Raw genomic sequence first — 288,358 nt, 5'->3', positions numbered from 1 at the left:
ATAAATCTTCTGCTGTTGAATGTTTAACAACTGTCTGTGCCAGTGGTTCCCAACTTTTGGTTGACCAGATATTTTGGATTTCGGCTCCCATAAATTCCGACTGATGGCCAAGTTGGATGGGGTTTCTTGGGTCTGACCTTCAAAACAAATGGAAGACCAACGGTTGGGAACCACTGGTCTAAGCTTATTTTTAAGGAATTTATTTAGTTGTGGTCACATGCTACCTAAGATTAAAAGACAGAAGTGTGCGCATTTTCAGAAGCATCTTGTTCCCATTAAGATAACCTAGAGTGGATTCTGGAAAAAGGAAGCAGGAACTCCAGCATTAGAAAAGAGAATCTTTTCCAGACTGTGTTATACCAGGCTAAGGAGAACATCAAGGTTAGTAGAGCTACACAAGATCTTGAAGTATAGGTATGAGGATGTTCAAAATGGTAGTGAGGTTGGGAGCTGTTTGGTAAAACTTTGGACTCAATACAATTTTAGCCCCAGCAGGACTAGATGCATAGAAATAAATTCTGTTGTGTACATTATGTATACTCGCATTGATTTCAGTGTGTCTAGGTAGCATTAAAATTGGGTTTAGACCCAAATATGAATGTGCCTCAAGTAAATCTGAGTGTTTAATCCTCCATGATATGGCATCATTAATATTCATTGATGGTTTGTAAAAAGAACATTGTCAACTCTATGTCCCAAAATAACTTTCTCAGTTTGTGACATATTACATCTAGTTTGGTTGATTTCTTAACTTCATCAATACAGGCATTTGTTATTTAACATAATGCTACTTAATTATATTTAGGGGGTGGGAGTCTTCAAGAACAATATAGTCTGGAGGAGAAAATTGGGGAAGGATAGGGAAAATCAGGAAAATGTGCATTTAACATTGCAATTCAATATAACTAGTTTTAAAAGAATAAACTAATTATAAAGTTGAAAGCCGAACATTTTCATTATAGGCTTAGAAAAAGGTTAAAAAGGGGATCAAGAAGTCAACTATGGGTTATATTCTTGAGATTGCAATAATAGCTCTTTATGTGTTCATATTAATTAGTAGTGGCTAAAAGATCTGGAGGAAAAAAACATGTTTGCTGGAGGACAAATTGTTTTGTTACACTTTCTATAGTGATGAATGGAGGTTGCCATGATAATTGAAAAATGGTCTCCAATGGCAGTGCTACCTTAAGGTTCAATAGCAGCTTTATTTATTAAGTGCAAAATCTAATTAGATCCATGGCATATCCCAATATAGTAATCAAACAGGAGGGGAAAGAGCAGACAATTAACTATGGTTGTTATTAGAGGTGAATCGAAGCAATTTAGGCACCTTCACCAAATGTGGTTAGCACAGAATGTAATAATAATAATGTAATAATAGCATACAATGACGATTAAAGCAAACTGCACAAACTTGTTTTCTAGGTGAGACATAAAGTGGGGGAAAGGGGCAGAGCAGTAAAGAACTAAAACTTTTAAGGCTGCAGCACTGGTTTCACTGGACACATTGAGACTTACTCCCAAGTAGACACGAATAATGCTGAAACAATATTGTTTTCTTATTTTAATCTTTAGATATTGGAATACTTCAATGTGTGGTGATTTGTTCTTCACTTTCATAAGGATGGTACCAAGTTTCACCTCTTCTGAGTTCCATCTGTTCTGGTTTTAATAATTCTGAATTGCCTGGTTTTATACAGTGCAGATAAGTTGCCCTCAGACAATAAAGATGAATGGAAGCATTCTTTAGCCCTTTTCTTCCATCCAGGCAACATCTCAGGGACACTGAACGGTTGCACACCCCATCTCTAAGGAAAAACCTCATCAGGGCATGAGCAAGACAAGCTATGCTCCATCTGTCAGCAGGAGAAAGCACAGAAGCCAGGGACAAACTTCTTCCCTTTCTGCCAGAAGAACATTGACTCCAACTGTCATTAGATTTCAGATTGCAAAACAAAAAGGAAACATGTTCTTGCCCCATTCAGCTATCAGAGGTCTAAGTGCTGCTCCATCTCTCGCTTTCTGTGTATGTTTCCCTCTATATGTCAAAGAAATAGAAAGACAGGGAGAAGCCTTGTATCCCAGTTTTTATATCATTGGAAACAGTTGCTCACAAACTGCTTTGAAAATCACTCAACAGAGAGGTGAGGAGTCACCATATAGGTCTCCCAAATATGTAATAAGTGCATTTCTAAAGAGGAATCTGTGCATTAGGGGTAAACTACTGTTCTGTTTTGTTTTACTGTCTGAATTTAATACAAGATTGCACTGTTTGCCACCGGTTTCAGCTTCTTTGGTTCACTGGTGTCAAACTGCCTTTCTGGTATGCTACCATATGTGTACCGTTGAAACATTTCCAAAGAAGAAAAGGGGAGCAATCTAGCTGCAGTTGCAAGAATGATCCCATCATGACTCTTCATGTGTGGAGTTTTGGCAATGCTCACATCCATGTTGACAAAACACAGCACAAAGAATAACTATGCAGTCATGCAAGCCTGTTGAGACTGGTTTATTAATCTGCACATGCACATTAATGACATATGGAGAGGAAGGTTCTTATAGAAATGGCAGTTAAAATTGTGCATGCTCAATTTATGCAATTCATTTTAGATATTACCCTAGTTAAAACAGAATCACCTGGGGATGAGTGAACGTGATAAGATTTGCCTTAAGAAAGTTACATCCCGGGTCTATCCTGGCAGTGAAGCTAATGCGGTAATCTAGATGTAAACTTGAATCACCATGGCTAGGTCATTCTTCTCTAGGAAAGGTAAAATTAAGTGAACCAGACCATGCTGATAAAATATACTCTGGGTACTGGTGTCAGCAGCTAATGTTGGATTAAAGGAGGTCATCATCAGTAATAAAGCAGAAGGAAGATTCTGCTGTAGACCCAGAAGAGTTGATCAGGACTAGTTCCTTTTACTGTGTGGGGAGGGATATAAAAGCTAAATTAGGCCCCATATAGACAGGCCAAAATAAAGCTGCTTCGGGTCACTTTGGAGGTATGCTGTTTAAATGATGCATGCATATTAAGAGTCTGAAAGCAATGCCAAAACCACGATCCAGTCCTAAGGACTAGAGCGCAGCTTTGGCACACCTTCTGGACTCTTAGTATGCATGCATCATTTAAACAGCATACCTCCAAAGTGACCCGAAGCAACTTTATTTTGGCCTGTCTGTATGGGGCCACAGTCACTGGTATAAAAAGGCAAGGCAGTGGATAGTAAGGGTCCCAAATCACTAGAAAATGGCAGCATGCAATGCTACACATTATAAGAAAAAAACCTGTACATTAACAATTCAACTTGGCAATCAGGGTTTTTCATATCACATGCTCATTCAGAATGTGTTTTTGGTAGCAGGTGTATCCAAATTATCATGGCTCACATCATGCCTATTAGGAAAAGCAATTCAATATCTAACTGATCTTGAACAGAGGAGGTATTAGCAGTTACAGTGTGAATGGCACAATTAAAAAGAAATAACCCAATCCTACCTATCTACTTTGGAACCTATTATGAAGCTTCAGCAGCTGTTGCATATTAATCCATCATCAGGTCCCAATAATGCATCAACAGTTCCACGATAAAACTGGTGGTTCTTGGAAGATGAAGGTAAAATTGACATGAAATGGCTCTAATTTCATATTCCGTTCCAATCCAGAGTGGCTTATTTCTCTCTTGATTCAACACAGCTGTCAAATCTGAAGTTGAAACTAGTAAAACTGAATTAAAAGTTCTTACTTTTGAAGGTGTATCATTAGACTTGATGCCCCTCCCTCGGGGAATACCTATCAATGGCTCTTAAGGAATCCTTTGTATTCAAAGTTTGCCTGAAAGCCTGTCAACTGATGGGTTTTAATTTTATAAAGTTTATCTCTTCTTTCATTTCAGTAAGACTAGCTTGGTATTTGTGTGGATATTTTACTTTTGCCATTTATTTTGAAGATTTCAGTGGATAGTTGAATCTGTGGATACGGAGGGCCGATTATACATACATTTTTCTTCCACCACAATTTCATGAAACTGAAGGGTTTTTAATTCAATATGAGTCTAGCAAAATCCCACTCACAGGACTTGAGCAATATTTTATGTTCACAGACTCACCACTATCCTAGCCCATGTTAATAAAAATGAATTGCAAGACAAATACAATTGTCTTGGATATGCTGATTATATTCACTATACATTTATGGGGGAAATAACCATATCCTAACCGGTTCAACGTGGTCCAGAGCCTACAGCTGTAGTATAATATCAGGCAATTCAAATCCCGTGTATGTTGTTAAGACTCATCAAATTAATCTACAGCACACATTATTTTAAAGTGGCATAATATACTGCAGAATCTCTTCCTGGAGGGAAAAAGTCTATTTCCTTTCATTAGAATTTATTGCAAATACTTTTAGGTTTGGATATATGGAATATTTCTCAGTAAGGGCAGCGTGAAATGCAAGCTTTATTTCACTGAGAAAAAATAGAAAAATTAATGGCCAACAATGCTTAGTTATAGTATTACAAGAGTCAGAGGTGATATGAGTTGCCCCGAGGACCTCCTTTCCCTGTTAAATTTCCCTTTTGACATGATTTCTTATCTTTCAGAGAACCAAGCAAGCAATGCATGTCGGTGCCACATATGTGTGGATTTGCAACTGAATGCTTGCTTCTGGGTTCCATCTGGTGTGGCAGTCTCCCATCTCCAGCTCCGCTGCTGAATGTTAGCAAATGTTATCATGCTCTGGTGATGCCCTTTCCCTATAAAACATTTATTCTTGAATCCTCAGTGATAAGGAGGGGGAAATGAGCTCTTCCCTCTTCACTTTTAACATTTCCCTTATCTTACCAAAATTACCTTTTTGAATTACAGAATCCCCAGCTAGCCTAACCACTGGTCATGATGACTTAGAGACGCTAGGAGTTGCAGTCCTAAAAAAGTAATGTTTCCAGGTTCTGCCATTTTAAAATATGCTTCAGGGCAAGTCTCCAATCTCTTCATTTATCTATGGCAGTTATGTCTCATGGCCAGAAAACTCTGTCTATTGATGAGTCTCCCTTTCTCTCTCTTTGAAGGTTAAAATTAAAATACATAAACTAGGATCCTCGAGTTGACTAAGTATCTGCTTGGCTGCATGGCTAAGCTTACTCATATGTTTACTCACTGTCCCAATGGGACAAAGGACACTTATGGAGGAACAGGAACAGAAGTGATACAGATTAGAATTCGGCGGTTTGTGCTTATACAGGGAATTCTTATAGTCAAATAAACCATTTCTCAACTGATACAGTGAAGAGTGACTGAGACATCTCTTCCATAGGTAATTTAGAAGGGGAACGAAGACTGCCTGCTCATTTTCTGTCAGTCTTCAGAAAGGTGAAGGAATGTTTCCAGTAAAATAGTAAAATATGTGACCCATAGGAGACATTGCACTCAATTCCTGTGAAACCGTACTCAGGAATATAAATAAATGAGCTCCTCTGGTTAGACTGAGAAGCATTGCTTAGCATTCCAGTTAAACATGTGAGATTCTGCACATGATCTTGTGTCATTGGGCTGGTGGTAATATTGCTTTTTTTGCAGCTAACATTTCCCCCCTGTAACTAAAGACAGCAAAGAAATAAATTGCATGAATCCCAAATTATAAATGTTTGGATTATTTACTTCATAACATTGTGTGGGGAGTGGAGTCTTTTGTGCTGGGCCAGTTCCCCCCATCACATCTCTGTCTGTCTGCATCCCACAATATTTGTACAGCTTCTCTACAAATGGGAAGCCAGCACACAGTTCACTTTCTTTCCATGCTCTCTGTCCACATTAACCAAAAAGATGCCTGAATGAGGTGAGAAATGTCTCACGATCATGTACTGTTATCTCTGAAATGAGCAGGGTTTAAGTAACATGAAGTGTCATCATCCATGCTTTCAGGTTCTTTGATCTGTAATGGTGGTTTCACACATACCAATAATCACCTGATACTATAAACATTGTGAGTGTGCATGTTTAACTGAATCTAATTTCCATTGTTATGGTGTAGTGGTTTGAGTGATGGACTACAACTCTGGAGATCAGGGATCCAGCTTAGCCCTGGAGACCCACTGTGTGACCTTAGGCAAGTTACACTCTCTCAACCTTAGATGAAGGCAAAGACAAAGACATATTGAACAAATTTTGCTAAAACAAACACCTGATAGGTTCACCTTAGAGTCACCATAAATCAGAATTGACTTGAAGGCATACCACAGCAACAATTCTCATTTATATAGAGAGAATGTTCAAAGACATTGGTAAAGAATTCAAATTCTTCTACTTTCTATTTAACCCCTTGAAGATGGAAGGGGAGAAAGAGACCGCCAAGCAAGACTTTTTCCCCCTGGAAAGATATATTACAGAAAGCATGGAACATTGCAAACAGTAACAGTTAAAAAAATAGAACACAAAGCCTGGAAATTTTAGTGTCACAAACTTTTGATGTCACGTTGAGTGCTTACAGAATTTATTGGTATACCGATTTTATCACAACTGTTTTTCATTTCCCCCATCTCTCACAGTGAGCACTTTAGTTCTAAAGTATTCTGTGAGCATCACATGCTGCTGCTTCACATTCTTCCAAACCCGCACTGTATATTTTTGCTGAAGTGTCAAAAAAACAGCTGCTATGAAACTGGGAAGGAGGAGAAGAATACACAGCTGGTTGGGGAGTTGGTCAAGGAAGCAAAGGAGCTGCGAATGGAGGTAGCAAATCAAAGAAGCCGCAATGAGCCTCAAAAATCATTGTGATAAGTGTGCTGCAGGAAAAGAATACGCTTCCCTGAGGATCTCATTGGAACTCTGTTGCACACCTCTTCATCATCATGAAGAGGACATGACACAGAGAAGAACTTCTCCTCAGTGGGTTAGAGCGCTCATGGTTCAGCATTACGATGAACTGTGAACAGAAGCAGGTACATTTTTTAAAAAAAGATAAGGACACACACCCCTACACTGTAAAAAAGAAAGAAATATCAGATATATTTTAGTAACTGTTGGTAGGATGAATTGTGCACTTGAGAATTTAATAATGAAATAACGGAGCTACTAGCACTCTGCAGTTGCTACCTCAGTCTCTGCAGATCAGTGAAACAGGACCTGCAAGAACAGGGAAAGGAAAACAGGGATGTTTTATGTGCAATTGGATGAAGAACCAGGATAAGGTGAGTTTATGTGCTTTCAGTTAAGGCAGGTTCTTTGAGTGAGCAGTCTGTGAGTTTGTGTGACTGCTGGATCCATGTGTTCCTGAATACAGAAAGGATGTGAGTGCTGAGAAAAGGTGAGTGCTGAGTATTCACTGAGTACTGTTGAGAAAAGGTAAGTAGAGCTAATAGCCACTAACTCTAATACCTACTCACTCGGTTTCTGGAGTTTGTGAACAGGAACTCAGAGAAACTAAGGAAAGGAAAACAGGTGTTTCACATGGGTGTCCCTTGAGAGGCCAAGAATGCATGGATACTGCTCCAACTAACAAAGAAGCTTAGAATTAGAAGGGAACACCAGGCCATCTATTCGAACCCCCTTCCATGTAGGAATATAGCACTAAAGCACTTCCAAGAGACAGCCATCCAGCCTCTGATTAAAACCTTCAAATAAGTCTGGGGAAGAAAACTTGAAGGCAAACATGAAACTCAGTGAGCAGAAAAAACATTCAAGAAATCAAAGCGATCCAAAATAATTTTTATCAGACTAAGGAAATTGCTTAGAAGTATCCTGCATATCCCTCAAATGAAGCAGATGGAATATATTCAGTTGTGATGAACAGAATGAGAATGGATTTCTTCTTTCTTCCTTCTGCTTAGGATAGCACTGTAAATCACTCCCCCCTATTCTTATTCTGCCCCTTCTGCAACATTAATATATTCTCTTTTGCCTTGCTAGATGTGTCTTCCCCTTTGCAGTACCCGCCTTGAGCTTTGAATGGCCTTCCATGCTCTCTCTCTTTCTAATGCCCAAGACACCAAGAAAAGCTATGGACAGAGGTGTAGAAAAGAAACACATTTTTCCCTGTTTCATTCAATATTTTGATTAATTTTCTTGAACTGGGAAATTTCCCTCCTCTCTTTTCCAATTTAGCCTCTGCATTGAGACATACAATGCCTGCATAATAAATATGACTGACTGACTTTATGATAGCATCTGAATTGTCATAAAGGAGGCTTTCTGGCTGAATGAAAGTGACAGGTATGTAACAGATTCCATAAAATAAAGTCACAACATGCCATAATATTTCGCAGCACACTGGAAATGACAAGTGGTACACTAATTACTATCTGCATTGAAACTCTAAATACTAGTTTCATGTATATACTTCACTAAAGATTTTTTGATCTACTGATGCGTGTTTTTGTGAGAAGTGCTGCTTACACTGTAAGGAAGCAAAACTATGATTGATTTATTCATCTTCCATAAGTACCAAATAATATCAAGAACTAATGAGTTGAATTAAAAGAGCTGATGCTTCATGAAAATCTGTTATACAAATTGGCTGCAATCCAGTGGCTCCAGCTGTGAACTCACAGAGGGGGTTTCTCATTCTTATCTATGAGAGCAATGCATTCAACACATGTAACGGGAACTCCCTGTACTTCAGTTTCTGCAGACACCACAGAGGAAAAAGATCCCCCAAGCCATTTCCAAATAGCTGGTAAACATAGAGGAGAGAGTTGAAGGATGGTGTCTGCTGTCCTCACCCCTCAAAATTACATGCTTTCATCTCTGGACAAAATGCAAAATAAGATTGTGCAGGGACAAAAGAAAACACATGTGCAAGTTGTGAGCATGGAAGAGAAATGGCATCTTTGGTGAATATTTTGATGCAAACTGTCTGATTTTCAACCAGTACAGTACATGGCCTGAAACTTTATTATCCTTCAAAAATTTCAACCATGTTTTCTAACGTCTAAAAAGAAATATGGATACAAAATGCATATGCTTAAGAAACACGCACACAGAATTATGCACACAGAACATGCACACAGAATTAAGGTTAGGAAAATGAGAAACTGAAATGGACAGATTTCATCCCTTCCAATTTGTGAGGCCTATGGATTTGTAGAAGTTTTTATGTAACCTTTTTAGAAATGAATTCATGACAGTGGGGGGTTATCCAAGCATATTTTAAAAAACAAATCCACTAATTCTGTGCTCTGGTGATATGTTGAACATGGATGTCTCTTACGTTGAACATAGTGGTCCAATGGCTGATCAAACCTTTAGCTTTATCCCAAGGTGTTTTCCCTTATACTTCTCAGTCAGAGAAGGAAATCCTCCTCACTCTCAGAACTTTAGTATAATACTTCTTGGTGTAAAAGTTGAGGATCAAAATGGTGCCCGGAGGAGGGGCAACACTACCATTGGGAAGAGTGAAGCAACTGCCTTGGGAATCCCACATGGAGAGAAAAAGAGAAAACAGATCTCTCTGTGTGACATGGCCTGTCCTTTGGCTCTTCAGCTGCAAGAAGGTGCTGCTATCACTTCTGAGTCATTTTGTTTCTGATCAGCATTAAAACATTTCTGCACTCACTTGTCTGATGGCTTCTGCATAGCCAAAACTGTTCATGAATTATAAGCCAAATACATTCCTAGGATATCTTCAGTGTCTCAGCAATTGTTTTAGCTAAGATTTGCCTAGCTGCCAAAATCAGGTCATGAACATGCTCAACAATTTCAGAAGCTGATACTTGTTGAAGGCCCTCCAGACTTTGCTGCATCTTTGGTCTCAAAGGTTCCATGCTGAAGGTTAGCACACCAGTTCTTCATAGCAGAGTATGATAGGCACTTGTCACTCAATGTTTGCATCATATCTTCATTGATTTCTTTTGGAATTGTCTTCTACAGGAATATGAGTTTCATGACAACCCAGGGTTTTGCACTTGAAAATTTCATACTTTTCATTGACAAGGTTCCATCATTTATCAGGGAAATAAAACTGAGAAATTGGAGCTACAGTGTTACAGACTGACAATTCAAAAGAACACTGTTTCAAGCCAGATTTTGGGTCAGGCCAAGAACAGTTCAGCACCTTCTCCGAAACTTCTCTCTTGAGCTGGATATCAATATCTAATGACTATGGACATTATAAAACTAACCAGTTCTAATTCCTGCATACATATGTCTACTTACAAAGATGTAATTCCCATACAGGATTCCACCCTCTAATAATAATAATAATTGTATACCTTGTGTTTCTTGATAGTATAGGGAAAGCTGAAAATGATAAAATACAAGAACAACACATCAAAAGAAATTTGTGATGATTTAGATAAAGGAGAAGTGACACTCATTCTTTTATTTCAAACACTTTGATCTCAAAAACAAATCAAGCCTCATGTCAGTGTAAATTTATAGAACTACTGCTGTTCCTTATTAGGCTGAACTTTACTGGTCTTCTGTCACCAGTTCTATGGTAATGAGAAAGTGATGGGGAAATGAAACAACTGTCAATTAACTTCCACCCATACCCTAAGAAATTAATTAGAAGTATAACATCATGGCACCAAAACAAGCAAATGTATGAACAAACATTCTCCTCCCCCCAAAAAAAATCTGTTTGTCTGTAATGTTTGATATTCATTCTATTTCCTCCTTAAGAAGCATACATTTTCATGTTGTGTCTTACATAGACCTGTGAAACAGTCCAAATTGGTTACAGTTCATTCATTCAACAAGCATTTATTTGAAGTTTAAAATTAGTCTCCTTTATCACTTAAACTCATAGAGTTGGATTCCAAGTTATTAAGTGGATTATTATTATTATTATTATTATTATTATTATTATTATTATTGGAAGAGACCACACAAGTCATCCAGTCCAACCCCCTCATGCAGGAATACATAATCAAAGCTTCTGGGCACCACAATTCAAAAAGGATATTGACAAACTGGAGCATGTCCAGAGGAGGGAGACCAGAATGGTGAAAGGTCTGGCAACCATACCCTATGAGGAGAGACTTAGGGAGCTGAGTATGTTTAGCCTAGATAAGAGAAGGTTAAGTGGTGATGTGACAGCCCTGTTTAAAATAAGCGTGTTTGCTGCACCACAAGAGAATAGGACCTGGAAGAATGTATTCAAACTCAACGTTCCAGCTCAACATCAGAAAAACATCCTGACAGTAAGAGCTGTTAGTGGAATACACTGCCTTGGAGTGTGGTAGAGTCTCCTTCTTTGGTTATTTTTAAACAGAGGATGGATGGTCGGATGTCGGAAGTGCTTTGATTATCATCTAACTTGAAATAACGAGACCAGACACAAATGTGGGTTGAAATAGGGCCACTTTATGTAAGGAATTAACTATTTACAACTGTTTTTGAATACTTGCAAACTTGAGGGGATCAACCTGATGTAGGAACAGCTGTGGCAGGTGGTCTATCCCTCAGGCCACCTCCTCTGCTTCCCCTGGGTGAAACACTTGAACTCCAAGGATAACCCAATGACTGGGTTGCTACCCGACCAGCCTGAGATTTCCCCAGAGAACTCGCCAGACTTGACTGAGGATTATATCCCAGGTCAGCCCCAAGGAAGGTCTCTTTTCCTCTCTCCTTACTCACAAGACCTAAGAAGAAAGTCCAAGAGGCCTAACCATCACCCCAAGCGGGTGCTATAGGTGTTCACCAGACTATTACATCTTCCCTCATAACCGCCAGTGACCGCCTACCTAAGTCCACACCTGAGCCAATTTGTTATGACAAGAACAACAGTGTGAGGTAGGTGAAAAACCCTTCTCTGAGGCTGAGAATGACTTGCTCAAGGTAATCCCCTGCTTTTCCATGTCTGAGCAGGAATTCAAACCCTGATCTCTCAAAGTCCTGGTCCAACACGCAAACCACTGCACTGTGCTGGCTCTCTCTATATCTCAGCTCATTAAAGGACAGACAGAAAGTACTCTTATTCCACGCATGAAACTTTTATGGATGGTGTTTTGGCATTCAACATGAGCCCCGAGAAAGTATTTCAGTAATAAACCCCACTTGCATCCAGTTGATTGGATTACAGTGTCGCTTATGTAACTCGCTTCCTTTTTCTTCACTTCTGTAACTCTCGTTTTGTGCTCAATCTGAGGAATATATTGCTCTAGTTATATGAACATAGTATCTTATTTATAAGTGAGTGAGCCAGGTTTTTATGGATCTATCAAGTGGAATTGCATCTATCAATATCTATCCTTTGGTGCAGGAAATTGGATTTTCCAGTGTGACTGTTGGTAGGGGTGAGTGCGGTGTATCCATTGCTAAACAGTAAGAAGCTAAAAGGAAACTGTTTCATAGACCAGCATTATGTGCTCATGATAGTGAACCTATATTACATTTGATGTCAGCATCTCCAGATAAAGTGGGGAAAGATTGCTTAATAACTTTTGAGCCTTGTGAGGCAATAAGGAATGAGAAGGCAAGCTTCAAGCCTTATCACAGATTCAAAGAACAGAAAGACTGGGATCAGTTCTGAAGATCACCTGCCCAGTGTGCTTTCCTACGGCGAAATTGCTCTGCCCTGAAATAGCGCTAAAGGATCTGGACAGGTCAGTGTTTGTCAAAGTTTTCAGCTCTGCAAAGATGGGTGCAGCTGGATGTAAGGAATCAGTTCAAAAATATAGACATGGAAATCAAGAATGAGTGAGAATTTTGTTTGATTCGTTTTTAATAATGTACAAAAATGGCTATTTTGTTCATTTTTGTGATGGGATGAAATTTAAAAACCAAAACAAATTACAGTTGTGGGAAAGACCAGACAAATTTGTTCATCTAGATAGAGGAGTACCGAGGACTCCAAATCCAGGCTTGAATCCCTATGCATTCAACTATCTTAGTGCTGAATTACAATTTCATATCTTTGTTGTTGTTATTTTAAATGAGAGCCTTCTCATGTTTAAATGGTACGTAGGGACAAGCCAGGAATAGCTATACATAATGAATTTGCCCGGTGTAATTTGGCAATAGTTTTATCATCTCTTAAAATAAAGGTATCCCCCCACGCACGCACACACAAACACAATCTGCACATTTTTTTCTTCAATCAGATGGACAGAATATTATGTGCCTTTTAAAAATGAAATGTAAGAGAAACCAAAGCTGACAGAGAAACCAAAGCTGACAGATCCATCCATCCCTTATGGCATTACAGCAGATGTTCCCTAAGCCAATGCAGGGGAATCCAAATCATCCCTCCAATTGCTACAGCCCATGACTGACATCTGGCAAATGGCATGATTTCTATTTAATTGGCACAAGTTTATGTAGTTTGTCTAAATATACAGCTTCCTCTGCAAATATATATATATATATATATATATATATATATATATATATTGTTTTTCTTCATGTGTTTTCTGTGCAAGGGGAGGGGAGTTTACACAGGAATTACTTCATTAAACAACACTGGTGCATTCCTGAGCATTATTGTATATACTCTAAAATTAGACTGTATATTCTGTATAAGTCTAAACATTTTAGTCAAACCATTGACCCATTAAACCTGGGTCAATTTATCCACAGCTCAATGTACGTACTATGTTTTAACTCTTATTAAGGAAAAGGAGCCATCCCTTTCTCTGAGTAGAGTGGTGAAAAGCGAAACCTTAGTCCATCCTGGGAGAACCTAAAAGAAGCACTGACCCCATCTAGTCTCTCCATCATGGGACTGTTTCTGGCCTTTCACATTGGCTAAATAAATGAATGAATAAATAAGTGGTGGTGGTAGTTTCCTCTTAAGGAGTCAGCATGGTGTAATGGTTTCAGAGTTGGACTATGGGTTGAATCGCAGCTTAGCCATCAAACCTTGGCCATCAAAGCCCACTGGGTGACCATGGGCAAGTCAGACTATCTCAGGCTCAGAGGATGGCAATGACAAACCCCTTCTGGAAAAAAACACCTAGCAAGACAACACTGTGATAGGTTTGCCTTAGAGTCGCCATAATTCAGAAATGACTAGAAGGCACACAACATCAACAAATAACAACAACAACATCTTCCTCCTTACTCATCTAGCATTTAGGGTGACCACAACATTTATGTTCTTTGGCATCATTTTGTATGTTCTTTGGCATCATTTTCCTTTGCCTTGACCTTTACATTCTATTACATACCCCTAAGTTTTACCCTTGACATAATGACAAGTCATATCAAAATCCATAATTTTGGCCCCCAAATTATCCATGAGGCCAATTTATAGTTGAGTGTACATGATATTTCTTTAACAGGAAATTGGCTACTAGAGCCAGCAGGCATGTACAGCTGTAGTAGGATCAGCTCAGTTGCAATACTCGATCACCATCCTCCAAATGCTATACATATACTTCGCTAAAGTGAAAAGCAATGGTTCTGAAGAGAAGATCTACTTGAGAAAGACTTCTGCTGAGTTAGAACCCATTAAAATCCATGTTCTCCTTTCCTCAAATGTTGATTTAGCCCCCTTTCACATGTTTGATTTGGATTAGATAAAGAGAGACTTAACATCAAAAGCAGTCCTCCAGATGTTTTGGACTCTGATCCCAGAATTCTTGACAGTCGTCAAGCTAGTTGGGGCTTTGGGGAGTTGTCCAAAACACCTGGATGACTAAAGTCTGGGAATCTAAGTGATACAATCTAGGATGAGTTTGCTTATGGGAGTTGCTGTTTTCATAGATATTGTATACTGGAATGCAACAGTTCACTCGGCTTATATTCACTATGTCAGACAACTCCCTCCTCTAAGGCAAACACTTTCAAAATAAGTTAAGCAGTGTTTCCTGCCATGCAGCCTGGTACTAGGATTCATCTTTGCTCAAGGTGTTAGTTTTAATTTCCATATTCCTGATGTTTCACTAATCATTGCTAGTCTAAGTAAATACTGAGAACGTTTGCCTCAGCAGGTGTGCTCAGTTGCAATATTCCAGCTGCTTGTAAAGGCATCCTCGGTGGGATTTTGTTTTCTGCTTTTTAGCACTGAGATCCATATTCATTTTGAGACAAACATAAAAGTGTGCTTGTGTTCCTCATGAAAGTTGTTTTTTTATCCCCTTTACAGTCTTTCCTATTTTTCCTCATGTTACTATCCCCTTCTCCCCCCTTCGTACAGATAATTCATCTCCGTTGAAAGCAAAACTGAGTTGAGCTCAATGTTTATTTTAATTTAGAAACAGCTTCCCTATATTTCTTTTTTGACAAAAAAATCTTCAGAGACACTATTTTTAAAGTGCACACTTCATTTTCTTCTCGTAATTTTCCATTCCTCAGTCTAAATTTCAAAACATCATGCCTTGTCAGATAGCGTTTGGAATTCTGTTGGGACATACACATGTGTAAGTGTCCATTATGTGTGCAGATCCTTTTGGGGGCACTGAAGGGGGTATTACCTTCATCACTCCTCAATGCCCAAAGTCCCGCACCCAAACTAACCATAAAGACTCTGAAGCCACCTTTCCATGCTTCATGGAGACCAGCCAGAATTGGAGCAGCATCTAGCTACCACCCCATAGCTGGACTCACAGTATTGAGATCCAACAGAGTCTTCTGGCAATCTCAGTGTAATTGTAGTCATCATTTGTCTGGCTATGGGAAAGGAGCCACAGAGTTCTTCAGTCCTGCTTGCTTTCCATAAAGCACAGAAGCTAGCTCTATGGTGGGGGTCCCAGGCTGTCTCACATACTGCTACGGACAAGACTCATCCCCATTTGTCTTTGGGAATGGAACTTGGATAGGCGCTTTCATATCCCTTGTTTCATTCTGATCACTTGTTTCATCCCAATTGAAGCAGACCCATTGAGTCAATGGGATTAACCTACAAGATGACTTACCATTAAAACAATTGATACAACCAGGGCCTGAATAGACAGGCCAAAATAAAGCTGCTTCAGGTCACTTTGGAGGTATGCTGTTTAAATGACGCATGCACCTTAAGAGGCCAGAAGCTGGACTGGAGCGTGACTTTGGCATGGCTTCTGGACTCTTAGGATGCATGCATCGAGGCCAGATTGGGGCCATGGTATGAGGTTGCTGTGGCCCCCATCTGGCATGAAAAGGGACGGCTGCAGACTGCCCCTTAGTAATGTAATAGCAGTCTTCATTACTAATTCCCAAAGATGTAAATCCTCAACAGTATTCTGGCCATAATTGTTGCTAGTTTTGAGATAGTATTTATTTATTTATTTATTTATTTATTTATTTATTTATTTATTTTTTCCCACCTCTCTCCCAGCACGAGATTCAAGTTGGTGTACAACCTTATAAAAACTCAATACAACTTAAACACCCTTAGTGTAAAAGTTAAAACAGAATGATGGAGTAGTGGGATGTGTTTGTTTCTACTCCTCAATTCTCCTCTTATTCTGTGTTCTCCTCCTGCCTTGGAAGTTGATTAAATACAACACACAGATTGAGGATATAATTCATTAAGGGGAAATGAAAGGGAAGAGAACAACAAACAAGAAACAAAGATTTACTACCTACTATCTCAAGATAGAGAGAGAAGACCCAAGCTGAGAAGGAGGACTCTACAGATAACAATAGTAGAGTATTTGGGATTCCTGATGAGAAAAACAGAGAAAAGGGAGAGAGAGCAAAACTGAAAGATAAGAGTTGAGACCATCTGCTTAAAGCAATAAAGAAGAAATATCAGTAAGTCCCCCTTCTTAAAAAAATTGCTCTACCTTTGAAGCAACTACTCTGAACTAGATATATTAACTCATTAACTCCAGGAGATTCCCATTGAAAGGGGTTTGAGAAATTGCTTTCTTCCCTTATCCCGTGCCAGAATGGTTCATAGAGTAGTTGACAGAATAGGAGCCACTGTATCTAACTTCAATTAAGGGGCAGTACAGACCGCCCCAAAATGGCAGGCTGGACTTGCCCATCTAAACTGCGGAAGGGTGCTGCAGCTACCAAACTGCTTGGCGTTCATCCACAGTAAAAAGAACTGGCTTCTTCCAGGTTCTTTTTGTGGCGTGTTGCATATGTCAGGAGTGCATCACTGGTGTACTCGTGATGGACGCAACGCACAGCGATGTGCAGACATTGTATGGCATCGGCGTCATCATGGTGGCACCCATGTGGACAGGACACCACCATGATGCCACCACCCGTATGGACTAGGGTTCTGGAGCGTGTGGTTGCCATGTGCTCTGGAACCCTAGTTCTGGCGCTGGCCAGTGTGTCTCGAGCCTAAGTAACAGTGTGGGAGCAAACATCTCAAAACATGTCTCAGAAAAGTTAAATGAATCTAAGGTTACAGGTGTGGGAAGGGAGGGAGAGAAAGAAACTATTTTATTGTTTGCCAGTTGTGATCCTTGTAATGAAAGACAAAACATATATTAAATAAAATAAGTTAAAAATTATTAATTCCTTTGGGACAAAACCAAAGCCAGATGAGAAGTTCATTTACAATGAAATATTCAACATTTCCCTCCCTGTAATATTCTTATCCTTATTCTTGCTGTTTGCTTGCAGGAGAATTGACTGCATATAATGTTGATGAGAAAAGTAAGCCAGAAGCTATGGTTCTGTTTTTCACTGCAAGGTTTGCTTTGCTGATGGGCTTTTAGAAGTTACAATTTCATCTACATGATCACAGGCTGTACGGTGCTTTGAATTACTCATGGGAGAAAGCCGGGATTGATAATCAGCTTGGCTTGATGCGGCTCTTACCAACAACTTGTAAGGATTAGGAAGTTGTCAAAAAGCTATCATTAGAGCTTTAGTGATTATTTTCTTCCAGTAAGTCACATTAAATTAGAAACTAATGCATTTCTTCCTTTGATGGCTTTTTATATTTATCTGCAGGTGAAGGAATATCAGTCACAAAAGAAAATTTGATTTTGTTCATCATTAATTTTTAATTTGTTTTTGAGACGTCTTCGAGATATCTTGCATGCTTTGTAATTCTTTAAGCAGCCTGGAGAGTACACTTCCCTTAGCATTCAACGGTGGCACAGTTGTTCGTGTTCGGCAGCAGCTCCTGGGATGGGGATCCCTTTTATATGTGCTTCCTCTCCATTTATTTTTGATTTGTACCATGCCGTACACCAGGCTAAGATACATAGACCCCTAACAAAATGCAGTGGCTCTACAGGCTGACATAAAAGGAAGTGCTTATACTTAAAATCATCTGAAGTGGATGTATTCCTTTGCTCTGTCAAAAGTGAAATATGTCAAATGGATAGAACACTTCCTCTTCAGGTGCAACTGTGAGGTCAACTATCTCACTAGTCTTCAAAGAGCAGAATAAATTAGCTATTAAAGTTTGTGGTCTATTAATTATTACTTGTTTTAAAGACTGACTCTGTTAGGGGAATTAATGCTGTTGTTCTCACAATGTGCGTTTTGTTTTTTCCAAAGGCTGGATTCATCACCTTTCATTCTCTCACTCTCTGACAACATGAAATGGCTGTATTGGGATGGCTGAACTGTTTACAAAGTAAATGTTTTGTGGATAGGATTAAAAGACATAGCTAAGAAAACATAGCTATATGATACACGTATGTCTTCTAATGCAGGAGCTGAACCACAGAATTATTTTTACTAAGGGGCCTGACAAATGGGTGGCTCCATGCCACCCGTCTTTGCCCCGCATAATTTCCGCAACCACCAAAGGGAGCGGCAACGATGGTGCCGCAAATGGGAAATGGCGCTGCCATGACACCACTTCCTGTCAGCAATGTCTGGATGCTGTGTGGTACTTGCATCATCATGAATGTTGGGGTCGCTGCATGATCCCGAACCCTAATTTTGATCCGAGGATGGAGCTTTCTGCCCAGTACTGGGCCTAAGATTCTCAGTATGCAATGAATAATTCATAGGATTACTTCATTAGATTGTGGCCTGAAAAAATTACAGGAAACTGACGAGACTGACACCATTTTCCAGGTGGTTTTGAAACATCCCTGCAAACAACACCAAGCAAAATGGAACAATTATCTTATCAGACTCAGTCATTGGGATGGCAGAATACACCCATTTGATGCTCAAGTGAGCCTCTTCTTTGATGGGGACTGAGTTGTGTCCTAGACTTGTTCAGCTGCACCAACATCTTATGTTTCTCTGACACACCATTCACTTGACCCAGTTTAAGTCTGTTTTTCACTACCTAGATTTTGGTATTTCTTGCTGCCAGTTGTTTCCACAATTATACAAAACATTCTCTGCAGAGCTCTATTTCTGTTCCCTGACAGGTTCATTTTGTTGTTCTGCTCAGTATATACCTGTCATGTAGGGACAGAAGTGAAAAAGACCAGAAATCATGGGAAAGCATCAGTGGAGGAAAGAAACAAGATGGGGATAGTCACAAGGAGGAAGCAGAAAGGAGTTTATGGAAAGAGAGAGCTGGTGAATGGGAAATATAATGAGGATGGGGAAATGAGAGCAGAAAAGAGAGCAAGAACCTAATTCAAAAGAAGGCTCAGGGTTAAGTAAATGTGGTCTCAGATGGACATGTGAAGGAAGCAAACACACACACATACACACACCTTTCATTTACAACCAATTAAATGGTTATAGAGACAGTGACAGAATTCATTCCATAAGCAATTCGCCTCCTGGGTCCTATTTACTTTAGCTGGTTAAGGAGAGCGTTTCCTATACCATCATTCCACATTTGCAGCATAGTCATTCATGGATTTGATTATTCGTGGATTACTGTATATGCTACTGCCTCCACTGCTGCCCTATAAGTGACCAAAACATAAAGAAAAGAAAAAGGTTCTCTCTAGGCATTTCTTCAGCACAATTCTATGGTCAAAATTAAGTGAGAATTGAGCATAGGATTGTGCTGGAGGACCTAGAAATGCCTAAGGAGGTGTTCTCGCAAGTAATACAAAATAGTGTCCTATATTCATGTTTTCTCCACTTTTGTGGGGATCCTTCACCCGTAACCCACAAAAGTGGAGGGCCAACTGGGGATGGTTAGGAATGTGTCATCTACAGCATCCATGTTTACAAATGAGTTCTCATTCCCACCTCCATGAGATGGAGGTTTGTAAGATGAAGCTCATCCTTTCCTTGATAACAGTCCTCCCCCCAGGTTCATATGTTGGTGTCCATTAGTGATAGAAACAATATTTTTAAAAAGATATTTAAAAATAGCCATAAAGCAAGATTGTTGAGTGTTGAGAAACCCTGGTAAACTATTCTGGACTAATTCTGTGTGGAAAAAGCACAAATTTGTAATGGTTTGCATAGGTTTACTGTGCCAAGGAAAATGATGCTGCTGTAGTCATCTTCATGACTCCATATAGGATGTGGGATTAAAACACAGGAGGAGAGTGGATTTGTTGAATAAATCTCTCTCATCTTCCAAATTACTGTTTCTGGAGCTACTATCTACATTCCTATTATCATCCCAGTGCATATTTTCCCCAATTCTGGGCTACATTGACCAATAGCCTCACTTTGTGCAAGATAGCTTTGAATTTGAGAAACTTGTGAACTTTTGGCTTTAGTTCCATCCACTTCCGGCTCTGACTCTGAGCTTAAGAAAGTAAATGGTTGGAGGAATCTGTGGATGGTATTAAAATCTTTTTTCAAAGTCTGCTCTGCCCTTATCCCTCAGTGATATGAATCCACGTATTGATTAATCCTGAAAGAATGCAGCTCTTGACATAAAAATATTCCTCCACCCTTTAAATGAAATGAGAGCCTTTTTCATTTGAGTGAGAAAGAAACCACAAGGTTTAAGCACTGCAGAACTGTGCTCACCTTCAACCTCCATTTGCTCTCTGTGCACAGAAGTAATACAGATAGAATATCTGCTTGCGAAGGTTGTCTCTGTGCAATTAGTGACCCTAATATGAACGCAGAGATGATGGATGTTGTAGAATATCCTTTCCTTGGGAACCGACTAGCACTGATATTGCCCCTATTCCATTACACACTTTAAACCTGAGTGATCACACCAGTATTTCAGACTTTGACCTTGTCTTCACTGGCCAAGATACTCCAGGGGCAGCCTGGAGTATCTTGACCCTTGAGCTGGCCCAACTTTCCTTGTTACCTCGCCTTCTTTTTCTGAACCATGGTGGCTGTCTGCATGGGCATCTTGCTGGATCACCTGGCATATCAGCCACTACTGCTGTTTGCTTGCTTCTGGTTAGAGCAAGGTGCCCAGTGAAGTTACATGTTGGGCACCTTGTTCTGACTTCAGAATGAATGCCCTGTGACGGCAGTGAATGCACTGGGTGGCCCAAAGGGCTGCTCATGCAGACAGCCACCATAGCACAGAAAGAGTGGTCTGGATCGTCCTCCTAGCATCATGGAACCACAGAGTAGGAAGAGACCATTGAGTCCAACATCCTACCAAACAAATCAAAGCACTCCCAACTGAGGGCCATCCAGCCTCTGTTTAAAAATCTCCAAATAAGGAGACTCCACCACAATCTGAGGCAGCAGCATATTCCACTGTCAAACAACTCTGACTGTCAGGAAGTTCCTCCTGAGATTTAGATGGAATCTCTTTTCCTGTAGTTTTAATCCATTGCTCCCTGACCTAGTCTCTGGAGCCATGGGAAGCATACCTGTTTCTTCTTCGATTTGACATCTTTTCAGCTATTTCAGCATGATTATCATGTCCCTTCATAGCCTTCTTTTCACTAGGCTAAACATTCCCAGCTCCCGAAGCTGTGTCTCATAGGGAGTGACTTCCAGACCTTTCATCATTTTGGTTGCTCTCCTCTGGACACGTTTCAGCTTTTCAACATCCTTCTTGAATTGAGGGTCCAGAACAGTATTTAAAATGTGACCTGATCAAAGCAGAATACAGTGGTACTATCACTTCCCTTGATCTAGTTGCTATACTCCTGTTGATGCAACCAAGAATCACATTGGATTTCTTGACGTCTACATCACACTGCTAACTCCTGTTCACCTTCTGGTCTACTATGACTCCTAGATCCCTTTCACATGAACTGTTGCCTAGCCAGGTGTCTCCCATCCTATATCTGTGCATTTCATTTTTTTTCTGCCTAGGTATAGGACTTCCCTGTTGAAATTCATCTTGTTAGCTTTATCCCAGCCCTCTAACCTATTAAAGTCATTTCGAATTTTAATCCTGTCCTCTGGGGAATCAGCAGCCCCTCTCAATCTGGTATCATCTGCATGTTCCTGGGAGATCCAGAGCAACAGGTATTTTAATTCATCTTAACCTTGTTATGTCCCAGTTTTAGTGTGGGACATGTCGGATGTCATCTGGATTGCCCACATCAGAACTGGGGTTTGGGCCTTGCACCATCCAAACAAGATGATGGCCAATTTGGGCAGGAGAGGAGTGGGCTTTTGACCCAGGCAGACAAGGTCTTGGTGAATTAAATTATTTTTATTCAAACTGTTTAAAATTGCTTTACATTGCCTGAATGTTTAAATGATTTAAATTACTTTAGGTTGGTTGGTTTGTAACTCTCTCTGGTATGGGGAAGGAAGGAAGGAAGGAAGGAAGGAAGGAAGGAAGGAAGGAAAAGAGAGGCAGGCAGGCTTGGACCAAATTCTGTTAATTTGCAATGGACTAATCTGTGACATGCAGAAATGTTTAAACTAGGTTCACAACTCATTTCTTTCTCTATCGTATTAATAGCTTCAAAAAGTATGCTATCCTCCAGCCATGGGATGTGGCTGTTATTAAAGTATTAAAGTAGCTGAAGATGCTGTAGAAACAGTTCACCAAAGGTTAGCATTCCATCCTGGCAGACTTTTTTGTGCGAGAAATAAAAAGGAAAAGAAAGGAAGAAAGAAAAAGAATCGATAAACAGAGAGAAGCTGAAAGTTAAACTGTTCCTTGTGACATGGTCTAATTACTACAACCCACGAGGCTCAAAGGTAATGTCTTGGTACAGAGGCACCGCAGGTTCTTTTTCTGAGAGCGAGACTCTTAGAAAGGAAAAAAGAAGGAGAAAAAATAAATTCTATCGAACCTTCCCAGGAGTTCTCCAAGGAGTAGAAAGTGAAGAGACAACTGGCCGTTTTATGTTGTTATTCATCTTTATACAAAACATCAAACAAAACCTCTTCTCCAATAAACTACATTGGACTGTGTATGCATTCTTTAATGGGGAAAAATTGAAGAATTCATACTGACACCTCAGAGTATAAATGGAATAAAATGAATATTCCAAAAACTAATCCCAGTGTTTTGCCTATCATGATATTTTGTAATATTCTGGAACACAAGAATTAATTGATAACATGTTTTTTGACCCTAGGTCCCCCTCATCTTCAACTGAGAAAACTGACATACTGGAGACTAAAAAATTAGGCCATTTATGCAGGACACAGAATTAACAATGATATGGAAGTATGAAATACTTTGGTTTGGTGGGACAACAACTATCTTGCTAATGCAGTCTTCCTGCCTATTTTTCCAAATGCATTAACTCTTTTTTTTAAATCATATTTTAAGATATATTGAAGACCATTGAAACATGTATTATCTGTGTTTTCCAGGATATTTTTCTCTAAGTGGATTTTGTCCATAACAAGAATTCCATGTAGGCCTGATCTGCACTGTCAAAATAATACAATTTGACACTGCTTTAACTTGCCATGATTCAATTCTCTGCACTTCTGGGTTTGTAGTTTGGTGAGATGTTTAAGCTTTCCAAAATCTTTGGTGCCATAATGAACTACAAAACCCATGATTCTATAGCATTGAATCATGGTAGTTAAAGTGGTGCTGAACTTCATTAATTAATTTATTTATTTCTTAGGAATAAATTCCACTTTGTACAGTTGGGCTTTTCCCCAGGTAAGTCTGCATAGGACTGTGTACTGTATTTTGTTGTTGTTGTTGTTGTTGTTGTAATATATAAGACATCCACTCTTAATTTTCCTGGACAACTAGAAATAAATTGTTCACTAGTTGAGATGTAACCTCAGCTTTGTAGTTCAGATGTCACTACTGTCTTTGAGGCATTTGAACAATGTTGAAACTCAGATTAGAACTGTAAATACATCTATATTTATAGATAGATATTTTCTTCATTTTTCTAACCACTACATATAAATGAAGATAGAGCTGAAAACAGTAAACTGTTCTTTGAAACCCATTCCTTGGATTGCTTCCTATTTGGAAGCCAAGGTAAATGTATTGGCTCTGAAGACTGGAATAATGCAATGCAACGACGGTAGAGTCACGACGTCATGCAATACGGAAAGATAAAAAAATGGAATTAAGTCAGTTCATTAGTGCAATAGCCTTCTCTGTCAGAGAGGTTTGGTACCACAACAAACTACAAATCCACAGCATTGAGCCATGGCAATTAAAATGCTGTCAGACTGCATTCTTTCTGTAGTGCATATACAATCATAGTCTATGAATGCATGCACTAAGGCACTATACAGTACACATTTCATGCATTTTTGCTAGGATTGTGTCAGGATCAGAGGTGCTGTTATGCCTGCTAGCCATATATTTTATATATGCTTTGTAATGCTGGATGATGCACTACATAGCTACATTCCTTCACCAGGTTGTCTTCCATCTTCTCATTTTTCCAGAATATTAATTCCCCAGTCATCTATACTAGACCTCTGGTCATTGTAAAACATTCCCTGGATGCTCAAAGATCTGTCATGTGGTCTATGCCACCCAGCAGTCCTTTGGTTCCTTCCGAAAATGCAGATGAGCTATCAGCGTATAATATCTTTTAGAGAAAACCTGCAACGAAGACTATCTTTAACCCCCTCCCTCCATTATTCAACACTGACAGCTTGCTCAGATACATTTGAGGGTGGTATGAAAATGTAAGGGCTACAGAATAGAAAACATATCGCACACAGTTCCATTTCCCATCCTGCTTTGATCTCTAACACTTCTCTGCTGCTTAGGGCAGGTCTGAGACATTTTGCTGTCAGAGGCGGACAAGCAATTAATGCGCCTACACATATGATACAAGGCGTATAGTATCCAAAACTGATCAAGTCATTTTGCCGTCTGAAATACAAAACTGGAAGTTAACATTCAGTTAAAAATATGTCTTCAAGCTCCTTCAGCCTGTCTCTTTGTAGGTCTGGCATTTTTCCTTCCTGCTGCGGTTCTCCTCTTTCCTTCTGCTCTAGAAACTTTTCCATCATTGCTCTGCAGAGCTTCAGCAATAGTGCTTCCAACACAAATGAAAGGCTGCTGTTTCCTTTTCTCTGGAAGCTACATCTCTGCAATTTAGTTCTGGTCTTTCTACATTAGGAACAGGAAACCTCTGGTTCTCCATATGTTTTAGTCTACAGAGCCCATCGGATTCAACCACAACATCCAAGGGGCAGGAGATTGTGAGCACTGCAGCCAAAAACGTCTGACATGGTAAAGGTCTTCCAATTGCATTCAACAATCCTGTTCCATTAAGTGAGCCTCGCTGATCTTAGGAGAAGCCAAGAGGGTACTGCAATGAAAGAGGACGCCTTTGTTTTTGTGGCTCACTATATTGTGGGCTTATTCTAGGGGAACAATGGAACTGCTTCCTTATTGCCATTCAAACAAGGCAGACAACAGGGAAGAATATCACCGACAGATTACCAGTGTGGTTTCTAGATTTCCTATCAATTGAAGGGTTACTTCAAAAAGCTAGAGATGGAAATATGATTTCACAAAACCTCTGCCACTAGTTGGGAATGAAATTGCACACGAAGCCCTTGGAAAACTCATGGGATCAACAACACACATAATGCATTATATCCTACGGTTGGAAACACTAATAGAAGCCAGCACTGTGTCTTCAACGCTGATAGTTGGAAAGACAAGCATTTTAAAGGAAATTGTTATGGACTGGTGCTTTAAATAATAATGATGATTTTGGAGAACCAGTTTAATTTAAGAACTACAGCCAACAGGAGGTTTATTTTGCTCTTAAAAGGGTGAAAGTGGGGACAGGGAGAATGCTCACAGTTTTGCTGGGCTGATAATTAAATCCTATGGGCGACTTCCAACTAAGAGACGGGGTAAAAACCATTGCTTGCATATCCATTGCATATTACAGACATGCATAATTAATTTGGGTATTAATGTTTTAAACTTTAAGAATGTTGAGGCCTGTAATTGGCACAAATTGTTTAGATATGTGTAATATTTGTTTAGAAAGCAATCTATACCAAGTTAATTAGATAGCATGCTTAATATCTAATTTCCTTTGGTTGTGTGGCTAAATGGTAATTAAATTGCTCAACATTCCTCACAAGTGCAGTGCAATAATAGGAACAAAGTTGCACACTCATTTGGTTCTGCAGATTTGAATTAATTACATGGCAAGCAGATTTATCTTTTATATACTTATACCTCAATAGGTACTTCTTCTAACAATCAATGGGGATTTAATTTCCCTTCAACTACTTTATTAATTGTCAATTGAATATGGTTGGTACTGTAGCAGTTCATATTAGCAGTTTCTGTAATTATACATAGATTTAAAAACAAAAACAAAATTTAACATTTAGAAGAGAAGGGGTATGAAGGACATCTAGAGTGAAAGTGTTTAGCCTGCAGAAGACAATTGAAGGAGACATCAGTCTTCAAATGCCTTGAGGCCTGTAATGTACAAAATGATAGACAGTCGGCTCTCTGTATCCGCAGATTCTTCATCCGCAGATTCAATCTTCCATGGCCTGAATATATAGACTGTATATATTGCAAAAAGTAAACTTTGATTTTGCTGTTTTATATAAGAGACACCATTTTACTATCCATAGTATTTAATGGGACTTGAACATCCATGGATTTTGGTATCTCCTGGAGGAACCAAACCCCAGTAGATATCAAGGAACAACTATAGACATGGTCTTTGTTGCTCCACATATAGGGATGGGCAAATATACCAGTTTTGATGTCTTCCATAATTGAATTTTATGAATTCTGACAAATTCATAAGAAAACAAACTGAAAGAAAATGTTGAGACACTCTTAATGGATGGGCAAATTTTGATTTTCCTTTCTCTCTCCTTTCACTTTTGCTCATTTTGATCCCCTGCATGTGCTGTGCAATGTCACAGGGGGAGGCACCTTTGCTGGCATCCACTGAAGAGAAGCCACATCAATGACGTGGTGTGCCACGATGGAGAGCATGGGGGTGGTGGAACCAGAGTCTTTAAAGGTCCCTGTTTTTCCTTATTGGAATTCCCTATTGAAGTCTTCCAGTGAACAGCTAGCAGCAATAGTGAGCAACCATTTATGAGGATCTACAACAGCGAGTGATTGCAATTGGACTTGATTGGTGGAAAACACTAGATTTCTGGTGCTTCTACATCATCTGAGAATTTTGTTCTTGTTGTGTACCTTCAAGTTATGTCTCACTTATGGTTATAATATGCTAAACCTAAGGCAAACTTATCATGGGGTTCATGATCATAATAATGCATGAGAATGTTTTTCCCCATATGAGGTTGCATATTGCAGTGGCCTGCAAACACCCCCCCCCCCAGGTTCTCCTGGCTCTCTAACCTTCTGCAGATGCCTACCCTTGACATAAATAATCAATCAACCAACATGTGAAGTTAAACAGAAAGAAAAGATTTTTGTTGTAGACTAAGGTAGAGTCATGATAGTCAAAGCACATGATGTTAGCCGTCTTAGATGCTCTGGGCTGGTACAATATAGTTTCTCATCTTCCCTTTGCTAGAAAGAGCAAAAGAGTGTACTGAGAAGAAGTCGAGCTTTGTCAAATATTTGGGGAACACTAACTCAGTTCATTACACTTCCAGAAAAATAAAGTGCAATATTTGTACTTTGGTGAAGTATGTCCACTACATTAAAGTATATCAAAGATATCTGAAATGTTTTCAAGTACAACAGATAGCAGCAACCCGCACATAATTAATCTGTGATTATCTAAATAAGAGTAGAGTTCTCTCCCTATAGCCTGTAAGCAATGTTTATACTCCTTAATAAGCACACAACTAGAGTGAACAAGCTGGGATATCAAATTAATGCAATGTGCTTGATTGCACTGTTGAAGACGTATCCAGTTTAATAATGCTTTCGGCAACAGATGCTTATCTCTACTGTTAAGACTGTCTTTCTTGCGCAGTTAATTATCACGTTTTTGTTTGTTTTTGGTAGGTGGCTGCCTGACCCTTGACATTTTGTTTGTGTTTGTGTGGGTGTGATTGGGGAATTGCCATGGCCTGCCTACCCATCTTGATATTGCAGATTAAAGATGCATTTATGAAGCAAGGCTACAATAATAGTGAAAACCCATTCTGCATATTAATAGGTTTTTTTAAAAAAAACCTTTGTGCGTTTGGAGCTTATGGCCTCTTCAAATTAGTATAATAGGGCTTTTTTTTTTAAAGTTATTTATTGCACAATACATCTTTTACCTTTAGATTGAAGTGCACAAAATATTACCAGGCTTCCTACATTTTGGAGTGGTTGGTTGCATCTGAAACTTTGACACAGTTGCATGGGAAACTATACATGTTTGTAGCTGTCTTACAGCCTCATCCACATCACCCTGATTGATGACCTATGGCACCAGAGAGACAGGAGGAGGATTCTGTTGAATCCTGTGGACCTTTCAGAAGCTTCTAATATAATAAAAAATGTTACCCTTCTAGGTAAGGCGTCTAGACTGGGAAATCAATAGCAAATTTCTACTGATCTATTCATTCTTACTGGGCGTAACCCTCCCCCACCAATGACCACTGAACAAATTTAGGGGAAAGGATTGTAGTGGTTCTTCCACCACTTGAAGAAACAGTGGGGAAAAAGTTTTGAAAAAAGAAAAGACTAGACTAGAACCATCTATTGTCTCCTAGTGGCAGTGTTGTCACTTAAGTTTATCACACGGGGTTTTTAGAACATTATCGTAGTGGAATGAAAGGGGGTGGGAAAGGAACAGAGCGTGGAAAGTACGCATATTACCACATGGGAGAACATTGCCGATGCCGCCAGAAGTCCCCAATCCATTCCCCATAAGTCCCACAGCACCCAATTTTCAAGAACAATTCTGAACAGTTCTTGAAAATCGGCTACTGTGGGACAGATGAGGGGACTTTCAGCAGCATTGGTGGCATTCTCCCATGCAGTAATATGTGTACTTTCCCCATTCCATTCCCTTCCCGTTCCCTTTCGTTCAGCTCCAGTCCCATTCTAAAAGACCCGTGCGATAGCCTCCCCTATCTGTGGTGTCACCCAATGCAGAGGGTGTGTATAGGAGCAAAAGAGCATGCCCCCTCACCTTGCTGTCACATGCCATTCTACTCATGCATAGAACAACATGTGGCAGGAAATGTGTGTGTGCTCTCTCCTTCGTTGCCACACACTGCCCTACTCATGCGTAGAACAATATGTGGCAGGGAGGAGGAATGTGCTTAGCTGGGTGTCACCCCTCTACTAGGGTGTCACCTGGTGCAGCCTGAACCCCACACACCTCCTAGTGACACTAGTGCATAGTGGTAAAGGCCAGCACCACCATTTCTAATTTTGAATATTGCACCTCCTTTCACACAAAAAATGTGCAAATTCCCTCCTCAAAGAACAATGGGATAGAATTTATAAACCTATTTAGATTCCTTTAATTGTTTTTCTTAGAAGAGATAAAGGTAGCTATCCAGATTAGGCCATCTTCTTCTCAGACTGAATTGAGAAATATCTGCTGCTAAAGCAAATGCAACTGCCATCTCCAACAAAGCAAATTGTAACAACAACTGAGTACCCAGCTTGTTGGGGGCAAATTGGCTTACACATTGTAAACCACTTAGAGAGTGCTGAGTTCACTAATAAGTGTTAAAGAAATGTAAATGCTATGGCTATTGCTGTTCCTTCAGTCAGTAACAGCAAAGGATCTAGGAAGCCATTTTGTCATGCTGTTCAGTTCCTTTGCTTGTGCTACAATAAGCACAATCATTCTGAACTGATTTAAGAACATCAGTGGGTCATTCATGTAAACAGATGGACCTGTTGTACAGTGAGAAATACTATTGATTCAAATACTATTCTTTCATTCAGATAGGGTAACAGGTGAGTAGTACTAAATAGTAATGAAGCACCCATATAATTGTGACTACCCTTGCCAATTGTGAGTCATTTTGTTAAATGGAAACTCAGATTTTCTGCATGCAATGTTTGTGCTGTTTTCTCACTGAGCGACAGCTTCATCACCAAATGCAGTAAGTACAGGAATAAGAAATCCTCTGCTCCCCAAAGAAAAGCATAGTCTTCATTAATTCATGAGAAGATATGAATATACATGCTTCCTCACAAGCATCTCTTCAGACAGATTTGTATCCCTTCTTTCCTCCATGGACCTCAAAGTCATGCGCATTGCTCTACCGCTGCCATTTATCCTCATTGCATCTTTGTGAAGCAGGTTAGACAGAAAGACAAGGACTTGTTCAAGGTCAGCTACTCAGCTTTGTGGCTGAAAAGAGATTTGAACTCATGTCTCTTCCAGTCAAATTCTTGAAAACAGCAACAAAAGGGTAGGATATTTAAAATCTTCCAGACCACGAGGCATTGTATTTTGAGTGTTAAGTGGTTTCTAAAAAGTAAATACGTATAGAAAATGGATGCTCTGGCCATTTCCTTTCAGCAGCAATCCCAAGCAAAAGGTTAGTGTTCCTCTCATTGTGTTTTTCTGCCCCCTCAGTTCTGTTTTGAGAAGATAAAATTATGTCTTGAAAAAAGCTAAGATCATTTCAAGAATATGACAGCTGTTTTTCATCAAGACGTGTAGCACTAACCCTTCTTTTCACCTTTTCACACTTTCCTGCCAAGAGCTGACATTTATTATCTGCAGAAAGAAAGAGATTAGTCTTAACCTTGCTTTTACAATGATTAATGTTTGGGGTTGCCATTGTTATACAAGGCAGGGAAAGAAGCATAGTAATGATGCGGATTTAAAAATAATCAAACAAACACACACACACTTATTACACTTTTAGATTGAAATGAAATCTGCTTTATACTCAGGGAGTAGGGAGATTTAATAACAGCAATTGGGGCTGTAATCTTGGCTGCTTTTCTGTTTAGATGGAAATACATTTCCAAATCTCCTGAATGCAAATTTTAATTTGATGGGTTCCAGATGAAATAAATATACAGATGTCATTGTCAGTCATTATTGGGATACGCTTCTCTCTTAGTTTTATCGAAAGTAGTAAGTTGTTAATGTTGTAGAAAAGAAGGCCATAAGAAAAAGTACTTTTAAAAAAGGTACCATGGTGCCATTGAGTGTGGAGGTGGCTGAGAAGAGAGTGCTTCAAGGGCTGCCAAAATGGCCATGCTCTAAACAAATTAATTCACCCACCCCAAATTCTTCACTTTACTATCCACTATCTAGCAGACAGCAAAAGACATTCAAGACACTCTCTGAAATCCACAGGGATTACCTTCCTTATCCTTATCTTATAGGGAAAAAGAAGACGAGACCAGTACAGCCATTCCTCTGTATGCACAGATTCTTTATCTGCTGATTCAACCATTCATCCACATCTAAATTCCAAAAAGCAAACTTTGGGGCTCTCCAGACCACCCCGAAAGGGCTGGCTTGAGGCACCCAGTTTTCCTCCAGAGAGACTCTGCAGCAGCCAAACCTGGCAGCATCCCTCCGCCCCAAAAAGAACCCGGAAAAAAAGGGTTCTTTTTGGCATGCCCGAATGACATCCTCAATGCACCATTGGCACACTTTGGCACATCCATGATGCAAGTGCAGTGCCCGGACGTGCAAATGCTGTGCCGCACTTGCGTCATGGATGTGCGCCCTGTGTGGGTGGGGCCACACAGTCATGGCACTGCCAGAATGAACTAAGCTTTCAGTGCATGCGGTTGCTGCACGCTCCAGAACCCTAGAATCGATGCCAGTGTGCCGCTTTTTACCTATTTAATTTTCCATTTTATATAAGGGACACCATTTTACTACACCATTATTTTTAATGAGACTTGAACATATACAGATTTTAGCATCCATTTACTGGAACCAAACCCCAGCAGATACCAAGGGCCCACTGAACCGCAATATTTGGATCTTGACAAGTGCTAACAATATCAATAGCCACAGGGATGAAACATAGAACTGTCTTTGTTTCAGTGATTTTTTTAAAAGTTTACCCACTTCTGGTTGTATTACCCTCTTGAATATCTTCCTCAAATTCACAGGAATCTCCCATGCCAGGTAAAGAGAGATGCTTTTCTTTCATGTCAAACTCCTTTTTAGAACACATGTAGCGTTCTGTCTACTAAGAAGTTTTCCCTTTTTTATTTTTTTAAAATCAACTTTGTATTTTCTCACTCTTTATGTGGATGAAAATAAACCTGTATAACTGGATAATGACTGTATATACTATGACATTACATACTAATAGTCCTTTCTAAGGGCCCATACAGACAGACCAAAATAAAGCTGCTTTGGGTCACTCTGGAGATATGCTGTTTAAATTATTGTGCTATGTTATGCCTCCATGATTATGCTTTGTATTATGCTATGTATTTTCGATTTTGTACTCTGTATTCTTTATTCTTTATTTTTATAATTACTTTATTGTTATAATATTGCTGTGATTTATTTGATGGGGGTGTATTTTGTATTTTTCATACCTTTGTTTTGTAATCCACCTTGATTCTGCAAGGAAAAGGCGGAATATAAATAAATCATATTATTATTATTATTATTATTATTATTATTATTATTATTATTATTAAATGATGCATGCATCCTAAGAGACTGGAAGCCGTGCCAAAGCCATGCTCCAGTCCTTCCAGACTCTCAGGATGCATGCATCATTTAAACAGCATACCTCCAAAGTGACCCAAAGCAGCTTTATTTTGGCCTGTCTGTCCGGGCCCTACATTTATACAGCCATTGGATTTGGTCTTCCTCATGTTCTCTGCTGCCTTTGACTCTCTGACTTTTCATCCATGATCTAAAATCTTCTGGGTGAAGGAATTCTAGTCGTGCTTGGCCTTCCTGGATATGCCATCCCACAAGCAAAACATAATTTCTAGAAATATCATTTTAAAGTAAAAAATGACTGAGGCATGTTTTGACTATACAATACTGATTCAGAGGGTTCACACTCCAAAACAGACAAAATCACCAATGAAACTGAATGGACAATGTGTCGTCCAGTTCTGGAAAATGGCAGCAGTGCAGCCCATGCAGAATGGAAAGGAGCAGAAGCTGACTGTCAGATGCTGAATGTGCCCAGTCCTACCATAAAGGTTTGAAGGCAATCATTTGAGAATCATACGTTGAAATTTGTCAGTTACCCAAGGCAATACAGTTGGTTTCCACATTTATGGCCTTGACCTCTGCGGATTTTATTATTTGTGGTTTTATTAATATGTTCTCTCTAGGGATTTGTAGGTCTTCCAGCACAACTCTGTCAGAAACTGACCATAGAGTTGTGGTGGCAAACCTAGAGGTTCCTAGAGAAAACACTCCTCTAGGCATTTGTAGTTCCTCCAGCATGATTCTATGATCAACCTCTAGAAAATCTTGACCCTAGAGTTGAACTGGAGGATCTGCAGGATCCTAGAGAGATGTTCTGTTAGGTAAAAAGAACAGTGCTTTTTAATTTGCCATTTTCCCACATTCACAGGGATCCTTCACCCATAACCCCAGCAAATGTGAAGGTACCACTGTAGTTACGTATCACTGTTTTTAAGCTACCTTATCAGAGTTTCTGATTGCACAGTCTTTTCTAACTGTAGATGAATGTGAACACTTTACAGACCTTCTGCTCAAGACGGAAAGTTTTAAAGAAGAAGAATTATTTAAAAGATTTGATAAGAAAAGAGGCAGGGCAGGCTTGCATGTACATATCTGCCCTCTCACTGTTTTAACATTGGATTGGGCTCAGTATTTGAGGGGAAGGAGGCAGGTGTCATACACGCTTAATTTTAAAAGCCGTGCTTCACCTTTCTTGCCATTTACTTGATTAAGCCCCCTGAAAGCTTGTGCACATCTGCCAAAAAGAAGTTAGTCCGACGGTAAACACTTCTTTACATCCATGTTTTTATATTTTTAAAAAATATATACCCTTCTCAGCTATTGACACATTCATGGACCCTGAAAATGCATTCATAGTGGTCCTATAAGCAAATCTACATTTTTAAAAGAATGAAAAAGAAAAAGAAAAAGAAAACGATAATGAGGGCAAACATCCAAGGAAAGGGTAATTGGATTTTTCTCAAGCTATGTTAATCTTCCCATTAGAAATCCTATCTGCTTACACATTAAATACTTGTCAATTTGCATGCGGCTGGAAACAGCAACGCACACCACTAGCATTAGATTGTAACTCCTGACACTTCAATGATCTTCCGTACTTCTATTATTTCACAGTGGCATTTGTCGTCTGAGCTATTTAGCACTGGTTTTCCATCATTGAGGGCAGTATAAATCAGGGTGGATATATATATATATATATATATATATATATATATATATATATTTCTCTTCCAATAATAGTTGAATTTTCAGTGTCTTGAGTGTTTTTGTAAATGGCAGAGTGGACGGCTAGGATGTAAGCACTGTTGGATGCTTGAGCCTCTCCTAGTAAGAATCACTCAGCCATTGATATGCAGACAGCAAAGCTCTTGTCAAGATTCAAATGCTAATCACTGCATGCTGGGAAATTCAGTTGTTCCCAGCTGTAGCTCGAAGCAGCTGTAGCCAGAAGCATATGATTAGAACTTGGATTTAACTGGTCTAAGATTCCCTCTGCAAGATGTATCAGAAAGAAAAAAGTGGCCACTTACGACTCCATGAAAAAAAAAATTACAGACCGTGTAACTACAGCATATTTTTTTTATTACTAATGGCAGATAAAGAAAAGAGATGCCCTGAAATGGTATCAGAAGGCCCTCCATCCTTTCAATTAGACTCTAGCAGCACAACCTTAAATATATTCCCTGCAGTTTCCCAGAGCATTATGTTTTTAAAAACCTCCCGTATCCATCTAGCATAGAAGATTTTACATGAAATACAACACAGCTACGTCTAGCATTTATTTCCTTCTGATAAAACATGAAAGAGAGAGAGGACCCTTTCCTCTATCCTTTAAATGCGGTGATCATTCTTTTGTAATGACAACAGCTTTTTAAAGGAGTCATTTCGAAGGTGGTTAAGAAGCTGATAATAACAAATGTTTTCAATTTGAACTGAATATTTGTTCATGGCAGTGTAGAATTCATTGGTCCTGTCTGTGTTTCAGAAAGCAGTCCCACTTAGAGATGTCAGAGATTTAAGCTTTTCAGGAAAAAAGGTGTGTTCTGCAACAGCTACAATACTCCTAATAAGTCTAAAAGAATCCTATTCTGTATAATTTCCAGTAGAATGCAGGTAAGGTTTCAATCTGACATGTATATATAAGAGTGTAAGCCCTGTTGAAAGTGATGTTTCAAACAAATAAAAATAAAAATTGGCCTACCCTTTTCGTTCTTTCCGATGTCTAAGCGCATAGTCTTGAACAACAACCTGCAATGGTTACTGTTTATAGGTTACATACAGCAGACCCTTTGAAATTAATAGATTTTTATGTTTGTTGTTGTTGCTGAGTGACTTTCAAGTCATTTTTGATTTAAGGTGACACTGAGGTGGCCCCTAAAGTCAAGTTTAAAAAGCTCTTGTTGCCATTGACTTCTGCTGAGATTGAGAAGATTATTGCTTCTCCTACGTTTCCAAGAAGGCCTTTGCAACCTAGTCTTCCAGAGTCCTAGTCCAACACTCAAACCACTGCAGCACACTGGGTTTTAGGTTAGTCATGATTACCTAAAATCCCTTTGATTCAATGGAGCTACACGATGCATGACTAAAACCAGGTCCAATCTATTTTCATCTGCAATCAGCCTTCAACTATCTCTGACACTTTCCTTTTTTGCTTTCTTCTTCTGTTTGTTCTCTCCTCTTTTTTGTTTTTGGGACATGATGGATTACGAATTTCAAAGCTACATGCATCAAGGTTGCATTTTCTTTGAATGAAGACAATGTTTTTTGACAGTTCCCTCATTTGTTACAATCGTATGACATCTCACAGAACTCCAGCTCAAATTAAAAAGGAAGATGCTTGTATCCATGCATTACCACAGAATGACATTGATAAAATAACTACAGAGGAGAATGTGATAAATATCTTACTGGTTCAGAACAAATGATTTCCACTGGAGGTTAGTGTGGTATTCTCAGCTAATTTGCTCCTAATATTCTGAAGCACTGCAGCTGCTTGGGGTAAAACACCATTGTTAGCAAAATATATGAATACTGTAGGCCCTTTGAATCTCTAGGCTCCAGATCTACTAATTCCACCAACCATGAATCAATCATCCCATATTATTAAACGATGGTGACATCAATGTGGACATGTTGAAACTTCCATGTTCACATCGCTGCCATTTAATAATTTGGGACTTGAACACCAGCACATTTTTGTATCCACTTCAGGTCTGAGTGCCAAATCCTTGCACATATGTGGGCCCACTGTAAATGTATTTTTACCATTGCTAATCCTCTTGTAGACTTAGGTACATGGCTTCCTTGAGTCTATCAGTCTGGCATAGTTGTCTTCCTCTATTCCTACAGTCTTCTACCTTCCCAAACATTACTATCTATTTTGGTGAGTCTTCTCTTCTCGTGATATGGCCAAAGGACAACAGTCTCAGTTTAAGCAACCTGGCTTCTAGAGAGACTTCAGGCTTCATTTGTTCTAGGACCCCATTATTGGTCTTTTTAGCAGTCAACAGTATTTGTAGAACTCTTCTCCAGCATCACTTTACAAATTAGTTTCTCCCCACCAGCTTCCTTCACTGTCCAGATTTCACAACTGTACATAAAGATAGGGCTTGTCCATGATAGCTTGGACAACCCTAACTTTTATTTTCAGTTATATATCTTTACACTTCAGAATCTTCTTTGGATTTCTTGGCTGTACTCTCCATTCTAATGACTGAGTCAAGGGAAAAGATTTAACTATCTGAATGTCTTAAACATCTACTTAAAAGTTATGTAAGGTTTCCCTCAGATGTCCTGATCTGTGGAGCTGCTATAGTTGACTTTGGGATCAAATTGATAATCCTTTGTTTTGTTTTGCTTTTCCTTTCTATTTTCCTGACCTCGCCCAATAGGTTTCTGTACAGAATTGCAAGGCAACTTTAGAAGGAGCAACTACATTGTTTCCAGAGCATCATTTACATTTTCTTTTACTTGTTCTTATTTAAACTGTTAACTCTAATGGCTTAGTCTGCTGCAGGATTGCTGGCGACATATTTGCTTTCCAGGAACACTCAAGCCTACCTTGTAGCATGTTTAATATTAAAGACTGATGCTTTAAGCAATGAGAAAGATTATTCCAGCTGACATTTAATTCACAGTGTGCTTATTAATTTTGGATAACAAATAGTTTCTTTGGGATTTGTATTTGGTCAGGAGCATTTGAGAATGACTGAAAATGTAATTAAGTGGTGACCATAGGCCTCTGTCAATCTGGAAGAGAGAAACAATGAAGTGAACTGAAGATTTTGGATTCTCTCCTTTCCAGACTTCCAAATTAGCAAGTACAAAATAACTTGGCTTTTTCTCCCAGTGCTTTTACTTCCATATTTTTTCACGTTTTAAATTAAGTTCTCTTATTGTTTGAAACGTTTTATAATATCTGGAAACGGAAATGTTTAATGATCAGCTGTCTTCAGTTCAACACATAAGTACTTTTCAAGTAGAGTATATTTGTGGTCTCTTTTATAACGAATTAGTGTCATGAACGTTTTGATCAAGAATGAGTGATGAGAATGAGGATGCAAAAATTGGATAGCTGAGCTACCACATAACTTTATTTTATTTTCTTTATGGGATTTGTATTCTCCTTTCCTCCCAAAATGAGATTCAAGATGGCTGTCATAGTAAAGTGAGCTTGGAAAGTTATTTATTTTTTAGACAATGAATTAATTTATATTTCTTGTTACTGCAACTGTTTGCAGACAGAATGTATTGTCATTACTTTTTGTAGTAGCATCACATGGTTCCCAAGTCAGTAGGGCCCTGAATTCATTCCCTGTTTTACTCTGAATTTAAAAGGAGCAATCCGAGGTGCTGAACTCTATTTCTAAAATAGGTTCAGCACTATGGATAGCTCCATCAGTGTCCAAATGGACATGTCCTATGTTGCAAATGTCCAAAGAGACAGGTCATTTTAAGCAGTTATAGTGAGGCCCAGGGACAAGATCTCAACCAGTCCAGAAATCATAAGTGAAAGCCAGTAGATAACCAAAAAACAAAAGTCAAAAAGAGGAGTAATAAGTCAAGGAGTCATTAAACATAGCCAGTCAAAAGTCCCAGGAAGCACACAAACACAGCGGCTGCTGGGAGACTTCAAGATGGCTGACTATGGATTTTTGATGTAGCAGTGTCTCCTCCTTAACCACTGCTTGGTTCCACTGAAGCTTCTCCTTCTCCACTGAAGCTCAAAGGAATGGGGTGCCTTTCCATCTTCCTCAAACACCCTCAGACTCTATTTCTGATTTATGGTGACCCTAAAGCAAACCTATTATGGGATTTTCTTGGCAAGATTTGTTCAAAGGGAGGTTGTGACTGCTTTCCTCTGAGGATGTGAATGACTTGCCCAAGGTCATCCAATGGATCATTTATGGATTTGAACCCTGGTCTCCCAGAGTCCTAGTCCAACTCTCAAACTACTACTCCACACTGGCTGTACTGTATGTATGCTAGCTAGTGTAGGCAGCATTATCTGTCTAATGATATGTATGTCAGATAGCAAGAATCTACTGCATTGAAAATGTGTGGTAGTGGTTGCGGGGTGGCAGTATAAATCACCCCATTATGATTACAATGAAGAACTCATTAAGATGCAGCCTCTTTGTTTCCCAATGTGGAAAATTATATTTCCACCAACATTTCTCCTCAATATTAGTCAAAACCTCCATGTGGGAAAGTGAGATGTGAATAGTAAATATGTAGCCATGAATTTTTAGTAAGATGGTTTAAGACTATCCATCCCAAAGGAAACACTTAGTTCTTCCTCTTTAATTAGGTTGTTTTATGAATCAATTTACTATATAATTCTCTACTAATACACATTTTACTAGATGCTGTAAACATGTTCTGGTGGGCTTGATTAGAAATCCCTCCCTACCCCATCCCTCCTTCCCTATAATGTCCCTCTTTCCCAAAACAGACTCTACAATGAAATGTTCAATATATTCTCCCCTGATACAAGCAAACATCTGAGATTTTTTGTTTTTGCTTACATGTATTCGATATAAGGATTTATATCTGCAGCATTTCCAACCTGTTTCTGAAAAGCCTATGAAGTATATTTTCAAAGACAGTCTTAAAATGTTTTCAGTACTAGAAGGTATATTCTAATGCAGGAAATTGATTTTTAATCACAACAATAAGCATGGACTTTTTAGCCTGAGAAACAACTAGATGCTCAGAATCTTTCTGAGTTGTTGGATCAGTAGTGTCTTACTGTTAGAATTGCTACCAAATGTGTTACTTGTTTTTTTAAAGGTGAAATAATTTGATTTCCCTCGTAGAAAATAGACTTTTGCACACTCACCTCTTATTCCAAATGATTTTAAGATGGCCCATTCATTCTTGCTTCATAAATGGGTTGTCTATATGGTCCAAAAGGCCTGTATTGTCCCCAACAACATATTGTCCAGGCCAAAATTCCAGGACTGAGCCCAATTCTGCCAGACTAGACACAGATCTGGTGAATCCAGCCAAATCCTGGGGTAAACAGCCTTTACTCTGGATCAGTTTGGCCCCTGGTTTGCCACAGAGTTTCCTGGAAACTCAACAGCAAGCCTGGCTGTTTAGATGCCCTCCCTTTTTCCTTACCTTTCCATGCCATTACTCCTACTGTGAAGCCCCCCATTGCCACATCTGATGTGGAAATGGGGCACTTGGTCACATGGCTGCAACCAGGAATCCCACTTTGACATCAGATGTGGAACTTTTTCACATGCTGTAGACACAGACCTCTTTCTTTCTAACTTCCTTAATGCAGTACAAGTACAGTATAATTCCTGTGGACCAAACAGTGTTCAGATGATGCTCAATGTTGCATTCACAGATTAATCATAAGTAAAGGATGACTCGGTCGCATTTAACAACAAAAAATATTAGTAGTAGTAGTAATAGTAGTAGTAGCAATAGTAGACATGGTAAAATCAATGAAAGAGAGAAAACAATAACAACAGTTCACTGCTTTGCAACTAACATAGCGGAAGGGCAGACAGAAAACACTGGCAAATAGAGAAGGAAAATATTATTTTCCTCTATTACGTACTGTATCTCTCTCTTTAATTTCTCCCCCCCCCCCTTTTTTTGCAGAACCAAAAAATAATATGAAAGGGAAAGCTACTCTCAGAAATCCCCGCTGCCTCCATGTGTTCCTTTTCTACGATAATATTTATACACAGTTATTCACCCCACTCTTTTAATTTGGTTATGAAACGCTACTTATGTTGAGCACAGATTTGCTCTCAAGAGTATGTTTGGGAGGAGAGAGTGCTATCTAGACAGATGACTTTTTGTTCTTCGGTTCATATTCAGCTGTTGCAAAATTATGGAAGGGTGCAGATATTTACTATGGCAAATTACCTAGTCATCAAGCTAAATCTTTAGAGAATAAAGGTTTTGCCCATCTGTCTAGGCTAGAAAAATGTACATATACTCTCTTGCATATAGGGATAGACATGGACACACACATATATACATGCATTGCTTATTGAGTCTAATTCTTCAGGTCATAATCAGTAGTATTCAGTAGATGCAATGATGTAGAAAAGAGTTTTGGTGACCTCTAAATATTTTGCACTATAACTTCAATGAGCCTGAGTAAGCACTGTCAATGGTTACTTGATGGGAGTTGTATTCTAGCATTGCTGGAAACTTGGTGAAAACTGTTTTAGAGATTAGAAATGATTGCAACAGCATTAAAACTAAAAACTATGTCCTTTTCTAAAATAAAGAATATTCATTGGGTATTTTAAAGATTTGTTTCATAGCTTTTTATTAAAGTGCTAGTAACCAATGTTGCTTGGGGAAATCCAATATGCACCATTGACTTTTCTGCTTGGTTTTCTATCATGTGTGTGTTCCATCTATTTCTTTTTAAAAGCGGGCAACTGGACTATTACTTTTCATGGTAGTGCTTTTGAAAACTAGAGGTTCTTCTTCATGTTAGATGGCACAGCTACATCGCGTCTCCATCCCAGAAGGGACAGGAAAACAAACCAATGAGTAGCAAAACCACTGGCTACTGAGCATAAGCCAAGGACCCTAGTTGCAGGCTTCTATGGAGCACTTCCTTTTTAGAGGACCGTACAATCTATTCCATTCCGCTCCCTTCCTCCTACTAGTAATTCCTTTAATTCCTATGTAAGGACTCTATCACACATGGCTTTTAAAGCATGAATAAAGCAGGTAAAAGCACCTTTGGCAATACTTATCACATTATGTCACCTCCAAAGTGTGGTGCTGCTGTGTCTCCAAAGCATGAATAGGGTGTCCTTTATTTGTGAAGAAGTCCCATGAATTGGCTCCCAATCGGATGTGTATTACATTAGCCCTGCCATGTGAAAATGCAGATCTGGCATTGGGAAGTCAGGTGGCCTGAATGTTTTCTCCTCTCCCCCATCCGTGCTAGCCCCAAGCAAACTGGTGTTCTGTTATTTTATCCCCCCCCCCCAGCAAATCTTGAGTCTGCTGATACCTCATGTGTGTGATACAGTTAGGGTTACATAAGCATAAGCAATGGAAATATTAGCATTTATATTATAGGCATGGCTTTAGTGATAGTTTCTCTTACTGTGTTGTTGCAGGGATCACTGTGGTTGCTATGATCACTTTTTGTAATTTGAAACCAAATGTCATAAACCAAATGTGCATTAGCATTATTGCTATCAGTTCAATCCTGGTGTGAGATATCCAAGGAAATTGGTTCAAGACCTGCAATTGTGGCAGGGTTTTTTCTTTTAAATTATTCCGAGCAAAGCAAGATTAGACAGAGAGAGGACTGTTCAAAAACACATCACGGCTCATTTTACATTTGTCTTGGACTGAAGATATAAACTGGCAGTGTAAGCTGTGTCAGTAAAGAGAATAAATAAAAGGAGCAATTTCAGAAGATGCAGAATCGCCTCCTGGAATTCGCTTTCGCAGAAGGCTATTGAATCGAGGAGCACAAGGCAGATTTTAGAAACAGCTGGATAATTTCCAGCTCATTAGCAATATTTGTGCCTCGGCAAGTTGTAGGTTTAACAAGAATCTCACGATACAGGGTATAAAATAATTGTGTCCTGTTCCATCATATTGATTCCTTCATTGAGCACATAAAACATTTCACAAATGGCTGGGTGCTCTGTAAAAACCAAAGTTTCAGCTTCTTTTGGGGATAAACCATCTCAGTTGTTATTCTGTAGCTGTTCGGGTGGGCTTTGCTCTCTGCTAAACCCCTGGGATGTACTCTAAGGTCATGAGGATAATCAGGGTTTTATTGTTTGAACAGAAGAGGTTTGGGTTTGTTGAATATCAGCAACCAATTTCTAGGGCTGATATACTATTGAGAGGAGAGAGTTTGTTCAATTCCTGCTGTAAATAACTACTAGAGCAGTGATCCACTAATCCATCATAGAGGGCATCTTCTTCTTATGCTACAGCTGATGGAGAAGTCACAATGCCTGCATCCACACTGCAGAAATAATCAAGTTTGAGATCATCATCATCATCATCATCATCATCATCATCATCATCATCATCATCATCATCTTATGGTCATAAACCAAAATATAAAGTACAATTACAGTATATACTCGACTATAAGTTGACTTCACTTATAAGTCAAGGGCAAGTTTTGCAGCCAAAATTATGGATTTTGCTATGGTAAGTCAAGGGTAAAACTTAGGGTCATGTAGCAAAGGATTTTTAAAGATGAAGCAAAGCAAAACAATGTCAAAGAACATACAAATTTCCAGCAGACATAACTCTTTGTGCTTACTCTTAAGGCTGGATGAATGAGACAGTAGAGGGTTCATTGCTTCCAGGACAGATTATACTCTTGCTTTTCACCAGGCGATGGTTCCTTCTTTTAAATAAGAGTTAAGACACAGTACTTACATTGACCCATGGATAAGTCAACTCAGGTTTTTTTGGGTCAATTTTTTGACATAGATTTCTAGACTTATACATGAGTATATACAGTATATAAAACTCCCAGAACATACATGCATACATATATATGTCTCCATCCATCCATCCATCCATACACACATTCATCATTTTGGTTGCATCCACGCCACTGAAACAATCTGGTTTCACACCACTGTAACTGCTCCGCTCTGGTGCCAAAACATTGAGCAATGGCAGTTGCAGTGGTGTCAAACTGGATTATTTCTGCAGTGCGGATGTAGCCTTTAACTGCCATGGGTCAATACTATGGAATTCTGGGAACTGCAGTTTGTTGTGGCACCAGAGCTCTTTCTGCAACATGGATGCAGCCCTAATGGCAGACGCAGTAGACACTGCGGAAGCAAAGATATTTACCTGGGTTTTTCTGGACCACAAAGGACTTGATAAACGGCCAATCTTAAATCCTTATTGGATTGTTTATTTGAAGTTCCTCAGTTCTTAAACATACATACCTCAAAAACAGAAGCAAAATGATCCGGGCTATTTCTTTAGAAACATGGATTCATTACTATTTTATTGCGCAAATAGTGTAGCGATGAGTCTAGAAGGCCTTCAAGGCACTAAGAAGGTCTTAATAATATATGTAAGAGCTAATAATATATGTAAGAGCATTTTACCTGTAGAAGTAATGTTATTGATCTAACACCATTAAGGTCTGCAATATCTTGGCAAAAAAAAAACCAAACAACCAAAAGCAAACACTATGTTTTTCCATAACGTCATCATCTTCATCATCCTCTTTCTCTCTTTCTCTCTCTCTTTTAAAAGAACATTTCACATTCTCAGTTGGTTTGGCAGACATTAACACACACACACAAAAAAAAGGCAATTCTATCTGCTCTGGTGTCTGCCTGACTACTTGATATTGTCAATCAATGAATAAATTCATTTCCTTACAGTTACCTGGACACAAAATGCCTGTTACCAATTCAAATATTATGTACATAAATAGCGGCTCATCAGAAATGGCATGTCATTGATGATGCTTTAATGCTTGAGGATATACGTATATATGCCCTTCAACCAAGAATACGTTTTTAATGTTGTAACTGGATAACAGATTTGTTGGCTTTCCTGTGCTATGCAAAACATTCATCAGTCAAACGTCTCACTGATGATGAACCGGAGAAATGGGGTTTGCCAATTTTTAGCTAAGATTGGGAAGTTGAACTAGAAACTAGAAACATGTTTACTAGATTCATTTTGTGACAACTCACAAAGACAATCCTTTTCTCCCTTCCTTCTTACTAGAGCTGGGCATAAATGGCCTCTCAAATGTTAGTAGGGAGAGAAATAGGGGGAAGGATTGCATTGAATTTCTCCAGGGGAAGATATATTCTCCGATGGTGGGTTTTACTTTTTTAAAAGGCGGGTCTCGGTGTGTACCATTAACTGCAGCAATAGCCTAGCTTCTTTCTTTCTTTTTCTGAAAGGATTTTGTTTTTCTGTTGTCACTGCCATGAGCAGCAGGAGCAGCAACTGGGTTAACAGCGTGGCCACCACTCTGCAATTCTTCTCATTCAGCTTCTTCTTCTGACAATAACAAAACAGATTCTCACTTCAAAAGAAAGCCTGAAGGAAATTAGGCTTTCCATCTGACTCGCATCATGTCAGTGTACTGCCTGCTCCTGGCTTGCAAATTACACTGCTAAGATCTTCTTCCAAGTAGCCAGGCATCCTAGTCAGGTGAGGATGCTTGCAGGGGAAAAGATGTTTTCAGGAGTGGGAACTAGGCTGTGTAATACCCACCCCAGGCTAGAAGGCAGAGTTTAGTACTTGGATTAATATCATGTTCATGGCAAGCAAAGACAGTTGTTTAATTTTTTCTCAGACTTTTAAAGCGGATTCTATTTCATTTGTTTTCTATGAAAACTGCTTTTTTATATTTGTTTGAAGCCACCCTGAGAACATGAGGACTGAGAATGGAGCAAGCTTGTTTTCTGAAGCTCCAGGGAACAGGACCTGGAAAAGACAGGAAAAGAGATTCCACCTCAACATTAGGAAGAACTTCCTGACAGTAAGAGCTGTTCGATAGTGGAATGCACTCTCTCAGAGTTTGGTAGAGTCTCCTTCCTTGGAGGTCTTTAAACAGAGGCTGGATGGCCATCTGACAAGGATGCTTTGATTGTGAGTTCCTGCATGGCAGGGGGGTTGGACTGGATGACCCTTCAGGATCTCTTTCAACTCTAAGTTGGCATGGAAATATTTCAAGTTAAGAAATAAGAACATAGGGACACCCATGTAACTGATTTGGTAAGGTTTAAAATTTCCAGTGGGTTTGATCACACTAAACAATTCTGCACCTAAGCAATATTTCTTTTATCAGATCCAGCACTCATTTTATCAAGCAGCACAAGAAAGAGGAGGAGAGAAGAAAAGCCGGGCTAGCCTTTTGATATTCTCTGCTATGTCTTTTTGGACTGTAAGCCTGTGTCAGGTTATTTCAAACAAAAGCCAAGCGAGAGTGTCACTACTGAAGAAAACCTTTATTTAACTAATGGGTATCCACACTGCAGAATGAAAGCAGTTTGACACCACTTTAACTACCATGACTCTATCCTACAGTATCCCAGGATTTATAGACTGGTGAGGTATTCAGCCTGGTCTTTCAGACTAGGGTTTAATAAGATAGAGTCACAGCAATTAAAGTGGTGTCAAATTGCTTTGATTCCACAGTGTGAATACACTTTAAGGTGCAATCTAAAACAAAAGTATAAGTTATAGAGCAGGCACAATACCATCTATAGCTCTCCAGAAATACTGCAGGGAAGCTCTACATCACATTTCCCCCTCCCAGCCACTTTTAACACCTTTACAATAGAATATATCCTGAGAACAAACATCACACATTTTGGCGGGATACAAACCGCCGCTTTGCGGCGGTCTGCTGCCGCCGCCGGTTAGTCTGCGGGGGAGCCGGAGCCTCCATACGGTGCGACTCCCGCGCGGAGCGAAAAAGAAGCTCCAAAATGGAGCTTCTTCTTGTGTCGCGTTTGCGACGTAGCGAGGCGCCAGGGGCGCACTCGCTACGTCACAACGCCCGCGACATGTACGGACACTCAGCGTCCAATATGTCAAGATGGCAGCGCCCATGTGCAAGGGGCGCTGCCATCTTGTACGTATAGGATACGTACTAGGGTTAGGGGGGTGCGGAAGCACCGCCCCTTCCTAACCCTAGTACGTATTCTATACGTACTAAATGGCGGTATGTATCCCGCCATAGTTACATATAACTACAAATCTACATCCACAGATAGAAGGGCCTTTACTGTACATGACCAGAATATCCACGCAACAGAGCAGAAAACACTCTGTGCTACAGATCTCAAAATGGGGCTGGGCTTCCGTTTAATATACACTCTAACTCATTAAAGATTAAATGTTGAGCTATTGTCTTGAATGACAGAATGTACCATACAGTATCCATTAGTGCATTAATACTACATGAAGCTATTATGTTGTTTCCACCTCACTATTAATGCGATTGATAATAATATGGGGGAGGAGAAAATTTGATATTTTTCAACCTCCAGAGGAGGAAAAGTGCTTATTTTTCAATGAAGGTTTTCGCATGGTGACAAAACTAGAGTGTGTTTGGTATTAGAAGATAGATTTTTTTAAAAAGACAAGAAGAACAAATATGACTAAGAACTATCAAGCAACTAGCAAACTCTAGTCTTCTCCAGAGGTGTGCTTGGATTGTCATGCAAACTTGGAACTGTGTGTTCCAACCACTATAGAAGTGTTGGATTATGCCATGCTTCATGCCACAGAATGAATTTTGTGCATCTGATTTTAATGAAGATGGGAGCAGTTCACCCATTTATTAATCACCTTTATATCTCACTCTTCTTGCCATAGTATTCAAGCTGGCATAAATACATTGACCAAGAAGTAAGACTGTGACTATTAGGCCAAGGCTATGGTGGGATACAGACTGCCCGAAAAGGAAGGTCTGTCTGTGCCTTGTTTTGCTGCGCGAGGGAACCACAGCAGACAAACCGTGCGACTCCCTCGCACAGCAAAAACAACCCACAAAAAGCGGGTTCTTCCTGTGGCGCCATAAGGATTCTTGGATTTGTCGTTTTATGAGATACTCAGCCTTCTCTGTCAGAGAGCTTTGGTGCCACAACAAACTTGAAATCCCAGAATTCTATAGCATTGATCAGTGTCAGTTAAAGTGGTGTCAAACTGCATTAGTTCTGCAATGCGAATGCTGCCTGGGAAACAAACAAATAGCAACCAGTGGCAAACACACATAGCCACACTTATTAACTGAGCAAAGCTATAATGACCTAAAAACCTACAAGAACTGTCTTATATACAGCCAATAGTAGAAGTAAAGATTCTGATAGTAGTAATAGCCTGGGAAGAGTGTGAGTAGCAATAGCCTGGGAAATATATTTATGTTTGAGCACACATACTATCTCTATTGGATGAAAACAGAGAGGGGAAATCTGTTTTCCTCTGAATCTTTATGGGAGGAAAGGATGTTCAAAGACTACTTGCAATGATTTTCCCCCCCAGGAAGCACCTATTTTTACCTGTGAAACACTGGAAGATATACTCCCATCATCTTTTTTGTACAAGCACTTGGAATGGGGAGGGGGGGTAGGAGGGGGATGTTCTACATTTTCAGCATCACTTCCAGTGTCAGTCCCATTTTCATGAATCAAAGCTGCCTAATATTGTGCTGGCAGCAATTTTGATAATTGCAGAAAATATGTACAGAACATTTGCTGCAAGTGTTCTATACACAGATTTGCGTGGAACTTTCAACATCTGGAGTGCCAATTAAATCAGCATGCATTTCTGCTAGCGACTACAAACCATCCTGTTTTGTTTCAGATTGTTTAACTTAGGAAATTTCATTAGCACATATGTGAATTCTGACACTGAATGCTTATATTCATCAGTATAAAAAACCCTTGAGGTCAGGCAGGAGGGTATTTGCCATCCTCCTCACTTTCCACTCTCAGTCAGCTCAAGCGCAAGGGATTTGTTTGTGTGTGTTTTTGTTAAGTAATGGCTTCCTCTTTGACTGTTCCAGGCATTTGATGAACAGAGTATTCCTTTTAAAAAATTGCCAAGACACACACACATACACACCATTTGATCATAAGCAGAAATGTTCATCCATGGACACATTCACATGGCCAAACACAACTGGATTAATGCTGGAAAGTCAAAAGGGCATGCACACATATAACAAAAGAATGTGTCTTAAAACTAGGCTAAGAAAGCAGGCTCTCCAGGAAAGTACAAATGAATTGGCACATATTGTTAAGAGCAATGCACTCTTGTTGCTGTTGTTGTTTGCTGGAGGAGTTGCTTTCGGCACTGGCTCTCTGCAGGACCTTGCAGGCGGCAGGTTTTAAAAAATGGATAATTAACCAAAGTGACTTTATGTAAACATGAGGTAGAAGGACAAGCTGAATTTGCAACAAAAAACAGTTGTTTTTCTATTTAAAAGACAGAAAAATGTAGCAGCAGGAACCAAGAGAAAAGTCTATACTCAATGCAAGCTGTTTCCAAAAGTAAAGGGTTGGGAGAAATCACATGAACGCTTTAAAAAGCAACCAAAAAACCTTCCCCTTACCAATCTAAGGGGGCTAGAGCTAAGCTTAAGATGCTACATGCAAAAGACACAAATGGATCTTCTCATGCTCAGCGGGAAGGTAGCAGCTTTTGGTGCAGTCATGCTAGCCGCATGACCACTAGAGCAGTCCTTGGACAACGCTGGCTCGTTGGCTTAGAAATGGAGAAGAGCATCGCCCCCTACAGTTGGTTATGGCTAGACATTCATGTCAAGAAACTACCTCTACCCTTAATGCTATCAAAATTTTGACTAAACAGAGATTGTGAATGCAAAACAATCACAGATAAGTAAACCTAGGTAACTGTTTCTTATTCATGGTTGCTAATTGATTGTGTCATTATTGCCACCATTTTAATTCACACACACGTTTGCTTTACTGGGCATCAGCTGCATGGGGAGAAGAAGGTCTATTTTGCAAACAATAGGAGCACAGTAACAATAGAAGAATAATATTTGCAACAGGTTTGGAAGGTCAAGCCAGGAGAGATGGTTTAGGCTGCATCCACACTGCAAACATAATCCAGTCTGACACCGCTTTAACTCCCCTGGCCGAATGCTATGGGATTCTGGGAAATGTCATTTGTTCTGGTTCCAGGATAGAGCTCTTCTCTGCTCTGGGGCTACATCAAACTACAGTTCCAAAAATTCCATAGCATTCACCCATGACAATTAAATTGGTATCAAACTGGATTATTTCTGCAGTGTGGATGCAGCCCTAGTCATTTACACTTAACTAATGTTTCTATTTATGCATGTGTTCTTTTGAAAAGGGAAATAGAATTTAAATATTAACCAATGTTCTGATTCATAATGATAAATAACTAACAACAATAACACCACTGAGACCCAATGATTTAATGATAATCATCAGTTTCATTGCTAGTTAGTCTGCAATATAGCCATCTCATATGAGGAATTTGAAAAAGTGCATCATTTTCTCTTCTGGTAATGAAGAGATGCAGATTGATTCCCTTAAAACTCCATATTCATCAGTTTTTGTGCTCTGGTCATGCCATCCATCACGATGAAACCTTCAGTGCAATAATCAGGTTTCTCTCATTGGAGGTTTAATGCATGCCCTGAAATTTTTGTACTTTTAAAATCCATATTCGGGGAGATCTTTGACACTTTGCTCTTTGCTTAATGAGTACATTTGGCTTCATGCAGAATATTAAGACTGGCATTTTAGTTCTGCAACTGAACTTCTAATTTTGGCTTTCTGTGGTAAGCCAGTCAGATGCTTCCCTATCCTTTTCCAAAGAAAGAAGAAGAAAACCCTATTAGTAAATAATTAATTATAAGCATGCAATGGAAAGACATAATTAGGGGAGCTTCTCAGTTTATGCAGACATAAAACATTATAGAGCCAATTTCTATGTTCCCTTTTGGAAAACTGTTCTTTTTAAACAGTTAAAATTTTAAAACTTCGTGATCTGTTGGTAATGCTCAGATGAGCAATTGTCATAGACTGGGAAGAGCCAACTGGCAATCCACAGCCCATTTTTGGCATGCAGAACAATTCCCTCTCTCTCACAATAGGCTACCAAGTTTTAATCATGGTGCGTTTGTATGTGTGCATGTGTGTCCATAATTTCATTTCCGTGGAATTTTTGAAAAAGAAATCCATGATCGGGAGGGTTCTTCATTATCATGTTATAACTATTTAGGTTTTTTATATCTGATAGATAGAGGCTCAACACTCATGACAAGTCAGGACATGAAGTAAGGAATACTCTGCTACAACACAGAAAATGAGCCATGGCACAATCTAGCAGGCGAGGTGACTGATACACAGAGAAAGCAGGAATATGTCTGACAGGGATATTTTGTGTTTTCAGTGATCTTGTGTATAGATGATATCACACCATACAGGCATTTAGATGAACACAAATTCATTAGATTGGTTGTAGATAGAGGGCCTGAACAGACAGGCCAAAATAAAGCTGTTTCGGGTCATTTTGGAGGTACGCTGTTTAAATGACACATGCACCTTAAGAGGCCAAAAGTTGCACCAAAGCTGCACTGCAGTCCTTAGGACTGGAGCATGGCTTTGGCACAGCTTCTGGCCTCTTAGGACACATGCAGCATTTAAATAGTATACCGCCAAAGTGACCCGAAGCAACTTTATTTTGGCCTGTCTGTTTGAGCCCAGAGTTCTGTGCCTCAGCTGTTTATGTAGAGAGTTTTCCTTGCAAGGATGTAAACCTTTTACAAGATGCCATCTGTCCATACGCTGACGTGCCAAAGGACTCCTTATAGATGTCAAAAGAAATTCACCTAATGGCTGGGGCAGAACCTACACTTCCATAAACTAAAAGCATCGTGGGGTGTTGCAAGAATGTCAGTCTGCAAAGGACAGATGTAGTACATTCACTAAACAAAAACCTGTCAGAGTAAAGAAGCTAAGTGCTTGGGCAAGTGAAGGGGTGTTTCCAAGTATTCACAGCCATACTCCTAATGTTGTTGGCAGTGTCTCTGAAATATGGTGCACCTGAAATATGAATGTGTTAAAATACTAGAAGTCTAAGCAGAAAGTGCCATTGAGTGTAATGGTTTGAGTATTTGACTAGGGCTCAGATCAGAATCCCTAGTCATCCATGGACACCCACTGGGTGACTTTGGACAATCCAGTGCCAAACCTTCCCTGAATAAATATTGGCAGAAAAATACTATGATAGTGTCAGAATAAGTTAAAGTCAACTTAAAGACACAGCTGGTTCTTTTTAGAATTAGAAGATTTGTTGTGAGTGCATGTGTATGTGTGTGTATTTTAGGAAGGACAAAACTGGATAGTTGGCCCTACTCTTAGATGGAGTGAGACAGCCACCTCAGGTAGATTTTGGGTGTTACACAAGGGAGCAAATTCCTAGTTAGTTACTACTGCTTTTTAAAAATTGCTTGGGATGGTGTAAAGGGATTCCCCCCCTACTTCTAAAATCCTTGGGTTTTTTTCTTCCAAAATAAGTTGCTGACTGAGTACTTTGGACCTTGACTTGTATGGGTACCTACATATTTCTCTCTCTCTCTCTCTCTCTCTAGATGTGTGTGAGAAAGTGGGGAAGAAGGGAGACAGACAGACTTCTGTCTCAGGTAGTGAACATCTTGGGCCATCCGTACAAAATATTTCGTATTTTTTGGGAGGGAGTAGTTATAGGAGAACAGAATTCCTTGAAGAATGCAAAGACACAGTTACATTCTTCTGGATGCAAAGGGATCTTGCAGCACCTTTGAGATGAACACATGAAAGAAGTTATAGCATGAGCTCTCATAGACTTGGTTTCCTTCCTCAGATGCATCTTCTTTCACCCAGTTCATACAACTTCTTTCGTACGACTTCTTTCGCACTGTCAGTTTCAAAGAAGCAGCAAGGATTCTTTGTAGAAATGAGAATCTAATTGATCTGTTTTGAATGTGGGTGGTAGTCCATGAAGTCTTATTCCCCCCTCCCTTGTGTTCTAAGACTTTTTTTTACAGCTCTGGCAACTATCTGGTCATATCAGTGCACTAGAGTGGTTCATGAGGTTCATAAGGGAGGATACAGTAAGAGAAGCATAGTAACTCTAATCTCTGTTATGGAACTTCTACTTGCTGTTTAATATATGTTTGGAGGGTATGGTTCGAAGTGCCACCACAAAACACACTGGGTGACCTTGGGAAACTTACATGCTCTCAGCCTCAGAAGATGGCAATGGCAAGCCTTCTCTGAACAAATCTTGATAGGAAATTCTGGGAGATTTGTGAGATATTTATTCTTCTCTGTCAGATAGCTCTGGGGCCACAATAAACTACAGTTCCAGGATTACCCAACACTGAGCCAGAGCAGATAAAGTACTGGATTATTTCTGCAGTGTGGTTTGGACCATAGCTAAACATTCAAAACATATAAAAGTTAAAATGTTATTACACAATCAAATAATTAAATCCTGTTTAAAAGCATAAACAAATAAAAAGGAAGCTGCAAATAGGAAATAAAGCATATTGTGCAAGACCCATTCCACCTAAGCAATGGGTCCTCAAAGGTCCTCAAAGGACAGCGAGAAGGAAATCCCCAGAAAGCTTAACACATTAGCAGGTTCATAAGGGAGGATACAGTTCAGCAAGGGAATTGTGAGCTCTCTGTAGCTCCTTGCAAACACCTTGGGGACACTGAGTCAACTTTCTGTGTCTGAGATGTGTTACCAAGGCTTAAAGTTCAAAAATGACCTTCCAGCAGAAATTCACACATTGATGCCAGGGAGGGGGGGAGGGTTAAAGGAGAAAATGCATTATGCCTAGCCTTGAAAAACTCATATGCTTCAACAAGCCTATAAGCCTTGTCTTGTTATCTGGTCACAGGAATTTGGCAGCCAACATGGCATTGCATTTACAAGCATGGCTCATTACACTTGGGACATTGATGGTGAGCCTGGTGTCAACTTGGATATGTTTAGGTATCAAATTGCTATTGCAAGATCTCTCTTTTGTTCCTTTGAATGCAGATTTTTTGTTGCTATTCATGTATACACCTTTTTTATATTGAATCAAACCTTTCTCCTCTCTTTTCTCAGTGTAAAATTCCTATATGTGTTCCCAACCCAAGAGGAGGTAGAATGTGGAGGAGCTTGCTAGTGTTGCCCCCTCCATCATAACTTTGTCACAAGTAGAAGTTGACTGTCTCTGATGGAGAGCATCTCCTGTCCATGAAGGCATTCCACACAATTCATATTTAAGTGTATAAAGAATGTCCAGAAAACTTCACATTCTTTGTGAGAACTACTTCCAATGTGAGAATGAGAGAAGGAACACCTTGCTTTTCACCAAGGTTTGTGTATTTGTGCGAAACTATCTCTTTGCAAAACTGTTTCCCCCCTCGTAAAGTGAAGTATGCACGCATCCAATGAGAAGCACTGTCCACTATATCAGAATTATGCATGGTGCAAAATAATCATGGAGGCAACTGATAACTTGTGACTGATTATAGTTTTAAAGGAGTTTATCCATGTAGCTGGTGGTGATAAAGTTCAGCACCATGGATAGCTCTTTAAAGTTACCCAAAGGACATCACCGTTCCTCTGATTTCAGACTCACCAACTTCTCCTGCAGCTATTGCCATTTACCTACACAATTTGTGCAGTTTATACAAAACACGGTCTCACAAATGGAAAAACCGAGGATATCTAGCTCCTTTAAGAGGTGAGGAGGAAAAAATTGTGGTTGCTAGTTGCTGTATGTGAGGAGAACATAGAAAATTTATCTTTCTGTTTAGAAACTTTATTTTCTTGAATTTAAAATTACACTGGGATGCTCAATGAATACAGAAGGCTCCCTGCTATACATTTTCATCTTTTAGACATAGAGCATGCTAAAGATGACAATGGAGAGAGGAGAAACTACGTGCTTATTCTGGCTCATCTTCCTTGAATGACAGAAGAAAACTGTAGTGTTTTTAAAATGCTGACATATCCTTTTAAGTGTCCCTCAACCAGCTGAAGTCTGAAGAGCCACAGTAAGAGCCAGTAAGCAGGAAGCAGCTGGTGATAGTCACTAAAGTCAAAGGTCTATGTTATACTTAAGAGACATTTAAGAAAGGTGAAGCGAAGCAATGTTACTGGATACAAGCTTACAAGTGCTTCTGGGCCTGGAAATGTCTTGAACGAATAACTAGTTTTAAAGGTTCTGTGTAGCAGGTGTGAGCAACTATGGACTGCCAGATGTTTTCCAATTCATATAGCTTTGGTTACCCTGGCTAGGGTAGCGGGTCCATGGTATGGTGGCAGGTGGGTGAGCATGTAAACACTCACCCATCTCCATGCTGTACTGGATCAGGATACAGATCAGGATAGCATGGGATTGACCTATGCTATCCTGGGCCTTTTGCTCAGCCCCTCAGTCTTTATATAGGCTTGAATTTCTACCCATTTTTACCTAAAGTGAAATGAATGAGTGTTGGGTGGATGCAGCAAGTAGTTTTTACATAATTGGCAATCCAATTTACAATCTATTTTATGCATTTGTGGCGATTTGCACATTTTCTGTCAGTTTTCCACTAGGCTGATATTTTCAAGGAAATGCCCTGTGACTAAACAGCTGTCTGCTTGGCTGTGTAAGTAATTGCAATGGAGAGAAAGTCATTTATTGCTATCACTGTCATTTCTTATCTTAATGAGCCCTAAACTGATAGATTACGCAAGCTAACAACTGCAAGAACAGAACTAGTCTGAAAGATATCATTGGGATGTTAATGATGACCACTAGCTTGGATGCTTTTGGAAAAGACATAAAGAAATCATTGTGAGACGCACATTCCTGTTGTCACTGTGATACTTAATGAGCCCAGTACATTTAGAAGTAGGATAACTCTGATGACCAGGTCCAAGGGCAAACAACTGGGGATCATTTCTTATAGCATGTGTTGCTTTTAAACTTCCTATGGGCCTCAAGTTAAGTAATGGAAATAAATGTGTTGGCTCCCACCTCCATAGATGGCTTCCATCTACATGGCATTTTGTTTTTCTATGACTAGACATTGAGAGCGGAGGAGCACACTTGTGTTGAGAGAAGAGGAGCACAATATATTGAAAGTGGCTCCCCTCTCCTAGTAAGTCCAAAGTGAGTTTCACTTCGGTAACCAGTGTCCATTCATTTGGATTCTCTCCCTATTGTTTGTCACAAATAATGGAAGCATTTCCCCCCTTTAGACAAAGTAATTCTATTTGCCTGCCATGTTGCCCTGCTCAAGGGCAGCCCAGTTTGCTTTTACTCAATTCTCAGTAGTTTTCAGAAGGAGCTGGGATTGCTGCAGGCAGTATTTCTAGAGGCTTACATGTTTTCCCAGCCAAATGGGACCGTTTGCTTAAAGATGCCATAAGCAGCCAAATTAGAGCAACATATAAAGCTGGGCAATCCAGCAAAAACGGCCCATCCTTGACTGAATGCCCAGCCAATTTCCCCATCACTCACCATGCAAAAGACATTTGTCCCATTATCTCAGGTAATAAAATCAGAACACAGAGCAAAAAAATGGGAAGCTACTCAGCAAGCATGTCATAAAGCTTTTACAAAGCCTTTGCTTCAGGGTTGGCCTCTGTTTACTTTCCCCCACCTCTCACACCAAGCTACAAATGTAGAATATTACTGTGGCTTTTTGGGCTGAGGAGAAATTGACACCTGGTGATTAGCTATCTACACAAATGCAATTTTTCCCTGGTCAATGCCAACAGATCAGTACATATCAACTGAAAATCCAAGAATAAAGAGAACTTGGCATGTTCATCATAATTAAAAGAAAATTATTTGAGCATCATCACTGATGCATAGATGTAAAATTGGGGATGCTGATGGAGTTGCCCAAATGGCATAAGCCAGCATCCTGTTGGTAACATATATAGACTTAATTGAAAATCCTGACTGCTCATGGACTTTATTTGTTTGTGGCAGATAGAGGAATTCAGCATCTTCATTTACCCCCAATGCACCCCACTCCAAAACTTTTCCCTGTCTGCAAGCTGGGACTCATCACTTCTAAAGCTGAGTGCAAGAACGAACAGGCATTTGTCTGAACCTTGTTGGGGTTCCTCCAGAGATCCAGGAATATGACATTATTTTCCTACAGCTGGATGTAAGAATGCAACCTACTGCTCCCTGGTCAACTCTGCAACTCTCCCCATCCCTGTTCTGTGACAACTAAATGACTGGAGGAAGAGGCATCTAGCTTGCAGATAGATATATTGGGCATGCAGTGTTTGTGGATGTGACTTAAGTAAGCCTGGCTGAGCTGTACACCCCACCAGTGTTTAAGTGTGTGTGTGTGTGTGTGTGTGTGTGTGTCACTGAGGTACCTTACCAACAATCATTAAAAAACAAAATAACAAAACAATAGACAATAGTTATTGACAATTAAGGGACAGAGTATTTATGAAAATGTAACTACAGTGCACCCTTCCCTTATGCGGGGGATACGTTCCAGACCCCCCCTGTATAAGGGAAATTCCATGAATGCTCAAGCGCCATTGAAAACAATGGGGCTCATGCACGTGGCATGTGATCCATTGCCTTTCAGTGTAAGGTGAAAGCTGCATATAGTGCGCTCACATATGATGTGGGTGCACTGTATTCATATAGAGAGTCAGTGTGTCTGGAATGGTCTTGGTCTGCAATACCCTCAAACGTGAGAAACAATGATGCCTGCTTTTAAATTTCAGGGCTGCGGAGCCAGCACAGAATAGAGGTTTCCCCTAAATTCCATCTCTGAAGGGATCTTAGGAAGACCTCAGAAAATCTTCACTGACTGTCAGATTCACATGGGAGCATATTACTGAAAAGGCACATAAGCTCGCTATAGACATTTGTCCATAGGCAAGATCTCATGTTGCTTACATCAGGTGGAAAACAATTGTGGTGCTGGAGAATCCCAGCATCTAACATTTCATTTATTTGTTTCAATTTACACGCAACATTCTCATATCTATGGGGGGTGACAACATGCAATCAAATAACATAAAAATAAAATCACAACAGTAATGAATTATGGTGGTGTAGGGGAAAAATAATAGCAGTAGACTAAAATTGTCACCCACTGCTTGCTAAGAATATGTTCCACCATAAATGACCCACACAGAACACTCATACATGGAAATTAGAACCACCACAAATGGTCATTCAAGGAAAGAATGGGCAAACTATACCTCTCCAGATGTTATTGGGACTAAAACTGTCATCATTCTTGATCAGCATAACCAGAGGGAACAACATGATCTAATGGATCTTTTCAGTGCTCACTGGAAGCTCTTCCTAGGGCAAAATATCTAAGGGGCCAAAAGAAGTTTTCATACATCTGAGATTGTGTACTTTCTCCATAAGTCCATCAGCTTCACCAAGGCGCTCTCCTTCGGAGAATGACCTGTCATGTACTATAATGTTAATAAGGAAGAGACAGCGCAAAGTTTTCATTTCCTTGAATATGCCAAGTTATCGGGTATGCTGAATAAACAAGAAACCTACCCGAAGTCAGAATCTGGATAGTTTATATTCATTTATGGCCCCATGATACAATTACAGGGAAGTATATACAATGTGTGAAGGCACCGCATAGATTGTTTGTCATCAAATTTGACTGAAAAAACAGATTGACTAATATATTTTCCCTGATCCCTCTGAGGGGTTTTCGGAGTTCTCTCTTCAGAAAGAAAAAACCTGACACCAACTGTTTTTATTTTATAGGGGCTGTCAGTCACCAGTATTCCAACAGTCATTTTTCTTTGTCATTTTCCTTGGCAGCTGTTGCTTCAGAACTGGCTTTAATATAGAGGGAAGGGGCAATTTAAAAGAAATACCCATTTTTTTTTCTAGTATAGGTAGTGAAGCCTCCTTCTTTAAAGACAGCCTGGAATCGTGTTGGTTAGTCCCAAATAGAGAAGACCCACTGAATCATTTTTTGACTGGCGAATCAACACATAGGTAAATCTAGTAGATCCAATGGCTTTCCTCTAGCAGGAACTAACACTACAATTGGGTCATAGTTCTTCCAAGTATCTTAAGATACGTGGGCTGTCATGTTTAATCATGATGATTTTATATATTTATATCTTACCTTTTCGCCATTTCGTCACCCAAGGAAGCTTTCAAAAGTTAAAACAAGCACAGTTTTAAAAGACGTATGAAATCCCAACAAAAAGTCGCTATTACAGTCAAATTAAATTACTTATGAAATTGAAACTAAAGTGAATCCTGGAAAGGACACGTTACGATGCAGTAAAATTAAACCTGATGTAGATCTTGGCTTATCAGTACCATGCCAGTAAAATAGCATGGCTAACTTGTCATGTATTGAAATTTCTGTAATGTGTACAGAAAGTCAAAACGCATAGGTCAATAAACAAGTGGACATTTGTCATACAATGTGACATTATGGCATGTAAAGAAACATGCTCAGAAGATTAAAGATTGATTCATTAGGTTCCCCGATTGCATTGCTCTGTGCTTAATAGACTAGCAGTTGAATGATTAAGTGTGATGATTGATGTTTGTGGCTGTTTGCCTTTTGTCACTTTGCAGTGTGTAAATGAATCCAGCCTTCATGCTTGATAAATGACTGATGGATTTTAATTGTTTATGGAAATGATCAAGAAATTCTAGAACAAACGTTTTATTTTCAATGCTCGTATTATTCACGCTATTCCCCCATTCACTCACAACTGCAAAACAAATGTTCAACTGAATAGCCTTTCAAAACAAACACGCTTTATGGAAAATTTTCACCACATCTCATTTCATTGTGTAATTTTTTGCTATTTGAATTTTTAAAGGTTACTCTACCAGCTGAGTTTAAGGATGCAAGGGGAGTCTGATTTCAATCCAAATGGTTTGTCTCAGTCCACATTCTCCAAGCAAGATCTCTATAAGGAAGAAGCAATTTGTCCTGAAGTAATATTAATAATAGTATTAATTATTATTATTATTATTATTATTTGTATACCACCTCGATCCATATTATTATTATTATTATTATTATTATTATTATTATTATTATTATCCTTGTTCTGAAAGATGGCTGTAGAATCATCCATCAAATGTACCTCTCTAAAAATTAACATTAAAAGATATGTATATTTCAGATGGGAATAAAACATTCCTTAAACATGTTTTATTCAAAGGGGAGAAATGCATTTAAGCAATGCACACAATTTAAAACATGAACATATTTTACCAAAAATAAATAAGGGACTTACTCCTGTTCTGTAAACAAACAGATGTGAAAAAAGAAAAATATAAACAGTTGAGAATGCAGACTAAGGTGTTATTATTATCATCATCATTATCATCATCTTCATTTTCATCACGATTTCTTTACTGCTTTGATCTCAGTCGGGACTCAAATTAGGTTACAACAAATAAAAAAACATTGTTAAAAATTCACAAGACACAAAAGTCTAAACAAGATTAAACAATCCAAAAATTAAACATTCATTATTAAGCATGCATATACAGATATATACCTTGGCACAACAATTAGCAATATATTGCTTAGGTGAGATTGTACAAATGTACATATTCCTACTTTAAATATCAAATGTCAGTTTTATTTCTTTCTCAGTTTATCTATTTATACATATGTTCAGTTTCAAACCACTCATTATCTTTGCAGATGCCAAGGAGGTATAAAGGTATAATTAAAATGACACATGATATAATACAAATACTCATTACTGTAATGGCAGAAAACCATGTGCATGCATACCATAGAACAGGCAAAAACAACACACCAAAAGGCCCAAGTAAAAGTAATGGTTTTGAGTTGGTGACAAAACAATTGGAGTAATGTGCCCCATTCTACATCTATTGCTGAGTTTTCTTGTTTATGAATGCCCCCTCCTTTGCGGACACAGTATTTTAGGGATATATGCACACATGCTTTTCCTTTACACATGCACATGTCCTTTTTGGGTGGGAGTGTCAGGATTAGTATACAGAATCCTAACCCCCAACCTATTCAACAATCTCTAAAGCCCTCTGCAAAGTCATTCCATTCTTTGTGGGAATAATATAATAATAATATAAATAAAATTTTATTTGTATACCGCCCTTCTAAAAATCAGGGCGGTGAACAACAACTACATAACAACATAACAACACAGCAGCAAACTATACAGAATTCGTTAAAAACAGTTCAATAAAAATAATAAAATTTTCATGCCGACAAAACAATGCTGACGAAAGGGGGGGGGGGGAGGAAGAATTCTGGTCAGGGGTAAGCTTGTTCGAATAAATGGGTTTTTAGCCCCTTCCTAAATTGGGCTAGGGAGGTGGCTGAGCGGAGCTCAAAGGGCAGCGCGTTCCAGAGGTTGGGGGCCGAGATGGAAAAGGCCCTCCTAGAGGTGGAATTATATTTTGCCTCTGGAACTCTTAACAATAGCTGCCCTGATGATCTGAGTGCGCGGGGCGGATTGTACGGAGAGAGGCGGTCCTCCAGATACCCTGGGCCCAAGTGGACAGGATTGCAGAAGCGTCTGGCAAAGTCCTTGTATAAGAGATGTGAAATGATGATATCAACACTGAAACCTGCCAAGTTCTTTTGGAGGTCTCAGTGCTGTGATCATCATTTTGCATCTGGCTATGGGGCATGACCAGACATTTCTGCATTCCTGTCCTCTACCCACAAAGCACAGAATGGATATGTGCAAGCCTTCGGACATTGTTTAGTAAGTTGGGGTGGTACAGGGCACATGCTCCAGACTGCTTCCATACACTGCCTGGCCCACTTGTGTTGTGGTGTTTACAAGCCAGTGTGATAATGTACACTTTGTGTGTTAGAGTGCATTATAAGGGTTTCATCTTACGCTGTTTTTTTTCCATCTTGAAGCATGGCTTCCACCTGGTTTGACCCCATTTTGGCCTCAGGCAATGCTTGAAATGCGGTGAATCTGCTTTATTTTGCCAGTGCAGACAACCTGCAAGATAGTTATGGCCCTGTACAGACTGGCCTGAAAGAGGCATCATGTCCAAATGATGCACACCACAACATCGCTGTTCCCCATCCTATATCTGTGCATGCCATTTTTTTCCTGCCTTTATTTTTTGTTTTACTAATGCATTCAGTAGTCAAGTCGAAAACTTCTTTCACCCTCATGCTCACAATTCATCACCAATTTCATAGTAAATAACAGTACTAACATCCATTTTATCTTGTTTTCTAATAAGTTGCTGTGTTGACCATCATAATATACATACAGATATATCATTATTGATCAGTGACAGCCCCAACCACACCACTAAGTTGGTCTGTGTTTCTGTTCTTCTTGTTTTACATCTTAAGTTGAGTAACTGCTTGACAAAAAAAAGTAGCTGCATCCAAAAGTTGTTATATAGAGAGAGGGATCTGTTGGGGAGGTCAAAGAAATCCAGACCAATAATCTAAATGCCACTAAGGAAAATGTCTCTTGACAAAAACTCAGGGTGAGTTGAGAGATTCTGTCATAGCACAGCTTTAGTCCTGATTTTTGTTTTTCTCTCATTAGCTTCAGGAATTGCCGCAGGGACTTTAACATTGCTTTCAACAGTTTATAAAGTCAAAGATGCATAATTCATTTCACCAAAGTGACAAGTTTATTAGGCTTAACGTCCAGCCTTGGGTAGCAAGTAGATCTTGAATCTCAGAAAGACCAGAGACTACACTTGCCACTTGCCTGATCACGAATAATTGTGGCCAGGATCCAAGCCACTGTTCAAATAATTCAATGAACCCAAGAGAGGATTCTTTCACAAGCAGTGAAATCGTTTCTGTCTGCAAAGCCATGTGGAAAATGGTATTAAAACTCAGGGCAATTTAAATAAATAGAGAAAACTATTTATATCTGTACATTTTTTTAACCTCAGGATAAATGGTAAGGTTGAATGATGCTTCATCTCACTGACTCATATTCTTAGTGTTCTTGTCTTTCACAATGTACAGACAGATGACTCCTGAATCCTATTATTATTCCCAATTAGAAGAGGCCTGGGGATGGAAAAGTGCAGTCCACATGCCAATTAAGACCCCTTGTTTCTGTGGACCTCAAATATCACCCAGGGATATAGGAAGAAATTTTGGCACATTTGGAAGACCCTGGGCCATTTTATGCCCACAAGAGTCCTTTCTCCAACAGAAAGTTATCAGGATGTAGGCTGCTGGGGGAGAAAGGGGCCCCAGGAGAAGAACAAAAACATGATAGCATTGACATCAATGCCTCAGGAAACATGGGAGCCCAAACAAATTTATTTTGTGAGAGCATGGGGAGTGGTGCAGCCCTTCACAGGTGGGCCAATGCCACCTAAGGCCAGATACTTTCCCACCCCTGGAACAGATCAATAGAGTCTGCTGGATCCATTGGACCTACTCTAGTTGGGACTAACTAATTAGATATAAGCTGAAATTAGATATAGTCTATTATAACCAAATATTACAAAAGTATTACAAACAAAAGCATAATGGCAAAAGCAATAGCATTTATATTTCTATACCACTTCACAGTGAACTCAGCACTCTCTAAGTGGTTTACAATCTGTAAGTCAGTTGCCCCCAACAAGATGGGTACTCATTTCACCAAACTATGAAAAGATGGGAGACTGAGTCAGCCTCGGAGCCCTGGGATCAAACTCACAATGTTGTGGCTGCAGCAGCGGCATTTAACCACTGCACCACCATTTCCCCACATATTGTGTCGGGAAATGAAACTGGGTATGTTTGGCTTGGCAAAAAGAAAATGTTCAGGGAGGATATAGTAGCAGTTTCCAAATACATGAGGGATGTTATATAGAAGGGTGGGGGAAGCAAATTTGTGTATTCTTTTGCCTCTCAGGCCTATGTAACAGGAGGGTAGATTTCAGGGGAAAGTTAGGGATAATGTTTCGAATACAAGTACAATCTGACAACTGAATCAATTTCCTTGCAGAGATTGTAGAGTCGTGTGTTGTGGATGTTCTCAATCATTGCCACATAAAGTGGTGATCAGCAAACTGATGCCATTCTGTGAGCCGTCCTCTGCTGGCTTTCAGCAAGCTACCAGGAATCTATGCTAATTTCGGTAATAATATGGCACAAATATAGTACTAATCCCTGACACAATGGGGAAAACAAATACCAACCTGTCACATGAGACAGATTGAGAAACACAGAATTATCTGCCCTGGTCACTTTAAATTAGGCCATGGTCACCTTAAATAAGGCAATAGGGATTTGATTTCTATTGTTGTGAAAGGTCCTCCCTCCTTTCCAACCGCCACATCTGTGGTCTCCAAAAGTGAGAAGAGCAGGCAGCATTGGCTGGGCATAATCTCCTTCCCACCACCACCATCCTCTTTTGCTAGTTGCATATCATATCATATTTAAATTGTAAGCCTAAGGGCAGGAAACTGTCAAATTAATAATTTGGAAGCTGCTCTGGGAGCCCTTTTGGCTGAAGATTGCTGTATAAATACTCTACTTTTTAAACAAAAATAGGTCTAGGGAATAGAAGAGTAAATTCCTCATAGTGATCTCATATGCATCATTTTATTTAGAGCTTTAAGGTTTTGTTTTGCTTTCTAAAACTTCAAGGACTGTTAATCTTCATATCGTGAACTTTATTGCAAGCTAGTCCTGTTGCAAGAGTTCATTGCCTAGCAGATTGGTCTGAATTAACAAAAGCAATGTAAGCAAGGAGTGTGTGTGTACAAAGTGTTTATTTCTGCAGCAGAAATAGGTACACACTTTGAGAAGGTCCAAAGTGAGACAAGGGGTGCCTTTACACTGTAAAAATAATGCAATTTGGCACCACTTTAAGGGCCATCGCTCCACCCTACAGAATTCTGGGATTTGTACTTTTGGAAGGCACTGACACTCTTTCTGCAGAGAAGGCTAAAGGCTTTTTTAAACTACTAATCCCAGGATTCCACAGGATGGAGCTACAGCACTTAAAGTGGTGCCAAACTGCATTAATTCTACAATGTAGATGAACCCAAGAAGATGTTTTCAAAATCCACTTTATATAACTTTTACAAGTTGTTTTTCTCATATTAACATTCAGAAGAACATTAACAACTACTTCACAACACATCCTCTCTGTCTGCAATCTATTAAACTGCCCCAGAGATGGCTCTCTTTGTTCTGAACTGTTTATCATAGTGGATAGCATTTTCCCTGTATGTGAAATTCAAGCAACAGGAACTTTAGGTTGTTTACATCAGACACTGTGAGACAGTACAGAACGGCACTTTGTGCCGGCCTGACTGTGGAATAGGGCTGAGCATCCACATGCCCCCTAGTTCCATGACCCGGTCGCCATCATGGTGCGCTCCCATCCATACGGTGTGCGCCATGATGGCATCAATGGTGCACAGCACCCAAATGACACTGCCCGGAAGGGGTCTCATCATGTCACACAAGTGTGCCAATGGCACCACTTCCAGGAAGCTGCTCAGAGCAGCTTCTTTTGGGGTGTGGATCGGTTCTGCAGCATGTGGCTGCTGCAACACCAATCTGGAGCATACAGGGGTAGGGTTTAGACACCCGTCTGTATAGCCCCTCTGTCACTTTAAATAAGTAATGCACTTACCAGTTTTAAATCAAGTATTTATAAAATATTCCAACACAGCCCTCTTCCCCAATTGGATATGATCACCTCTAGTTTTGATGTAAGTATAATGTAATCAGCAATTAACTAATTTTGTCATCGTGTGAGTTTTTGTATGGTCTTTTGACACATGTTAAATAATCTATCAAAACAAACTGTTCCACTTTTTTATTATTCTCATCTGCGTTGTCAATGAAAAAGGCTCCAATATTCTGTGAAAATCAAAGCAAGGCTTTATCTTCTCCTTTCTCTGTTTATTCTCTTTGCAGTGAACCACTATCCATGGTGAATCCCTCTGGGGCTTGAAAGAGAAAAGGAACAGGACCTCTCAGCTCTCCATCAACTGCTCACAGCTAGAACACAACATGATGCTCACCCAGCCCCAACCAGAAGAAAGAAGCGGTTTAGCTTGGAGGGGGGAAGTTGCCAGGTCTAATTGTGACTTCAGCTGGAGAAAAGGAGAAAGTGGTGAAGGAAATGCACTAGAGAAAAGAGAGGGAGAATGAAAAGTGATGAAGGAAGTTGGGCATGAAAAAAAACGCATTTAGAATCACAACGCTTCTGTGAAAAGGAATCTGAGGAACAGGATAACCATGGGCATGCATTTTGAGTATTTAATGATGGAGACAAATGCACTTCAGTTGGAAGAGATTCAAGCAAGGTGGTGGGTATTTCCAAAATTATTTTACAAACAACTCAGAACACAAGCAAAACTGCACTAGATCTGTAGCTACTTTTATATAACTTTCTCTTTAATTTTCTGAGCAATAATGCAAGGCATCTGAAATGCAGAGAAAGGAACAGCTGTGATTTCTCTCTCTATGTATAGTTGGAGTCTATGTTGCCCCAACAACCGCTCGGCCACGACAATGGCCCACTCGAAAAAGGAGCTCTGAAATGGAGCTCCTTCCTGCAATGCCGGCAAGGTGCCATTTGCACCCTGGGGTGTTGCGGTGATGTGTCATGTGCACCGTGCCGTTAGGATGTGTTGCACAAGTCACGTCACAGACACGTGCGCTATATGGATGGTGCTGCATCAAGATGGTGCTGACAATACATATTAGGGTTTGCTGTGTGCTCCCAAACCCCAAAATCATTGCCGCCATGTCACGAAGCACCCATTTGTACCAGGCCTATAATGAAATATTTGTACCAAACTCACCCAAAGTACCCAGATAGCATCCATCCCATTCCTCAATGAATACACTTATGCACATGCAATCTGCCCCAAAGCCACCTGCTTCAACTGTCAAGGAAATACAATATTTCTGCAAACACACACAAGTTCATTTGCTCATGCAATTTCCCCAGAAAGTGTCTGCTCCATCCAGTTAACACACTCACATACCCACACTCACAGACGATCTACCCTAGAGCCAGCTGTTCTAACCTGAGTAGCTCAGTGTTGCATAGCAACATTGCTTCAAAATAAACAACTCTCTCTTTTCTTGCTGCCTCCTCACTGACCCAAAAATTAAATCCCCATAAATAAAATATAATCCCTAAGGAAAGGCAAACAAACCCGCTAATAAAATAACATCCTTGAAGCAGTGGAGACTGGGACAGAACAGCAAGCCCAACTCTTTGCCCTGCCTCTGCCATCCTCACACTTCTTAAATCACAACTCGACATGATCTTCCAACAGTGATGGTTTGGCACATTCCAATGGTCCTGCTCATTCCTTAGTCATGTACTGTGAAGATCAAAAGAGGAGCATGAGGGGCTGGCAAGCATTAAATAGCCTCTGGCTCCACTCCCATTACATGCACCATTCTTGTGCCACATGTGACACCCTCTGGACTCTAACCATGGAAGCCACCAAATGTTTACCTTCCCCTGCAGCATCATTCATCACACAGGTCCAGATAAATAATTCCTCAAACAAATGAGATTGCCATGGATAACTGGTTAAGCATAAAATGGCTAAAAATAAGATAAGGGACAATATTATGAATATATGATTTTTACATCTTTACATATTCATAATATTGTCCCTTATCTTATTTTTATTATTTATGTTCCATTATGTTGTACATCACATCACATCACATCATGTTCATCAGGACATTCATAGGGACTTTATCTCTCTATTCAACTGTTTAATAGGCTTGGCAATAAGCAGTACTTATAAGAACATCAGCCTTCTAAACCCGTTAACTAATACAATTCTCCTATCATCATAATCAGGTTCATAATCATCATAATCTTTACATATTCACAGTATTGTCCCTTATCATATTTTCATTTATATGAAATGATATATATGCATTATGTATACATTGTCTGTATAATGACTTAGCAGACAGTATGAAGAACCTGATTGGGATGATAGGAGAATTTTCCTAAGAGTTAAAGCCACAAATGTGGAGGGCTAGCTGTTTTAGATTTAGTTTCAGACGGAGGGAAGAGGGGAGTAATATATTTTAGTTTAGGTTAGTTTGTTTAGATTTAGATATGTATTGTTGATTAGAATAGGATATGTATTTGTGTGTTTGCATTGTGTTTTATATTCATTTTAAACCCAAATAAAAATAAATAAAAAGAAAATAATATTCTATTTCAATTATTAAGAGATACATTTGATTCTGAGCCAGGAAAGCTGAAACGATATAAGGGCATGTTTTAAAAGCCACTCTGGAATTTGCAAGCTATTGATTTGTGTGTTTATGTTTTCTTTTCTTTTTGCTATGACCCCTTGCTCTATGATTTTATCAGTTTGACCTGCTTTAAATTAATCTGGCACACAGCAGAGGAAAAAAAGTGATTGAAAGTGGTCATACTTTGCCCTCATAAATTTGAAATGAAGACCAGAGGCCACTTGCTGAGTTGAGCCAATTGTGGAACTACTGGCCTGGACAAGGATTTAAAGCAATGGTTGGTTGCTGGCGAAATGTCACTACGCTGGGGACCTTGAAAAATATTATTTAAGCAAGGAATATAAATAAAATATGGTTGAGTAAGGGCAACACAGGGAATGTGTTAAATTAGTCCTCAAATACGGTTTTGTGAGCACATGGGAATGCTCTGAGCTAAGCTCTCCATTGTGATGCCAGGCAGGTGTTTACAAGGCGTCCCACTGTGCCACCCGGTGCTACTACCACTGGTGTGAGTCACTGAGTCTATGCCAGAACAAAGTGCCCAGACATGTGATTGATGCTGGGTGTCTTGCTCTGACCTCAGAGTAAGTGACTTGCACAGTCATGGTGGCACCAAGTGGCAAAGCGTGATGCATGTGTGACCAGCTGCCTGGTGTCCAAAACACATTGCCCAAGGTAGTGGGGTGATGGCAGGACAGCTTTGAGGCCAGAATACTCTGGGCTGCTCTCAGAGTATTTTGGTCAGTGCAGACCCAACCTGGAACACAGGAAGACCTCACTGTGCAGACAATGCTCAGCTGGTTCAGAAAGCCATTTTACTTCTTCTTGTTCAGGGTAAGTCTGTTTAGGAAATTATTTACATTTGGTTTTCAATATGAAAAAACCCCATAGATTATTTCACATTCAGAATGGAAACAAACAAACAAATAGCTTCATTTATATACCGCTTCATACTGAACTAACAGTGTCTAAGCGGTTTACCACTGTAAGCTAATTGCCCCCAACAATCTGGGTACTCATTAACTGAACTCGGAAGGATGCAAGCCTGAGTCAAGCTTGAGTCCTTTCGCTGGTATTGAACTCACAACCTTATGGTTTTGAATGAGTGGCTGCAGTACAGGCATTTAACTACTGCGCCACGAGGGAAAGAATGTGAGGTTAAAGAAAATAGGATGTAGAAGGAATAAGAGATGACAGATTCATTCTTTCAGACCCAGGGAATTCAATGCTTAACCATTTGGACTAAAATGGAATGTAACACCAGTAGAGTGAAAATTCTCAATGGCAAAGATGTATGGCATTGGAGAGCACCACACAGTGCACGGCATGACACCACTCCTCTGACGCTGCATCTGCACAATGCAGTGCCAAAGGAGCACAGTATAGACACAACACCATGACTATCATGCCCTTTCCAGGGCACAAAAAGGACCTGCTTTTTGCAGCTCCTTTTTGCACCCTGGAAAGTCCAGATCAGGGCCATGTGGTTGGTTGGCCCCAATCTGTCTGAAAAAGGGGCAGTTGGAGACTGCCCCTTCAGGGCTGTTTGCACTGCCCCTAACTCTCTGTAGGACCTAACAGGATGAAGCTTTTAAAAATGGACAATTAAATATTCCATGTAACCATTCATGCTTTCCTATTAGGGAGACATTTGAGAACACTTTTGGTTCTCTTTTATGAGCGAAAATCCACTTTCCTGCCCTTTAGACTGGTTACACATCCACAGCCTGGATGGATCATCGACAATATAGCTGTATGAAAACTCCTGCTTGTTACATCTATGTCATTGTGCTGAAAACAAATAGGTGTTTGAAGTGTCACAGAAGACCAATTTGAGCTACAGAATTTTTATTACCAGGGTAATACCAGGGAAGGCAAAGAATCAGTCCAGCTTTCCAAGTGCTGAACGTGTTTGTCATGTTAGCTGTTAAGAGACCCATTTCACTTCCTTCGTTGGTGCTCTTCAGATGAACTCATTTGATGTGCAATCATTGATAAACATAGGACCCCACAAAGCAGTTGTTTCTAGAATATCTTTTCAAAGTGAAAGCAGCAAGCGTGCTCCGGAGGGATTTCAAAGTCAGCAGAAGCAAGCATGTCAATGAAATTCAAAGAGGAGAGAGGGAGAGAGATAGAGGGGGGAAAGAAGAGATAAATAAACTCTCTCAAGAAAAAGAAGTGAGGTTAAAAATGCAAAACACAAGTTATAAAGTGGCCCTTAAAGTGTTTTTATTCAAGCCATCTTTTCTGTGAGAGACTCTTAAAATAATGAGGCATTCTCACCTCCTGAAAAGTGTATATATAAACTGATCTAGGCTGCATCAATAGAAATACAGTGTCTAGACTGAGGGTGGTAATAAAACCACTCTATTCTGCTTTGGTCAGGCCTCACCTGGAATACTGTGTCCAGTTCTGGACATCTCAATTCAAAAAAGGATTTTGACAAGTTGAGCGTGTGCAGAGGAGGGCTACAAAAATGGTGAAAGTTCTGGAAATCATGCCCTATGACGAGTGACTTAGGAAGCTAAATATGTTTTGCTTGGAGAAGACAAAGTTAAGAGGTTATATGATAGTCCTGTTTAAAGATTTGAAGGGATGATGTACTCAAGGAGGAATATATATATATATATATATATATATATATATATATATATATATGCTCCAGAGAATAGGACCAAGAGCAATGTGTTCAAACTGCATGCAAAGAGATTCCACCTCAACATTAGCAACAATTTGCTGACAGTAAAAGCTGTTTGACAGTGGAATATGCTACCATGGAGAGTGGTGGAGTCTCCTTCTTTGCAGGTTTTTAAACAGAGGCTGGATGGTCATCTGTTGGGGGTGCTTTGACTGTGTCTTCTTGCATGGCAGGGGGTTGGACCTGATGGCCCTTGAGGTCTCTTCCAACTTTGTGATTCTATGATCCTGTGATTCCCTTTTCTTTTCTCAACAATACAGTTAAAATCTTGGATGTGGATATAATTTTGTCAGGGAAATAGTGGTTGTCCCTTTCCACAGTGATGCTGCTCAAAGTCAAAGTCACATGTTGCTTTACCCTTATAGTAGTTCCAGATTGTCCTCAGTCCACATGCAGTCCCTAAAGGTAAAGGTAAAGGTAAAGGTAGTCCCTTGACATGAATTTCTAGTCATAACAGACTGTAGGGAGGCAGTGCTCATCTCCGTTTCTAAGCCGAAGAGCCAGCATTGTCCAAGGACTACTTTGGTGGTCATGTGGCCAGCATGACTGCATCAAATGCTGTTACCTTCCCACTGAAAAGTGATACCTATCTATCTCCTTGCATTTGCATGCTTTCAAACTGCTAGGCTGGCAGAAGCTGGGACTAGTGACAGGAGCCCACTCCATCATGCAGCAACCTTCTTGTCTTGCGACCATCAGAATTGGCATCTTAACCACTAAGCCACTGCGTCCTCTAGCGATCATCCTATTGGTTTGTACTGAACAACACACTGGCCATAATTATAGCAGAATGATTCAGTGTGGAGCAAGAATATATACAAAACAATAAACCTTTCAAAGATGTTCTGAATTGCTTTTTATTTAATAAAAGCAGCTTGTTAATGGAGAAAGCAAGTGCACTACAGGGCCACTTCCCCATTTGTGGTATTTTAAAATCCAAATGAAACAATTAGCAGAGATAAAGAGAACGCTTGTGATTTTTCATTAGAAAAAAGCTTGCAGATTGTGACGGCTGGATTTTTTTCATTCTGCATCTGTGGCTGCGTGTCCCAATGACAAACACTCTCCTGTAAGAATAGAAACAGAGAGTCTTTACTATAAATGCAGTGCCGGTAAATCACCTAACTCTATAGGAACTTTTCCATGACCAATGTCAGTTTGTCACCCAAGGGGGAATTTCTATCAAATGACGATGGGCTCATGGACAATTTAATTTGCTGCTTTGCTTAACAGCTTCCAAGGACCTCTGCTAGGAATAGCATTCACTTACAAAAGCTAATGACTAATGAGACAATTGACCTTAAAGATTAGACAGACCAATTCCCCCACTGCTTTCTTGAGGGTGTGTGTGTGTATGTGTGTGTGTGTGTATATGTGTGTGTGTGTGTGTGTGTGTGTGTATATATATATATATATATATATATATATATATATTTGTTACTGTTTTTCTTCTTTACAGAAGGTTGACATTCAAAACAGGGAAGAATCAGCAGAGTGGAACATGCAGAAGTACATAATCACAATCCTTACTGTACTGAAAGAGATTGTCTGCTAGTTGCTCCCACTTTAGCTTTTTCATAGTCCCTTCCTCTTCATGCTTACAGTGCCTCTCCCCAAACTCAGAAGAGTATCTCTCTTTGTGCTTGTTACATCAGCCCTCCCTTCTTCCAGGTCTTTCTTTGAGGATTAGGTGAGGAACTGCTGTATACAAGAAGACATAAGGCCAAACTACATTCAATCTCTTGACATGTTTTTTTTAAAACTTAAATTATTATTATTATTAAATTATTATGGCACTAAGTTGGGCTTATGCCATTGCATCTTCCTATTTTGTTCATTGCAAAGTTCAAAGTTCTTTGCTAATGGCAGAACTCACCCTCCCCAAAAAACATATCCTTAAGTGATGCATTCCATCTCCCAACATGTCTATTTCCAAGCCCTTGGAGAGCAGAGAGGTCAGAGAAGATCGACCCAGCTATTTTCTTGTAGCTTGATGTGCTGCATGCATGTTCTGACAAAGCCTCCACATCCACACCCCTTTAATGCACATATTTAATATCTGACTCTCATCTGGGGACTGGTGAGGATTTTGTTTCAGTTTGTTTTTCCATTAGATTTCACCAAAATTTGCCAATTTCATCTCACGCCAGAGAGTGAAACCAATATATTTGCCATTATTTCCTCTTATTTCTGGATCTTCACATTCTGTGGGAGCCTCTGCACACAAACAGTCTTGGAAACCCAAACCCTCTCCACATAAATGATGTAGAAATGTTTGTAGCATTAAACATGCAGGGGAAGCAATATATGTTTATAAGAACCTTTCAATTACATACAGTTTTGTGCAAAATGCAAGCTCCCATAACTTGATGACAGCCATTTAAGACTAAACATAACAAGTGGCAAGGGGGGAAAAAAGCAAAGTTGGAGCTGTTGCTTATTATAAATCTGTCCTCTGAGCAATTATAAACTGTGGGTGGATGGATGGTGCCACGTGTTAATAACTGCTTGCAATTCTAATCAGAGAGATATTATTTGAATAGTGGAAGTAGCTGCCCTGTTTAGGTTTTTGAGCAGGAAAAAAGCATGAGTATTCTAATGTCTCCATGGCAATGCAAAGTAATCCATTACAACAAAATCAGGGAAATCTTTATACTGTTCATGTCTGTTCAAGTTTTATGCTGGGACAATATTTTCCTGGTGCTGTTATAAAATGGTGTTTTGCAAAGTAATAGATTCAGAAAAATTGGGGGGAAAGTTTTTGCTCTGTTTAGTCCAAAATCATATTCACATAGGTTGAAATAACTGTATTAAATGCACACATCGGCATAGCAATAATTTAACTCCCCATCTGACCCCTGAAACCTACCTTAAAAACCAGTCAGCTGTCCAAAGTGATGGAAGTCTGTGCTGTTGCAAGGTTTTGTTGTGCAGTGCTATCTGCCCAATTTTTAAATGCATTATGTACCACCTTCAGAGTTACAATTACAAATGCCTTAAATCCTATACACTTCCATATATATTTGTCACCCATGGAAGTGTCTCAGGCTGTTGCTGCTGTACACAACCCAGGATATCAGGCTAATTTTAACAAAGTAATCTCCATGCTACTCTTTTATTTCAGCATATATATTATTCATGAATTTAGAAAGCTACTCCTCAACTGTACAGAAACACTACTTGATAAAAATCATATCAGTATTAGTAATGTATCATCCACCAAATCAGTTAATAGAGACTGAGTTTTTTTTTTCTGATAATGGAATTAATTTTTATAAGAGAAGGTAGAGTGAATCACATTCATTAATAATTACAAGAATAATTGTATGTCGTGATGCATATGAGCAGCATGTGTTCAGCAGAGATGGAGAGATCAGAGATGAATCATTTTGCATGTATTCATTCCTAAAATATGTTATCTCATTTTGGCATAGACCTGTATTTATAAGCTCAAAGTTATGTAAAATAATGTTTTTCCCCCAACTTATTTTCTCCAAAAATGAATTTTAAATATGCATCACTGAGAAAAAAAATCATCATGAAATTTGGAGAACTTAAATCAGAAGGACAGAGGCATTCATGTCTTACATTCCTCTGGGAGATGCATTATCAGTTCACTATAGAATGAAATTTTTGGTCAGAGAGTCAAATAAAATGAGCATATATACAGTAGGATATATCCTAATGTATATATCCTTCAACAGTAATTGCAGAGGACATGATTCAGAACCAATGTTTTCAACATCCCTATGTTCATAAAACCTACTTCCCTGCTACCCAGGGATCTCTCTTGGGGTATAGCAGATGCAGAAGTCAGCATCTGGCTGTGTTCCTGCAGCCAAATGCATAAAGAAAAATGCACCTGCCAGATGACCTGTGGTAGTAGTAATTTATATATATATATAAACATGCCTCTTCCCATTTGGAGATTGAGGCAGTTAACAACAGATGTTAATACAGTACAAAATAATCAAACAAAACAATATGGATGATGTCCTCATGCATCACCACTACCAGGTGTCTCCAACCTTTTCTAGCCATTAAATGACAATGATGGTGTAATGTACTGGCTAACCTTCAGAAATCCCAACTTCAGTGCAAAGATAGGAAGCATATTCAGAAACTAAAGCTGTTCACAGTATGGCAATGTTGTTAGGGCTAAAGCAATTTCAGTTACATAGTATATTAAAAGCACAAAGTACAAAACAACTCAAACCTTTTAGCATATTCAGACCCCATTCATTCCTAAACAGGATTCCTTTAAAGCAGAGAAGTAGGGAAGGATTGACTCACTGTTCAATCATTCAGTCTTCCTTTTCATTTGAGATAAAGAAACAACCTTTTGGGGAAGTTACCCTAGAGTATTCTCGTTACAGTTTGAAGGGAAAGATAGAAAAGATGGGGACCATAACAGCAATAATTCTAGGAAATCTGTTAAATGCCTTCATACAAATGGAGACTATCCATCTGTCATCCCTTTAGGAGTGTCAGAAGTGTAATTTCACTTATTTCCTCCATTTCTCTCTAGACTGACCCTTCTCTGGCATCTCCGAAAATTTCTACAGAGATGCCTTGGTTGATGGCAAAGCAATTACATTAAAAGCAATTTCCAGGTCGTGTTTACAATTTTCTCCTTATCATGCTAATGGAATTCACAGCTTAGGTCAACCAATGCTTCCGTGTTGTTAAAGGAATTGATGCTTCTCATTACCAAGCACCATAGCTTGCACTCACTCTTTCATATAGGACTTTCCACTGGACATTTGGTTTTGGAACTGAAAGTTTATTTCATGTGCTCCAGTATTTGTAGATTTCTCTTTCTGGTGCTGCTAGTGGTAATCCCAAGATGCTGCATTGTCAACAGCTGATATAGCAAAAGGCTAGTTGTAGAAGGGATTCTGCCAAGAGGGATGCAGGCAGTTCAGAAGGGAGGGCATTAGAAGTTTATATACTAATTTTAAGAACCAATTTGCATTAAATGCCCAACCCTCATCAGTTTGTAAAAGTCTGAGGGCTCAGAAATGTCTTGACTTGCTGACAGGAGATCAAGGACAAGGCCATCCTGGCCTCTCAAGTAAGAGATTTTGGGAGCAGCCACCAAAAAGATCTTCTCCCTTTCCCCCACCAAATAAGATGCTGGATCATAGACAAGGGCTTCACCAGATGATTTTAGGGTCTTAATGGGTTCATAAAGAAAGACAAGTGTCTTTCAATTAACCTGGACCCAAACAATATAGGGCTTATAGGTAAAAATCTGAATGATGCCCAGAAATGAATAGGCAGCCAGTGGAGCTGTTGCAAAAAGAGAATTGTGTGTTTCCCATTACCAGCCCCAGTTAAAAACCTAGCTGCAACTCTTGGAGCCTAGTAATGTTTCAGAGCATGTTTCAAAGGCAGCCCCATGTAAAGTGCATTACAGTAATCCAAATGGGATATAACCAAGGCATGTACCACAGTGGCCAGATCCAATTTCTCCAAGAACAGGTGCAATTGGCCCAATAGCTTGAACTGTACAAAAGCACTTCTGGTCTTCTGTGTCAGAGCTTGAAGAACAGCATTCTGCAAGGAGGCACTGGCTACCTCCTTGTGCAATGTCCAAAAACCCTGGTCATGACACCATAAGTTGCCAAGAGGTTTCTGGCAAAAGATGCCTGTTCCATCAAACATCTATGTGTACATAGACACTTATCTTGAGATAAAGTGTGCGGTTTTATTCATGTCCCCACCCTAAAATTACGTACTTGAAGAGAAGACCCCAACCATTCCAAGGTGCAAGCTGTACAGTTTTTGCTCAGAAAAGAAAAGATAGATAAAAGTGATTTCTACAGACCACAACAGACTGAGCCAGAAAGGTACTAAGTATTGCTTATTCACAAGAGAATGAGCTCCCTAGGCTTTGACAAGTTGTAGCCTGGCAACCCAGGGCAGCATTGTCTGATAGCATTGTACAAAAAGAGTTTATTGGGCCCATCACAACCTCCGGTGAACAAACTTAATTACAAAACTGCCATGGAAACATCAGCATGGTTCCAGTTGATTGATAGCCTTTGTTATCTCCTAAAGCACATAGAAGGAGACAGATGGAGTATTTAGGTAAATGAAGAATGCATATGTTCAGAGACATCAAAAAGGCTGTTACCATAAAGGAGCAATAGGGTGGCTAGGTTAAATGAACACTGTGTATATTATAGACAACTTTTTTTTTCCTGTAAAGAAGCCAGAAATGTATATTAAATGAAAACAAGCAAAGCAAAAGATTCCCTTCAAGTTCACCCTTGAAGTGAAGTGTGAAGACTGCTGTCTTGGCAAGTGAAAACAAACAACAATTTTTGGTTACTGCAAATGATATTGGCATCAAAAAGGTGCAACTCTATTCTCATTTGCAAAGAAAAGAATGCCTCAAGAAAGCTTTATCGAAGAGATTTTGAACTCTGGGTCAATCTCCTAATTTTGATGGCTAGACTGAAGACCATTAAAGATGATCATATTTCCATAAGACAACTACTCAGTTGTAACTCCCTGCTCCCCACTTATTTGTAGATGTTATACTGATGAAACTGGAACAGGTGACTATGATGGACCAAGAAGCTGTAACCAGTGGACATTCTGATATTTAATTTTCCCAGATTAATATTCATTGTTGTCAGTTATGGTTACACAAGTGTATGGTCTCTTATAGTCATTGGTCTCTTATAGTCAAGGAGCTACCTGTTTCATATAGTGTGTGGTCTCTTGTAGTCAAGGAGCTACCTGTCTGGCACAATGCAGGGTCCTGACTCATACCCTTCTAGAAAGATCTGTGGCAAGAAACCCCAGATTGTTGTTGTTGTGTGCCTTCAAGTTGTTTTCAAAGTATGGCAACCCTAAACAAACTAATCATGGTGTTTTCTGGGGCTGAGAGTGTATGTGAGTCACTCAAGGCCACTCAGTGAGTTTTCATGGACAACCACAAAACTGAACCCTGATCTCCAGAGTCATAGCCCAATGCTCAAACCACTACACCACACTGGCTCTCAACCCCCCGGATTAACCCTAAATTACTCAACAAATTTAGAATATAGTTGAATAAATATAGCCATTTGAAAAACAGTTTTAAATAAGCCAGTCAGTTGGGCAAAACTTTTGTAGAAGTGTCACCACCCATCAAGTTGACACTGCTGTTGGAAGTGACCTCCAATCCATGAGATTCATTTACTTAGCATGCACACTGTCTCCTCTGTGATCTCTGTGATCTCCTTCCAAAATAAATACTCTTATTTCTTAATGAAAATAAGACATTATGTGTATTTCTGCTCTGTGACTGAAATAAATACATTCATCATTGCAAGCCTGACAGGAAGGAAGGGAGAAACCATGGGTGTTGGTTGAACTAGGACAACAGCTTTATGTACAAAAGAAGTGTGAGAGGTATGGTTCATGGGCTGTATAAACCTCCTATGCTGGCCACAAGGGAGGAATAGCAGGCCAAGCAGGAGGTGGGTCTTTATAAGTCTCTGAGGTCCACCTCACATCTTCTCATCATAATGCCATGAGGTTCATACATAGTATGTCTCATCCTCCTACACACATACAGATGTTGACCTCTGTTTGGGATGAGCTCAAGAGGGCAAGAGTGAAATGTTCTCCACCTTCAGTTACCATGTTTGTTCCCTATCAAACCACTTGTCCCACTAGCACTAGACACAGAGAAATGCCCTCAATCCAATTTGCTTTTGTGTTTCTTCCATTCCACAGCCATGAATGCACTGTCTCATTTTCCATATCCAAAGAGAAGTACCTCAACGTATCATTTAACTGTATAGTTTTATTTTCTAAGCTAGTCAGGAAGGTATTTAATTTTTGGAAGAGGATTCCTTTAACCTTATGGCACTGTGAAGAGAAAAAAAATCATTCACATATTTCTTTACTATGAGACAGACTCTAGATATTCACTTTAATGTTCTATTTTAATTTATTTTCAGATACTTTATAATATAAGATGCAATTGTCTTTGGTAAAATTGATAAAGATAGACATATGTGTGACACCTGCTCCTAAAAGGGAATGCAATCTTGGCAGATGAAGCTCCTTGAGTAAAATAATTAGGTTTATATTTAGCCCTCACCTCTCTCTTTATTCCAAAGTCATCCTGCTATTGAAAACAAGTTGAAACAAGCTCCAATGCATTGCACAGAATGAGTGTAAAGTGTTAAAGTTCTGATTTTGGGTCTTTTAATTGAATAAATGACTTTGTGTATAAATCTGATTCTCTATCCCAGAGCTGGGAGTCGCATGGTCTTCAAGATGTTTTTGATGGCAAGTCAATGACACCATAATCAATGACAAGATGTGCTAGGAATTGCAGTCTGGAGTTCCTCATGATTCTCAGTCCTATTTGATGTCAGAAGTTGCATCTGTATCAATCCTGCCATAATATGCGTGAAACTGATGTGATGAGTTATGTATGTAGTAGTAATAGAAATAGCTTTTGGTGATCTTAGACACAGCTGAAGACATACGGCAGAGAGGAGGCAGGTATAACTTAAGCCTGCTTGAGATCATTCCACATGGGAAGGTATGTGATAATGGAACAACAGAGAGATGTTGTGGGAAAGAGAGAGGGAAATGCATTTAGAAATTGTAACAAATGAGAAAGCAGCCCACCACAATTCTGAAATACCAGTAATGTACTTTTTAACTACTCAGGGTTAATGCTTGCTGTTTAGTTCTGACAATAACTTCACTGGAATGGATCTATAGTTATTGAATAAAGGTTTTCTGAGTTTAATTATTGAAGCCTGATTTTCTGAACTAGGAATCCTGCTGGACTTGACAGATTGCCCTTTTCAGGCATTCAGCAGATGTGTGGGTACTGAATCCCTAAAGGAGCCAGCAGGAACATTGGCTTCTCACCTTGAAACTACACACCCAGCCTTATGCGTGAATGGAATAATTCCTAAGTGAAGGATTTCCATGGAGGTAGAATTTCTCTTCCTTGGGGATCAGGACTCCTGTCAATGTGGCCTCTTGTTCTCCATAGAGAAAACGCTAAAAAGAAATGTGAAGCAAAAAAGCTGGGCAGGCCTGGATGGAGCCAGGCAATCGCTATTCATGAAATGCTGTGTGTGTGTAATGGAATAGAGTGAGAGGCTTAAGTAGAGTGTGAGGGCTAGTTAGGAGGAGAAGGAGAATGGAGACAAACTGATTTGGGTTTTGGGAAGCTGAGAAAGTGGGGAAAGTGTTCCTTGGTTTGAAATAGAAGAGTTGCTGTGCACTCTGTGTGGAACTGGCATAAGGCTAGCTGTTTATTTTATTTCTTAAATAATAAATATGTATTCTTCTTATTTTATACATTTCTTGTCTATATGATTTATTTTAATAATCATTGGGCCCATACAGACGGGCCAAAATAAAGCTGCTTCGGGTCACTTTGGAGGTATGCTGTTTAAATGACATACACATCTTAAGAGGCCAGAAGATGTGCCAAAGCATGGCTTTGATGTGGCTTCTGACCTCTTAGGATGCATGCATCATTTAAACAGCATACCTCCAAAGTGACCCAAAGCAGCTTTATTTTGGCCTGTCTGTATGGGCCCAGTAAGAAGAACTGCTTAAATACACTCAACTCCCTGATCAACACAGTCCTCCATCTAGAATATCAGTCACCTTGAAACATGAGAAGCAGATCCAGGGAGGGATCTTGAGGGTAAAAAGGCAAGATGAGTGACGGGAGCTCTAGGACTAGAGCTGCAGGGCCAAACTGGATAGGGATTCGATCACAGGAGACTTTTCACACATCACAGACTGATCAGGACATGGCTTGCATGCAAACAGATAACAATAAGATAAGGCTGGCCCTCCATTTTTTATCCAGACTTTCATATATTTATGTATCCACATTCTAATTTAATTGTTTCATTTCTGACAGTGATTATTTCCAGTGACTTGGGCTGGCTCCTACATCAAAATCAAGGAGTCAAACTTTCAGGCTCTGGAGTTTTCCAACAACTGTGAATTGCAAATTAAAACATTATTTAAACTGAACCTTCAACTGAATAGACATGTGCAATGCACAGTGGCATTGCTTGCACAACTCTCACTCTGCTGCGATGAGCTGAATGTGGACATTCCCCATCAGACAACAATATCCAACCACTTTCATACTTGTTGAATTTACACAAGATCAAGACACCAACCTCATTCTGACCAATATAATATAAAACCTAACAGGCTTAGCCAATTCTAAATGAAAGATATAGAAAAGGAAGTCTTTAAAAGAGCCATATACATGTTGGAAAGCAAAGGAGCTTTTGCCTAGGCCTGCTCTGCTGTGACCGATAGCAAATCTCCAGGGCCACACACTATAAACTGTTCAAAGAAGGCTGTCTTATTATACCAGAAGACCTGCAAAGTAGTAGTAGATCTCCAGAAATTCATTTTCTTTTAGAAAGAATAGTGTTAGCTGCTGACACCTTCTCCCAAATATACTTTCAGTTCCTTCAATTTCTAATATCAGAAAAAAGGAGCTATGTAACTATTTACAGATATATCTGTCAGATCACAGAAGAAATGCCAAGGTGTTATACAGCACAATTGTAAGGTGTTTGTCTTTCGCCTGACATGTAAGTATTAGGATGCATGGAGGCACGGTGGGAAGATCAGATTATATATTCCTGATGATTCAAGACAGGTAAGTAGTGCAATAAAAAACTAGTGCAATGAGGACAAATAATTTCAAATGGCAACAAATTGTTGCCAAACTCTTTTCCAGTGGCAAGTTCAATTGAATCAGATGCATATAAGGGAAAGCATGTTTGAATATATTTTTTTACTTTACCAGATCCTTTGTCTATCTAGCTCTCTATAATCTGCACATAATGGATCTGCACATACTGGCAGTGGCTTCCCAGAGTTTCAGGAACTGATGACAGAGATTGTTGCCTTGTTTCTAAGGGAAAAGAACACAGAAATATTTTTGGTTTTGTTTTGTTTGCTCCCACTTCCAATGCAAATTTGGTGATGGCTGGGCTAAAAGTGGTTTGGAGGAGGCCGATTCATGCGAGTCACCCCCAAATGTGGGCCACTTCTATTTTGTACTCAATGTGTGTAAGGTGTACCCACCTCCCCCAAAAAATCTGTCTACTGGGCTTCGTGCTAAACCCTATCAGACAAATGAAGACCAAAAAGCATTATTTAGCTTCACTAGGAGTCAGTATACAACAATGTTATTGAGCACATTTTCCAAACTGCTGCCAGATGCTGAATGGTTTAGCCATCCTTTATTAAGCTGTTTGGAAGATGTCTTAGTTGCAGTTCCACAAAAGCAACTGCCAATGCTTTTATAATTTTTCATTGAGAAGCCTATGCCAGTATTTGGAGTAGCCCTGGTTTTCCAGCCCTTCAGCCTCTATCAGCAGCGTATAATAGAACAACTCGTCTCATTTTGCAGTGTGATTACAAAACCCATCACAGTGAATTATGCAGCAAACTAAATTGGTTTCCACCATCCACAAAGCCGGAATATTATCATGCACAAATAGTGTACAAATGCAGGAATAATGCATGCCCATCTTATCTGAACCATGCATGAAGGAAAGACTCCTACTATTCATACCATCAGTTCTAAGTCTGCTGCTAATGACACCTGCTACATTATGAAAGCAACCTCTAAGCATGGTGAATATTCTTTCTTTTCTTCTACAAAGCCTCAATTTTCCAGGGCATTTTGCCCATTACTGAAAGCTTTCTAAAATGGAAAATTATCAGGGCAGGGGGGAGAAGGGAGGAGGCTCTGTTCTTTTTCAGACATGGTATAACACCTGCAAATGTTTGTCAGTTTGCTGCCTGAATAGCGTATAATCCCTATAATTTTCTGCTAATAGGTTTTCATTTTACAGAAATACCCTGGCCACACTCCTATCCAAGTTGGCATGCTTAATCCCATGGGCTTCAATGAATTTAAACGGACCAAGCCTGATGATTTATTGCAGCCACTAGATTTAATTGTGAATGGTTGTTCTCTGTAACCTTCCTAATATTGTTCCTGTTAGCACTGGACCAAAGAATGAGCCTTCACTCGCTTGTAGGGAAAGGTGGATATGGCTCCTGAAAATGGGAAATATGAATATGGGTGATATTGCGTGAATAGATATGAAAAATGTGGTGGCCAAATATTGACTGAAATTTCAGTCTGATCTAAATATAGTCTGGGAGAAGGAATCAGTCCTCCTCTCCTTGCTTTAAAGCATGTGTTGGGATCTGTTCAGGGGCACAGGCCATTTTTCCAGCCAGCACTTACATGGTGGGATGTACTAATATATTTTGGCATGCCTAAAGTGATGACATGTCACATCTGCCAATTTTTTTTGGCTGATTTTCTTCTTTTTTCAGTTTTTTCCCTCTTTTTTAAAAAAAGGAGACAGCTTGGGAGGCTTTGGAGAGTTATGGGAAGCACACAACTGCAGTTTTGGCGATTTTTGGTCATTTGGGTGCAAAAATCTCACCATCTTGCATTGAAATATTTTAAATCTCAAATTTTTTCTAGCTGATGTTGCGTAGAGTCAACTTTTCCCAGCATGGGAATCTTGTTGACTAGTCCTAGCTAAGTTAAACTCATTCAATAAACTGTTGAATGGTGAGTTAATACATAGATAAATGTAGTTGATTCAGCTTTATTCTAGTTGTAGCTAACAATAGGATTTAGGCCAACCATGTTTGGGTGCCTGCCATGCAGCCGTTAAAGAAAGTGGAAACCAATTCACAATCCACTAATGGAGTTTGGTTGTGTTTCTTCAATCTAAGTACAGTTTCATAAACTTATGAAATGTAGAAAAATAGACTAAGGGGCGAAGTAGATGGGGCAAAAGTAGCAGCCAGAGGCTACGGTTCCAAATAGGCAGCTAGAAACAGCAGCTATTTGCTGCTCTTTTCCAGGTTAGCTTCAGGCTAACCTTAGGTGGCCTTGGAGCAACTTCCAGGTGGTTTGGGGTCATGCGTCATTTGAACATCATGCCCCCAAAGCACTCAGAAAGTGTTTATTTGGTCCATGTGTGTTAGGCTTGTAAGATCTTGGCTTGAGAGTCTGCCTCTGTGATAATAAAATAGCACCATAAATAGTACATAATGTTACATAAGGGTGCTATCACTAGGCTCAAGGGAATCCCTAGGTTTAAAGTATAAAAACACAGCTCAAAGAAAGCCTGGGTATGGGGAGCAGGAGGGGTGAACATATATTCTTCTTGCACCAGGTAACACCAAATTTGGGGACATCACTGCCTTTATAGGCCACTCTTTACCCCAGATGTTCAGTTGAACATCTTACTTTGTGTGGATGCACCATAAGTAACTGAAGTCATTGCTTTCCTTTCTTTTCTTTTTTAAGCATTTGATTCTGCTATTGCCTGATTGAACTTATTGTTAAATTTGACCATTTGTGTTTTCGCCTCCAGTTCCCTTTTAGTTTGGCAATTGCACTATATTCATCCATTAGTGTGATTTTATTGTTGGTTTATTTAATTTGTAAGCTGCTTTGAGTGACATTTTGGAGCTGAAAAATGTATATAACTCTCACTCTTGCTCTCAATCTCAATCTGTTTGTGTGTAAGAGCATAAAGTATTATTCTATATTTTAGTAATCATTTTATTCCATTTTATATTGGCATTGGGTTTAAGTTCACATCAATTGTCCCGAACACCCAGAATAAAACAGCTTGAAATTGAAATAAATGAAACCTTTTTTACTTTGAGCTGGAGATTAATAGAACCTTCACAAGAAGGCATTTGACTGTTCATAAAATGTGCCATGAGAAGTGTTCATTCAGCTTCACATCAAACCATTAGTCGAAATAAGCTTCCTTTTCTGTACATCAATTTCCTGCATTTAGTTTGTGATTGCAGAGAGAGACAAAGCTGCATAAAAGTTATTCAAAAGAGTGAAGCGTCTGAATTAATTTTCAGTAAACAGATGAATGCTTTAATTTCATTAAATCCTTTAAAAGGATGTTAAAGTCATGTAAGGATGTTTCTTGTTTGCATAGCTTGCATTATAAAAGAAACACGATCAAACTGCAATTCCATAATAGTCCTACTTGGTTGTCCTCATTCCTTAAAACTCTTTAAGGAAAGATGACAGATGAGTTCCCATAGTTTGTAAGTTTTGCTCTGTCCCATGTTTAGACTTTTAAAATCTCAAGTCCTTTCCCTTCCCATTGTGAGGACATAGGCAATTCTCAGAGGCCATTCCCCAAGCATTTCCAATTTAATTCTTGCTGAAATCTCTTCTGAGGTTAATCTTTCCACGCTTAGGGGGAAAAATGGAAGAAAAGTACTAATACTCAATTTGAAATGTTCTCAAACACCTCTTTCTAAATTAGAATAAAGTGGCAAAATAAACTTTTAATAACATTTAAATATTTAATATTAAATTGAATATTTAGGGGACTTCCCAGTGGGAAGGATGGTGAGTTGACACTCCTGCTGTGAACTCTGCAGACAGGAGAAGCTGAAACAAACAAATAGCCATCCAGGGAACAAGTTCCAGCAGACAAATATTTCCCTTGAAAAGGAAAAAAAACCCCACTGGGATTGCCCACATTTGCTCCAAAACCACTGTGATTCACGGAAGACTGCTGAATTTGTAGTGGTCTGAGCTGGGCATGGAGATGGGCATGGATTACCAACAGGCTTGGGCCATTTCAAGTGAGCCTTTTAAAGGACGCTGGACCTGCCAAAACCACCCACTTTCTTAACCACCCAATTATCTAATGATTTAATTTAAATTTTAAAAGAGATCCTCTGTTTTCATGGTAATAGTGTCATGGCCAGCATGGCTGAGGACTCAGAGGATGAAGGGGCTGAGCTAGAGTCCCAGTTTAAGACCGAGCCTGAAGCTAAGCCAGGCCCTAGTTCTGCCCTGGCAGCTAAAGCAGAGTCTGTGGTCTCCCAGGAGGCTCAGCAACCAAGCTTTCAGGCATGGAAGAGGAGGAAGAGAACGTACCTACCTTCAACCAGCAAAGAGCTGAAAAGGCATGCCTTCGGCGTTCGAGGAGGTTTTATGAAAAACACCAAGCCATCAACAACAGCTGAGATCATGTGAGTTGTTAATATAAACAGGTGCAGGATGCTAAATCAGTTGTCAGAGATTATCTGAGTTTGCTGATGAAAGAACATTTGTCTCTGACTCTTTCTTTGTCTCTTTGGCCTGAACCCTTGATGCTTGGACTGCTTGCTCATCTTGACTATCTGGAACCCTTGACCTATGGATTTTCTTGTTAATCTGCCTTGGACTGCTTGACTATTCTCTGGCTGGACTCTTGGTTTGTACTACAGAACTTCATTTTAATCCTATTTTGTTTGCAATGGACTTTGCTTTGCCTTAAAACTGCACCAGCCTCTGTGAGCAGTTTCTCTTGTTTAGTACAGCTATCAGCATTCTTGGCTGCTTTCCTAGACAGACAGTGATGCATTGGTGACTCTGTTTTCTTTTGCTGATTGAGAACTGAGGGGGAGAGAGGCCTATGTGAGAGAGCAGATGAGCTGGACTTTCCCCCTTCCCTACTGTCATTCCCTTCTCCTTTTGACCATCCATTAAGAAGCCAAGCCCTCCCTCCAGTCCATCTGCCTTGGTCCAGGCCTCGGAGGTGGAGAAGATCTGCTGGACCTGATCCTATTCCCCACCACCACTCCCTTCTCTTTTTGTGTTGTGTCTTTTTAGATTGTAAGCCTGAGGGCAGGGAACCGTCTGACTAAAAGATTGTATGTACAGCACTGTGTAAATTTACAGCGCTTTATAAATAAAGGTTAATAATAATAATAATAATAATAATAATAATAATAATAATAATAGTTACAACAAGTTGATTTAAAAGCAAGAAGCATAATAAAAATGATTTAGCAAAGATCTTGATGGACAAAGAGAATATTGATTTTAAAAGGATTTTTTGGATTTCTTATTTGAATTCTTTTTTTTGGGGGGGGGGGGAAACTGGAACTATAGTAAAGGTAGAATTAAAGAGATTACTCCTCCATAGGAAGACAAAAGTTTGTTTGATTGCTTGTTTTCTTCAGTCAAAAAGACAAAAGCCAGATGGCTTTGGTGGAATTATGGGATCTGTGTGATTTTCTTCACTTTTAACCTTGTAATTACTGACGTTGTGTTATGGACTGAATGAATATAACAACTATTGGAAGAATAGCAACCACCTTTACAGGAGTTGCTGAAGGAGATTAGAGTTTTGAGAAGAGAAATAAAGACGGTCAAAGAAGCACCTTTAGAAGGTAAGGAGGGTCTGAAGGACCTTGTCTAGTTCCTTTGTAGCATCTAAGTCCCACTAGTCTTCTGATTTCTTGACTGCAGTTTTCTATTCAACTGAGCCAAAGTATGGAAAATCTTGAACTATTTTATCGGGCTGGCCTGAAGAGAGAGGCTCCTCCCTCCCTAACTGTCATCTTTTGGCCTCTGAGGGAGAGAGAGGGCTGGCCCAGTTCCATCAGGGGCTAGCCTGAAGAAGAAGAGCCCTCCCTCCGGTCCATCTGCCTTGGTCCAGGCCTGAGAGGGAGAGAAGAATGCTGGACCTGATTCCCTCCCCCCTCACCATTCCCTTCTCCTTTTGTGTCGTGTCTTTTAGATTGTAAGCCTGTGGGCAGGGAACTGTCTGTTATCCCCTCTATTGTAAACCGCTCGGATTCCCAGTGATTGGGCGGTATATAAATAAAACCTATTATTATTATTATTATTATTATTATTATTATTATCATCTTCATCATCTCCTTTAAAGTTATGTAAATCTTTGGTGATTATTTTTGTTTTCATTATGATCAACTGTAAACCTGCCTTTGCACTTTCTTCCTTGACTTTCTTCAGATATCGTTCCAAGTCTTTGCCACCTAATATCAAGTAATTCATTGATTTTTTAGTATTTTTAAAGACATAGAAAAAATAGCCACTCTCATTCGATTTACATATTCTCAATCTGATAAAGCATTTCAATAAAATGCAGATAAAATGGAAAGAAATGGTGATCACAGAGAAGGTATTTATAAAAATATATTTCCACAAAGTAGGAAACGATACAGGAGTTTGTTTTGTTTTCGTTTTGTGACTACAATACATGGAGTAAATAAACAAAACAATAGCATCAAACCAAAACATAAAATAGAAAAAAAATTAAAATATCATTTTAATGTAATATTTAATTTTATTATACTGCTGCTACTTCTAAATAGTAAGTTTCCATTACAAACCGAGGATGCCAACAACCTCTAAAATGCCGTTCTATTTTGTGAGCGAGATCCCTGTGCATAACCATAAAGGCTCTTTTTCATATTAAAAAAAGATTTAAAAGATAAGCAGGAAATTTATATACACACCGGATCTTCTTCTAATATGGTGAAAAATTATAAGTAGGTTTGACACCATGGTGCAATATGTGGACTTTTAAGAGTCTTAGAGTTGTTGGTTTCTTTGTTTTTTAAATATTTAGACGAACCAATTTGTTTCCGGTTGCTTGTGCTTCTATGAAAACACTAATTATTCATTGCATGAAGAAAATATAAAATGGTCCAAAGTTACTTTTTCCTCTGGAACACCTTTCACCCTGCCAGCATTCACTTCTAGCTTTGCAACTGCTAATGTCCCTTGCATTCGTTTCTTAGAAAAATGTACATTTCATTTAACATTCATTTTATATATAGAACAAATAATTTTAACATTTTATTAATGGATATAATTTAGATGGTTACTCTTTCCTTATACTCTTGCTCAACCAATCTTAATAAATAAAAGCAGTAATGGACATCAATAAAATATTTATTTCAAGGATTAAACAAATAAATTTGTTCTTTAGCAATAAAATCAGCTTATGTTTTATAACACGTGAGTCCATCCTCTATCACAGATATTTCCCCCTTTTCCCTATAGAAGACAAAGTAGATGATAGGAGTCATCATTCTAGAAAACAATCCGTTCTGTTTTAAAAGCAGAGAAGTTTCAGTTTCTCCTCTCATCTGTTGGACTTTTGCACAACTGTGGAGCTTGGATCCTGTCACTGGAATGAATTAAGAACATGTGAATATTTTAAGGCTTGACACAAAGGTGATATTTAGTCTGTGGTTTTTTGTGGCCAACAGTTACCCTATGTACAAGTTGTGGTCACTGCACAGTTGAGGCCAGAAGAAACATTACCAATGCTTTTTTAAAAATCATTGTTCTGCGTTGCAAAGAAGACCAGATATTGCTTTGTTGACATTCCTTTTTGTTTTGTAGTAGCAGTAGCAGTAGTAGTAGAATCTTTGTTGGCAATGTAGAAACAAAACCATTGGCTCTCTACGAACTGTTAGAAGATATGAAGATACTCTTCCTCAGCAACAATCCAGAGAGGGTCATTATGCAAGGAAGCATCTTTTTCCATTTCATATCCACCCTTGTCACCAAAGACAACCAACAACCCGAACCCCATCTTCAGAGTGGTCATGTGAATATAGAATATCCAAAGACTTCTAGACACTCTACATACTTCACTTCACACTCCACAAGACTCAGACCTCCTAACATATACTTCTGTTTTATGTACTTTTTTTGGTTCAACATTACAATGTAGTTGATTTTATTGATGACTGGCACTAAAGTTGCCCCTAAACAAAAAGCCACATTAGTCATAACTAACAGCAGTGGCCCTAGAATATTACATGAGTGTTTAAGTCAAAGGTGAAAAAAAGAAGTTTGTAATCCACTGTCAAGTTTCTTTGTCACTTTCGCCCACTGAGTAAAGTTCCCCAAGTCTTTTAAAACGGGGACCCCATTCACTGAGGTAGTCAAAATTTTGATCTAAGTCTGACGTTGAAGACTCTAAGGAACTTAGAGAACCAGCTACTGACCCTCGTCCTTCGTACCCATAAATCTGAATTGAGTCATAAGGAGGGGCTGTGGGATCATTGTCAGCTTCATGAAGCCTTACGTTGATAAATTCGTCAACGTCAACACCATTTGGAACAGGTGCCAGTCCCTGTCTGGGCATGAATTGTAGATCAGGTTTGATATCCTTCCGAGGCAAAAATCCATTGATTCCATCTGGATTTTGCAAAGTTGCAATGTCAAATGCTTCTGTATCTTCTTCGCCGCCACCTTCGTCATCGTAACGAATTATGTTCTCCCTCACATCTTCGTCGTCTTTGATGATAAGAGGCTCATTTTTGTGTCTCCTCAGAGTTACAAACAGTACCACGATGACTGGAAACAAACATAACAAGATAATCAGTTTTGGAAAGAAATTTCACGCACAAGAAGTGAAGTGCAGTAACTGATGCTGTCATCTCCCACTGACCTTCTCCCATACCACACCATACAGAATTCTTAGTAATTTATTTGCACTAATGTTACTCATAAACTACAACGACCTGCAGGCACATAATAACAGCAGCAACAACAATAACAAGGTATGTAGTTTACAAGGCAAGCCAAGTACATTTGGCACATGATACAATAAAGCTCAGCAGTGCCACTTTGTAGTGGAATAAGAAATCCACAACACAATGATGATGAATTTGCTGTCTTTTTTTTGACATCTGAGGCAGCCACCACATTCCTTTTAATGATAGGGCTGGTCCTACAGGAATGCATAAATTTGTCTTTCACTAAATTAATCTGTCAATCCATTTTGTCCCTTATTTTTTTTATTGTGTCAGTCTCCTGGTCAAGGAGTTATTTCTTAGCTCTGCGATTCTGCATGTGAAGCATATACAGTGAGCCCACACCATATGCGGATTCATTATAGTTGGTTTTCAGCTTATGCTGAAGCCGCCCAGCAATAGAAACAATGGTGCGCACACCCGTGGCACAGGTGCATGGCCCCACAGCAAACCCAAGCTTCATTCTATCCAATGGGGCTTGAGCATACACACTTTTTGCTTTACGCGGGGGGTGGATGGGTCTGGAACGGACCCCCCGCGTAAAGCGAGAGCCAACTGTACTCTACTGAAAAACCATGAACCCTTCCCCACTGGTAGAGCAGCCAATCCGCAAATAAATACGTACCTAGCAGCAAAATGATGCAGGCTAGTATTGCAATTAACGCACCCATGCTGAGACCAATGGGAAGGACATAAGCTTCAGCATTGCAGGACTGGGCAATACCTTCACTGCTGCAACCACACACTTTTATGGTGAGGGTGCTGGTGCTGCTCATTGGAGGACTTCCACTGTCACTGATTATGATTGGCAGAAAATACACTTCTTGCTTCTGGCGGCTGAATCCGTTACGTTTTGTCAAAATGTTGAGTGAATTATCTGGAAAAGATATGGCAAAAAAAATATTAGATACAAGTTGTGGAAATGAAGGCTGGTTTTTGTCAGCATTCAGCCAAAGGTACTTACCTTGACTTGTCATGACTGTCATATTTTAGAAAAGTGTGTTTAATGGTTTCTTGTTTGGGGCAGAAATTTAAATCACATAAATGCCTCCATTTTCTTTTTAATTCCATTCTCCTTTATTATTTTACAAATGCTTGGGATTATTTGCAATATTTGAAGGATTACTTTCTGCTATATGGATATGGATATGGATACTGTAGTACTTTTGATACTAACACATCCTGCTATTCTTACATTTCCGATTACACATTTCAAACATACATATAATACCCAATCTTAACAAAGCATTCTATCACAATAACCACACAAAGATAGAACAATTCCAAATGGAGAGGATTATCTTCCAATATATTAGCATATTACAAAGCTAAGTATCACATTCCGTTCTCATATTCTTCATATCTTCCTTCATACTCTTCCATACCCTCTTTCTTTTCTTTTCTTTCCAAGTTTTCTTCTTCCCTGTCTTTCAATGAATTCCATTCACACCTTCACCTTTGCACTTCACATTTCAATATCTCTTGTTGGTATGCTCTTACACATAATCCCTAATACATCTCCCTACATTCTCTCATCTCCTTTAACATGCCTTCTAGTTCCCCCAATACGTTTCCAAGTCTTCCTCTTCCTTGCCATCAATAACATTCATCCTTAACCTCCTTCTTGGCTGTGCTGGTATTTGATATCACAAATTTTCTTTCATGTCCCACTGCTTTTGTGGGTAGTTTCTGTTGAACAGGACAGCCTCATCCTGGTTTATGGATCCCGATCTCCAGGGAGGCCCAGCAGACTAGTCATTTATGGTTTTCAGGCAAGCTATAAAACCGTTTCTGTTCTGCCATGGGTTAAGTGAAATTCTCTTTGCTATTTGATTATGCTTTATAGTTCCTCTTTAAGGCTCTTGGTTTTTATGCTTGCATTAATATCTTGTTCAGTGATCATAAGGTCCCTGGGGGAAACCTTTCAAGATAGGATATACATTATTTTAAATATAAATGCAATAAATTTAAGAATCTCTCATACTGCCATTGTTTCCCCTATTTGATCTAGATGACATCATGACTTTTGTCCATTCTTTTTGGACATTATTTGCAAGAAGTGAAGAAACAAAATCATGTCTGTTGTCGCAGTTTTATGAATTGTGATCTTGGAACCCATTTGCTGAACTACTGAGTTTTATCATTACTGATCATGGGCCATGTTGGCTAGGAGGGATAGATGTACAGTAACTGATACACAAGGTTGAGAAATTACTCCCATTAACAATAAGATTAAATGGTAGCATAATGAAAGTACAGAGGAATGGAACCAGAAAGAGAAGGAGTCAGAAGAACAAAAGAGGCACTGAAGCAATATCAATATTCAGCCAGATAATTTGTGTTACTCCCAACTTATTTGACTGTATTAAATGTAACAACAACAGTAGCAACAACACTGCAAAAGCCTTGCTATTTTGCTCAGTAAGGGGCAATCCCCCCTTTTTAATTCTTACCTTTAAGAATTAAATAAACAAATATTTCCATATGTGAGGATGGCTCCATATATGTGTGAGCATGGAGAGCTTCCTCACATACAGAAAACTCCCCTCTTTTGACACTCATCTCTTTTGCAGACTCCCCTTTCCCTATATCTACTCTGTATTTTAGGATGTGCCTAAGCACCTCCCAGATGCATCGATACTCAAATCCTATGCAAATTTATTCAGAGGTATGCCTTGCTGTGTTCAGTTGGCATTGTTCCCTACTAAGTGTGTTCAGTACTGTTGATGCCATGAACTAGAGAAATTACTGGAATGAGAGGTTAGAAACATTCAGTTATTAAAATATATATATAAAAAAACAAAACACATCTCATTTGAAAGTCAAAGTCATCTGTAGTAGAGTCAAACAAAATAAAATATTCAGTTTCACACACAAATTGCACACCATTACATCTGTTTAAAAATTAAAATATTGCTATATAGTGTGGGAAACCATGAAATGATTTTTTTTCTTGGTCCAGAAGACTAGACAGCCATTTCTTATTACAGTTTATATCCAACAGTGACCTGATAGATGTTTCTGGGAAGCTCACCACCAAAGCACCGCAGTAATAAGTGTCATCTGTTATATACCATCAGCACATTTTGATCACGTCTTCCCTAAGGATGTGGAAAAAAATACAGTGGGGCCTCACCATCCGTGGGCTTGCCATTTGTGGATTTTTGTATCCATGGACAGCAAGCCCCATCATCCTCAATGAAGAAAGCTTGTTTTCTGCTACTCTAGAGAATAGGACCCAGTGCAATGGATTCAAACTACAGGAAAAAAGATTTCACCTCAACATTAGGAAGAACGTTTTGACAGTAAGAGCTGTTCAACAGTGGAACACACTCCCTCGGAGTGTAATGGAGTCTCCTTCGTTGGAGGTCCTTAAACAGAGGCTGGATGGTCATCTGTCGGGGGTGCTTTGATTGTGTATTTCTGCATGGCATGGGGTTGGACTGGATGGTCCTTGTGGTCTCTTATGATTCTGTGATTCTATGATTCATTCTCCATCATATCCCCATATTAACATTTGACATCTAAAACAGCTATCTCTCTTTTATCTATAAGACTGTACTTGTCACAGAGAGGAAAGAGCCAAGTATCTTCTGTTGCACTCCCCAAATAAGCTCTTTTAGATAAGAAACACTGACTGCAAAAACACTTCAGCTCTCTGCCTAAAACCACTTCCGCTGGCATTGTTTTATATTGCCCTTTATCATGGTGCTGCTTCTCCACCATAACCTCTTTCACTTAACTTCTCTGGCTCCATATACTGGTACTTGACATGTTACCTATAGAGAGAAACTTTTAACTGTAGAAGTATGTGCATTTATTGAGTTCATGCAACTTGAAATCTCGGGAGGGGGGGGAAACACATCTTCCTGATTAGTAATAAAATTGCTTTATATGATTTAAATTTGCTTCTTAGCAGATGCTTTGGGGGGAAATGAAAAGTGCATTTGGAAGCTGAGAAAACAGTAGGCACCTCCTAGAGGAACAGGTACCAAGGCTATTGAATGAATTAGCATAAAGGCAGGTGTTCAAGATGATGTTGGATGTCTTGCTCTCCACTCATCTCTCCAATTAACCCCCTGATCTTCATTATAGTGCTTTTGATGCTACTTGTTTACTATGGATTCATTACCAAAACAAGGCACATTACATGAGGAAACATATCTCTTATTAATATGAGCTCCAAGTTAAACTGAAGTTAAGCTATGCCATGTCTTTTTTTTAATGTTGTTGGGGGAAAACAAAAACCATTAGCCTACCTTCCGACCATGATACCTCTCAAATGTGAAATAACAGATTCCATGGAACAGACTGCACAATATTAAAGGGATTTTTAAAATGCAATTCTCTAGGAAAAAGAAACAGTAGTGGTCTCATTCCCTCATGCAGAAGTAGAGCATAATAATTTTCTCTATAAATAAAACACTTAGCAGTCTATTCTACCTGCTATACATAGGCTCCCATCCTGTTGGTGGCATACCAACAGGCATCTGTGAGTTCATATCCCTTTTCAGATGGCTAAAGGGGACAACAACAACAAAAAAACCCCGCAGGGACTATAGGACCATAACATTAATTTCCCACACAAGCAAAATTATGCTTAACATTCTGCAAAACAGACACCAATCATACATGGAAATCCCAGAGGTGAAAGTGGGGTTCAGGAAAGGAAGAGGCATTAGGGACCACATAGAAAGCATACTATGGCTAATGCAGTGCACAAAAAGAAAAGCATGGACTTTATAGACTGTAGCAAAGTATTTGACTGCATAGATCGCGACAAAACTATGGGTGCTATTAAAGACATGGGAATGCCACTACGTCTGATAGTCATGAGAAAAAAAATCTGTACTTAGGGCAAGAGGCAACTTTTAGAACAGAACATGCAGAAACAGTATGGATCCCAACTGGCACAAGAGTTAGGCAATGCTGCATTCTATGAACCTGTCTGTTCAACATGTATGCAGAAAATAGCACACAAAAAGCAGGTTTAGACTCAGAAGAAGGAAGAGTAAAACTAGGAGGAAGGAATATCAATATCTAAAATATGTGGTCAACACCATACTACTAACAGAAAACATCACAGACTTGGAACAGTTATTAAGGAAGGTCAAAAAGAAAGTGCAAAGGCAGGCTTACTGCTAAACATAAAGCAAACTAAAACAATGATCATAGAGGATCTACATAAATTTACCCTAGACAAGGAGGAAATTGAAATATTTCCCATATCTAGAATCAAATAATGAATTGAGATAGACTGCAGTCAAGAAATCAAAAGAAGGAAGTGCCAAGTATGAAAGAATTAGACAAGATCCTAAAGACTAAAGATATGCAATAAGATCTTAAAGAGTAAAGATAAGCAACTGAGTACTAAACTTACTAGACAAGATCCTAAAGAGTAAAGATATCAGCTGACAACTAAACTTACTAGACAAGATCCTAAAGAGTAAAGATATGCAACTGAGTACTAAACTTAGAATCGTCTAAGTGATTCGCCATCACCATGAACCAAAGGAGAGCTGGACAGTAAAGAAAGCAGATAAGAAGAAAGTAAATTCATGCATAGTGTTGGAGAAGAGAGCAGAAGATGCTCTAGGTGATAAAGACAAACATAGCTCAGCATTACAAGACATGTTCTGAATGCAAATGTCTTAAGAGCCATCTCTGTCATCTCCAAGCAGTATTAACATCTGAAAGAGATGTGAATTATTAACACAGATGTTGCTGAGCTAGATAGTCCAATGGTATGAATGAATGGATGCCCACATGCCTCCTTCTTCTATCTTGTATCCACACCAGACATTACTCCTTTACCTATAAAGACTTATTTTTTTTCTACAACTGTATAATAATTCTCCCTTTCTTCCCCCACCTCCTTGCTATGCTCTGGCAGTAACAATAATCCAGTGTCCCCTGGTTATTGCCATTTTATCTGGGAATCATACATCTTGCATGGCGGAAGGGTGGGATTATGTTTCCAAACACCGGATAACACAGTAAAAGTAAGACAGGCTTTGTAACTATGCATGTGGAAATAACTGGGCTCATTTCTTGTCCAAATCATTTGAAAAAAGTCAGTCTCCCATTTCTGTACTGGATTCTGCAATTAGCATATTCCTTTCTCAGATCTCATTTGGCAGTTTCTTTGACCTATTTGCACAAACCTTTGCTTCTTCCTTGGTTGTTCTCATCCCATTTCTAGGCTGTAGGATTCATATGACCCACTAGTGGTTTCCCATCCAGCTCATGGATGCTTCTTGTAAAGCTCCTTCCTTGGAGACTAACTGGAAATGTAATCCCTATTGTAATCTCCAGTCAGTGATCAGAGATAGCAGTAAAGATTTATATGCCTGCTGTTCCTACTCTCAAATGGATTGTGAGCATCACACTCAAGTGTACACCAGATGCCATGCCAAATCTGGATGATGCATTAACATTCCTTGGAGACAATATTTCAGACCCCAAAGGGTCTTGGAACTGTATGATATGTAAGTGTCATAAGTAGAACATTGTACATATTCTGATTAGCATAAAACTATCTTAAAAACAGTGGGTCTGTCAGGGCCCAGTGTGGAGGCATATTGCAGTTTATAATTTCAACTTTTTTAATAAAAAAAGAACGGCATGTATTCATTTCTGCATGTATCTGAACTTTCTTTAATTCAGAATACTGTCTTTAATACAGAGAGATCTGTAGATTTCCCTGCTGTGTAAGCTTCCACATAACTAGCTACTTTTTTGCCTTTCTCTTTCGTTTCATTATTTTAAAAAAGTCTTCTTAGAAAGATCAAATCATTAATGGTGCTAAAGACTGTGCTGTAAATTATCTATGCTGGATATGTTACTTTTGAAGAGAAATTTAAAAAATATATATTGGGAACTTTACAGCTGGAAACCTCAAGGGCAATGGTGAAGTACATTTCTTTATGTTTAGATAAATGTTAGCTGACATGAAGCAGAACTCATTATATTCGGGGTCCTTCTGTGTCTGTCTATGGTTGGGAAAATAAATAGTAATCCACATTACTATAGTATAGTGTATAGTATGAATCAACTGTTCGGTCATAAAGGATTTCTTGATGGGATCTGGCTACATTTATGTAGGGCACATAACATTCTTTTCTCTCATTCCAAAGGGCTACCTTGGATGACACTTTTTCTTTGAAGCTTCTCTCTTGGCCAGTTGAGTCAAGGGAAAAAATGCTGTTTTTGTGTGCCTGCAAGTCTTTTGGAACTTTCTTGGCAAGCATGGTAAGATTTCTTGCCATACTTTGAAGCTGAGAGAGTGTGATTTGCCCAAGATCACCCAGTGGACTGAACTGTAATTTGAGCCTGGAATTCTCCGGTCATAGTCCAAAGCTCAAACCACGGCACCACATTGGCCCCATTTGTTCCAATAAATGCACGACATGCAATACTTGACTTGACATGAAACTCATGCCCTATAAGAAGTGACTTAGGGAGCTGGGTATGTTTAGGCTGGAGAAGAAAAGGTTAAAGAGGTGACATGATAGCTGTGTTTAAATATGTGAAAGGATGTCATACTGAAGATGGAGCAAGTTTGTCTTCTGCTGCTCCAGTGCCTACCACACTCTAACCTGATGTCTACATGAACCATGGAAGAGACTGATTCAGTAGCATACTTAGTCTATTTGACACCTGGTGCAGATCATTTTTAACACCGCTCTCTTCTCTTCAACTGCCTTTCCTCAATCTGGTGGAGCTGCTGGCCAGGTGGGAAAGGGAAGAAATTGGGTTTCCAGCCCAGCCAACGGAGCTGCCAGATCCGAACATCAGCACACCTTCCCACCAGTGCACTGAGTGGCACCTCCCTCTGAAGTGTCACCTGGTGTGATATGCAGCCACTCATTCACAAACCATAGCATTGCGAGTTCAATACCGCAAAACAGCTCAAGCTCGACTCAGGCTTGCATCCTTCCGAGGTCGCTAAAATGAGTTCCCAGATTGTTGAGGGCAATTAGCTTACACTTTGTAAACCACTTAGGGAGTGCTTACACGCACTGATAAGCGGTATAGAAATGTATTTGCTAATGCTATTGCTATATGCATCCTACACACTCCCTACTAATGTTCCTGAAGAGAGTGTTCTGTTAGTGATGAAGTAAAACTCACCGGCCAATCCATTTCCTTTATATATGTGAGAATGGAGTATGGGTACAATTATTCTTTCCTTGGGCAGCAAATAAATAAATAAATAAATAAATAAATAAATAAATAAAGGTCAGTGGCTTATCGAATACATCAGAAATGCTAAGAGCTTGAAAACCACATCACTTCCAAAGACCAGAAGTAGATGCCAAAACTGAGGCCAACCAAACAGAAGAAAGGAGCGCACGTTTTTCAGAGCACTTTAGGCTCAACAAAGCAAAGCCACACAAGATCACGAACAATGAATTCTTTGCAAGAAAGACTCTTTACCTAAGCTTGACAATAAAGGCAGAAATGTTCTGTTCAGCCAGAAGGTTTATTAAAATAATCGGTAAATAAATTATGCTATTTTACGAGATTTTGAAGCAGATTTATGATAACCAAGTTGTATGCATGCAGGCACATTCATGGATAATTCAAAATGATCCACTTTATGCAAACATCAAAAATCAATAGTGTATGTTCTGGAAAATCAAATTGATGGCTGCTCTCAAATTTCATATTAGAGATCTGCTAGGATTTACAAGAGGGAAAAAACACTAGTCTATAACTCCAGCTCACCAATAAAAACGATGCATCTTACATTGTAATACCCCACATGTCAGAGTAAAAAGAATATGTAACATAGATTAATTGAGCTGTGATAGAAATATATGAGGCTGACATCAAAGGCTTTTGAGGAGATTGGAGACAACTTATTGTACCTCTCCTCAGTACCCGCAGTTGGAAATATTATTTTCCAATTCACAAACCAAACTTTTTTTTTTTGGGGGGGGGGAAATCTAGCACAGTTACTTCATTTTCTGCAGTGAGTCTTGTAAAAGTGAGGTTTTCAGGAAGCAATGGACAACTTCTGTTGGCCCAGGGACAAATTGAACTTCCCAACCGAGGACCAGAGACGACTGATATAATTTTAAAAGTAGACAATGAAGACACTGAAATAGTTGAGGATTTTCCATTCAATTAAAACAGAGGCTGTAGTCAAAAAATTGGAAAAAGACTAGGACCTGGAAGAGGATCTTAAAGGGAAAAAAATAGACAAGATCTCCAAGTGTCAAGATATATCATTGAATATCAAAGTCAGAATTGCCCACACCACACTACTTCTGATTTCTGTGTATGGTTGTGAAAGCTAGGCAGTAAGAAAACTGATAGGAGAAGAATCAACTCATTTGATATTTGGTGATGGAATGCCATTCGACAAATCCTATGGTTTGCCAAAAAGATAAATCAGAGTCTCAGAGCTAATCAAATCTGAAGTCACTCCAGTAGCCATAATAACTATAATGAGACTATTGCACTTTGGATATATTACAATAAGATATGACTCACTAGAGAAAATAATAATGCTTGGTAAAGTGGGAGACAGTAGGAAGAAAGAAAGTCTCCATTCCAGGTGGAAAAACTCAGTCAAGGAAGCCACAGACCTGAGTTTGCATGACCTTAGCAGGGCTGCTGATACCAAAGGCTGCACCCGCACTGCATAAATAATCTGGTTTGACACCACTTTAACTGCCATGTCTCACTGCTATGGAATAATGGGAATTGTAGTTTGTTGTGGTACCAGAGCTCTTTATCAGAGAAGGCTAAATGCCTCACAAAATGACAACTGACACAATTCCATAGCATTGAGCCATGACAGTTGAAGTGTTTTGGGCAGAACACTTCATTTTCTACACCATATTTTTGGCACATATATGAGGGTAGGCTTTTGTTTTCAATTTCACCACAAAGATACTGAAACATGGAATGGAGGCAGCTGATCTTCTGAAATATTGACCTTGTTATAGTTGAAGATAGGTCAGGAAGAAAACAAAAATGCCAAGGTGAAGAGATGGTTTCTTGCACACACCCCTCTCTTTCTTATCGGCTCCTTGGGAGGGTGAAATGAACTTTAGATAATTGTATGCATAATTTCCAGGTCTGTTCTTTTCAAACAGCCTGAACTGTAGATAATTATATCTTAAGCATGCTGACACTTTTCTCTGACCTTTAGTCGAGGAGACTCCTAATCTTACATGGTCACTTCCAGCTGAGCCACATTACTAATATTTTTCATAGGTGGATATTCCAACACTTTATAACTCTTTAGAAGCTAGGAGAGGTTTTTTTTCTAGAATGTTCCTCAATGTATGGGCTCAGAGGATGGACAAATGTTTCAAGCAGTGCTTTAGTGAACTCAGGACATTTTCACCAGTAAGGGCTGCAGAATAAATGCAGTTTGACATCACTTTAACCATCATGGCCCCATACTATGGAATCAAGCAACTTGTAGTCTGTTGTGGCACTACACCTCTCTGATAGCGGAGGCTAAATACTCCACAAATTACAAATCCCAGAATTTATAGCACTAAGCTATGGCACTAAAATGATGTCAAACTGCATTAATTCGGTTATGTAGATGCAACCAAGGACAATGATGTTATATCATAGGCCTGTTTGTCTTCTTTCCCTCTCTTAGTTAGAAGTCTTAGCAACAATGCCTTAGCCATCTCCTGTTTTCCTGACTTTTTCTTGCCTTAGTCATAACAACAGGTAGGCTTCACAAACATTCATGTTAAAGTAAAACCCAGTCTTAAAGTTGTTACCACGTTCCTTCGTTTCCCCTTCTCTCCCTCCTATTATCCTTTTTATTCTCAAAGAGTGATTTCCTGTTTTCTAGCTCTCAAAACAAAACAAAAACTATTTGCTTTTTGTGATGAAGGGGTACACCTGAGAATAATAGTGAAAAGTATGTTTGATTCACAAGAGTATTATGTGAAGAAGTCTTCACTAAAACTCGAATCTAGCATTCTTGAGATTCTCCCTTCAATTTGATTTGCCACTCAGTTTTTCTATGCAATGATCAGTTTTCCAGCCAATTCCATCATCAGGGCTGCAAGCACACATTTTATCATTAAAGTCACAGGTAAGTGATTATATTGCTTGCCAAAGAACTTCTCTGTGCAGAAAAAAAATTCTATCAGCTAAAAGTTGATAATAACCGGCAAGCATTTAAATTACTTTATGTTATATCCTTTCCCCCTCTGGTTAGATAGTTCTCACTGAAGCATGTTTCTCCACTTTGTGAGCCTTGAAATGCAGGCTGTGTGGGAATATGATCTATTGGACCCAATGCTAATAAATAAAAGAAACAGGACTTAAACAGCCATATGGACAGAACAGAGGTCTGTGGTCAAGAGTACAATAGAACTCTTGAACAATTTTATTATGCCATTACATGTAGTGGGACTTAATACTCCATGGATTTGGGTATCCATGGTGGGTCCTGGAACCAAAGCCCAGCAGATACCAAAGGCCCACTGTACACTGCATAGGCTTTTTCTACCAAGTCTAATTGCTCTGTTATTTTTTCACTAACCAGTCAGATCTTTCCCCAAAATTTTAGATCAAGTGGATGCTTTCCATGTGATGGGCTCATCTTTAAGCTGTGTAATACCACTGGGTTGTCTTCCTTCCCCAATCTCAATGATGTGCAAAATGCATGCGGAGTGGCCCAGGTTCCATCTGTGACATCTGCAATTATAAAACTGAATAATGAGAAAGATCCTTGCATGAAACAAAGAGCTAGATAAACCAATGGTCTTATTTAGGTATATGTGAATTTGAATCTATGGGAAGGCCTTTGTTGAAAACACCTATAATTCATTACAACAAGTGCTATATGCTACCTGGGATGAAATAAGAGGGTCTCTTGACAAACTGCTTATCGTAAGATATTTCCTGTCCACTTCAGACAGTATGAAGAGAGAAAGACTGCATGATGGAAACTGTCATATAAATAAACCTCACTTCCCGTCATTCACTAGCTTGGATAATCTAATGTTGTCTCTCTTTCTCTGTGTATGCGTATGGGGGGAGGGTATTCTCTTACAGCGAGTGAATTTTCACTTTGAAGGTACAGTACAGTGCTGTTTTTCTTTTTCTCTTTTTCTCTCTCTCATTCTTTGTCTATCCATCTCTGGCTGCTGACACTCTGCAGAATTAATGCAGTTTGACACTACTTTGACTGACATGGCACCATCCTATGAAATCCTGGGAGTGGCAGGGTAACTACCTCAGAAAACTACAAATCCCAGAATGCCATAGCATTGAGCCATGGCAGTTAAAGTGGTGTCAAACTGCATTGGCTTTGTAGTGTCGAAGCAGCTTCTGCCTCTACCTGATGCAATCCATGCTCTGCTTTGCTTAAGTGATACTCCTTTGCTTCATCTCACTTGGTGCAGTCCAAGAATATGATGAGCTGTTTATCTCTCAGAACACTCAATGGTTGTGTATGACTTGTTGCCTTATAGACATGTGAATGGAATTACACACTTTGAATTGTCATGGGAATAGTGCATAGTTTCTTTCCTGTCTAAGGACATTCAGCTGCCAATGGTAAAAGAATTAGGATGCCTGCCAAGATTCTGCTAGCGAGATAAGGCTAATTGAATTGAAATTAATTCTTACGCACAAAATTGTGGGCACAAAGCTTCCTTATGTACCTAAGTAAACAAACAAGGCTGGGGACAAAAATGTACTGCACACTCAGGAATGTGTACTTTATCCTAAAAACTTAGTGCTATGAAAAGGGAGGAAAACTGCTTTACTTTTAAATAGTACGGTTTGGAAGTATGAGTTGCAAGGGACACAAATTATCGCGCAAATTATTGGAAAGGGGTTTTGGTTAAAGCAACAGATTTCTAGGATTTCTGATGTCCTAGATGCCATCAACATTTAGGCTGCATCTGCACAGCAGAGTTAATGCAGTTTGACACCACCTTAACTGCCACGTGGGAGAAATGTGGTTCTCTTTCAACTGGTGCTGTCAAACAAAAACATGGAAGGACCAGCTGAAAATGTTTTGTTTCCTTCCCCTGTCTTCCCCTATGGGCAAGCAGGGGAAACAAAATGGATCTCCAAGAGCAACAGCTGAGAGTGTCTTCCTCAATTGCCTTCTTACCATCTGTGAAGGAGGATGGCAGAGCAAAGCCTGGTCCCTGGAAGTAATGCCACCTGAAAAAGGCTCACCTATCATTTCAATCAGGACCCTGTGAAAACATGGGGTGCGGCCATGTCTGCTGAAACTACTGGTCCCATTGAGGTTTTGGTATGTGTGAATCAGGCCCTCACCCCATTTCAAATCCCAAGAGACAGGGCATCAGTTTATTTCTGCTCTACCTCACCTCCATGAATGCTTATTCATAAAGTCATTTGTCCAAATTCCACATTAATTGGCTGTTCTAAAAAAAACCCATTTGCAGTTTTGCAGTTGCTTTATTCACTTATAAATTTATGTGGATTTCACTTATAAACTAATTGATGACAAGTCACAAGATGCACTGATCAGGATTACTTTAATGATTTGACTTTCTTTGGTGTCCTGATAATTTTTTAAAAGGGAGCAAACAGGGAAAGGGCTTTGCAGGCTAAAAGTGTGCTTAATATTCCCCGGAGAAGGGACCTAGCCTGGTGGCAGAGAACGTGCCTCGCAGGACAATGTGTCCGTTTCCATTTCTGGTAACATCAGTTGAAAAGATGGAGGAGGAAATCAGGTTACCAATTATGAGAAAACACATATCTGGAACCAGAGATATGTGGGGTGTGTGTGTGGTGCGGTGTGTGTGTAATGTCTGTGCAGCAAAAATTAACACATATATAATAATGATTTCTCAAAACAAATTGTGAATTGGTTTTGAAATTTCTCTCCCAGAGAAAAGGTTCCTCACATAATGCAGTGCGATTAGTCACACAAAAAACAGCACATATTTGTTTGTCTATACAAACAATTATAAAGGTTTGCATTCCTATGCCATTTTGCAAATGACTTTATAAGGTGGAAGGGGAGATGGAAATAGTAGAGGGGTAAGAGAAGGGGAGAAGGAGAGAGGAGAACTGACTGTTCAGCTAAGACCCAAGAGAAATACAAAATTTCCCCTTTGGGGAATAATTATAATACTATGCCTAGATCTTTCTTTGTAAATTTAGTTTCACTGAAATCAGTGGAATCTCAACTTATATAAGCAAAGTATCATAGGGGTTGAGGGAACTTTCTTGACCATCTATTCCCCATCCCCAATAGCTACCGCATCATTGAAGGAGATCAGTAAATGATTGCCATATATATATATATATATATATATATATATATATATATAATCAATTAAGGGATAGTGCAATCATTTCCTTGGACTGTTGGTTTCATTATGAATTGGCAAGATCCTTCTCCTCACAGTCAACTAGAAAAAAATCTTTCCTGTCATTTAAACCCATAAGATACAGTCATGCCCTTTCGAGAAGCAGATCACACTTCTCTATGAAAAAGGAAAACCTTTAATAGATCAAGACCAATAGACTCCTTTCCATGCACTCCTGAAACCTGTCTGTCCCTCATTTTGGCAAAATCTCAAATGGCATTAACAGCAGAATCTAGATTCTGCAGACTGCCTGCACATTAACATACATGCAGGGTACAAACAATCTTCGGGCATACTAAGTTTAAGAGATTTAAGTAGAGCTAGCAACCATATCTATCAGCTTGATGAAGAGCAGACACTAAAGTGACAATCCACACAGACATACAGTTATCTGTCAAAGCACTGTTCTATTCATTTGCTGCATGACCTTCAAGTACATCTCATGCCAGGAAATGAAGCCAGGTTAAATTTTATTACTCAACAGGAGTAAAAGGAATCCGAATTTGTCCTCTTCCTTCCTCAGTGTGAATGAAATTACAATTCCAGAATGCAACAGGATTAAAGTGTGCCCTTTTCATTCCAAACAGCTAGACTAAACTAAGGTGTCATTCAACTTTGCTGACCAAACAACTTTCTTGACCTTTTTTTTAGTACACACTTGATAGTAATTCTCCTTTGCTAAAACTGGCTTTTGATGAGGTACACTCAGCCTTTCAATAGGAGGCCTCTGTCTATGAAACACAGGAATACCTCCAAAAATGCTCTTTGTTCAAAAGTTGATTTTCAAATTGGTTCTTAAAGGAATCAAAGAAATGTCTAATGTGGACGTCCAGCCCTATCTAGCCTTAATTTTGGGTCCAGGCCGGTGCAAAGCACCCATCTGTACCAGCCCTATGTGAACATTGCATACATTATTTGTGCACAATTTCCATGTGTGCGTGTGTGCATGTGTGTGTATAAGTGTGTCTGAGTGTATGTATTTCCCCAACTGCACACATTCTTTGGATTTTCACACATTCATATCCATGCTTAATTGTCTTCACTTTCCTGCACAAATTTGCATCGATTTACCTTTCTGCTGCCAAAAATGTGCAACCATGTGAATCCATGCAAAGTGGACAGGCAGACAAATGTTCAGTAATGTACATCCACACAGATACTGGCAGATACCCCAGTAAAAACTGCAATTCTTATTTCTGTGGTGTTTGAGGAGGTTTGTTTTACACACACACACATCCGGCAAAAAGCCAGAAGTCCTCTGAACTACATGAAAAGGGTTTGTATTCTATTCAAATAGAGTGTGGCATATTTAAATAATGTAGACAAGGCCTAGGTTATGAATCCATAACTGCAGTGTAGGATGCATGTCATTCTCAGAAGGAAAAATATATTGGAAGGAATTTCACCTCAATTCCAGTTTTATCCATATATATATATCTGCATTGATAACATAACATTGTGTGTATATGTGCACCCATGCGTACTTGTGTGAATGCATGCAAATGAAATTAAGAACTGGCTGTCATCTTCTTGTTAAATCATATTTCAGGAGATCATTCTGCAGGGAAGATTGAACTCTCTGACTAATACAGGCAACATGACAGATAGATCTGTTTATCTCTCCGTAAACATGAAGCCAATCTATCTTTGTCAATAAAAAAATCAATACCCTATTTTACAGTACATATCACAAGCATTTCAAAATTAGTACCAAATCTAAGAGAAAGTAAATCTCTTCTGAAAGGATGTAAATGGTTTGTTAAAGTAAATAACTGTACCATAATGAGTTTTAACCCAACTTGTTTTATATTGCACCAATACCAGATATTGCTAAAAGATAACCATATAGCTATAAAAATGAAGCAAAATTAATACAGAAAAACAGAGATTAACAATATAAACACAACAAATGATTGAAAGAGAGAAAAGGACAGCACACTGAACCACATTTTATTTACCTTGGTTTTTCTCAATTGTAAAATTGGGGTTGTTGATCATTTCAGGTGGAAGGCTATAAACAAAATAGTGTCCGTTTCTAGGATCATCTTTGTCAATGGCTCTCATGGTGTGAATGACCTAAAAATTGGGAGAAAAACATATTTACCTAAATATGAAATATGGTACCACAAAGACTCTTTAACCAGAATGATGAAAATTAGTGTGTGATTTTTCAAAGAAGAGAGACATTCATTGGGTTGGATGACATCTAAATTGGCTGAGTTAAATTCTCATTCAACCTGGTGGGATTAAATTCATGATGAGTATTGTCCCATGAATGTTAGACTTATGGATCTGGAAACCAGGATTCAAATCCCCACTGGAGCATAAAAACCCACTAGTTGACCTTGGAGCAAGTCACACTCTCTCAGCCTCAGAGGATAGCAATGGCAAACCCCTTTGAAGAAACTTGCCAAGAAAACCCTATGATAGATTTGCCTTAGGGTTGCCTTAAAGAAAGAAAAAATGACTTGGAGGCACACTACAACAACAATTGTTCCACTATTTAAATGGGATGTAAATTCAACATCGTTTGGTTCCTGCCTTGAGTAACAAAGAACTTATCTTTCAAAGAATGAATGAATGAACGAAAGAAAGGAAGAAAGAAAGAAAGAAAGACCACTATAAACATACACTTTTAAAAACAAAAATTAATACTATGGGGCTTCTTAAACTTGACATAGTCCAGTGAGTAAGGGCTTGTCGAAATGATTAAAATACTCTTCATTCTATTTAAAAAGACTGTAGCCCCATCACATTTGATTTGGAGAAGTTTGCAGGTGTATGTATCTTACTAATGTTTATAGTATGTATATGTTTTATGTATTCATGTGTATTTGAAAATATGGCCATTTTATATGGTCATTGACCACAATAAATTGATTGATTGATTTGGAGGAGTTCAGGAATGGGGGGGGGGGGATTCCTCAGAAAAAGCCTTCATGGCTATTACCAAAGAATCCAGGAATATCAATAGGGATGTGCATTACAAAATGTGTGGCTGTTTTTCTATTTCTAATGGATTTGAGTGGCGACACATTTTTGGCAGAAGGAGGACAAATATATACAAATTTGTGCTGGAAAGTGAAGATAAATGTCAATGTGAATGTGTGAAAATCCATAGTAAATTGCATAATACACTTAGGTATAGAGTAGCCCTCAATGTGTCTTAATCTCACCCTGATTTTGTTGTGGGTTACAGGGATTGTATCTTCTGATATCTACACATCAAGTCTCTGTTAAAGTTACATGAGCCAGGAAAGCTGTTTCTGTTCATTTCTGGTGCGGTCCATTCAACAATTTGTGTGGTTTTCATTCAGAAGGAAGACTTCCAAACAGGAGGGTGAAAAAATAAAATACCAGCAAAGTGTTGTCACACTGAATATGATTTAGCCTTCAAAAATATCCCATTGATTACAGTGTGTGAGAAGGAGGTTTGGCTTAATTTTCCAGTAGAATTAAATGCACATAAAGTCACATTCACTTCAGTATAACTAACATTTATTTCAATTGAATTTATTTTTGACTAAGAATGGTTATGATTATAGTCTGAAAGTGTATAATCTGGGCTGTACTATGTCCCATGTTTTAGTTACCACAAAGAATCATTGGGTTCTCCCTGCTTAGACAGTCTGACGAAGCCAATGTGTTACACAAGTAGCTACTATTATTTTTAGCTGTTTATCGACTGCACTGAAAATCTAGGAGGCAATATGCTCACCAATTACTCTTGTGTATATTTATTCTGCTTATCTGCCTTTCTATAGAAAACGTCACAAGGTATACCTTTGGCATTTTTATGGTCTTTTAGCCTCAGTGATTTCTTTTTATTCATTAAAAGTGAGATATGGAGCTACTGAGATTAGATTTGTGTTAATGTGAGTGATTCGGTATGCCACAACTTTGCTTGTAGAGGGCATAAAACATTAGTTCAGTCTTCTGATTTCTACCTTGGATGTCATTTTGGGGAGGAAGATGGGATATAAATCTAGGAATAAAAGAATACATAAGTAAACAATTAAATAAACAATGTGAAGTTGAAGGCTTTCATGGCCAGCATTCATAGTTTTTTGGTGGGTTTTTGGGGCTATGTGGCCATGTTCTAGAAGAGTTTGTTCCTGACGTTTGTGAAGATGCCAGCCACAGATGCTGGCGAAACGTCAGGAATAAACTCTTCCAGAACGTGGTCACATAGCCCAAAAAGACCCACATAAAACTAATTAAATAAACAAATAAACAAATCATGAAAGCTTTCAACTTCACAAACAGTTTCGACTTACCCTTCCCTACATATAGTTTTACAAACCTTTCCCAAACCTACTAGGGAAAGGTCAGTGTGTTGCAAAAGTAGCTACTATTATTCTTAGCTGTTTATTGACTGCTCAGAAAAGCTAGGAGACAGTATTCTTGCCCATTATTGTTATGTATATGTGGCAGTGCCACCACATCTCATAGTCCTGGTGAAAAGAACTGTACTTGGGACAAGAGGCTACTCTTAGAACTGAATTCGGAGAAAGAGGATGGTTCCCAATTGGCAAAGGGGTCAGTCTTTGTATGCAGAAACTATAATATGAAGAGAAGGCTTAGACTTGGGGAAAAGAGGAGTAAAGATAGTAGGAAGGAATATCAATAATATAAGATACACACATGACACCATAGTACTAGTGGAAAACAACATGGACTGGGAACAATTACTAAGGAAGGTCAAGGAGGAAAGGACAAAGGCAGGCTTGTTGCTGAACATAAAGAAAATAAAAGCAATGGCTACATTGGAGCTACATACATTCAACCTAGACAATGAAGAAATTGAAATAGTAAAAGAATTCCCATACCTATAATCAAGCATCGATCATGAAGCAGACTGCAGTCAAGAAATAAGAAGACTAGGAATGGACAGGGCAGCCATGAAAGAATACATAAGATCCTAAAGTATAAAGATGTACAACTGAGCACTAAGGTTAGAATTGTCCAATCCATTGTATTCCCTCTCACCATCTATGGAAATGGGAGCTGGAGAATGAAGAAAGCCAGCAGAAAAAAATCAAGTCATCTAAGATGTGGTGTTGGAGAAGAGTGCTGAGGATACCAGAGACAACCAAAAAGTCAAACAACGAGTCCAAGAGCAGAGCTAGTGTGACCCTTCTGTACAAGCCAAGATAACAAAAATGAGGCTGTCATAGTTGGGTCACATCCCAAGAAGGCACTGACTCATTAGAAAAGACAATAAAGCTAGAGAAGGCAGAAGGGGGCAGAAAAAGAGAAAGTCTGTACACCAGATAGCTAGAGTCAAGGAGGGAAGTCATGGGCCTTTTAGAGGGCACAAAAGGGAGCTGCATTTTGTGGTTCCTTTTTCTGCCCTGCAGAGGCTGGATCAGGACAGTGGCGTGCGTTGGCTGCGGCCTCGATCCTGCCAGTAAAGGGGCCGCTGCATGCCACCTCTTAGGGGCTATTTGTACAGCCCCTAAGACACTTTAATACCAGCTCAAAAATGGGATGACAGAGGTTTACTCAGGACTTTCTCTGTCAGATCAGGGCAGTGGGAAAGTATAAAGAATGAGAGACGCACTTGGAGTCCTGAGGCCATTTCCTGAGACCCAGGACTTTTTCAGAGCTGTAACAACCTATTCACATGCAAACAGAAATAGAATATCACTTTCAGTTTGAACATCCACACTCATACACCTGTACTTACATGACCAAAGGGGGGGCACTTCTGGTTTTGATTGTTTAAAAAATGAGGCGCATCCTTTTTTTATAGGAGAAGGGTGACCTCCAAAGATGATTGTTTTGATGGGAAGGGTTAAAATTCTGAAAAGTTCTGGGACTGGGAGACCTGGCTAGGGTACATTAAGCTTGGATGCCACATTATTCCCACACCTGTCGATGGGGAAAGAGATGCATGCATCTCTCGGAAACCTGTTCATCTTCTACTGAACTTCTATCCGAAGTTGCCATTCTCACTCATCTTCACATCCATCTCTGTTTTTATTAACTCATTTCTACCACCAGCCTCCCTCCTTTAAAAAAAAGGATGTGAGACATTGCAAGATATACTGTGGAGAAAATATCAGTTTTGTTGTTTCTCATTCTCAAGTTAAGAAATTAAGAGTTTGGGTTCCCATAGCAACCTTCTCTCCATGCATGCATGCAATGCATATAATAAAATTCTTAACGCCAGATACATACATGAAGCCATGCAAACAAACAATGGCAAAGCTTTCTGCCTTGTTGGCTCTGGCAAAGGCCCAACAACTTTTCAATGCCTTGTCTTTGTGCTGTGCTAACAGGTAAGTCCCATTTCCCTCCCTGGCTCCTCACTTGCTGAGTGATTGCTTAATGAATGGCCATTATTACAGTAATTCCTTGACACTTTCTAGTCTGGAGATTACAGCATAAGAAAATGAAAGGGAGAGGGGCATTCATGATTGACCTGTCATTGTAATGTTTCCCAGAATTTATTGCTTTTGCTGTGTGTGAAGTGCTGAGAATTGCTTAAAAGATCTACATAAGGAAGGGGGGGGGGGGAGTGATTGGGATTTTTTTTTAAGTCACAACCACAGTATCCCGTTATTTCAGATTGTTGTAAGTTGTCTTGATCTTTTCAAAGGAAGAAAAATAAAGTGTTTAGATTAAAGGAAGCACAGCAGTTCTTACTTTGAAAAGATTGCTGGGGGGAGGTCACTGAGACACATCAAACAAAAACTGCAAAAAGAGAGGGAGAGGGTGGGGAATGAGAAGAGAATGGAGGGGAAGAGATGCCAGAGCAATTGTCAGAGAAGCAGCCATGTTAGTTTCTTGCAGCAGGAAAAGAAGGAAGGAAGAGAGAGAGGAAACAAAAGGGAACATGGCAGCACTTTTAAGGCTAACTGAATTTTCTTTTTGTATTAGCTTTTCTGGATATAAACCTACTTGGTACTGCATCTGGAGAAGTGGTTTAATATCTGTGAAGGCACGTGTAAAAACAAGCAAACCCTTGTCTTAAATGTGCTCTGTCCTTCTTCCTTTTCATGATGCCAGAGAAGGAGTTTAGAGCAGAATGAGCCAGTTGAATCAGTCTGTACTTTCCAATTTTGCTCCAAAAAATCCACGTTACAAAAGATTGAATTATGCCACAAGACTTCTCATGATGTCTTTGCTAGATCTGAGCTGAACTTTTCAAACCATTTAAGAGGAGGCGGTAAATATGTCTTCCAGGAGTGGAGAACTTTGGGGATTTGTGAGGAGGAAAATCGTGTGCTGTTTGTGGATTACCATTTATGGGCTCTATGCGGTGGCCAAAGTTTTTTTCCCCCCTCGTACTTGAAACTTTGTTTTAAAGTCTCACTCTTCTTTCAGTCATACATTCAGCAATGTCTACTGGGGCAAGACCATCTCCTAAAATTAGGTAAGATAAGATAAAATCATCCCACTCAATAACATCCTCCCTCAATTCAGCAGCAAGAGAAAATTGCTCTTCCATGAAATTTTATAGTGAGCTCTAAAACTTGAATATAATTTTCAATTCACCTTTAACACGAGAGTTAAAAGTGTGCTAACTTTCAGATGTTGCTGAACTACAGATATGCCTTAGCCATCGTAACCAGTGGTGAGGCATGATGTGAACTGCAGTCCAACAATACTTGGCTGACCACATCTTTTGGCATCCTTGGTGTGGATAGTCCCTGTTACATATCCCTTAACTGCAAGGCAATAGGTTTACTAACTTGCATAGTTTGCATAGTTAAGTATTAATTTGTTACATGAAGCAAGAAGGTGATCCCCTTCCTCTAAAATTAATCTTCTGCACCCCATTATCTCCACGGTCCTTTATTGGAAAGGGATCATGTAGCAGCTTAGAGACTAACATAAGAGAAGGAGGTTGATAGTGTAAGCTTTTATAGACAGAGGTGGTGTGCAGACCAGCAGTTTGTGCCAGCCTGTGGGTGGAGCCACAGTGCAGTGTCCGCACGCTGGATGCTGTGACTCCACCCCCATTGCATCATGATGCCGTGCACCCTTCTAGATGGCACTCAGAATCATGGCACAACCCTGGTGCTGTATCTAGACAATGCAACAATGAAAGGGCATCACAAAGCCATGCTGATGCAGCTATGATACCCTTTAGAGTACGGAAACAAGGAGCTGCTTTTTGCAGCTCCTTTTTGCACTCTCCAGAAGCTGAATCAGTGCCATGGCATGTGGTTGCTGTGGCACCGATCCAGCTCATCTATATAGCCCCAGAGTCTACTTTATCAGATGCAGTAGACTCTAGAAGTAGACTCAGGGCCTAAACAGACTGGCATAAAGAGCTGGCCTCAGGTTAGAGTGGGGGCACATTGTCCACACACCAGTCACCTGAATGCCAGCCCCATTTCTCTTAAATGTGCTGTGCCAAAAAAGTGGCGAAAGGCTGCTGCCACCGCACCTAGGACACCTTTTCCTTGGCATGGAAATGCCAGATTGGGGCCGCAGTGTGTAGTTGCTGCAGCCCCGATCCAGCGATGAAAGAGGCAGCTGCAGGATACCCCTTAGGAGCAATCTCTCCAGCCCCTGCGTCTATGAAAGTTTATGCTACAAATATCTTTCTCTCAGTTAGCCTCAAAGGTATAGCAACATCCCTCTGCATACTGATCCAGATTGACACAGCTGTATATTTGAATTTGTCCTTTATAGTTTGCCTTCTTCTTCCCTTTTCTCTCCCCACCTCCTGCAAAACAAAAATCTTCAGCCAATATTCCACAAAGAGCAAAGAAATAAATGAAGGGCAACGAGTGCCAGTGATTAGGGAATGAATACAAATGAAACCAACTGCAGCAGAAAAGGTCTGGAGGACATACTGGAACCTCCTGATCCCATAAAGTCTGTGATGATTTGGAAATGAAAATCCAAGTGATGTCAACATTTGCAACTGTTGGGTAGGAACAGGGTAGGAAGAGAAGAACGAAATACTTGATTTCATTTCAAACTTGGATAAACCAAATTTTTAATTCAAGTATAAAAAATACTTTATCATACATGGGAGAGAAATGTACCACAGTTACCAAAAATGAAGATTCAGGTACTTACACCTCCCTCCCTGGCCATTCTGCCCCCACCACTCCCTTACATCCAAAGGAGATAGTAGAATTTCTTACAACCCTAATTCTTCTTGAGGTAAGGATGAAAAGAGAAAGGCCTTATTGGAAGTGACACATTGTACAAAGAGTTTTGCATAAGGACACCTTATCATCTTTCAAAGAGTAGGCTTTTCAAAATTGTTTGGCCTTCTAGATAATTTCTGCTCTGCACAGTAATGTAAATTGGACACATGTTTTTTTAAAAAATATGGCACTAATTGCTGTTTAGTTGCCCAGAATTGTCAAACAATGGCAGCTAACGGTTAAGAAGCAGTTGGCACTGTCTCTTTGCTTCTGAGTGATATATCCATCAGAGCCTGCAGAACTGACAACCACTCTTCCAACCAACCAGCTAAGAGGAGAGGCTTGATACAAGCTACTAGTGAATGATATAGTTTGGAGTTTGAGAAGGCTGAGATGCTGAATAGGCTGGGAGTCATCCTGAACCATGGCAAAGCTTTCTCTGAAGATCTGGGGTAAGATGTTGGATTGGGAAGGGCGGACATGTGTCCTACCTTACTTCTTTTTTTACAGTGCTTTAGTTTATGCAGTCATTGAAAGGGCTGCTAATTTCACAGTTGCTTTAAAGATGAGAGAAATAAGAGCAGAAACCGTGAGGTTGGCCATCAACAGATGGAAACTGGTGTTCAGAGTGTGAAGGAACACACTCAGGTCACCTAGCTGCAACCTTCCTCATTATATTAATTGGTTTTAAGATTACATTGAGGATTTTAATTAATTTCCTGCTGTGAACCACCTTGGATGGCACTCTTGGAGAAAGGCAGCATATAATAAATAAATAAATAAATAAATTGAGATATAGTGTGTTTCTGGTTACATTGTTATGGTTGTAACCATAGGAAATTGTATTCCTACTACTCTTAACACAGCACAACAAAAATGATATAATCAGCATCACTGAAACCTGGTGGGATGAGTCAGGTATGTCATAATAGAGGAGCATAAGAATCTCGTGGTGTTCACGGGATAATCACTGTTTAAACCCCTAATTTTCCTTCAATTTCCCCATGTGATAAAGTCCTTAGAAGCCAAACTGTAAGGTAAAGGCACAATTAGCAAATTCCGAATGAACAACAAATTAGTATTTTAACAAATACAAGACAAATGGTATTGTCAAATTCATTATTTCCCTAGAATTAGAGCTAAAGAAATTATGAATGGCTATAGCTAGGAATCTTGAATATCAGTTAAATTGCAAAATATCAACTATAATTTTTGCAGCTTATTTTGAATTCAGATTTTCCCCTCCCTTCTGTTAAAATTAATTTCAATTTCATTCTATGAATTTTCTCGATTAGGGGCAACCTGCAGCACATCCAAGGAATGATAACTTCCAGCTACTCAGTTTTCTTCCCAAACCAGTGATGTGCACAGCTGTCTTATTAATATCAAATAATGTATTCATCTAGTGTAAGGAATTAAAAACAGAGATGGGGAAGAGAACAGAAAAAAGAATATCTTAGAAATATTGAAAATTGTGGAAAGAATGCCAAATATTAAGTGAAATGCTTTTTCAGCAGATCAGAGTTTTGCATTCTGCTGTTATGGACTGAGAATAAAGGCAAGAAGAATTCATCTGGCAACGCTATACATCAACAGTTTTTAATGCATTCTGTCATGTCACCAGCAGCCGTGGTTGCCACTCTCAATTATATCAAGGCCCAAAATAGAACACGTGGAGAAATGAACTGCATTAGATGGTTCACTCAGCATATTTACAGACTGCAAATAAGGTTTTCTAAGAGGTTGAGAAGTAATCAGCTCCCTTAAGGTGATTCAAACTCAATTTAACTTAGCTGTAAGTTAATCTGCAAATGTGTAAATGTATTCAGATAGTAGAAAGCAACTGCATGCTTGCTTCGCATCAGTTGATAGAGCTTTAACTCAAAGGGAGCAGGAGAATTCAGATCTAAACTATAGGAAAGCAGTAAGATTTTGGGTTATTTTCTGTGCACTGTTGTAATTTTACATATGCAAATGGAAATCTGAAGTCTCCTACACAACTCCTTATTCTTGGTATGCTGAGTTTCAATTCACTGTCCTCCCTACACCTTAAATACTGCATTGGTATAGCTCAAGATTAGCACTGGGTATGAAAAATTTGCTAAGCCACACTAGTAGTATCCATATCATTTTAATAATAATAATAATAATAATAATAATAATAATAATAATAATCCCCCTCTCCCTACAGATCGAGGTGGGATACAGTGAAAATAAAAATACACAGTACAACATTCATCAACATAATACAACCATCCCTCTGCCCTCCAACCCTCCACCCTCAACATAACCATTGAACACAACCATCTTCTCACCCCTATCCATACACAAGCTGAAATTGTCAAAGTTTCTTCATTTCTGGTATACTGAAGTATAGGAACCCCATCCTTGTATGCTGCCATTTATAAAGGAGAAAGATGGATTGTCCATATTTAATTTTACTGCTGCCTTAGTCTTGACTGTATTTTAGCATGTAGGTTTTCAGGATGGAGACCTGAGGTATAACTACATTTATCTGCAGTATTTCAGGGAGTCCTTAGGGGAAATGTCCATACAGACCTCCCTCTATAAACTATCTCTATTTTCAACATTGTCCCTTTGCTTTCCCTGTTTATCTGGATTTAATCTGCACAGCTACCAAGAGAAAAAAGAGCAGGTGAACAGAAGCTCATGTGCCATCTCCTTTTCTCCAGCTATTGCTCACTTACATAGAGTTGAGCAGGTATTTACAACAAAGGCAGGCAATATGATAGGCTTCTTCAAGTATCTGAAGGGCTATCATGCTGATGATGGGTATTTTCTTTCCTCCAAAACATTTGGAGGAGCTTACAGATGATAAGAGCTGTTTGACAGTGGAGCAGACTGCTTCAGAAGGTGGTGGAGATTTTTGTGCTGGAGAAGCTGGAGATTTGTTAAACAAAGCTGGGTGGTTATTTGTTAGAGATACTTAAGATGTACATTTCTTGGATCATCAGAGGACTGGGTGAACCTTAAAGGTACTTTTTGACTTTCCAGTTCTACAAATGCTATAATTATATGAAAAGCAAGTTTAAAGGGGGCAATAGGGGGCAGGGATGGCAGTGGTCTCTTTACAGGCTGTAGCCAAGTTATTTTTGCCATTACATGTATTGTTCCCAGTCACTTGCTAGTTACTTGTTTTTTATTCTTCAGTGTATCAATAGGTAGTGTTTTGTCTAATGATGTGTTGTTTTGTGTTTCAGATAACTGGGTAACTAGGGCAAGGAGTTTTGGAAATGACTGCTGGAAGGTGAAAACATGGATTGCTGCAACAATCAAATCCTGGCATACATAGGTTCTTGTGCAGGCCCACAATAAGGAACAAATTCTAACTCTATTATCAGGTAAGCTGCTTTGGTAAATGGTGAATGTAATGCCAAACACCCACGAGGCACAAGAATAGCTGGATTAACAACTCTAGTGTCATGCTGTCAACTGCTGTTTATTTAAATTAAAATGTCACTACCCAGAATAAATTAGGTAGCTACAAAGCCATGGATTTCCGTCACTCAGTGCCTTCACAAGTAGAATAATAATAATCATCATTATCCAAGTCCATTTCATTTCCACTATTCTGCTTCCTAGCAGATTAGGTTCTTTTGCATTGATGCAGCCTGAAACGAATGTCTTCTTTACTGATGGCTGAAGCAGACCTTGGATAAAGTTTGGGGCCTGGACAACATCACATCTCCAAAATACGTATCTGCATTCTGCAGGAGTGCTGCTGTCTTAGACATCTTCTCACAAACCACATTCCATACTACCTTGTTCTCTCTCTCTAACTGACTATTTTCCAGTATCAATCTTCTGTGTAAGCATGCACATATTAAAACAAGTTGCTACAAGTTCTGCTTAAAGCAGATACGGTAACAAATGGAGAATCAATTTTCTCTTTATTGATCCAGAACAGGATTGAGTGAAGTACAGCTCTCCAGGTGGGAGAGCCATGCTTACTTATCTGCATCCTGCTTTTTCATCTGGTTTTAGAATGTCCTATGTTCCCTTCTTAATTTCAAGGTTGTTTTTTTAAAACAAACAAACAAACAACAGCAGTGAGTGTAGTTACAGGGGAAAACATCTACAGCACCAACAACTTGGGTGGCTCCTTCTGAGGAAAAGGTGAAGCACTGATGCATGACTTGGCCATGCGACCACCACAGTCTCCCTTGGCTCAGTGCTGGTTCCATGGCTGCTACCTTCCCCAATATGGAACTAGTGCTGAATGGAGGGGATTTGTGTTGTGGCTGCAGCAACAGCATCATCATTAGCAGTAGGTTCCAGACTGCTCCTGTCTCACTTCATATCCCACAAGACAAAGGGGAAGAGGAAGCCGCAGCCTCCATCACCACAATCACTGCTGTGCACCATCACCGACTTTTTGAGAAGAGCCAATTTGCTTCTCTTTGCCGTTTCTGTTTTCTCCACCCAGCAGAGCACTACACTTATGGAGAAATGAGCCACTACCTTCATCCTCCTCTTTGCAGCATTTTCCACTCAGTCCAGCCAACACTTCACCAACCAACTGAGTGGTTTGAGCTTGTGATGCTTCTACTCCAGCCTAGCTCTGTGTCACTCCCCTAGCTGTATGACTGGTTCTCTTAGGTTTTTGTCATACATCAATTAAAAATGCCCTGTTTCATATACACATAAACATTCCCACTGCTTCCAGTGCTGACCCACATGGAAGAGGTTGTTGCTCAATGATAGAAACATGCACTTTGTATCAAAAATCCCGAGGTTCAATACCTGGAATCTTCAGCTAGAAGTATATCTAGTAGGCCTAGAAAGAATAGTGATGGAAACCTGACCAGGCAAGGGAAATGCACAGTGTTCCAGATGTTGTGAGGTCAAAGCTCTTGTCATTGCTCATCTTTGGTTATACTGGCTAAGCCTGCTGGTGCCTGCAGTCCATAAATATGTGGAGAGCCATATATTCCTCAGCCTACCTGCTCTAGACAGTTTTTGCTAGTCAAGGAACTCCAGAGATCATGGACTTAAAAGGTACAATGGCCTAATTTAGTAGAAATCGGGTTCCTACATTCAGTTTCCCACTGATTCGGGGGAAAGGTATGACTCACAAATAGCAAACAGGCGACTGAGAATTTTGAGTGAAAAATTACAGTGTGGACAACACAGAGATATTTACTTTTCCGGTTTTTCCATTTTCACACAAATATGCTTCATTCCCGGATGCAAGTTCGGGAGCGTTGTCATTTACATCGAGAACTTTGATAGCGACAGGCACTCGAGATATTTGACTGGGGTTTCCTAAGAGAAGAAAAACACAGCATGGGGGAAAAAAGAGAGGTAAGCACACTTCTTTTCATACTAATGACATAAAGGACCCAAAGTAGATAGAAGACACTTGCTGAAATCTTGCTGTGCCTTTTCTACTTGGGCTGATTTATCCAACAGCAGAGAAAGTGGGGGATGAATAAGAACGGGCAGCATTTCACAAAAGGGTGGCAACAAATAAATCCTTATTGCAAGCAGCATTTACTGGAGATTAACTTGATGAACACCGTCTTGGACTAAATTGGTAGATATTTATTTATTTATTTATTTATTTATTTATTTATTCATTTATTTATTTATTTATTTATTTTCCTGAGGAAGTTTGCTTTGTTTTATTGATAAAGGGCATGCTTCATGAGAAAGAGAGGATGTAAACATTTAAGATTTATTTCTTTTCTTATCTTTGCCATTTTACTCTATTAGCCAGCCTGGCAGCACATCTATTATTTCAGCTTGGTAAAAAAAGAAAGAGGCAGGGAAGGAAAAGAAAAAACGGGGGGTACCCCACAAAGCAATACAACAGAAATATCCTAACTGGGGAGTTTATCAGACAAGGGAAATTGGAGGTATAATCCAATGGCAATCTGAACACAATCATGGTGTTTAACGTTATTGCGTGATAGACTACCAAATGCAATTTCGGGCAAGGGGAAGTCAGTTCGAACACAATCATGGGGTTTCACGTTATTGCGTGATAGACTACCATACACAATTTCGGGCAATAGCAAGCTATTTTCAGGCAATGGGAAGTCAGTTCAAACGCAATTCGAATTCACGTAAATTTGCTGAACTAGTGAATTCACGTGAATGCATTCTGGCCCCACTTTCTTTTCATTCAATATAAAAAATGGAAAATCAACGTTTGATATTTGAAATTTATATATTTTTTGAACATTTTCAAACCATGGATGCTTGAATCTGTGTATAAAAAATCCATGTATAAGAAGGGCCAACTGTATTTCTATGTAGGAATATTATTCCCTGTGCAGATGCTTTTTGTGAGGAGGACAAAAAATATCATCAGTGGGGACTTCTTCTGTGCAAGAGTCACACATAGGTGATTTGCATAGGAAACAACATTTTCTGCTCAGAAAGCAAAATTTTCACTGCAGGACATAATATTTCAGCAAAGAAATATTTCCTGGATAAAAATAATATGTTTCTGTGCATAGCAACGATGTGCGAATTTTGCACAGAATTCATACCATATTGTGAATAAGCTTGGAAAACCAACTAGGTTTTGAACACTTGTTCTCAGCAAGAAGAACATTGCTAAGATCACTTGTTGTTTCCTTCAAGAAGCAGCTTAGTGAAGAATTGCATCTCTAGTTTTGAAGTTGTACATGAAGCTTTATCAATCTGATCAAGAAATGTGGTTTTGAATTCAAGGTTTTGGGATTTGTTTTGTTTTGTTTTTTACATTAAGGGATTGCATGGGGGTAGCTTTTAAAGGTACAATTGATTATACCTTTCTGAATGTTTCACCCAATCCCTAACCACCTTTACTTAGAGGTAATTCCTGTGTTATTCTAAGCCTGGTCAGTTTATTCTGCTTTGTAAATCCAAGGAGTGGTACTACAGTTACAACAGCCAATTTAGGCAACTTTCATTTCATAATCCTTGAAGGCAGTTCTTTTCGATGTTCTAGCAGCCCAGATTCGGGTAAGTGTGCAAGATCCATAATGGCAGACAAATATCCATTAAATACAGTTTGTCTTTCAGCTTGTCTGAGACAAATTCAATTAGTTATAGGAAAGTTCACCATGACACATGATAAGAAATGCAGACAAATGCAGTTGATAATCAAACAAACCACTTTCCACATGGATCTTCATTCGACTTCATGCAGTGAATGGGTTTTCCAGATGTATGTGCATTAAACATGAAATGACATTGAACTTCTTGTTTTTGGAAGGGGATATAGCTGCATGCACACCGAATACGCACAACATTTCAAACACATTTTATCTAGACTTGATAAAATACATAAACAATGAAGGCACTGAATTCTCCGTGCCAAGTGTCACATTTAAACACTAAAGGTTTTCTTTTATCTAAATTAATGGAATGATGGTGGTTCAAATTTTAGAGACATTACAGAGGAATGTAATTAATTAGATAAGCTTCTGAAGAAATTATTCATGCCTCTCGTGACTGGCCCCCAAAATATTTGTCTTTCATCTGAAATGCAAACATTAAATCTAAAGATATTATAATTAGAAACTTGATGAGAATTCATTTAAAAAATTAATTTGCTAAACAAGAGACCAACTCGTCGAGTTTGAAAATCTCCAATAAAGGGATACCCCTTGATGTTTAGAACCTCTATGCTTCATACTACAACAATTGCAACAAATTGTTTATTTGTTTGTTCCATGTAATGCAGTTAATTTCATTCCTGGGATAAGAAACCTACAGATTGCAAGGTGATGAGACCATACAGAGTAATATATTGGGTCAGTTCTGATTTAATATAACTAATTCCCACCATGTTTCCCATAGGTCCTCCCAGCAGAATTGGACCTGAGATCCTGTTTACACAAGCAAAAAGGCCTGTTTCCCCCCTTGTTCTGATGCCATCCTGTTGAGACAATGCTTGTCCCACATCCCAATTTTGGCGAAAGTAGTCCAGATGATCTAGTATGTCTAGTATGGCACATTCCATACTAGAAATGGGTATATGACTCTTCAAATGGGTTGAAAACATACTTGACTACCTGTCAGAACAAGCCCTCCATTCCTGCACCAAGGTGATTGTCTGCACAGGCACTGGAATATCCACCAATGTGGGTCACTTGCTCCGACATAAAAATGAGGCATGTGGTTGAAGCTAGACACCTCATTCTAATCTCAGAAGTGGATGACCCAAAGTGGTGGTGGATGTACCAGGCAGTGATGTAAAGAATTCTTTCACTATTCATTCAAATGTATGAGAAATTTGCCTCTCAACAGTTCATACCTCTTTAAAATGCTCTAAAAACTTCAGCCTACTCGATCAAGCAGGAATATTGTTTTAAAAATCATTTGCAAATGTAGTGATGGGACAGGAGCTTTGAAATGAGATTTTGATGGGCAGGATTGGTGTATTTGGCATAAGTAAAGGAACCATTCAGACTGGGTGTTCTTCTGGGCTAAAAATGCTGCCTTGGTTTTGTTGCATGCATCTAAAGAAAGCATTTTTAACTAGTTACAGTTAAACTTGCTAGAGTTGGAAGGGATCCCGAGAGGACATCCCGTACAACCCCAGCAGCTTATCTGATCTTCCATTGATATCAATTTAAACCAAAGAAAAGAGCATGCGAATTTAATGTTTTGTATTTTCATGAAACTTTAGCAATGTTTTAAAATGTTGTTAGCTGCCTATTATTGGGGAAAAGACAGGATATTATAAATGTATTAAAATTATTAGTGAGGAAAATAGAGAGAAGACACTATGTTCAGGGGCCTTCAAATCATCCCAAATTCTCCTCACCTAACTCCAAATCATATAATTCAATAGGACGGGGTCATGAAACTGAAAGTGATATAAAAATGTCATGACAATGTAATGCAAATACACTCTGCAACCACTCTTCCCTCCAATGTGTTACATTTCCATTTGCAGGGAACATGATTATTCCCAACTAGTAATGCTGGCTCTCAGGATGGGTTTTTCCTCAATCCCAACTCACGCTTTTAAGACACGTATTGTTTTATGCAAAGCTTATGCTTCCAAGCAGAGGAAAGAGCAAAAATACTTTTGTACAGTTATCAGAGATCCATGTACATCACTTGCTAGATTAGGAAAAAGAATGAATCAGATGGGCACTGCACATCGCTTTCAAAATGAGGTACATTTCAATGTTTTTTAAATAACAGTTTTCTATGAAAGTGAAGAATAACATTAGACTTTTAAACATTAAATCTTCCAGGATTCTTTTGTCTGCCCACCACTCTACTTTAAGCTTGCAAGGGGTTGATAGCTCCATACAGATACATATTTATCAAGATTGTATCTGATGGATCTTGCAAGATAACCTGCCTGCCCAAGAGATTGGTTTTATTCTGTACTGTTTTGGCCTTTCTTCCCTCATCCCTCAATGCAATCTTTAATCTGCAGAAAACAGTGTACAGAGCAACAGGGCTAATGTGTAAAGATGCATTGTAAAGATACATTATCGAATTTCAAGTATGGTACTAAAGTAAAACCCAAGAGTAAGGTTGAGCTGGCTTTTTTGTAGAGAGCACACTAATGGGGGAAAGGCAGAACTGGGGATGCTTCTGACATTCTCCAGATCTGGGGATTATTCTGCCTGTTTTCTCCCAGATGCCTATTTGTTTTGTGCTGATATTTACCTTTGAAGAACTAATTGGCTGAGGATAAGGCTAATGGAAAGATCATCTGCAATAATGTTATCTATGTAACATTATTGGAGCCTGCTTTCTTGTCCACTAGTGAGAATTGTTATCCAGGAACAGGTCCTTTTCAGAGTGGGCCCACATCTGTGAATTATTGTTTCCTAGAACAAATCTCTAGTCCCCTTCCTACTCCTTTAGGAGAGCGATGATGATGATGATGATGACAATGATGATGATTTTTCCAGTCAAGTTTTAAATTTCAGCCACTATTGATAAATTTGATGTTTTTGTTTTATCTGAAAGATCTAAAAGACCAGTAACATCGTTCCTGGCCCTTTGAAAAATTAGGGCAAGAGACATCATTTGCATGTTTTTGGATCCTATGACATTCTGTCCGACTTCCACAACTATATAAATATGTTTTATAATCTATGTTTTATAATCTAATGCTTTACTATCTAATGCTTTACTATCACTCTGTGCTGCAGCTGAAGATTATATCCGTGAAAACTCATGCAAAAAATGAAAACCAGTTAAACTTACAGGTGCTGCCACATTCCTTTTTTCTCCCCTTCCCTTCATCCTTTTCTTGTTCAATCTGTTATTGGTATTTATGTTTGGTGTGGTTTACCTGATTCATGTAAATATTTCACTTATTTGACAATCATTACCTTATAGATGTTTCTGTGCATTATACTGTTTTTCTGACCAGTAGGCTGGATGCAGAATTACTTCAAACAAGCCTACAGAATTAGTGGGGATTGAATCAGTCATGACCTTAAGCCACATTGTTTTCAATGGATTTACTGTAGTATGACCATCCCACTCCAAACAACTCTATAATTCTACGATTCTATGATCTAGCGGTATGCACCTAGTACACAATCAAATCTTGAATATACAGAATCCAATTTCTTTAAAATACACTGTTACACTTCATTTCTGGGTTGCTTGGAATTTAAAAGACTGGAACTGTAGTGCTAAGATGAAAGCATTAAAGCACAATAACAACAAAGCTATGAATGTAAGAAGAGTGGATTGAGAATACTGCCTTTATTGGAGAAAAACAACTTCTGAGCAGGATGAACATCTGCAAGCCTAGAAACCCCTCATGTGAAGGACCAATAACTGATGTATTCTTGGTTAGGATATTCATTGCTTGCCACCTGAGTCATGGGCAACTTAACATTCTTGTTCCACAAACAAGCTACTTGGTTGTAAATCCCTAGGGACTCATCAATTTATAGTTGACTGCTGTTCCCTTCTTAGAACCATCTCCACATATTCTGTATATCTGAGCATTTAAAGGTTTTCTTTCAAAATAAAACAAAAAATTCTTTGAACAAGAAAAATATTACTATTAAGTGGGGCTAAGATCCAGGGTAGGAACTGGCCAGGCTGCATGTGGCACATGAAGCCCTCCAATGTGACCCCTGGAACTGTCATCCCACCCCAAGCCAGCTTGAAATGGGAGCTTCTAGTGAGTTCAGATGCCCCCTTAACACTATCCTCCATTTTTGGATCCCAAATAGTTATTTTTTTAAAAAAAATAATAATAATGTGCATGCAATTCTCCAGTCACTTTTAGGGTTTTTTTTGGTGGGGCGGCTTGCATAGAGCTGTGGTTTGGATGTGAGACAAATCAGCTTTCAGATCCCCCAATGTCCGTGGCCCTGGGGTTTACTGTATGATTGACGACTGATTTGTTATATGTGAAGGGATGGACCTGGTTTGATCCATAGAAGAGTAATCTTGGGGAAACAGTGATCTCCTGCTTTTTTAATGGTCAATATATAATTTTCTTTTTACAGTGAAAAAACCCTTACTGTTGGCTCTCCGTAGCAATAGCAAGTACATTTCTATACCACTTATCAGTGCATTTAAGCACTCCATAGTGTAAGCCAATTGCCCCCCACAATCTGGATACTCATTTTAGTGACCTCCTCGAAAGGATGCAAGCCTGAGTCGAGCTTGAGCCCTTTAGCTGGTATTGAACTCGCAAACTTATGGTTTGTTTTTTATCCATGTACATCACTTGCTAGATTAGGAAAAAGAATGAATCAGATGGGCACTGCACATCGCTTTCAAAATGAGGTACATTTCAATGTTTTTTAAATAACAGTTTTCTATGAAAGTGAAGAATAACATTAGACTTTTAAACATTAAATCTTCCAGGATTCTTTTGTCTGCCCACCACTCTACTTTAAGCTTGCAAGGGGTTGATAGCTTCATACAGATACATATTTATCAAGATTGTATCTGATGGATCTTGCGAGATAACCTGCCTGTCCAAGACACTGGTTTTATTTTGTACTGTTTTGGCTTTTCTTCCCTTGTCCCTCAATGCAATCTTTAATCTGCAGAAAATAGTGTACAGAGCAACAGGGCTAACATGTAAAGATGCATTGTAAAGATGCATTATCATCTTTGCATTGTAAAGATGCCTGCAGTACAGAGATTTAACCACTGCGCCACCAATCTGTATCCACAGATTCAATCACCCATGGCTTGAAAATATCTCCCCCTCACCCCCAATAATCTAAAATACAACCCTTGGTTTTGCCATTTTATTTAGGGACATGATTTTAATACACCATTATATATAATGAAACATGACCATCCACAGATTTTGGAATTCACCGGGGGGGGGGGGGGGGCTGGAACAAAATGCCAGCCCACTATAGATTAAAAAAAAATCACTGTGAGTGATTTCTTCTTGTACCTCTTATACAAAGGCCTCTAGCACTAGTAGTCAAACCACATATTTTCACTCCTAACCGTAGTAGAAGGACACTAATACTGACCTATCTTACACAGCTGATCTAAGAATGAGAGGATATGCCCGCCGTGTTTTAAGCAGCTGAAATCCCTTTTAAAACATGATGCACAATGTTGTGTAGAAGCAGCAGCAGCAACAACCATCCTCAACAACAACCACCTTAACTGTAATTTGATTTCATTCCTTCAAACTTCTCTGCAGATAGGAAAAATGGAATAAACTGAAAAAATAACATCTGTTTATCCAGCTTGTATTATAGTCGAATTTCCCATAGAGCTCCTGGCTATCCCCTTCCCTCAGCTCTCACAAGCAACACCAACTTCGGAAACTTAAAAATTTGCTTCACTATGATGTCAGTGTGTAGCTTTGGGCAAGTTATTATCTCTTATCCTCAATTCCCCATTGGTAAAATGAGATTAATAATATCCCATTTCCCTCTGGGTTTGTTGTGAGAATTAATGAGATAAAAAGATGTAAAGGAATTTGCACTGCTAAAATGCTGCACAGGTGACAAACAGTAATAAGATCTACTCTCCATCTATAGTTTTATTGAACTGATGTTGGGGGCAAGAAACTACTCACAATCTACACCGAATGCTCTTTGAACTGAAGACATGGGAAGGTGGATTTTTTAAAAGCACTTGAACAGATGTTTTAGTATCATCTCCTCTCTCCAGGGGAGGATATTATTGTAGTGAAATTTGCTCATACTCAAACTAAAGTCAATTATACAAGGTGTGAGGAGAAAAATGAGCAAAACTCTCATATTAATGATTATGTTCCTTGCAGTCTTGCAGAGAGAGAGAGAGAGAGAGAGAGAGAGAAAATAAAGTAGGAAAAGTTAAAGCTGCGAACAAACTATCTGTGGCATTGTAATTTATGGGTAATTGAAAAATAATAATCTGCAGTGTAATTCGGCTATATGTCTTTTCCACTTTAATTTGTTCCTGTGCTATTTTTTAAAAACCACATGATTTATCTTCTTAAGATCATGTTTTTCAGTAGAGAATGCATAGCATGACAGTTCGGTTATTATATTTATACTTTTAGTAAAACATAAAATCATTTTTGGCTTGGTGACAAAAAAGGATAATGTATCCACCCAGCTTTGATCTGAGATAATGCAGAATATAAAAGTATATTCGCTAATATCTTTTTTTCATACCACACACACACACACAGACATTACATTACAGTGTATACCACAATAAAGGGGCTGCAATGCCACTGAAAGACAGTTCTTTTAAAGATTATTTTCTTCCATCGCTTGATCCGACTTTTGTGTTCATTTGTACATGCAGATATTGCCATTTTCATATTTGGGAATCTGTGGCTCTTGGGCTGCAATTCTCATCAGTCCAAGCCCAAGCCTGAGCCAGCATAGCCAATAGTAAGTAACAATGGGATTTACAATCCAAGAACATCTGAAGGACTGTGGGTTCACTATCTCTGTCAAAGGTCTTCTTTAGAGTTTTTAAAAAGGATAGAGGGTAGGTCATGTACATTGGTTCTGTCCTAACAAGCCCTGCTGGTTCTACTAACAACCTTTTTGCATTGAACAGAAATGTCTGAAAGAGGATTTTTGTGTGTGTTTGGCTGAACAGGAATCCTCTCTGCATTCAGGGTTCCTGGTTCTACAGCTTCCACTAAACATCTCCAGTGAAATGATGAAGAATCCCACTTCACACCTTTCAGTATGGGATGTTTATTGATCGAGCCAGTGGGAAAACTGTGGGAGAAGATGGCAGAAATGAGGGCATATGTACTGGCTGTCAAGCATGGTGTTGCATCTTCTCAATGCATTATCTCTTTCCCTAAAAATATTCTGTGACCGGCTAAAGAAAACATTAGATCACAACATGTGGAGGTTATACAGTTATGCTGTATCCTGAAGCCTCAAGCTATTGACAATAAGGGAGGAAGAATGGGAGGGAAGTTTCAGTTAAATCCTCATCATGGATTTGAAGTTGGAAACATAATGCTGCCAGGCACTATGGAAGTTCAATACAACATAATCCAAAAACCACAAAAGAGTGATACTATTTTTTTCATTAAGTGCACACATGCACACACACATACAAGCACACAAATACATTATACAAGCTTTTGAAGTTCCATTGGTTTTCTCATCAGGCAAAATATGTTTAAAAAATCATACAGGCCCATCCAACCAACACTGTATGCTTGCAGGCAGTGGGTCTTCCCAGTCTTGAACAGAAGTCTCTCCAATCTTTTCTGCCAAAAATCCTTTTAACTGAAAACATATCAAAACTGAGACCAAGACAGAAATTGCAAGTGAAAGGTATGGCTAGGAACAGCTATAATTATGAAATGTAGACAACTGTGGAAAAGTAGTACCCTGTAAGCAGAGCTCTAGAGTCTGAATACTCCAGTCTAAGACCTTGAGCAATCAAACTGTCCTCAGCATGTTATATATAGCGAGCATTAGTGAAATGGATGTTATGAAAGTTAAAAATAACAACACACCATGCTTCATCCTCTTACAGCAACAGAAGAACCATCAAAATAATATTAATTGTGCACTTAAAGCTGAAGCATAAAATGCACTAATTTGTTATCTCTTAGGCTGGAGATAAAATGGGATAACTTGACACTTCAAGCAACAGTTGGGTTGTTGGTGTTCGATTATGGTTTCCTATAGCAAACACACAGTTTATAACTCTATACAGTAGCATTCTTTACTGAAACCAATAAGTTTATGAAGACTTAACTGATGTTTTGGATGGTACTAGTAAGTCACAATACAACAGAGAGTGAAGTGCTCTTACAGTGCAGTTCTCATCAAGTCTACTCTGGAGTAATCCCTCTTGAATTTAGTTGTAGTTGCACACAGCTGTGCATGGATGAGATTGCAGTCATAACCCTATTGGTCCTAAGCAAATGTAATTACATAACAAAGTGTGGCCAAAAAGTGGAAAGAGGACACACACTGGCCAAGATCCTACATTGAATTAATGAAGCACAACACCTATACTGAATAACAGTATAGTTCAATGTATGTGGCTCAGTGGTTAATTCACATGACAGGCAACACATTGCATAATTGCTACAAACATTATGCAAAAACAATGCATGGAAGCAATATGCATTTATACCCTACTCTATGTACTTTAATGGGCTACTAGATATGCAATGGTCCCACCTGTGTAATGTCATTTATGCTGCCCTCTGTTGGATACCTCTGTCAAACATTGTACAGAAAATCAGTTCTCACACATAGCACAACTTATCTGTGCATATTGCTAACAGGATTCCAGCCACTGAACATGTTAAGAGTGGAAAGAATAATTTAAAAATATTTGGAAAATTGTTATAAATCATGATTTTTAGGTGTTAGAAACCCTATTGAGAAGAAGCCTGGGCTGATCTGAATCCTTTTACTTTGGAATTTCCTCTGCACAAAATTCATATGTGGTAGTTGTGTGCATAAAACAAGATTTCCTTCACAGAAAGAAGGATTTTATGTATGAGAACTAATACTTATACATTGAAATTATATTATATGCAGTTGATCCTACTTTCTGTACAGAAAACCCCTTTTCTGTGAAAAACAACCAAATGCCAATTTTGTGCAGATGAGTCTCAAATCACAAATAGGCTTCCAAAATTGTCTGGGGTGTTTTTTGAGTTGCAGCAGGAAGAAAATTGCTGGAATTACTTGTTGCTACCTTCAGGAATTGTGCCAACCAATAAAGAATGCAGAGCATCAGAAAGTAGTATGAAGATTTTTGTAAGTTACAAAGGAACAATATCTATAGTACAAAACACACTGCACAAATAATCCAGTCTGAGACCACTTTAGCTGCCTTGGCTCAGTGCTAGGCTATCTTTCAAACTGTAGTTTATTGTGGCATCAGAGCTCTCAGACAGAGGAGGCTAAATTTTGCACAAAACTAGTTCCCAGGATTCATAGAATCGTCGAGTTGGAAGAGACCACAAGAGCCATTCAGTCCAACCCACTGCCATGCAGGAACTCTCATCCCCGACAGATGGCCACCTAGCTTCTATTTAAAGACCTCCAAAGGAGGAGACTGCACTACACTCCGAGGGAGTGTGTTCCACTGTCAAACAGCCCTTACTGTCAGGAAGTTCTTCCTAATGTTGAAGTGGAATCTCTTTTGCTGTAACTTGCATCCATTGTTCCGAGTGCTAGTCTCTGGAGCAGCAGAAAACAAGCTTGCTCCCTCCTCAATATGACATCCCTTCAAGTATTTAAACAGGGCTATCATATCACCTCTCATAGATTCCCTAGCATTGAGCCAGGGTAGTTAAAACGGTCTCAGACTGGATTATTTCTACAATGTGCTTTGGACCTATATCCCGCTGCCATCTTGTAATGAATGACAAATGAACTATCCCAACCACCAATGTTTCCAAAATTCTTTGCTTCCATAAAACTTTATTGAAGAATTATATCCCTAAAATATGTAAACAGCTGAGACTGGTTCAAAGAAGATTAATATGTACTAATGCTTATGTGGTAAAATCGTACACGACTACTAGCCAAGAATAAATGGAAGCATCCCCACAACAGCATCTGCCTTCATGTAGAATATTTAAAGATAGTTATTCCTTATGCTTGTCAAATGAATGCTGCAGAAACACCTTCATAGAGGCAAATGCTCTCATAATCAGCTCCATTGTTAAACTATCCATTTATTGTGCCGCTTGCAGAAAGTCTCTGAACCTTTACTGTACCTACTTTGAGGTTGCTGGTGAGTCAACTTAATGTCTGCATTTCATTTCTCTCTGATCATTTGAGATAATTATTCCCAGAGAGAATAAGACACAGAAAATGGGGTAAGGATTTTTCTCTTAATTTGAAATGTTTCCCTAAAAGGTTATCCTCTTCATTCTGCTTAGAAATTCCTTGCATTGCTCTATGGGATTCCAAAAGCAGCCGTTCCTTTCCAGATGACTTGCAAAAAATGTCAGAGAAAGAACTTCATGACAAAGTGTCCTTCAATGGAACATACAGGAATTGTGCCAACCAATAAAGAATGGAGAGCATCAGAAAGTAGTATGAAGATTTTTGAAAGTTGCAAAAGAACAATGTCTCTCTTTGTCACCTTGCGATGAACTACAAAGTAACAAACTACCCTAAGCTCCCAATTTTTCCAAAGTTCTTTGCTCTCCAGTTTTTGAGAAATGTGTTTTTTCTGACTGTCCAAACAACTATCCTGTTTTTAAACAGAGGGTGGCTGGTCATGTCTTGAGTTATATATGTAGCAGTGTACCCTTTGCATAGGAGTGGGTTGGACTAGATGATCCTTTCAGCCTTTTCTAATTCTATTCATTTATGAGTCTATGAAATAATAATAATAATAATAATAATAATAATAATGTTAATTTGTTGATAAATTATGATCACTCCCTGCAATCATGAGAATGCTCCAATTGTCATTTTCCCCCCCAAAGTTCCCATCTTCAGGACCTTAGAAACCTTTTAGCTAGGGCATCTTTTCCTTTAAGACTCAGGTTTTGGGGTCACATTAAGGCATTAATAACTATAAAAGCAAATCCCCAAGTTATGAGATCATAGGTCTAGTTTACAATCTCATAAATATTGAACAAGATGCCAGCCATATTGATTAAGTCTGAGTGGTCAGTAATACGGGCAGCTGAATTTATTAATACTTAATAAAATGGAAAGTAAATGTGTTTTAATTATTTCAGTCTACTTCGAATATATTTTCAGTATCCTTTGTTTTTAAAACAAACAGACAAAACCTAAACAAGTGGAAGAAGAAGAAAAACATTAAAAAGTACAGTCGTCTAGCACTTGGCTGATCTGAAAATTGCTTTGCATTCCCATCACACTTCTGCATCCCTGGTCTGAAGTGCTAAGTTACCACAAGGGCTTCAAACTCAGCTTCATATATGACATCTGTTAGTTCCTAGTCATGTATTTGCAATGCAGGAAATAGTTCCAACTCACTGGCATTTCAAGCCAAATGTCAATAACAGAAAAGAAAGTTCACTTTTTAATATATATTCTAAAGACAAAATGCACCACCAAAGATATAAAGAGGTCATTTGGCCAACAAGCCAGAACCCTTGAGATTTTGATCCACTTTGTGTCATAACTCACAAAGCCTTTCTCTAGACTGATACCGAATAAAATAAAATAAAAATCAGTTCATGGGGTCAATTTCCCTTTTGCTGCAATTTAGCAACAGATTTTTCTCTCCTACACCTCAAGTTTTGACTTCACACCAAGCATGGAAGTGAGGTCAAAGTCCTTCCTTCTGTAGTGTTCTACCTTGGAAAAAAAAATCAATCAGATTTTTCATATCCAATAATGGCCAAATTGGGAGTTGATGCAGAAACTGACTGGAAAAAGAACGTGTACTTGTTCAGGTGCCAAATTTTGGACATGTCATATAGAGGGACACAGAAGCTGAATCAATTTGATTTCACGCTTGCAACTTCATCTGTTTAAAGTCATACAAGCAAAATGGGCATGAAGTAGATCTAGATCCACTGGTAAGCCTCTGGTGATAGTGGCAGAATTCACAATCCCACCACCATCATCCTGAATTATACTGCTGCAATGAAAGATCCCAATTATAACCAGTGAAGTTTTCAGTGCAATGGCCATGAATTCTGTATAGTCTTCATATCCAAATTCCTGGGATCAGAATTCTTGAATGAAATGCATTCTTAGTACTATCCGTCTTTTGCACTAGACTTTGGGAAGTAGATCTCAGGGTTCTAGTTTAAAATGGCAAAGTAGATCATATTCCACAAATCTAGAGACTGCCCAGTCTTGAGGTACTGGAATGAAATATTTTCATCACACAATCCTGTTTTTGTGCACCTTCACGTCATTTCTGGCTTATGGGAACCCTCAGGTGACCTTATCACAGGGTTTTCTTGGCCAGATTTGTTCAAAGGGGGTTTGCCTTTGCCTTCCTCTGAGGCTGAGAGAGGGTGACTTGATTCAAACCCTGGTCTTGCCATGTCCTAAACCAACACTCAAACCATCGCTGGCTCTACACCATGCATAATCCTAGTGACCATATCGATAAAGTCATGCTGGATCAGATCAAACTCTATCTAGTCCAAGATTCAAACTGTGGCGAATGAACAACTTACAAGGTAGTCTGTCAGTAAGACATGAATGCAACTTCACCGGCCATTGGAGTTGCAGCTGGGATGCAGAGCATCCCTTTGTGTCTAGACTCAGTTTTGGAGCATTTTCCCAATTCTGGGGCAAAAGCAGGATATAAATATACAAATAAATGACTAATTTATGTTCTTGTCTACCTTGCTTGGCTATCTCAGTAGCAATTTTGGTGGACATCCTCCCATATCTCTCTTCTGGTCTATTACTACTCCAGTTTCCAGCACCTTTTCCTGGGTTGCATCACTGCCATGTGACTGATCTCTCTCTCATGTAAATCTACTCTAGAGCATAAGGCTACAAATATGTTGTGAAGAATAAATGTAGGAAACCTCAGGTGCCTTCAGTTCAGAGCTATGTTTTACTTGATAGTCAAGAAGTTTTCAAACAGGAGACTTTTGCTTGTAGAAGCAATGCTTGAAATCCCATCCTTTCTTCTATAATCCTTCCAAATATCAGGTTGTGGGTATTCTAGATATTTGAAAAGGCCTCACTCCCAATAGAGACTATGGCTGTCATGCTTTTGACATGCTGTAAAAATTTAGTTTGCTGACAGTATACTTGTAATAAATTTCTGCGCTGGGAATCAGACTTACCCAGCAATGAATTTCCACTGCTGGTCAAATGCAAAAATAATGCCATTTTTGGAGGGGGGAATTGCAGCTGAGTCCATTATGACTGGAGGTGAAATCTCCCTAATATCTTAGGGAGTCAGACAGCAGAAGTGCTTCAAATGACTAAGATTCTGTGGTTCAGAAATTCTACATTTCCCTCCATCCCAGTAGTATTTAAATTGTGACAAGTGTGAGATGGCCATCCAGGCTCCAACCGCTATCCTCCCAACTTTCTAATAATTAAAACTCTTGATAAATATTCAGCGATAATTTGGTGAGACTGCCATTTATCAGTTTTAATGATGATGTTTCCTACAGGTTTAGCAGGAACAATTTGTTCTGCAGGAGAAATTTACTTCTCACAAGGATAAATCACAATTAAAAATATAAAGCACCTCTCCGGTATAAATCTGTTCAACATGATAATTTGAGTCTCTGAAGTTTTTTGTTTTGTTTTGTTTTGCTTTTTAAAAAAATTCTTTTCAGATAAGCAAAATCCACCCCACCAGCCCCAAAGCAGTACACATTCCAGCCTTTGTTTCAACGCAAATGTCATATAATTATGCTGGAAATACAGAACATTTAAGCAGCAGGAACTCAAATACATGGCACCATTTGGTATCATTATTTTCACAGTCACGCCATAAAAAAACAGACTTTCCATGGTGATAAATGCTGTGGTTCACATGATGCCTACTGATTGGGATCATATTCAAAAGACTTAAGTTCTATTATAGTTTTAAAAACCTTCCTGTTGGATTTTGATGCTTTCTACTTCTATTGTAATTCCACTGGAATTGCTGGTATTCACAAGCTCCCATTATCAGGTGTAAGCAAGATCTGAAGCAAGCCAAAGACAAAAAGGTGATTGATTCGCAAAAGACTTTGTGTGAATTATTTTCTTTGTTCAAATACACACACACATACACACACACACACACAGAGAGAGAGAGAGAGAGAGAGAGAGAGAGGTTGTATCACAGTATTCCTGCAAAAGCAGTGATCAATGGAGCTTGAAGAGCCAAATGGTCCCTGATAGATTGTGGCGTTTTACAAATAGTTTTACAGTCACTGATTTGGGGAAGAGGCCTACAGAAATATTCATCACATATTTACCTCTTGTTGAATCAGACTATTGCTATAGAACGCTCAGTAGTCTACTCTGACTTGAGCACATATCCAACAGAGCAATTGTTTTACCTAATCTTGCTGAGATCCTTTTCCATTGGAATAACTGATGGCAGAACTCAGAAGCGTCTGCCTGAGTTACAGCTATGCACAGTTTCTTGAAATTCACCATTCTATTTATAGAATCAGAAACTTAGAGTTGGAAGGGCAATCTAGTCCAACTTCAACTATTTCAGGCCAAAGTCTTGTATTGGCAGACATAAGTACAAAGTTCTGTCACATAGGTACTTCTCTCAATCTTGCTTAAGCCAAGCAGTTCCCCAATCAAAGGGGTTCTGAGGTGCTGAAGATCAAGGAACTGGGGGATGCCAAGTAGTACTCTCCCATTTGCAGGATGGATTGAGTTAGGGGCTATACAGATGGGCAGCATGCAGCTGCCCCTTTTTGCCCTAGATCAGTGCCACAGCAACCACATGCTGCGGCACCAATCCACTCTCTGGAGGGAGCAAAAAGAAGCTGTCTCATAGGTATGGTGGCGTATCATGATGACACCCCTTCTGTGTTATGCCATTTGGGCACTGTGCCACAGTGATCATATCATATCTGTGCCAGTGCTTTTTGCAGATCTGTACAGGGCCTTAGACACCAGAAGAGACTCTAGGGATCCTGCCAAAATTGCTTCTCCCAATGTTCCCTGTGTCTGGGACAGTAATCTAGTCAAAAACCTTTCAGTTGGAGAAGTGCCTGGCTTTAGAGGTAGGGTTTTTTGGGGGGTGGCGGTCATATTCTGTCATTAAAAACCCTAAATTTAAAGTCCAGCTTATGATCTTGTAACCTGATGCCTGCCAATGTTTTGAGGAGCCACTGGAGACACATCTTGCAGATACATTGCCAAATAGGCCAACCTTATTGTGGGCCTCGTCTCCATTTTTCGCAAATGCTTGTCTTTGTTGGAAGATCTTCTCCTGAAAGAAGCTTCTATTTTTCTGCTTCATTCACAGGTCCCATTGGAATATATTTTGGTGAAGTCATTGTAACATTTCAAGCTGGCTATGGATGCAGCACTTATTTTTCCTATTACACATCTTTTAATCGTTTTGCAGCTTCCCCAGCTGTCCACACTTTCTGGTCTGAAAAAGTCATATAGGAGGAATTTCCTTTTGACATTTTCCCCTGAGCTTTCACTGCAGCAAGGAGAAGCTGGGATGTTACCAAAAGCAACAGATTTTATTATTATTATTGTAAAAGACAACACACACATCTTGACCACATCATGAGGAAAAATAGTACAAGAGTCATAAAATGCAAAGATGGGGAATTCTCTGAAATTTTCTCCTCTGAAACTCTCTGTAATCCTTTTCAAAAAGTAGCGTCATTTCTATCAAACTAAATTAGAACGTTTGGGGAAAATGTGGGAGGATTTGTCCTCAAAACACTACTGCTCATGATGTTTCGTGTGTTCTATGTAAAAACCAGCAATGTTGTACAAGAAAAAGGTTGCACAACCAAAATGTACAAAATGTACAACATTGCACAAGAAACTCATATGGCTATTTCTTGTGCACCATTGCTGATTTTGTGCAGCATTTTGTTGTGTAACATTGCTGTATTCTATGTAAAACAAACAAACAGCAATGTTGCACAACAAATGGCCACGTGGTTTTGTTGTTATCCAGTTCACTTTCAATGCCCCATACATAGTTTGCATATACAGGTATAGAATGTAAATGTTTTCCATTTCCAGCACAGTTTAACAAAACAGACAAATATTTTGTACCACGCTAAGAGGCCTCATAAAGTGATGATCTCTGTTTGAACTGGTGTTATGCAAAAGCTCTCAACGCTTCTTTTTTTTCTTTTGTTCTCCCAAATTCATGATTCTTCCAATGAAAATAAACGTTCAGGTAAAATTATCACCCATAGCAACCCTTTCAAGGCTTTATTAGCCAGCAGCTTTTCAAATTTCCTGTTTTCCCCAGGGCTCCTTCTCTCAATTTCTACAAGAGTACTTACTAAAAATTAAATAAATGTATTCTGTTAAGAAAAGGGTGGTAGGCCAATGGACAGGAGCGCCATAACTATTTGTAGCTATTGCACCATAGACAATCTCTGCATCTATATTTCAACATTTGTTAGAAAAACACACATTGATTCCCTGCTTCCTTTATCACATATATGATGCTAGTTTATCTAGGAGTCCTAAATTATGAAACACACATTCTTTCATTAGCAGAGTAAACATGTTAGCCGAGTCTATACCACAGCCTATGACTGCACTGCAAAAATAATCCAGTTTCGCATCACTTTAGCTGCCATGCGTCAATGCTATGGAATTCTGGGAATTGTAGTTTGTTGTGGCCCCAGTGCAAAGCTACTTTTAAAATGCTATTTTTGATGCTAGTATTAAAAAAAATGTTCCAAGCTCCTTGAACTGACATAGTAACACTGCTATCCTTCAGTTTGCACACTTCTGGTTCAATTACATAAGAGTTTGTTGAAAAAAATATTATACCCAAATATATTAATCTATTCATTTCATTACATTTGTATGCCAACTTTCTCCAAGAATGGCAGCCTATTAGGGGAAATGTTGTACAAAATTGTGTATATTAAGAAAACATGAGCACAAATATTCATGGGTCAGGGAAACAACCAGCAAAATGTGTAAATATTTGGGAGAAATTTCATATGGGAATAACAAATTTCTATGGAGTTCTTAAAAATTACAACATAGCTACAGACTTAAAAAAATACGAAACATAGACTGCAGTCGCACTGCGGAAATAATCTGATTTGACACCACTTCAACTGTCTGCGCCCCTGGCTTCATCCCTCCTCCATACATACTGCAGTTATAATCCAAATTCCATATTTACTCCACACATACTGAAGTTATAATCCAAACTGCATTTAAAACTTTATAAGTCATTACTTTTCAGGGAGGCACCTTTGTGTAATAGTTTGACAGTTGGACAAGGACTTGGAGACTAGGGCTTCAATCCCGACTCAGCCATGGAAACCCACTGGTTGGCCCTGGCCAAGTCACACTCATTCTGCTTCCAAGGAAAACAAAGATAAACCCTCTCTGAACAAATCTTGCTGAGAAAACCCTGCAACAGGGTCACCATAGAGTCATCATAACTCAGAAACAGCTTGAGGGCACACAACAGCAACTGGTCCTTTTCTATCCCTTTTCTCTAGCAGCATTCTTTGCTTCTTTTGTTTCAGCCGATAGCATTTGCAACAGAGAGTATCCATAACAGGTAAAAAAAAAAATTGAGAAAACACTTCAGTCTTCCCAGAAACATCATCAGAAGTCAGTGGACGAAATAACAGGAGGGCTCTTCAAGTAGGACAGGCATGCTTCAGGCAAACCCTTTATTCATTTATTTATTCCCTTGACTTATCACAGTCATTTTGGAGACAGTTTACAAATCATAAAAAGCATAAACAGCAAGAAAGGTTTATATAAAAAAGAAAGACAAGAGCAGTATTAGAGTGGAAAAAGAAATCCTTGCTTATTTTTTCTCCCCAACAAACAACTAAAAAAGGCCCAGCAGTCAATAAGTCAGCACATTAAGAACCGGGCAGATGTTATGCTAATGGCATGATTAGCAACCACACTTCTTTTTTAATTAGGTATGGAAGCAATTTGGATTAAAACTTCAGAATGTATGGAGGAGAGATTAAACTGAGGTTGAGGACTGTGTGACTCTCCAGATGATGTTGAACTGCAATTTCCGCATCCTTAAACATTGGCTATACTGGTTAGAATTTATTTATTTATTTATTTATTTATTTATTTATTTATTTCATTTATATGCTGTCTTTCTCCCCGAATGGACCAAGTTGGCTCACAGATGTAAAACAAACATTACAGAATGTAATGGCTAGGAGTTGCAGTCCAACAGCACATGGAGGATCACATAATTCCTATCCTCCAGTTAAAGACGTTCTGCTCCAGCTCCAGTTATGAAGAAAGCTGCTCCCCTTTGGCAGTTTATGTCCTTTGAATTCTTGTTGTCTGGGGCAATTTTGGTCAAGATCATGGAAATCAGACAATCATAGAGTTGGAAGAGACCTCAAGGTCTATCAAGTCCAACCCCTTGTGGTTTTGGTCTATAAACCCCATCAACCACAACCATCACAGCCAATAGTGAGGGATGGTGAACATTGCAGTTGACCAGCATTATCCATTCCTGCATTGAAATAATCTCTCTTTTTTTCTTTGGTTTAAAATTACTGGGCAAGTTGGATCACTCTTACCTGATACCTGTAGATATGATATGATCAATGATCATATTCACAGTCCTAGGGGCCCATTAACATTACACAATCACTGTGCTATTATTCCACTTTAACTGCTATGGTTCCATCCTATGGAATCCAAGAACTGGTAGTTTAGGGATCAGCATTTGGTATTCTCAACCAGAATTCTCACCACAGAATCCCTTGGGATGTAACTATCAGCTTTTCCACACTGCAGAAATAAAGCGGCTTGACTCCACTTTAACTGTCATGGCTCAATCCTGTGGAATCCTGGGATTTGTAGTTTGGTGAGGTATTCATCAAAGGAGTTTATCACATGGGAGGGAAGCACCCAAATCCCATGCAGAAATAGGGTTTAAACCTGGGAAAATCCTGCAGGAGTGGGATTGTTTTCAGAGAACATTGCTCAAATTAAGCATTGATGTGAAATTAACACGTGCAAAAAGCAGCAAAATCATGCCGCTTTTTAACTTCAGGAAAATCCCAAAGTTAAAAAGCAGTATGATTTTGCCGCTTTTTGTACGGGTTAATGTTGGGTTAATGCTTAATTCATGTGACATGTCTGAAAACAATCCCACTCTTGTGGGATTTTCCTGGGATTTAAACCCCGTATATGCACAGGGCACCTTACCTCCCATGTGATAAACTCCCTAGTCTGCCAGAGAGCTCTGGTGCCTCACTCAACTACAATTTCTAGGATTCCACTGGATGGAGCCATGGCAGGCAAAGTGGTGTCAAACTGCTTTATTTCTGCACCTTATGAGAGTGAAAGCGGAATAATAATGCCGTAACTGTGTAGCTTGAATGGACCTCTAGAGAGAGCAGTTCAAAGTTAAATGTCACCAAAGGAAACGGTCACTATGTGCCCAACCATATCGGGTGGGTAAACCCAAAGAAAGGCCTCCCTAGGTAATAATGAGGCAAGGGGGCATTCAGAAACACCTGGATTCCAAGCCACAGAAGCAATGAAGGATTACCTAAAGAAGCATCTATAAGAATAGTCAATATTGCCTACTGAAGTAGGGGTACTGGTATCAGCTCTTACAGGTGACTGAGAACAGGTAAGAACTCTCCAGTATGTGCAAGGAGAGAGATCCACCTAGAGCAAGCATGAAAGAATCCCCTGTTGCTAGGTTGTGAACTGGATTTATCTACAGCAGATGCTACAAAGAGAATGCTAATAAAATCTATGGCCTTGTTCAAAGCACGTAGCATGTGCAGTCTCATTTTGGCAGCCTGCCTGCAAGGAAAAAGTGGTAGCATTTCCCACAGGGTTAGGGCAAGAAAAACTATTCTTCTTTTATAGCAGAAAACAAACACAGTTTTAAAGGAACGGCATAAACAGAACACTAACAACACATAGGCACTAATGGCGTGCTTTGTGGTGGAGTAGTTATACTCTTCCTTGTGTCCACATGGAAGATGACTGTATAAAACAATTACACAATTTTTTCTAAACTATCTTTCGTAGTGAATCAGGGGTGAACATATATAATTTCAGAACATTTTTCTGTGCTCTATCTCTAAGTGTGCATATGCACTGTAGAAATAATGCAGTTTGACACCACTTTAACTGTCAGGGCACCATCCTACCGAATCCTTGGATTTGTAGTTTTGTGACTACATTGGCAGAGAAGACTAAAGACCTTGTAAAACTACAACTTGCAGGTATCTATGGGATGGAGATACATAACTTAAAGTGGTGTCAAACTGCATTATTTCTAATGTATAGTGGCACCCTGGCATATGAAGGTATATATCATGAATTTCAAATTCTTCATGGTTTCACAACTGAACAGGTCTGGGAATTAAAAAGCAGAAATAATATATAAACAAACATCTAGATTAGACATAAGACATAGATCAGATCCGAGGAGGTACCGCATACACTCAACTGTAAATCGACCTCATGTATAAGTCAAAGGCAGATCTGAAGGCTCAAATTATGGGTTTTGATATCACCCATGGATAAGTCAAGGGTAAGATTTAGGGGTATGTAAAAATGATCTAAAGAATGAAGCAAAGAAAAACAATGCCAAAGAACTTATAGATTTCCAGCAAGCATAACCGTTTGTGCTCACACTAAAGGCTGATGGATGAGAGAACAGAGAGGAGGTCAGTGCTTCCAGAACAGATTATACACTGGCCTTTCACCAAGGGATGGTTCCTTTTTAAATAAGAGTTAAAGTACAGTATTTACATTGACTCATGGATAAGCTGACTCAAATTTTTGAGTTAAAAATTGACTCAACTTTTAATGCCCATGACCCTCTCATGCTAAATGAATAGAGAAAGAAACCCAAAAGGGAAGAAAATATAAAATGCCTGAAAGTATAGGAGAGCAACCTTAAAAACATAGCAGTTAAACTGGAATAATGGAGTGTCACTTAGAAAGTTTGATGTTAGAAGGGGGATACCACATTTAAAGTTTTTAACTTTTAACGAACAGCAATTTCTTCTAAAAAGGATAGCAATTTGGATAGATTGTCAGCTCATACATATTAGTAGTCATCTGGGGATAAAACAATGCAGCATCAATGAAAATATAGCCTCTTGAAGTTTGTCACTTCTTACACAGAGCTCACCCTTCAGAATAACCATGGAAGAAAGCTGACAGTCCCTTTCAGGTATTAATATTATTACATACAACGAACACGCATATGAGTGGGATCCTACTAGCAGGCTCCACCTGTGACCCTCAGGCATTAATTTCAAAAATCTAAAGAGTATTAAATATTCAAATGTATGTATGTAGGAACTTTTCCATGTGATAGGAATCCCTGACCCTACATTATTTCCCACCATTGAAGGAGATCTTTTCTTTTATAGAGTAAGTTGTCCTCACATCTTCTAATAAATATTCAGGGTTCTCCCTCAGATTGATTCATATGCAAATACATATCAGGAGGTGAAGACCGGCTCCACAACCATCCTTCTATACATCCTTGTACCCCAACTGTACTCCAATGCTCTGTCCTAATAGACTCACAAAATCAAAGTGTTGACATACTAAGTTCCTATTGCTGCAATGATTAACATGATTGTTAAGTTGGAATAAACAATCAAGCTATAAAGAGGGCTATCACTCCACACTTACAAACCAAATACTAGTAGAACAGGAGGAATTTTGATAATGCTTAAACAAATATGAAATGGATGTGTGTGCAGATGATATAGGGCTCATTTTATCAAACCGAAGCTCATCATTACATAAGTACGTATTGGATTGCAATGATCAACACTGCTCAAAAAATGGATTGAAAGTCAATTTATCCTGATTAAATTAGTCTCAGACATGGAACAGTTATCTAATTTTTTTTTGTTGGTCTTATATTACACTAGATACAATGAAAGACCAAGCAAAGCAAAACATTGGCTTCTGTCAACATACTTTGCATGATTCAGTGCCTTTTGTATTTGCATTCTCAATGGTAACTAGTACACACAACAAAACAGTGAAAGGACAAATTTAGCATTAATGGACACTTACTGTCTTCCGTTGCTACAATGGTTATATTGTGCCATGTGCTGGTTTCTCTATCCAGTGGGGTTGCCAATGTTATTCTTCCATCTTGTGTATTAATGTTGAATTGTCTCTCAAGGTCAGTGTTCCGATCAATAGAAAACCTACAAAATGGACATCCTTGAAATTTACTTGAATACATTCGTATGGCCTGAATGCACTGCAGTAACACAATCTGAGAAATCAATCAGAAACAGCAGTTTGATAGCCCCAATAAGTTTGAAGAGCTCAATCATGTAATAAAATATAAGATAAAAACAATGAACCAAGAATCAAGAAACAGAATTATAGTCCAAGGAGTAATTAGCTGTGTGCTCTCAGCATGAAGGTTGGGAGCTGTCATCTGATCAGGTAGTATCTTTGCAAAACCACTGTGAATCAAGAGTTAATTAGATGATCCATCAAATTTATTGAACAGCTCACATCGTATTTCATAGCGGATGCTGATAATGCTGTCAATACCTTAAGCAGGCAGAGTTTTGTGTGTGTGTGTGTGTGTGTGTGTGCGTGTGTTTTAATGAAGATGCAACTTACACTCATATACTCCAGTTTTGATTAATTAAGTAAACATGTCACTTGTGTATGTTTGAAAGTAATTCTGTGGACAGTTGCTGGTTAACAAATCACCCTTTACCAGTAAAAAGATGTCTCCCCCAAACCAGAGAGATTTACTGCTTTACGGACTGTCATCATCGGTTTCTAACAAAACAACTCTGATCTGACAGCTAAGCAGAGATTGCAAATAAGAATGCACAGGTACATTATGCAGCTTTAAACAGAGAAGCCAGCTTGACTAACAAGAAAGAGCTGCAGTAAATTGTTCCAACGGGGCATTAAACAAAATGGTGATTTCAAACTCCCTGCAAGGTCTCCGGGAAAGCTTTTTATGCTAGTCCATTTTCATATACCTGTTTTATTAATGCATTACTTGTAAAAGAAACCAAACTGGAAAATTAAGGCTTCCAATTGCTGATGGATGATGTACAATGAGAGAAGAGATGAGAATATGTGTGTGTGTGTGTGTGTGTGTGTGTGTGAGAGAGAGAGAGAGAGAGAGAGAGAGAGAGAGAGAGAGAGAGAGAGACTGGGAAGTACTGATATGGTGTGACAGCCACAGCTTTGAAAGGTTTCACTAAATCCTAGCAGTGAATTTATATCAGAGTCTATAATGACTATTGTTCTGAGGTTCTGCATCTAATAACATCCTGCCATAACTGTTTTGCATCTGCTCAGTATTCTGCCTCAATAGGCAGTGATGATTTAGTAGGAAGTGTCAAAATGGGTTGTATGTATTCTGCCACATTGAGGGCAAAGGTTGTAATTGGGATGCTTAAGCAATTTGTCCTTTGTGAATTCCGATATGAACTGATCTCAGGGCAGAGATGAAACAGGTCAGCAAATACCTCTCCCCAACCCATGAAAAGATACATGGAACTGAACGCTAGCCAATTTATTAAAATACCTGAGAAAGTAGCCCCCCAAAGCATCTCCCTTTTCCCTACAAGTAAACATGCCACAATATAAAATTAAGTAACTACTAACTGATGCCCTTTCATGGTATCAAAAATCTGTTGTTCAAGCTGGATGCTTCCAATTGCCTAATGGTAGGGCTGGCTCTGACTAGCCTGAAATGGGCAGATGGAAAGGAGATTATCACATGGCCATTTTTTCCCAAGCCATGCATGGGACAGGATCAGGCCAAAACGGGGGAGAACTGGTGTTAGTGGCATAAAAGGAGGATAATTGTGATGGGTCCATTGTGCAGTGGTGGATGGGTGGATGTGCAAACATCTGTCCATTACTGCACCAGCCCAGAGACTAACCTCAGCGAAAAATGTGGGCAGCATGGTATTCTGTCCATCTGTTTATGCTATGTCTTGTTTTCTGAATCTTCTCGTATGCACATCCAAAAAATTGTTGCTCTCACCATTATCATCAATAAGCAGCACAAATATGTAAATATACTCCACATTATAAGATTTTAAGTAGACCTGGATGAAATTCTTGGTCGATGATGAGGCTGACTGTGCACTGTTTGACTCAGAACACAAGAAGAGTGCTACAGATACTATCTTAACTTTACTTAAACTAAGACTAAAGTTGAGTGTTAAGCCCAAATACATTTTTGCCACTCAAAACAGTCACAAAGCCTACCCAAGTCAAAGTGCATAGAGCGCAACACCTGCCAAGTTCTTTTGACACATAAAGTATAACATTTCATAAGCACCTCTCTCTGTCCTTGACACTAAAAATATAATAACATAGTAACCCAATAACAGTTTGCTGCATGATCTCAAGACACTTGAAATATGCAGCCCTAGCAAAATCCCACCAAAACTCAACACTCACAATAGCCTATCATACACTCATAGGAAGATTAACAGCAGGATATGAAGGCAATAACTTTATGTAATTCTTATTATTTTATGGTGTTTGCTACCCAGATTTCCAGCTCATCTGTTATGCATCCATACAATGCTGAAATACTAAAGCATCCCACATTTGTCTTTTAGAAAATAGAAATTAGAAAACAAACAATATGCAATATTTCCACTTAAATAGAATAAAATTGTGAACCTCGATTCCTATGCACAAGCAAAATGTCATATTTCATGTTGATTTTATTTAGCTAAGTAAATAAATGCCTCCCCTGATGTAATTTTGTTTACAGTATCTCTAGCCATAAAAACTGGGGGTTTGTGTGGGTTTCCATATTGACTTTCAACAAGCTATTCACAACCCCAAAATGAATTAAAAAGTATAACAATTTCTCAGCACAAATGAAACAGGTTTACAGGTTTGCCAGCAAGGAAAGCCCCCTCCTGACTCTTAATATATATCGTCTGCGATGTTTGTAGCTACCTTGTCTTGATAATGATATTATAACTCTTTTTAATGAGGGCACACTGTCAAACATCTAAGCAATATATAAAGTATATTTCTGTGAAGGGGAGGGGAGGCCTGGGTAAATAATAAGCTTGGAAATTGCCATTGTAACACCACAGTTTACTGGGACTTGGTTGTTTGCTTTTGAGACTGAATGCTGGAGGAAACAAGTGGTACGATCGTGTTTCTTTATCTAACGGTTCTGAGGAAGATTCCAAGGCAATTTCCAGCAGTATTACTTCTCTGCCTGTTTACTCTCTGTCACAAAATGCCTCCTGTTTTGTACCAATGTAAATGAAGGCTTCCAACAGCACTTGGCATTATGAAACCTCCACCAGCACCCTTTTTGCTTCCCCCTGCTGAGATGTGAATCACAATATTGATGCCGTAAATCACCGCATCTCAGCAATGCCAACTGGAGAGGGCATGTTACTAGGTGACTGAGATAAACAGCTGCATCTCAGGAAGGCATAAAATACTGTATCTAGAATTTTAGGGCCTGCTGTGAATTAAGAACATGATTTTCTTCTGCCAAGAATGAAATATCCTCTCTCTTGCTTACTCTCTTTCTGCATTTATGTATGTATGTTATGTTTATTTTTTTCCCTTTAAGGGGAGAAGTCTGTAGAAGGGAGAAGAATGTCACCCATGACCTGATGGCTTTTACATTTATGAGTAAAGCAAAAGATGTAACAAACATACTAGAAATGTGACTCATCCAAATTCAATGATTATTGGACCCAGAATTTTGGCAGAAATGACATTAACACCAGATCCCGACTGATTACAAAGACTATGAAGCCCCAGTTTTTGTTCCTGTCCTCTCCAGCTTTATTTTGGGGATCCATACATATTTTGCTTACCCCCAAATATTTTCTGTTAGCTCCTGGTATGATCAGAGAGACATTTTATACCAGCTATTTTAACTCAACAAAGAAGCGAGAAATAACAGGGACAACATCTGAGGCTTTTCAACTGGTCTGGATGTGCCCTTTGCAATCCTTTCGGATTCGTATGTAAAATTTCATAACCTCAGTTTCTTATAGTAGTGTATGTGTGTTGGAAATTAGCTTTATACTGGGTTTCATGCTGCTGAATTGTTCATTTTTCATTAGTTTTTTCCACTTTTCTGACAGATATCAGCAGCTGAAATATAAACATGTGCATTAGTACTTTTAATTTGTACTTTATTAAAAATACAGATTAATGTAGCACAAGCAGGGGTAAAGTCATGCAGAAGTGATGCAGTCTGAGAGTACTTAGATTCATCTGCTGTTGCTACGACTTCAGGCGCATCCTGCCTTAAGAGTTGATTTTGGGGCTGGCTGAACAACAGCCATCCAAATAGGAAGGAAAAAGAAGAAGGGAATTTTGATAGTGGTTTTTTTTTTTGGGGGGGGGGCACAAAAATCCCAAGCCCACACAAATCAGATATGGCTGGATTACATTCTATTTGACTGGAATGATGAGTTTTTTCCATGTGTAGACCAGCCTTATACTACCTCTCATTTAATGTACTATGAATTTGCATCCTCTGTTTTGTTTTGTCCTAACCAGTTTTGCAGCAATGAATTTTGAAGCTCAAGCAGTCTTCAGGATAGTCCCCATATTTTTCATGCATGGAAGAACCCAATCATACATTTAGCTTTATTGATCCACAGCAACACATCAGGTCTAAAAGTTTCTGTGTTTACTAAATGCAAGTCTTAAGTGTTTTTCACTCTTCTAATCTTTTTCTTAAAATATTGCTATTTAATTCTTTCTTTCTTTTTTTATTTTTGTAAAGTAGTGTTTTATTTTCATCTTTTCAAAAATTATTGTGAGTCACTTTAAATCCCATTTCAGAGGAAAGGCTAGATATAAATTCAACAAGCAAACGAACAATATACTGTAGCAGGGGAAATTCTTCCCTGCTATCTCCACAACATTGAGGTTGTAGTTAAAACCAGAAAGAATAGAAGAGCCTGAAAGGGATGGCAGTTGATGTCAATATTACTGCTAATCAATAGTTCACAGCACCCCAACCCTGTGATCCCTTGCTACCTTACACCTCTGATCCTTACCCTCCTTGCTTCCTGCACGATCCATTGCCCTGCTGGCTGGCTACTTTCCATTAGGTTCCTTAACCCTAGATATTTAGCTTACTCATCTTCCGTGCAAGGCAATTCATAGTTCACCCCCTGACATCTATTAGAGAATCACCCAGGGCTATTGCAAAATCACAACATTAAGCAGAGCTTTTTAGAAAATATCACGGAAAGGACTTTGGACTGAAATGGTATGAAACGGTTACATGATATCCAAAAACATTGCCCTCCTGATATTTTATTAGACTTACTTCACTGGAAATTCCTTGGTCACCTGGCCTCATCAATTGGAGTGGATCATTGCCTCTGTCTGCTCCTTTCTTCCAATCTGTACAGGCCCTGAGTAACCTTTCCCTGCCTGCCTGCCTATCTAAACTTGATGGATACATCATTTAGCCAACAGAATGGACCCCATTCTTCCCATTCAGTTAATGCCCAATAAAGTAGGTATAAGGAGGTAGAATTGTCACAATATTGTCAAAATCACAATTAAGTAGTGATTGTGGATATGGATATGGATGTGTGTGTGTGTGTGTGTGTGTGTGTGTGTATCAGCATTGTTGGGTATCTGTTGAGACCTGAGCTGATCACTTATGCTCCTTGACACAATATATCGTCTATTTTATTTTATTTTATTTGCTTATTTTGTCTGTACGTTGTACAGGTATTGTTGTTTTATTTTTGTAGAGAAAATTGGTCAGTTTTCATTCTGATACTAAACCACTCAATTTGCACTTCCCAACTAAATACAGCAAATAAATCCAGTTACTCTTTGGTATTTGTACCTTTCTTAATTTTTTTTTTGGATTATACTCCAGTCACATGATATGAAAGAAAATTGTCCATAACAAAGCATTATTAAAGGAAATTGAATACAAAACTGTTTATGCAGTAAACACACAGAGATGAATATTCAGATATGGGTACATATATATTGACCTGGAATGAGGAACAGAGAAAGACACCTCTTACAAGGCCAGCCTATTTGTCCATTTAGGCCAGTATTCTGTACTATGACTGGCAGCAACTCTCCAGGGATGGAGGCTGAGATCTTTTTCATCATCTATTCTTTTTATAAATGGAAAGCTAAGGCTTGGGCATAAGACCTTCTGCATGTAAAACATGCTCTCTGCCACTGATTGACTTCAGACCTGAACTATATTGCTTTCTGGCACCTTTGGGTTCACCAACTGCATATCTACTGTCTTCCTCTGGTCCTTCCTACTTTGTTTCACCTTCCTTCCTTGCCAGCTGTTCAGAGTTATCACTCTCAGAGCAACTCATGGTACCAACTAAATAATCAAATTAAACCAAAATAAGAAAAAAAATCAAAACCATATTAAAAGAGCACAGTAGTTAATCCAAATTACAGGTTGAGTCTCCTTTATCCAAAATGCCTGGGACTAGAACTGTTTTGGATTTTGGATTTTTTTTTTAAATTATGGATTTCAGAATACCTATGTTTTCATATATTTACATAATGAAATATCTTGGAGATGGGATCCATGTCTAAACACAAAATTCATTAATATTTCATATTCACCATATACACATAGCCTGAAGGTAATTTTGTACACTATTTTTTAAAATAATTTTGTGCATGAAACAAAGTTTGTGTATATTAAACCATCAGAAAGCAAAAATGTCACTACTCTCAGCTACTGATGAAAAAAAGGTTTGGGATATATATATATATATATATATATATATATATAATATTTTGGACTTTGGAATTCTGAATAAAGAGGACTCAACCTATAGTTCTTTTTTTAAGAAAGAAGAAAAGTAAACTTTTAAATAATAAAAAGTCCAAACAATATTTTAAAAGGCCTAGGAAAATAAAACATTCCCCAGAGGGATGTAACAGGAAAGGGAAAATATCCTATGGATGGAGCATCGATAGAATTGCTCTCTATCTGGTCAAAACCTAATCTCCAAAGGAGAGGACATGGCCAGAAGATGCCCAAAGGTGTCCTCCATGTACAAGACAGGCCATATTGATACATCACATTCTTTGATAGCATATGCATGATATACTGATGAAATTCTTCGAAACACACACACAGCAGATAGATTTAAATTGCAGTACCTTATTGAGCTTGAAGATACATCAGGATCATGAGCAGTCACTTGACCAATCACAGAGTTAATAGCCGCATTTTCATGCACTTCCAGAAGGTAGGTTGGCGAAGAAAAGACTGGAGGCTCATCAGCATCCTCTACTACGATTTTTACTGTCGCTGTATCCTTGAAAGGTCCCACACCGATGAAACGTGGATCAACCTGTACATTAGTAGCTTCTATCTTTAGAGTATAGGATCTTTTGGTCTCGAAGTCCAGAGGCTGTTAAAGAATGATGAAGATAAATTGTTTTCACTAATGAGTACAGCAGCAAGAACAAGCAAATAAAATATCAATGGATGGAAGTAGTATACATTTAAGCTTATTGATATTTGTTTATTGGGCAGGATTCAGTGAGACTCCAACAAACTGCAGTTCTCCTTGTTCATGTGGTGTTATTTCTCTGGTACAGCCATGTAATTGTTTTTAGAAAGTGCTAATGGCTTGGATTGCATATTAATCTCATAACTAATCAGTATCATTTTCACTGGAGATAAGAAGCAAAGAAAAATATAAATGTTCGCATGAAGGAAATATTCTACTACAGTATATACAGAATGAGTGGGCAAATATAAAGAACTGGAAATGATTGTTCCGTAGCGAGGAAAAGCAGCATTCTGTTCTATTTAGATACAATCACATGGGTAAAGGTAATGTTAACATACATATTGATTGGGTTTTATGAGGATATTTGTACCTGATACCCATGACAAAATCTTATAGTGTCTCTAGTGGCTGTATCTGCTGCTATAGTTATAGCGAGCAACATAAATTACACATGTTTTCATCCATCTTTGGCTTAAACTGGACTACTGTATGAGTATAAAATATTCCCAAGGATGCTGTTCCTAAGCCCATGCCTGGCAGCTGTGATGAACTGGATGAGGGCAAACAAACAGAAGCTTAATCCAGACAAGACAGAGATGCTTCTGGTCAGTTAAAAGACAGATCTGGGAATAGGGATTCAGCCTGTGTTAGATGGGGTTACACTCCCCATGAAAACACAAGTTTGAGAATATTCCTGGATTCAGCGCTGAGCCTGGAGGCCCAGGAGTACATTGCACAGTTAAAGCTAGTGTGCCAACTGCGCTCATTCGTGGAGAAGTCAGAACTGGCCATGATTGTATATGCCTTGGTTAAATCCCATTTAAATTATTGTAATGCGTTCTATATGGGACTGCCTTTGAAAAGTGTCCGGGATCTTCAGCTGGCCCAGAGAGCTGAAGCCAGGGGGTTAACTGGTACTAGCTATAGGGAGCATTACAATAACCTTGTTGCAACAGCTCCTCTGGCTGATGGTCTGTTTCTGGTTTTGACCTATAAAACCCTATATGGCTTGGATCCTGGCAATTTGAAGGTCTGTATCTACCTGTATGGGTCTTTTAGGATTTTAAGAGCATCTGAAGAGGCCCTCCTCTTTAGTGGGAACAAGGGAGAATGTCCTCTCAGTGGCTGCTTGCAGACTTGTCCAAATGGAAGAAGAAATCAACAGGGGAAAAATGTTGCTAGTTTTTATTTTTAAAAGATGTATCCTAAACCACCAGTGTTATGATCACCCACAGTTCCTATCTGCTGCAATTTCAAGTATATCTACAAATGTGGATTCACAGTCCAACCCTCTGATGCTTCACAATGATTAAAATTTAAAACTTGCAAATTTGTCAAGCTTTGGAAAGATACGTACATTTGCATTACAATGTCCCATAGAAAAGAACAAAGAGATGGAGGAAGGAAGAGAGAATGACACAGAAGCTTAAATCTGCAATGCAAATACAAAGAGCACAAATAGAAATCACAGAACCCTTTCAGGAAGACTCCAGAAGCTTAAATATATATTCGTACTTTCAAAAATTGTGTTCATTTTTAAGATATGAATCCAGCTCTAATGGAACTTTGCAATTTTTGGTAAATATGACAAGCTCTTGCTTCTCTGCAGACTTAGAAATTACTAAGCTTTTGTATCTATGAATAGGTGGCTGTAAATCAGCATATGCACAATTTGCCAATCATGCATCCTGTATCATTTCAGCCATTTCAGATTCAAGAGGCAAAATCACACCAACCCAAAGCATTTGTCAAACTCATTCTCTGAAAGCATAGTGGGACATTTGTTCTCCAATGTATATGTGCATGTTATTTTTTTTGTAAAAAAAGAAATGTATGTGTGCTGAAATCATCAGCAAACACACATTGATATTTGGGAGACTTGGTATGGTAACTGTATATTCAGTTGAGACTGGGGTGAAGGCCAAGACAAGCAGCCTGAATCATCATCTGTCCTGACTCCAGGAATAATAAAGAGGGCTCTGACGGTGGAGCTAATATAAGATGCTGCAGAAGACAAAGAGCTTGTAGGTTGAGATGAGCAATTTTGCAGGGTCTGGTGGGATCTCAATGGGCCACAACATTGGACAGATAAATGGGGTCTGTGGGGCACAGAAATGACCCTGATGGCAGCATGAAGTGTGGAAGCCACATGTTCCTCAACTCTGGTATAGGCTGTCTTCCATCTATTTGTTTGAATGTGTTTCAGTGTTTGTGAGAGCAATCAATCCTTTCTCCTTTCGTATTTCAATAAAACGAGTATTTAAATGGCTATATAAAAATCACCTACTTTTACATACTTTAACTTTTCTTCTTCTTCTGTAACTGTAATTCTAACTACCCTCTGCACATGCTCATGCAGAAATGTGAAGATCAGGAATTACTAATATGACAGAGACAAAGATCTGCACTGGCTGCCTATTCGCATCCGGGCGCAATACAAGGTGTTGGGTTTAACCTATAAATCCCTACATGGCTTGGGCCCAGGATACCTTGAGGACCGCCTCTCCCCATACAATCCGTCCCGCACACTCAGAACATCTGGGCAGCAGCTACTGAGGGTCCCTGGGGCAAGACTATCCTCTACATTGAAGAGGACGTTTACCATCGCGGCCTCGACCCTCTGGAACACGCTGCCCATAGAGCTCCGCTCGGCCACCTCCCTGGCCCAGTTCAGGAAGGAACTAAAAATCTTCCTGTTCAAGTCAGCATTCCCCGATATAAGTCCTAGTTAGTCTCCCCCCCTCTGACAGCAGTGGCAAGCTGGCCAGAATGTATTTTAATTGTAGATTTTAATGTATTTTATTGTATTTTGTGTATCTGTTTATCATGCTGTACACCGCCCTGATTGTAAGAAGGGCGGTATAAAAATAAAACTTTTATTATATTTTAAAAAACACCTTCTTTTCTTTTTAAACTAAGGGCTGATACAGACCGGCACTTTGTGGATGTCTCCAGGGTGTCATGTTGGCATGTACCAGTCTACATGGCACATGCCATCATGATGCAGCACCAAAGGGGCATCATAAAGCTGTGCCATCGTGGCTATGCCACCCCTCGGAGGGCACCAATAGTAACCAATCCTACGCTCAATTCTATGCTCTAAATGCCCTCCCTCCATCCCAACAACCACTGCCCTGATCACAAAGGGAGAGAAGTGGCAGTATATGCTGGACATAATCCCATGTCCTTTTGTGTTGTGTCTTTAGCTTGTAAACCTGAAGGTAAAAATAAGTTTCTTTTTCTTTTTCTTATAGAAGCATCATATAAATATTGATGGTGATGGTGGTGGTGATGATGATGATGATATCCGTGTGTGTAGGTATGTATTCTTCTTTGTGGATTTATCCAACTATCTAGAGAGGAATGCATACCTAAACATACAGGTATGCATCATATAAGAATTATTATTATTATTATGGCTAACATTTCAAAACAGAACATGGAGTGATTTTAATCAAGACAATACAGCAGAGAGACACTTTATGACTCATTTATGCAACACCAAAGTCACAAACCCAGTCTTTCAGGTGCCATTTACCTTTCTCAATCTAATAATGCCTTCCTGTGTCTGGGAGTCTGAGGTGATTTCAAAGATATCCATTCCATCTCCTTCAATAATGTCATAGGATGATTTAGCATTCTCACCAATATCCAGGTCATTTGCTTTAACCCTTCCGACTGGTTCGCCAATGGCAATGTCTTCCAAGACTGAAAAATGATACAAACCTGAAAGAAAGAGACAAAAAGAGATGAAAGTAGCGACAGCGACACTTGCACATTAAATCAGATTCCCAATGTTTTTCTTTATGTCCTTCCTTTTGGACAGGTGGCTGCTTGAGATACAGCCATATTCTCTTATGCTTCCTCGTTTGCACATTACTTACTTACACATAAGCATCGTATATTTATTGAATGGTAATGTGCAGTGCCTTCCGAGAATTTCCTATTTTATTATCATACTTCTATCATGGTGTGGTGTTGTTAACACAAAATATTCTGTTATCTTCAGACACACACAAACACCTTGAAGAAACATGTCAGGCGTTTTTGGATTGCACCTTGATATTTATAGTCTTGCTGCCCATCCCTGCATTATTCAGCTATGAAATCTCACTGTGTTTTCTTTGTTTTGTTTCTCCCAAGGACTTTAGTGTCTTAGGTTTTAAGATGGGAAGGTAACTATGAATTATAGGGGCAGTCTGCTATCAGGGCAAAGGGTGCAGGGTCTCTTGATCAGTGACACCAGTCTCTGTAGGCAAATTGGATTAGCCAAGATTTGCAGAAGGACCAGGAGCTGGCCTTTTGTCTTGGGGCTAGTTTACACTTAAGGGTATTAAGCACATTGCTGCAGATTTTCACACATTCTCATCCACTGTTAATTGTCTTCACTTTCCTGTGCAAATTTGCATCTATTTGCAGCTATTCACTCTCCCGCTGCCAAAAATGCATAGTTAATCTGAATCCACATGAAGCAGATTGCCAGCCCCACATGTGATAATGTGCATTTCAGCAGATTTCTGCCCCTTTTGTGCTGGGTTTGAGCTTAAGGAGTTTTTTGACGCTCCCCTGCAAAAATGCCCAAACTCTTGAGAATTGCATGTGGCTGGAGCACATTCTTTTTGACTGGAATGAGGAGCATTTTGATTGTGTAGACTATCCCTTGGCATAAAATATTGGCATTTCTTCACAGCATAAAACCTAAGCTGAGGAAGTATACGCTGAAAGCCATGCTGGGAGAATATGAAACCATGCATTCAAATTGCAAAAGAGAGAAAGAGAGAGAGAGAGAGTCCATCTAAACAGCAGAAATAGGATGATGATGATGATGATGATGATGATGATGATGATGATGATGATGATGATGATAGAACAGCTTGACAGTGGAATAGATTGTCTCAGAGAGTGTGGACTCTATCTCTGGAAGTCTTTAAACAGAGATCGCATGGACTTCTTTCAAGGATGCTTTACTTGTGTACTCTTGTATGTAAAAGTGTCAGACTAGATGACCCTTCTAGTTTCTTCAAACTCTGTCATTCTAAGATTCAAATCAGAGGAATTTCAGAAGCTGCCTTTTAAAAGCTTCAGTGAAACTAGAACAATTTCCCAAGATCATTTTGTCCAGTCTTGATTCACATTCTAGGAAGTCACCCCTTAACTGGCTTCAATTGCATTTGAGCGGAGTATTTCACATTACACCTCAGACTTCTCATTACTTAGGGAAAGAATCAAATTGCTCATTCTAATGACATCTTTCTCTGACTTTTAGTAATGATTTGGAAGCCAGCAAAGCATGGCTAACCTCTGGCTCCTGAACACATCTACAGACTATCTAATTACGCATGCTTCTTGGTAATTCCCTTGTTTCGGCAATGGGTAAGAAGAGGTGAAATTATCGGTTTCAAGACTACTTATCACTTAAACCAATCAGACAAAAGCATGCATACGTGATGAGTCAGAAAATCTTAAATGGAGGCACAGGAATTGTGTTCTTTAAAAAGAAATCCACTCCAGGGACAAAATATGTTGGTATCATGTTATAGAACAACTCTCATAATTATCATTGTGGGCTATAAACCTCTAAATAGTTATACAGTGCATGTGCTAAAGATGATATAGTTCAGAAATTATACTTAGCATGCATAGCTTCCAAATGGATAAAAAAAAAATCCATTATCCATGACAAGAGAGTCTGCTCAATAAATCAATTATATTCTGTTTTAGCCACAGAACTAAAGGAGAAGGATTTTTCCCCCCCTGGAAGGTGTCTTTCCATTAACATATTCTGAAGGAAAAAAGGAAAAATCTGTGTGCAGAGTGAAGGAGTAGAAATATCACTGTGCTACTAACAGGTTGAGTCTCCTTTATCCCAAATGGTTGGGATGAGAAGTATTCTGGATTTTGGCATTTTTCAGATTTTGGAATATTTGTATGTACATAATAAGAAATGTTGGAAATGGGACACAAGTCTGAACACAAGCTTCACTGATGTTTCATATACAGCCTATACACTTATTATTATTATTATTATTATTATTATTATGTGTATGAAACAAAGTTTGTATACATTGCACCATCAGAAAGCAAAGGTATCATTATCTCAATCACCCATGAAAAAAGTTTTCATTTTTGTCATGTTTTGGAGTTGGATGTTTTGGGAATTGGATTTTGGAATTCTGTACAAAGGAGGGTCAGCCTGTATTTGAAATGAAAGAGAAAATCCAATACGCATAAGAAGCTAATCTACTAGACACACGTATCTGTGGCTGGAAATCACATATCCATGACTGTGGCTGTATCTACACAGTTGAACTAATCCAGTTTGACTCCACTTTAACTATCATGGCTCAATGCTCTGTAATTCTGGGAATGATGGTTTGTTGTGGCACCCGAGCAGCAACACCAGGTGAATTTACACACGCAAATATGTACACAAATGTGAAAACAGAATGGACACACTTGAGCGTGAGGGCTGGACACACCCAAGTGTAAGCAGGTTGCAAAGACTTGTGTTCTCCCGAAGAACAGCTGCATGCAACTTTTCATAATGTAAGTTTGGCAAAAGAAAATCTGCAACATGCTGTTTCTAAATCTCTGTGAAGGCAATTTGCCATTTCGGGTGACTCAAGACCCTTTGTGTGTGTGTGTGTGTTTTAAAAAATATATACCATAGAAGTCCATCATTTGAAGTTTTGAAATGCAATTGATTTCTTCATTCTCCTTTGTTCTCTCTGTTCAGTACTTTGAAACCATTATGTCTTGTGTTTCCTTCTGTGCTTACTGCGTAAAAGTAACATATTATGGGCCATGAAACAGAGCATCTATTCGCTCTGTTATGTATTCTTTGGTGAATTTGAGGATGAAACATAAATAAGGATCTAATTGACAAACCCCTAAACAGTTTGTTACAAAGTAAAAGCAAACAAAGCTGAATTAGAATGGTATCTTTCAGCAATTGAACCATTTAGTTGTAATTAATACAGGAATCCATGTGTAACACAGATGGTTTAAATTATTTCACCAAGCATTTTCTAAATGCATCATGAAGGATGTATTGGAAAACATATCTACATGTTTCCTTTATGTTCCACATTTTGTAACCCACTGCTCAGAAATGATTTTAGGAACCAGCAAAATGCTGGGATTCCTGCTGTGACCAAGCTGTCAGTACTAAAGGTTCAGAGGAGACATGCCAGCATTACTGGACTACCTGCCTCAGAAAACATGGTGCTACATTTTAAAGTAGGAGCTATTATTCTGTAGGGAATCCAACACATGCGTTCTTGCATGATTGACTGAATTAGAAATGGATAGATACAGAATAGTGACCACTTTGGTTTGGATGCTTTTGAGCGTGTGCAACAAGCAACTTGTGGAACAAACTGTTTTGTGGATAGAAGTCCACCACTTGCACTCGTATTCTGTGGCTCTCTTGCCATGTGAGATCTGCAAAGCCTAGCCTTTAAAAATGAATAATGTTCACTTGAGGGAAAGATGACAATGATACAACTTTATTTATATTGGATCATGAATTAAAACCAATCAATCCACCTATTTCAGTACATAGAGCAGAAGCTGGAATAGGCTAAACATTCCTAATTGACCCTGAACTGGACAGCAGAGCCTATACTAAACAGAGGGAAAAATACCCAAGTGTCCAGGGATGTAACGTGGAAAACCTTATATCCCACTCCCAGCCATGTCCCTCACCAACAAGAAACTGTGTTTGGCCATATCCAGGGACTGGTATCATGGTTGTACCTTTCCAGCAAAAACCTTGTTCCTACTCCAGAGAAACAATATTCCATGTATCATTTTAGTAGTTCTGAAACACAGCACTAACCGTTTTCTTCTCCTACTCCAACAATTATTCCTTGCTTCTACATTCTTAATATATTAGAATGAACAAATATGATAGAAAAGAAATACTTTGAACATGTGCAGATTTGCCTTTTAGACTTGCATAACTCTTGACGCCATCATGAAAATGGTAACAAAACAGACTTTGATTCTGCTGTTCTGATGCAATTAACATTTGAGAATAAGCGTTTTTTTGCCACAGGGGTTGATAGGTTGTTACTGATAGGAAGAAAATCAACTCATTTGAAATGTGGTCATGGGAAAGAGTGCTATGGATACCATGGACAGCTAAAAGGTCAAATAAATGGGTCCAACATCAAACGTGAACTCTCCCTAGAAGCCAAGATGAATAAACTATAGACATTATCAAACCAGCCTGGTGTCTCATTGCAATCGTATAATGAAAGGAAACAGAAACATACTGTTTTTGAAAACATTTTTATCACACCTCTCTTCTTTTGCATGACTGCACTGCTTGGACAAACTTTTCTTTGCTTCAGTTCTGGCATTACAGCTCTGAGATGCCCATGAGGAAGCCTAATTCTCCTCCCTCTTCCCCTTGCTATTCTAAAGCAGGCTAACTCTGTGACTGTTAAGTGTATTTATTTTTTAATTTTGCTGTGTTTCAGTAATTGTGACTAAATTTATTGGAAATAAAATATTTTTATTTTTATTTTATTTTTTTTTTTTCATTTTGCCATGCGTGTGAAAATACAGGAGAGATAAAGCCTTGGTGAAGAGACAAATACTGATGGGCACACAACAAATTCCGCAAGAAAATGCACAACCATAGGAATCCATGAGAAGCAGACAGGCAGAAACACATGCATCCTCACAGATACTCATGGCTACTCACAGACACTCTGGTAAAAACCACAATTGCTTTTTCTGCAGAGTGTGAGGAGTTTCCCCTCCCTAGCAAAAAGCTCAATTTGTTCCAAATTACATGTGGAGGGATCATACTCTATTTGAATAGAATGAGGAGTATTTAAATTGTGTAGTCAAGCCCTCTGCTTCAGACTACAAAGTACAGCAGAATAGCCCAGCAGGATGCAAAGTCAATTTAACTTAAGCCAGCAGGACATACACTGGAACCATCACAGTAAATATGGATACTTAATTAAAGATTAACAATTAACGAGACTCGGACTTCATTTATACATTTCCTTCTCGTCTCCAATTAGTAATTCTTTTATTTTATTTCCTCAATGACACATAACATTTCATGTTTCAATTCTTAAGATATAACTACCATCCAAAGCGCCATGGAAAAGAATGTGAGAGTGAACAACAAAAGTAAGGTGAGGAGGAAATATGTGATATGGCAGGAGAGGAAGGGTGATACAACTAGCAATACTACAACTACTGTATTTTTTCAAAGCTTTTGCAATACTACAATATCTATTGTCCTTTATTTAAAAGAAAAAAGTCCAGGCATCGCAGACAGAATAAATAGAAAACAATGGGCCCAGACAGGCCAAAATAAAGCTGAAAACACATTTATTTTTCTATGATGAAAATACAACGTGTGAATTTTTGACAGAATACATCCTGAACTGGGGATAGCAAAGTTTGCAAGGTCTTTCTCAAAAAAGGAAGAAAATTAGTAAAATTGCTCCCCTGAGAACAAAGCTGGTGAAGAAATGTATTCCTAGCCAGCAAATCCTGATGCAAATACAACCAGAAAAACTAGAAACCAGAAGTGCCACTTACTTTGTGCAAACTTGGGAGGATTGTCATTGACGTCAGTCAGAGTAATTGTCACGGTGGTCGTTCCAGACAGTCCACCCATGTGCCCACCCATATCTTTTGCTTGGATGACGACAGTATATTCCTCCTTGGCTTCCCGGTCCATATTTGAAAGAGCAGTTTTAATAATAGCTGGAAGAAAAGAAAGAGAGGCAGGAAGGTTAGATCTAAGAGCTAAGGAAGTTTCTTTGAAAATGTAATTACTTGTATTTAGAACTCCAAGGCCCCCACAAAGTTATCATTTCTGTATTTAGTCCTTTAAAGTGTAACTAAAATAGATGATTTTCATATTTTTAAAAAATCTGAATGATCAAGGGGTTGGCTATGGTACAACATGGTACAACACATTCTGCTTCCACCACTTCATCATTGTCTCACGCAGAACAACATTATTATTATTATTATTATTATTATTATTATTATTATTATTGGCAAGATACAGACCGCTCAAAAAGGGCGGTCTCCTGCCACCCTGGTTTGCTCCGCGAGAGAGCCGCAGCTGCCAAACCATGCAGCTCCATCGTGGAACAAAAAGAATCTGCAAAAAGCAGGTTCTTCTTGTGGCGCCTTTGTGATGCCACAATGCACTAATGGCACACTGCGGCATCACAAAGGTGCCGGGACATGCAGACGCTAGGCGTCTGTCACGTTAAAATGGCAGTGCCTGTGTGTACAGGGTGCCACCATTTTGATGCCCCTGTCACATGCTAGGGGTGAGGCCAATATGGATGGTGCATCCTCGGCCAACCCCTAGCATGTCTAAATTGGGCCATTATTATTATTATTACTACTACCCAAAATTGGGACACAAAGAAGTTTACAAATTAAAACAGTACAATTAAAGATATACAAAAGCACAGATTTAAGCAGAAGTAAATTAGTACAATATTAAAACATTACTCATTAAGATAAAAGATGCAATCAAACCCATGTAAATGGTGGAGCACCAAAATGGCGCCCGTGGCACAAGGTAGGGATCAGGAGTGTGCAGACATTCCACTCTACTGAGCCCTACAGTCTGTACCGGGACATAGTCATGTTAGTCTGGAATATCAAAGGGATTTTGTAGCACCTTTGAGACTATCTTGACAAATAAATTGTAGCATAAGCTTTCATAGACCTGGTCTACACACCCGAGGAAGCAGACCAAGTCTACAAAAGCTGTCATACACATCATGAGAAGGCACAACGCATCAGAAAAGAGAACGATGCTAGGAAAGGTAGAAGGGCAGTAGAAAGAGAAAAAGACTGCGAACTAGCTGAATAGACTCAGTCAAGATCACAGCCCTGAACCTGCAGGACCAGAGCAGAGCAGCCGAAGAAAGAAGGTCTTGGAGATGTCTCATTCATAGGGTTGCCACGAGCGAAGTCAACTTGAAGGCAGTTAACAACAACATCACTATCAGATATAGCTATGTAGATGGAGCTCTGTCATCATAGTTAACATCTCATGATGTGTCAATTTTTGTGTAAATGAAATAGTCCCAAAATACAAAAGATCATCACAAATATGCAAAACCTAAACCTCTTCCTGCTTGAGTGCAAGGATCAGTCATGTCTATACAGTGGGCCCTTGCTATCTGCTGGGGTTTGGTTCTAGGATTCTTCTCTCTGCCAAGAATACCAAAATCTGTGGATGCTCAAGTCCTGGGACATACAAGGGAATAGTAAAATGGTATCCCTTATATAAAATGGCACAACCAAGGCTTCCTTTATGGGTTTTATATATTTTTGGAATATTTTCAAGCAGTGTATAGTTGGATCCATGGATACAGAGGACTTTTTGCCTGGCAGTGTTTTGAGGAAACGATTCTGAGCAGAAATACATGGTGTGTTTTTTTTTTTCTTTTTAATCCACAAAAATTGTATCCATTGTTTTTCATGCAAAAGACCCCATTTCTGGAAACACAAATACTGCATTATTTTGTGCAAAAATATATGTGCATAAAGGTGTGCATTTATTTATTTTAGGTCAAACTGTATTATTTCTGCAATGTGGATACAGCCACAATTGTATGTCTTAGCATCAGTTTATTTATAAATGTAGCGAAGCACAGTGGAAGTAGATGCCTAAACTAAGCATTTAATTAATGCTGTACTTGCTCCTTCCAAACTACAAGAACTCTGCAAGAATGTCAACTCAAGGTAGAAAACTCTGTTTCTGTCCCTGTCCACTTCAAACTGAAGTGTCTGTAGCAATTGACATCCCTCTTCCAAGATCTGTTCCTCCTCTCCAGAGGCAGAGGAGAGAGATTGCCAGTCATCAAGAAACATTTAATAATATTGTTGTTGTTGCTGTTGTGTTGTTAAGCCAATGACTATCCATTAGTTGCTAGGTGATCAACCTGCCCTGCTTAAGGCATAAGCAAACTTATAATGTAATTGTGATTTGACGATGAGAAATCCCCATCCTCCCACACCAATCCCATGTTTGAATCATTTTTTAAAAAACGAAATCATTTGTCTGTGAAGGGAGAGCAAGAAGTTCATGTTACGAAATCTTCTTAGCGAGAAGTGAAGCGTTAAGAGTGTCAAGGGAAATGCAATCCACCAGTGCAATGGGCTTTCAAAATCACAGTGCTTGGGGGGATTTCTTGCTCTCGCATGCAAAAGGTGGGGGTGGGAAACACTTCTATCCAGGAGCTTATCCGCTTGGAGTTTTCAGATATAGGGTTTTGTTTACATGGAAGCATTTAGAGTTCTATGTTAATAGACTGATATTCATATTTTAAAAGCAGTAATTAGATAGCACAGAATAATAAGAAGGTTCACAGTGGAGATCGCGCACCCCTGTGATCATTCAATTGCTTCTTTCCATGTGGCTAAGCAGGGAGCCGGTCTGGATTGCAACAGCCGATAACATTTCACTATATTAAGGTGGAAAGGCTTGCAATCCAGAATTTGGAAGACACCATTAACAGGATCTGAAGGCAGAACACTGGATATTATCAGAAAAGGGAAATTGGAAGTATAATCCAATGGCAATCCAAACACAATCATGGGGTTTAACGTTATCACGTGATAGACTACCACATGCAATTTCGGGTGATGGGAAGTCAGTCCGAAAGCAATCATGGGGTTTCATGTTATTGCGTGAGAGGTGATCACAGGCAATTCCGGGCAATGGCAAGCTATTTTGGGGCAATGGGAAGTCAGTTCGAACACAATTCGAATTCATGCAAATTCGCTGAACTAGCAAATTCATGTAAATGCGTTCTGGCCCCACTTTCTTTTCATTCGAAATCAAGATAAATTCCTCCTGTGTGATAACGTCCACTGCGTTCTGGTCCTCTATACAGTTTGGGTGTGGGAAAAAGACACACTCTTCCAGCACTATGATTTGATCCAACTTTCTCTCCCCTATTTTCCTGACACCCCCCTGCAATTAGACATTATTTACTAAGTATTTCTACTTTTTGTGTTTATCATGACCAAAGGTCACTCTTTTAATACAGAAAATGATGTTCACCCTAATGGACAAATAATCATCCAAGCAGCACTGTTAAAATGATAACTACTGTCACATTTCACAGCAGCTACAATTCATTTGTAGTTGGAGGACTCACATTCCTCCCTGACTTTTCAAATACATGATTGATGCTGTCAACATAGAGTGACAGCAACATATGGAGCTTGGGGTACATGAAGATATTTAATAATTTTAAAGGGAGGTTTACAAAAAAACCGATTAAGATCCCAGCTTTGGCATCACAGACTCACCAGAGCCAGAATTTCTCAAGGCATTTGACAAAAGCTCATGCATAATCTTATCACATCCTTAGTGAGAATACTGTGTGATTCTTTTATTGATAGGAATTTCAAAAAATCATATCTTTCTTGATATGTGATCTAATGGAGGAAGGAAAACTAAGATTCATAGGGGGGAAAAACAATGGGGGATAAGGTAAAACTGACAAATTCACCTGTCCAGGCAGAAAATTTAAGCACTTTACATTTAAAATATAGCTACAAATATAGTGGTCCTGGTTTGCATAAGAGGATGCTGAAAAGTCAAGGGAAATTACCAGTGACATGCTGTCACTGTCAGTCTCTTGACAAAGTGCGTCAATCTGGGCCACAAAATAAATTTCAGTAACTCAACAGATTGTGCAAAATCAGCTGAAGTTGTCTTTACCTATTTTTGTTTTGTTTTTTATTGTTATTTTTAACTTTTCCACATAAAACAAGACATTTCACACATTACAAATTTGACAATAGATCACCCCCATACCCAAACTTCATTATTAAAACTATATATAACATAAATTGAGCTGGATAAACATTTCTGTTTCCAAAATGCCCAGAGCTAGTCTTCTTCTGGGGAATGGGTAAGCACCCATTTGGGTCAGCTACAAAAAAAGTCATTTGGGATGCTGAGCATTTTAAATGATAGATTGGTGAAATTAACTCATTGAAAATCAAATATGAATGCTAGTGCTGCACAATTCACAGTTTCCACTAACCTTTGCTTCTTTCTACATGCTCAACTTTTCCTAAAGAAGAATCCTTAGATAAATGGCAGACAGTGAAACCCATAATGATGTGGAACAGAGAGTGGAGATGACACTCCAATGTTGAATAAGACTAGAGCCATCAGGACCCTTAATATATTTAATCCCTTATCCAACCAGAATGAAGCTTTCAACTCAGTCTTCCTCTGGTCCCATCCACCAGCCAAGAATTCAAATTTTACTGGTTTGTGCTTCCTGCTCTTTCTGAAGCCTATGAAAACAACACAGGATGCTGGAAAACAGAAGCACAACTGATGTGCCAAAAGATGGCAACCCATTGCTCTGATCCACTCTAGGCCTGCAAAACAAATCCGAAGTAGGTTGAGGAGTGCTGTTTTTGGAGATCAACTGCATCCTTCTGAGACCCAGAACAAATTTGTTAGAAGTACTGTCTTTTTGCTGTTAAATCATACATTAAACATATTAAACTCAGGGTTTTGAAAATCTTGGGCAGTACTTATGAATGAATGGAAGAAAATTCTCAAATTCTTAGCATGGAGAATTGTGTATGAACTCTGAGGGACTTTAATTATTGAAAGACCCCACATTCATGGATGGCGTTTTCAGTTTCACAATAACATCAGTAAAGTTAGCTAGGAAATTTGGTGCATATTAAACTTTCTTACTTACTATTATACCATACCCTGCATAATATTATACCTATATGGGGCAGCAGGTAGTTTCTTGTTGTTATTAGGATTTTTTTAAGTTAACATTTTACTTACAAAAGATATATTAATTAGATTTTGATAATATATTGCTAATAAATGAAAGAATAATTAGCTATTATGCCAAGCACTTGGCATGCATTCCAACTCAGCTAAACTTGTCTTTCTTTATCAACAATGCTCACATTAAAAAATGGCAGGACCCATTTTATCAGTAAGTATATATTTGAGATAGCATTACAGAATCACAATTTGTGGCAGATGGGGAGAACACTCTGCCAAATACATGGTTAGCAGTGAAAAGTAAAACCTTTAAAAATCAGAAGCCATACATTTTGTTCCATGTTAGCTCCTTTTATTTAAGCAGTCATTTCCAGTGTCATCTGTCTGATATCATCAGAGACAAATGGAATTATGTGGATATTCCTACATTACTTTTCACATCATTTGTTGCCAGTTGAAGAAGAAAGGAAATGGAGCAGAAAGATGGGGGAACCTCGGAAGAAAATTGTTTAATGTATCTAACTTTCAGACTAAATTTGAGTCAGACTGTACTATAATCAAGACGACGTTCAAGAGAGTTCATGAACTCATAAAGCCATTAATCTCTAGGTTTTTGTGGGGTTTTTCAGGCTGTGTGGCCATGTTCTAGAAGAGTTTCTTCCTGACGTTTCGCCAGCATCTTTCTCTGAAGATGCCAGCCACAGATGCTGGCGAAACATCAGGAAGAAACTCTTCTAGAACATGGCCACACAGTCCGAAAAACCCACCAAAAACTATGGATGCCAGCCATGAAAGCCTTCGACTTCCCATTAATGTCTGGTCCAGTGAATGAGAAACTCGGGTGGATTTGGGCAAGTGTATGTTCATTAACAAATTATTATAGCTAGCTCAACATCTGGAATGGCCAATGATCACCATATTTAATATTGTTTGGCATGGGTCGGAAAGGCTCCCAAAAATTGTGTCATTGGGTGAGCAAAAGTAAATCTTGCATACACAATTATGAGACCAAATTCTTCCTTCTCCATCCATCATATCCATTTTGGAAAAGGTAAGTCTTGGCTGAGCACCTAGCAATAACATACTTTGCAAAATGAGATTGCTAATGCCCCTTGGGCCAACCTGTCAGTTTCATCTTTCTTGTACTCATTGTTTTCCCCAACACAGAATCATAAGTTAAGAGGATGCCTCATGGGCCATTGAATATCTATCCATCATGTAGACTTCTTCTTAAGAAGCAGAGGATCTTTAAAAAAAGAAAGGTAGAAAAAGCTCCCCATCCAAATAGTGCTAATTCTCACTATAAACATGTTTCAATGCATAGCAAATGATACCTAGAATCTTAACAGTTAAGGACTCAAAGCCCTCGTCTTGGATGGGTGGATCAGTGTTGATTTCTTCCACATTCATTAAACAAGGAACCCAAGTTCTTTCTACTGATTTTATGGGGGAAAATGCATTTTAATAACTACCTATACATAATAAATTGAAACCATATTCTGCCGGATCTGTAACTCTAGACACATAATAGCCACGTTATTTCTCAAAATGAAAATAGTGTTATGTCTGCTGTAAATAGAACAAATGATACATACTTTGTATGAATTATAGTTTTGAGGGCCTAGTAAGAGTCTACTAGTAGACCACAAGTTGAACATGAGTCAACACTATGATGCGGCAGCTTAAAAAGCCAATGTGATTCTAGGCTGCATCAATAGAAGTATAGTGTCTAGATCAGTGATGGTGAACCTTTTACAGGCCGAGTGCCCAAACTGCAACCCCAAACCCACTTATTTATTGCAAAGTGCCATGTCCCTCTGACTTTCCAGTAACAAACCCTGGCAAACTCTGTGCTTGGGCGACGGCACATGTGCCCACAGAGAGGGCTCTGAGTGCCACCTCTGGCACGCGTGCCATAGGTTCTCCATCACTGGTCTATCTAGATCAAGGGAAGTAATAATGCCATTCTATTCAGCTGTGGCCCTTGACATCTCTTCCAACTATATGATTCTATTATTATTATTATCAGTAGTAGTAGTAGTAGTAGTAATAGTAGTATGGTTTTTATTCATTTCAAAGAGGAGAATGAGGAAAATTTCCAGAGGACTGCATTGTAAATGTGCACCGAGCAGCAACATCTCAGTCTGACTTGTAAACAACTGATCTTTACCCTAAACTAATCTCATTTTTGTTCTATTTTCCTAACTGCTTTTGATGAGTTCTGATGGAAATGATGCATCTGCCTTCTTCCTTCATTAAATTTTCTGCCCCTTTATGACACAAACAATTTCATTTAATGGAATCAAAGCAGAGTCACCACTTTAATTCTAGGATAGTAACTTTGACACCTCTACTCTACATCTGCCCCCCCCATTAAAAATGGAGTCCCTTTCCCCTTCTCATTAGTAGACTTCAAATATTTGAGCAGTTATTTAATATCTTCCCATAATCACCTCTTACCTAATGTACACAAATTAAATCCTTATCCAGCTAACGTTGCACATGATATTCTGCTGTGTCTCTAACCTTCATACAGAGATCCCTTTTCTTCTCCTAATGAAAGGACTCAAATACCATTGCAATATTCCCCCAGCAGAATCTGAAAAATGCATACTGCAGAGCCAAAAACAAAACAACCTTGAAGTATACCCAAGATTCATAAAGTAAATAGTGATAGAAGTTGAAGATGGAAAAGGGGGGGGGGGGCAGAAAAATTTTAAATGGGCAGAATTTAAATTATAGAGGTAGCTGACTTCTTCTGTCAATGATATATCTCCCTAGTTTCTGGAAACTGAGATTTTGCTTAGTGAAGTTACAGTTTTGAACTGTTCCTTGGGAAAGGAAAGGGCATAAATAAAGTCATGTACTCAAAGGTGACAGTGAAACATTTTTTACCCTTTACAAGTTCAAATCAAATGCAGGTGGCCAGAAATAAGAGATATGTATTTTCAAGATAACTTTTGTTGTTCATTTTAAAAGAATTTATCTTAGATCGCATTTGTATAAAACTATATTTAAAACAACATCATCGTATAGAATAAACTGCACCGCAGAGAATATCTACATGGATCAGGAAGCTGTGTTATAAGTGGGAATGGAAAGACCATTCTATCTATCTATCTATCTATCTATCTATCTATCTATCTATCTATCTATCTATATTAAAAGGGCCATACATTTCTCTAAAGATTAAATAATCATTTTAAAAACATACCAAAATGGGAAACACTTTGATAATATTAAAAAGTAAATCTGTTGTACAGTGGGCTATTGGCATCTGCTGGGGTTTGGTTCCAGGACAACTCATGGATACCAAAATCCATGGATGGTCAAGTCCCATTGTTCCTTATATAAAATGTCAAAATCAGGGCTTGGTTTTGGAATTTATATGTTTTTTAAATATTTTAAAGTCATGGATGGTTGAATCTGTGGATAAAGAATCTGTGGATACAGAGGGCCAACTATAGTCTGCTGCTAGCCTAAGAACTGTTTCAGGGTTTTACAGCTTAAGCACAGTTCCTCCTGGAAACTTTAACTGCTGAAGATTGGACAGTCCCTTTCTAATGTGCTCCATTTAATAAACAGCCTTCCTCATTATGCACCACTTTCATGTTCAGATTGGTCTCATGGTACATGGTCTCAATTGCACACCTGTGCAACCACACTGCATTTAATGGATTTGCTCAGATATTACTAAGGGTATTTCTGGGAGTTAATGAGATTGCAAAGATGACCTTGTACACATTTCTGGGTTAATACAAACAAAATGTAAGCCAGAAAAGAAGCCAGTTCACTCTCTCAAAACAATTCTGGTGACACAAAGCTGACAATCAGTGAAGAGACGAAAAAGAACATATGCAATGCAGAAGTAGAATAATTAAAAGTTTTATCAGGAAATAAGTTCCAACTGATATTCATAAAGGCTACTTTTGATTAAGAATTGGTATGAAATATGCATTGATTTGGTTAGAGTGGACCAAGACGACCCATTCACTCACAATGACCAGCTTTTATATTAGAGGGAAAACCTGCCAGTTACCTTATGAAACTCATAATCCTTGGACAAGGAACAACCTAAAAATAATGGGATGTGGGATGCTCATCACGATTTATTTACAGAAAACCAGCTGATTTATGAGTCTATATTTTCTGATATGATTTTGAAACAAAGTCTTGTGAATCACATCAAAGAACAGCAAGTCTCAACTACGGACAGAAGAATATGTCCGATCCTTGCCAGATGGGACTTAAAATCTATCAGTTCATTGTATCACTATATCCTCTGTATGTATATAAAGAATATTTGAATTTCGTAAAATTCTCAACATGAAACATTTCCTCAATATTTCAATATGTCATTGTGGGGGGGGGGGGGGAATAGTGAAGTGCTGCATCAACTCTTGCATGAAAATGAAGTCTATGGCTTCTTTTTAACATGAGCAACAAAAGGGATTTCTGGAAGGAGGGGTATGTTCCGTATTAGTTGATGTAGAATACTGGCCATGCCCCCCCCCCAAAAAAACAAGATGAGGGCGTCAAAATGGCAGCACAGTGTACAGACTGGCACTGCTATTATGACGTACCGCTGCATAGGAGAACAGATCCCACCTCAATATTAGGAAGAACTTCCTGAGAGTAAGAGCTGTTTGACAGTGGAACACGCTGCCTTGAAGACTGGTGGAGACTCTTTCTTTGAGGGTTTTTAAACAGAGGCTGGATGGCCATCTGTTGGAGGTGCTTCAATTGTGTGTTCCTGGATGGTAGGGGGTTGGACTGGATGGCCCTTGAGGTCTCTTCCATCTCTAGGATTCTATGAAATCCAGCTGTACTGGGATTTGGCCAGTGTGGTTAACGCCTGAATTACCTACCAGTTAGACTACTAATTAAATGTGCTATTCAAGAAACTGTCTCTGAAAAATGTTCAGAAACAACAATTTGAAAAAGTGCACTGCCCAGACTATTGTCTATAGTGTGTGCTTGGAGACCACACATTATTGCTGTATTGGCTTCCAATTTGTTCAGTTCAGCTTCAGTTCAAGGTGCTGTTTTTGTTCAACGAAACACTAAAGAGCTTGGGGACAGATTCTTTGAAATACAATCTCTTCCTGTCTGAGCCTTCCCAAAATCTGACAATTTTAAAAGAATCACTATTGTGTTTCCTGTTGTGTTTTTTGAGTGTTATACATCACCTTGTGACCCTCGTTGGGTGTAAGGTGATAAATATTTTTTGTAAAATGATGACACACTGATCCAATGGGGTTAGTAGTCTAGCTGGGGGGGGGGGGGGGGCTGGATTTAGGCCAAAAAGAGACCCCATACAGACAGGCTGCTTCGGGTCACTTTGAAGGTATGCTGTTTAAATGATGCATGCGTCCTAAGAGTCCGGAAGCTGCGCCAAGCCACGATCCAGTATTAAGGACTGGAGCATGGTTTTGGCATAACTTCTGGGCTCTTAGGATGCATGCATCATTTAAACAGTATACCTCCAAAGTGACCTGAAGCAGCTTTATTTTGGCAGTCTGTATGAGGCCAGAGTTAGGCTGAAGTCCATTAACACTATGTTTAGTAACTAATGAGCTTATAATCCTGATTCAGAATTACCGATTACATTTCTGCCCTATTGAAAGAAAACTTTCATGCCTACTATATACTTGGAAGTAAGTATTATTAGATCCAGCGTTGGAAAATGACATGAAGGCATGCAACAACCGTATATTACACATTTCCCACATTTCAATTACAACTGGAATACTGGGCTATTTTGGTCCCATCTCCAGAGTTATTTCCTGTTCTAATTATCTTCATTGTTGTTTCCTATATGTTCTGTTGCACTAGTTAGTTCTAGACAGGTTGCTAAAACTGCTCATAATGTTCTAAATGCAGACACACTGGAGATACATTGTAAGCGCTACATTAGAAGCCAAGAACCACAGACATGAGATAATGACACCATTGCAAGCTCCACAGCTAATGAACTCAGAAACAGAGCTTTCCAAAGACACACTTTTGAAACCTAGCCGTGGCAATACTAGGATACAGCCCCTCAATGGGTCATGAGAAGCCTGTGGCTGAACCAGGCATTATTGTGAATAATGTGGTACAAGGAGATTAAGGAGTTATTAGTTCTGGATCAGGAGTTGAATCTAATTAAAAATAAAAAATAAACATTCACTGGCAAATCTCCTTAGGAAAAGAAATGGGAAACACTTCTTTAAAACTTTGCAAAGCTATTATCTCTAATGGGGGAAAAATCCAAGGCAGGGCTAAATCTCAGACTTCGCTTTCATTTCTCTTTACCAGAATGGAGAGGGGGGAAAGCATCTCTTTGCAGAGCAGATATCATGCATGCATAAAATCCAGTGCACCATCCTTGGCAACTCCTGTTTAAAAGATTAATTCAATAAGATCATTTTACTACACCAGTGTATCTAATGGAATTTGAGCATCCATGGATTTTGGTATCCACGGGGGGTATCCCGGAGCCATTAAAATTTGGAGACTCTGAAGATGGCATTTTTTATTTCCTGCCTGGAATTGTTCATTCATTCTATACAAGGTTTTTTGTTTTTAAATATTCATTTTTTCTGTTCTTTCATATGTATGCAACCTTCCATTTTCTATAATTTTTACATTATTTTTTGAATTCCTATGAAATGCAAAAAAGTCAAGTGCAGCCTGGCTTCTTTTTCTCCTCCTGTTCCTCCTCCTCCTCCTCCTCTCTCTCTCTCTCTCTCTTTCTCTTTTGGTCACCCCATGTCTCCATAACAGAATGAGGTGTCACTTCAGATTATGTGCCATTATGATAATTGTAATTGTAATAATGACTTTTGTGATTTAGTACCCATCTTGGCACAAGCTGAAAAATGAGAACAATTTCTGAGCAACTTCGAGTAATCAGCCACAGGGGAAGAAACTGCAAAGAGGTCTGGAAGCCCATGAGTTATTACAGAATATATATCATTTGCATGCCTTTATAAATGATATTAAAAAGCCAACTTATCAACAAGGAACACACGCACACAAATAAAGTTATAACCTCCCAGGAAAGTGGCAGGCAATTGCTGTGATTTATGGAGGTTTTAATGACTGGGTCCAATGTGGAGGATACATCCCTAATTTAGTGTCATAGTACACTGAATTTATATTGTATGACAAGCTGTTCATTTTGAGTTTTTCTGCTCCTTAAGGGGAAAAAATACTTTCTAAGATCCCTTAGTGTTTGCAAGCATACAGACAGAATAAAGAATCTTGTCCATTGATGAACAGACCATGACAAGAAAACAACTGACAAACTGGGATAATAAAATTTGTCCAAATATATGTAGATACACTGCACATCTGTTCTTGTTGTTCTTGCAGTTGCGTCCCCTCAAACAGTTTCTGATTTATGGAAACACTAAGACTGTTGCCACACTGCAGAAATAAAACAGTTTGACATTATGTTAATTATTCTGACTTAGTGCTATGGAACTCTGGGATTTGTAGTTTTGTGAGATATTTAGCCTTCCCTGTCAGAGAGCTCTGGTGCCCGACCAAACTGCAAATCCCGGAATTACATACCATTGCATTATGGAAGTTAAAGTAGTATCAGATTGCTTTATTTCTGCAGTGGGGCAGCAGCCTTTGGAAACCTCATTATGGGGTTTTCTTCACAAAATTGGTGGAGAAGGGAGTTGTCACTGCCTTCCTCTGAGGCTGAGACTCTATGGCCTAACCAAAGTCCCCACAGTGGGTTTGCGTGGCTGAGCATGGCTTCCAGGAGTCCTAGTCCAAAACTCAAATGACTATGCCATTCTTAAATATAACACTCGAATAATCATATATGATTATATATATGAAATGCACCAAATGTGTATCAACTGTGTTGCCTTCTTTAGTGGTCTGAAAAGGTTTCACCCACAATTTATTATATTCAAAGGAAAACGACAAATACTGTTCCCTCTTCTATACAACAATTGCAGCCTTGCTGAATCTCTTCGCCTACAGTTACTGTAAACCAACCATATCAGTGATTGTCCCTTCATCTGACATATATTCAGATTTCTAACATCTAATGAAATAAGCAGGGTGGGGGAACCCAGAGAATTTAGATAAATGCAAGAATAAGCCTTGCAAGGGCTTGTATCTTAGGAAGATGTCCTACATCTCTGTTCCATCCAGCCATCTCCCAGAACCTTCTGCAGCATGGTCAATAATGATAGGATCCAGGATCTGAAGTAAAATACTCCTTGATAACTAAAGGTTGAGCTTGTTTGGTCTATTGTGCCTATTATTTCTTGGGGGATTTAAACATTAAGTTATGCATCGCTCTGCACTAGACATTCACCTTGTAAGCTCTCACATTCAAAGTTTGGATTATGGCCCATGACCAAGGTGAGGAATGTCTAAGGATGGAAGAGAAAATCACACTAACTGGGATTCTTTAATAGTTCATCCCATTTCCCTCCTATGTACAAAAGTACACTCATAGTGGTTTCAACTGGCAGAAAATTCTGTGCATTAGACACTTTTTCTTTCATTTTTCAAACTACACAAAAGTAAATGTGCATGACTCATCGGGTGTATTTTTGAAAAATGTTTACAAACATAATATGGTCAATGGGGGACCCCCAAATCAGTTGGTCTGCACCCTGCAAATCCCTGCATTTCCATGAAGGATGAAGAGAAGTAACCAAGCCACTGTGGAACTTGTATAGAACAAAAAATGCAGGTAGAGTTCTGAGAACCAATGAAATTGGAACTGACAGATTTTCGCATCCTGAGGCATGTCTGCACCTCTTCCACTTGCTCTTGTAAACAACAATGCTATTCAAACTGAAAAACTGTTCAGCTCCCAGAGATGCATCCAGAATCCTATATCATCTGCATGTTTTATGCATACCATGCCTCTGGAAGGTTTAATTTAGAATGCCACAAACCGCTGGAACCTGTAGCTACACTTGATCTATTACTTCTGGCTTTCTAACAATTGCACATAAAGTCCCATAAAAGTGTCCATGCGGCATACAAGATATTATCATACCTACTTTTTGCAAATGTTGAGATTATAGAAAAATAAAAAAATAAAAAAATAAGCCAGTAGCATATTTCTTTTTTAATGCTGTTTTTGAAAGCGTTTGTCCTCTAAACAGGTGGCTTCTTGAGGAACCTATTGCATTGTGCTTGAATGCAAGGGTTTTATGTTCCTGTATAACTGCAGGCATATTGAATTCTTCCCCACAAAACTGTCTCACTTCCATCCCTTTGATTTGAACTTTTTAGAAAGAATTCCTAATTACCTTATATACTTGATTATAGGTTGAACTCCTGCACAAGTTGAGGACATGTTTTGGGGACAAAATTATGGATTTTTATATGGACCATGGACAATTTGAGGGTAAAACCTAGGGGCATGTAACATAATGAAGCAAAGGAAAGCAATCCTTTGCAAAGAACTTGCAAAATTCAGGCAGGCATAACTTTTGCTCTCACACTAAAGGCTGGCTGGATGAGAGAGTAGAAGGGGCTCAGTGCCTTTTACCAGAGGATGGGTCCTTTATTAAAAATAGTAAGAGTTATTGTGCAGTGCATGGATAAATTGACTCAGATTGCCTGAGTCATTTTTGGAGTACCATTTCTAGACTTATATACAGTAAACATCAAGGTGAAGCTGAAATAGATACCAGCCACCAAAACTGGAACCCATTACCCTCTGAATCTGTTATAGCCACTGATGGAACTGTTTATGTTTGTCGATTTTAAGGTATGTTTTAAATTGTTATTTTAGAGGGTTGGGATTCTGGAATACAGGTCTGTATTGTTTTAACTTGTAAGCTGCCCTGGTTGTCTTGGACAGAGAGGTGGGATATAAATAAAATTTTCTTTCTTTCTTTCTTTCTTTCTTTCTTTCTTTCTTTCTTTCTTTCTTTCTTTAATAGTGACAAGCAAAAGCACCTCTAAGTATTCTTCACCTGGGAAACCCTATGAAATTCATGGGGTCTCCATAAGTTGACAGGCAATTTGGAGATATGTACACACACACACAAATCTGGAAGTATTTTATGTAAAAGATTATAGAAAGAACCAGTCGCACAAGTACAAATCCAATGTAAAACACATCTGTTTGTCCAGTGGATGCTAAACCCAAGGAGTGGCTGAAAAATTATAAGGGCACAAGGACTCACCCACAAAGAGAAAGAGTATCACCAATGGAGAAAATCAAGCAAACACCATGTTAACATATTTCTTACACAAGAAAAATCTACTACATACTGAGAATTTGGGAAGGCGCAGAATAGAAGACGAGTTTTAACTGATTATTGAAAAAGCCCTTAGACATTGTTTCCTGGACCACAATTCATAACAAACAACTCAGATTCTGATTATTCTGCTTTGTATTATAGAAATCTTCAGAATTTACGGCCTTGGCTATTGTGACTATAGTCATCATGCAGTCCTTGTTTTTCTTCTTGCCTGCAAAATTAGGGACTGTCAAGCATCTAGATGAATATGATATATGGTTAGGAAGTAAGGTATGTTGCGAGGGGGGATTTAGTTGACTCTGAATTCTATGCAGTGTTTCATGGATTCTAGAACAAGAGCTGGATGCTAATGGCTACAGTAAGGAAACGGGATATTTCTGAATTATATAAGTGTGTTCTACATTATTTCCTCATTAACCAGCACTTTTAAAATGCATCAGTATTTGCATGTGTGTGTATTTCCTCCAGAAAATATGGATATTATATGTATCACCAGCACCGGCACCAAATCCCTTCTGATCTTTGAATCTAAGCAGGGTCAGCCTTGTTTAGTACTTGGATGGGGTATATTTCTGAGGAAGGAACTGGCAAAACCAACTCTGAATAATCCTTGTTTAGTAAATCCATATAAAATTCATGGGGTTACGATGGGTTGACATATATCCTGAAGGTTTATATGCATACACGCACACATATACATGCATTTCACCCTCTAAAATATGCATTGTGACATTTTGTCACCCTCCCTAATAGTGTACAAATTGGAATTTCATTATTCACCAGCTTCTATATTTGCTAATGTTTCAACACAGTTCTTGGCTCAGAGAATGTGTGTGTGGATGTGTGTGTGTGTGGATGTGAGTGTGTGTGTATATATATATATATCACAAATTTTGAAAGAAAATAAACATGGTGTGCATTGTGTGCATGTGTGCAAAATTTCATGCAATTTTTAAAAAATGGGTTGATTTAAAAATAGGACAATATGTGAAAGTTATATGGATTAAGTTCCTTTTAATGACTTCCTTCCCATTGTGAGAAGTAATTCAGTGATTTCCTTCCCATTGTGAGAATTAGTTTAGTAATTTTCTTCCCATTGTGAGGTCTTGAAAAGCTATCTGGTTTTCAAAGTCGATTTGCAAATCAGGATGCAATCCACACAAAATTTGCACATGGGTGTTTTATGCTGAAAGTAGCTTTTACCTCTTCTTTTTTGCACAGAAAACATCATTTTCTGAATAGGAAAGGATATTTCAACGGTTTACTATTAAAACTACCCAAGTGCAAATTTTGCATAAAATGCATAAAAAGTACAGTATTTTCTATGGAAGAACAACCTTTTTGAGCAGAAAATATTTCAACATAGAAATATCAGGCACACAATTTTGTACAGAAGCCTCAAACAGCAAATATTGTGGGTTCTTGATACTTACAAAACATTTTGACTTTTTAAATGAAGATTATTTCCATTCCTGGGCTGGATTTTGAAGTTTCATATGATTCCCAAACCAATTCTAGAGCAAGAAATGCTAGAATTATATTTTAGAGATCTATCTCCAGATTTATTTTCATTTTGTTTTTGCAACCTGATCCTGTTCCCTGTTGTCTTTTTTCCCCAGTAAAAAACACACCAAGGAGGGGAAAACAACAACAAATCAGATATACAAAATAATTACTATGGCATTGGTTAGGATTGCTTTTTAAAATGTTTGCACATTTTAATTGTATTTGTTAGATATAAATGCAAGCTGCCTTGAGTGTATTTTTGTGAAAGGGAAGCACAATATTGGTTCCATAAAATAAGTAGCTTGGAACAACTTTGATGACCCTAATTTATTTCAGAGGATTCTTTGGAGGTTGATTAGGAAACCTTGAATTACAAGGAACTAGATAAACATTTTTGATAACTAGAACAGGGAATAAATAATAGGAGGGATTCCACTTGATGAACACCAGTAAGACGGGAAAACAAAGTATGTGTTTTTCCATTGAACCTCAAGTCTTCCATTGTATGATTTTCTGTGTATGCACACACACATGTTCCATGTCAATAATAAAATAAAGATTTAGCTATCTGCCAAGGAAGCCAGTGTACCTATGAACATTACACCCAAAAGACACAAGGAGATTCAAACAAAGCCTGTTAAAATCTAGTTGTTTCCAGTGATAATAGTGAGACTTTGACTTGGTCTTTTCTTCTGTGTCACTCTCGGTTTTCTCAGTAGCATTAGTAAATAACCCTTTTCTTCTTTTCATCTCTGTACTTTGTCAAGCCTTTCCGAGCAGCACTGGAAGTGAGTCAGATACTTATGCTCTACAGATTGACTAATGTTGACAGCCACCTACCTACGCATTAGGTTTAAACGCAGCGAACAAAGCCGCACATTAGAAGCAGCATTTCTTTCATATCATGTAACCTAGGGAAAGCTGGCATTCAGAAGCACCTACCTGTATGTGGTTCAACTGAAAAGTAAGGCTGCCCTTCCAAGATACTATAGACCAGCTTGGCACTGTTTCCGTAAACAGGATCGTCAGCATCAGTGGCTGTCACTTTAGTTACATAAGTACCTAAAGAAAAAGAAGAAAAGAAGCTGGTTGAAAATCTCAGCCTTCATAATATACGTCTGCAAACCTTAAGGAAAAATCCAACCCATGGTCCGTACTTTCAAATATTAAGTCACTGCTGATAGGGAAAATAAAAGTTAAGTGTTATCGCAACAGTAAAGAAAGAGCAGATACCAGAGCAAGCAAGCCTCTTCTCAAATAGTCAAAAAAATACCCAAAACTATTTTATTTCATATAGTGCATTATTTTGTAAGAATATTTCAGATAAATATAAAACTTTGGGTCCATTCATAGCGGGAGGCTTTTATGCTACTATATCATCATCATCATCATCATCAGCTGTGCTGGCATGTGAATGACTACAAGTTCAATTCTAGTTTCAGGCACAAGATGGAACATACTCATCTTCCTTTGAATATTCTTTCAATTTCTAATCCTAGAATATCTGAATGGTTACATCTTCTCCATCCTTGTAATGGATGATCTTTGAGGTCAACTCCAGCTGTATAATGATATGAAAGTATTATGTATTCTGGGATTGCTCCTCATGCTGAGGCTACATTGACTGTGTTTACCTAGAAATGCACACCAGACTTATATAATACACACACACACACACACACACACACACACACACACACACACACACATATATATATAGAGAGAGAGAGCAAGGGAAAGAGGCTTTTTGAGGAGATAGTTCCAATTTGCTTCTGCTCTACATTTAAATGCCAGTGAAGACATCTATATACCTCTATACTTCAGGAAGCATTGTTTTGTTTCATATGTTTTTATCTTGTGTAATTATTTATAGTTTCAGCCTGGAAATGTTTTACATTAGTTATACTGTATGCCACCCTGAGATGCCATGATAAAGGCTGAGATATAAACATTTTAATAAACAGATATTTAAATAAATAAAACAAATAAGCCCTGCGTCTTATTTTTCAGTGGTTCCACTTGGATTCCGCTCCAGCTGATGTGAGAGGACTGGAGTTCCTATTAGAGGGAATGCTGATAATGCTGCAGATGATTATGTCTTCTTCATCATAATATTTCAAGGTAAATTACATAATACTGCAAGCCAAATCATAAAATACAATAAACATTAAAGTGTAAAAATGATCAAAGAAATGAAGCTACACTAAAACATTAAAATCCAGAGAGCATGAAAAACTGAAACTTGTAACCGCAGCAGATAAAAGATTTGTCATCAACTATGAATGACATTGTACATAACAAAACCAGAGAGAGAGAGAGAGAGAAGAAGAAGAAGAAGAAAGAGGAGGGAGGAGGAGGCCTGCTTTGTGAATAAATCCAATTTTACATGTTACCCAATCTGATAAGGGTAGATATCATGTGCACTAAAATTGAGAGCATCCCACAGCACTCTCTACATATTTTGGGGGGTAATTTGCTTTACAAGTGAGTATTTCTAAGGCAGCTAATGAAACATATTAGGAATAAAATTAAAATGCATAAAACATACAATCATACACACACACACACACACACACACCACCCTCTAATTGGTATAACTTCATTTTAGACTCAGTGTGGTGCAATGGTTTGAGTGTTGGACTAAGATTCTAGGAAAGCAGAGTTCAAATCCCTGCTTGGCCACTGAAAGCCACTGAGTGATCTTAGGGAAGTTACACTATTTCAGAGAAAAGCAATGGCAAACCTCTGAACAAATCTGCAGTGAATGGGTAACCTTGGGGTCTCCATAAGTCAGAAACAATTTGACGGCACACAAGAACAACAAATCATCCATCAGCAACATTAAAGAAATATTAATACTGATTAAACAAACATTAATAGTGATTGAATAGGGTACTCTTGGGTTTTCAGACTTCTCAGCCAAGGTTTATATCAGAATATCTGAGGATTTCAATTTTTTGGGGGATCATTGGTACATTTGATCCAGTTTTCAGCTGCACTGCCTTGTGCAGATTGGAACACAAGTTTTCCTTTAGTTTTCACATTTCTGAAATGAAGAAACATGGTGCCAGATTTTTATTGTTTTTTTAAGAACTATCATTCCCCAATTATAAATGTATGTTTGGATATAAAATTTGTTTAGAAGCCTGTGTTTTGGGGTCCAATATGGCCTAAAAATATTGTAGTCAAATAAAATTAAATTAAAAGTTCATGACGAGAGGGGTTTTCTTTAAGTAAAGGCCGATTCCAGCAGAAATAGGATGTATTTATTTGGGTCACATTTATATCCCATCAATTCTTCTATGGGCCACAGCAGGCAGGCAGGCAAGAGCAGCCCAAGTCCAATCCAGCAAGAAGTGGGTCCAAACCCTGCTGACCACACAGATTACTCCCAAGGCAAGCTGTACATTCAGGGGCCAACTGGAGTCAAGTTATCTGAGCTTCGGTCCAAAAGACCAAAGCATGGCTTTGACACTTACTGCACAGGGGCTCCAGGCAGGAGACGAAAGGAGCCGGGAATGAGTGGGGAACAAGTGGGGGATGCATTTTACTGCACACAGGAATGGGGACTTCTGTGTGAAGTAAAATGCATCTCCCACTCGTTCTGTTCCGTTCCCTTCCTGGTCCCTCACCCTGTTCCTAGAGCCTGTGCGGTAAGGTCTTTTGACACAGCTTCTGGCTGCTTTGGGGGCATGCGTTGTCTAACTGGCATGACTCCAAAGTGGCCAGAAGCTGCTTCCTTCTGCCCATCTATTTCACCCCTATGAGCTCTGGCTGGAGTAAATGAGTCTTCATTCTCTCACTTTATGCTCACAACATAGCTATGAGGTGGAAGAGACTTAGAGAAATTCTTGGCCAAAGTCACATATTGGCATTCATGACTTAATGGACAGTTGAACTTGGATCCCTCAAGTTTCACTCCGACACTAACTAACGGGTCGTCCACACTGGCAAAATGTAGCCAAAATGAATTTATTTTTAAGCTGATTTTATTTGGAAGTTCCCCAGTCAGATAAAGTCAGATTGTCAGAGAAAGGACAGCATATAAATATTTTAATAAATATATATTTGAATCAGATGAACTTCCAAGCTTTTGTGAATGGGTCATATCAAAGGACTACTAAATTCCAGATGAATAATGCAGTAAAGTATGTTACATTAAAGTTTTTAGTATAGCACATTTCAAAGAATCTGGCCATTACACAGCTGCTACATAGAAAATCAATGTTTGAAAGAGATATATTTTCTTTCTTTGATTTCCGACTATAATAGTTTGAGGTAGCCTTTACTGGAAATTTGAATATCATCTATTGTCTCTGAACTGTCCTTGACTCAACCAGTTTCTCTTTTATGATCATTATCCAAAGTTCTAAAGACGAACATAGCATACCTTTTCAGACCTCTCTTTCAGTTGTTATTGAAAGGAAAGTTAAAACCAAACCAAACCCAAATTATGTCTCCTTGCCTTGCTCTAGGCTCATCTTTTCAGTCTGCATATTAGAAAATAAATGCTGACCTTAATAAAGATGCCACATGAAAATTCATAGGGTTGTCCTAAGTTGGCAAGTGTGTTGAAGGCACATACACACACATACACACACAAAAATGGCATAGAAAAGGGTTGGTAGGAAAAAATTATCAGTGCAATCCTTTATGGTCTGATCTGCACCATGGAAATAATGCAGTTCGACACTGTTTTAATTGCTATGGCTGCATGCGGTGGAATCCTGGGGTTTGCAGTTTGTTGTGGCACCACAGCTGTCTCACAGAGAAAGTTAAATATCTCACAAAACTACAAATCCCAGAATCCCACACCACTGAGCCATGGCAGTTAATGTGGTGTCAAACTGCATTAATTCTGCAGTGTAGATGCAGCCATGAATGTAATGGACTTACCTATATTAACAGTCCTTGAAATGGCATACCATACAAGATCTCAATAGACAATCTAAATTTACTGAAGCTGTTGTATTTGGATGCCCCAAGCTTCCCTGCAAGGTCATGGGGAAGAACATAAATTAATGCAGGGCTGTCCTTACCATTAAGAAAAAATGAAATCCATTAAACCACAATGAAGTGGATTCCACAGCTCCGAGTGCTGAAATGGATTGTTTCCCCCCCCCCCCCCGACAAAAATACTGTGTAGCTGAATGTCATCAGGGAACTGACTACATCTGTGTGACTAGTCCAGTAATATTTAAAGCTCACTATCCAAATTTGATGTCCACATATTCTGAAGCAGCTGTCAACACTTGGCAGAATCTTGCAACTGGCAGGCAGAAGCAGCCAGGTTTGTTCTTTTTTTTGAGGCTATCTGCCTTACCTCCCCAAAAAATAATCGTATAATAAGTGTTGATTTCTTTCCTTCATGAAGTCAAAACTGGTGGAGAAATGTCACACGTGAATGTCGAAAATTTGATCCTAAAAATCAAATGCTGATTAAAAGAAAAAGCCCAATTTTTAATTTTTGACAATAAATAAATAAATAAATAAATAAGAATAAAAATAATTCCACTTATTCCCAAACTACAATCTCACTTGCTTCCAACCCTCACAATCTCCCTCTGGGCTATCTCATTAAAAGGATGAAGGGGCTTCAATATATATATATATATATATATATATATATATATCCAGACAACAAAGCATCCTTGTACTGTTCTTTTTCATTTAATCTCTTAGGTGGTGAGATTGTAGTTTATTGTGAAGCACATCACATAGCCCCACAATAGCCCCCATAGTTCTTAAGTAACTGGGAAGCATGATGGGACATGAGATTACCTCTATGTCCCTAAAACATGAATTATATCTAAAAGGTAGGTTGAAGGCCCAGTGTTTTGATTTTTCAAACCCTACTTGCATAATATGACTGCTCTTAGAGGAGTTGAAAGAATAACAGAGAAGCCTAACACGAGCAGTCCAGCTTTCCTTGGCTTTCCTGCTATTTTTATTACTGTTGTTGTTGTAGTAGTTATTATTAACAACAGAAGCAGACACGCAAAGTCTGGGTCAGCTGTGCCATGGAACAACCGCATCTTACCAACACCTTTGTGGTGCTTTATTTAGCATCAAAGAAAAATAATGCCTGCTCCGCACTATATGGGTATTTTGAATTAATTGCATAGGTGCGAAAGTACAGATGTTGTTTACAACTGCCAGGGTTAAGTTTGCCTTTAAAATTAGCTCAGTCAGCCATTGCCTAGAAGAATTAACAGCTAAAAATTCTGCAAGCCATTGTGCCTCCAAAATCGTCACACATATTTACATGTTTGACCTGCTAGATCTTTTTAAAAATTCTTCAACTGATAAAGAAACTTTTGTTTCAAAAGCATGGAGGAAAGTTCCTTGTCTCTTTTTGCTTGGCCTAATGAAGGCATTGCCACATATGGTCTTTGGACTTTGTCTTCTGATCAACTCAGCAATTCTTGCAATTAAAAAGGGGTTGTTGCCTAAGAGGGATGCCGCCGCAGACAAAGAGAACAACACGTATTGGAGGAAAGGCCACAACTTTATTAGCATAACAAAAAAAGGTATATGAAATTCATAAGGTAGGGTTGGCTCCAATGCCTGAGGTCTGGATCTGTCAGCTATCAGCCCAGTGCTGAGTGGATGAACCCCCAGTGCTTGGTCACGGCCAAGCTTCGGGATGGCAAGGGATTTTCTTTTACGCTCCTGTTCCAACGGTCGCCCAAGCGATTGATCACATCTCCGCAGATGTGCATCACCCATAACTATCCCTTGCCAACGGGGGACGCTGTGTTGATGATGCCCCCGCAATGGCAACACCGCCTCGCTTGCAGCACCCCCGTGTCCAGATGGACTCCCGATCCAGTGCTACGCAGCCCTGGAAACCACGCCCAGCAGAGCCTATGCAACCACCCCACAAAGTTGTGACAATAGCCCAACCCATATAGGGAGGGTGGGTGGGTGAGCTCCTTTAGCAATGGCGCCCGCCCTGGCGCCTCGTGGGCCTTTTATAGGCCCACCAGCCAATGGGAGGCCTGGTAAGGGCAGCAAAGCCCGCCTCCTGGCCCTTCATCCAATCCCGGGCGGCACCATCCGATGACGCCACCCAATCGGTGGGCACTTCCTCCCGCGAGGTCCCGCCTGCAGACGCTCCCCGGAGCCAATTGCGGCTTGAGCGGCCCCGCGCCATGGCCGCTGGGAGCCGCTTGCCGGGAGAGACACGTTCCCGCCGCGGGGATGTCCCCCGGCAGCAACAGGGCTGGCCTGCCGAGGTGGGCGGCCCCATTTTTTCATTCAATTCAGACTGTGTTGTAATCTCAACCTTTCTTTCTCTCAATGCCAACTGCTTCATGAAGCAAGTTTCTTCATTAAAAGATTACAGATTTGACATAGATTTTTCTCTCTCTCTTTCTTTTTACATAAAAGTGACCATTGTGGTTTAAGTTGTGGTTCATTTAGTAAATAACATGTTTTCTAGAGATTGTGCCATCACTGTCCAAAAGTTTGCTCCTTTCAGGCTCACAGCTCTTGCTATCATAGGACATCTTGGAAAGACATGCAGAGAAATCTTAGCATATTATTTCTTTTTCCAAGGTAGCTCTGTCCTTAAGATTCTTCTCTGTTAATGCTATTCACCGAGGGTTAAGTGTGGAACACAAAAAGATACAAAAGGTTTTAATTAACTAACTTTAAATGTAATTTCATTGTTAGCTGAGACACTTTGAGCCTTATCATATTGCAAACAAATCTGGCAGGAAGTTAAAGAGAAGCGTTTTTCTATTCACATCAAAGCAATTTAATTCTCTTCTGGTGATAAAAGCAAGGAAGGAGGGTCATAAAAGTGTCTCTTTTACCAAGCTGGAAAAATCTGTTTCGCAAAAAGGGATGCTTTTGTAACCTGAACAGAATGAAAGTGCATCAATGTCATGCAGAGACAGAAACAAAGGGGGAGGAAAATAACAACTTCTTTTGTTGCCTTCTGAATTTGTTTGCATTGTGATAAGGCTATATGTTTCATTCCCCATGGTCATTGCTTTGTGGTTTTTCTGTCTGTTAATGAACAAAACCTGGGATTTCCAGGGACTTTTTCCACGTCTGGTTGATATTTAATATATCATGCTTAGTGACATCAGCCAAGGCTCAGACACATGACAGCACTGGACATGCTTCTCATGATATCATGAGTGTCTTCACCTTGTGTCATCACCAGGTTTATAATCCTAAAATATCAGGGCCTGAGATGCTTCTGGCCTGACGATGTTCTCCTTCCCCAATCCCTTGGCCCTCCTTCGATCACATTTCTCCCCCTCCTCTGACTTGTAGTGCTTTCTGTTTGCTGACAAACTAGATTAAAAACCTTCATAAACCAAAGTTATGTGTACTTGGGCCGTGTTGTTCTGTTTCTTTGGCTCTGTTTTTTATATGTAAGTCAGGGCTCTGAAACTGTACATTACTCAGAAAGAAAAATGCACAGAGCACTGTCAGGGACAGAGGCAAAGCACTGAGGGTGGCATGCTATTGAAATGTGTGTATCGGGGGGAGGGAATAAAAATTTTATGGCTAGAAGGGCTGTGCTATGAGCCTCTGAAATTTACATGCATTCATATTCAATGGAGAGACTATTTTGTTGAAAGATTGTAACAGCTGGGAAATAAAACTGCATAAAAAGTGAGGCCGAACTGTAGCCTCGAGTATGCTTTCTTACCCTGAGGGCTTTGCAGATCCCACTTTTTCCTCCCACCTTCAGTTCTAATTGGAACATTCATTTGATTTAGGGGACCTACGATATACTTGTGCATGTTTACATAGGAGTGTCTTCATGTAATAAGTTATCAGCAACTATTTATTTGGGACCCAGCATGGCATAGTGGTTTGAGCATTGGACTAGGACTCTGGAGACCAGGGTTTGATTACCATTAAACCATTGGGTGCCCTTGGGCAAGTCACATGTTCTTAGCCTCAGGAGAAGGCAATGGCAAACCTCCTCTGAACAAATCTTGCCAATAAAACCCCATGATAGGTTCGCCGTAGGGATGCCATTAACAAGAGATCAGAACACATAGTATTAGCCAATATTTCAGTATCTCCATAACTGAGTAAGGCCACTCTCCAATAACTGTAAAAGTAACTAGAACTTTGATTTTGTGCATGTCAGCAATGTGCAAATTTGACAAAGAAGTGAAAGTACCTTCTATACATGAAGTAATCTTTTCTGTGCAGCAGTAATATTATTTCCTGTTGGGAAATAAAAGATGTTTCATGTGCAGAAAATGATGTTTTCTGCACAAAACAACCATGTGGGAATTTGTGCAGAATATGTCCTGAACTGAGAAAATTATTTTCAGCGCAGAATTCTTAAAATTTCAAAAAACATGTTTTTCAACCGTTTTCCAATAATTTCAGAATATTCATTCAATTCCTTAACTTTAGAAATCTAGAACTGTATCCTCAGCAGCGAATGTTTGTGAAGGGCATCCAAGGCCTTTAGAGGAGTCTCCAAGCAGAACTATCTGGATATCAGGGAGTAGGGCTTGGGCCACATAATACTGAGAGTGGGGCCAGCAGAGCATTTCATGCATGCAACTCGAAGGAGACTAGGGCAAAAATTCAGACATCCAGAGTGAGTAAACGGTCAAATGTACATGGATCACTGGCAAAAATCCAAGTGAGAATTTCATTTCAGTATATTATTGAGATGAAGCACTCAAAATTTAGCAAATTCTTCATGTTCAGAGAACATGGGGGAAAATTTCAGAAAGGGAAAGGAGGAGAACAGAAAAAATGGAAACGGATTGTTTTCGATCAACTGAAAATGATAAATTTGCCCATGAAGACCTTGAAACTGGAGTGTGTAACTCTTAAACATCTGGGTTCTTGCCGTTCCCAGCCACTTCCAGCTGTGTTAAAAGGGAACGGTGTGGCCTTTGACAATTGTAGTGATGTTGATGGAAATGAACACTGGACTTTCCAAATTTCTCCAGTCCTGCTTTACCATGATTTTCTTTAACTGTTCAGAAACCTTGAGACTGAACTCTTGCCTTCTCTATGCATAAATGAATGCTTAAAATGTACCACCGAGCATTTTAATGAAACTAAGGATAGACCATATAATGGTGCCATTAATCCACTCCCTGTCCCTAGGTCATGTAAGCTTTATTTCCAAACTCACACATTTACCTAGCTGTCCTTCTTCTGTAATTTCATAGGTAGCATGATGGTTGTTGTCATGGTAACTATATTGCTTGAAATAACACTACAATAATCTCATAAAAACCTGGGTAACTTGTTGACATGTAAATTATCATTACCTTGAAGTTTATGAAACATTCGCTCCACTTTTTTAAAATATCACAATGAACACAAATGTTTAATTCATGAAAGAGGTTAGCTCTGAGGATTCTTTGGTATATTGAAAAGGAAGCCTGTCAATGTCCATTTGTCATGAAAAGAAGAAAGTCTACATTCAAAGGCAGTAACAACCTCACACAAGCAAATGATGGGACACAAAGGATAGAGTTTATGCCATGTGAATGAACTCCAGGGCATTATAGGAAATTTAAATGTCAGGCTTATCAGCCTCTTGGTCGGCCCTCCCATGATGCTGGGGTTTCAGAGAATGGCTAATAGTGGTAACTACTGAGGCCAATGCTATCCGCATGAACAGGATACATAAAGTTGGTCCTTCCCAAATGTGGGCTTGCCATCTGAAGACTGGAACATCCACAGGAGGGCCCACTCCAATAGTGGTGCATACACATGACTGTGCCAGAGCAGTCATGCCACCATTGTGGAGAATGGGACTTAAGGTCATGTATTATTTGCTATCCAGAGAGAGAGGGAGGCAAGATACAAAGAGTCAACTATATGTCTTGTCCTTTGTCTCTATGCACTATAAACACACATCTGTATACATCCAAGAGAAAGTCTGTCAATTGCTCCTCTGTTTTCTTCATAGTGAGAGCAGATAGTGCATGCTGTTTTCTCTCAGAAATAACCAAGCATTATGTCAGGCAGCAAAGACAGAAGGGCTGATATGTGGGCATTCACAAAGGCCTAATGCTGACCAAAAACCTGTTTTTCATTATTACAGAAGTCACTATGGAGTGGTACAGGAGTGCTGTGGGAAAAAGCACTGAGACCATTGCACTGAGAATGTGCTCTTACAACTCTAAAATAACAATAGCACTAGCAAGTTCATTTCTATACTGCTTATCAGTGAACTAGCATTCCCTAAGCAGTGTACAGGATGGGTGACATCTGACCTGAAAACAGTGCATGTGAAAAGGATTTAGAGGCCTTAGTAGACAACATACTAAACAGGAATCAATAGTATGATATTGCAGCCAATAAATCCAATGCATTTCTGAGCACAATATCCTGATTGAAGGAAACACTAGTGCCACTGAATTCTGCTTTGGCCATCCCTCACCTGGAATATTGTCTCTAGTTCTGGGAATCATAATTCCAGAAGGAAATTGACAAGTTGCAATGTATCCAGAGAAGGGCAACAGTCTGGAAACCAAGTCTTATGAACAGCAACTTAGGCAGTTGGCTATATATAACTTGGAGAAGAGAAGACTGAAAGGTGACATAAAAGCTGTCTTCAAGTACCTGCCTGAAGGTTTGTCATGTAGAAAACAGTGCAAGCTTGTTTTCTTCTGCTCCAGAAACTTAACCATGGTTTGAAATTACTAGAAAGGAGATTCCACCTAAACATTAGGCACAACTTTAAAAAAAAAAAAAAAACTGTAAAAGCTATTTGACCATGGGATAGACTACTTCAGGGATAGGGTGGGGAGGATACCTCTTTGGAGGTCTTTAAACAGATGCTGGAGGGCCATCTTTCAGAAGTCCTACGAGTGCATATTCTTGTATTGTGGGTTTGGACTAGGTGACCTTTATGGCCCCTTCCAACTCTTCAGATTTTATGATTCATTGAGTCTATGAAAGTGGTCTAATGGCTACCTCTAAAAAAATCTAAGCCAGGTCATGAAGGCAATAGCCCTTTCCCACTTTTGCCACACTTCTCCAAGGCATATTCCTAGGGCTGTTCCAAGCTGTCAAGCTGCCTTGAAGTATAGCAACAAATGCTGAAACCCCTTCATGTCAAGATATAGAGCACCAAAATCCAGGAAAGGTATTCTCCTCTGAGGGAGGAGAGGATCCCTGAAGCACCTCTTTATCTTTGAAAGTAAAAAATATGATAACAACTAACTGTTCTCTGCCCTTTCCTGAACCCTAATATCAATGGCTATCTATGTCCGTCTGGCTAATGATAAGTCCAGAACTACACATTGCCTCTGGCATCATAGGTTGTGACTATCATAGATCTCAGGATGCATAGCTCTTATGTAGATATGCATCCCTTCATGCATTCCTGTACTTATTCCCATTTTAAGGCCAGCTATATCACATTGTGCAATAGTGAATTCAATAAGCTAATTATTTATTAGAGGGACCACAACATTGTTCAGAGTTTCGTGATATGATTTACCATGTTCAGTTGCAGATTTGTGGGAATATAATAATAGTTCAGGCATGATCCCCCCCCCTTCCCATCTTGAATCAGATGCAGCAACACTCCCAAATCTCCCAAATGGAACCTTAATTTCATGGCTCCAAAATGAAGTTGCACAAAGGGAGAACATTTTGGGCCAGTTCTCCATCAAACCCAAAGCAACTATCAAACATGAATGATTTAGGTTGCAGTCCTGTGCTCAAAATAAGAAGCACTGAATTCAATGGACTGTACCTCTGAGGGGACATTTGCAGATTTTTATTGTAAATGCACAATTAACCAAATGCAGTGGAGAAAATATTAGTAGGCTGATGCATATGATGAGTGACGTCTGTTTTGCAATTACAGTCTCCAAAGACAGGAATGTTTTGCAGTTGCTCTCTGTGGCATCTTGATGATGCTATGTATAACTAACAGGATGCATAGTGTGTGTATGTCTCAAACATTCAAACCTCACATCTGGAAAGCACTTATTATGCACAGAAGAAAAGTCTCTTCACACAGCACACAGACAATAGAACAGACTGGCAGCAGCCTCGGCTTTTTACAGCTGTATAATGAGGTCTCCTGGAACCAAGTATGTGCAATCCAACAAGCTGCATAATTTCACAGTTTTAGACAGATCAACTAATTGTTTAAAATTATATATATCAGCATTTCTTGATGAAATATACAAAGTACCCTCCACCTAATTTAAATCTAGAGACAGCTCTCCGGATATTCTGTTTATAGTCACATAATCAGAGCATGGGTGGCTTCCAAATGGATTTTAGCTCATGAACACATTAAGAAAGGCCCATGTTTTTGGGGGTGTTGAAGTTAACAGTTCTTTCTGCCTAGTACTTAAAAGATGAGACTTTTGCAGTGCCCGCAGGTGCTATTTTATCCATGCCCAAGGGAGATGATTTGTTAGGATTAAGAAGATAATCTTCAAGCATGCATAAACTGTAGTGCATAGCTGAAGATGTGGCTATGTCACATATTAATATATTTAGAGACACATTAAACACACATTTTGTGTGCTTTTTAAATTTCTTTTGGAAGATACTGCAACTGCTTCAAGAAAAAAACACACACACTCTGGCTAATTGTTCTGAATTGCTTTGAAGTAAAGACAGAAAGAAGGCAAGAAATAAGGTTTGCAGCCTGCAAGTGCATATACTTGGTTGTACTTGGATATCTTTCCCCCTCAAATCCAACCCAATGCAAGAATGAGAAAGGACCACGGAGTTCACACCGTCCACTTTCCAGATATATTCTGGAACTGGATTGTTTTCCTGTTGAGAGTCAAACATAATTTACGTCATTTGGTTGTCAGACAGACTAATTGTCCATTTGCAGAATACAAGAGCAATCTGAATAACATATACTTAAAAAATTGCATTTTTTAAACCTGTTAGGTATTGTGTAACAATCAAAGTATATGAGATATTAAATGAAGACCATTGTTCAACACCAGCTACAATCGTGAATATGGAACAAGTATGAAGGAGTAAATCTAGGCAACTTTCTAAATTCACGATCTCTGTTTAATAATGATTATGAGACTATTGTAACACTATTGTCATTATCAGCACATCCTAAACTTTACTGATCACCAAGTGCAATTAGAACATGGATACACAACATTTCTGTCAGGTATGGCGGGGGGGTAGGAGAGGTTCAGACTAGGAGACATTACTAAGTTCAGTATATATAACTAAGGGCCCAAACAGACAGGCCAAAATAAAGCTACTTCAGGTCACTTTGGAGGTATGCTGTTTAAATGACATACACATCTTAAGATGCCAGAAGATGCACCAAAGCTGCGCTCCAGTCCCGGCCTCTTAGGACGCATGCATCATTTAAACAGCATACTTCCAAAGTGACCCGAAGCAGCTTTATTTTGGCCTGTCTGTCCAGGCCCTAAGTCCAATAACATCCAAAATCCAAAAAACACAGATATATTTACTGGATACCAATAAAAGTATCACTGTTTTGTGGATTTGGGGTGTTACTGTACTTTGCTGTATGGCCAACACAGCTACCCCTAGATAGACATTTAACTAAATAGCTGGTGGGGAATACTGACTGAACACTTTTAACATGCACTGTTCATGAAGTTGCTTTTAAAGATGAATTAGCATCAGCTAGAAGAGGACAGATATGAAGGATAGATTTCAGCCTTTCTACCTGTATTGTAGTCATAAAGAAGAAGGGGGGAAAACCTTCCGAGATCTACATTAGCACTGACTTACCAAGTTCCATTCATTTCTATAGACCTGTGTTCTTGGGAACTAGCAATTGCATATAACCTTAAATCCCTTGTTAGAAACCATGCTAACCATGAAACCATGCCTACCCAGTGTGGCAGTTTTCCTGTACCCTCCAACTGTCCAAATTTAGCAAGGACAGTTTGAGGTTTCAGGTATTTTACCATGTCCTACTTCATCTCTCCTCCTCCCACTTTCCCTCTTAGATTTCAGCTTACTTTGACTGCTGCAAACTGACTCCAAAGTGCAAGTGTCGTTTGCACTAACTGACTCAGCAGAAGGAAGTGGAGAGCAGCAGGTAGAATCCTGCCCTTCCCAGTACGGTCAGGCAAAAGTAAACCGCTACAGCTTCGCCTAGCTTTTGTGTTCTTCCTCAATAATAACTTTTGTTGTCTTGACCACATGTTGATTGGCCACATGTACCGCATTTGTCACTTGTGAAATGTGGAAATGTGTTCTGAAATTTCAAATTACTAAAAGTATCAAAGATTTGGTATTTCTTCGGGGGAAAAATTTGAAGACTAAGCAGGCTTTGTTTAATTCAGAACAACCCATACTTTAATGAGAACCTGATATATATACACACACACACACACACACACACACACACACACACAGAGAGAGAGAGAGAGAGAGAGAGAGAGAGAGAGAGGATTGCCACATTTTTTGCTTAGATTACAGAATCTTCCCAGGTAATGAAAAGACAAATGGGATGATCTAAAAATGATAATAAAATGATTATCTGATGATCTACTTTGCAATTTTATTCATGTCTGCTATATAATTCTATTCATGTCTACTCAGACATAGGTTGTATTGAGTTCAATATGACTAACTAAAAGGAAGGGGAAAAGCATGCTTATATTCTTTGGGCCTGGGAGTTTTCTCTCCTTCTCCTTCTCCTTCCTTTCACAAAGGTTGATTAGGCTAGAAAGTTTAAACCAGGTTGTAGGAGCAGATTTTGGAGGCTTTGCTCCCTTAGGCCACTACAGACAAACATATGGCAAAAGAGACCATTCAACCCCTAGGGAGAGGGGGAGATCAAATTGTTCAGCCAGCTGTCCTCTAAAGGCTGATTCATGAGAAAGCACTATTGACATCAGCTCCACAGGCAGCATCTTATCTGTATTCATGGAGGAACATTAAGCACTGGAGAGTCAAAGCAGCCAGACAAAAGGAGAGGAACTGAAAGTTAAGCAATAGGAAGAGCTATCACACTGAGAGGCAAACCACCAGTACCAAATTGTGGATTCCAAATTGTACTTGAATATGCTTTCCTTCCAAGATACTTTCCAATAAAATTTACCCTGCATTATGATGATATCTCCCCTTGCTTCCCCGCATGAAAGAAAATTGTCACTGCTTTGCTAGAATGTGAACAAGATATCAAGAAGATCAACAACAGCACTATTTAAGGTAATTGTTTGTGCAGCTTTATTCTGGCATTCCTGTTTCTTTATCTTTTTTTTTAATTATTCAAACATTACTTCCCAATTCCTTTTTAAAAAATGCAAATTCTGTAGAGCAACCAAGAGATTCCCATATGATAACATTTAAACTTCCCAGTTTTGGGAACATGATTTGACTGCACATACACACAAACACACTGTAGCTCTATGGGCTGCTGGGAGGGCAGTTTTGTGTACCCAGGAGGGAAACCAGCATGGAGCAGCATGACACATTTCAACATGACACAACCAGCACTAGGGCGAAGCTAGCATAGAGTATAAAGCTTCATCTTACTCTGCTTTTGGCATGTTTGCTCTTCAGTTTGCTGTGCCCTCCACTGTTGGGGCCATTACATGCTTTGGCTGGTCACTTCAAGGCTAAGTGGGCATTTCTGGCCCAATCATCAGATTAGCAGTGTTTGGAAAAGGCAGGAGGGCAGTTTTTCCCTTCCTTCATCCTTGTGGGTAGTAGGACATGTAGGATCAATTGGCTATGTGTAGCCATTAAATAAATATGTCATGCCTTGGTGACAGTACAGAAAACAGTGGGATGGGAGGGCAGGTGAGCACTGAAATGTGTCAAGAACTGCCCTCTCCAGCCCACAGTTCAGTGAACCAGCCCTCCGTATTACAAGCAGCAAGAACTTTATTCCAGTAGCCACAAGTGTTAGCAGGAATACTTTTGCAGACAGAACTGCTATGATCCTCAAACACTGACATAAAATTAACAATGTCCCATCCTAACATTTTGCAGGCTTTACTTTGATTCATTTACAAATTAAAACATGCCTGTCCTTCCAACCATGTTTGTCCAGCCTGCCCGGCCCCTCACACACTTTCAATTTTGCCTCTGCTTTCCATTTCGCATTGGACAGTCCTGATGAAGGAGAACCTCCCTCAGACATCTGCACATTTCTGTGCCAGGCAACAATTTCCCCTTTGAACCACTACTAAGTGTAAACCAGCACTAGCTCTTCCATCATTTCCCGAGAACAAAAGTTATACGCTGCAATACTGTTACAATACTATATTAACCAAGATAACATATTAGCACAATACATATACACAGGTATGACCAATGTGATTAGATTCTGATATGGCACTTAGGACTGGAGCATGGCTTTGGGGCAGTTTCTGACCTCTTAGGATGCATGCATCATTTAAACAGCATACCTCCAAAGTGACCCAAAGCAGCTTTATTTTGGTCTCTCTGTTCAGGCCCACTGTTCCATTACCTAGGATGTGCTGTGCTTATTGTAGATTCCACAGAGCAGTAAATAAATCCCACCCCATTTTAACCACATGGCTTGTGAAAAAGCAATGTGTCCAAGCTTTTGATGGGATTTGAGGAGGGGAAATGAATGCATTTGAAAAAAAAACTGTACAAACTCAATTCAGTCAATGGAAGAATACACAAATGAAAAGGTTTGGGTAAAAGTTCATACAGAACACACACATTGTGAAAAATGTACACGAAAACATATACAAGTCACAGTGTGATGCAAATGTAACACAGGAGTTTTCCAGTTGGGGGGAACCAGCACTTTAAAGACTGATAGATCTGTCCATTGTTTGATGGATCCAGACTTGTTTATGCTAAGTCAGACCACTGATATCAAACAAACTAGTTATGACTGGCTTAAGTACCATTTTTCTACATGGCTTGAATTTAAACTTGAGTCTGGGTCCAAGCCAATATAAACAGGGCTTATCTCTCAATAGCTTATATTCACTTTATCTGTGTGATTTAAGGAAGTGAGGGGGGAAATGAATCTTGTCACTGTTGCTAAAGGAAAACTTGCTTTGATGTGCATTTCTTATGCAGCAAAGATCATATTGCTGCTGCAAACACTTATCTTTGGAGTTATGGAACAACTCTATATGCCCTACAAGACTAGAACTTGTATATGCTGTGTAGTCCTTAAGCAAAGAAGATTTCGTACAAGATACTTCATTTTTAGATAGCTGCATAAAGTTATATGTGAGATAGAGGGCAAGTGCATTAATTTCTCAAACATCCCACCAAAAAAAGCCTCTCTTCTTTACTGAGAGGATGGCATTTTATTTGTGGCGCGCCAAAGAGATTAATGCATTCACCCTCTGTCTTGCATATAACTACACATGGTTATATTTTATTTTATTTTACTTAAAATGAAATAACATATACAACATCTTTGTTACTCCAGGGCTATGCAGCACAGACAAGTTCTTCTGCAGTTCTAGGGCATGTAAAAATGTAACATGACTTCAAGGCAAAAATGTTTCACAGCCTTGTCTTAATGAAAACCTAGACTAAAGCAAGCTGTTCATCTATTAACTGGTAAGGCTGATTTTTATGTATTAGAGTCATACAGGGTTTTTCATGATGGAAACAGTAGAATGGGAGAGAGTGTTAAAAACATGACAGTTCAGTAGATTTCAATAGATGCAATAATTTTATTCACACATACAGACACACACACCATTTCTCCACAACCAAACATATAATTTCTTCCAAGCTGGTGGCCTCCAGATGTGCTGAACTATAGTTTATATAATTACATGTATGGGGTTTTTGGTGAAGGTTGCTTACAGATCTAGGATCCATCTACTCCAGTAGTTGTCAACCTCTGGTCCTCCTGAGTGGCTCAGACTGCAGTTTCAAGAAGCCAAAGACAGCATAGTCAATGGTTAGCAATTGTGGTAGGGTTAAACATCAACTACTGCTTACACCCTGTTTCTTGCTATACCAGTACTTCCCAAGCCCAGGTACCCAAAGGTTGTTGGCCTTCAACCTCCAGAAGCCCTAGCATGGTCAATGGACAGGGATTCTGGAGACAACTCCAAAAAACCTCTGGGGTTCTCCATTTGAAAGCTGCTGAATTAAATGATTCCTAGAAGCCCATAATAGGGAGCAAAAACTGTCCTTCACTACAGTTTGTCATTTCACAGCTCCAGCTCAATCACGGCTCTGAACCCGTAGAACTTCAGCAGAGCAGTTAGGACTTGGAGGTATCTCATTCACAGGGTCACCATGGGTCAAGACCAACCCAAGGGCAGTTTACAGCAACAAGGCAAACCTATCATAGGGTTTTCTTGACAAGGATTGATCACAGAGGATTTGCCTTTGCCTCAGAGAATATGACTTGTCCAAAGTCACCTAATGGAATTCCATGCTGAGTTGGGCTTTGAACCCTGGTTTCCAGAGTCATAGTTCAGTGATCAGACTACTACATAATGCTGATGAAATCCACTGGGTAACCAACATGTAGTACAAGAAATGAGGGATGCTCTGGTTTCATTTCAAATTGTTCCTATCTTCTCCCTGAAGGAGACAGAGAGGAAGAATTACCTTCTCATTCTTTCCACGCTGCCCATAATTTTAATGATATTTATCTTATCCTTTTATTTGACTTTTTCTTCATAAAAGATTTAGGTTAGTCAATCAACAAGAGTAATGTCAGCAATATCAGCAACAGATATTAGGGGAGACGTGTTTACTTTTACAGCCATCAATACTATTTCAGCATGTATATTTTCAGGGTTTATAGGGTCAATTACAGCTTTTTGTGATAAAGCACAAGCTAGACTCCAAATTGTCATTTTCTAGAAACTCATATATATCTTATTCAGAATAGACTTTCGTTGGAAAATTTGGGCAAATAAAGCTTTTCCTGGAGGGTCCCACTATAAATATCACTTAATGAATAGGCATGAAACAGTGACACATATATAGCAGCACAATTATCAAGAAGCGGTCGGAATAAAGACTATGGTGTGGATGAAAAGAATAGTTGAAAATATTTGAAATAAGCTCCAAAAATATATTTATGGAACATAGGAAACCCTGATAATGCAAAGTTTGCAATGATGATAATCTTTGCAGTTTGAGAATTATTCTGCATGGAATCCACATTTTTACACAGAGAAGAGCATATTTTTTTTTTTGTCCTCTAGGAAACAACATTTTCTGTGCAGAAAATAATATTTCTATGTGAAATGCTGTTTACATTGCATAAAATGCTGCTTTCTGTAAAAAAGAAGAGTGTGAATTTTGCATTAAATAAATTCTCAATTATGAATAGTCTTTGAAAACAACACTGTCTTCAAAGTCTTTTAACAGCAGGAAGAAAATTCCTCAAACTACTCACTGCTGCCTTTAAAAATAGAATCATTGATTAATTATATCATCGCTATGCTTCTTTTCTATGTACAAAAGTCTGATGTGGTCTTCTTGGAAGAACATTGAACCAACTGGCATACTCACTTATGTTCTGAAGTGAAGCATTTCATGACCTTTCCAGATGTTTACTGGAGAAGTAAGGATATATTTTGTTAACGTGTCACACTTGAAAATGTGACAGGGCACTATTTAGTTCAAATCTGTGTTACACCAAGAGTCAGTGCAGACCTGTCAGTTCCTCAAAACCAAACTAACATCATCATCATCATCATCACCACCACCACCACCACCACCACCATTTCTAAATTTCCACCTGATTTCTGCTACAGGTGTGCTATGATAGTTGTGGCTGGTGTTCCCATTTTTTTGTTATTGAACTCACTTGCAGTTGACTAAAAGCACGAAGGAGATCAGCAGACATGGAAGCAATAGAAAAACTGCTAAAGCTGTAAAAATTGCAGCTTTGAGCTTGAATTTTCTACTACATGAAAGGTTAAGAGGTAGAACTGACTGTTTATACTGAACTGCTTTTACAGTCATTCATAGCCTGAGTAATTCAGTGGGACATTCACACACTGCTTAAGAACAGCTGCACTGAATTGGGGCTTACAGGGAAGGAGGCTCGAAATCTCTGAGCTTCTTTTGTGTATTAGGTTGGAAGTAGGACACCTTGAAAGCGTTTCACTGTGGAGAAAAGAATATAAAGGAAAAGGTTCTATCTGTACTCTGTTTACACTTTCGTGCAATGCAAGTACAGAAGGACAAGCTCTTTGCCCATAGCTGCAGGGAGGTGGAGTGAGATAATGGCTACCACCAACAATAGCTATTTGCTGTCTCTAGAATAGAGAGTCAACATGCTTCTGAATTACCAGGGAAACAAAACCAAAAGAATGCCCTCATATTGCCTTCATACCTTCCTTGTAGGTTTGTTGGGGCCTTCTGTTTGACCATTTTGGACCAGATAAGCCTTTGGGCACATGTGCCTTCAAGTTGCCTACTGACTGATGGTGACATGAATGTCACAGGTTTTTCCTAAGCAAGGGGCAAACAGAGATGGTTTTGCCAGTTCCTTCCCCTGAAATATCACCTATAGTGTGCTATAATTGACAGGCCAGCCCAGTCTTAAATCCAGAAGTGCTCCTGGGCCAATTGCACTTAGAATGGAAGATGGCCTTGTTCAACCAGTTGTGTTGCCTGTCAGGAAAATGACAGCCCTGACCTCTTACGTTATTGTGTACAGCTGCAGTTCTGTTTTAAAACTGCAATAGGACAGTCCATTGTTTTCATAACCCTGACAGGATGCAATGCTGGCGATAAAGTGTCCAGGCACTTTTCCAAGTAAACATTTATGAGTGTCTTGCCTTGATAGCTTTATGGAAATTACAAAAAGTCATATTGCTGGCCACTTCCAAACATAACAAAAATACCGCAGAGCTAGTTAACACCTTTCTACACATTTAAGGTAGGTAAGTAGGTAGGCATTGTTAAAGAGGACATCTACACCTTAAATAATATAGCATGGATATGTGGCACATACTATTTAGCTATCTCCCCCCCCCCCATTTGTTTCGTGTATGCTTCCAGTTTCTCAGGACTGCTCAGGGCAGAGTACATGTGTCCCTCCGTTTATGCTCTCGCCCATATTTTGAGGCAGGTTAGTTTGAGAGACAAAAAGCTTAGCTATCAACCAGTATTAACCAGTAGGTATTTTGGCTACATTTGAAACAACATGTTCCTGATTTTCTAACAGTGACACAAGCACAAGGAAAAGCAAAAATCCCAGAGTATCTTGGTTCACCAGAATTCTTCCCAAGGAGGAAGAGGATTGTTGTACAGAAATTTTCCAACAGCTCCCTTTAATCTGATCTAGCTAATGAAATGTCTTTTTCAAGAGTAAGGAACCTTTTCCAGTCCAAGGAATTTTAGAGAAATTCATGGGACCATAATCCAGAAGCACATAAATGGGACCAAAATGGCACCATATTTTGACTTAAATATATTACTGCCAGATACTAAACCTTGGAAGAAGCATGTCCCACTCTTTGAACAGGGGGGAGAACAGACAAAAGCTGGGAAACTTCCATACAATGGCATAATGTGGAAAAGAATGTGCCTGTTTAGGGAACCTCAAAAGGCAGGATTTGGCCCCAGGGCTTGAGGATCCTCTGTACTGAGCTGAGGTATGGCTCCCGTCATGTATGTGTGTTTGCCTTCAAGTTGCCCATTGATTTCTGAAGACCCTGTGAATTTTATGGGGTTTGTTAAGCAAAGAATACTGAGAGGAGGTTTTGATACTTCCTTCCTCTGAAATATAAGGTATATTTCTCTGAGTATTCCTTGCTTAACAAAACTCTATCAAAGTCAACAGGTAACATGAAGGCACACACAGATACATGCATGACAGGAGTCTTTCTTCAGCTCAGCATTGAGAAACCTCAAGTTCTAGAGCCAAAAGAAACCATGACCACCTGTTTCCCCATTCTTTATTGCAGCTGGTAACAGTCACAACCACAAAATATCTGAAGCTAGAAAAACCATCTCTGAGTATTCCTTGCCTAAGAAAACCCTACAGCATTCATGGGGTCATGCACAGGGCCATAAAAGCTCATGGGAGCAGGAAGATGTGCAATTTGCTGGATTCAGGCCCTCAGCCTGAGATTCCCCACCCTTAGTCTGCCATAGATTTGATTTTCTGGTCTTGACACCTTTTTAAGAAATAATGTTCTTAAAGGTTCTTAAAGGAAGGCACTAAAAGCTTTCTATATATAATGTGTGTACCCTTTTGTGAAGCTCCAAGCCTTCCCCTGTGCTACATGAAAAAATGAGTGATGAAATGCTCCTCATTCCTTTCCTTGTTTTTCAGTGCTCCTCATTTTGTCATTTTGCTTTGCCTTTTCTTAGTTCAAACAGTTAATTGATTAAATCCACTCAAGGACTTTGCCATCAGCTCTTCAGACCCAACATCTTTCCTTCCAGTATTACTGTCTAATTATGGTTGGAGGGTGGGAAAATAAATAACTATGTAGGCATATTTCCTAAGTGGTGCATCTGCATAGCAGAATACACATAAGCAGATAATTAAGTATCAACAAAATACCAATAGGATTGCAGTGGTGTGTTGGAACAAATCTTGATAAATTGGCTTCAGCAACCACTTCTCCGACCACAACATCCTGACTGGAATGCAAATGCAACCCATGTGTTGTTCAAGAACGTCATTCTAGCATAACCATTCAACATTTCAAGAGGCGAAAAGTACTGAAAGCATTTATCACAGATGGATTTGCCAATTTAAATATGATATGGGAATGAAATACATCTTCTACTCATCAGCCATTTGCTCTGGATGTATTGATCTCCATTTAAACTCTAGCATTATCAAGTACTTGAAACTGGAGGTTCCAATACATACCCACAAGTGACATTTCTGGAACAGTTGCATGATATGGACCATCAACAAATTCTGGTGGATTGTCATTGATGTCTTGGACCTTAATAATGAATTCCGAAGGAGGCTCTAGAGGTTTGTTTGTAACCCTATCGACTGCTTGGGCCGTCAGTGTATACTCTGCCTTTTCTTCTCGGTCAAGCCTTTTCATTGCATGAATGTCCCCTGTCTTGTCATTGATCACAAAGATAGTCCCAGCTCCATCACCTGAGAGAATGTACTTGATATTGCTCATTCCAGGATCCAAGTCTGTGTGTAGCTGAAACAAACAAACAAACAAAAAAGCAATTCAATGATACAAATAGAACTCTGTGATTTGCTTTTGGTTTGTCTCTGCCACATATTTCCCCCCTTCTATCCCATTTGTGCTTTCGTCCAGGCTTTGTTGATCCGTAGCACAGCTTAAACACAGAAAGGAAGAATGATTTGCATGCATGCTAATCCAAATAGAGTATAATTTATAAATGTGATATTTACCAAACACACACACACTCACAACCACCTCTTTCCCCATTCTTTATTGTAACTGGTAGCAGTCACCACCACAAAATAGCTGAAACATCCATGCAATTCCTGTTTTAATAGCAAAATAGTAAAACAGATGACCTAGGTAAGAATCAATTAGATTTAGCTCTACAAATGGCAGTGACTGGAAGCCCCCATCTTTTTCCAAAATCCCAATTTTTATGTTACAGGGAAAAAAAACACCTAGAAATAATATCTGAAGCCACTGAGTGTGGAAATTTCATCCCCCAAGAAACATTTCTTTAGTTCCATAAAATATGTATGATAATGCAAAGTAATTGTCAAGATTCAGAATCCTTCGCTCATGCCAAGGTTAAAGATCATTAAGCTCATAATCATGTGAGGCCAGAATGAATGATAGAGGGAGACAGAAAGAGGATAAATCACAAATGAATGTGAATTTTCTGCTGCAGAGGTTTCACAAGTGTCAGAAAGTGTCAGAAATGTAAATTTGTTCTCTATACCTGTATCTTTGTGCCTCATATTTATTCCACAAATCAGAACCAACCAAACACACATATTATTCTGTCCTCATTCTCTCTCTGTCTCTCATGCACATGCACAACACTCACATGCACATGGACATAAATTATGACCACTCATTCAATTTAGTGTACTCTGTCAGTTCAGGATTGGCATTATAGTCTAATATTACGGTCTACGCTTATGCTGCACTTTCAAAGGACATTGAAGGGCATTCTCTATACAGGGTATGCAGTGCCATAATACCCTCCAACTGTCTTGATTTGGCAGAGTTTCAGAAGGGTTTGCCATTGCCTTCCTTTGGAGCCTAGAGAGTGTGGTGTGCCCAAAGTGACTGAACAGGGATTTGAACCCTCATCCCCCAGAATTCAATTCCAACACTCAGACCACTAAACTCTGATGGTTCTCTTTTATCCATATGGCTGCCCAGATATAAAGAAGGATTTACCTTATCATTATTGGTTTAGTGTCCCTTATAGTATTGTATAGTTATAGTATAGTTAGCTAATAAGCAGACTAGCTTATTCAAGCCTTCAAAGAATATTTTACAGCCATTTTAAGCTTGCAAAAAAAAAAAAAAAAAGAGCCAAAAAAACCAACACAACATTTAACTTGTTGTTCACTGGACTGAATGCACACCAGTTCTCTAAACAGCCACTTAAACTTCCAACTAGCATCTGTTCTCTTTCACACATGACTTTGTAAAATATTTATTTCATCATGTCTGGGGAAGACATCCTATTATGCCAGAGTAACATGCTGAAATTCTGTTTCATCTCATACTGTGATATATCATGTCCTGTTTTTATGAAAATGTGAAACAAAATGCTAAGAATGTGGATGAGCAATGTGGCTGATTCAGGGCAGAGGACAATGGTACACACAGGAGCTGGGGCAAAGTAACTCTCGGTTTTCAGGGGACTGGTCCCTCTGAGCATCCTTGTATTGTTACCAAGTTAATGGCTTGTGAAAGACTGCAAAATTTAGCAGTGCTTAAGGCCCTTCTGTCAAGCTTTCCTGCAGCAAGATCTATAAAAAGGGTGCACAACAACCCTTCAATTTTCATTAGATAGATCCAATTCTATTATCCCAAAGAAGTCTCTCTGAAGCGGTTTGGAAAGTTCACAGAGCATGACTCTAGGCATGACTCTTGTGTGTCTTCAAGTCAACCCTATGTCAACCCTAAAGTGAATCTACCCCAGGGTTTTCTGGGTCTGAGAGAGAGTTACTTGCCCAATGTTCTCTGGTGGGTTTACACACTCATGCAAAACACCTCCTGCAGCAAGCCCTTCTCCCTGAGCTTCAGCACTTCTTCCTAAGTCACAGGCAAAGGGCTGCATTAGCCCATCAGGAGACCTTGGAGACTAGCACCTACTCAGAAATAAATCCATGTTTTCTCCCTCCCAAAGTCTCCACAAGACTCTCAGCTGGGCTTGGGGAATAGTTGCACTTTTTTTTATCCCTCTGGGCCATTTTAGTGCAATTGAATGCAAACTACTTTTACAGTTTGAACTTATTTTGCAGCAGTTGAAGTAAGATGAGGACAAAGAGGGAAGTGAGAGGCAGAAAGAGCTGAAATGGCTGAAACAAATGGAACAACAAGGATTAATCAGGACTGTCCTGTCAAATGGGGGCAGTCAAGGGGTATGCAGCAGAGCCAGTTGCTGAAATATGGATATAGTATGAATACGTTTCCACAATCTTCTGAAGCAGTGTATTCTTCATGAAGTTCCATTATCATTGTGGGACTGGAATAATCCAGTAGAAACACTGTGTTCTAGTGCCAATTACTGTAGGAGATGATAAGAAGACTGCTTCCAGTCAAGAAGAAATCCTAGACTACCACACCTATCAACAGTACATATGAGACCAAAGGGTGGCCCAAAGTAATGCAGCCTACAGTTGTATAGACAAAGGATAATAGTGCCACCGTATTCTGCTTTGGTCAGGCCCCACCTAGAATATTGTGTCCAGTTCTGGGCACCACAATTCAAGGATGTTGAGAAACTGGAGTGTGTCCAAAGGAGGGCAACAAAAATGGTGAAGGGTCTGGAAACCATGCCCTATGAGGAACGACTGAGGGAGCTGGAGATGTTTAGCCTGGAGAAGAGAAGGTTAAGAGGTGATATGATAGCCCTATTTAAATATTTGAAAGGATGTCATATTGAGGAGGGAGCAAGCTTGTTTTTTGCTGCTCCAGAGAACAGGTTCCAGAGCAATGGATGTAAGCTATAGGAAAAGAGATTCCATCTCAACATTAGGAGGAACTTCCTGACAGTAAGGGCTCTGAGTGGAACACTCTCCCTCAGAGAATGGTGGAGTCTCCTTCTTTGAAGGTCTTTAAACAGAGGCTGGATGGCCATCTGTCAGGGATGCTTTGATTGGGAGTTCCTGCATATCAAATCCCAATCCTTCAAAATATTAGTGTTAGCCATAAAAGGTCTTTAGGGGATCAAGCACATTTTCCTTTGAGTTCAACTAGAAAATAAACAATTAAACAATTAAGCTATTTTTAAAAAACAAAATATGGGATATCCATGAGAGAAGGAAATTTTAAAAAAGGAAACATCACATCCTGATTTTTTTTAGGGGGGAGGAATAAGCAGGTATAAAAAATAATTTTTAAAAAACAAAACAAAAGAGCAAACAACCAACAAACAACAATTAGAAGAAAAAGCAGGTGGGATTTGGAGAAAGAAAACAGAAGTGAGACTGAACTTTTCACACCCTCCTTCACAAGCTGCATGATGAACTCATTTTTAAAAAACCTGGTTGCAGATTTCTGAAGACGCACCAGATGCTCTTCCTCTTTTTTTGTGCGCACGATTAAATTATTATTGGTGGGGGGTAAGTACATTTGTAGATCATTGCAAATGATTTTTTCTTTTACTCCTCTCCTCATAGCATATAATTATACAATAGAGATACATAGATATAGATATAGATATATAATCCTATTATCCCCAGGCCTGATGGGGGAATCCTCTTGGGAAGTATCTCATCTCAGAGACAGATCGCGTTTAACGAACCCAGAGATACTGTGTCTTTAGCTTTTTGGATTCCTTCCCAACTTTCTTTGAATACTAAGAAGCCCTAGCTTACTTTCGAAATACTGAGGGATGCCAGTAGCTTTTGCATTCATTTATATACATCACTGCTTCCAATAATTGTAATACCTTCCTCGTGCTGTGAACCTTTCCCCAGCTATCTTTTTTTATTATTATTTGTCCTGTGCGACTTGCCTTTCTGCTAGATAGATGAAAAACCATTAGGTGGCAAGGAGGTCTTATCTTCATGCCACTGGTGTCTGGTGTCACCTGAAGGATGATGGATGCATTCATCAATGACCTACAGGTTAAATGATCATTTACCAGCATAAGCATTCAAGAGGAGGAGTTCATTTATTCTCAGGGAACAATTTATATTGCAATTGCAGCTTCTGTTCTTCCCTTCGAGTATCTACTGGTCCTTTTTAGCAGCATCAAAGTGCAAAACAGACGGCAGAGACACATGATCCCCCAGATGTTGTTATATTGTTATTTCCAGCATTCCTCACCATTGGGATAAAGCCAATAATCATCACTGTAGATTTGGATAAATGAGGCTCTTTCATTTATATTTCTTTTCTCCCATCAACTTGCATTTAGGGAAGAGGAAGAAACTTCTTCAATCACCCTTGCATGATTTTGCAAATTAATTTAACTAGAACAGTAGCCATTAATGTGTTTGCCTGGCATTCAATATTGCAGTTAGGGATTAGTAAACTCAAGTTATGGATTCATAACTGCTCTGAATCCAGTAAGACTACATAAATGCCACCACAGTCCAATTTAAGAGTCAGCAGGCAGATCAGGTGAAGGGGGGTCCGTTCAGCCTCCAACCAGCATGAAAGGAGGATGGCATTTCCACCTCCATGCCACCAGCAACTGAGGCTGCTACGATCAGAAGCAGGATCATTGACAGAAGTCCTTGTCACAGCATCCCTTGCTACTGGAGTAGAAATGGCATTCTCTTTTCACTCGAGTCAGAAGTTAAATGGACCTCCTTTGCCTAATCCAGCTGCTGGTTCTTAACATGGGCTGAGGAGGAGGTCTGAAGAGACATTTCTTAGGCCCTGTACAGACTGGCGCTTTGTGCCAGTCTGGGGCCAAAATTATGATTTTGTAGGTCTGGCCGTCCACACATGCCCAGCCTTACAATCAGTGCACGGGCACCATGATTGCACATGCCCATCCATATGGGGCATGCAACGATGACGTCCACATAGTGCAATGCCCAAACAGCACAGCGCCGCATGGACATCATAATTGTGTGTGAAGGTGTCAGCATGTGGTGGGAGTGGGTTCTTTTTAGGTCTTACAGAGGCCATAGCATTTGTCTGCTGCAGCCTCCACTGGGGCAGAAATGGGCGGCATCTCATTGCCCCTTTCTGCCTGCCTGTATCCCCCCATAGTTACACATATGTAAGTAAGTAGCCAAGGTACAACACTGTCGTTTATTTTTTAGGAGTTATATTACTTGAGGGAAGCCACTCACACCCTTCTAGGACTCTACCAATCTACCCAACAAAGTTTCACTATGAAAACAGAATATGGAGAATATGGAGAAAGGTAAACTTTGGGATGAATTCAGTAGAATAGGATTTCACATGTAGCTCTAATCTTTTCCTAATCTGCATCCCCCCAACTCACCCTGCCAGTTGCATTTAGCTTAATTCAGCAGAAACAATATGTGGCTGCTCTGCGTCCCTGTCAAATGCTGAGTGTCCCTCCTCGTCCTGTTTCAGAGCACTGGTTCAGTTATTCCAATTTAGTTGCTTTTAAGAGAGGATTCAAAAGAAGAAAGGAAACAAACATGAAAAACACAAGTTGAGTGGCATGAGATAATATGGGACAAAACTGAAATGAAATCTAACAAGCATGCTTGGTTAGTGGCATCCTTGAAAGAGCAATGTCTTCCAGCAGCAATAATTGGATAGCTACTTGTGGTGTTTTTTTTAATCTATGAGAACAAAGTGAAGAACACCATTTTTAATTGGGGCATTTGCCTTGTTTTATTTAAAATACATCTTTATGTTTTCTTACCATTAAAGCACACACACACACACAAAAACAACAACCCTAAAATACTTTTTGGATACTTCGCCAAGTATGAAAGGGGCAAAATAAAAATGCACACTGAGCACAGCAAAGGAGTAAAAGTAACACACAAAGCCAACTTGGTCTAAAGCCTAGCCTGAAAAGCACTAGAACAGTTTGATCAACTTGAGCAGATTGCAGTCATCAGTGCAATTCTGCATTCCCTCACTGGAGACTCAGCCAGGATGCTGTGCATTTAACTGCTGTTTCACTTGCTAAGGTTGCTCTCCATGGTGCTGTAATTTAAACAGGCTGACTGCTGTGATGCTAGAAAATATCAGAGCTTAGAGATAACGTGCAATTAATTCCTTTCCTCCTATAATTAAGGTAAAACAACATTATATTACTCAGTAGATGAGGAAGAACTTCACTCCTTTTGCAGCGTTAACTGCAATTGTAGATAGAAGGTGGTCCCCTGAGAGTCCTTCAAAGAAAGGATTGTTCTCCCTCATCCTACAACAAATTAGAGATGAGTCTTGGGACAAGACAGTGATGGGTGGATCTTTTGTACATCCATGGCAGGCATTTTTCTGATGAAGCTCTTCAAAGAAGCCCTAATCTATGTAGGGATTTCCTTGGTTTTTGCATGAAAGGAAAATGTTGTTGGGTGGGGAACCCATTCCAAAGGGATGCAATAAGATAGGAACTGCTTCTGCCTCAGCAACATATTTTTCTTCCTTCTGGGGTCATAAAGCTTGGCTTCAAGTGCCATGATTCTCTGTCAGGCAAAAGGCAGTATTTTCATAGCACTGTGCTTCTAGAGAATTTAATACACACATAGAGACACATGTTTGCATTGACCTGCAATATGAAATATTAAAAATCCCACAAAGGATGGGAGATTTGGTATCTTTCCAATACTAAAAGTTTAACTACATTACAGTTTAAACTTAATGAGGAGTTACCTTACTCCTTTTGAAGTGGAAATGTAACATTTGGTATGATTGCAGAGGTCTGTGGCCTCACACAATGAGGGAAATTTCAAAAGCTAGCTGATGCTGCATTTCATGCTGCTGCAATCAGATGTGTCTTTAAGTAACATGAATGGCAACGAGCTATTTCTGATAAATAAGTAAATAGCTACTTTATATTGTAACTATTTTGGTAGTGTTACTGTGATGAATGCAACTTTCCAACCTATGCTAAAATGCTGTGTTTCTTCTAACTGAAATCTGAATTTGGATAAGGGAATGCATATTGTTGGTTTGTAAAAGCATTAAATAAACACTGAGTTCAGGGAGAAGAAAAACACAATTTGAGAACAGGTAAAAAACATGCTGGCACAATGGTAAAACAACATAAATTGCAGTGTGTGGTTATCTAAAAGGTGAGTACTCTGGTAAAGACTGCATAATGTGCAAAGCTGACAGTCCAAATAGATGCTATCTCCCAGCAATTGGCTGTCAAACACATCCTGAATTTGAAAAATATAAACATCAGTTATGCAGCTAGTATCTCTGCTAAAATTAGAAGCCATTGGGAAGGTGACTTTGGCTAACATGAACAAGAAGATTGTGTTAAACTGCATTTGAATCCTTCTCACACAGGGAAACACTAAGTAGAATTTTGTGATTTTTGTTTCATATCAAGATGTGAATGCTTAATGTTGAAGGTATTCCAATGAGACAGCTTTAGATATCTCAGAAAGTGTCCTTTGAGTTATGTTTCCCAGTCACTATTCAAATGAACCATATGGTCCCAATATTAATTCACAATTCAGCAGACACTATCCTATCTTGTGCACCCGCCAACCATATCTTTTTTACAGGAAAGCTTAGTGAAGACCAAGTGATGTGCAAGATATCCTGCTATCTGAAATTACTGAACAAATGGCATCATTTCTTTATCACCTGCTGCCATTGGCTGATGTTCTGCCACCCAAAGCAAGTGAGCTTCCCTTTTGGAGAATAGCATGTGCTGCAACATATGACTGGTGCAGGAGCACTGTCAGCACAGTGTTTAAATGCCAGTGCTTCAGCCACTCACTCACAAACCACAAGGCTGTGAGTTCAACCCTAGCCAGGGCTCAGGGTCAACTCAGGCTTGCATGCTTCCAAGGTCACTAAAAGGAGTTCTCGGCTTGTTGGAGACAATTAGCTTACAGTTGTAAACCGCTTAGAGACTTCTCAGTGTGGTATGTAGCGACATATAAATGAAGCTGCTATTGGGATTGCTATTGGTGAAGCCCTCCAGAGAGCTGTCAAAGCCCAAATGCCTCACTGCAAGGGATCTTTCAAAGATCCTCACTTCAAAGGAGTAACACAACTGTAAGGACATCTCTCCCACAATGTCTTATTCTCAGGAAAGACCCTTGAGAACTGAGCAGCTAGGATTTGGCAGATCTCTGTACAGTTGCATTTGCTGCTTTTTGCAGGTGGATGATAGTGTCAGTCTGGTTGTTGGGTCCACAGTTACCTTGATTAAATGACAAAGTCTCCACCTTTTGTCACTAGTTACACAGGCATATCACCCCAAGTGGCAGAACTGGATTCTGATACAGTACAGTGAGACCTCTGTGTCCACAGATTTCTTATCCACTGATTCAGCCATCCAAAGTTTGAAAATATCTATCTATCTATCTATCTATCTATCTATCTATCTATCTATCTATCTATCATCTTCCAAACAGCAAACCTTGATTTTGCCATTTTATATATGAGACACAATTTTACTATACCATTGTATTTAATGGGACTTGAACATCCACACGTATTTGGAATCCACAGGGGGTCTTAGAACCAAACTCTAAGGGCCAACTGTAGTCAGAATTGTAGCAATGCAAACTGGTGCTATGGAGGAGTCTAATGTTTAATGCATTTACATTAATGTACTGTTATGCTTCTGCTTAAGCGCTCAATACAACTGATAATACAGCTATAAACAAACACTAAAATATATCAATAATAATAATAATAGGATTTATTTATATACCGCCCAATCACTGGGAAGCTGAGCAGTTTACAACATAGGGGATAATAGACAGTGTCCTGCCCTCAGGCTTACAATCTAAAAGACATGACACAAAAGGAGAAGGGAATGGTGAGGGGGGGACGGGATCAGGTCCAGCATTCTTCTCTCCCTCTGAGGCCTGAACCAAGGCAGATGGACTGGAGGGAGGGCTCTTCTTCTTCAGGCTAGCCCTGGTGGACCTAGCCTGCCTCTCTCTCTTGCTCAAGATGGTGGCTGAAGGGAGGGCTTGTCTTCTTCCAGGCCAGGCCTAGTGGACCTAGCCTGCCTCTCTCTCCCTCAAGATGGTGGCTGAAGGGAGGGCTTCAATTACAAATGAAAGAAAACCAAGACTAAGCTCATTAAATGGAAATAAAACAGGGAAGCCTCTTAAAAATAAAAAATTGTATCACACACACACACACACACACACACACATTGTCAAAGAGTATAGTTTTATCAGCCATCTGAAGAGCCATAAGGGCCGAGCCAACATATGCTTTCTGGGAAGATAGTTCCACAGCTGAAAATGGGAATCAATGTCCCTGTTTTTATTTACTAATGTGGAATTCAAAATCTCAGGGAGAAATTCATAAGATTAGGATTTCAGAAGGATCTTCTAAACTACAAGGTAATGAGAAGAAAATAAATAAGTAGCCATCAATTTATGGACACATTTCTATCTACTATTCCCATTTCAGAAGCAGAGATTTCTGCCACTCTTATCATCCTTTGAAATAGTCAGATGACTAACTCTTCTCTTCACAGTGGGCACCATGATTCAACTTTGATGGTCTTGCTTCAACTTCTATTTTTTGAAATCTCTGCACAGTGTTTGCCAATACAGTGGATCCTCATCAATCCAACATTAAATTACTCCCATAAAGACTACAACTACCCAACAGTTACGTATGTCTTTGGAAGAGAGACAGCATCATGAGGTAGAGTGAAAAAGCCTGGACTATTATTGCTATATATAGAAAATGAGACATTCTGATTGAAAAAGAAAGAGGTGTATATTAGGGCTACTGTTTCTTCCATCCTGTAGATACAGTATGTCACTAGGTCAGGATCCTACCACCCCACACTGCTGTGGCAGTTTGTCTAAGGCTGCCTCCAACTTTGACAGAGCCAGCAGAAAGCAGTCACCTTGCTGGCTTCCCTCCGCAGTTATCCTTATCTGTCCTGTACCCTTTTCTTCAGGGGAGGTAGTTTATTACATCTGTCGTAACCACGGACTGTATAATGAAGATATCATAATTCCCTTTTCCATCAAAGACCACTATCCAAAAATTACCAATAATCTCATACTACATTTACAAATACCCAAATAAGGACAAAGCAAGACTTTGAACATGAACTCTGATATTACAAACAATAAAATCATAATTTACTTAATAGTTGGGGTCTCTCCCCATCTATGTGCATAAAAGGAGTGCAGTTAGGACAAGTAAAGGTTTGTGATCACCAACCAACTTTCATATTTACGTCATCTACTGCCAGGAACTGAGGGGCTCAACAGATGGTCCCAAAGGAGCGGTGTCCTGCCATCCCTTTGCTTGCCGGATTGGGGTCACAACAACTGTGCACCACAGCCTCGATCCGGCAGTTTGCTGGCACTAAAAAGAATAGCAAAATGCCACTCCTTTTAGCACTGGCAAAAAGGTGCCCTTCCCTTGGTGGCAGCTTTTTGGTGCTCTTTTAGTACAATACATTTCAACTGTGCTCCAAAGAAGCACAGCAACGTCCCACACCATGCGGTTGAGCGCATGTCATGATGCTGGCATAAGGGCAGCAGGTGTGCAGCATGCAGATACCATGCCCCCACTCTGCCCCCTTTGCCCAGTCTGTACAGCCCCTGAGTCCCTCTGAGACTACGTATATATTGCAGAAATAATGCAATTTGAATCAGTTTCAACTGCTGTGGCTCAGTGCTATGAAATTCTAGGATGTGTAATTTTGTGAGATACCTAGCTTTGTCTGTCAGAGAACTCTAGTGCCATAACATGCTACAAAACACAGGATTTCATAGCACTAAGCCATGGCAGTTAAAGTGGTGTCAACGTGCATTAATTCTGTAGTGTGTCAGCAGCCTGAGTTCCTGTCAGGCTTATTTCTCATTTATACTATATTTACTTTGCTCTGTATTACTGTATGATGGGTTACATCAAGGCTTTGGTACTGCAGGGTGGAAAGGTTAGAATCACAGAAGCACAGAGTTACAAGAGACCTCAAGGACCATCCAGTCCAACCTCCTGCCATGCAAGAAGATACATTCAAAGAACCCCAGACAGATGGCCATCCAACCTCTGTTTAAAAACCTCCAAAGAAGGAGAATCCACCACACTCTGAGGAAGCCTATTTCACTGTTGAACACTGTTCAGAAGTCCTTCCTAATATACAGCGCTGTGCAAACCTACAGCATAATAATAATAATAATAATAATAATAATAATAATAATAATGGAATCTCTATACCTGTAGTCTGAATATGTTGCTCCAGGTTCTATTCTTTGGAGCTGCAGAAAGCAAACTTGCTCCACTGTCAATATGATATCCATTCAAATATTTAAACAGGGCTATCACGTCGCCTCTTGACCTTTTTCTTCTCCAGCCTAAACACCCCCAGCTCCCTAAACCTTTCTCATAAGACTTTGGTGGTAGTATCCTAGGTTTGTCTTCCAGTAAATGGCTGACCAGGGAGCAACCAAATTGTTGGACTGCCCTCGGGACTTAAATGTATTGCCCAAGGGAAAAGTGAGGGGGTGGTTAAGGGTTGATACCTGGCTCCAACTAGACCTGGATCAGGTTGCTCCCCTTTCATGCTCCTTTCAAGGGTCAATGTAAGTTAAATAGGTGAAAGGAAGTGCACCTTATTTAACTCAGATTTCTGTGTCTGGTCTCGTTATTCCATGGTTGTTTATCAAACACAAATCAACAAATTGCTAAATCATTCTGGTGGGGGGGGGGAGAGAGAATGAAATATCCAAAAAGTACAGCAAGGAAGGCATCTGCTAATGGCACATTGAAAACTGCTACAAGACCATAAGGGCATATTAAGTTTTGCATAGAAAACATAGCCACGAGCTATTTAACTTCCAGATGCCCCTTTATTGATTATAGTTTATGTCAGCTGGTTATATAAATAGACGAGTCAAGACCCTCCAAAGACTTTTAGCAATGAACAGCTAGCTATGTATGGCGGAGATAAAGTTTACCTTCAGGGGAGCCCTGAGAGTTTTACATTTGCTTAAGGCATCTTTAAAAAAAAGAAAGTAAAAGGATGGCAGAACAGACTGGATTTGACAATAATTCCACTCCTTAAGCCAAGTTTTGAGCAAAGCAAAGGAGGACAGACACAGTCTGAAGGATGAGAGGAGACGCTTGGGGATAAATAATTTTTTACAAATAATACCCTCATGTGGAAGGAATAAGGAGCAACCAGCTGGACAGAATCAAGGAAAAAGTGTTCCTGGAGTTGCAAAATTCCTTCCTCATTTTTATGCTGTGGATGAAAAATAGATGAACAGAGAAAAAGCACACAGACCGTCGGGTTGGTAGTAGTGGAGGGACTTGTACAAAAAGTTTGTTCTTCTCTAGCTTGCAAAGGAGAATAGTTTCGCTTGCAAAGATGAGAGAAAAAGCCCAGCCAGAAGGGAACAGAAGTTGTAACAGTGATTCACACTGCAAAATGAATATCCATGTGGGACCACATGGAATACAACCACCAGAACCAACATCACAGAAGTTGCAAAATGCCTGGAAATATAATCCAAAAGTTGCTTGCATTTTCATTTTGGCTGATTTTCAGATGGATTTCAGGGTGGTTTAGTGATCTGGGTGTTGGACTATGCAGACCAAGATTTGTTTCCCTGCTCACCCATGAAAGCCACTGGATGATCTTGGGCAAGTCACATGCTTGCATGTCAGCCTAAGGGGAAGGCAATGGCAAACCTCCTTTGAACAAATCTTGCCAAGAAAATCTCATGAAAGGTATGCCTTAGGGTTGCCATAAGTCAGAAACAACATGAAAACAAACAACAACAGCACATGGTAGAGGTGTGGGTCAAAATGACCACCAAACTCTCCACAGCTGCTCATCCTTCTGTTGTACAAAGCTCTAACCTTGCAAAAAGAGATTCAATGTCCTTAGCCCCTCTTACCCATTATGGAGGTCTCTACAGTGGTTCTCTCTGTGAGACTGGAACTCCAATCTTGTAAAAGTGAAAATAGATCAATTCAGGGGTGTGGTGGTGTTCAGGGAAGGAGATGATTTCCACGGAGTGGATCTACAGACCCCCAGCCTTGGCTGCATCACAGGGAATCTCTTTGGTGATCTAAAGTAATTCTTTATGATTTTTCTATGGCTAAACTGAAACCACAATACTTTGAACATGTAATGAGAAGACGTGACTCATTAGAAAAAGAGGCTAATGCTTCATAAGAGGCAAGAGGAAAACCACATTCCAAATGGATAGATTCAATCAAGGAAGCCATGACCCAGAGTCTGCAAGACTTGAGAAAGGAGGTCGATCACATGGCGATTTGGAGGTCTCTCATTCATGTGGTTAAATCAAAGTCAACTTGATGGCAATTAACAACAAAATCAATTCATTCCTATGGTGAGTATTTTTGTGTTTTTATTTTATTTTGAAGACTAGAAGTGACACATTGTAGGAAAAAAATAGAAGGATAAAATCTTACTCTGTTCTTCTGCACATTAGAATTAGTCTCCTGCACTACATCCACACTGCAAAAATAATCCAATTTGACACCACTTTAACTGCCATGGTTCAAATACTATGGAATCCTGGGATTTGTAGTTTTGTGAGACGTTTAGCCTTCTCTTTTAGAGAGCTCTGATACTGCAACAAACTACAGTTCTCAGAATTCCACTGCATTGAGGCATGGCAGTTAAAGTGATGACACACTGGATTATTTCTGCAGTTTGGATGCCGCCAGAGCCAATTTATTTCCTTTGTTTACTGCAAATTGAGTACAATGAAGCTTCAGTTTTTTCACTTATAAGAATCAGAGTCATTTTTGATGGTATATAACTCCAGGAGAAAGGTGTTTTGACTTTTTTATCTGTCCTTTGAAAATTCACTGTACTCAAAACCACAGCTTTAAAACAATTTTAGCATGCACATATCAAGATACACTCTCCTTTTGCTTAGAGGATCCTTAATGTTTGTGTAATTCCTATCAAGAAATAATGTAAAATGAGCTTTTTTTCATGTGCTTGGTCTGTCTGCAGGAGACAATTTGGAGGGGTTTTCTTTTTCAATTTATTATGGTATAAACAAGAAAATTGACATTCTGCTCATAGATTTAGAGCAAACACGCATTTTGCTGAAAGCTTTAAAGACTTTAAATGAGTGAGATAAGCAGTTGCTGCTGGTATTCATCTGGCATTTATTTTACATCTTTAAAATCCAATCTGAGATGGTAGTTCAGCATCGTATAGATTAAGTTATTGCCTGTTAATATATCTCACCCATGGAAAATAGGCATTGTGCTTCACTGATAAGGGCCAAAACATCTATAACTCAGAGGATGAATGTACAGTCGGAATAAGTAATCACATCAAGATGAGTTAAGGCTGGGAGGAGAATTCCACATTTATGAAGGCACCGGAGAATTCTTCAGAAATTATGTACGATTAGGAGGACTTTTATGTTTATTTAAGCATTCCTTCTGGATAGAAAGGAAGAGAAGATATTGACCCACTATGAGGTAGGAGGGATCATTTCTCATATATATAAAAGCTTCGAAACCAAACAATCTCCATCATTCCTCAGTGACAGACTTTCCCACCCATTTAAAACAGCATGCATCCCGTTAGAATCAGTCAATGTGAAATATTCCAAGACAAAATATATAAGATATTTCCAAGATACTGTTATTGTTGTCAATATTGTTGTTATTATTAGCTGAAATGTCCCATAAAAACAAGCAAGGTTTCTAGTTTACTATAACCATTTTTAGGTTGAGTATAAACAAGGGTAAAAGAAAGGATGTCACGATGCATTGTAGAAATCCCTAGTCTCCAGGCAGCCATCCAACCCGGGTCTAGAACGCTCTAGTAAAGGAGAGTTACACTGCCTCCCACAGTCGAATAGCTTACCATCAGAACATACTTCCTAATGTTTGTGGGCACCAAGTAAGCATATGTACAGATATTGCCCACAAGGCTGAGTCACCTAAATAACCACTAGAACTTTGTACAAAGAGTGGAGCCAGGGAGGAATAGCAGCACTCTCCTTCAAGTACTGCAGATGTACATTATTTTAAGGAGTCACACTTCTCAATGAGGGTTGTAAAACCTAAGGGCAATACTCCAGAAGGAAAAAGTAATAATGCCTGAGTCAACTTCCAGCTCTTATCAGATCAAGTTGTACTAGTTAGGCATGGAAAGAATGTTCAACACCATTCATTCTTAGCTGAAAAATGTGTTTCTCAAGACTGGCAAAACCAAGCTGAGAAGAATTATTACAGAAAGGAGAATTTTGCAGTTTTTGAACAGTATTCACACACCCCAAAATATTTCAGGAAATAAAACAGTGGGAAAAAGATACACGTTTTTGCACACACATCACAAATAAGCACATTTGTGCCCCCCCCCCCAAAAGGACCACTGTTTTCAGACATCTATGGTTGTGTGAGTCTCTGTGCAAAACATATATTTTTAATATATAGCGAGAGAAAAAACATGATATTTTTGCACCAAAAAAATTGTATATGTTTCTGGAAAGTGTGTGCGTGTGTATGCAGAAACATTTTGGGGGTCAAAGAAAATTATTTTGGCTCTGCCAACTTGTGTCTCTGGATTGTGTTTTTCACCCAATATAAACTACTTTTCAAGAAACACATTTTTTGGGTAAATGTAACGTTTGTGCATTTTGAACAGACAACGCAGAGTTTTTAAACCAAATCCCTATATGTGTTATGGGAAGCAAGTGTTTGAATATGTGTTCAAAACAACTGAGGGTTTTTTCATGCAAATATAAATAAATAAAGATAACCCACATGCCCTATGGTGCAGACTGGAATAAGCAAATTCTGGCAAAAACAGTGCCAAAATAAGCATTTGCTTGTGCAGCCAAGAGAAAACTACAAAGATTAAATAATCAGCTATTTTCATCCTTAGTACAAGGTGCAAGTGCTGAGTCAACATGCAAGTACCAGTTGAGAACGTGCAAATCCCCTCTGGTGCAAACTGCAATCTCTTCAGGTGTATTGTGAACAACAAAGGCATTAGTGGGGAGTGACATAAAATTGCTAAATGCAGCATATGTATTTTGGCCCTGAGTGGTACCCAGGGGCTTGAACATTTCCAGTTGAAGAGCAGATCTATGCTATGTGTCCAATGTCGTATCTGCAAGTGCTTTCAAAACCCACTTCAGAATCACAGACATCATATTTTAGGGCAAGGGCCACTACTTGTTCTAGAAAACACAAATGCACAGGCCTGCTTCATACTGTATGAGACTCTTTAGAGTCTGGCCTTAGTGCTGTTTAGTTTTGTAGTATGCTGATTTTTTTTTGTAGCAGTAAAGGTAGTACTTGATGTATGGTATAAAATGCATCACTACTTCACAGATAATAAAGAGACATTACTGAGTCTTTTCATTTTGTTGTTGATGATGAAAGCTCAAAGGTTCATCTGTATATCAATTTGATTGGGAGGGGAAAGGAAACTTAAATGAGCTTAATTTCCTCTTCTTATAGTTAGTTAACATGTTTAAGGGGATTTCACTGAGGAGGCATACAAACGTCTGACTTCTCATCCAGACTGTCTGCATCACCATCATGTCCGCCTCTTTTTAAATACTACTCCAGCCTCATGAAAACTTCGCTAACGGTTTATCTCCCATACTAGGGATGTCAAATAACTGTCATCAGAGTAAGACGGATGAAGTATTCCCACTGCGTTGGTGTCCCAGTTCAATATCTTATCTTCAAGATCATGCAAGATTCATTGGAAGCAATCAAAACTAAGAGAATAAACTTGGTAAATAGGTAATGTAGGATCACAAGATGTGGGAGCACAAGAAATTAGATCATGTCCCTAACATAATCCATTTACTCTGTAAACAGACCCTAGATGTGATTGAAATCCATGGGGGGAAATGGTATAATTAAGATCATGGAGACATCTATTCCTGTACAGTTCATATGGTATAAAGTGTGCTTGTATCAGTCTAGTGCAGTGACTGGAATGAGCAAACTGGCATAAATGATGCGAGATCAAGTTCAAACATATTCTTCTCCCTGGTAAAGATTTCTTTTTATTACACAAAGAAATGTAGCTTAATGAATATAATACAGAAGAATTTATAAATTGTTACTGTTCTGGTTATTGACTTTAGAGGGGACTCTATGATAAGTAATGAAAGTACAACCAGAGGAAAGCAGGCAGTCTTTTGTTTTTCATTTTAGCAGCAGGGATGGGAGGAAGGGTTTGTAGGAAGGTTTGTTTGTTTGCATGTCTCTGTATGTTTGTAGGTTTATATATGTTTATACATTATTTGTGTATGTTTGTTGTCTCATTGGTTTCCAGCTGTATATTGTAAAAATAATAATAAATATTTAAGAACAAATAAAAAGTAATCTTCTCCCCAATTACATCACATTGCTGTTAATACAAGTTCAGAGTGATTCAATCACTTTAGGTGTCCTGCTTATCTCTACTGAGGGCAGTAGAGCAGGGAATATACAAAGGAATAGTCCAGAGTCCAGTCAAAGATCACACAATACCAGTCAGTCAGTCACAGCAAAGGGCAGAGGCAAGAGCATAGTCACAAGAGAAGTCCAGACATCAGATAACTAGTCATGAATCAAAGAGCAAGGAACAAGAAGGCTGCAAGACTGGTTTTTAGCTGCAAAGAATCTCTGCAGCTGGAGGTCTTTTAAAAGGTCTCTGCTTCTCTCAGCTGAAACTTCTTGCTTGGTAGAATGCCCCAAAGACTTCTTGGCCTGTCTTCACTCCACAAGTCCTAGCACCTGCAGCCTAGTGTCTATAGAGTCTGTTTCTCCCTCTGCAGCTTCCTGAGCCTTCTCTGGGACTGAAGATCCAGGCAGCCCCAGATCTGCCCCTGTCTCAGCCTCCTCCATTTCTTCAGAATCTGAGTCCTCTGCTTCTGCCTCTAAGTCAGGCCCAGGCCAGTCTATGACATTAGGGTGCCCATAACTATGCAACACATTCACACTGTGCCCAGATCACTATCAGAATACCCCTTTCAGAGGCACTGTAGGTGGCAACCTGCAGCATGCACTGGTGGTACCTAACTCTAACCCCCTTATCTGGTCCTCAGCTCAGCCTACTCCTGTCCTACATTCTCCCTCAACAAATCTCCCCGTTCCTTTTAAACAAAATTTAGATCCCGTAGCCCTGTAGCCTACATGAGTCATGCCCCCACCCACAAGATAGCCTCCACTCCAACCAAGGAATAGATGAAGGGTAGGCACAGCTCCATAATACCCAGTTAAAGGGGGGAATGAGAGGGGAAAGCCTGAAATATCTGGAGACTTCACCAAAAACCCTATGGGGGGACAGTTACTCCCAGCAAGCCCTTAGAAGGTCTATGGCCACAGGTTCACTGGTTACAGAAAGTGGCTGATTCACACAAGGTTCCTTTGGGCAGTTTTTGATTAATTAGATTAGCACTATGCAATGTGTTGTAATTGCATTGTTTGCAAGATTTTCACTACAATTTTTCATGGGCTCTGCTAAATATATGGAGGATTGGAAAGTATCATGATTTTTTAAAGGTTAAGTTTCTTTTAAAAAACCTGAATATAGCAGCTGCCAAAGGGGCTTGGAAAGACTAAATAGACAGTTCTCCAGTATTTTTTTTAATTCCCATGGGAGAGAGCCTGGGGAAATCATAAATGGATGTTTTGCCCCACTTCATAATCAATACAAGTAATAGATCAAAAAGCTTCTGGTCCAGCAGTAATGGAAAGAAAAAGAGAGAAGAAAGTTTAAAAAAAGGCATACTGTGGGAGCTGTTAGATCTCCCTAGGCAATTGTCTATGTTCAAAATCCCAGTGATCAAAAATATAGTTGCCTTTTTAAATATATATTAAGAAAGTAGACATCGCCCAGTTCCTCAACTTGCCAAAGAAATTCAGGATGAATAGATTGGACTTTCATTCCATGTGTAAGTATTTCTGCTCTAGGACTGATTCCTACATACACTACACAATAAGTGCAATACTCTGAAAATGCAGTGCTTGATAATTTACAAATGAATCCACCAATTGGCACATTGAAATGAGAATAGTGATTGGAAAGTTCTGTCTATGGTTCAGAATATGGCAGCAAGGCTGGTCACTGGCAGCTCCAGGGCCAGCCACATAACACCTATATTGAAAGATCTGCATTGGCTGCCAATTCGCTTCCGGGCGCAATACAAGGTGTTGGTTGTTACCTATAAAGCCCTAAATGGCTTGGGCCCAGAGTACTTGGAGGACCGCCTCTCCCCATATTATCCGCCCTGCACTCTCAGGTTGGGTGGGAAACAACTTTTGAGAGTTCCTAAGGTGAGATATACAGTGTCTGCACATAGGGCTTTTTCAGTTTCGGCCCCGCGGACTTGGAACTCTCTTCCTGATGAGCTCCGCTCGACCCCTCCCTCAAGTCTTTTAAGAAAAATCTCAAGACTTACCTCTTCCCCAATCTTTCCCCCACATGTCCTAATTGTTATTCTTCTCCTGTGTATTGTGTGTATTGTATTGATTGGAATTGTTTTATTATTTTTTAACTGGTTTTAATTATTATGATTGAATGATGGATTTTAATTGATGTATTGTACTGTTTTAATATGGGGGACTATTGCTGATGTAACTTGTATTTTTATTATTCTGTAAACCGCCGTGATCGAAGGAACGGTGGTATATAAATAAAGACTCATTCATTCATTCATTCATTATATGTATAAGTCATCAAGCAATCACCATCACATAAGAAATCACTTATTAGAGTGAAATATAAAGGTAGACAACTGTCAGGGCTTGGCATCCCCCATGACACTCCACATAATCCTGGCACACCACACAACTCTAACCTCATATTTAGAAAGAAAGAAAAATCTGTATTTCAAGGAGTATGTTTTGAGTCCAAAATATTTAATATGAGGGGAGATTGGGGAGGCCTGGGAAGATGCAAAAATGATCTTGAGGTACCCCTGGAGATGTTGGGTTGAACGGTTCCCATCCCTTGAACATATAATGGCTATAGTTTTGTACACAACTAACTTGGGGCAAGTTCCACTGAACTCAGGAAAGAGACTGGAAGTATCTTGTTACAAATGATTAATTACTAGTAATTTCAACACAATGAGATCATATCTGGTCATTTAAGTATAAATTTAAGTTACTTTTACGTCTACTGAAATTTGATCCCACACAGTTGTGTAGGCTGTACATTAAGAGTTGGCTTGTGTTGGGCCTCAAAAAGCAGACAGCAAAAGGGTCTGCTTTGTACCACAGAATAGTGGTTTTCAACATTGAGACAGGGCTTTAAAAAAATCAAGAAATGTGATTTGGGTCACTTTGGAGGTATGCTGTTTAAATGACACATGCATCTTAAGAATCCAGAAGCTGCACCAAGGCTGCACTCCAGTCCTTAGGATTGGACCTTGGCTTTGGCACGGCTTACATCCTCTTAGGACGCATACATCATTTAAACAGCATACCTCCAAAGTGACACGAAACAGATTTATTTTGGCCTGTCTGTTCAGGCCCTGAACAGAACAGTTATGCATATGTAACCAAGTAGTTGATGCAGGGTATCTACGCTAATATTTATTTAACACTTTGTCTCTTGTGCATGTACACACACACACACACACACACATACTTATCAAGTCTATGAAGAGCAGTGAAACACAAGAGAATCATGCCTGCTTGTTGCACATTTCCAGATATGATGTGTTTTTCAATACAAGCCTATCCAAATTTACTTGTGAGTACCAATGAGATAAACAGAATTTACTTTGAGAGACAATTAGGGAAAATGGCATCTAGGAATGATGCTGCAGTCTAGGGAATTTAGATTGTTGGGTTGTGTTTAGTATTTTCTCTTATGAAAATATTGCTTCAAGAGTCTACAACAAGAGCGACAACCATTGTGGTGAATCTAAAAAATACTTAAAATATAGCTGGCTCTCCTCCTTTCTGTTCATTTCTTTGTGTGTGCAGGTATGCTTCATAAATGGAAGCTGGTTTTATTCAACGTCTCTTTCTGCCCACCCCCTGAGGTTTATAATAGCTATACCTGAATTAAGCTGGTATTATATCTTGAAAGGCCAAGTACAACTCTTCTTTGACTGTTCAGTGAAGGCAAAGCTGTGCTTTGAACTAGTAGAACCCTTTCAGAGCAAAGCTTAAAGAAGCTTATAAAGATGAAAATGGTGTGCTCTCCCATTTTTCTCATTTAATTTTATTGAGTACTGTGGCAGAGAATTTGCAGATATTCTCATACTTTCCCACTTTTTTTGCACAGACAAAAACAGGAGGAACTCTTGTATGAAAAACCTAATTCCTGCTATTGTATCTGCTTGGCTTTTGCCTCTCCCTCCACTGCACTGAGTTAAATTATATTACTTTAATGCTGCACATTTATTGTACGTTTAGTTGGTCATATTAGCTTATGCAAATCTGGAAAAAAAAACCATATTGGTAAAGCTGTTAAGAGTGCTGGACTGGAAATGAGGAAGAAAGGATTAAAGGGTTCAAATCTTTATATAAGTGAACCTGGTCTAGTCACTTCTGTACATTGCTTCACAGGATTGTCCTGAAGTTAGAACAGAAAGACTATTCTAAAAATATTGGGGTGAAGAGATATATATCTGGGCACCACAATTTAAAAATGATGCTGAAAAACTGGAACGTGTCCAAAGGAGGGCGACTAAAATGGTGAAAGGTCTGGAAACCATGTCCTATGAGAAACGACTTAGGGAGCTGGGGATGTTTAGCCTGGAGAAGAGAAGGTTAAGAGGTGATATGATAGCCCTGTTTAAATACTTGAAGGGATGTCATATTGAGGAGGGAGCAAGCTTGTTTTCTGCTGCTCCAGAGAATAGGACCCAATGGAGCAATGGATGCAAGCTTCAGGAAAAGAGATTCCACCTCAACATTAGGAGGAACCTCCTGACAGTAAGGGCTGTTCGACAGTGGAACAAACTTCTTCCTCAGAGTGTAGTGGAGTCTCCTTCCTTAGAGGTCTTTAAACATAGGCTGGATGCTTTGATTGAGAGTTCCTGCATGGCAGAATGGAGTTGGACTGGATGGCCTTTGTGGTCTCTTCCAATTCTATGATTCTATGATTCTATATCTATATCTCCAAACATTGGAATACCTTGCCAGGAATAATCCTGGAATTATGGGAAACATCATTGTTAAGTACATATTCCGTACAAAATTTGCACATGGCTTTTGTCTGCATAGAAACCCTATTTTAGATGATGATTTAGTTAATGTGTTGTATTAATAGTAATATCACTATTTTATTGAATGCATTTTATATGGTACTGCTGCTTTTGTTGATGTAATCCCGCCTCTATCCGCAAAGAGATTATTATTATTATTATTATTTTCTACGGAGAGGAAATATTATTTCCGTTGTCCTGTGCAAAAAGAAAAGAAAAATACCCCTTTTCAATGGGGTATAAACCTGTTCAAATTTTGCAGAGATTATTTCCTGCACCAAAAATAGTCCTACTTTCTGCCCAAAATACATGAGAATTTTGCACAAGATTAATCTTCTACTGCAAATAATATCAGAAAACAGTGGTGTTTTCAAACACTTTCTCACAGTGGGAAGTAAACTGCACAATTATGTGTTGCTTGCTTCAAGAACAAAACTCCTAAATAATTATATCTCTCTTCTACGGATAAGAAGGAAGACAAGAACCAGTTATGCAACCTAGAAGATTGTGAAATATCTTTTTGTTGATACCTTTTTGCTTTCCAAAAATGCCCAAATAAATATGATTGAAAAACTTGAGGAACAAACAATATGGAAGCGACAGTAAGTTTAAAAACAAAATATAACAAAATCTCCTAGCATGGATGTGCTATAAGGAGTGTTTTGACCATTTAGCTCTTCAAATCCTGAGTTCAAATCCCCCCCACCCCCAGCCCTATTTGTGCTATTAAATTCAGACTGCATCCTCTGTTCCTTTGTTGCACATGTTTTCTGCTTTTTAATACCTACAAACCATGCAAGTGCAACATGGTGGTCTCTATGCTTGGAGCAACCATACTTACTGCATTTGGCTGATGTAAATGGGGAGAAAGTTTCTCAGTGGAATGATATAAAACTTGACAGTGCAGCAAAGTTAGTTTGGGGACTATGCTGTTTAAATGACACATGCATCTTAAGAGGCCAGAAGCTGCACCAAAGCTGTGCACCAGTCCTTAGGACTGGAGCGTGGCTTTGGCATGGCTTTTGGCCTCTTAGGATGCATGCTTCATTTAAACAGTATACCTTCAAAGTGACTCGAAGCAGCATTATTTTGTCCTGTCTGTACGGGCTCATACTTCACTGGGGTAATACTCACCAGCTTATTTTCCCCCAGTTATACAGTCTGGTCCTAGAAAACAGTTCATTATATTGTACAAATTGTACAAGTACAAAGCTCTAGAAACCTTCTTCCCCCACATGCACACTTCATCACTTCTCTACCCAGTTTCAAAACTGAGTTAAAGACTATATTGTTTAGAGAAGCGTTCCCAGAGGCGAGCCCCTCTCTGACCCAGGAAGCCTCCTTTTGACCATCCATTAAGAAGCCAAGCCCTTCCTCCAGTCCATCTCCCCTGATCCAGGCGTCGGAGGTGGAGAAGATCTGCTGGACCTGATCCTATTCCCCACCACCACTCCCTTCTCCTTTTGTGTCATGTCTTTTTAGATTGTAAGCCTGCGGGCAGGGAACCGTCTGACTAAAAGATTGTATGTACACCGCTGTGTAAATTTACAGCGCTTTATAAATAAAGGTTAATAATAATAATAATAATAATAATAATAATAGAAATAGCTTAATATTTTTGTGGAGGTTTTTTTTTCCTAATTAAAATGCATTTCCCCCAGTCCACCTAAAGCTATGGTGCTCATATGATCTGTGTTCAATATGTCTTGCCAGTCTGATGAACTTTATGTGTTTGAGGCAAATAGGGAGGGTACAGAGAATAGGAATGAATGCTACTGATTACCCAGGACACAAAGAAAGTGCATGTCATCTCTAAACTTTCTCTTCCTTGGGGTAGAAATACCCAGCTCCCTAAACCACTCCTCAAAGGAAATGGTTTCCAGACCTTTCACCATTTTATTGTTTTTAACCTCTGTAGAATCATAATACCGCATATTAATACCTAACAGCATTCATCCAATTTGGAATAGTCCATCTTCGGTTGTCTGCAAATACCAGTTTAACACAGCAGCCCTAGACCCAGAGCAGGCGAAGAAGGTGGAAGCTGAAACATTTTGTCTTATTTTTTCTCCATTTGAAAAATAAAATCACACTAATATACATGAAATGCAGGTATTACACAAATGAGTATTTATCCTTCTCTTTCTATGGTGATGAGTAAGTTAGGTGGCCACCCCCAACGTGAAGGTCTTGAGTTGCACTCACAGGTAACAATTCATTAGTGGAAAACATGTTTCCTCTTGCCAAACAGGGCACTGAATTTTGAGCAATCCTTCATAGGTTCCCTCCCTTCCAAATAGCTCTTTATGAGAACTGTAATACATTATGGAAGAGTATGGAATGTGGAAGAGAGGACTGAAGTCGGCAGGAAGTGAAAAAGTAGGTTGTGCATCCAGATGTACTTTGTGATCCATTGGATGCAACTCCTACAACTGCTTCTTCACATAATTTGAAGGAAGGCATTTATGTGTTGGTTAATTTAATAAATGAGGCATCATTTTATTCACCAAGTGTAATAAACTATCATTTGCAACAAGAAGATTTATAAATTCACGCTGTTAAAAAACTGTTTTCTATCAAAAATGTCCCAGCCTCCTATGGTTTTCATTCAGACTCCAGTTCTGAGCAGCAGGAGGGACTTTGCCCATCATGAATATAGGCTTATCATTAGAGAATTTCCCTTTCGTACTTAAGCACCGGTGGAGATACTCTCTAAAAACATTTTCATTACAAGCAAAGCATATATTGCTTTGAATTTTTTAGTCTCATATTTCCAATTTTTGCAGTGAAATGTATCACATTTTTACGCTATGCCAGCTCCACACAATGAACAGAGATGAATAATAAGTGGGGAAGACATCAAAACCTCTGCCACAGTTGTTCATCATTCTAAATAAAGCAGGTATATTGTTAGCAACTGGTTCCTGAACCGAGGCATGTTTACTCAGGAAGAAATTCTGCTGAATTTAATCAGATGGATTAACAAGTGAGTATAAACAGAACTGCACTCATAAGCAACAGTTCTATGCACTGTTTCCTTGGAGTAAGCCCCATTATTTTTTTAACAGAGTGGGAATTATATCCAAGAAAATATACATATATGTATATGATCACATATATATATTGTATGTCTGTAATCCTGAAGAAGCCCACTGTAAAGAAAGCTCCATGTGGCTGGAGTTAGTTCTGAACATCCATAGTTCTATAATGTAAGACTTCAGCAATGAAGTGTGTAGTGGAATAATTCCACCTAAGTAGACAGTCATCAACATGATATTTTATATGTCAACATATTGCCAAATAGGGGTGTGAAAAATCTCTAAATCATACAATCTTTATTGGCATCCTAGTGCAATTCTCATTTTTGGATTGGATTGGATTATTTGGCTTTTTCCTCCTTTCTGCAAAGAAATCTGTATAAATGTACACATTTTCTGACACCATTTCTGAATACATCAGTTTTCCTCACTGACTGACACAGTATCATATACATTTCTAAACTGAGCACATCTTAATTGTGCATGTTTTTGAAATGTATGTATGGTTGTGTATGCATGGGTCTATGTGCATTTGTTTCCTTGTTCATTAAAGGCCATCAAAAGTCGTAGTAATTATATTGTAAATCCTTGTTTGGAGAACCATTCTGTCTGGCTGAGCTAAATAGATCATTTTCAATTGCTTTCACCTTCAATGTGGAGCAGTTTTGTTCCCAGGCACATATCTCAATGCAGGAGGTTATCCAGGAGACTGTCATTCTACCCTTGTGGATTCTGTCCTTACCTTTATAAATATAAAGACAGTAATAAATCCTGGAAAGCTGAAGCAGAGAACAATAACAATATTAAGGATGTAAGTACTTGTTTATTGCGTTCACATAGTGTTAAGTTTTTCACTGAGGTGTATCAATGTGCTGAGATGACCTTTACACCCCTAAACAATATTAGAATTTACTCTAAGTAAGGGATAAGAGGCAAAACAGCCAAACATCAATGAAGGATCATTCAAAACTTTCTGTGATTGGCATCCCGAAGACTGAACTTGAGCCCTGCATTTTTCTGCTATGGTGCGTCAGGTGCTCAAAGATGCTTCGACTCCAATGAATTGGTCTGAGAAAAGATGAAACGTGTAGGTTACTTAAAGCCCTCAACAGCTTGGGAATGAAAGATATTTGAAAGAATACTTGAAATCCTCTTTTATGAGCCTGTGTAAATGCATGTCCATCCTCTCATGCTGCATTATGCATTCCTGCTCCTAGAGAAGTGATATTGGTGGATAGCTGAGACAGTACCTTTTGGGTAAAACTGATTCTTCAGGGAGGGTGGTCTGATCACTTAATGGTCCTTTAGATAACTGGTTAAGGCAACACTGTTCCACTAAGCTATTATTAAAATTATACTTTGTTTTAATGATCGATCCATGTTTGTATGGATCATATACTGCTCAGCTTTTTGTAGTTTGTAGACTAATCCATTTGTTTGTTATTCAATTTCCCATGATTCGCTTGGTCTACTATAGTTGGGTCTATTGAGTCTAACCCGATTGGATTTAGGCCTAAGTAGTTTGTTTATTTTATTGTTACTATCTGTGTGTGTTGAATGCTCCTGCCTCTTTGATACAATTTCTTTCTTCTGTTCTTCTTTTGTTATTTATATTGAGTTCTTTGTTGTTGTTGTGTGTCTTCAAGTAGTTTCCAACTTAAGGTGACCTATCATGGAGTATTCTTGGCAAGACTTGTTCAGAGAGGGTTTCACCATCACCTTTCTCTGGGACTGACAGTGTGTGACTTGCCCAAGGTCTTAATAACTTAATTATTTTAAGAGTTCAGAAAGCCAAGGGATCATGGAAGAGGAGCTCTACACCTCTGTTTGTTTTTGCAAAACTTAAGAGTCCCTGACCACTCTTAGTCCAGAGAAAGCAATATCAGGAGCTTCACAATCAACAACATGTTGATTTAGGCACTTGGGACTCAACTTGAAGTGTCATAATCACATGAGAGACCATCATTTCAAAGACACTTCCCTTGCTTGCATTACAGTCAGAAAATAAGCATCATATTTAGGGAAGGTTGATTCCTTCCGGTGATACAACTTAAGCTATATCAATGCAGTATGCACATACCTAATCATCTACACCATAAAAAACACCACGTCGTGTTGCGGTCAGTGTGCTGAACTAGGGAGAAAGAGATCTATTTGTAAGTCTTTAAAAGTTCAGAAACTCACTGGTTGTCTTTGCACTGCCATTGTCTCTCAGGCGGGTTACAGACCGCCCATTTGGGGTGGGCTGCACCCGCCCCTTTCCCCGGTGTATCGGGGCCTCCGCGGCCAGAACGGCAGCTGCTGAGGCCCCGATCCGCCGCTTTTCAGACTGCGGGGAAGCGGCAAAACGCTGCTTCCCCGCAGCCTGAAAAGGGATGTCCCTGGGGCTTCAAGCCCCAAGGACACCCCGTGGCGGCGGGGAGAAGGAGAAAGGGGCCGCTTGGCCCCTTTCTCCTTTGGTCCGCTGGGCGCAGCCATGTGAAGGCTGCACCCAGCGGACCAAACCAGGAAGGAGCTCCGAAACGGAGCTCCTTCCTGCTCCGCGGAAAGGGCGCACTAGGCGCCCTGGCGCGGAGCAAGGACGTCATATCCGCGCCGCCCCATATAGGTGGCGCTGTCGTTACGTCCTCATGGCGGCGGCCGTGCGGAATGGCCGCCGCCATTTTGTGCGCGCACAGCGCGCACTAGGGTTAGGAGGGTGCGGAAGCACCACCCCTTCCTAACCCTAGTACGCGCTCTGCGCGTACTAAAGTGCCCGTCTGTAACGGGCCTCAGTGAGAATGAGGGATGAGTGGAGGGGAAATAAAAGCAAGAGAATAACCTACTGCTCTGAGATTTTTAGGAGAAGAATGATATAAATGTATAAGACAATAAATTAGTAAATTCAAGATTGATGAGATTATCGGATGGGTGTTCAAAATGTCAGGGTAGATCCCTACATTTGCGTTAACAACAAAACTGTTCCTATCATCATCACCAACTCAACTGGGAGAAACATCTAATTACAATGAAATGTTTACAAAGGTGGAATTTTGCCCACCTTGAATTCAGTCATGTTTATTCATCTGTTTTTCCACTTTATCGGTTTTTGGTTTGTTTTTGGCAGTCACAGTTGACTTGTTATTTCTTTAAGTGACACTGAATCCTTTGCAGACTTTATGCATATGTCCAGTTAGCTGGGTATCGATGTGCAATCGGCTACTTATATACCACCCGCTCCCCACACACATGGTTAAAGAATGGCTATAGGATTTCAGTCACAGTGCTTCATGTTAAACTAACAAGGCTGGCACTTTTGAAGCATCATTTTGCTGACTGGCTACATTTTGCCAATGCATTCAAAGCAAATCATACAAATGAGGTTTCAATGAGTAGACAGATTGGCAGAAAGATTTAGAGGTGGGTGAACCAGGAGATGCTGAAACATAGTCCTTTTCCTGCATTGTTTTGCAAGGTCTGCAGCAATCAAAAGACTTGAAAATAAATTAACAGGCCAAGTATCGTCTGTAACCTGGAAGACAATCTAGCATTGCTTTCTCTTGGAAATGATCAATTTCAGAAGCAGCATCACTCAGATTTTAATTTCCTTTGGAAAAGAGGTCACTGCATATCTGCAGCATTTTTGTGCAGTGTTTGCAATGGACAGAAGTAGATCACTGTGGGAGGGCAGTGGTGAGATTAGTAACAGCTCCCTGTTTTTTTGTTTCTGAGCTCCCTTCCCCAAACTGTTCCAATCTGTTAGAAGACAGGAGCTCTGTGTGCCACATGGCTTTTCCTGGGCTGGGGCCCAAAATTAGATTGCCTCCAGAAACGTTCAACCAGCCATCTTCTGTATGGAAAATGTCCAGCCATCTTCTGTATGGAAACAAAATATCCTGGCTAACCTTCTTGGAGACAACTGCACTGTTGCTGTTAACTACCCTTGAGTCAGCCTTGACTCATGTTGACCCTGTGGATGAGACATCTCCATGTTCCCCTGTACTCCAGTGCTCTGCTCAGGTCCTTATAGACTCAGGTCTTTGACTTCTCTGATTGAGTCCAACCATCTTGCATGTGGTCTTCATCTCTTTCTACTTCCCTCTATCTTTCCTAGCATCATTGTCTTTTATATTGAGTTGTGCATCCTCATGATGTAACCAAAGAACCAGTAATCTTGGTTTCCACAGACAGTTAGGGCTTAATCTGTCCTAGAACCAATTATTTGTCTTCTTGGCCATCCATGGTATCCTCAGCACTCTTCTCCAGCACCACATCTAAAATGAGTTGATTTTCTTTCTATCTGCTTTCTTCACTGTCCAACATGGGGAATGAAGCATGATATGACTTGTAGGTCAAATAATGTGTGGAGAACCCATCTTGAGAGAAGCTGCTTTAGGACAGAGTGATTAAAAAAAAATCCATCTATTCTACCACAGCTCCTCAATTTCAAACCATATTCTCCTCTGACAACAAAGAATTAGTTTCTTGTCAAACCATTAGCCTGCTTTTGTAGGGCAGTGGGGGAGATATTTCATTTGTTAGGTACTTGAAGAATGAAGTTATTTTAAGCCATTATTCATTTTTCAGGGCCTGTCTTATCTTGCAGTTCTTTATACCCTTCCCATGTTTAGCCCAACTGATTGGATCTAGAATCAGTAGGAAAAGGATTCTATCAGTGGCAAACGAAGATCCTATCTTCAGAGGAGTAATATTTTCAGGACCACAACTGGTTAGAAGAGGCCTAAATAGCAGCAAGCAGAGAGTGGCACTTATCAATTGCTCAGTAGATGGGGAGCTGCTATTTGCTGTAGCTGCTATTTGTAATGAAAACACGTGCATAGAAAAATATTTACTGTTGCATCTTATTTCTATCTCAGTAAGGTGGGGAATGCATTCAATTCAGGGTCAGAGCTATTTCTTCTTATTTATTTCCACGAGAAAAAAATAAATGTTCTCATAGACTCTCAGAATCAAAGAGTTGGAAGAGGCTACAAAGGCCATCAAGTCCTATCCTGACATGCAAGAAGACACAAACAAAGCACAACACTCCGAGGCAGAATATTCTAGTACTGAATAGCTTTTAAAGTCAGGAAGTTCTGCCTAATGTTGAGGTGGAATCTCTTTCTCTATTCTTTGGAGCTGCAGAAAACAAACTTGCTCCATCTTCAGTATGGCGTCCCTTCAGATATTTAAGTGGAGCTATCATATCACCTCTTAACCCTCTCTTCTCCAGGCTAAACATAATCAGCTCCTTCAGTCACTCCTCATAGGGAATTATTTTAGACCCTTCACCATTTTGGTCACCCATCTCTGGACATGTCCATTTTGAATGGTGGTGCCCAGAAATGGATGCAGTATTCCAGGTGGGGCCCAATCAAAGCCAATAGAGTGGCACTATTACTTTCCTTGATCTAGACACTATACTTCTATTGATGCAGCCTAAAATCACATTGACTTTTTTTAGCTGTCATGACACACTACTGGGAAATGAAAGCCCACAACTGTCCAAGTAGTATTAGGATGATTATGCTATTTTGTACTTATTTCTTTTTTTCTGGCTTTCTATATTTTGCTCTGTACTTTAAAAAAATAAATCTCCTTTGAGACAACACTTTCTGCAACTTGCCTTGGGTAAGGTGGATTATAAATCAAACAATTATAGCCTTGCTTTTCAGTGGAGATTAAATAAATTAACATGCTCAGGCAGCAGAGCAAATTGGGAGGAGCTGACTGTTTGCTTGCATCTTTTCTTCTGTGATTTCCCCCAAACCTCCATTCCAATGATTATTGAACATCTTGATCTTTTAGATTAAGGCCCCATATAACAATAACAGTCCTGCACTTTCATAGTAGTCTCTAGGGATGAAATGTGAAAACAACAACAAACCCAAGTCAAATAGCAACAATTAACCCCTACCCCCCAAAACATAGGGCCTTCTATGCTCACTCAAGGTTCCAACCTGACGGGGAATTGCAGCTACTAAGGGCTTAATATAACTGTTATTAAGGCAATATGTGTATAGTTTAGTATCCTGTCCTGTAGTTGCTCTCAGCTTGACCACTACATTGAAGCTGAACACACTGTAAATGGCAGCGTGTTGGATTCAAGTCCCAGATCCTCAAGAACAGACAAATAGTTAACAGGAAAAGTCACAAACAGACTTTTGGATTCTATCTATGAATCTAGGAACCAGTGATGTTTTATCAGATAATGTGGCATGTTCCAAGTAGCAACACTTTTACTAATTGTATAACTGTGATTCCATCTATGGTGAATTCATTATGATATCCTACTCCTCCTTACTTCCTCCTCTTCCTTTGTTGTAGCTGCCTTTTAGCTGGCCTTGGGACTCAAGATGCCTTACAAATCCTATTTGTACAGACCCAGCAAAAACTGTACATTGATATATAATTAAACTATCAAGAGAATTAAAAATATGTTGTTTTTAAAAAAAAAACATACTCATCTTAATATTAATTATTTTTTTATAATTCAATAGTACAAAAAGGAAATAAAAGAAAGTACCAACATACAACTAATTGTAACACGCATGCATAAAAAGAACCAAAAGGGTAATCAAAATAAAAACAAAGGGGAAAAAATCATCTTTTAAAAAAGAAAAGCAAGAAGTATATTTTCTAACTAGACTTCACAAGATATAAAGAATAATGTTGTTAAAGGAGCAATGTTTTATTGTGTGCAGGATACTCATTAGTCTTCTCATAAAGGGATGAGATGAAAGAAAATTATGATTAAGTAGCTTTTGACACTGACTCAGATTTGCTCTAACAAAAGGCCAGAAAAACTTCAAGGGCAAATTTGGGTACAATTTTTGCTGTAATGCATTATAAACAAGGATCCATTAACGTTTATATCGCCCATCATGACTACAGATATAAGCAATACCATATATCCACTTTTATTTGACAGTGCTACTGCTGGTTCTCATTCCCAGTTTTCTTATTTAGAGCAGAGAAAAGAAGTCAGGCATTCTAGATTCCCACAGATATAAACAGGATGATGGTGGGTGAAACAAAACAACAAAAATGTATTTGTATGGGAGCAAAAATTATATTCATCTTTAATTCTGGATATTGTCACCATGGGATGAGCCCCCTACAAAGAAGCCTACTAATCATTTAAATAAATTAATATCATAGGATATCAGGAGGAAGCATGGTCTAGTCCAGTCCCCTTCCGTGCTGAAAGATCCCTGAAGTTTGGCGATGGTGACAATGATGTTTTACTCTAATTTACTAGAAAGAAAATTGATAAATGGTCTGCAATATTGATAGCTTAGTTCTATGCATTTTTTACAGGGAAATAAGTCCCACTTTGTTTAGGTTGGCAGTCTCAGGCCGAGTTCCTGTTTGTCAGTGTAACTGCGCAAATGGAAACGGTGGTGATATTGTGGCACAGGAACAGGGGCTGCAGGTATTGTAACAGCAGGAGGCATGGCAGGGAGAAAAGGGCATATTCTGTGTGAAGAGTTGCCCAACAAACCACATGAGAACAATGGACATTTTGCATGAGTGAAAGAGGGAATAAAGTGAGCTTGTGCCTTTTGGACTAAGGTTGACTGTTTGAACAAACTGTTTGGAGATGTCAGTGTTTGGAGGTGTTTGGAGGCACACACACTGCCTGACACACAGTCAAAGGAGGCAGGACTTCAGCTAAGAAGAAGTGAGTCCCTGAGTCCCAAAACAGATGAGCAAAAAAAGCACCTTTCACACAGTTTGGAGGTGTGGCAGTTAGACAACACTTGGCCCCAAATCATGCAGAAGCTGCAACAACACCATGACAAGTGCCCAGACCCAGACACAAAAGGAGCTTATTTTATCTGCTTTTTGCCACAGCCCATTCAAGACCAGGGCAGTGGGCAGCCTCAGGACCGCAGTGACCGGTCATTATGGTTCCACAGGTCCAACTTGTTTAGAAGCAGAGCTATCAGCCACCAGGTCTATATAGCTGCTTCCTTTGTTGTTTATGAAGAAAGACATCTGGCAAAGTATGTGTTGCATCCTAGAATGCATTTTTTTCTGAGTTCTGCAAACCTGACCAGGATGGCTTTAAACTGACTTAAGTTGGGGAGGGAGACAATAATCCAAAGGGCAGGACAGACATCAAACTGAACTAAAATCACAGAGTGTTTTTATTTGTTTCTTCAGAATTTTTTTAATGAAAATATAAACATATTTAATTATTAATAGATTTCAGCTGTACACTTAAAAAATCTAGTTGCTTTGAGTTACAGGTTTTTTTTAGAGGGAAAGGCAAAATAAACATAACATGAATAAGACTGAATAATAATCTAGTGAAACCATATGTTGCTGGAATACACTTGATGATGTTTCCTAATGGCTGGATCCCATACTTCTCCAGAAATATCTGTAAGCTGAGCTACAAAGTTATTAGACTAGAATATAAGTAATTAAATTAATGGGTGAATGAGAACCACATATACCAAACAAGGAAGGATGTAATAAGTCCTCTTAATGTTTCTAGAATACTGATGATATACACTCCATTTCTGGATTCTAAGGATGAATATATTTATTGATTTCCTTTTCTCATATGTGCACTTTTTAAGAAAAAGTTTGACTATTATGTTTATGAAAGTGATTGTGGATTTTAGTAAATTGTTTTAAAATGACACATTTCTGATCTATACCTACATCCATATAAAAAACAAAAAAGGAAGATTATTTTACCAATAGAAGCAACACATGATACAGTATAGTGATACTCATTATTTATTAGAGCTTGGAAAGTAACTGGCCATGCTAGCTGCTGGATACTGGGGGGTTTGGCACCAAAAAGTAATTTCCCCAAGCCCTGCTAGAGATCACTTTAATCCAACCCTTGCCAATGGATGGTTAAACCCCCAAACCATATTTGGTTTGGTTTTGTCTTCATTGTTGCCTGAGATTTATACTTACGTGAGAAGGAAAACACTGTGCATTGCTGGTCCCTTTCTCTCTGTAGAGGTAATAAAAAGAGACAGCTCCATAACTAAAAAGGGAAATGACAGCCACAGTACAGTCTCCTGCTAGGAAATGTCTGTTTAAATAAAATACCATTTGTAGGTTTTATTTTTCATCTGGAACTGAGCTCTTTGTTTCATTAGGTGGAAGATGAAGCTTTTTTTTTATTAAAAAATGTTTGGGAGAGGGTTGCTGGAGGCATTCTGGCAAGTGTGCAAATGAATCGAGCTGGCCGAGCTTTCAGAGGACTTTTGCTCCTGATTCCCAAAGGCCTGCATGTGCTAACAAGACTTGAGAGTGAAATTCTGCCAATGCGCTGGGGGAAAGGAAACAGCTTTTGGTATTCCCTAGTGATAGTCCTGGTTAATTTGGATATGATGCAACTATTCTCTGGAGAAGATGCTTTTAACTCTTCTCAGCAGCTAGCATGGTTTGCCAGGGAAGCCTTTATAATGAGGGAAGGAGAGGAAGAATCCAGAGGAACTTGTAGGAAAGGACGAGGCTTAAACTCAGCAGTTACCTTGGTGACAAAAGAACCCTGGCCACAGTTCTGCAAGAAAGAATGCTTTATATGCAAGTACCAACACTTGCTATAAAGGGGGAGGAGAGGAAGAGAGAGGCTTCTTCCTGACTGTTGCTCCAGCATCTTCTTACATTTTGAACTTCCAAAAGGCCAGGCTGCTGTTTTTGGAACATGACTGTTATCACGCCTCTCCCAGGAAGCAGGTTCTGGCTTTTAAGAAGATCTAAGGCAATATGCTCTCCAATGTATTTCCCTTGGCATCTATATAAACTCTGACGGTCTGAACTTGACAGGGACAGTTATCCCACCCACCCCTCCTGCTTTAAAAATATCCCATTTTTCTCTTATCCTCCCATTTTCCTCCTTGGTCCTCAGCTTGCTTATATTTCTGCAAACAAAGTTCAAAGTGCAAAAGTAGGCTGCACTCTCTTAATTCAGCAGGGAGAAGAATGGAGGTTGTGGCAGGATCCTGCTCTCCCCAGTGGGTTCAGACAAAAGCAAATTGTCGCAGCCTCTTGTGCCTTGTGTGTTGTTCTTTAATAATTTAACTGATTACACTCTGATGTTGACTGGGTTACACATGTTCCTATGTTCATCTGTGTTGGAGGGTATGCATCTTGGTCTAGTCCTGACTACTCTTCAGAAATATAGGGCAGACCAGTAAACAGAAAATGGATGCTAGCATTCCTTCTCCTCGTCTCTCCCCCCAAACACTTTGTTTGCTTTCCCCTATTCCCTGAGTCTCATTGGGTGAATGAATGGTGAAGGCAAAACAAGCAGCAGGAGTCCCAGGGTCCTCTCAGGGTTAGTCACATGCTATTTGATAAAGCATGGAGCTCAGCAAAATTGTCACAGATTCTGGCTCACTTTGATGAACACCCATTGGTCTGCACTGTACACATGGTTAGGAGCCATTTCACCCACCATATGGCACAACATCTAGGTTTGCAACTAAGACTCTGAGCAGGCTTCCATAGACAATGTCAGCTTTCTGACAAGTGACAGAGGCAAGGATACTAAATGAGCCAAAATAGCAAAGCAGCTGGGAAGGCTTTTAATTCCTGCTGGAAATGGCTGTATCCAGGAAGGAGAGAAATTCTAGTTACACAAAAGGAGGAAGACAAGTATCACGGAATCACAGAACTTTAGAGTTGGAAATGATCTCAGATGTCATCTCCTCCAACTCTTTGCCTATGCAAGAAATACACAGAGAAAACAACCCTGATGAATGGTCATGTAACCTCCGTTGAAACTCCTCCAATAAAGAGAAACTCACTACATTCTTAGAAACTCTGCTCAACTGCTGAAGAGCTCTTATTGTCAGGGATTTCTTCCTAACATTAACTCAAATGGGGCCCAGAACGCGACTTTATCGCATGGGGGGACGCTGCCGCCGCGCGTTCCCATCGCGTCCCAATTTGGTTCCAGAGGGCGCCATTTCTGGGAACTGTTTCAAAGCGTCCCCAGAAATGGCGCCCTTTGGAACTGAATTAGGATGCGTTCTGGGCCCCATCCGGAGCCCATCGCATTCCGTGCGCGCCCCCGCTCGCCCCCGTTAGAACGTGCTGGGGAGCGGTTTAACCCCCATGCAATAAAGCTCAATGTGGCATAGAGGTTTGAGTGTTGGACTAAGACTCTGGAAACCAGGGTTCAATTCCCCATCCATGAAACACATTGGGTGACCTTGGGCATGTCACATGTCCCAAGCCTCAAGGTAAGGAAATGGCAATGCTTATCTGAACAAATTTTGCCGGGAAAACCACATGATAGGTTCGCTTTAAGGTCCTCATATTTAGAAATGACTTGAAGTTACACAACAACACCAAAAGCAATAGGATGAAATGTGGTGTTGCAAAAAAAAAAAAAAAAAAGGTTCTACAGATACCATGGACTGCTAAATGAAAAATAAGCAAATCAAGCCTGAATTCTCCCTAGAAGCCAAGATAACTAAACTGAGGCTGTTGCACTTTGGCTAGATCATAAGAAGACATGACTCGCTGGAAAAGACAATAACGTTTGGTAAGTTACAAGGCATTAGGCAAAGAAAAAGATCACATTCCAGATGGATACATTCAGTCAAGGAAGCCACAGCTGTCCTGACTCTACAAGACCTGAGCAATGCTATATAGGATGACTTGGACGTTTCTCATTCATGGGGCCACCATAAGTCAATGTCAACTTGATAGTGGTTAACTACAAGGGATGAAATTCTTCACTAACTTTCTTGTAAAATGAAGCAATGAGCAATTTTCTTCCTGCTGCGAGGAAGTTTTTCGAAACCTTAGTTTTTGAAGCGTATTTGCTGTCTACATAAAATTGGGTAAAAATACCCAAATATGCAAATTTGTATAATATTTCTACAAACTTGGAGATCTCTCATTTTAGGGTCATCACAAGCTGAGGTTGACTTGAGGGCAGTCAATAACAAGCAGTGTTTGAAATTGTGCAAATTGGTTGAGTACACCACCCGCCCGCCCCCCACATTCACTAAAATATGTGTAATCAGTGCTTTGTTTCTGTGCACACGTCTATGTTTCTATGTACAGTTTTCATATGTGCACATTTTTTCTGCTTGCCCCTGCAGTTGTCCATTGGCATAAGGTTTTCAAAGGGCAAATTGCATGTGCCTCTGGGATAGTCCAGAGAGCACAGCTCATGACAAGCTGCTGAAGCTCAAAATGAAATTGGATTCTTTAAACCTACCTAATGCCTATTCGCACTGCATCCATAAAGAGAGGATAAACTGAGAGAAATTCTTCTCCCACTCCTTCTCTTTCTGAAAACCCTAGAATTCAGGGTCAACAGCTGCAACTGAGGAACGGTCATTTCAGAGCGAACAAAAGGCAGCACTTCTTCACATAATGTGTAATTAGCTAATGGAGTTAATTGCACAGAATGTTGTGATCCCTGCAAGCATAGCTGGCTTTGCAAATGGATTCAGTATGAGGGATAGGTCTATCGGTGGCTATTATCCTTGATAGTTAAAAATAGAATAAGCTGTGTCTACAGTGAGTGTATTCGCCCAGTTACCAAGTATTGATAGGGAGGAACTATACTCTCAGTGGCAGAGCAAATGCTTTAGATTAGGGATGAACAAATCTGTCCATTGTACTTTCTCCCACATTTTCTTTAAAAAACACCCTTGAATTTATTTGTATCCTTTCAATGAAAAAAGTTGCAAAGGCTGATCTTAGCAGAAGTCTACCTACCTCCCTCCATCCCCCAACCTTATCAAAAGTAACTCTTACCCATCTAGAAGAAACAGGCACCACTCCATCATGCCTAGCCCCAGATCAAAGGTCCTCTCTCCATCCCAACTTTTGCTGCCATGGCCTGGGAAGGAGAGAAGAGGCAGTATATGCTGGACCTGATCCCCTCCCACACTGTCATTCCCTTTTCTTTCTTCATCATGTCTTAAATACATTGTAACCCTGAGGGCAGATTATTGTTTTGTTGTTCTTTTATTTGTGAAGCACCATGCACAGAGATTGTGCCATACAAATAAATGATTATGTTGATCGTGGTCGACATTCTAACATTTGCAAATGTTCTTATTTTACAAAAAGCTCTAACAGACCAAAGCCCTCAACTGTCCCATGCAGAAAATCATATTTCACTTCTTGCTGTCACTGTTTAACAAGCCCTGAGGAGCAGACTTCTGAAATGCACTGCCATTCTTAGCAGACAATACTGGGCTCAATAGTCAAAACAGTCTGATCAAAGGCTCCTCCAGACAGGGCAAATATGGAGGAAGTTGAAATATTTGTTGCTGTTTGTTGTCCTCAAATATTTTCTTGCAATGTCTGGTGCCAACTGATATTCTGATCTCAAGAGGGTTCCTTTTCAATTATGAGATTTATCGAAACAAAAAAAGGTATAAGTTTCTTTTCTCTCTTAAAAAATATTTTTAGAGTTACAGTGCATGTGCAAAATAGCAATTTTGCACTGTTACTCTAAAACAAAACGGAGAGAACAAAAAATGTACTTCAAAACAGGTAACCAACTCAGCAGACCACTCCTCAGTTGTTGTTTTAAATAACATTTGGAAGAGCATAGTGATCCAATAAATTGCTATGAAAATCTCCCTGAAACAATGGAACATATGACTGTGGAGGCAAGAGCAACCAGTGAAATGTGGGGAAACCCAAGGAACTATATCATGATAATGATATTTCTTTATACCTGTCTGCAAGAGCCTCAGGTTAACCTCTGTAACTTAGCAAGATTTCTCAGTAATGTCTTCTGTTTAGCAAGACTCTATATGGACTTTCTTAATATCTTTATTACATTTTTCCAAAGCTCATTGTGTCATGACAAAAAGAGTTCTTCTATCTGTCCAAACATCTATCTATCTTGGAGATGATGACGTTGGAGTTTTTGGCTTAACTCCCAGTTTTTTATGGAAGTACTTGACCATTCAAGGTTATTTATTTTCTTCTGAGAATGTATCCACACTGCAGAAATAAAGCAATTTGACACCAATTTAACTTTCATGGCTTTACCCTGTGGAAACTTGGGATTTATCGTTTGATGAGATATTCCTCCTATTATTCAAAGATATATCCATGTTAATCAATAGGATCAGTATTCAGAGAGATCTTGTAGCACCTTTGATATTAAGTGAAAAAAGAAGTTGGCCAACTTCTTTCTTTCAGTTAGTCTCAAAGGTGCTACAAGATCTCTCTACATATGTATTCACCCTAGTCTGTCAGCAGTGGTGCCACACCAAAGCACAAATCACAAGATTCTGTAGAATAGAGTGCTATCAAAGTGCTTTATTTCTGCAGTGTGGATACACCCTAAATCTTTTGGATCATTTAGTCAGGTCACTTGGTCCATTAGACAGGATGGGAGACTCATCTCAGAAGTCAGGGTAATAGGGATCCCTTCTTTCCCCTGCTGAGATAGGACTACCATGCCAACACTGTGGCTATTCTTGAACTACATCAAATGTCGCAACTAGAATCATCATCATCATCATCATCATCATCATCATCATCACCATCATCTTTTATTTATATTCCACCTACTCCGATTAGGACTGAGTGGGAAGCTACCCCAGATGATCCCAATGACAACTTTATCCACCGTACTTCACTCTGAGGAAGGACTTCTCAGAACTAGTAATTTATGCAACTAGTAAAAGGAGGTAATTGGAGATTAGTGATGCACAGGGGGGAGCATAAGAGGCATTTTCTCTTCTCTTGTGGTGTGGTACATTGTGCTCCTCCTGTCGGATACTTTAAAATAATCTAAATAGACAACAGTTTTCCTAAATGGAAAGAAAGTTATCAATTGTCCTTTTCAATCTGATGCCCACATGTTATTCTTTCAATGAGCTCACACCAGTTTTTAAGTTCAATTTGGACTTCCACATACACGTACTTTAAAAATAACATTTTTAAAGAGAAAAAAAAGCTATTGCATCACAATTCATTCTTATGAAATAGACTTTGTTTTCTTCCAGTCAGCAAAGACTTGCTTCACGCAGCTGAGCATCACTGACTATTTCATAGCCGAAGATTAAACAGTGCAGCCTTTTCTGGACCATTAACTACAAAGCAAGGGAGAGCATTTGTAGATTGTAGCCATTAAGTGTGTCTCATAATGCAAGGTGCTTTCTCCATTACAAGGAACAAAACAGAAAGGGGAAAAAATAGAAAATAATACATGCTTTAAGCAAATGGTTTAGAGCACTAGTAAAAAGAATCTGTTTTCTTTGCTTTTACTGACACACACATACACACACACTAATTTTCACACAAAAAACATCGAATTGCTGCTTTTCACCATGTTTGTCAGCTGGTTGGCTCAAGGGATGTTGTGACCCATAACATACATACTGAATGCAATACGTTTCTATATAAGAGCTGAGTAAGGTGGTCATTTTCTTTTTCTCTGATGTGTGAATATAAGAATATGAACCCTTTCCCCCTTACACACCCATTGAGGATTGTATTTATCATACAATCCTCTGAAATCACCCACATTTCCATGCCTGAGTGATGTGGTGTTTAGATGACGCATGCACCCAACCCACACTGAAGCTGCATTGGGGTTGCTCCTGGGCCACCTAAGGTGGCCCAAACCTAGCCTCCCCAAAAGTGGATCTTTCCGGCTCCTTTCCACAGCCCATTTGGGACCACATCAGGGGCCAACATCAGAACCACAGCGTGTGGTCGCCACAGTCCCACAGCACTCCAGGCAGAAGCAATCTCTGACCACTCTTTCCCGCCCTTCTGTTCTGCCCCAATAGCCTTTCCCATTGTTCCAGCTTTATATTATACTCAAAATTTTAAACCCTTTTTATCGTACAATCTTTCACTTGCTCTTCCATTTCAAATTTTAACAGAAGTTTGTAAATTTTATCAATTACATTCTCATCACATGTACACAGTTACAATTCAAATTCTTGTTTATCTTGTTCAGAACCATAGTTCTTTTCATCTAGTTTATATCTTTCAAATAACTGCAAGTATGAAATCCATTGAAAGCTACATTCCCTCTGCAAGCAACTGCTTTTCATGAATCAGGTAATCAGCCTTAGTTACTGGAGAAAAGAAAGGTAGCATTTAGACTGGCCCCAAGTCAATACTCAAAACAATAAATAATGAGAATAATGGTCTGAAATTCTATGGCCAGCTATTTTCTGTTTCAGCTGATGCCTTGAGGGATGAATTTTACATTGTCTGCATTTTAAAAAGATACAGTCAAGTCATATTTTTCCCCTTTTGTCCCTAAGTCTGCCCTTAATGAAAATGGTTGCAAACTAATGAGGAGTTTCTCTGAAGCTGCAACTTCTTAAAAACCAAATTAAAATAAAAGGCAATTATTAACACTGGTGGGAGTGGCAGAGAAGAGACTCTTAAAAGCATAGGCCAAGATGTAAGTTACATCGGAAGCATGGTTAAGAATATCTAACTATGGGCCTGAACAGACAGGCCAAAATAAAGCTGCTTTGGGTCACTTTGGAAGTATGCTGTTTAAATGATGCATGCGTCCTAAGAGCCCAGAAGTCGCGCCAAAGCTACACTCCAGTCCCAAAGTATCATCTCCAGATCCAACTCTCCAAACCAACCTTAAAAGCCAACAGCCATACTGAATGACAAGTCTATTCTGCTGGCAATCAAGGCACAGAAGGACAATGTTTCTAGCCCACTCTCACTGGTGATCTGCAGTGTGACAATCAGAAGCAAGACTCCTGTCACAGCTCCTCATCCCACAGCAGATTTATGGCTGGAGAATATTGGAAAACGTCACTCTGCTGTGTCTCGATTGCCAGCAGAAGAGACCTCTGTTGCTCAGTGTGGCTCTTGGTGGTTAAGGTAGGTTTAAAGAGCATTTATGACAGTGGCAATAGTGCCACTATAATACATATGAACAGCATACATCTAGCTTATATATTTGTAACTAATCAGCAGGATGTCAACCATACTTTTAAAAAAATCTCATAAAAATATTTGTTGAAACATCAAGTGACTTGTCTTCAAAAGCTATTCTTGGAATCTAAGAAGGCATAGAGTCAATTCACACTTTATATGACAAGCATGTCTTCTGTATGCACACTGATCTTTATTGCAATGAATACTGTAAAACCTGAAGGAGGAGGTCATGTTTCCTGAAAAAATGCTAGGACTTGCAGCTGATATGCAACAGTTCCCAGGTGAACATACACTCCCACATACCATAGATGTTGATACTCTCCTTTCAACACCATTCCATAGCAAATGTAGCTATTTTATCTTATATTGCAGAGAGGGCCTTCCTGATATTGCTGAACTACATTCCCATCATCTTGACTATTAGCTAGGCCAGGTCTGGTGTAGCCCATCAGCATCTTCGGGAGTCACAGGTTTCCCACCTCAACACCTCTAAACAGATGACAAGGATATTACTGGATCCTCATGGGATCAACAAAGAAAAATACCAAAAGACACAGGGAACCCCTATGATTTCTGAAAGCATAAAATCACAGGAGAGAGAGGGAGAGAATGAGAGGAGGGAGAGAAAAAACAATCTTAAAGAATGAAAATGTTCAGTGAGTATGAAATGCTGGCTGTTGAAAAGAGAAGAAGGGGAAAGAGAATGGAAGATTGTGGAGGAATGTGTAGATGAGTATCTGACTGCAGCTTGAACAATAACACACAACCATTTTCTTGCAGGTTCTACTTTTACCATACTATTTATTACAGCAGTATAAATGCAATTGCAGTGATGGACAGAGAAAAAAAAATCCTGCTGAAAGCGCTTCAAATTGAACCGATTCATTTGCCCATGTGAACTACAAGGGTTATTTTGAGAGATTCCCACAGGAAACAGTTTAAATTGAATCAATTCATTTGTCATTGTGAATCACAAGTGGGTTATTTTGTTTTGTTTTACAGCAAGGAAATGCAATTGGGGCAAATGTAGTGTGAACCACTCTCTGCTGCTGAACCGATCCATCGATTTGGATCACAAAGTGATTTATTTGTAAGTGGGAGTGAGGCCTTAGTTTTCATGAAGAGACTGACAACTCTATTTTGCTTCCACAGCTATTTTAGCATTTTTATTGGGATTGATAATCAGTCAGGACTCTGCTGTGTAATGGGAATCTCAATATAATGAGCTTAGAAGGTTCCCACAGCAGCTGCCCATGGTCCTCAATACTGAGCGCATTCACTCTTTTGCAGATGCTCTGAGAGATGTGAAAGGGAACTCCAAATGCTAATGATGACAAGTAAAGATGGAGACAAACTGATAGAGAGGAGAGTGATCTCATAATGTTGGCTGGCATTCTGTACTGGATAGACTCAGAATGTTATGAATCATGGACCTAGATTTATGGATCTGTAACTACTCCATATTCAGTAACACTACATAGTCACAACCACAACACAATTACTACTATCATAAAAGCCACTCTAGCCCACCTTAAGAGCCAGCAGCCATAATAAGCAAAGGAGGCCAGTTCAGTTGATTATTCAGGCACAAGGAGACTGTTTCAGTATTTCTGATGCAATAATCAGAAACAGGACCACGGCTGAAGTTTCTTGTGGAAACCTCACTTATTGGTGAGAGGAGGCTGGAAACATCCCAGTTCTTGTGCTCTGACTGGCAGCAGAACAGACCTCCTTCATTTGATGTAGTTACTGGCTGTTTAGGAGGGCTTGGAGGGGGGGTTCAGGCTGCTAGGGCATGTTACATCTTCATAACTAAGGACCTGATGTCCTTGGCAAACATTGCAAATAATGCATTTCTAGGGTGCCACAAGTCTCTTCATTGTTCTTGCTACAAGGTACTTCCTTGGAAATTGTAATAATGAGATGACAATAGGAACAATAACTGGGAAAGGATGCTCTATTATCCTGAGAGCTTCATGAGGCTCATGTGGTCAGGGAGGGACAGAGGGTGTCTTTATATGCAGCCTCCTCACAGTGCTGGTTAGGAATGGAATCTTTCATTTGTTCTCACAAGTGAAATATATATTGTTACACTGGAGGACAATACTGTTCAAGGGGGAAAAATCAGCTTAATGTACAGAATGACTTCTTATTGAGGGAGGAAGCCTGGGACTGAACATGCCATTTGAGAATATTTCACTCTTCCATTATGACATATACCTTGGTAGAAAACAAAATTCTCCCTCTCACTATAGAAAACCGTCTTTCGGGAGCAGGCCCCAAGTCTGGTCTCCCCAGAGTGGGATTGTAAATATATTGGCTCACCTATCACTCACCTTCTCTGTCATCACAGCAATGGGCATTTTGCGAATTAATAATATATAACAGGGAATGCAGGAGTGCTTGCTCCAGTCGCAATGTTCAGCTTGGCAGTAGTTCAACTCTGGAGGGTTTTTATGATACACATTTTAGACTATAAATAGGAAAGAACCAAGTCAGAGCAAACAGGAAAGTGTGTGTGTGAGAGAGAGCGTGAGCGAAGGAATCATGCTGCCAAATATAATTTCCACTGATTTTCCAAGTGAACTGTTCCATTCTGATCAAGATAAGGGTTATGAAGGATAGAAAAAAATTGACTGCAATGTAATTCTGGTTCCTGAGAAGCCAAGATTTTAATATACTTGATACCCCAGTCTCATCTGTTGAGTTCTGTTTTACAAGTAGGCATCAACATAAATGTCAGAGCTTTCAATCAAGAGTCTAATCATTTGGGTGGCTTTGCTTAGAGACAGGTTTCTCAAGAAAAGTGCAGATACTGCCTTATTTTTTTGTTTCTCAGTGTACTTGTCATCTCCCTTCAAAACCCTCTGGTTATAATGACTGATTTCACATTGCTTTTCTAATTATTAATAGCATTGGTCAATAAGTCACATTGGCTGGGGATTCTGGAAGATGTGATACAAAAAGTAACTTTTACAAGTTCAGACCATGTTCAGCACCTTGTTTCAACCAGTTACAATCACAGAATCATAGAGTTAATTCACAGACTAAAGGCATGAAGGCAATATTTTATCAGTTCATTGAGTTACTGCATCTGGAATTTAATAGCTTATCACCTATCAACACAAAGGATCAATATAGTTATTCTGGTGGCTAACACCTGAAAACCAGTCTTTTCTATGGATTTGCTTGTTATCTCTTTTAAAGCTGAACAGGTTAGTCATTACCACATCTGGGGATTAAATAACCTGTCTGCTTCACTGCTGCCAACTCAGCTACACAGTGGCAGATGCCAAGTGAGAATCATAACCAGAGATGGGTGAACATCCTCACTTGAACACTGTGCAACTTCACTTGAAAACTGTGCACATCCCCCTTTCCCCTGAAAGGCAACTTGCCTGGCTGAAGGGAGTGAGCTAGCCAGATGAATGAAGAGGCTTATGTATTAATAGCTAGCTAGTGGCAGACGAGCCTTGGTTGGCTACTCTCTCCTCTCACTGCCACACAGTGGATGGGAGATGGCCATTCAGAGTCAGTATATGCAGCCACTCTTTGGGAACTCATAGAGAGTCCTACATGATGATGTCTTTGTGGTGCATGGGTCACACTGGCGGTGATCCTCTTCACTCATCTGCCCCTCTCCTCCTGCCAGTCACTACATGGCCATGTTGGGAAAAAAGTGAGTCTGGGCTGGGGGAAAGAATGCTGCTCTTGCATCTGTTCAAGGACTGGAGGGAAAATAAAGAAAGGGCTTGCAGAGGAATTCACATCATTGGGGTTTCTAGTTGCTTGATAAATAAGGCCCGGTACAGACTGCTGGAAAGGGCTTGGGAATGCAGCGCATCTGCACGCTCCTGAGCCCTACCATGCACTGCTGGCACCATCATGGCATGGCCCCATCTACATGGGGGCTGCCATAATGATGCAGGTGCAGCGCAGCATCCAAACATTGCCATGCCATGCATGTGTCATCAGTGCACGCGAGTGCACCAATGGTGCACCAGTGGTGTCCAGCACACAGACTAAAAAGAACCAGTTTTCAGCTAGTTCTTTTCAGTCCTGACAGAGGCCACACTCTTTGGATAATGCAGCCTCCTTGCAGCATAAAAACAGGTGGCTACAGACCGCCATTTCATGGAGGTCTGTCGAGCTCAATAGTCTTCAAATATTATTTCCTTCCTTGCTATAGTGTTCCCAGGCATGGAAAGAACAACATTATACCTGCATGGCACAGTACTATTAAAGAGAAGAGCCCTTCTGGGAGGGAATTTTTTTTTAAGAGCTAAGAAGCCAAAGCTGGGGGCCTGGATGGACGGATATGCCAATTTAAGGAGGGTTTGCACATTCAAATATTTTTACTCTCAAATTATTTTGGCCCATCATATTAAGAGGTGAGAATTTTAGCTACTTTTTTACTCATTTTTTTTTTAAAAAAAGAGCTCTTTAAAAAATCTCCCACATCTGCATAATGGAAAGCAGTGAACCACATACATTCAGTTTCTATTAAAACGTATTTTGTTATCCATAACACACCAGTTTCCATCACTTCTATGCAAAGAATACAAAGGAACAGATTACCCTAAATACTATGCCCACAAAACTGACCTAACCTTGATTTCCCTGATCCTTTTGTAACAATTTCAAAGCACCATTCACTTGTAGAGTGAAACTATAGTATGCCCAGACGTGTCTTTTAGAGAGTCTTCTTGTTTTATGCTGAGGTGAAGGATGAGAGCAACAACATACCTCTTTCTAAAAGTTTCTGGAGGATTGTGGGGGCATGGAGAGGGATCAAGAAAAACAATGGAAGCACACAACTGAGAAAGCACATCAGCCTGACTGTCAGCATAGCTCCTTTGAGGCTGGGGTTACTACTGAATTATTCAGTATTGATTCAAGGAATGAAAAATAAAAAAAGCTTTTGTCACTCTCAAATCCCCATGTATTTACGTTTGCTGCTTTGCCTTCTGTCCCTAACTATAAACTATAAATGCACAGCATAAACTAAATACCTTAGCCATCCACTGGAATGTGTCTGCCTATTAAGTTGGGTTCAGTGCCATTTAACACATCACCAATTGTGTGTGTTATATATTTACCATGGGCAACATAACACCAGTAAACGAGAACTGGAGTAACATGCCTACACAGTTTACTGTCATGTGAAATCTCCTTTGCTCTGTTTGGCTGAAGTTATCCTGAGTTCTGCTGTTGTCTCCAGTGGAAAGAACAGTGACATTTGATGCACCGCAGACTGTTTCACACTTCTGCCACAGAGCTGTAAATGAATGCAGAGAGGACTCTGAACATAATGGCAGTTTTGCATGGGGAGAAAAGTTCTGTCTAACTCTTCAGGTCTGTGTGGGAAAGCGACAGAGAGTGTCAAAAGGTATATCCTTCTACTGTGGAATTAAGTAGCCAGTCATTGGGAAACTGAATGATCCCGTCACAACAGGATCCCCCACCCACCAAGCCTGGGAAGGGAAAACAGTTTGGAAAACAACCTTGATATTGTGAAGTCGAAGGATTTCACGGCCGATATGAATAGTTTTTTGTGGGTTTTTCGGGCTATGTGGCCATGTTCTAGAAGAGTTTATTCCTGACGCTTCGCCATCATCTGTGGCTGGCATCTTCAGAGAATGTGATCTTCAGAGAATGAAAATGCCAACCACGGACACTGGAGAAACATCAGGAATAAACTCTTCTAGAACATGACCACATAGCCCCCCAAAAACCCACAAACAATTAACCTTGATATCCCTTCATGTACCTATAGTCACATGAGATGGAATGCAAATTGAAACATGGGATATAAATATAAACAAAACTGGATTTTCCAAAGTAAATGGCACTCTGAGATTGTTTTACACATTTACTTGACACCTAAGTCTTTTTTATGATAGACTTTATAATTATTATTATTATATTAATAATAATTTTTATTTTTATCCCCACCTTTTGCGCACCGCAACCGGGGTTGCTTACAGCATTAAAATATACATTCCATAACATAACCTCCCAATCCCACCCCAAATATAGGTACCAAATATTCAGTGAGCTCTATTATAAGCATTAAGGTTTCAGATTTTGGAGTACAATCCTGTAATACTCTACTGAAAGTAAAGCCCACTCAGTTCAATGTTCAAAATCCACAAAGCAGTGATACCTTTATTTAGCCAACCCCAAGGTATAAAATCCACTATGCAAGCTTTCAGTCCACCACCAACTTCTTGAACAGGCAAAGATATGAAAAATAATACAGAGGGTAGGGAGTTTTTGAAGTTAGAGTCACAGGTCTATAGTCTGTCTCAGATATTACTCTGCTGTCAGTTAAGATGGTATTGAGGGATTTCAGTGTAGACAGAGATTCTTCTAGGCCACGTGAGGACTAGGGACAAAGAGCAATAAAAGACAGGTAATAAAATTTCATTTCCACTAACAACAGAAAAGTAACTTGCCTTGAGAGCCATCTGTCCCTGTCCTTTCTACATAAAGGTATCACTTGATTTTGTTGTATTTTGCTGCATGCCCACACAGCTACCCCTAAATGTGTTTCCTGAGTTCATTGCTGAGGCTTATTTCCATTTAATGGAGTATATGATTTTAGCCTTTGCATTATAAATTCACATCTTTAGTAATGGACTGTAGCAAATTAAAAAGAGTACAAGCAGCTAAAGAACCAGAAACAGCGACAGGGGTGTATAGTGCTTGCATTGTCTATAAGAATTGCTTGGGTGGTTTATAGAAACATAGAATCATAGAGTTGGAAGAGACCACAAGGGCCATCCAGTCCAACCCCCTGCCATGCAGGAAATCCAAATCAAAGCATCCCTGACAGATGGCCATCCAGCCTCTGCTTAAAGACCTCCAAGGAAGGAGACTCCACTACACTCCAAGGGAGTGTGTTCTACTGTCCGACAGCCCTTACTGTCAGGAAGTTCTTCCTAATGTTGAGGTAGAATCTCTTATGCTGTAGCTTGCATCCATTGTATATACAATGTACAATATTTATGTGTGTGTGCTTGGATCACTGAAATCACACATAATAAATATGAACATGCAGTGCTTCCTTAGGATTATAGTCTTCATCAGTCCATTAAACTAAAAAATATATATCTCTACCGCTGAGATTCTGGGGACTGAAACTGGAACTTCTGCCTATGAACCATGTACTTGCCACCAGGCTATGCTTCCTTCTCTGAAGGAACACCAGGACAGTGGGTGCCTATATATTTTTTGTACTCTAGGTCTCTTGCAAGACCCCAGATTTCCCCAAATTTAATTTTCATGGAACAGATTTTCCTCAAAGGCCTCAACCAGGCATTTTGACTTATCACAACACATCCCTTCTCATTTTGGCAGAAATCAGTTTAAAAATGGCTAGCATGAGTTTTTGGCTGACAATGCAAATGTCCTGCTAGGTGTGGAGGAGTGCATCAAGGTGCAAATAGGTCTCCACACCTATAATAGTTGTGCAACCATTCTCAATACAAATATCATGTGTATTATAGAAATAGCCATTGTCTGGTGAATATCAACACTCAAATCTAAATGCTGATAATCATGGGTTGCCTTTTAGAAATATCACCAAATAAGAGGAACAGGCCTAAATCCAATTGCTAGTCCCAATCAGAATACAGCCATATGTTCAATGGGATTTACAAATTAATAATTAATCAGCAATTGTTTTGTAACTGGAACTAGTAATTGGGAGTTAGGTCAGATTTCTACCTTAAAAGAGGAATTAGCCTAGAATTACACAGGGCTTTTTCTAATATGGTCAAGAACAAGGATAGCAAAATGCTTCTCACAACATGATCAAAGCATAAAATCAGAGCTTATAAAGCTACTTTTAAGAAGTAGTATGTGACATATTAAACCTATGGTATGCTAGTTTTAGCTGCTTAGTTTTGAATGATTTCAATGCCAGCATATACATTCTTCTTAAACATGATTTTGGAAGCTCTGCTACTTAGTTTGTACCTTGAAGTGAGCTATTGATTTGCAGTGGCACCATGAATTTCATATAGATCACTCAGAAGTGGCTGACCCCCTTTACTTTCTTCTTCATTGACTATTTTGGCATGTGTTTTTCTATCTGAATTGTTCTTCATGATATTTGCAGTCAACACATGATGGCAATAGTCACAGTTTTATATTAGAAAGATGTGTTAAATTCTTCCACAATTTCAGAAGTGTTGATAATCTGTGGATCAGATTTCTTTCTCTCAATGCAGCTATGTGTTTAAGTAAGTGGTGTCTGAAAGCAGTTTATGCATCAGTTCCAATGGGTTCAATATTTGACATGATTTGTTTATAGGGATACAAGATTAGGAGATGTTAAATGCCTCCTGCATAGTGCAACCGAATGCCCAGAGCAGCCAATTAAGTGCATCATCTTTTTCTTTGGAGAAGATGCCTTTCAGACAGCTGACAGAGGGTTTAAAACAGACAACTTGAATGTGCATATTTCTGTGTCAGCTACTTTAACTTTATTGCCACATATAAACAGGAGAAGGTACTTAGATAAGCTGGATTGGAAAGGGCCAGGCACCTGAGCTATGAGCTAACCAAGAGCCACCAGAAGCTTCCTTCTCCATGCCCTCTGTCCTTGACATGAAGGAAAAGGGGAGAAAAAAGGATATAGCTGAAGCTATAATGGTCCTTGCATTTGGGACAGAGAAGAACTTTGCTGCTGGCATCTTCCCCACCTCTTCCTTTTATAGCACACAGCATGCAGAGTTGAGGGTCACCAGTTCTGAAGCGCAGACATAGTGGCTGCCCTTTAGAAAGAAAGAAAGAAAGAAAGAAAGAAAGAAAGAAAGAAAGAAAGAAAGAGCTCTTTTGAGGTGGTGGCAACAGCCAGGGGACTGGGGGGAGGATTTCTAGGTTCCCTCTCCCCACCACACACACCTTGTGGTTCACAAGCTCCATGACTGAACATGAAGCATTTAAAGTCTCTGCCAAAAAAGGCCCTAAAAAACAAGCATCTATCAGATCCCACAACAGCATCCCATTCAACATTTCAGAGGTGAAAACTAGGACATGTGTGGCCAAGCAACATTAGAGTATGGACAAGGTGACAAAAGGTACTATTTTGGGATCTGGGATCCACTGGAGTTTGGTTCCAGGAAACCCCCCCCCCCCCCCCACACACACACACCCATGGATACGAAAATGCATGGATGCTCATGTCCCATTAAATACAATACATTATATGCAAAATGCAGTACAAAGCTGTCCCTTATATAAAATGGCAATATCAAGATTTGTTCTTTGGAGATGGATGGACGGATGGATGGATGGATGGGATTATTTTAAAGTTGTAGATAGTTGAATCCATGGGTGCAGATTCTAAGGATATGGAAGGCTAACTGTAATGAGGAAATATACATAAACATACATGTAATAATTCATGCTTTCTTGAGCAGACAAGAAAACTTGAAGAACTGTAGAATAAGAGATGGAAATCATCTAGAGACCTTGGAGTCAACCTCTTTTCTCAATGGAGAATCTGTACTGAATCACAGAGCTACAGAATCATAAACTCATTGAAGGTTAGAGCTGGAAGGGCTGCAAGGACCATCTAATGCAATCTCCTGCAATGCAGGAATAGACAGTTACAGCACTCCTGAAAGATGCATCTCTTCCAGACAATTATCCAGCCTCTAATAAAATGCCTCCAGAAAAAGAGAACCCTTCACCTTCTTAAAGCTGATATCCAATTAAAAAAATAGCTCCTCCTATGAGAAAGTGACATGAAGGAGAAATTGTTCACTTTTTAAAAGACAAATATGTTGACAGGAATCACATCTTGAACAGATGAAAATATATCTTCCCTGGGCTGGTTCCCCTTATCTCTTTTGCTCTTATAACTCAGACAGTCCAGCTTGTGTCACACCTGTTGTCACCTACCCCATGCTCCAAGTATGCAAAGGTCATATTTACCCAGTGCCCAAGTGTGAGGGTCAGAGGAGACAGAGCTTTCCAGATTGCATATAAAAGATCATTTCCAATATAATCCAAGGGATGGAGGAGAGAGGCTGATGTGAGGCCCACAGATTCTCCTGTGGCTTTATGTAGCTGCATAAATATCCGTTCATAAAGATCTCTAATGTACACCAAACAAGCGTCGAAACATAATCTCAGTCAAACATTACACCTTTTTTGCACAAAATCTTACCCATTTTTTCCTCTGCCTATGTAAATAAAGTTGTATCACCCTCATGAAAAGGGGGGGGGAGTATATGTGGGTGTATATGTGTATCTCTCTCTCTCTCGCAAACACTCACTCAGAAAATACTGGCAAAGTTTGTACGTCCAACGATGAAAGAACACATGGCCAATAAATTCAAGGAAATTATCAATTCAGGAAAGGAATTCCTTGGAAAGAAGTTTTAAAATCTTCCATCTGTTCTGTAGAGTGTTAACACTATAAAGAGCTCCCAGAAATTAAGAGAGAGAGAGAGAGAGAGAGAGAGAGAAACACAACAAGAAGTAAATGCTGTTTGAAATACTTCTAGAAAAATGGTACATCTGTTAAATGTAACTTCCCTGTTTCTTCCCTTCTGTATTTACTAATATGTTTGACTAATGGCAGAAATTAAAGGGAGACAGAATCCTTCAATGATGTCATAACACATCATGGCTTCTGTTTTAATGTGATGCGGAAAGAAAACCCACTGACTCCTCTCCCTGTGTGCTTCTCTTCTCTACTTTTGCACCAAAGAAATTGGTACACATATGGTGCATAAGATCACACATCCTTCTGATAGGCCTGCAGTAACTGGATGAAGTGGAAATCTGAGTGGCTGGCTGCCTGAACTCAAAGTCTGTTTTCTTTGTCAGTTTAAGTGCTTGATGGAGAGAGTCTGTCATTCCTAGGTAAAATCCATTTGGGAATATTGTGTAGCAGAGAAAAGGAGTTCATGTGTGAGAGGTTTTCTTAAAGAACGACAATGCCTAGGAATAAACACACTTATGTGCCACTGATAAAAACAGATTTTTACTAGTTACCATAAACATATGGACAACAAATCCTCTATCATCATAAACTGAAGAGAGCTCTGGCTGCAAACTGATTGAATTAAGAAGATTGAATGAAGGCCAAGGTCTTACGACAAATTCCGGATGTCCATAAGGAAAATTTCAAACTAGAGAGATTAGGAGAGGGTTCTCCCCCTCTCTTGTTTTAGTCTTTGCGATGTGTGTATGTCTATTAGTTCAGATGCAATGTTAGTTGATCAGCAATCCAGCAAACAAATTTATTTAAATGAATTAATATATACAGATGAGAAATAAGCAGTATAAACAGTGGTAATCCCAGATCAGGATGAGATCAGGACTGGAGATAATTCAGGGAGCTTTCTTTCTTCACCATGTTAAATCACAAATCACAAGCCATTCTGTGTTAGGGAATCATTAAAGCATTCCGTCTCGGTTTAATTTCCACTATTATTCAGTTACATTTCTAAATATACAAAGGGGTGCGGGGAGGAACATGATAAAATGTACAAATATATTCATTTTCCACAATGATGTTGTGCTTTTGAAAAAAATAAACCACCCTAGAAGCTCAGCTGAGCAACAATATATGAATCATTTTGAAAATAAAATGTTTCATCCGACACAGTCTGGATTTGCTTTCCCAATTGGGAACTATCTCCCCAAAATTATGAGGCATTCTGAGTTCAAATAGCTGGTTTTACCATGGAATTGACAGTTATTTGTCCCTGCCTCCACTAAACCTGTGACACAGGATAGATTATACACTGAAATAAACTGGGAAGTCAAGTGGACCAGATGTTCTAACTGCAAAGGAGGACAAGGCACCATAAAATGTAGGACGTTCAAGAAAAATGTAGGACGTTACCAAGGAAAAACTGAAAACCCTCCTAGAAATGTAAATTTCTGCTTCTCAGTCATGTTCAAAATGGAGGACATTTTGGAATTCCTCCTGGACAGAGGATTGAAATGTAGGAAACGTTTGGGAAAAGGAGGAAATCTGGTCACTTTGTGGGCAGATATTATACAGGACTATCTTAGTATATCCACAACACTCTATATGATTCCAAGAATGGCCAAGAAAGGGCACTGGCCTGCTACAAACTCAGCACATATTGTTCTAAATAGCCTCCTCCATGTAGTCTCAGTACATTTATCCAGTTCTATGGTTTGATCATACTTGGAATGCTGTATATAGTTCTTTTCAATATAGTACAACACCACTATGGTGCATCTGGGGAAAGTGCGGAAAAAGGAAATAGCAATCACACAAGGGACTTGACTAACTTGTGCAGGAGAATAGTTAGCCTTTGCATCTCTTTCATTTAGAAAAAAATGATAAGTAAGAGGAATAACGATGAAGGCAAAGAAGAAAGAAAGAGAGAAAGAGACGAATGTGCCGCAGGTGGATAAAACGAGGCAAGGCATGGAGAAAGTAGTGATGTTTTTCTCCATTTTTGTTATAATACTTGGAAAAAAAGTCATCCAGTGAGGCTGAAAGTTTTGGAAAGACAAAAAGCAATCTTTTTTCGCACAGTGCACAGTTGGGGTTGTGGAATCGGTAGTGACAACTGCCATCTTGGACAGATATAAAAGGGGTTACGCAAGTTCAATGGCTACTAGTCATGTACTCTTATCTAATGTACAGCAGTTACTGGGGAACACAAACAGGAAGGCACAGTAACACTCACATCCTGTTTGTGGCATTTAGTTCGTATAAGAGCCATGTTTAAATATTTGAAAGGGTAGCATATTGAAGATGAAGTAAGCTTGCTGCTCCAGAGTATAGGCCATGGGATAATGGATTCAAAGTACAGGAAACAAAATTCCACCGAAACATTAGGAAGAACTTCCTGATGATAATAGCTGTGGACAGTGAAATATGCTGCCTCAGAGTCTCTTTCTTTTGTGGTTTTTAAACAGAGGCTGGATGGCCATCTGATGGGAGCAAGAGCTATAGCGATAGCATTTACATTTCTATACCGCTTCATACTGAGCTAAGCAGTCTCTAAGTGATTTACAACCAGTTGCCCCAACAAGCTTGGTACTCATTTTACCGACCTACAGACCTTGGAGCCCTCAGCATCGAACCCACAACATTGTGGCTCAAGTACCAGCATTTAACCACTGCACCGCCAGGACTCTGGATGGCCCTCGTGGTCTCTTTCAATGGTAGCCTTTTATGATACATTGTTATACATGCATTTCCCAACCTACTAGGCAAACCACAACACAACAATATTTCAATTTCCACGCTTGTCTACATTTTTGCTTTTTTTGCTGCTTGGAGCAATGCCTCCAAAGCAGTGGTAGTAATCCCATCTCCAAAGTCTTGTAAAGAAAGAAAATACCACTTGAAAAAACATATCTTCACTAAAACTGTGATGAAACTATGAAGATGATTTCTTAAACAATGTTGGTTTTGTTTGCTCTCAGTCACCAAATCCAATTGGCTACATAGCTTTGTGATCTCACCACATTTGCCATGCAGTCCCAATTGGCTTGCATTGCTCCTCCATCTCAATTTGTTTTATTTGCCCTCCCTGATGTCTTCATATGAATTAATCTGATTGACTATGTAACACTGTGAGCTCATCCAAGCAATGGTTTCACACCCAATTGGTTGAAATTACACAAGAACAAGAAGCAGCTAACCAGAAGAACAAAGTCTATTCTAGCCAGCAAATACAGGAGAACTATTTCAGGAAAGGCTTGAATATTTTTGCCAGTCAAAGGGCTTTGCAAGAAATGTTTCCCTCTCTGCCCGGAAAAGCGCCATTAGCCCTGAGAAGTTCAGTATCTATTTGTGCTAGTGTTGCCTTTATTTCTGAGCTGTGACCCTATTTGCACTGTTTTAGATGGGAGAGGATTTGGTGTATGCAGGCAGCGAAAGTCTGATATATCGTGCGCGATGCTCAGACTGTTTCTATTATGGTTCCTAAGGTTTTTGATGACTTAAGTGGTTTGTGCTTATTCTGTGTTGTGATTGACAATAGACTGAAGTGTTCTGCCTAGCTCTTTATTAATTTTACTCTCTATTTTTTTGTCCTTGGATTCCATGGGAACGTAACAATCTGTCTCTGTATCATTACCAATGAAAATGGAAGATTTATATTTTTTCCAAGAGAATGCATGTATTAAATTGCAGTTCTGACTCTGAAATCTACCTATTCACCCGGAAGGGGTGGGGGGAGAAGCACAGCTGCTATTTATGACTATCTGAAGACTTCTTTTCTTTTACAGATGGGCCTTTCTCTTCTACTTTTCTTATTCAGTTCCATGTATCTTGTTGGGAGCTGCTCCCTTCCAGGACTGTTTGCTGAAATGCTGGTTTACAATCAACTCTTTTTCTAAAATGACGTGTCCTGTATTTGTTCCAATGCTTTATCCCCCGCCACCATCACCACTTCTGCCAGAACATGTTCAATTACTACAAGTCCTGATTAAGACTCCAAATGGCATTTTCTTTCTTTCTCTGCTTTTAGGAGAAATCTTTGAGAAGTCTTGCTGCACAGTTCAGGTAACAGTTTGTGTAGTCTTTCATTTTCATTGCTACTTGACCCAAGCTGCTACTGAAAGTAGGTGGCTAAACTCTGCTGTATGGCACCTTTCCCTTTCTCTGTGCTCAGCTACCTATTGCCCAATGTTAACAAATACGTTTAGCAGGGAAGCCATAGGATATGTTAAGTAGGAGGTAACTCTTCCTAATAACCAAGAACCAAAACATTTTGAAAGTGTTCTTCCTAGCGGGAGTGATTATAGCCATTTAGTGTATTTGTAACAAGACTTTTTTCAAAAGGAAAACTGCACCAAACCCAACATTTTGTACAAAACTTGTTGTGTTCTGTTTAAAAAAATGTTGTACAAACATCCCATTTAAAAAGTAATCATCTTGTAGTGGGTGAGCATTTTCTCAATGTGACGTCCCAGTGAGCTGAGACACTTTCTTGTCAAGAATGAGAAAATGTGAGAGTATTCTCTCCATTCCTAATGTTGAATAGCAATCTTAAGTGTATCATATTCATGACGCCAAGGCTAAGGATAGTACCATGGAATCTTTCCTGTCTGTTAAGTAAGTATAGACAAACTTTGTTCCAGGAGTAAGTTGGCCAAAGCCCATCATTTTAACTTATTAGGTATTGATTTAGAAGTTGTTGAACTGGTACATGCACAGGAACTGCATCATGCGCTCGCGCACACACACACACACACCCTCAATTTTTTGTGTCTCAGAGCTGTTTTTAACCTTTATTTTCCACTACGTTCTGCTTTTGACATTTTATGACTGACTTATTATTGTAATAAAGTTGATTGATTGACCAAAAATATGGACACTCACACACTTGCCACTCAAATCGCTGCAGTAGTGAAACCACATAAAGTAGAATTAGCCTCAATGACAGCATAATTCTCCACAGCATTGTCTGTTCATACTAGTTACCTGCCAGTTACTTCAGTTAATCTAGCAGCATTTCGTCAAGATATGAACAGGACCAAAGTTTACATAGGATACTCTTGGCAGAATCCGACTATTCAATTTCATTGACTATCTGAATATGATTTAGAAATAAATAATCTTGACTTACCCGACCAACTAATATAGGTTCTGGTCCAGAAAACTCTTCCAAGACAAACATTTGATTCCATACCCAGCCCCTCTTTGTACGGTTCAGCAGTCTTTGTTCTTCACTTAACTCACTGAGTCCTCTACTGGATCGGATTGGTAACACTTGAGGATGATTCATAGGAGTCATGTACACAGATGGGAATGCAGTAATCCATAATATTACTAATGGAGCCCACATATCCAAAAACATCTCCGTTAGCCTTTCTGGCATTGTTCCATCCACTAAGCAAATCGCCGCCGACAATGAAACAATTATTTTGCTTTCTTCCAGATTGTAGTCATCCGATTCATCGTGAAGCAAAAATATATATCTTTATTTACAGTTCCATCATGTGTCTAGAGCTCAGTAAACATAAATAGAAATGACTTAGATGGTAGAAACACACTCCATGTGGATTTATTGTCCTCAAAGATGCCTGAAAAAGTAAGGAGACAATTCAAGTTAGATATACCATCACTAGTAATCTGCAATTTACAGTCTATCATATCTTTAGAGTTTCTGGTTCAAGGTGATGGTAATGGAGAATCGTGATCAAGGATTATGGGTTCAGACCACAGTTACAATTCTGTAATCCTATTCTAATTTAATAATTCACTTTCAGGTGTTTTTGTTTGAATGGTTGTATCATATAACATTTGCATGCATCCCAGTGACAGCAGATAACAGTAATATGAATCTCCCACAAGCCACCATTTTGTGTCTGATTGTAGTTGGTAAAACTGAGGATGGAAAGAATATGTGGAAATATTCAAAAAATGATCAAACACATGTTTTTGAGTGTCAAGAAACCCTGATGAGGCGAATTCTATGAATATAAGAATCTTGCACAAGAGTCTTTGGATTTTGGGACTTATTCTGCATAAAATTCACAGTGGTTGTTTTGTGCAGATAATAGCATTTTCTGCACAGGAAACAACATTTTCTATGTAGCAAATAATATTTCAACACAGCAATACTAATACCTGCACAGAGAAAGGTGGGATAGAAATAATAATAATAATAATAATAATAATAATAATAATAATAATATCAGCAGCAACAACAACAACAATGGAACATAATTCCAACATGTGTTAACATAACATCAGACAAAAAAGAGAATTAGCAAAAGGGAATTAGCTTATTAAAGATGCTAATCTAACATTTTTGGAATGTTCATTCAGGTGCTTTTTTAAAAAGGAAATCTACATTTGACAGGAGATTTAGACTCATTTCTTTCAACTCAGATGTGTCCAATTAAGTTCCCATTGAGCCATCGTTAATGCATCGAGATTCATTAGCCACAACTGAATCCAATCTAAGAACTACACTGTGGAAGATGCTAGTATTGCCAGTCATGCAGAAGTGACACATGGATCAGGAACAACATTCACATTTTTAAATAGATTTCTCATTAAACTTAAGTTGATCCTGACGTCATTTCAGGCAGACTTAGGTCACAGGCACATATCAACAGATTGTCATAAACAACCTGGCAATGGACATATTTTTTGTCTTTTCAGAGCCAATTTGCTCTTGTTCTTATAAATTATTTCCAATATTTTGGCCATTTAACAAGAGATATTAGCAAACTCTATGAGTAAGCTGACATTACCTGCAGTATCATGAACATGAAATGTCTGAGAGGGGACTGCAGGATTCTCTTATTTCCCCTGCCCCCAATTCCCTTTGGAAGAGAATTCAGAGCATAGGTTTTCAAAGACATGTGGTGTCTTCATTGATACATACACTATGTGAGTGGGTGGGTTTGGATGCAGTCCTATAAGGATTCTGCTCCAAATTTGGAACAGAACTCAAAGCATTGGTCTTCATCTTAAAAAATCCTAACTGACCTGATTCCAATGTGTCTGATGCACTCTCCCCTTCCATATAACCTTCCCATGACATAATTTTCTTCATATGACCGTTTCCAAATGGCCCTGCCTTCTAAGGTTATGGGCAGACTTAGTGCTGAGGGTGTAGGCAAGTACTGGTTTTCAGCATGAAGTGGATAAATTATGAAATATTGGTTGGAAAATGCAATTTTTGTCATTCCCCCCCACTAGAAATCCCAGCCTACATAGTCTCGTATGGCCCATCCCAATAATATATAAGAACTCTAGGATTCAGAATTAACGTTAACCATATGAAGTTATTTCATGTTATCACATATGAAGCCGTTGCTCCATTTTTAAATCTTTGCTTACTATCTTGAATCTTTATTGCAGTTTCTAGCCTCCATGAAAGCTGATGATACAAAATCAGTTTTGCATACTGCAATTCTTTCTGCTGTTAAAAGCAAAGACTGCTAAACATAAAGAACTAAATTCAATTGCAACCAATCACACTTCCATCAAAGTACCCAAAGTACCCAAGGAGAATTCGCTATGACTTTTTCTTCTAGATTTTGCTCACCAAACACTTGTTTTCTGCTGCGTTCAAACACATGTAAATATGTCTAAGGCAGAAGCAAAAGGACAGCATGCAATAAAATAGACGTGTGTATACATTGATCAATGTATATCATTGATCTGGAGGGGAAGTTAAGACAATATACATGATCACATATAATGCACTTAAGTGCATTGATTGTTATGGCATAAATACAAAACACTGCAGTATCATGCCTATGGGGCACAGTAAATCAGTGAACAATGCATTGAAAGTAATCATTATTTACTTCCTTTGAACTCTTCAGCCAATTGTGTTATCCGACAATGAAAAGGAAGGACTGCAACAAACATTTTCTAAAGACTGCAATGTTTTTTTTAATTAACAATATAGCCTTTTAATAGGAAGTCATAAAGTCTCAAAAAATCATTTTTAAGGATTTTTTTCCAAACCACAAAATGCTTATTTGCCCCAAGAAGCCACTCCATAATCACACTGGTGCATTGATTTACATCACAACTTCCAGCAGAGACTATTTTACAGCCTCCCAAGAGTTTCTCCACATCACAATCTGCTGTGGGCCCTATTACGAATGGCCATTTCTGTTAAGGGCAATCCACTTTTAATTCCATTCTGCATTCATTGCTGCCTTGTTGATCATTGTGATTACAAGCTATAGATAAATCCTCTGACCCCAACAATTCATTAAGGTGGGTTGGGTCGATTTGTAGACGTTTGCTGTTACATTACAAATGTTGCGGCATTGATTTTATTGAAATAAAGTACTTTGTCACAAGTAAACAATTAAAATTTTGTTTGATAACTGTGTTTGAATGAAGCTAAAAAAAGGAGCAACATTCAAACAAACTGTCAGAGAGGGCAGTCAATTATCACTTTGGGCAGGCGGCATGTGATAGAAAGAGTGGCAAAGAAGTAAAAGGAGCAAGAGCATCTCTACAGATCCAATAAGGACAATTTATTCCTTTATTTATCCATTTTTCCCTTCCCTCTCTTTTCTTTTTCCCTCCGTGAAAGCAATTATGTATAGTAGATACATAATCTCCAGCACTTCACAGATGAAAACCAGGACTTATGTGTCAAAGCAGCATCAGAGTGTAGTTAAGATGGCAAAAGTCATTAATGAGGATAAAAACACAAATTAGGAAAGGCTGCAGTAGCATGTAAAATCCCAGCATATCTACTCATATCCTCAATAAATGTTTATAAATTGCAGCTCTGTAAATGCTGTTGGACTGCAACTCCCATTATCCTTACCAGATGTTCTAGCTAGGGCTGATATGAGTTGCAGGTGCTGGATAAGGCTGAGAGAGGACACATTGGCTTTGCAGGTTACTCCAACCCAAGCAAGTTTATTCGATATACAGTCAGTCTTTCATATCTTATGGATCCTTTATCCACAGATTCAAGCATCCATAGCTTAAAAATATTCAGATAATATATAAATTCCAAACAGCAATCCTTGATTTTCCATTTTGTATGAGGGACACCATTTTATTATGCTGTTGTACTTAATGGGGCTTTGGTATGCATGGGGGGGGGGGGTCCTGAAACCAAACCCCAATGGATGCCAAGGGCCTACTGTATACTGACACAGGACTAAAGTTGAAATGTAAAGTGAGCAAAGTATAAATCATGTGAAATTAAAAGTTAAGAGGGGGGAAGCAATAATGTGCAGGATCAATGTACACTTGAAGTCAGAACTTATTTTCTTTTAAAACTATAACTCAGGCAATTAATACGGAATTTAGGGCCAAATTCAATGACTAGCCCCCAACAGCACAGAGCCATAGAAATGAATGAGACTTGGTAAATCAGCACTGATCCGTGCCCTGTTAATGCAATAGGCTTACTTTAGCTGGCACCAGAGACTACCTGGCACTAACAACTGAACCATGCAGTCGCCGAGTAGCATAAAGTCATATCACCAAGTGAATCCTTTCTTCTTCCCTCTTTCTAACAGCCGAGAACAAATAAATCCAGAGCAAACATAACCACTTCATCTATTTCCAGCCAGCCATTAAAGTTTTGCCTTTGCTTGCAATATTTTTTGTCATATATATATATATATATATATAGAGAGAGAGAGAGAGAGAGAGAGAGAAAGAGTATACACTGACTGTAGTGATGTTTAGCTCTCCTTGCACTTAAAGTTAATTAATTATTAATTATTAATTTATTTCTTTGTTCTCCCTGGCTGCCCATGTTTCCAGGTCTGAAAAAAGATGCTCAGGAGAAGTTTTCTCACTACATCTTCCCCAGAGGTTTAGATGAAACATGAGAAGCTTGGGAGGATAGGAGACACAATACACAAATATTGCTCCATGATTCCACTTTAACTGCCATGGTTTCATTCTATGGCATTCTGCTGTGAGTTACAATTTAAGGAAGAGCAATTCGAATTTCCAACCAGAAAGCTCTAATGTCTCTCCAAACTAAAGGAGCGGGATTCATAGGATGCTGTCATTTTGTTATTTTTTGAATTGTTTGTTTATGCTATTGTTATAAAACAAATAAAATATTCAATTTTTAAAAAGTGGAATCGTGATGCTGTAACTGTAAAGTATGGAAGGTTTCCAGCAGGAGATATTATTGTACAATGAGAAACTTGCCCACATACCTCTTGGCCACTGAAAATGCATGTGCACCCAAGACTTCTGCACCTGGCCATGAAAATGTCATTGATATTTTTGGGTGTATCCAGACTGCAGAATTAAGGCAGTTTGATCCTATGACTCTATCCTATAGAATCCTTGTATTTATATTTTGATGAGGTATTCAGCCTGACCTGTCAGAGACCCCTGGTACCTCACCAAACTCCAAATCTCAGGATTCTGTAGGACAGAGTAATGGCAGTTAAAGTGGTGTCAAACTGCTTTAATTCTGCAGTGTGGATACACTCCTCTTGTTTGAACATTTTATGGAAAGAATTTCCCCTCATCAAATTAAATTATAATGCCTGGAAAAAATGTGGAACAGGGTTTTGGGGTTTTTTTAGGGAGATGGAGGACACAGTATTTCTAACTTCTTTGTGTTTGTTTCCATCAATATTTCAAACAACTGTCCCTCTTTGCTTTTGGCTCCATTTTGCCCAGAATGTTCTTTAACCCAAATCCTTTAGAGTTCCACATCCTGGGATGCAGGTACTTGGCTGCTCTGCTGAAGCTGCAGTGTGCGCTTTACAGTTCTGTTTCTTAACAATTGTACTTTATTCTCTTTTCCATCAGGGATGGCAATACATTTCAAAAGCGGGGGATCCGCAAACACAAAACAGAGACGATTCAGACAAATAGTTCTTGTTCACTGCAACCCTCCTCCATTAAACCAGATGATTTGATGTGTACAAGCACAGAACTTGAAATGCATTCAGGCGGTTTACTCAGTGGAGCCTCCCTGAATGCTACTGATAATTATGTGAGCTTATTACAGTGACTCCCATTAAACTCTGTTCCCTCTGTTACCCATTTTACTTCTTTCCTGGTCGGGATCTAAAAAAGTAGCCTACGCTCTCCAAGGCAGCATTGTATCTTTTGTGTTTTAATCCGAGGCAGTTCACTTTACTGTTCTCTAGATAGAAGAAATAACTTTACAGTCAGCCCTCCATATCGATGGACTCTTCATCCACTTTTCAACCATCCATGGCTTGAAAATATTTTTTAAAAAATTACAGAGAGCAAACCTTGATTGTGACATTTTATATGAGACATCATTATACTAGACCACTGCATATAAGGGGAATTGAGCATCCCCAGAAGGTCCTTGAACCAAACCCCAGCAGATACCAAGGGCCCACTGTATAATCCTCTGTGTATTCTCTATTAAGGGCACCTTCTCTGTAGTCTTCACTTTGTGCTAATTATCATCCTGGGTCTCTTCTCTCACTTTTTTCTAAAATCTTGGAGAGAGCTGGCCTTTCCCAATTGACACCTTATCAGACATGAACCTCTTGACTGATTTCAAACGAGAGTTCATCTAGGTCACACTACTGAAACAGCCTTGACTCATGTAGCATTCTGGTGGCAAAAGCTCTGTGTCTGTCGGGAAAGCTGCCAATGAAGCTGATAAGAGTGTGCCAGACAAAGGTAAACAAAAGCAAGGCTTTATAGCACCAAAGAAACAGTTCCGAAATGAAAATATCAATCTAGTGTCCGATGGAACAAAACCAAAAACCAATCCAGGGTCCAGGGTTCAGAGGGCATTTCCACAAGTCCAGTCCAGAGTCAAGAGTGCCAGAGAATAGGTCAATGAATCCGGTCCAAGGTCAAGAGCTCTAGGTCTATCTGAGGCCTAGGAAGCAAGGAGTCCAGCAACAAAGTCCAAGGGAGTCAGAGAGAACAGTTTTCACCAAAGAAATGCAGATAAACTTTGACAAAGAGGCTCAGTGTCTGCCAGCTGTTTATATTAGACCAGCTCCTTTTCACAGCTGCTGAGTGATTAATGAGCATTTCTCAGCTAACCTTCGGGAATGCCGAAGGCACGCCCTTTCAGTCCTTCTTTGGCTGAAGGTACCTCAGTATCCTTCTCTTCTATGTCTCCCATGCCTGGAACCTCTGCTAGGGAAAGGCCAGGTTGCTGAGCCACAGGGTCCACTGGAGGAGATACAACAGGGCTAGGGCCTGGCTGAGCCAACTCTCCAGGAGCTGGGAGAGTAGAGCTGGGACCTGGCAGGGCAGAGCTGGGGCCTGGCTCAGCCTCAGGTTCCCGCTGCATCCTCCGAATCCTCCTCGTGACTGGGCATGACAGTGTCAAACATCTCTGTTGATCCTATTGGATCTTCCTACAGCCTCTGGGACTTTGGACATCGAGTCCTACTATTATAGTAAGTACATTGGGAACAATGGGGAACCCTTTGTCCTGGTTTAAATCTTTTTTGTTCGATAGTTCCTCTCCTCCCCTGCTTCATTTCAGAGATCTATGCCAAAAGCTTTCCCTATAATTGTCAGGGTGCCACAAGGCTCAGTTTTGGATTCTCTTCTCTCTATCTTTTTTAATATATAAACTCCCTGTCAAATTTCTTCTTTCATAATTTGGTTTTCAGTATCACATTTATGCAGATGATATTCAGATTTTTCAGAGCTTTAAATCAATTGATGCTGCTGTGTGGAAGTCTGTAATAGACTGCATGCAGAGTGTTTCTTAAACTGAATATGGATAAAACTGAGATATTGGTGTTTCAGCCTGATCATCCAGTCATGTCCTCTGCTATGTTTACAGGGTTTCACGGTGGTTCCTCTCTCAGATGCCTGGAATCTAAGAGTCCTGCCCTTTATTGGGATGACAGCAAAGTCGTATAATTTTCATCTTTCAACATATATAAAATCCATGGATTTTTACTGTTGAAACTGTCCATCTGCTAATCCAAGCTGTCATTATGTCATGACTGGATTACTGTAATAGCTTACTGGCAGATTTGCCTTCCTGTTCTCTTCTTCTAGTTTATATCTAGAACAGTGGTGCCTGGTTTGTTTAAAATCTCCGTAAATATCCACATATCTCTTCTCCCTGTAGATCCCTTCACTGGCTACCAGTTCAGGCCAAGACCTGATTCAAAATTTTAGTTCTAGTTAAGGCTCTGAAATTTAACTTCCTCCAGTACCTGGCAGTTCAGCTAGCATGGTATGTACTTTCTAAGAATCTAAGATCTGCAGGCAAAGGACTGTTGTCTGTTCCACCAATGCACACAACCCTGTCAAAGCTACAAGGCTTTCAAGATCTGGCTCCACATCTGTGGAACGGTCTTCCTTTGGACTTCTGGATGGAGGACAATTTCACCCATTTTCATATGGGGTCAAAGACCTTCCTCTTTGATTCACCAGATTAAGGTGCTGAGATGGGTAGTAACCAGTGGAGTGCTGGGATTTCATTCCCTGTTTATTAAGAATATATTTTACTGTCCTTGTCTTTGATTGTACATGTTGATGTTCCATCCTTTGGTGAAAAGGGTGTTATAAATAATTACTGCTACTACTACTACTACTACTACTACTGAAGTATATAAACTGTGGAATACTTTGTAGGACTTGACTTACTTGGGTAAATCCTGCTGATGGAGTTAAAGGTTTAGTGGTGATTCCTTGGCCTTTGGGTGCAGAGTTATTCTGTAGCAGAAGCATAGGGCTGGAAGTGGCCTCATGGACCATCAGGTCCAACTCCTGTTCAGCATAAGCTTTCCAGCTACAGCAGGTAGTTGTCCTGCCTCTCTCTGAAGATGTCCAAAGGAGACCCCACCATCTCTTTAGGCGATTGGTTCCACAGGGGAATGCTTATTTACAGTTCACTCCTTTCCAACTGACTACTGACACAATGAAATTTATCTCTCTCTTCAATCTTGCCCTCATACTGCCCTCCCTTGTGGTATGACGCTCTCGTTTTCATTTATTCATATTACCTGACACATGAGCATTGTTTTAACTTTTGGGCTGACATCATGTGAGCCACTTTTGGAGAATTTTCAGTTTGCAAAGGAGGAGGTAGATAGGGAAATTTGGGGGAGGAGGAGAGACATATTCCCCAAGTGGTTAGAAATCCAGGGGTAGCATTACTAGAATTATGTTGCCATCAACTGCAGATTTTTTTCCATATTTAAGTGAGCACTGTAGACGTTACTATTCATCAGGCTTGCATAGTTGAGTTTCTTTTGGATGACAGGTTTACACTGCCTTTGTAATATTTACTTTGTTCACAAAGATATAAACAATGTATAAATGGAGGAAGAGGCACTCTTATAAGATTACACAGCCACTAATCCTATATTTATTTTCCTATAGGGAGCAATTACACCCCATGGATGCTTCAGCTTCAGTCAATGTACAGCTTATGCTCACTCACTCTTACTCTCCTCTTGTTCCACCAACACCATCACCACCAACATGAAATTCTCTTGCCACTTCCAATGCAAACTATAAACTTCACTCCAAAATACACTTCTATCCTCTCCCAAGGATAGTGGATATTTCATAGGACACTCTCCTTTCTAAAAGACTGATTGATCCAAGCCCACGGTTGTAATAAGAAACCTTATTACTGTCTCCATAATCTGCAGCTGAGCAGATGGGTCACCTGGCTATATTTGCCCCCATTGTGTTATTGCATTTCTATCTAAATTTTCTTAACTATTTCAAAGATTGCCTTTCTCTGTGGTTGTGGTTGTTGTTGCTCCTTTGTGCGGAACATGCCTCCGGCATGAAATCCATGACTGCTTTACAAAGTTCCTTTTATCTGCAAGCATTCTTCAGGCCCTGCATCTTAGATGAAATGACTTACCGAAATGCACACTAAGGTTGCATTACATAGGTTTCGGAAGGATAGGTGTACTTATTCTCACAGATAGACCCCTTTCAGTTTCTTTTTCCTCTTTGCCAAGAAAACGCACAGGTCAATATAGCCATCAAAAAGAAAGACAACGCTGGAAAAAAGTAGGTCATCCTACATCTCAGAGGTGGTTGGAGATGAAAGAGAAGTCACAAAAGAATGTCTTTATTTCAAGGTGACACTGTCATAATAGGTTCACCTTTACACAAAAGAACCTTCATGGATTAATTGTATGTAGGGTGTTTTTTTTGTTAATGTGGACTTGGCTCCTGCTGCCTCTCATGTCCATAGGTCAGTATGGGCATCTGCACAGGTGAAACCTAGCTGCTTGGATTCCAAATCACATGGAAGCCTACAAAAGGGACATGAAGACTCTGTGCAGAAATCCATACCAACACAGTCACAGCCAGGAATGAGGTCAGCCATGTATCTGACCATCAGCTTTAGGACCAGCAGCATGGCCCAGTTATGTTGTAATGGCATGGTTCAAATGATTAAGTATACACACAAGAGACAGAGAGTCTGTCCTGTCATAAGGTTGCATTTCAGACAAGGAAATTACTATCATGGAAGCAGAGAGATGCTTGTAGGATCTTTTGCCTCCTTTGCCAAAATGACTTGTCCGCCTTGCATTTGTATACTAAAGTATATGTAAGTATGGTACAGCAAGATGGCATTGCGGTTTGAGAGTTGGACTCTGACTCCGAAGGTCAGGGTTCAATTCCTTGCTCAGCCATAAAACCCACTGAATGCCCTTGGGCAAGTTACACCTTCAGCACCTTGGGGGAAAGCTATGGCAGACCTCCTCTGAACAAATCTTGCCCAGGAAAACTGCATGATAAGGTCACCTTAGGGTCACCATAAGTTGAAAACAATTTGACCGCATACAACAACAAATATATATATATATATATATATATATATATATATATATCATATATACCTGTGGTAAGTGTGTTAGAGGTGGAATGTGTTGGTGGGAAGTTATATAACTGTGACTTACCATGTGGCCATTGATTCAATGGATTTATTCTGTTGGGGCTAATAATAAGATTTAAGCCAAACTGATTTTTTCTTACGCTAACCAACCCATCAGCTAAACTATAATATCTCTAAATTTATATTTTCTGTACTGAGAGCATAGTAGCCAACGTTCAAGAGATTCTACCACAAGTGCCTGAAACTGAAATGCACAGCTCCATTATAAACAAGTTATTTTTAAAAAAGTTAGAAGGAAAGAGGGTCCAACGGACGTCAAGGTGATTAATGTTAAACAACCTAGTTGAGTCACAAAGCAGGTGTATTAAGAGAAACTATACAAGATTTTGCCACGAAAAAACTTGTTGCTATTTACAAGAGGAGTGATCAATTGCTTTGGGGGAGGGAGAATTTCCTGGCCCTGATATTCTCCTAGAACTGCCAAAAATACCAAATAATGAAAGAAAACAAAGCAGAATGAAACAAAAGTTGAAGGGGTCAGCAGACTTCTTATCATTTGGGGTAAAAATGTTCTTATTTGATGTGAAGTAATGCCAGGGAAAGGGGCTGCAACTTCATTAAAATATGAGTTGGTGGTCCTGGAAAGACAATTTACCATTCCTTCCTTTCTTCTTTCTTTCCTTCCTTCCTTTCTTCTTGGCCATTAAAAAGTGGTTTGAGGAGTCAAGTAAAGTCAAAACATGTTTTCTAGCCAATTCTTCTAGCTCAGCAAAAGGACAAAAGAATTCAAAGACATAACTGGGTTAGTCTGGATCAGTATGCAAGGTGATCTTGTAGCACTGTTGAGACTAACTGAGAGAAAGAAGTTGGTAGCATAATCTGTCTTAATAAACAAAAATAAAATAAATACTTCTGTTTGGGAAAAGTGAAACTGGCAAATTTGTCCATTCAAATAGCAGTGGGAGCTGGTGGCTCCCATGTCAAATGCACTCCCACTCAGGAATAAAGAAAAAAAGGGGGTGGGGGGAGACAAAGTGTTGGGTTTAAACATTGGCCCCTCTAACCCATTCTTGCAGTGAGGCCTGCCTAATGTACAATGCTGCTGAAACTAAGGGGTCCACCTGACCCTCTTTCCTGACTGCATAGGAAAAGCACCCAGGCCTCAATGCCATTCTGCAAGCCTACAGACTGGCATCACTCAGCTGGTCTTACAGACTGGGGAGACATTCCCAGGGAAGTCCTCCCTCTAAGACATGCAACTATCTCAAAGGTTATTCCCATCCAAGGCCCACATAACTTCAGGTGTAAGTCCAACCCCCTTTCAACTAAAGGTGCTACAAGAGTGCCCACTGCTAAGTCCATTTCCACACTACTCACCAAAGTGACCATATCCATCTGTTTAACAGATACTGCCCCATTAGCCCATCATACAACTTGCCCTAAGACTTGCAGTGCAAATGATGATGATGATGATGATGATGATAATAATAATAATAATACATCCACACCATCTTTTCCTAGCTTTGCCAATCAGATGATAAAAATTCCCAAAGCAAGAGGACCGGCCTTCACTGCATCCTAGGGCAGAAGGGTGGGCTGAGCATAACAAATGATAAAAGGTTATGCTGGAATGGACTGGCTTTTTATGCCCTACTATCCCCACCTTGTCCCCAGTGTCTCCAGCACTGTGATGCTTAACATCACATGCAGTATCTCCCCTACTTCCATGGGGGGCACAAAGCAGCCCCACCCTCGGCAACCATGGCATGGCATAAAGGCAAAAAAAGCTAATTCTTTTAAAGGAGGTGTCTGAGCTGGTAATCTATTATGGGATGGGTTTGTGGAGCTCCTTTCCAGTGTGGTTTAATATCTGGACCAGATTTACACCCCACCCATCCCCCAGTGACATGAAAACCACCAGCTGCAGTGCCCAGAAGAGTGCTTTCTGGCTTGGAACATCTAGGTATTAAATCGTGTTTGTTGTACTGAATTAGAGTCCCTACCTGTTTTAAAAAATTAGATACAGGACGGGCAGGTATAAAATGATCTTCCACACATTACACCTGTTGAATCCTAGAATCCTAGAGTTGGAAGAGAACACAAGAACCATCTAGTCCAACTCCATTCTTCCATGCAGAAACTCACAATGAAAGCACCCCTGACAGATGGCCATCCAGCCTCTGTTTAAACACCTCCAAGGAAGGAGACTCCACCACTCTCCAAGGAAATGTTTTCCACTGTCAAACAACTCTTCCTGTTCATCCTAATGTTGAGGTGGAACCTCTTTTCCTGTAGCTTGCATCCATTGTTCTGGGTCCTGTTCTCTGGAGCAGCAGAAAACAAGCTTGCTCCATCTTCATTGGTTCAATGACTCCCACCTCCAATGCACAACTGACCTGTCAAGGGGAGTACAGATTGAATTTTGTTGATGTAGACTTGAGCATTGGTTATTTTTTTTTACTGAAAAGAACTTTCAAAACTGCATGGATAGAACATGGGCTTTACAAGTTTCAATTGGGACAGAAAGAGAATTGGATTCATTGGCACACATGATTTGCTCATAAATGTGCATTCATTATGTCCCGAATCTGTATGACTTAGTTCATACATTCATGTTAATTGTGTAATGACTGCAATGTGTCTGAGAACATGCTGCTGGGTATGAACTACCACAGATCAATATCACAGGTAGATCTTTCATTTTGCTTCACATCATCTCAGCAATGCTTATTTTAAACCATGTCAATTCATTGCTACAGTTGTTGGTCTTTTGCTGTGGTCATACCATGCATTGTGCATGAATCAACAAGCATATGCAAACCACATCTACAGGATCTCCATTTCTATTGTAAGATGCCTGTTTTTGTTTCCATTTTTGTTCACAAAACACTTTGCATGTACACCTCAAATATGTCATGAACAATTTCAATTAGATTCACGGGGAGAATTTAAGGCTTACTTATAGGTTAATAAGTTTATATTTTAAATAGTCAAAGCAGATAAAGAAAGCTTCCAGAGTTATCTGATTCATCCTTGTAGAGAAAGATTGAATAAACTCCTTTCTTCTCACATCTCTCCCCCCCCCCCCAATTATTTTCTTGGACTACTCTTCATTTCACCTAGAGAGGCTTCAACTATTTATTGCCAATCTTCTCTTCTACCTTTCCTATGATTGGTTTTATGATGGCATACTACATAAGCCCAAACTTTATGATATCATTTTAAAGGCAAGGGGATGGGAAACAGACAGTGCGAAGCACATGAATGACAAAGAGACTGCCCCGCTACTGAAAAGAAGGTGTTACCTGCCTGGTGCCTGAGGCTCCACTTATCATCTTAGCTTTATCTGCTTGAGATGCACCTGTCCTGTTCACTGTGAAAATTGCTTAAATATTAATGGAGGCCACATATATCATGTTTTCTTATCATCCTCAATCCCGTCATCTCTTGACACATGACACAATGCATTGTCGTTTCTGCCTTGATTTTGTCTTCAGACAGTGTTACCTGTCTTGTGCATAATTAAGGGAAATCACATCAACAGCTTCCTTTAGTAATGAGGCAGAATCTGACTGAAACCAAGATGTTAAATGGCAATTTTTTCCCCAGTGAATGAATGGAATTTCTTGAGATGGCTGCATCATTGGGAGACAAATTTGACAAAGAGACTTGTCAAAACTCCTGGGGAACAAGGATAAACTCTGCTAAGGCCATTCTAGATAGATCAAAGAAATCTGGCTAATTTGATATCATGTCAGCTAAATTAGGAGCTAAATTAGGAGCTAAAACTGCTGCCCTAAACCAGCTCCTCCTAGGCAAGCTCAATGAAGCAAGTAGGATTTATGCTATGACTAGTCGTTTCTGCACCACTTTCATCATGCTAGATCTTGAGGGGGAGGGGTCTCCTAAAATTAATGCTACAGAAGCCAAAAATCTAATGTATATAGTACAGTGGATTAAAAATGTTCATTCTGATTCAACATTGCAACCTAACTCAGTAGAATCAACTTTAGGATTGAGATACATGGGTGGGATTTGCAGTTATAAAGTTAAATCAGTGTTTGCTGCATTTCAGTAAAGAATGCCCATGACCCAAGTAAGTGTTGCTTTTGATGTTCCAGATGTAGAGAAAGAAGGACCATAAATTAGGGGGTATGCATGCTGTATCCCTCACTTTGGAAAATGTGAATTTCCCCATGGAGAAAATTTGCATTTCTCTCTCTCTCTCTCTCTCTCTCTCTATATATATATATATATATATATATATATATATATGAATGAGAGAGCAGTCTTTAATGGGAGGGCTTAAGGTAAAGTCTGTGTAGTCTGGGATTTTTCAACAAACTTGTTTGAGTGCTTTCACCTAATCCAGACTTCTTTCCCTGAACAGGATCATACAAAACTGACTTTCTTGCTATGAACCATTGGTTCTGCTAAATTAGGATTGTGTACATTGACTTGGAGTAACTCTCCAGGCTTTCAAGGGCAAAGCTTTCCTAGCCCCGAGTAAAGATGCTGGGGTCAGAAAACGGAACTTTCTGCATGGAAAGCATGTGCTCTAGGAGTTAGCTATAACCATTCCTTAAGGTATGAATGCTATTGAATTTGGAATTTAAGGAGGGTGCTATAAAAGCACTGAGTGGAACAAGCTGATTCTTAATGCCTTGAGCAGTTACATTTTAATGCGTATGTGTGCTTGCAAGCACAGACATATATGTGTGCTTTAGAGCCTACAAAGCAAAGTTTGAAAACATTTTCAAGATGCAGTTATATATATTGCAATCAGCTCTACTGAATGTTACAGAATGGCTTTTTTAAAACAAACACTGAAAACCATCTGAAGGTTAATGTCCTAAACTAAATGCCCTTGAACTCATTTCTGTTTCTGACCTTTTATCGTTGCCAGATTGATTGAATTTTCTCTCCCTTGTTATACCTGAATCACATCTCCAGAGGTCATACTCTACAGTTCTGGAGAGTTTCCAGTTTTCTCAGCTGGTCAAGGGAAAGACTTACAAACATATGGATTTTGGTTTCTCCAGGAAGAAAAACCTGAGTTAAATCCATGTAATCTGCAAAACTATTGTGGATTATCCTGCTGGTTTATAAAGTAACACAGTATTGTTTAATGCTGTTAATACCTTAAACATGATAGTTCTTAAATCTAAAGAATTTACAAAAGATGGATGCTGCCCTCCTACCCTGTTTATGGGGTTTCCTGAAGACACTAGTCTGACCACTGGTGAAAGCAAAAGGCCATCCTAGATGGACATTTGGGATTCTGTGGCCGACATTCTATTACATTCTTACTGCCAGCACAATATAGACATATTTCTGCGTCTACAGAAATATGTGACAAAGATAAAGGAACACAACTGCATCAGGTGAGTTTGAATGATGTTAGGTATGCCAGGCATTTTCAAAGTGTTAAAATCTATACTTCAGAACATTGTATTCCTGCATTAAAACCTGGACTCTAAGTGAGCAAGCAAGCAAAAAAAACCCCAATCTCTGTGTACTTCTTTCTCCCATAAAATTCAAGACCGACTATGACTGCATCTCAGTCTACAGGGTCATGTTGGAGTTGTCATATTTAAACATTCTAAAGGAGACGAAAAACTATAAGTGTGTGTGTGTGTGTGTGTGTGTGTGTGTGTGTGTGTGGACCAAAGTGGTTCTCCTGCCAAAAATACAGATTTGTTGCATCCTGGGAGAAAACCCCGTAGCATTTTCTCTGACATTTCTACTAGCCTTTCAAGTTCATTCCCATTCACTTACAATTAAGAGAAATGCAGGGCAGGATTTGGGAAATATGCCACCTTAAGTCACCAACTATTCTTCTTAAGCATCACGCGATTTTGGAAATACACCACCTTAAGTCACCAACTGTTCTTCTTAAGCATCACGCCGCTGTGCAGTTGTAATAAATCACAATATCCACTAATGCAGAGGAGTGATCTCTCATTTGAAAGCCAGTCATCAGAAATATTTAGCTAGCAGTGGCAATCCATATCTGAAAGGTCACTAGGTGCCTTCTTGCTTTCAGCTTGCCTGCCTCCTCCCCTCCTCCCTCCCACATGAAAGCCTGAGAAGTTATATGATTCAACCAGTGGTTACCATGTTTAGTGATCTACTTAAGGTACCAAGTGAGGATTTAGTAATCAAAGAGAAAGAGATGGTTGGAGGAGTAAGGGTCACCATTTTGTTATGCAACCGCCATTACTCAAAGGTCAATCTGAACTGCACGGCCCCCTTTCCACTTGAAACCTGGCCCATGACAAAATAGTACATACATCTGAATATGCCCAGATCATTATGTAGGTGGCGTGCCAGCAGCAATTTTCAGCCTAGCCATCTTTGTTGATAGCAACCGTATTTTATGTTGCTGTTATTTTACTCCAATCTTGCTCTCCATATGGACTCTACCTTTTGTCAAAGGGACATCACTCTTCGCAATGGTTAGATAACATTTTTATCGGTGCTAGGCAGGACCATAAAATTTTACATTCAAATCATGGTCTTTGTTTTTAGTGGGTGCAAGGGGAGAGCCAAACGCTCAGCTCTTCTTGATATCCTTTGAAACAAATTATCGGTGAGGAATCCACCCACCGTTTTTTCTTTAAATGCATGGACAAAAATACACAAGGAAAGCTAGAATGATGCTAGAAACTCTAACAGAAATGCACTGATCTCCTTCTAATCATATTGTTCACAAAGAGTATTTCCATGTACGTAGCATAGACGCATGGACAGAAGGTCACTATCTATTTATCAATCTCTAAACACATCTCCAAAATAAACAAAACTTGTAAAGAACATTGACAATTGCGGCTGCTAATAAAATCGACAGTTTTCTCTCTGTTTGTGAATGTTTTGCTCTGATGAAATACTACTGAGCTGTTTTAAAGGGGCATAAAAGAAAGAATGAGAAAGATTTAGTTGTGAACTGGGCTGCCTTGACAAGGCTTTTATAGCTCCAGGAACAGAGTTTCAAACAAGCAATGGCCGAAGCAGCTGAAGTGTTTTGAAAAACACATTAGGACCTCTCCTCAAAGCAGGAGACCATGTTAGGATGTTAAGAGAAGCAATCCCTTTGCTTTTTTTTGAAAGACAAATGGAAGAATATAAAAGATGTATTTAATATGCACCTAAAAAGTGTGATGAGAAGGCTTACTTTAAGTGATAATGGTCAACTAACTCAGATGTCTTGATTTCGTCTGGTCTTAAGATGCTCAGGAATTTGCCAAACTGTATTTGAGTGACCAACTAATTCTACTGCCGGCCCTCCTTATCCACAGATTTTGTTATCCACTAATTCAAGCATCCACAGCTTGAAAATATTCCAAAAATATTCCCAAAAGCAAACCTTGATTTTCCATTTTTTATGAGGGACACCATTTTGCTTTGCCATTATATTTAATGGGACTTGAGCATCCACGGATTTTGTTTTCCACGGAGGATCCTGGAACCAAACCCTAGAGGATAGCAAGGTCCCACTGTATTTCACAAAACACACCCAACCACACACATACACACACTACTGTTACAGGTATACTGTATTGTCTATCACAAAATACAACTGTCAATCGTCTCTTTGATAAGGTTTACAACCAAGAGAGAAAGTTACAATCAAGAACCAATATCGAACTGTTTTTAAAATCCATTATATATTGTAAGCATTAAAGGGGAATTGAAGATGGGTGGCAGTCGATTCCTGACAGGAACCCAAAAGGAGCAATATTGCAGGGAAGAAGGTGTGAGCAGCTGAAATTCACAGGGAAGGCAATATTCACACAGAAAACCAGAAAACAGAAGGGTATTTTGGGGAAATGGAGACATGGAACAGTTAAGGCAGCTGCTTCATGATACCTTTCTTTCTGCATAGGTTTCCCCAACCTCACCTGAGACCAAAAAAAGAGATCCGACTAGCTCTGAACTAACACCTACCCTTAAAGATGGTCTTAAATTTATCTATTCCTGTTTAGGACTTATAAATCTGATGAGTAACGTTCCAACAGATTTGCAAAATACCATCACTGCAGTGGAATCTAGCCTTCCTCTGCTGCTATATGGGATTTTTATCATTGATTTTAGTAACACCTAGGAAAATAAATAGCATCATTTTAAAATTGTGGACCCTCTGTAATGTACAGGGAATGTGGGTTTCTGTAGAGGGACAGTTGCAGCATCTGTGTTCTCTTTTTCAAAAATAAAAAATCTGGAAGGATTCCTTCCAAACACAGTTATCACCTGACAATATCACATGCAGCAGGGTAAGCCGAAGGATGTTTACTTGGGAGTAAGTTCTATTGATGTCAATGGGATTTGCCTTCAGTGAGTCCAGGAGACTGGAGCCTTGTTCCCTGTCTGCAAAAATGGAATGGGGGGGGGGGCAGGGGGGGAGGATTTACAAAAGAGAGTGGATAAAGTTAAGAGGCTTCCCTATAGCTTTGCTGTTTATCAGTGATAGTCAATTGGAACTGAAGTGAGCAGCTGTTAGATCCCTCCTTATGCAAACATAAATGTTAAGCTTGGTGCAACAGTGCAGGTTCAAGGCTCTCATAGAGAGCCCTGGTGGGGATCTCAATAACCTCTACAGACCTTCACCTCTGCAGATCAAGTGGACTCCTTCAAGGCACCATCCACCTTTAAGGCTAACTAACTCTGTGTGCCCATTTGCAATTGCAGGTGAGGGGAGAAGAAGATAAGGATGCTTAACATAGGGGCTTAACCAAGTTGGCTACCTGTTGGAGTCCATGTGCTGGTTTCTTCAACTGCTTTGGAAGGATCCTATCCTCTCCCTTTGACATGCTGGCAGAATTCAAAGATACAGCCGTGTCAGTCTGTAGAATCAGTATGTAGAGAGATCTTATATCATCTTGGGGACTAGTCTCAAAGGTGCTGCAAGATCTCTCTACATACTTTGACATGCTATTTAAGTCAAAGAAGATCTGAGCCTGAAATGGATGCAGAATCCCTATTTACCACTGCTGTCACCACCCCCCTTGTGATTTTTTTTCAAGGATAAGAAGGACCTGGAGCAGATCCTTCTCTGAAAGAAGGACCTGGACCAGATTCTTCTCTAAAAGATGGACCTGGTGCAGATCCTTCTCTGAAAGGAGGACTGGAGCAGGTTCTTCTCTGAAAGATGGACCTGGTGCATATCCTTCTCTAAAAGAGGGACCTGGAGCAGGTTCCTCTCTGAAAGGAGGACCTGGACCAGATTCTTCTCTCAGAGGACGACCTGAAACAGGTCCTCCCTGGAAAAAAGGACCTGGGGCAGATTCTTCTCTGAAAGAAAGACCTGGAGCAAGTCCTTCTCTGAAGCACCTGGGGCAGATTCCTCTCTGCTTCCTCTTGAGTTGCTCTGATCTAGTTGCTTGTGCTGTTGTTCTATTGCTGAACAAAATGTTCAGGGATGGCTCTTCTGTGTTGCTTGGTGGAGAAGACTGTTTGACAGCTTGATCGGGGATGCCCCCCCCCCACACACACACACACAACTCACCCCCAGCAGCTGTTAGCAGGGATGTAAGGGAACATGTTATTCCTCCCAGCCTCCCCCCCCCCATTCTGGATGCAAGTGGGGGGGGGAGAATGAGATGAGGGAAGCTTGTCTTTAGGGGCTTGACAGCCAAATCCTCCATCTCCTCCTTGGCTAAAGGATGCCATGAACCAGGGGACCAGAAAGCTGAGCATGATGGAGGAGCTTTTTTTGGGGGGAGGGGAGTTTCCTCTAGTTAAGATGCCTCAGTTTCCAAGGAAGGGGGACTGCAATAAAATCGGGGGGGGGGGGGTCAACTTGAAGAAGAAAAAGAGGCTGTCTTCCCAGAGTGATTCCAAACTGGAAGAAAAGGAGTCTTGCTTCTTCTTTTTCTTCCCTCTCTGTAAAAAGTGACAGATCTCTCACTAGTAGCTGTGTTTCGAAAGGAGGGGGGGGGGTCTTTCTCCTCTCTGTCCTCCCCCCATTTTGGATGATGATGATCCACACAAACACACACACACACACACACACACACATTTCCACCTCCATCATTTAGCTATTCTTTTTTGGGGGAAGGGGTTTTTATCCATCCATGCTTGAAAAAGAGAACGCCCCCCCCCCCCAAAAAAAAAAAAGAATTCACTGATCTGAAGAAGGAAAAATAAATCCCTCCATGACTAAAAACTGATCCACATCCAGATTATTTGGAAAGTCCTCCAGCAAGGAAAGAGACAACGTTTGGCAGCCTCCCCTCATCTCCTAACAAGGATGTCCGAAGTCATAACTATTGGGCTGTATTGATCTCCAATCAGGGTTTCTCAGAGATCCGATCAGGGTTATTGGAGATCGATAGAGTCCCTCTTTCTCCGTCCATTTTTAAGACCCCCCCCCCCAGAAGGAACCAAGGCAAGAAGGACTTACCGTGTGGGTTTCGCTCCCAAGTCCCCCTTCGATGCCAGGGGAAGGGAAAGCGGGATCGATGCGGATCGAAGCCTGCACCATGAGATATCGCGGGGGGGGGGGGGGAATCAAGGATCAGGATGAAGGTAATAATAATAATAATAATAATAATAATAATAATGTATCAGGGGAATGGGGCTGAGGGCTTCTGCCTCTGCTTAGGGAAGACGGGGCTTCGGAAGACTCTTCTAGGTGATGATGGTGATGATGATGCTGGTGATGCTGGTGATGCTCTGCCAAGCGCAGCGCCTCCGAGGGCTCCCTGGGCGAAGAGGCGGCTCTTCTTCGGAGGCAGCGGAGGAGGAGGAGGAGGAAGAGGAAGAAGAGGAAGCGGAGGAAGAGGCAGAAGGAGCATCTCCGGCCAAAGCAGCGGCCAAAAGGGTCCCGGAGACAGACAGACAGCCACGCACACACCACCACGACCACCACGACTGGCACAAGGGGAAAAAAGGAGGCAGGAGCGCACACAAACACACACACACACACACACACACACAGCCTACTCTTCTTATTGGGCTGATCTTGGAGGCAGGTCTAAGAGGCTGGGGAAAAGTCGAGGGTGGGCGCCCTTTCTTTCTCTCTCTCTCTCTCTCTCTCTCTCACACACACACACACACACACACACACACACACACACAGTCTATTTCACCCCCTCTCCGTTTCCTCCTCCCCCATTCACACACACACACACACACACACACACACTTCTTTTAACCACCCTTATTTTTCTCCTCCATTCACACGCACACTTCTTTCACTCCCCTTCTATTTTCCTCTTCCATTTACACACACACACACTTCTTCCCCCTCTTTATTTTTCTCCTTCATTCACACAAACACACACTTATTTCACAACCCCTTCTAATCTCCTCCATTCACACACACACACGCATCTCTTTTACCCCCTCTATTTTTCTCTTCCATTCACACACACTTCTTTCACTCCCCTTCTTTTCGTCTCCTCCATTCACACACACACACACACACACACACACACACACTTCTTTTAGTCCTCCTTTACTTTTCTCCTCCATTCACACACACACACGCATCTCTTTTACCCCCTCTATTTTTCTCTTCCATTCACACACACTTCTTTCACTCCCCTTCTTTTCGTCTCCTCCATTCACACACACACACACACACACACACACACGCACACTTCTTTTAGTCCTCCTTTACTTTTCTCCTCCATTGACACACAAACACTTTTTTCACTCCCTTTCTATTTTTCTGCTCCATTCACACACAGACTTTTATTTTATTCCCCTCTTTATTTTTCTCCTCCCTTCACACAAACACACTTCTTTTACTCCCTCTCTATTTCCCCCCTCTCTTTTCTCTCTGTCACACACACAGACACACACTTCTTTCACACACACTCCTCTACTTTTCCCTCTCCATCTCCTCCCTCTCTTTCTCTCCCCCTTTCCTTCATGGAGGGAAGCCAAGACTTGCATTTCTAGTCCACTCTGAAGCACATTTTTTTTTTGGGGGGGGGGATTGTTCTTCAACAGTCTTTCTCCCTCTCCCCCTTTCACTCTCTTTCTCTCCCTTTCCCTCTCTCCCCCCTTCCTTCCTTCACACAAACCAAGGCTTAACTTTCTAGTCCATTCTGAGGCAGATATTTTTTAGGGGGGGGGTAGTATTTATTGTTTTTCAAGGGTCACCTTTCCAGGCTGTCCAGAGTGACCAGACATCCTCCTTTCCCAGGACGTGTCCTCCATGTCAGCCTTCTGTCCAGGAGGAATTTCAAAATGCCCTCCATTTTTGAGCAGTACTAAGGAGACTATCACACCAGGACCAGTTCACCAATAATCACAGCAATGAAAGCTAACACAACAGTAGTGCTATAGCACTTGATATTTCCACACAGTCATACAATCGCACGATTATTGTGACATTACCATATAATATCACGATCGCATTTCTCACACATCCATGAATGAATCGTTAGTACATTGCAACTGATCATTTCATGCATGCGCCGTTTCGGCACTACGGCGCATGTCTTGAAATCATGTTTCCATCCCGCCCAGAGTAAAAGGCAACAAAATAAAAACTTATTACTTCATATTGTTTTAATCGAATGTAAACAAAATTTGCATTCCTCGGAAGAAGATGGAAATCCACTGCAAAACGGATCCTGGCAAGGAAAACTGATTGCCTCCACCACAATGCAAGGTATCCCTTGTTGCTTCCTCAGCAGCATGAATGAAGCACAATTCACTTTTGCACTCTCACAATCACACTTCATTCATGCTATTGCGAAGCCATTCATGGGATTTCCCAGTGAATGGTTTATTGCTGGGCCATTTCTGGTTCTTCCCAGGATAAGTCAGGTTGGCAAACCAGCCTTCACACACATACATCCACAAAGACCATTTGGCAGACATTTCACTTAGAGATTACTTCATCCCTCCACATCCATTCACTTTACTACAGCAAGTGAGAAGCAGGGACACAACACACCATGGCTCAGATGTGAAATGTCCCTACTTGATGTTGCTTTCCTTTTCTCAGTCCTCTTCTCTTCTTCTCTCTCTTTTCTCACACATATATGGATTATCATACACAGACAGGATAGGGATGGGGTCGCTTCCCCCATCCTTATCCTGTCCATGAGAGCAATCATGTGAAAGCCTTTCATAATGTATCATGGATCCCATCTTTATCCTGTCATTAAAGTGGCATTGCGTTAACGTGAACTCCCGTTAATGCAAAATGCTGGGCAATGCACACTTCAATGATGGGACAATGGCAGGATCAGCATGACTTCATACGAAAGTCTTTCATGCAGTTGCTGTCACTCACGTTTTCTGGATGGGATAATGTCCAGATAAGCATGATATCATCTGAAAGTCCTTTTTGCGATCATATGGGAAGGATGGGACAGGGACGGGACAATGACATCACATCCCCTGTGATATAATCTCCATATAGGCTCACAAATAGTGACACTGGATTTTCAGGAGGAGGAGAAGCAGGAAGACCCTTTGTTTCTAGGGAGTAGGATCAGGCAAGAAGGCATTGGCTGAGGTTAAGGCCTCCCTTGCCCTTATGGCTCAGCCTATACTATTGTTACCTTGCAGACCCTTAGTTGTTTTCTTCTGTCTTAACTGACACAGTACCTGGCACAGCCTGACAAAGAGGCTGGATGGCCATCTTTCGGGTATGCTTTGATTGAGAGTTCCTGCATGGCAGGGGGTTGGACTGGATGGCCCTTGTGGCCCTTGTAGTATCAACTCTATGATTCTATGATTCTATACCTCCAGCCCTTGCTACGCATACTCCACCACTCTTCCTCCCACTTTCTCTTGTTTCCATCTTCACATTCCCTGGTTAGATACTCTCCAGGGCTCCAAAAACGGAGGTACACTGTCACTGCTGTGAAGCAAAGAGCAGATGGAGACAGAGCGAGGCAAGGTGTGGAAGGGCCAGGGGAAGTAATGTGGCCCAAGCCTCCCTACAGTCTCAGAAGAATGCTTAAGTCACCATCAGACTGCTTACTGAGGGGTCATTCAGATGGTGAAAATAATCTCAGTAGAATATGGGCTGAATCTTTGTTGTTCACATGCATTTGAAATGCATCCAAATACATTTGGGAATATCCTAACTGAGGATAATCGATCTTGGAAGGGGGCTTTTCTGAGTTTCCCTAAAATATTTGCATTGTCAGCTGGGTGAACAACCAATGTAAATAGACTCAGGATAAACCAGGATAAAACTCATAGGGTTTTTAACAGGAGCTGGATGGCCCTCTGATAAGGATGTTTTACATGTGGATTACCTACATTGCAGGGGTTGGACTTTGTTACTTTTGATAAACCTACCAACTCTACAGTTCTTGATTGTCTAGTATTCTGAATCTGTGTTCTGCTACCTGAGTCTCCTTCTTTACACTTCATCTGGGAAGAATCTGCTACAGCCTATAAAGACCAGGCTGGCTGCAGTTACCCAGAAGACCTTTTCTTCTACCGCTCCCAGATTATGGAATGGCCTGCCAGAGGAGATCCACCATATTACCAGTTTAGACATCTTTAAAAAGGCTGCCAAGATGGATCTCTTTCTGCAAGCCTTTAGTGAATAGTAAACCCGGCCACCAATTGGATCAACCATCTCACTGAGTACTCTGTAGCCCAGTTCACCTGTCTCCAATTATTTTAATGGAATATTTTAAGGTTTAAATGTGTTTAATTGATGTTTTAGGGGAGGGACAGAATAATTGGGGTATTGTTGTTGTATTGCATGGACGTTTTATTGTAAGCCGCCTCGATTGTCTTTTGATAGAGAAGCGGGGTGAAAATAAAGTATTATTATTATTATTATTATTATTACACTATCTAATGGATAGGTCAACTCAGGGAAGGCAGTAAAAATGGAGAGTCATGGTGACCCTTTTCTTCCTCCCTTCCCATCCCTATGGATCAGACCAACATACATACCATATTCCCCAGCAGTAACCAGCCCAGTGCCTCTGAGTGTTCGTGAGCAAGACATAAAAGTGATGTTAGTGGCTGGTATTCAAAGACGCACTGCCTGAGAACAGAGAGGCTCAGTTAAGCTAATAGCTGTTTTTAGATTTATCCAACATTTGTCTTTCAGAGGCTAATAGTGGTTACTTGTCACTATATCTTGGAACAGTAAATCCCTGCAGTGAATGTATGCCTTGTGTGAACAAGTACTTTCTTTTGTCTATGGAAGCAAGGGGCTGTGGATATCCTTTTCACTGGCTGTCTTTAAGTTCTAGTGTCATGAGAAGGGGAAGAAATGAATTTCAGCTTCCCTTTTTTTCCACAATTTCACAATCCTCTTAGATCCTCATCTATGATTCTTTCTTTTTCTAAACTTAAAAAAACTCAACAAATTATACAGAAAGCTTTAGTGTTCCAGTCTTTTGGTGTTCCAGGTGTTGTGAATGTGCTTTTGTTTTGTGTTTTTAAATAAAATAAAATAAAATGGATCAGCTATTTTCTACTACTCTAGAAGTAAACTGATACACCACACAATGCTGGGCCAGTTCTGCCATAAGGCAGAATGAATCAGTTGCTTTAGGTGGCACATAACCAGAGACAGCAGTGGCATTCTGACTTGGCCTGCCAGAGGAGATCCTATCAAGGAGATTAGCCCACCATGCCCAGTTCATCAATAAGCATGGCAATGGAAATAAAAAATGCTTGATAGTTTTGCACAGTTGTGCATTCGCGTGATTAGCATCTAATATCGCAATCGCATTTGACACACATCTGTAAATGAATAGTTAATACACTGTAATTGGTCTTTTTGCACATGTACCATTTCAGCGCAATGGTGCATGTCTGAGGATCATTTTCCTGGTGGCACAGACTAAGGAGAGCAAAATAAAATTTATTACTTTAGCGTATTGTTTTCATCCAGTGTCGATGAAATTGTGCCCGACACCTCGAAAGAAGAGTGAAATCCACTGCAAAACTGAACCTGGTCATAAGAACGGATTGCCTCCAGTTGCTTCTGCAATAGCAGTAATGATGCACAATTGACTTTCACACTCTTGTAATTGTGCTTCAATTACACTATTAAAAAACTATTCATGGGAGTTCCCCATGAATGGTTTGTTGCAGGAGCATGCTGGGTTATTCATGTGTGAAGTATGGGATAAGCACAACATCATGTGAAAATCTTTTGTGCAATCACATGATTTAGTTGGGATTATGCCTCTCTCTTCCCTATTTTCCCCCATGTGATGATCTCCATAGAGCTTTCTTGGCAAGATTTAGTCAGAGGAGATTCATCATTGGCTTCCTCAGGGGCTAAGAGAGTACGACTTGTCCAAGGCAAGTTTCCATGGTTGAGTAGGGACTTGAATCCTGGTTTCCCAGAATCATAGTCCAACACTCAATTCACTGCACCAGACTGGCTCTTATAATTACTCCACTACCAGTGTTTAAGTAAGATTAATCTGCTAGCCTTGCTGGCTTCTGAATGTGATATGACACCAACCTGTCCTTTGCTTCAGACACTTGAATGTCTTTGGTGAGGTGTCCTTGTTCGCATTGATAATCAACCCTACTTAAGAAATGAATTATTTGTTCAATATTTTTGTAGGTTACCTCAACAACTGAGAGTCAGCATGGCGACTTTGAGCAAGGCTTATCTTTTCCATCAGCATCTGTTTCCCAACACATTTGAAATAACAAGAACACAAATAACCACAGCGACACATGGTCACATGAGAACATAGTGCAGAAAGAACTGATTTGAAACACCTGCTGTCCTATTCACAGTAACCCCAGAAGTCCATCTGGACAAGCATTCTGTTCCAAACAATATCCAGTCATATGCTTTTGGGTAGCAGAGAAGCAGGGCAGGAGGCAACAGCCTTTCCGCACAGACATTTATTCCCCCCTCCCCCCGTACACACACTTAATTGTCATTTTTAAGTACAATATTGCTAAAGAAGAACTGTTGCTGTGGCCTCTGAGGAAGACAATAGTATCCAGGCACAGCTTCATTGTGCTTGGGTCCAGTGGCTGGTGAGAGGCCCTCTCTTCAGATTCCAATTGCCATTGCTGTGGTCTTCGGAGGAGATAACAGCAGTCAGCATCTGCTGGACGTAATACCCTCTGACATTGCTATCCCCTTTTCCTTGTGTCTCCTGTCTTTTTAGATTATAAGACCAAGGGCACAGAATTGTCAATTAACAAACTGTAACTCAATGAGCATGTGCTTTATAGAGTACAGCAAAACATTTGACTGCTTAGATCACAACAAAACAAAAATGAAACTATGGATAGATCTGAAAGACATGGGAGTGCCACCACATTTGAGAGTCCTGATGAGAAATCTGTACCTAGGACAAGGTCATGTTAGAACAGAATACAGAGAAACAAAATGGTTCCCAATTTGCAAAGGAAGCAGGCAAAGCTGCGTTTGACCACCCTATTTGTTCAACTTGTATGCAAAAAGTATCATCCTAGGAATGTGAAGGTTTCCAAAGGCTCTTATGCTCAACAAGAGAGTCTGCCTTGACATGTCAAGACAGCTTGCCAAGAAATCACCAGACTTCTCAGGAGTTGGTGTCTACAGCATGAGAATGAGACAAGGAGTGTTTTGCTGTTTGATAATTTTCCCTTAATTTGTGCAAAAATTCATGTACACAACCCCTGCTTCTTCCTTTGTAAAGCAAAGTACCTGTGTAGAGCAAGAACAGTTGGAGGTGTTGATCAAAAGGAGGAAAACAACTTGTCCTGTGCTTTCAGTTTTTTAAAAGTGAAGTTGAACGCTTTCACAACCAGCATCCATAGTTCTTTTGTGGGTTTTTTGAGCTATGTGACCATATTCTGGAAGAGTTTATTCCTGACATTTCACCTGCATCTGTGGCTGCCATCTTCAGAGAATGCTGACATGGAGGTATATATACTGTGTGGTCCTTGGTTGTGAGGAACCAATGGTGACCTCCATGCCACTATTCTCTGAAGATGCCAGCCACAGATGCAGACAAAACATCAGGATTAAACTCTTCCAGACGTGGCTACATAGCCTGAAAAACCCACAAAAAACTATATTTTTAAAAACATCTAGGCTGCATCTACACTCCAGAAATAATACTGTTTGACACAGTTTTAAAACTTTTTGTAAACATTTTAATAGAAACCACCTTGGGTCCTGTTCTGGGAGAAAGGCGGCATATAAATAAAGTAAATGAATAAGAATAAATAAGTAATGTTTTCTGTGGGTTTTTCGGGCTATGTGGCCATGTTCTAGAAGAGTTTATTCCTGATGTCTTGTCTGCATCTGTGGCTGGCATCTTCAGAGAATAGTGGCACAGAGGTCACCATTGGTTCCTCTTCTAGAACATGGCCACATAGCCCCAAAACCCACAAAAAACTATGGATGCCAGCCATGAAAGCCTTCGACTTCACAAATAAATAATGTTTTAAAAAATAAATTTTAAAAATTTCTCACCCAACCCTAGCAGCATTTGTTATAAAAGTCTCTCTGTTGCCAAGCTGGAAAAATCCATTTGGCAAAAGGGATGGTTTTATTACCCTTTCCCACACTTCTATGACGGGATGAGAATGAAAGTACTTCATCATCATGTGGAGACAGAAAGATAAACACACTTTCCCCCCTTTGCCTGCCAGCTTTGTTTTTGATGCAAGAAGGCTCCAAGACCTTTTCCATGCAACCTATGACTGAGCTACAGGAATAAGGAATGGAAAGACAGGTAGTGAAGCTATGGATAGAATGAGTTCTGCTCACATCTTCAGTATAATAAATAGGCCAAAAGAAACACAGCAAAGAAGCAAACGATGGAGAAAAGGGGGAAGAGGAAACAAAGAGAGTCACAAAGGCCCATGGAGCCCAGAGATGAACCTAGGAGAATAAATTGACACTGGCAGAATGTAAGGACAGCAGACAAGGGAAGTGAGTGAGAGCAGAGATGGAAAGCTGTGAGGCAGAAAAGGTGGGAGAGCTGCCAAGATGACGCTGAGGAAAAGGGCAGAAGAGAAGCAGGGAGCAGAGAAAACAAAGCAAATGAAAGAAAAAGACTTGCCAGGCACAGAAAGGACTGGTGTGCAATTGTGTTGGAGAAGAAGTGGCATTTTATAGAGGACTTTAGCTACAGCTCTGAAACATAATGCACAAAGAGTTATTCATTGTTGCTTGGGATGAAAGTCAAAACGGTGTGCTGAATCCCTGTTATTAATTTCTAATCATGCTAAATATGCAAGATCACAAGTTTGTACCCTGATGATGAATCAGGACTAACACCTCTGGTTTCACACAGGCAAGAATGGAAATGAATAGGAATTCTCATTTCAGCATTAACACCACTTTAACTGCCATGGCTCAATGCTCTTGAATGCTAGGAATTGTAGTTTGTTGTGGCATCAGAGCTCTCTGACAGAGAAAGCTGGATATCTCACAAAACTACAGTTCCCAGAATTCCATAGCATTGAATCATGGCCGTTGAAGTGGTGTCAATCTGTATTATTTCTGTGGACTTATTCTAAAGACTTTATCACACAGGGGGGAATTCGGGGGGGAGAGAATGGGGGGTTTAAATGGACATTAGCCCATGAAAATTGCATTATCATGGTGAAGATTTTCACACAATGTCACAATTAAAGAGGACTTCTCCCGGCAATAAACAGGTATCTTATATGGAACAATTCAGTTCATGGTAAGAGTACATTTATCTCCCCCATCCCAGTTGAGGCCCCTGAAGTACTCTTGTCGCACACTGCATTTTCTGATACCACATGTCTAACATAAGACGGGTTGCTGAAAACCAATGCCTCGGCCATTTCAATGCCATCCATCAGAGTAATAACCAAAAACAAGTCATATCCAGTGAATACTGAGGAGTTGTTGGATATTGGATTCCCCACAGAGGTGTCTGGTTGATCATGGCTGGAAACAGACTGCTTTGACTATCCGGGCTGTTCTTATGAA

At 39.5% G+C, this 288,358-nt stretch overlaps 1 protein-coding gene across 4 annotated transcripts; it reads right to left on the bottom strand.

The window, feature by feature from the left end:
- Positions 1-87,103: 87,103 nt before the first annotated feature.
- LOC149305982 (cadherin-8-like) lies at positions 87,104-279,387 on the bottom strand. Of its 4 annotated transcripts, XM_089476882.1 has the most exons (14): positions 278,882-279,386; positions 276,730-276,846; positions 270,483-270,875; positions 257,800-258,256; positions 199,740-200,034; positions 176,924-177,043; positions 159,017-159,184; positions 152,985-153,172; positions 149,088-149,341; positions 141,993-142,129; positions 118,079-118,200; positions 105,757-105,874; positions 90,076-90,327; positions 87,104-89,271 (listed from the first exon to the last, which is right to left on the bottom strand). In XM_089476882.1, the coding sequence occupies exons 4-14, from the start codon at positions 258,049-258,051 to the stop codon at positions 88,778-88,780; spliced, it is 2,400 nt and encodes a 799-aa protein (XP_089333008.1). In that variant the 5' UTR covers positions 258,052-258,256; positions 270,483-270,875; positions 276,730-276,846; positions 278,882-279,386; the 3' UTR covers positions 87,104-88,777. The 4 variants fall into 4 exon arrangements, with proteins under 4 accessions (XP_089333008.1, XP_089333007.1, XP_089333009.1 ...); XM_089476881.1 differs by lacking the exon at positions 276,730-276,846; XM_089476883.1 differs by lacking the exons at positions 270,483-270,875; positions 276,730-276,846 and having other exon boundaries at positions 90,175-90,327; positions 278,882-279,387.
- Positions 279,388-288,358: the final 8,971 nt, after the last annotated feature.

The sequence above is a fragment of the Sceloporus occidentalis genome, unplaced genomic scaffold, assembly GCF_023333645.1.
Source record: "Sceloporus occidentalis isolate IW3139 unplaced genomic scaffold, rSceOcc1.0.p SCAF_10, whole genome shotgun sequence".
NCBI lineage: Eukaryota > Metazoa > Chordata > Lepidosauria > Squamata > Phrynosomatidae > Sceloporus > Sceloporus occidentalis.
Note: the sequence above shows the minus strand (reverse complement) of the source record. Positions and strands in the feature narration are given on the sequence as shown.

Bases quoted from the DNA above. Each gene is read 5' to 3' on its own strand.
- LOC149305982 (XM_089476882.1), bottom strand. From the start codon at position 258,051: ATGCCAGAAAGGCTAACGGAGATGTTTTTGGATATGTGGGCTCCATTA. The intron at 149,342-152,984 runs GTAAATGGCACC...ATTCTTTAACAG, and splicing joins GCATTATTAGATTGAGAAAG to CCTCTGGACTTCGAGACCAA. The intron at 90,328-105,756 runs GTAAATAAAATG...TATCTTTTCCAG, and splicing joins TACAATTGAGAAAAACCAAG to ATAATTCACTCAACATTTTG.